General features: G+C 32.0%; 7 protein-coding genes across 13 annotated transcripts; 4 read left to right on the forward strand and 3 right to left on the reverse strand.

Annotated features, from left to right (window-relative positions):
• The first annotated feature begins 20,626 nt into the window (after positions 1-20,626).
• LOC143048247 (high-affinity choline transporter 1-like) lies at positions 20,627-36,152 on the forward strand. 2 transcript variants are annotated; one of them, XM_076221805.1, is made up of 8 exons: positions 20,627-20,720; positions 22,783-22,890; positions 27,876-28,031; positions 28,469-28,617; positions 31,065-31,217; positions 32,112-32,241; positions 33,986-34,209; positions 34,707-36,151. In XM_076221805.1, the coding sequence occupies exons 1-8, from the start codon at positions 20,693-20,695 to the stop codon at positions 35,253-35,255; spliced, it is 1,497 nt and encodes a 498-aa protein (XP_076077920.1). In that variant the 5' UTR covers positions 20,627-20,692; the 3' UTR covers positions 35,256-36,151. The 2 variants fall into 2 exon arrangements, with proteins under 2 accessions (XP_076077920.1, XP_076077921.1); XM_076221806.1 differs by lacking the exon at positions 20,627-20,720 and adding an exon at positions 22,391-22,492 and having other exon boundaries at positions 34,707-36,152.
• Positions 36,153-36,996: 844 nt separating this feature from the next.
• Positions 36,997-56,375, reverse strand: LOC143048248 (apolipoprotein D-like). Its single transcript, XM_076221807.1, has 5 exons — positions 56,153-56,375; positions 43,539-43,669; positions 39,890-39,975; positions 39,034-39,129; positions 36,997-37,318 (listed from the first exon to the last, which is right to left on the reverse strand). Exons 1-5 carry the CDS (start codon positions 56,267-56,269, stop codon positions 37,122-37,124), a joined length of 627 nt encoding a protein of 208 aa, XP_076077922.1. The 5' UTR covers positions 56,270-56,375; the 3' UTR covers positions 36,997-37,121.
• A 23,735-nt stretch (positions 56,376-80,110) lies between these two features.
• LOC143048253 (glycoprotein endo-alpha-1,2-mannosidase-like) lies at positions 80,111-96,070 on the reverse strand. Its single transcript, XM_076221818.1, has 5 exons — positions 95,959-96,070; positions 92,380-92,491; positions 88,197-88,799; positions 87,776-87,885; positions 80,111-84,678 (listed from the first exon to the last, which is right to left on the reverse strand). Exons 3-5 carry the CDS (start codon positions 88,741-88,743, stop codon positions 83,971-83,973), a joined length of 1,365 nt encoding a protein of 454 aa, XP_076077933.1. The 5' UTR covers positions 88,744-88,799; positions 92,380-92,491; positions 95,959-96,070; the 3' UTR covers positions 80,111-83,970.
• Positions 96,071-96,138: 68 nt separating this feature from the next.
• On the forward strand, positions 96,139-136,146 carry LOC143048252 (uncharacterized). Of its 5 annotated transcripts, none has more exons than XM_076221813.1 (17): positions 96,139-96,295; positions 98,119-98,409; positions 98,960-99,077; positions 100,198-100,400; positions 102,312-102,509; positions 102,975-103,024; positions 104,949-105,099; positions 117,273-117,326; positions 120,677-120,897; positions 122,232-122,318; positions 126,333-126,424; positions 126,836-126,936; positions 127,493-127,600; positions 128,534-128,699; positions 129,611-129,757; positions 130,475-130,707; positions 131,215-136,146. In XM_076221813.1, the coding sequence occupies exons 1-17, from the start codon at positions 96,260-96,262 to the stop codon at positions 133,270-133,272; spliced, it is 4,314 nt and encodes a 1,437-aa protein (XP_076077928.1). In that variant the 5' UTR covers positions 96,139-96,259; the 3' UTR covers positions 133,273-136,146. The 5 variants fall into 5 exon arrangements, with proteins under 5 accessions (XP_076077928.1, XP_076077929.1, XP_076077930.1 ...); XM_076221814.1 differs by having other exon boundaries at positions 120,677-120,891; XM_076221815.1 differs by lacking the exon at positions 117,273-117,326.
• Positions 136,147-151,371: 15,225 nt separating this feature from the next.
• LOC143048254 (superoxide dismutase [Cu-Zn]-like) lies at positions 151,372-162,947 on the reverse strand. The gene is made up of 4 exons (XM_076221819.1): positions 162,771-162,947; positions 155,557-155,653; positions 154,486-154,673; positions 151,372-152,220 (listed from the first exon to the last, which is right to left on the reverse strand). The coding sequence occupies exons 1-4, from the start codon at positions 162,846-162,848 to the stop codon at positions 152,110-152,112; spliced, it is 474 nt and encodes a 157-aa protein (XP_076077934.1). The 5' UTR covers positions 162,849-162,947; the 3' UTR covers positions 151,372-152,109.
• Positions 162,948-168,457: 5,510 nt separating this feature from the next.
• Positions 168,458-171,119, forward strand: LOC143048255 (uncharacterized). Its single transcript, XM_076221820.1, has 2 exons — positions 168,458-169,695; positions 170,990-171,119. The coding sequence occupies exons 1-2, from the start codon at positions 168,505-168,507 to the stop codon at positions 171,083-171,085; spliced, it is 1,287 nt and encodes a 428-aa protein (XP_076077935.1). The 5' UTR covers positions 168,458-168,504; the 3' UTR covers positions 171,086-171,119.
• Positions 171,120-193,480: 22,361 nt separating this feature from the next.
• Positions 193,481-214,171, forward strand: LOC143048250 (uncharacterized). 2 transcript variants are annotated; one of them, XM_076221809.1, is made up of 6 exons: positions 193,481-193,603; positions 206,686-207,641; positions 207,942-208,081; positions 209,561-209,795; positions 210,855-211,102; positions 211,770-214,171. In XM_076221809.1, the coding sequence occupies exons 2-6, from the start codon at positions 206,767-206,769 to the stop codon at positions 213,455-213,457; spliced, it is 3,186 nt and encodes a 1,061-aa protein (XP_076077924.1). In that variant the 5' UTR covers positions 193,481-193,603; positions 206,686-206,766; the 3' UTR covers positions 213,458-214,171. The 2 variants fall into 2 exon arrangements, with proteins under 2 accessions (XP_076077924.1, XP_076077923.1); XM_076221808.1 differs by lacking the exon at positions 193,481-193,603 and adding an exon at positions 197,632-197,926.
• Positions 214,172-267,778: the final 53,607 nt, after the last annotated feature.

Raw genomic sequence — 267,778 nt, forward strand, 5'->3', positions numbered from 1 at the left:
TGTCGTCATTCTCTTATATTTAATGCGTTTCCCTCGGTTTTGGTTTGCAAACCCGATTTGGTTTTTTTCTATCGATTTCTGAGTTTTGAACATCGGTATACTACTGTTGCCTTTATATGCCACTGTCCAAGGTTGGGGAAAGGGTTGGGATCTCGTTAATATGTTTAACCCCGCCACATTATGTATGTATGTGCCTGTCTAAAGTCAGAAGCCTTATTTCAGTGAGTGTCGTTTGTTTATGTGTTACATATCTGTCTTTCGTTCACTTTGTTTATATAAATAAGGCCGTTCGTTTTCTCATTTGAATTGTTTTACATTGTCATTTAGGGGCCTTTTGTAGCTTACTATGCGGTATGGGCTTTGCTCATTGTTGAAGGTCATACAGTGACCTACAGTTGTTAATTTCTGTCATTTTAGTCTCTTGTGGAGAGTTATCTCATTGGCTATCATACCACATCTTCTTTTTTATATTATCCACATCATCATACCATTCCATCGTACTGTTTTGTAAACTTATGTATGAACCACAATATTATGTCATTTTAAAAATGATGTTAATCTTTAGTTACATCACTTAAAATTATCTATATACCAACTGCCTTAAAAGAAAGTCAATCAAACATCAGTTATGAACGTTGCACTTAACAATGCAAATAATTCTTTATTTAGACAACTCAAAAGATCGTTTCATCTTTGAACAATTAACACTATTCTATGTTTCTAGGACAATAAGTACCCTTTTCTACGTGATAATTATGAAGTAAGGGATTTGTAATGTTACATATTTTTGTATTTTTTGTAATTCCGAAAATTTTGTCTTTTCCGTAATCGGACCCATACTTACTGTATCATAAAAAAAGGCAACAGTAGTTTACCTCTGTTCAAAACTCATAAATCCATGGACAAAAAACAAAATCGGAGTAACAAACTAAAACTGAGGGAAATATAAGAGAAGAACAACGACACAACATTAAAATGTAACACACACAGAAACGGACTAAGCATTAGACAAAATCCTATTGAGAATAACAAATATAACATCAAAACCAAATACATGAATTTTGGGATAAATAAGTACCGTGACACGTCTTATAGTTATGTGAAATAACACTCAACAATAAGAGAAAACAAACGACACAACGGAAACACAACGTTAAAATGTAACACACACAGAAACGAACTATAATATAACAATGGCCATATTCCTGACTTGGTACAGGACATTTTTAAAGGAAAAAATGGTTGGTTGAACCTGGTTTTGTGGCATGCCAAACCTCCCTCTTTTATGGCCATGTGAAATTTAACATTAAAATGACAACACAACATTACAGGACTACAGTATAAATAAATAGGTGAACACAATTGACAAAGAAACACATGTTTACGTTTGGCAAGGAGCTCAGTATTTTTTATTTTTGTATTTGGAGACTTTGGAACACAATGAAGTAAGTTAATTTTATTATTCTATGTTAGTTTGTAATGGAATAGGCTTTTGCATTGTTTTCTTTATGATTATTATGTGTATTTATGTACAAATCACATTCTTTTCGTCCGATGACGGAACCATGTATTTTTTGTGTCGGCGAACTTATATTTGACTATTTCATGTATGAATGTTTACTAAATAATTATTGCCTTATTGCACAAAGTCCCAGGGTCGCGATAAACCCTATTTTTGGTATTTTGGTAGATGACACACGCTTTTTCATTTTGTACCTACAGTCCCGCGTCAATACAACATGTCAAAATTAGTGCTCATCGTTGGTGTATAAACTACAGTACTACACACGTGTAACCTCTTGTCTGAACTTTGTTCGTATAACTTTTAGAGACTTTTATTACAGTGTTATAAGTCTATATATTATAGTTGTTTTTCATACGACAGTGCTGAACATGAAACATGTACTTACACACACTATGACTTAATGTATTAAGCATTGTTTTTTGGTATTGTAAACACATTATTTAACATACTTTTAAGGTTGTGATTTTAATAAGGACAATGTTGCTGTACTTAATTGTGTATTGTTAGTCTTGTATTATTTTAATTTTAGTTTCTTGTGTACAATTTGGAAATTAGTAAGGCGTTCATTGTCACTGAACTAGTATATATTTGTTTAGGGGCCAGCTGAAGGACGCCTCCGGGTGCGGGAATTTCTCGCTACATTGAAGACCTGTTGGTGACCTTCTGCTGTTGTTTTTTATTTGGTCGGGTTGTTGTCTCTTTGACACATTCCCCATTCCCATTCTCAATTTTAGTCTTCATTCATGTACTCTTTTTGATAATGAACATGTAAGATAATCTTAAAATAATGAATTGATTGCATGTATTGTAAAACTTATGTTTGTCATTTGTACTTTCAGATCTGGTGGACCAACAGTCATATGATAAAAGACTGCAAACAAAATGTAAGGTGTCAACATTGCCAAAGTTTGAAACACTCAACTGCTATGCACATAGAGAGAAGAGAAAAAAGTGAATGGTACAACAAAAGGACAACGAATAGTAGTATTGAACCACAAAGTAATCATGGCTGAGAGAGTACAAAGGACGAAAATAAAGATGCTGTAACCAAATGCACATCTTTATGTGATTTTACTGGTCGTTCGTGTTCTAAAACTGTGCTTGTCAAGGTTTTCCCAAACAACAAACCTTAGAAAGCTGTCACTACATATACTATTTTGGATGAACTCATAGACCTATTACGTGTAGACATTAAGTCTACTTGATATCGACTCTTATCTTGTGCTGGCATTGTAAACATGCAAGGAAGACGGGCTAGAGGTTATGTTGTAGAATCATGGGTTATATTTGCGAAGGGAAGGGTATTGGTATTTCATCTGAGCGTCACTGGTTAGTCTTGTTTGGACGAAACGCGCGTCTGGCGTATTAAATTTTAAACCTGGAACCTGTTCTTAGCTATTATTCGTGTGTTTCATTTTTCTATATGTTCTCCCATTTATTTGTATTGTAGTCATGTAATGTTGTCATTTTAATGTTGTATTTAACATTGACATAGAAGCGGGAGGTTTGGCGTGCCAAAAAAACTAGGCTCAACTCACCATTTTTTTCTTAAAATGTCTTGTAACAAGTCAGGAAAATGGCCATTGTTATATTATAGTTGTTTCTGTGTTTGTTACATTTAAATGGTGTGTTCCTGTTGTTTCGTAGTTCTCCTCTTATATTTGATCCTTTCCCTTAGTTTTATTTTTTAACCCGGTTTTGTTTTTTTCTCAATCGATTTATGAATTTATAACAACGGTATACTACTGTTGCCTTTATGTAGCTACGACATGAGGAACATATCCGATATCATCTGTGAAACGGTAATTCTATAACGATCAACCAACTCGTGATGGCGTCCGTAAAATTGACGAAGGAATGCTTTCAACTTACCCAATTTGGAACTCTTGGTTCAATAGCTTCCTTGTGAGCAGCAATCTTTACAAGGAAATCAAGGATATACAAGCCCGGAAATAACGTTTCAATTGGGAGATATTTACTCCGTATGCAAGCACTGGAGGAATGCTGCTAGGGAAGTATAAACTACAGTACTACACACGTGTAACCTCTGTTTGAACTTTGTTCGTGTAACTTTTAGAGACTTTTATTACACTGTTATAAGTCTATATAATATAGTTGTTTTTTATATTACAGTGCTGAAAGTGAAACATGTACTTACACACACTATGACTTTATGTATTAAGTATTGGTTTGTTTGGTATTGTAAACACATTATTCGACATACTTTTAAGGTTATAATTTTATTAAGGACATTATGGTTGTTTTTAATTTTGTAGTATTCATTCATTTTTCTCTTTTTGATACTGAACATGTAAAATAATCTTAAAATAAGGAATTGATAGCATTTATTGTAAAACTTATGTTTGTCATTTGTACTTTCAGATCTAACAATCACACATTCACCATATTATACTTCATGATTTGATTGAATACACGGTTAAACTACTGTATCGCTTTTTCCTTATAAGGCCAGGGCAGTACAGGATTATCATTCTCATACATATATGTGTATTAAGGTTTTACAGGAATACATATAAAAGAACTAATTGACATGCCTTTTTGTCAGAACCTTTGAAATCAGTTCTATCAACAAACAAAAAATTTCAACCCTGAATACCACCATTCCCCATTTGAAATGAAAATCGTCTTACCACAATGATTTTCAATACAATAATGGTATCATACGCTATAAATTTATAAATGACGTGGCTCTGTTCTTAAACATCACGTCATTGTGTTATTGTTCTAAGATAATTTTTGAATTCTTATCTTTCATTTAATTTAATTCATGCTCCTGTGCTTTGTATGTATGCCCTTTTGTGTTTGCTTGATTTATTTTACGTAGCTCTGTACTTATGCGTCCCGTTTTTTGTGTTATTGTGCTATGTATATTTTTGTATTCTTGCATTTCAGTTATTTTAATTTCTTTGAATAATTATATGTCTTTTTATGCTTCCTTGTTACATATTTATTTGTTTTATAATGATTAAGATTATGACACAATCTTGACTTCTGTCCCCCTATTTTTAACTATTATGTCTGTTTGCTTTTTGTTCACACATTGTTGTCAATATAATGAAATTTGATGCGACTGTTATGCAAGTGAGGGTTTTAGCTAGCTAAAAAAAGGTTTAAGTCAGGAATATGGCAAGTGTTACCCATAAGGTTGATGTGTTTTAATTTTGCCATTTGCGTAGGGAACTTCCGTGTAGTATTTTCATCGGATTTGGGTTTTTGTACTTTCTGGTTGGTCGGTAGGTGAACTGATTGGCTGGTTGGTTCAAACAATGGAGATAGGACAGGGACCTCTTCCTTGATTAAATACACGGAGACGGGTTTCTAGATTTAAGAGAAAAAAAAATACCAGGGATTTTTAGATTCAGAAAGGTAAGTAAAAAAAAACACACACAAAAAATATGACCCAAGTAAGATTTAATATACAATGAAAACAACCTGCGTTTAAAACAAATAAATTAAATATCAGTTCTTTGAATCCCGTGAAAAAAAAATCATAAAGGAAAAAGTAAATGTATTTTTTTTTCGAAACGGGAGAAGTGGAGATGAAACTAATAGTACTCCATGCTAAACATGTTTATTACACTTCTCTTTATATATATATTATTTCAAAATGTATACCTTTTCATTTATTGCGTCAATGAAAAATTATACTATTACAATATTGTTTTGACTTCGTGAGATGTCAAGAAAAATTGAATTACAAAGTGTCCAAAAGAGGGTTACTTTGTGGAAAACACAGCCGGGAACACCAAAAAAATGCTTCAGCTGAAAAAGGAGTAACAAATGATATACAAATAAATACAAATACAACTATCTTTATTGGCACAAAATATTGCATTTATATAATATAATTAATTGACATGATAGAATGAAAATTTACATGATAACATTTCATAATAGAATGAAAAGTTACAAGATTACATTCCATAATAGAATGAAAAGTAACATATTGATGTATCATATTAGTTCACTGTATTATATTTAGACACTCTTAGGTGAAAGAGGAAGACAGTCTAAGTAATAATATAAGAAATAGGAACTTTATTGACCTTATTATATATTTCTGATAGTTTTCCACGTTTATTCACAAACTTCAAAATTGAAAAAAAAAACGATTTAAGCTGCAGTGCCTAATTAATTAACATTAAAACACAATTTGAATGTTTCAGCTGAATTGCGATTATTATGTATCATTCCTGGGATTAGGCTTACACTTTTGACAAAACGTATCTTAGCGATTCCATCATAATATCTGTACCGTCAGAGCAAATATGTTTAGCCTACAGGACTCTTAGTTTCGATATAGAGAAACCTACTCTGTCGATAATCAATCTAAAAGATAATAGTTTAAAATAAGAACCAATTGGTTGGACCATGTAATGACCCTCAGAGAATGATTATACGAATCATTTTACAGTTCTGATAATAGCTGGTTTGTTAATCTTTAAACGTGCTTTCTTAACGATGATCAAATAAACTCATCATAGATACCAGGAACGAATTTTGCATTTACGCCAGAAGCGCGTTTCGTCTACAAAAGACTAATCAGTGACGCTCGAATAAATACACGTTTAAAATGCCAAATAAAGTACGAAGTTGAAGAGCATTGAGGACCAAAATTCTTAAAAGTTTTGCCAAATACAGCTAACGTATTCTATTCCTGAGGTAGAAAAGCCTTAGTTTTTCAAAAATTCAAAAGTTTAATAAACAGTACATTATAAATATGACCATATCAATGATAAATCATGTCAGCACAGAGATGCTGACTACTTGGCTGGTGATACCCTCGGGGAATGAAACCACCAGCAGTGGCATCGACCCAGTGGTTGTAAATAAACTCATCATAAAATGATGTTGTTTATCTGGTATGTCTTTTTATTACTTATTTAGAAGTTTTTAATTAAATTATTGATAGGATTATTGTTTAGTTAATTGAAACATGATATGGTATAAAATAGTATAAAATTCTATAAAAGGTCAAAGTTGCAAAGAACACATTCGTTTACATTAACTGACTTTCAATGACAGACAAAGTTCACGGAAATCAACATGCACATGCTACATTGATATGACAAAAATATTCGACAGTCAATCGAATTTTGTTATGGTATAAGTTACGAAAAATTGGAATACGTGGAAAGTTTATGAGTGCAACGCAGTTCGTATGAATAACGATTTCGGACATGTTCTTTACGTCGTAACTACAATCCCCTTCCCTTTTCATGAATGTGATTTACCGAATTAGACTATTTACCGGGTTTTTAATAACATGAACAACATTACGGGTGCAATATAAGGAGCAGGATCTGCTTACCCTTTCGGAGCGACTGAGATCACCCCAGTTTTTGATCGGGTTCGTGTTGCTAAGTCTTTAGTTTTCTATGTTGTGTCATATGTACTATTATTTAGATATAGGAAGATGTTGTATGAGTGCCAATGAAACAACTCTCCATCCAAATAACAATTTATAAAATTAAAGCATTATAGGTCAATGTACGGCCTTCAACTTAAGGAGCCTTGGCTCGCAACGAACAACAAGCTATAAAGGGCCCCGAAATTAATAGTGTAAAACCATTCAAACGGGAAAAAACAGCGGTCTAATCTATATAAAAAAACGAGAAACACGTATAAATTACATAACCAAACGACAACTACTGTACATCATATTCCTGACTAAGGATAGGTGCAAACATTTGCAGCGGGATTAAACATTCTAATGGTACAAAACCTTCTCCCTTTTTCTGAAACAATAGTATAACATAACAACATAGAAAAACACACGATAAAATATCAATTGGCAGACTTAACTCAATCAAAAAACGTGAATTAACACACTATGAACGAATAAAGTTGATCTGCGATACCTGAATGCAGATACATATTTAAAATATTTATTAGGGACAAACATTCCAGGCCAAAGGCATACAAAGCCATGGCAAAAAAAATCATCACTTTTGAAAAAAAACACCAAAAAAACGCTTTCATAATATATACAGGTAAATGAAAGATAACTTTGTCTTTTTTGTCTGTTTGTCTTTTTTAATTTTTAGCCATTGCGTTGTCAGTTTATTTTCGATCTATGAGTTTGACTGTCCCTCTGATATCTTTCGCCTCTCCTTTCGCACCATGGTTTGACGTGACGATTGGCGTCAAACAGTGATGTATTTTGTCACCTCTTACGACCAAGTGGAGCGCATGAACGCCTTAAGATGTGGAGTACCAAAAATATTGCCAGATATTAAAGTAGATTAGTGTACGCAGATCAATTACTTGCGCCTGATGAACCCCGTTAATAAAACATGCTTGATATTGTAAAATGTAAAATCACAAAATACTCCGAGGAAAATTCAAAACGGAAAGTCCCCAAAGTAACGGAATTTTGTGAGGTCAGAAAATTGTCACTTCCAACCACCTTCGATAGACTTTTAGCAAAGCACATTTGAATGGGGCGGACATAACTAACTTTAACTGACTCATATACCTGGTGTATTGTTGGATGAACACTTAACTTGACAAAGTACTCTAAAAAGCCACCAGCCGTGCTATTGGTACAATAAATGGAAAAGTAACATCAGCTGGAAGGATGGCTCATTCTTTCATAAGCTATATACCACGATGGTAGAACCAGTTCTTCTATGCGGAAGTGATTTATTGGGATATAAAGACTATAGTTGCGTCTCATCCGTCCAAAATCGTGATGTAAATTATTTTTGGAATGTCATTGCCACTGGCTTTGGAGACGAGTCACTACTCCTGGCCGCAAGTTCCAATTGAAATTAAGTATATATTGCGATCTAGAACGTGAAGAGACAGAAAAATATTTTCTGGTGGAATGCCCTATATATGCAAACCTACGATATGTTTTTTTTTGTGAATGTAGACACTTATTTAGAGAATTTTGATACAATGCATATGAAAGATAAGTTTATACTTGTTATGAGATCCGAGCAAATATCGAAATGTCTATGTAAAATGTTTTAGGAGAAGGAAATTATTGACATGCGATTAAAGATATCAAATATTCCATTTTGATAGCCTAGTCTTTATATAAGTTTTAAACGTCAACTCTTCAAAACAGTGTATTTTTATTCAATTGATGTACAGTTTTAAAGGACCCCTTAAGGGAGATCAAAAATGTGATCCATTAAGACAGGTGGTCTTTTAATACAGGTTCAAATTATATGAAATTTACTACAGAGGTATCTCAAATTTGTGGTTTTTGCTTAATACAGGTGGCCTTCTAAATAAAGGCAACAGTAGTATACCGCTGTTCAAACTCATAAATCCATGGACAAAAAACAAAATCGGGGTAACAAACTAAAACTGAAGGAAACGCATTAAATATAAGAGAACAACGACACAACACTACAATGTAACACACACAGAAACGGAACAAGCATTAGACAAAATCCCACGAGAATAACAAATATAACATCAAAACCAAAAACATGAATTTGGGATAGACAAGTACCGTGACACGTCTTATCGCAATGTGAATTTACACTCAAAATAAAACTTCTAAGCAAGTTTGACTGTATATATTCAATTCTGTTTCAGAACTCAGCTGATAACTTTTTATAATTTCTAATAGAGTATTTTATATGATTTTAATAACATTTTATATTTGATAATATGTTTGAATTAAATTGATTTGATTTTAAACTGTTTGGCTGTGAATTGGTTTCATTTTAATATATTAGATATGAAAAGATGTGGTATGAATGCCAATAAGACAACTCTCCATCCAAGTCACAATTTTTAAAATTTAACCATTACAGTTCAATGTACGGTCCTCGACACGGAGCAAGCTATAAAGGGACCCAAAAAGTATAAAAACATTCAAACGGGAAAATCAACGATATAGTATATGTAAAAAACGAGAAACATGAACCACATCAACAACCGACACTACTGAACATCATATTCCTGACTTAAGAAAGATTCAAACAAATACTGCGGGTTTAAACGTTTTAATATGTACCAACCTTCATCTTCACATATTACTTAATATTTGTATATATATACTATATCAATCAATGTGTGACACTTAAATTTCGTATCAACTTCACAAATACTAGATGATGGTCTTGATGTATAGATTCTGCGTGCTGACGTTGTTTATCATCTTAACAACGTGTTATAATGTTCTTTTATTTGTCTTTGTTTTATTATTAATATTAATTTAACTGTTTTGGTCTGTTTTCTGTGATATCCAACAACAAATGGAAGTTTTTAACGATTTTGACTGGCTATACAGCCCTTGCACGGTCGGTTGTGATATCCATTTGACGTGGCTCGGTACTTATACATCCCGTCAATATGTGTTTTTTTATTATCTTTCATTTTTGCTGGTGTGTTTTGTATGTGCGACTTTTTGTGTTTCTTTGCTTCATATGACGTGAATCTGTACTTTTAAAGATCCCGCCAGTATGTTATTGTTCTATGATATGTCATTATGTTGTTGTTCTATTATAAATTTGAAAATATTTTGAACGACAAAATTATTTTACTCGCGTAGTGGTATTATCGATATGTGGATTCTTCAAAATTCTAAAGAACTATGAATAATTTTAAATATCGGTCTGTCTCTGAAATTAGTTCTAACATATTGTTTTGATTTTTTTACCCTGTATACCACTATTCCCCTATGTGAATTTAAAAAAAAAAAATACTTTGAACGACAAAATTATTTTATATTACTTCCTATGTGACGTTTACATTTTCTGACGTCAATCACGCTAAGCAATGAAAGTGGTTTTTAAATTTGATAGATGCTTTTTGTTCTCTTTTGTTAAATATTTGTTTTGAGGTTGTAACACAGTGATGACTGATGTACCCATATTTCCACTATTTTACCTATTATGTCTGTTTTGTTCACGAATCGTTGTAAATATCATGGAATTTGATACGACTGTCATACAAGTGAGAGGCTTTGCGCTATAAAACAATGTTCAATCCACCATTTTCTACATTTTAAAATGTCTGTACCTAGTCGGGAATAGGACAGTTGTCCATTCGTTTCATGTTTTTTATCATTTGATTTTGTCATTTGATTAGGGGCTTACCGTTTAAAAATTTTCTTTTTTCAAATACGGTAGATTTATTATTATTATCATTATATCCTATTTTCATTTAATTAGTGTTTTATGTCTATTAAAAAACTACTCATTATACTTAAAAACGTGTTTTTTGCGTTCCATTTTTTAGATATTATTCTGAGCAAGTCCTTGAGTATCGCTCGTAAAACCCATTGAGTACTCGATTGGTGATTCTTCACCGATCTGAAATCCCTACAAGTTTGAATCAAACATTTTTCATCCAGATAGCCAAATAAAAGAAAGCGCATTGGGTTATACTAAATTGCTACGTCCTGCAATATAGGGGTTGTTTTTACTTTTTTAACCATCTATAATATTTTCTTCTGAGTTCTGAGTGCAAATGGTAATAAATTTACGCATGTAAAGAATTGATCTCATAAGGTCTTATCTATTTTAACTTTTATCATTCATTCTTTACCTTCTTAATTTTAAGCTCACCTGGCCCAAAGGGTATCTAGTTTAAAAAGTGTGTCCGATGACACCGCCCGCGAACCAAGATGGCCGACATGGCTAAAAATAGAACATAGGGGTAAGATACTGTTTATGGCTCATAACAAACTAAGACCTACAAATAAGTCAACATGATCAAAATGGTCAATTGACCCTTCAATGAGTTATTGCCCTTTATTTTCAATTTTGAACAATGTTAAAAAGAATTAACAAAATATTTTCCACTGCAACCACTGGGCCAACTTCATTATTGATAGAAGTAATTGTAAGCAGCAATAATGTTCAGTAAAGTACGATCTACAAACACATCACCATCACCAAAACACAACTTTGTCATGAATCCATCTGTGTCCTTTGTTTCATATGCACATACATAAAGGTGAGCGAAACAGGCTTTTTAGAGCCTCTAGTTTTATGTTGATTTCTGCACTATTCATTGTTAATCTACAAGACTCAATCATCCTGGTTTCGTTTATATTTATATCCACATATTACAACTTTTGAAATAACAATAACTCTTCCTCATTTCAAAAATAGAAATGAAATGGAGTCCTCTTATTTGACTGATTTCTATGCTGTTAACGAATTTTAACTAAGACTTGGATAGTCTGGAAGAAAAACTATTGTTAAAGAAATAATCAAAAATTCTCAAAAGAAGTGTATTTTCTGCACCTACAAATGTAGAAACCTATCAATAAATTTACGCATCAACTTGATTGAATTTGATACACACGAACTTCGGCATGAATGTACCAACTCCTTCTCACTACTGAAGGTTTTATAATACATATGGACAGAATAGTCAGCAAAAAAGCCATAAGCAACCATTGTAATCGGATAGCATCATATAACTCCACCCACACCTATGATGTCACCAGACTATCCGTTTCAATGTGTCTGTTCTGACTACTTTAAATACGAAGGAATTATCAAAGTTGATCGATACCCAAACTGGTTAATTGTTGAAAGACATTTAAATGGATAAGTGGAACTCATATAAACCTTCCTTCGTGTACATTTGTTGCTTTTGGAGTTCCCGATGAATAAGCATCTGACGGCGGCCCTGGATTTATCTCAACTGCTACCAGACAGTTTTGTCATGAACTTTAGTGTACACCATCATCTAGCTTCAGTGCTTTTCCCTAATAGCAATTACAGGGAGGAAGTTGGAGTAAAACCGTTAATTGCATGAAAGCTGATAACACTGGTCCTTTAGGTGATCTCGACACGGATGTATTTCAACGGGTCATGCTTCAGTACAAAAATACATCCGACAGAGACACAAAACTTTCACCTGATATGTGCGTCGTCAAAAACCACAACTTCAAAAAAAAAGCGAATCTTATCAGAATACACAAAAAGATTGCCTCAAATTGCAACTAGTAATTGTATGCGTATCTAGAACCAGATAGAGTATTATCCACTTAAATGGGACAAATCATGCGTCATCGTCAAGTGGATGAAAATGCTTTAAAAGTTGACCGTTCTGCTAGAGTTATTTTACTTAACAGTAAGTTTCTCGATAAGAAAGTATGTTCCTGTCAAGGGCATCAAAACTTATAAGACCATACTTTTTTATGTACCTGCCCCTTCAACATTCGACACCAATACAAGTACCAAAAACCGACTTCTTATAGATTAATGGACCCCCCTCCCCCCCCCCCCCCAAAAAAAAAGTCTTTTCAAGAAAGCTATCTATTAAAAAATATTAATTAGAAGCATTATCTACCAATCAAAAGAGCACATGACTTCAGTTTTATAAAGAAAGCTCTCCCGGAAATGGGCGGTTCCTGATGATGTATATTTATTTACTGAATTTACCCCCTATAACATAGGAATCAACTGTGCTTATTAATGTTAACAATGTTTCTTGTTTCATTGCAGATGACCGTCATTCAACATAAAAGACTTGTGTTAATAAATAGACATAAAGCTGGAACCTTTGATAACTATTTTTATTTACGCGTCACATGAAATATTGTCATCATTTAGAACATTTGTTATAAAATGGCATATTATAAAGTCTTAAACTGTTCATGTATCTGGTTTATTTCATACCGTTTGAACAATAATGTACATAAATACTAAGCTTAAAAATTATATTTATATAATTTAAAACCGATTTTCGAGAATTTGTATGAAACTATACGCCAAAAAAGGTAAATAATCATCATCAGTTCAAAATTCTAATACAACAACGTTTGTAACGTTCATTTTGATTGGATAACGTCACTTTCTTACATGGCATCAATTGACAATTGATGCTATGGGACGTACTCGCAAGCGTAGACGTCATATGACAGATTTTAAATACATGTTTTAACGTTGTTTTCTGTCAGTTTCATTAGAATTGAGATAACAATATTGTATTTTAAGCTCCGACGGCATCAATTTGGGATTTGATGGTCGCAAATACCAGTGTACTGTCTCCGCTAACGCGTCGCCAGTAAACTTAATTTGCGACCATCAAATCCCCAATTGATGCCGTCGGAGCTTAAAATACAATACAGTTATCTCCTAAATGTACTTTATATATCTGGGAACATTTTATATATCAATATGTTCGTAAATAAACTCATCATAGATACCAGGGTTAAGTTTTGTATATACGTCAGACGCGCGTTTCGTCTACAAATGACTTAACAGAGACGTTCGAGTTCAAAATAGTTAAAAAGGCCAAATAAAGGACGAAGTTGAATAGCATTGAGGACAGATGAACGATCAATAACTGTAGATTGTAAAAAAATATTTGGTTTATATATCAACCATAACCTAAATTGGAATGAGCAAAAAGATAAAATGCCATGTACAATATGAAAAAGAATCAACTTATTACAAAATATATGAACGTACCATAAGTTACATATTGTGCTAATGACCTAATACGGTATATATGGGGTCAGTAAATCCCAATATGGAATTTACTTACTCCATATATGTACAGATTATAACATGCCCTTTTCCATATTGGCCCTTGTATCATCCCGAGACTCCCATATCGGCCTCGAGGCTTTAGCCGAGGGCCGATATTGGTCAAGGGATGATACCAGGGCCAATATGGAAAAGACATGTTATAATCTATTTATCACATATTAAAGTTTTGCAGATAGGAGAAAAAAGTTCAATTACAACACCGTTATTGTTTGCCGTTGTTGTTAAGGACGCAATGACGTCACGTCATTTGGAATCAGGGCACAATATCAATATACTCTTTTTTGCCCCAGGGCAATTTTGAAGTTATTGCATATGCAAATCCTAAGTTATTCATAACAAATATGTGATGAACCGTATTACGTCACTGGCACACTCACTGGTATTAAATTGATAATCGTAACTGGAATTACGATTATCCCAATATGGCGACGGCAGATATAGGTAAAATCTTCACAGTCATTTTTCTCAAATGTAGCATGTTTTTGTCAATAGTTACTCAGCTGCAAGGTTGTTCTATACCATCACATCATATTTGAATCGTAACGGTGCACTGGAATTGTCTAGGAGCTTTGAAAATTGCCGTTGAAAAATTCGGGATGATAATCGTAACTCTATGACATTTTTCTTGCTTGATAATCGTTATTTCTTTAATCGGATAACAGGAACTGAAAAAGGATAAATGCGTCTTCCAGCATTTCAATGGTATTTTGTGTGTTAAAATACAAAATGTCCAATTAAACGATGACAGTAACGCAAAATAGAAATAAATGAAGAAACTAACAGGTTAATATCTAGGACAAATTTACTTGTACTAGTATATCTCTTACAACAATATGCATAACCTTATAATATATATATAGTCCAGACCGTATGAGTATTTGGACCGTACGCGTACGGTCTGGGCCGTATGCGTACTTTTTCAAAATACTCATACGGTCGGACCGTATACGAGTACGGTCTGGCCAAAATTAAGAAGTTGATCAAGTTTAGTAGGTAAAAATCCATATAATCAACATAACTTAACTGCAATATTAATATAAAAAAAATCAATTGTAATTGTAATCTATACTATTAAACGAGACCTCATTTAGGGTGTCGCTTCTCTTCTTTCCACAATAAATTAATCATCATGCCTCTGTGTCCTATGGGTACAGTGCATAATCGTATTTGTCATCCATTCATATGATTATTCAGATTGAGTTATTTTGGGTGAAAAACGAGAAAAAAAGACATCCGGATATGTTTGCGTCATTGGGCACAATTTTAAGTCAGATTAGACTTCCGGTTTGCGTTTTTCTGTATACTTTGAACATACATTAATACTATGAATACAGTGTATTTTCTGTCTTATATCCGTCATTGGACGAAATTTAAGTCAGACGTCATTGGACGAAATTTAAGTCAGATTAGACCTCCGGTTTGCGTTTTTCTTTTTACTTTGAAACAAATACATATACTACGAATAAAGTGTATTTTCTGTCTGATATCATTTTCAAGTTTACTATCCACGGCAGTCACAGGGTTTATTTAATAGAGAGGGTCTGAATAATATATCAATGACCGCTGTGGATCAATTATTAAACTGAGAATTGACTGTAAAGAGAAAATACACTTTCGGGACGTCTGGATAGGGTGTTTTTAAGATCGAAATTTCAGGATTGACCATTTTGGGATCCGGGATTTCTTTTTTCGAATTTCGGGATGTCGAGATATTTAATTTGTATAATAAATTCATAACCTCGGGATTTCATGTTTTCAAGCCCGGGATATTGGGATCAGGGCCCCTACGCAGTGGCGGAAATTTTCATACGCAGGGGCCCGTTGACTGCCTAAGAGGGGCCCGCTCTGGTCATGCTTCAGTGATTCCCTATATAAGCAACCAATTATTTTCCAGAAAAGGAGGGGGGCGCCCCTAAATCCGCCTCTGCCCCGACCCCCCCTTTAATGAATGTTCATAATATACAGATAAACGCTAAAATTATTCATGTGTCATTAAAATTAATAGAGAACAAACAAAAAAAGGAGAAGCCGGGCTAGAAAAACAATTATCCTGACCCAAATTACCTATGACTTTTGATACCTTTTCTGAAATACTCAAGTCACTAAATGTTTTACAAAAAAAAGAAGATGTGGTATGAATGCCAATGAGACAGCTCTCCACAAGAGACCAAAATGATACCGAAATTAACATTTAAAGGTCACCTAACGGCCTTCAACAATAAGCAAAAGCCGATACTGCATAGTCTGATATAAAAGGCCCCGAAATGACAATGTAAAACAATTCAAATGAGAAAACTAACAGCCTTATTTATGTACAAAAAATGTACGAAAAACAAATATCACTGAACCACTGAATTACAGGCTCCTGACTGGAATGTTCATAATACATGTACACTAAATGTATGTTCATAATGAAATTAATAGAAAACAAAAAATGTGAATTTTGGAAATAAAGGAGGAGGGTTAAAACAAACATTTTCCTGTCCCTAAGTACCTATGACTTTTGATACTTTTCCTGAAATTCTCAAGTTATTAAATCTTTTACAAAATTCTTCCTACAACACTTTACATCCTTTCAAATACGCTCTAAATGCCCGCGATTTCGCGGGTGTGTTCTAGTATAAACTTTACATTTTAACTATTTAAAAAATCTGTTAATCTCTTGTATTTAGCATGTCGATCAGTAATACATTAATTGAATTATGATCACTGCAATTGAAGATATCGGAAGTAAACATAATGTGGAAGGACAATTGTTTTAGAATATTAAGCAACTTTACAAAAAACATGAAAATACAAAGGAATTCACTTTTTTTCTGTTTTACACTGATATGATATATGATTTTAAAAATTAAATTCAAATGTTTTGATCAAATGCCCATGTATTTTATGACATTTCTTTAAACAGTGTGGATGGTAAAGGATCTAAATTAGGTAACAGTTTACTGTTACTATTGTTTATTGTTACTTTTGTTTACTGTTTTTATTAGCTTTACTCCCCATTTCCATTCTCAATTTTATTAATAATAATACATGCACAAGAAGAAATGTCATAAGATGTTGGAACGTTTTCGAGAAGAATTCATCACCATAATGTCATCACATGCTTGCTATCTGATATACATTTTCAATATCAATAAAACACTTATTCAGTTACGATTATCTTCTCATTTTTTAATACAATAATTACGATTATCTTTTTTCCTAGTTACGATTATCATCCCGAATTTTTCAACGGCAATTTTCAAAGCTCCTAGACAATTCCAGTGCACCGTTACGATTCAAATATGATGTGATGGTATAGAACAACCTTGCAGCTGAGTAACTATTGACAAAAACATGCTACATTTGAGAAAAATGACTGTGAAGATTTTACCTATATCTGCCGTCGCCATATTGGGATAGTCGTAATTCCAGTGACGATTATCTCTTTAATACCAGTGACACTATGTAACGAATTTATCTTATCGACTATCTTAACATGTGAAATTTAGACTAGTGACCTATCAAAATTAGCAAGTCTTCAATACTGGTAGCATTAAGAAACTACTACCATTGATCCTACAAAAACAGATACCAACAATAACAAACTGTTAGGTTTAAAATGTTTTATGAATTTCTTTCAATCTTAATCATCACTTTCTTCGTCTGTTGAAACTTTTACGATTTTTTCTCAGTACCGTTTTGTTTATATAAAGGGACGTAACACCACTAATAACCGTGTATGAAATAAGCCCCGCCTCCCTACTACCTTATAAGGAATATAAAGGGACGTAACACCACTACTAACCGTGTATGAGATACGCCCCGCCTCCCTACTAACCTAGTATGAAATATACACGGTCTCCACGAGGGCGCTTTTAACCAATCATATTCCTAGAAATGTATAGGAGGTAAGATAATTACCTATCCATATACGTATCATTTATGTTAATCCTTATATTCTGCCATTGGTTGATTAATGTTGCAATATATGGAGTAGTTGAAATGAAAGTTGAATTCAATAAATAAATTACATAAGTTATTAGAGAAATATGCTAGGGTTAAAGTAAGCTGACATAATGACATCCTCCACGTTATTGTTTCATAGTTAAAATCGGTTGATTACGGGAAAAAATCAGAATCAAAAGGCAATTCTTGTTTTTAAATCACTAAATCATTGGCAATTAGGAACAATTCTGCATACAAAGAGCATCTCATTCGAAAAACAAAAGACATTATTTGATTAGAAAAATGTAATCGTAAATAAAAACGAAAACAGACAAACAAAGTCTTTCAAGCATTATTAAAAACCAAATACAACACTCTCTCCGTTTTAATCATCTACAAAATAAACGATCCGACAATAGCTTATAAAACACTTGGCATAAATCATACTATGTAGGTCATAAAGTGATACAAGAGTAATAATTGTAATTTATTCCTATTCAAAATGAAATTTAATTTATTTGATCAAACCTTCAAGCAATTCTTTTTTTTATAATACAGCTATTAGTATTTTATCATCTTTACTGAAAATTGACAAATTGCAACATTCTGCACGTGCCTGTCCCAATTCAGGAGTCTGTAATTCAGTGTTGCTACTATCTAGAGAATTCGATACAGTGTACTGAGCCAGTGGAGCAAGGGAGATGCTATTTTTAGCACAGGGACTCGGTTATAATCCTGGTACTTTTGATAACTATATTAGCAGAATAAAATTTTGTAAATCAATGTTTTTAATTTATTTTTTATTATTTCCTGTCTATTTGCATTACTTTATTAACGTATTTAACGTTGCAATCACTATTTCTTTGTTTTCTGGCAATGTGCAGTTTACTATCGATATCCGTATACTGAAAAAACCTAAAGGGATCTAAGTCGCCATCTTGAATTGCCTTCCCTACTTTAGATAAAAAATAATTTAAAATATTAATAAATTACTATATATAGTATATAGAAGAAAATGAGGACTGTTGTAAGGTATATAGTAATTTATTAATATTTTTAATTATTTTTTATCTAAAGTAGGGAAGGCAATTCAAGATGGCGACTTAGGTTTTTTCAGTATACGGATATGGATAGTAAAAGAGGGACGAAAGATACCAAAGGGACAGTCAAACTCATAAATCTAAAACAAACTGACAACGCCATGGCTAAAAATGAAAAAGACAAACAGAAAAACAATAGTACACATGACACAACATAGAATACTAAAGAATAAACAACACGAACCCCACCAAAAACTAGTGGTGATCTCAGGTGCTCCGGAAGGGTAAGCAGACCCTGCTCCACATGTGGCACCCGTCGTGTTGCTTATGTGATTACAAATCCGGTAAATAGTCTAATTCGGTAGGTCACATTCATGAAAGGGAAGGGGATTGTAGTTACGACGTAAGGAACATATCCGATATCATTTGTGAAACGGTTATTATATAACGGTCAACCAACTCGTGATGGCGTCCGTAAAATTTACGAAGGGATGATTTCAACTTCACCATTTTGGAACTCTTGGTTTAATAGCTTCCTTGTGAGCAGTAACCCTCTATCAAGAAAATCATGATAGGAAATGCAAGCACGGGAATATCGTATCAATTGGGAGATATATACCCCGTATGCAGGTGCTGCTGGAATGTTGCTTCTTAGAAATGGAAAGTTCACAATTGGAAAGCTGAAATCATCTCTTTTGTCGTAATGTTTTGTTTTCAATCGACCCTCATTGTCAATTTCTAGATGTAAGTCAAGATATGAAGCCGACTTAACTGTATCTGTAGTATCCTTTATCTCCAATTCGATGGGATAGATGCGTTCCACATAGTCACCAAATTTTGAATTGTTTAGTAAACTGCACATTGCCAGAATACAAAGAAATAGTTATTGCAACGTTAAATACGTTAATTAAGTAATGCAAATAGACAGGAAATAATAAAAAAATAAATTAAAAACATTGATTTACAAAATTTTAATCTGCTAACCGAGTCCCTGTGATTTTTAGTCCAACGAAGTGAGGTGCATGTAAAGTTATTAGATAACGTTAAGCTGTAAGATCGATAACTGTTCTTTATTTCGTTTCAAAATGAAATAAAGTTTTTACAACGATTCACCATCTTCAAGGAGTTAATTTGAAAAAGACCGCTTATTGATATTCTATGCTGCAAATTGACATAATTTGTAGAGCAGTGTTCATTGAGATGTAAAATAACGTCTTCTCATCACTGAACACGCTGACGTTTAATAATGCTGATATCTGAACGATGCACTCCACTAGACCAGTAGAGCAAAGGTGATGCTCTTTTTAATTCAACGTAATGTAATGCACAGGTAAAAATACAAATAAAGTAATGCTGTAAGAGCAATAACGGTCCTTTATTGAGATTCAAAATGTAATTAAATTTACTTTATAAATGTCTTCAAGCAGTTAATTTGAAAAAGACAGCTTAGTGATATTCTATGCTGCAAATTGACATAATTTTCAGATCAGAGTTCATTGAGATGTAAAATAAAGTCTTCCATTCACCGAACACACTGTACGTGTACATGTACTAGTATGGCGGTGTATGTTCCAGGTTTGGTGTCTGTCATCGTGTTCTATGTTATCTTTCTATTGCTAGGGCTGTGGGCAGCATGGAAATCTCGAAAAGTAACCAAGAACAGTGAAGATGTTTTACTCGCAGGGAGAAGTATTGGGATGCTACTAGGGATATTTACCATGACTGGTAAGAAAGTTTTATTATCAAGGATAAATGAAATATTTTAACATGTTTTACCTGTTTATTCATAAAAGGTTAAGTATTTGAGTTCAATGAACGTATTATTTTATGCAAAATGACAACATTTAATAGTAGTGTGTACAAAGTAAAATAACAAAAATACTAAATTCAATTGAAAATTTGAATCCGAAATTCAACTATATTAAATGGAAAAATCAAAAATTTAAAGGATCAAGCGAATGTATAAACAATTGACATTTTCATGGCTTAGTATACATTATTAAGAATAAGATTGAAAACCCTCAGCTAAACGTGACGTTGGTTTGGTTTCCCTCTCGGGTGCCCTTCAACCTGTATGTTGGACTTTTGCAGGCTTCACAGCTTTTAGCCTTTAACATTCACTTTGAAGGATTAGTCTGAGCAAAAACCTAATGCAACATGACTGATCCCAAACCTTCCAGATAATTTGTTTTATGCATTATAACAAACATCGGTAGACATGCTTTATGATGGGATTATGAAATTTGAAATGATTAAAAATATGGACTTAATTAAAAGAAAATGTGTTGTTAGGTATTTTTCGTTGCGTTTAATACCTGTTCTTAGTTTAGGAGTGTTTTCTGCACTTTTGTTGGGTTGTGGTCTCTTTGACACATTCCCCGTTAACATTCACAATTCTACCATTTACTATAATTTAGTCCTGGTATCTATGATGAGTTTATTTTCTAGCATTTACTATAGTTTTATGTTTTATACATATTAATTAACTTCAAATTCACCTTTATTTTCTTCTAAGCACAAAAGCCTAATATAATTATTTCAAATCCTTGACTTTCCATGACTTATTTATGAGAAAAGTAACCTTAGACAGATAAAGATGAAAAGGTATTGACTACAGAAATCAATTTTAATCTGTGTTCAGAAATGTAGATCTTAAAAAGATTTAAGGTCCTTTGTTGCAAGTTTGTGTTACTAAGAATTGGAAATAAGGAATAATTTGGAAACAAATGAAAACATCACTTTATAATTTTCATTTGTCCGAAGCGCTTTTCTTAGATTACCTTCGTCTGAAACGCTCAATGCCAAAGATGTTTATGAAACAACACATGACAGCTAATTGCATGACCAATAAGGACCTTACTATAAAAGAGGGAACAAGGAAGGTCCATTAACAAGTTAACAACGTTTGCCCAAAACTGAAATCAGCTAATTTAAAATACTGATAACAGAAGACAGCAATTCACTCCCCCAGGCAAAATTAGCTTAAGATAAATAATCGCATCTTCAATTATGAAAGTAAGGTTTCATCTTCCTCAGGTTAAATAAGCCTAAGATAAATATAACTACTATGATCTAACCTTTCTTTCTTAATTGAAAATTCATGTAATAAATACAAATAGAAAACAACATAAAATATTTTAAAATGATCCGATCATGACAGGGTTGACCAAACATCTTAGTTAAAAAAAAATGAAGACATGTGGATACAAGTACGCCACGAAGGGAAGGTTCCCAACAACCCAAATAAGAAAGCATTTTCAATTCTCCTTTTAAAAATAGTCTTCATTTTCTAAGAAAAAAAAATCAATTAACCAGATAGAAAAGTACAAAGAAATATATAAGCCAAATTAAATATATAAGAAATCCGTTTATAACAGACAGCATACTTCCTCACAACAGGTCAAACCGAAAATGATTGAGGAATTGGACATATAAGTCACATATAAACGTGTTAAACAAAGATAACTACTAGAAATGTTTTAACTTAAACAGTACCAGTAAGTTGTTTTGATTTCATATATAAGTTTATAATGTAGTTTATGTGTAATGTCTACGAAAGATTGGAATGGACATTTTTATACCATTTCTTATTTTCATTTTGGCTTACATTACTTACAAATTACTTTTCTCACTTCGAAGTTATCATTTATCAGTTCCGATCTTTGTTTCTGTGTTTCAACTTAGAATTAAGAAATATAAACTTGGAATAGACAAAATGAGAAATGTCAGCTTTGAAATCAATACTTCTGACATAATGTCCCTACACGTCTTTCCTCTACTATTTCAGCAACCTGGGTAGAAGGAGGATTTATAAATGGTACAGCAGAGGGTGTTTACTCGGGAGGATTAGTGGGAAGTCAGGCTCCGTTTGCCTATTCGGTGTGTTTGGCGTTCAGTAAGTTATAGATTTATGTGATATAAAGCTGGTTGTTTAAACTACTAATAGTGCGGTGACAGAAGTGTAAAAAGTCGTCTAGATCGCGAGTTTAATCTCCCCAAATAACACACGGCTAAAAATGGTCTTAACTTAAAGACAAATATGTCTTCTTTAGTTTTTGCCCTGTCGTCAAAATTTTGTACGGTCACATTTTTCTAAAAAGTCGTTTTTATGACTGGTAGTATATTGGAGAGTTTCAACCCCCCTTTTTCAAAATGAAAAAATGTGTATGTTTGCTTACATTTAATTGAAATAGTTTTTCCTGAAGCTATTCTTATATGTCAAAATATTCTATTCGGTATTTTATTTCCTTCTAATCAATAAAATTTGCGAAGTTTAGACTATTTAAAATTGAGGTCATTTTAATTGCAAATTCAGACTCAAACTTTAGTTTCTTCTTCATAGTATTAATAAAAAGTATCCCATAATATTTTAAGCATACAGTATTTAATAAAACTAATAAGTGATAAAAATTTCGGAACCAAAATATGAAAAAACCTTAAGAAATCAATGGAAAAAGAATGGAGTAAAAATCTTCAATTTCAACACGGAACTCAATCACTCGCCTTCCGTCACATTTTGTGTATTAGTCAATGATTTGCTCTCAAATGATATATGAAATAACTACCTTTTTCGCTATTATATACACATATTTTCAATTAAAGTGCAATGATATATGCCACATAATTTGTTTGTATATGTTTATATTCTATGTTTTTTCGTTATAAAACATCAAATATACTTTGTCAGAAAAGTCTTATTGTAAAATCAAAATAATTGACGGATAGTTTCAGTGAATATTCCGTGATATGCCAAGTCCTTTGCAACTTGCTCCATTAAGTCCAAAGAAAAGACAAAAGTCTTTAAATTTTATGCAGTGCATAATATGCCCCCCCAAAAAAAATCGATTGAAATTTTGAGTCAATTTACCAGTTTAGGGAAATCGATTTGTGTATCTGCATTGCATAAAAGATTGGATGAGGTGAACATCAAGATGTTTCATGCCATATCTGTTAATTTGAAGAACTCCGTGCAGGCACTTTATCATCGTTCATACTACAAAACTTAAACAAGTAAACATATGTGTTCCCCCTTTTAGAAGCTTCTACTCTATTATTTAATGACGACATACAATTATCTGACTGTTAATTGTCCCTCAGTTTCGGGTATTTGTACACGTTCTAGAATGCAGTCGTTCAACCGGAGCGCATGTATATTTTGTTGCAGCAAAACATTTTAGAAAGATGAAAAAATTATTCAAGTTTGAATCAGATGAGCGTATTAAAAATGTTTCATCCGTGTCAGATAAAGTTAAAGTTGAAATAGTTTCCCGTCCATCTTTTAAACTTCAAGCAGTCTGTCACTTTGGTTGCATTACAAATTATTTGCTAAAAACGAAATAAAAAAAATCCAAACCCGTGGAAGCAGATATCTCAGAACACGATACTACTGTTACTAATTTTATTTTGGCTATTGACAACGATTTATTGGTCATTCCTCATGACACCGTTACTTGATAAATATAGATCATTTCTTACCGCTGATTATAATTTAAAATATTCTACATGTAAAATGCAGTCTAAACTCATTCATTTCTATAGAAATTCAGTTGTCAAACAACTTAAACAAGTTCAAGGCAAATATAACGTAATATTTAGTAGCAACATAACTATTTATGATGCCATATAAGCTTCTAGTCAATTGAAAACTGACCTCAAAATCTCAATGTCAACTGTAATAGATACAAATAACGGACAGATATCAATTTCATTTCGCTGCAAGTTTACTTAGAAAAGACATCGAAACTCTAAAGAGACTACCCAACTTCGGATGAATTGTCTCTTCCTTCTTAATTCAGTCAATGCCTTCGTAGTTATTGCAATTCATTCTATGGTTACTCAATGAAACTGCAAACAGCCAAGATTTTTCTCAGGAAATGGCACCAGAGAAATTGTGGAAATGCAATTGTTGAGGCAATCGTTTTTGTTTTACTCCTTTTAATTTAGGATTGGCTTTACAAATGTACCATGAGTTTGGTTCAAAACACCTTGTTGAAACATTGAGTGCCCAAGGATTTTATGCTTCTTAAAGTAAAGTGCGACGTTATCTAATGTGTTGCCAACCATGAAATTGAGCGAATTCAAGATAGTGTGTACGTCTCGTATAATGTTTCCCCAGCATCTTTGCAGACAAGCATATGGATGTCATCACACCTTCCTAACCCCCCTTTTAGATCTCTGTTAAATCTTGGATGAATTGATAGCCTAGGGATGGGTTGAAGCTGGTATTTTTTTAGGAACAAATGTCTTTGGACTTCCTACAATATCTTGTCTGTACTTGTAAAGAAAAACTCAAAATAACGTGTTCGCTTTCGGCAGAACCTTTCATTTGCAGACCTGTTGCCATGAGTGAAATGTGTAGAAATATTAAAACACGTCTTGTGACGGTTGATGAAAATGAAGATGATGGAGATAACGGTTGATTTGGTATGAAGCTTGTTGCACTTGTACACATGGTTCAAGCCCCGAGGTTAGGGGAGTGTTGACGTGCCCTTAAAAAAGTTAAACCCCGCCACTTTCTGTATGTGTCTGTTTCAAGTCACGAGACGGTACTGCAGTGTTTGCCGTTTGTTTCTCTATACTATATTTGTTTCTTTCTTATTTATTTTGTACATTAATCATGTTAATTAGGCCGTTAGATTTTTGTTTGTTTTACATTATTCATTTCGGGAATTAAAGACTATGCAGTATGAATTTTACACATTGTTGAAGCCCGTAAGGGACCTATAATTGTTTTATGTCTCATTTGGTCTCATTTGGAGAGTTGTCTCATTTGCAATCATATGACATCTTCTTTTTTTTATATGGAATACTTTTGAAGTTTGTAGTACGTTGCAAGGGAAAAAAAGGGGGGATATAGTTACAAAACCTATAATGTAATTAGATATTAACCAGAGTTAAATACACAATTACAAAAGATAATACTGTGGTAGCAGTAATAATTGTGAAAAAAACCCAAAAGCAACGAGTAGTCTATAAAAAAACCTGAAGTATTCGCAAATTCAATATGAGGTCATATTTGACTGAAGTGTTCAATGGCTTTGGTTTGATACCTCATCCACTATGACAGTTTAAAAAATAATTTTAAAGTATTGTCCTGCATGACACTTGATTTTTACCTGAAATTGATATTTTTCATAAGGTTAAGGTGCTCTTAACATTTTATAGGTTGAAAACTTGATTTTTGAAGTTTTATTTATAAAACGTCGTTTTAGGAGTTTTTTTTGATAAAAAAATCTCAATGATTAAGGTTTATGTATAAGACAAAACAGTATTATTTGTATTTAGGTAGAGTTTAGAAATAGAAAAAAATGCCAAAATTGAAACCCTCCCAAATTTTCACAGATTTTTTACATATGACCTTTGACATCAATTTAAAAAAAATGTGACCATATCAAGTCCTGACGACAGGCATATTATTATAGTACACGATTTCCTTTTTCCAATGATATATTATGTAGGTGTGTGTTCGGTGGGGAGATCAAATTCAAAAAAATCTGCCTTCAGTCACCGCACTATAATAGATAAGATAGTAAAGAAGAAAGCAATTATATGCATATATATATTATGATAGATATCTAGATAATTCCATTATGTGAGCTTTTGAAGCATAAATATTTCAATCTTTCAAATACATTATATATGTATGCATTAGTTGACCTATTATGGTTTTTCTTTGACAAAAAGTGATTTGGATAAAGTGTTGTCTCATTGACATATCTATAATTTTAAAGCGGTTTTGTAAATTCAAATACAGTGAATTTCACTACTTTATTTATTTCAATCATATATTAGTACGGTTATATCCTGGTCTGTTCGCTGAATTATAACATTTTTGATGTGGTAAGCAGATAATAATTGACAAAATTGTAAAATTTCACACATGGGGGGTTTTAAAAGTATTTGTGAACCTTTAGGTATAAATATCTCGAGGCACTTTTGACAGTTTTGGTAAAAAAAAATCAAATTTGAAGATAAATCAAAATATGTAATGTAATAAATATATTATTAACATTAATATCAGACAAACTTATATCGTGTGCTCATCTGAAAGTTGTTATTTGAGAGAATTGTTTTTTATACCAGAAATGAAATCGCCATTATCATAAATTCTCATTTTTTTTTTAAATATATCCCCAGATTGTTCAAACTAAAGACTTTACAATTGATATTGGCTGCTTCTCTGCTAAGCACGTTTCATTCAGAAATAAGTCAAATACTGGTAGGCTCGGAGCTAAATTAATATATCTGGGTAATGTGACATGTGTCCATGCAGGCTCCACCTCCTCCTCATCATCATTATCACAATATAACAAATTATTTACCTCTGTTATGAGATTTCATACTGAGTTACAAAGTGCAAAAACTACCAGGAAATATAAACCAGCTTGTTAACGTATAGCGCTTTCATTTCTGGTATATAATGACATTCGATAATAGATTTACTTCAGTAAAAACAGTTACCAAATATCAAAAGATCAAAAGGTCACCATACGGTTTTGATCAATTGATAAGCGTAGGCCCCGGTGGCCGGGAGGTATGAATAGTCAATATAAAATTTTAACTCCGCACGTAGTAGGTGCGTTCAAATCCGATCTTAGTTGATTAGGATTGCCAGTTTTTCCTGCCAAAGAACAGACAATCCGGCTGACACCCTCAATAACAACTGTCCGTTACGATTCAGCCAATAGTACTGAAAGTGGCGTTTAACACCGACAATCAATCAATCGACAAGTTTTTATTACTGCTCGACAGACTATAGATTGTACTGCCGTGATAATTGTTTTATAAAACCAACCAAACTTATAAAAAGACGAAAATTACTTACATTTTATAAACATATTGTAAATGAAAATTATTTTTCTTTATACTAATTCATAACAGGTGGATTTTTCTTTGCCAGACGGATGCGTCAGAATGGATATGCAACCATTATCGACCCTTTCCAGCAGAAGTATGGAGATATGATGGGTGCATTGCTATACATCATATCTCTATCGGGAGATGTATTTGTTGTTGCAGCAATATTAGGAGCTTTAGGTTTCTTATTTACATTTACAATTACAGTTTTTAATACATGTTCATAACTGTTATATTTTTTATCAGTGTCAGTTGTAAATGCAATGTTTTATATGTTGTTGTTTTTTTCGTAATGTTTTATTTTGTCGTACTCCTTTCGACTTATAAGTTTTGATTGTCCATTTGTATCTTCCATTTTATATTTAATTGAAAAGACTTATTTGCAAAACTATTTAATCTTTTAAATATTTATATTTAAAACTAAAGGATAAAAATATTTTTTCACGAGAATCTATGACAAAACCAGTGATTTTTTTTTACATGAAACAAATTTCTTTATGATTCGACTCAGCATACATAATTGTTCAGTAATTGCTTTGTTATTTTAGGAAAAACGTGTATAGGAAGAATTTGATATGCAACAAAAGATACGCAAAGGTTTTTTTCTCCATTTTCAGGATCAACTTTGTCTGTAGTACTGAACATAGACTACAATATTTCTGTTATAGTGGCAGCCTGTGTGGCTGTACTTTACACTTTCTTTGGTGGACTTTTTTCTGTGGCGTATACGGATGTTTTACAACTTATCTTTATGTTTTTCGGTGTTGTAAGTAGTACACATTTTCGAATGATTTATCAATGACATGTCATACTAATTTTTTCCTGAAAGCAAACACAAAGTAAACTTAAAATATTTCAGTTATTTTGCATTTGTACTTAAATTAGTATCACAAGTACTGCTATTTAACAGTAAATCCGCAATTATTTTATAAATGTTTGTAATTTAGTGATTGTTATTGCATGGTTGCTGTCTTATATAATTGTTTCTCGTTTGTTTTATTATCATAATATGATTTTGTTTCTCATTAAATGTTATTTTACGTTAGATCATTTTATAGTTGTCTAAAAGGATCAATTGATAAGGTGTAGCCTTATTTTTAAATTTATAAGGATTTGCTTTAGTTGTAAGTTTATAATGAATTGCTCAAGTTTAAGCTTAATAAAGATTTGCTAAAGTTTTAGCTTTATAAGAGTTTGTTTAAGTTTCATGATATTTGCAAAAGTTACAGCTTTACAAGGAGTTATTTTGACTTTATTTTGTAAGGATTTGCTATAAATGTAGGTTGTTTTAAGGTATTTACTTTATTGCAGTTGTATAAATATTTGCTATCGTTTAGGTTTAGAGGGAAAACTACACTGTAAATTTGATATTGAATGTAATACATATAATCTCTAACAGGAAAGGTCAATAGAAATACAGCAAATATGTTCATTTTAAAACTGATGAATATGTTAACTTATGTTATAAACAAAAACGCTTGATGTCTTGTTGACATTGTACATACAAGGCGCCGAACTGAACTCTTGTCGTTTTGTACTCGAAATTTAATTTTGTACGGACAAAAGTGAGTTTTGTTCTTCAAAAATGAGTTCAGTTTCTCATACTACAGATTTAAATTTTGTCAAATAGAATTATCTTTCATTTCATTTTTGTATCCCAAACTTTACTTTTGTTACCTAATTGGAAAATTGGGCGACAAAAGTCAATTTTATATACAAATTAGTTTTCTTTGGACTCTGTGAACTATTTGGCAAACAAAACTGATATTTTGTTACAAAATTAAATTTTGTGTTTATTTTTGTGTAGACAAAATTGAGTTTTGCTAAATGGAAGTAAAAATTTTAACAAAAGACAATTTTGTGTCACAAAAGTCAATCATCGGTATAAGGACATCATTCGTAAATATTATTCAACATGCAGACATCTTATACGTTCAGGTATTTCACATCTAATTATCTATGGTTATATTCTGTACACAGCACAAAAATGTCGGCATTCACCTCAAATGCTAACAAACCCTTTAAACATACTTATTAAGAAAGGATATAGTTACGATACTGTTGTCAGGCCATTGAAGTTTTTATATTTTAGTTTTAATATTGATTCACTTATAGAGTCTTTGCATCGGAAATAAACACATTTATTCTAAAACCAGTTGTTGGTATGATACGGGTTATGTTCTTCTATATATTTTATAATTTTTTTAATACTAAACCCCTAACGGGAGGGATTGTTCTATATATTCATATGATGAAGACATAACCTTTCAATCAATTTAATTGAGGTTTGGAGCTGGCATGTCAGTAACTGCTAGTAGTCCTTTGTTAATTTATGTATCATTGTCATTTTGTTTACTTTCTTTTGCTATGCTGACATCGGACTCAAAATTATTTAAACGAAGTTTTATTGTGCGTATTGCTGTGTATTCCTTTATTCTACATTGGCTAGAGGTATAGGGAGAGGGTTGAGATTTTACAAAACATGTTTAACCCCGCCACATTTTGGCACCTGTCCCAAGTCAGGAGCCTCTGGCCTTTGTCAGTCTTATATAATTTTTAATTTTAGTTTCTTGTGTATATTTCGGTGTTGAATATGACGTACATTGTCAATGAATTAGTATTCATTTTTGTTTAGAGACCAACTGAAGCACGCCTCCGGATGCAGTAGTTTCTCGCTGCATTGAAGACCCATTGATGGCCTTCGCCTGTTGTCTGCTTTTTTATTAGTTGTTGTCTCTTTGACACATTCCCCATTCCATTTTCTATTTTACTTTGTGAGACAAGTCAATGTTGTGTTCAACTTTCACTAAACTAAATTGGGTCTACACAAAAAATAATTTTAATTACAAAATCACTGGATGCTAATTTAATCAACCTGTTAATTGCCTACAAATTCAATTTTGTCTCACAAAATTGACTTTTGTGTTTTAATTTTCATATCAGTTAACAAAAGTAAATTGTGTATGCAAATAAGTTTATATTTGCATACCTATTTGACAATAATGATTTTTTTGTCTACAAAATGAATTTTGTCTACAAAAATGAATTTTGTCTTAAAAAATTTAAGTTCTCATAAAACAAGTCTGTATCACATAGTTTTGTAAGACAAAAGTGAGTTCGTTATTGCTGGTTTCTGTTCGAACAAACCGTTTAATATATCTCTTTGATACCTGTCGTCTCTTTATATATATATATTTTTTTTTTGTTCTATAGTGGCTGATAATCCCGTTTGCTATATCAAATGATGCAGTGAGGGACCTGTCAACTAACTACACAGACGTTTGGGTGAAAGAACTAGATCCCTCTACAGCAGGTGTATACATTGACGGCTGGTTACAGATGATACTTGGTGCAATACCATGGCAGGTAATACATTTATACTGTATTTTTAGTTTATTATAATACATCTATACTGTACCTGTAAAAACGAAATATCACGATTTGAAAATAAATAGCTCATAGTTATCTATTAATTACCGATTCATCACCAAAAGCAAGTAACGGCTACTTAAAACATTAGAGTATTATTCTCTTATTTGGTCAGACATTTCCTCTTGACAGATTTACTTCGACTTTTTTAACAACAAATAAATAAGAAGTCGAGGTTTTCGTCCGGTAAATATATTCTTTAAATACCTTTTCAGGCGTCAATCTCATATAATTCGATCCGTTTGAAATATAATGTCCACTCCGTTCCCTTAATTCGTTTATTTATACAGTACTATAAAATCGCACACATAACTCAATAATTGAGATTCAGCTGCAAAAACTGTATAAAAATACATCACAGACACTAATCAAAACCAACTAAAAAAATCACAAAATAAATATAAAAAAGACGCAAAAAAAACAAAAAAACAGGATTTTAAAAACCTCTAGCGTCAGAATCAAATTGCACCTCAGGATGCACATGAACCATAAACGCCATCAGTCAAAAATCCGATAGGTGACTACACAAAAACTGGGTTACAGCAAGTTTCATACACATAAAGCACATAACAACACGGAAGCACTTGAAAGGGAATCAGTTAAGAAAATAAAAAGATACAAACCGTCAGCAAACAATATATAACCCAATGACATCTTGTATTATTTGTGTGAAGTTTACACATTATTCCTTTTTCATGATGTTCCATTAATATTTATCTATAAGGGTATTTTACTGTAATTTTATTATAACAGTTTCTGCATATTTAATTTTACAATAAAACCACTTGTTACATTTGATTGTATTTCCTATATATAATATTTATACAACAGGTATATTTCCAAAGAGTTCTTGCAGCCAAGTCAGCATATATTGCAGAGCTGTTGTCATACTTAGGAGTGATTGGTTGCTTCATTGTTGTGATTCCCTCATTATTAGTTGGTATCATAGCTACACAAACAGGTACATAAAGTGTATTGATATTCTTCAGAAAGATAAAAATATTTTTGGATGACATACAACAAAATCTTTTTTTATGTCCCCAAAGTTGGAGCATAATATATTACCCCCATCCTATTGGAATGGATTACACGATTTGCCCAGCTAATTCATCCATCAAGGAGACCACCTCGTGTGTTTACATGGCTTAGTCTATAGCTTTCTATTTATTCATTTTTTTTACTTTCTTGCCATAAATTTGTGAGTATCTCTTCGAATTAGTGAGCAACAATTAAAAATTTTGGGGAAGGTGGGGGTGTTATTAAAACATAAAAGCCAATTTCATTTTTTTAACCCTGAAATGAAATCAATCTTTTTGTTTAGTTTTGGTTCGCCTTTCATGTTTCGAAAGCAAGCTTTTTTTGTCAGATATCTAAAACATTCCTTGTTAAATTCTTGATGTAAAACATTTGTTTGTCATTTTATCATTCAATTTTTTCATTTTATCATTTCTTTGTTTCATTTTTTTCATTTCTTTTTTTTTTTTTTTTTTATCAAAAGCAATTATTTCAATTAGGGACCCACTTCTCCAGATTCAAACAATTGCTCCTTTAGAAGTTTCACCCGCTTCTATTTGTATCCAGAATTTTTTATTAATTCATTATGACTGGATATTGCACTTACCATGTACATGATTTATCTCCTGTCAACTTTGCAAAACTAGAGTTATGTCGCTTCATAGGAACAAAATTGTATTGATCATAATAATGACACAGGCATAAAACGTATCTTACAGACACATCTATTACAAGTAATACTGCATCATCACTTTTTTTCATATTAGTTTTTGATTTCGGCAACCATATAGATACCAATATGTTAACATTTACGCCATCTGAAAGTTGTAAGTTTTCCTGTATGTCATAATAACAATTGGTTATACTCATTTATATAAAAATTAACTTCCAACTAAAACTTGTCTTTCACTTGTTTCAGTTTAACTTATAAAACAGAATATCTTCCCTTTTATAGTTATCAAAGGTACCAGGATTATAATTTCCTGGGATAAGAAAAACCTTATTTTTTCGAAAATTTCAAAGATTTGTAATGGGAAATTTATAACAAAAAAATGACTATCTAATTGATATTGTGGTCAACACCGAAGTGCTGACTGCTGGTCTTGTGATATCCTCGGGGACGAAACGTCCACCAGCAGTGACATCGACCCAGTGGTGTAAATAGTTATCAAAGGTACCAGGATTATAATTTAATACGCCAGACGCGCGTTTTGTCTACATAAGATTAATCAGTGACGCTCAGATCAAAATAGTTATAAAGCCAAGCAAGTACAAAGTTGAAGAGCATTGAGGACCCAAAATTCCCAAAAGTTGTGCCAAATACGGCTACGGTCATCTGTTGCTGGGATAAGAAAGTCCTTAGTTTTTCGAAAAGTTCAAAGTTTTGTAACAGGAAATTTATAAAAATGACTATATTATTGATATTCTTAATTGTCAACACCTAATTGCTGATTTCTTGGCTGATGATACCCTCGAAACGTCCACCAGCAGTGGCATCGACCAAGTGGTGTAAATAGTTACCAAAGGTATCAGGATTATAATTTGATACGCAAGACGCAGGTTTAGTCTACATTAGACTCATCAGTAACGCTCAGTTAGATAGTTAGAAAGTCAAACAAGTACAAAGTTTTAAAAACACATTCATATCTACTACTATTTCAAGTAATCTGGTTTGTACAATTTCCATATAGATTGGAGTATGACCACTTATATGTCTGGAAATTCTTCGATGTTGGCTGATGAAGATATACCGTTGGTATTGCCACTAGTCATGGAACATCTTTGTCCTAAAGCTGTTGCATTGTTTGGTCTGGGTGCTGTAGCAGCTGCAGTTATGTCATCTGTTGATTCAGCAGTACTTTCATCCAGTGGACAATTTTCTAGAAACGTCTACAAAAGGATCATAAGAAAAACAGTAGGTATTTTGTTATTTCTTCATTTTGTTATTTCTTCATTTTGTTTTTTCTTGACCTAAGTAGGTATTTTGAATGAATTGAAAATTATCATTTGCCCTTATTTCAACCGTGTAAAGAGCTTACACAATGACAAGAATAAAGCATTAGTTATGTGGAAGAAAATATAGCAGAATATCCATATATCAACGATATAATAGATCGACGATAGTTTTAAAAATAATAGAGTTTGTTTGAAGACATGTGTTCAGTAGATCAAACTGCCCATATGCATAAAGATTTCTTCTAAATAATTTATCTATTAATGAAAGCCTATCAGAATTCTGTCAACATAGATGGCATATCTTATTACGTTAAAGTTACGGGTATCATACTTTCAAGTATATGCACTTCATGAATGGATTATCAAGTTAACTATACTTTTCCATCCCTAAATCCTTATTTTTTATCATGCTGTCTATACAAAGTAATTATTTGAAGTATTTTCTCTGAATTTCAGGCTTCTGAAAGAGAACAAATATGGGTGCTGAGAGCTTCAACTATAGTGTTTGGTGTTATTGCAACTTCTGTATCAATATACGTTAGATCAATTTATGCGTTATGGGTACTTTGTAGTGACATAATTTATGTCATATTGTTTCCGCAGCTGACATGTGCAATTTATTTTTCTAGTGCAAATACATACGGATCTCTCGTTGCTTTTATCGTCGGATTATTTTTTCGTGTAGCTGGAGGAGAAATAACACTGGGATTAGATCCTATAATTAAGTACCCATGGCATAAAGTGGATGATGATGGAACGGTTGTACAGTTATTTCCACATAAAACATTGTCCATGCTTCTTTCATTGTTTTCATTATTATTTGTGTCGTGGTTCACAAATTGGCTGTTTGACAATGGAATACTATCTCCTAAATTTGATATCCTTCGAAAACATTCAAGGACTAAATATAAGAACAAGTATGTAATATCTACCTCTGATGGAAGCGATGTCAAAGAGAAGGGAAACTATAAAATTAATGCTGCTTTTACAACAGACGCTTTTTAAAATATATGTTCAGTCAGGAAATTTGAACCAGAGTTCATCTTGTCAGTATGCTCATATATTCATGTAGGTTCACATTTAATTGAAGTAGACGTTTCATGTCTCTTGATTAGTACCATGCTTATAGTAAAACTTCTGAAATTCTAGTTATTTTCAAATTACACAAAAAGGTATTGGTATACATATATATTATTTATGACATTTGTTTTATTTTTTCTTATTATTCTAAGTTAATAGTTAAAGATGCTCGCAAGGATACAGTTTTGTGTAGTATTTGAATATTAGAGTTTGTTTGATATTTTGGCTTAATTAACATCTCGGTTAATAGCATTTACGAGAATTCTACACAAAGTTAACTCCAAAAATCTTACTTTTCTTGGTTTGTTCTGTCGTTTCAATCATGCTTCATATCATTGTAAAAAATTGAAAACAACATGTTATAATTAGTATGTGTTTAAAGCGCTTGTCTTGATTTATTTTGAATATTACAGTTTATCTTTTGAACAGTGTGCTCGTAAACTGTGGCTTATCCTTTGATCCCTTGACAACGTGTTGTAGATTTGTCTTTATCATGATCGATGATAAGATATTAACCCATACTTGTCTTATCTAAACAGGTACTTTCTTTTGATCAATAGCATACAAACATGTAAAATCTACAATACATATATAAACAACACATACATGTTTTGTCAAAAATCATGTGATCAATGATCATCAGGGTCATGACAAGGTCAATAAATATAAACAAAGTCTAAATAGATTAATGTCATTTTTTCGGGAAAAAGTGTCTGTAGTTATCTGTAGTAAACATAGAAAGTGATTCATTTGTGTTCTGTTTTCCTGCTTGTTTGCAAAAACTATCACACAGGGATATCCTGTCAATTACTATAGATATGGTATTTTTATAACTGCATGTAATAGACATGTTTTTAGAGCAAAGCGTAAATTCAAAGTTTGGTAACTATTTTGAGCGCATCTAGCCATCTAACTTGAAATAAACGCTTCCAGCTACAAAGTTAAGTCTGCCTCATATCTTGATTTTGAGAATTCCAATTGTGAAATTTCAATTTCTATGTAGCAACATCCCTGGATCGTCTGGATACGATACTCCATAGCTTCATGTTATATTATGATTTTCCTAATAGAGGATTACTGCTTACAATGAATTTTCTACTTTGTTTTGTGTTGTATTATTTGTGTTTTCGTCGTTTTTCGGTTCTTGCCATGGCATAAACAGTATATTTTCGATTTATAGTTTCTAATATCCCTTTTGTGTCTTACGCTTCACTTCTGAAAGCAATTATTGGTAGAAAATATTGTAAAGAACTACCAACTTTCTACTATTTAATTAGACAACAAATTATAATACCACTCTTCAAAGGAGCTAATGCCCATAAAAGATGAATTTTAAACACATTTACCAGTTTTACCTTTTATTTTAAAGACTGCTATATATCTTCAAATTTGTTAAAAAGTCATAAGAAACGAATGACGGTGAAAAATAATGTTATTTCAATTCTTGAACCAATGCATACAAACATCATAAACTTAGTCTTCTGTGCACGAATTTATCATTTTTTTCGTGTAAATTTTGTGTAATCGTCAATTTTTTTTTCAATCGGTCAGTGTTGATGTGAAAATTGGCAGGTAATTAAAGTTCGTGTTTTGAAGCCGAAGTTTAACGATTGTCACCTGTTTGTCAGTTTACATTAACTTTCGGGGGGAAAAGATAAAACACCTAACGATCAGAAGTATTTTATAAAATAAATAAGCAAAAATAAAAAGTCCATGTTGACCACATCCTAAAAAACTCCAATTACTTTTTGCAAGGATGTTATGTTTAATTGTACTCGTGAACAAGAGTATTTAACGCTGAAAAGGTCGTCCTCTTTGAAATGTTGCTCCACTTCCGGTTGTATTTTGTGCTGCTGTAAAGCAAGTTGTTTGGTCATTTGACTGCAGGTTGCTCGTATCTACACCAAAAGCCTGGAGGTACCTGTGTATCAGGTATCGTATATACTGTGAAAGTCCTCGTCTAGATCGACTCAGTACAAACACATATTCTGAAAAGATATTAAAAACATACCTTTATTATGATGATGATGATGAATACTAGTATAATTTAAACGTTTGTGTTCTACAAACTAGTTAAAGCATCAATAATCTTTTAATTGACGTTACAGTAGAATAATATAATAAAAAAAGAAAGGTTTGCGTGATGAACGTTCCTAAGAATGGTAATTTCTGTAAAAAGAATTATAATTCTTTACATATACTCAATGATCATTTGTAAATTATTGACACCTCAAGCAAGTTGTAAAATCATCATTTATTTATAATTACATAACAAACAAATATGAGTAAAAAAAGGGTAATAAAATACAATAATATGTGATTGAGATATTAATATATATATTATTATTTTGGTGGGTTAAAATAGTATGTAAAAATGTTATCAGTATAGAATATATTAGATGTCTTCAACAACGCTTAACGATATATGGTGTTTGCCGTTTAACCATTCATTTTTTTTTTTTAATTAAGATAAGAATGGTTTAAAGTCCGTTTTACCATATTCATTAAGGAGATTTAATCAAAGGAAATTTTTAAAAAGAAGAAAATATATGATATTATAATGGATCCGAAAACTGAATTGGACTATTATAGTTACAGAAACAAGAAATTCATTCTTAATACCAATCAGTATGAGAAACATTGAGTTTTTTAAAGTGGATCTTATCTTCACTTCATATTTTGTGGAGTTGATTGGCTTCAATGCGTTACGTTTATTCGTAGTTTCGTTAAACTTTTAGTAAGCGCTATGCCTTGTCTCAAATAAGGTAGATCCAATTTCCTAAGAAAGTTAATATCAGTTGCTTATTTTAATGAGAACTATATTTGTGGACTGCAAGCAGAGTTAATTATGCGTTCCTTCTTTAGTAAAATGTTAAACTAGAATTGTGGTATGTTTGCACAGCAGTTATCTCTCCTCAAGTGACCTCCTTACGTCTATTTTCCATGCATCTCTATAAAGTCGACATTTAACGGATTAAACACTATTTCAATAGTTTCATTAGATAGAATTTCCGTTTCGATTCTTGCATAGCTATTATTTGTTTTGCCTATGTTAGTGTCAAATTTATTGCTTCCATATTTCCTGGTTCACCTTGTTTACAAAATGTCATCTTGTAAATAAACATCAGTTACATGGATAATAAATAAATCAATTCATTTGTTGTACGACTTTATTGTTGGAGGTCATAAATAACATATTTATAATAACAAGGTGTCAATGCGTTCAGTAGGACAATAAATAAGATTTCTTAAATTCATAATAATCTTTTATTTTATGCGTTACATTCAAAAATATTAAGATGAAGTGTGAACATGTCGTTTTAACTTTATGTATGACTTATACACAAACAAGATTCAAAGTCACGAACCTAGTTGTCATCTACAGTTAAATCTGAATGTTTTAGCACTAAAGAAATTAGGTTTTCCAGATGGCAGATCTTAATAGTCTCTGGTAAATTTATTCACTTTTTTAGGGACTCGGAACGATTCAGAGCTTGATATATTGCACAGACTCCTATCTATTTTTGAAAACCTCTGCATCTCTTTTTCATTTATTGCTGTCTCTTTTAAGTATACCTAACGGTTCCTTTTATACTTATCCATTACTTCTTTATTGACAAAATAACAAGTGACCAAAGAACATCTGTTTACACTTAATAACCAATTACCAAACTTTTTTTTAACATTTCAAATTTGAACTTACGTAGATGACTGCCGTTGAATAAGTCAATACATGTCCACGTTACAGCAAACCGTCTGTAGTCTGTATCTATAACCCAGTAAGGGTAAGGATATTGTTCTGAAAATAATAAATATATATATATATATATATACTTCCTTGGCTTTCAATTGTTCGACTTTGATCGTTCCTGATGAAGGTAAATCAATAAAAAAAGTACTTTTGACGTATGTTAATAATTATTTTTTTTAAATTTTTAACGCACTGGCTCGATACACGTGCCGGTGGACTAGTAGTAGCCAAAGTTATCACCATACCAGTAGCTAATATTTCGGTCCTGGCATGACTTCTAACTCAATTTTCTTTAATTGTCTGTTTATAGATTAAGAAAATTATCAAGAAACTAGATTTTCAATTTCCTCAGCAAGGTTGACCGTAGATTGTTGTGGCTATTAACTTAGGCTCTATTTGGTCATATATATCTCTGCAACTGATTCGGTTCTTATACATCCTTGGCTTTCAATATTCGGCTTTGAGCATTTCTAATGAAGAAACATAAAACATTTGTACGGAAATGACCACAATTTTAGCTTGATGTGTCTAGAAGTGATTGTCAAAGACCATCTTAATGCTGAAAATTACTGTTTTGAATCTCTTAATTTCATTTTATTGTAACACATTTTCCACAGAAATCTGTATGCCAAATTGCAAATAAATCTAGTCAAAGTTGGTCAAAGTTTGAATTTTATGTTTAAATTCAATGCAGATGCCCACATACGTTTCGTGCTTTTGGTTGGAACTAAACAATTAATACTTTTAACAGCAAGTCGTGAACGAACTGAAATCACACCTTTTATCTGTTGATGTATCTTATACTCACGTTGAGAATCTCGTACCTGCCATTTCCCCGGGTCTAGTGGATTCAGCACGGTTGCCGTACCATCCTGTTGTTGATATTGCTCATCTCTGTATAAAAACAAATGTGAAATCTTTATTACTAGTATTCAACCCTAACGTTTAGAGAACAAATTTTGTCCTTTTTTTCTATTATTTTACTATTTTCTTCCATCCGATTCAAACAACCGTTGATATTTCCAGCCTTTTTTCCAATTTCCAAGAGACATTTAAAGTTTAAATAATAATTATGATAATGTAACAAATGAATAAATACATGCACTTCCACGCAGCAAAAGGATACAAATTGTAGAGAAATGACGGCAAAATCAGTAAATACGTTTGCTTTATATATATAACGTCTATGAATATTGGAACACGAATTTTTATGCAGCTATATAATTTAAACTCAGTCAACTGTCCAGTCTGATTGAAATCAAACCTCTCAGTGCTCCCGTTTTCTGATATAACTATAGACAATAGCAAGTGAGAGATTTGATTTTAATCAAACTGTAAACTGCCTTTCCCGAGGCCTTTCCTATTGCTGACCAAAATAAAATGTAGCATGGTGCTTTCTTTAGAAATTCTCTTCACAGCCTCGCCGTATTTCTTGGGTTTTTTTGCACGTTTTGAACATCAATAAATACACTCAATCACGTGTTAATGTCTGATTATCCATGATGTCTTTAATTAGGTGAAATTTGATACCTTGCGTTTATCATGAATTTCATTCATGGTCAAATCACTGAAAGACCCGCCTATTAAATTATTGAAAATTCTTATTCTGCATTGAAAATACAATCTTGGTGTATTTAAGAACAATCATTCGCTCTTACGGGGAGGGAAATTACTCAGAATCAAATGGACTCCGAGCAAGCCGACACGTATCCTGTTGTGTCATTTGAAACCTCTGCTTCCTACATATAACCCGTACTTCGTATCCTTTTTTAAATGCAAGGACAAGCGGTTAAAATTCACATCAATTTTAACTGGATTATGCAAAAATGAGCAAAATTCGGTACATTGATATTCGTAGTCGATATCAACACGTGAACTTTTGGACGATTGAAGGAAGAAACAAATGTGTTCTTAAATAAAATAAAGTGTGCAACACTTATTGCGAACTGACGTGTCGCTTGTTCACGTAAGCTTCTTGTTTAAAATGTTTTTGAAAGACATATCACTATATGTTTTTTCTCTGAGTTTATCCTTAATTAACTTAAAACATAACGAACGCCTTGAACTATCATAGGAGAAGACTATAAACAAATTAACATTCACGTTGTTTTTACATGAAAAATTAGGATTCTAAGTTAAAGGTTTACTGTTAGTGATCGATAATGATTTGACAAATGAGTGTGGTAAAAAAAGACACTTTCGGTATGTACCTTTGATTAACACAGCATTTAGACTACTTGTATGGTTCAATGCATAAAAATGACCTTCACCTCAGTAAAGCTTGGTAATAAAACGTTGATTAAAACTATCAATTGCGCAATTCTATGATCATGTAAAATTTATTACAGGGGCATGTTTCCACTCTTTTGTATTTGTAAATCGTGTAAATATATCATTGATACAAGGCTCCCAGGAAATGTTATAAAATCATCAAATATGAAGGGTCACCCTGATATGATCAATCTTTCGATGTTTGCCTTTGACTTGTTTAAAATACAGCAATTCATATGAAGTATCTTATTTTTTTATGATTTTTTTATTATATTGATTAAGTCTTTTTTTTTTTTTGTGGTCTTCATCACATTAATTAAATTTTTTAAATTTCTGGCAAACGAGTTTAAAAAAAATGTTTTCATTTTTATTTCCCCCTTTTAATTCAGAATAGTTTCTTAAATCGACAATATTTGTTTCTATTAACTGCCACTAAACTTTTGTTACTTTCCTAGAAGTAAACTTCGACTCGAAATATAGAATAATGCAAAGCGGCTTTAAATTAACTTTTATTTTAATATGTCAGATTAATTAATATCGATTGGTGGCTCAGTCAGGAATCTACTTCGTCAAAATTATCTCCCCATTACGCCAGTTAATTTTCACAATCGTAGAAATGGAAGCCATTGTAGGGATGACGCGTTGCCAATTTTGCTCTTGGAAACCGATATATTTATCCGCATAGCACCATTATGATCCTTATATGTCAGTTGTATTATAAAAGACAAATATATCTACTTGCTAATGAGCACCAGTTTATGATCTTGTCTGCATTGATTCAACTTAAAACTATTGTCTAATCGGTTGTCAGGTGGAATTTTTAAAAATTCATAAACATTTAAAAAAAATCTAATTGAATATTTCGTGGAAGGGCAGACTAGATTTTTTTTAGTGGTTGAAGACTATAAACCTTAGTTATCACACACAAAAAATTGATTTTTTTTCGAAGATATGCATTTTCATCATCCAACTTGAAAGACTGTCGTCAAGTACTTTTAGTAAAAAAATAGCTATTCGAACACACCTACTCTGTTTTTATGATTCATTAGATAGGTATTTCACTTGACCCATATATTTCATCTTTTAGTACTGTGATTTTTTATGTTATAAAGTCAACCTGTAGCTTTAATATATAAAACTATTAGAATCTGAAGCGAGATGATGTATCAAATATTCTTGCTTTGTACGTTTTCAAGACAAAATATTCAACTCAAACACACCCTAACATAAAAAGGTGCACTCGATTTTCTCTTTTCGATACAATTGTTACCCATTTTTTTGGATTTTTTCTTGAAAAAGAAGATCTATATCTAAATAAGGTTGAATGCAAAAAAAAAATAATGGTATACATTAAGTAAGAGAGACCCAATTTTGAAGGAGGCTGGTACTATATAACTCCAAATTACACTTAGTATATGAAAGCTACTGTGACCTCCGATATACATCTTAAGACACATCTTCGCTAGCCAAAGGTTACGACCCCTTGGCTAGCGAAGATGCTTAAGACAGGGAAAAAAAGAATTAAATTCAAGTCAAAGTGACGTGTGTATTGTAGACTGTTGCATGAAAATAGCATTTTATAAAGTTCATGCATCCATATCATTTTTTCTGGATTAACCTTCAACGAGAAATCTTAAATTAAAAAACATAAACACCATGTAAGTAGAGACGCTCATAGAAGAATTACAAGGTAATCTAACTATGTTTTCGTTTATTCAAAGAAATGTATCATTTAGAGTACTTTGTGTTAGAGATTTAGAAATTTTGAATTTCATCACTGAAGAGATGATTCCGTCAGGAGCTGACATCAAATTATAAGATGTTAGTCATTATACATGTCATAGAACTTATCATTGATGTTTTTCTGATAGAGTGGACCGTTAAAAATGGTCATGCAACTTTCAATTTTGGGCATAAATATAGTTAGCATAGAGAATGTTGGGTGCAATTCGACTGGTCAATTTGTTCTTGAATCATCTGCACCGTGCAATTTTTATATGAATCGAAGACTTTTTGTTAATTCAATTTCTAAGAAAGCACACAGCATTCATTCTGCCATTTCGACATAATGGCCAAAACTTCAATGGAACAATTTGGGATGTGATTCAAATTTTGTAGATTTGAAAAAGTTAGCTTTATGCTGATCATACGTGTGCTTATTGTTATACATGTTCAGAAATACCTACAGTGTATTGTAATCTCTCTGTTCTATTCTGATTGTATAATTAATGTTTAAATTGAAGACTGTTACTGGACACACTAAATCTATTTGTTTGAACTCAGGAAACTGCTCCACGCCAAACCATGGACCTAAAAACTAATATAAAACAAAATATGTACATAAAGTTAATAAACCGTTTTAAACATGGTATTACAGCTTTGCAGATGCAAATCTGTCAGAAATTACTTACATATGATTTTAAGTCAAAGATGAGGGTTTTCTTCGAAATATTTTTATTTTTATTTATCAACTCCAAAGTACAGTAAGAGGTACGGTCCCACAGAAAACATTCAATATGACACAGGGGGCACTTTAAACCAAACGTATAATCTAAAATGTACTATACTAAAAACTGGACTTATAGGTATTAGAATGATATTGTTTCTACAAATTGCACTGAGTATTTTCAATGTTAGCAATTCATTCTTATTAAGGTCGCTAGTTGACTATTTTCATTGTATAAATATGAGTGGTGTTTATCTACTAAAAACCTCGAAATATTTTATTTTAAATATAAAGAATATGAACAGAATTGTCAGTAAGGGAATTAATGTGGTGATTAGTTTGTCCTCACTTCTTAGCCTTTGATAAAAAATACAAAGATCTCACTGCTATGGTTTATAGAAATGTACGAAAGCCCTGGAGAACCAAGCAATAATAGTTAAATTTTCATTAGATGTATGTTTCATTATAATACTTTATTATGATAGGCTAACTGCAATCCTGCGTAATTCCTTTATCAACCTCATTACACATTAAAATTAGATAAAAACTTGTTTAAAATCGTGTTTTCATGATCCTAGCTAAAAATTGTAATTATAAGTATTGAATGCTTCTTTTTGTAATCTCATAGGGTTGTAAAACCGTTGCCCGTGCGCACATTTTTAGAATGAAGCGCTTCCGTCAAAAAGAAGCATTTAAATAAAATTAAAACGTGTTCACGAGTTACACAACTTGTGCGTACGAGTTATACATTTTATAGTAAGTTTAAATAAATGATGGAATAACGGATATACAGTATAGTAACTATGAATAATGGATTAGGAGTTCTGCTTTTTTGTTTTTCGACAATGTGCTGTTATTCATAGACATGTGATTGAATGTGTTATTCCAGAGTGGACGTGGCATTGTACTTACAATATAATATATCATATCACCACAACAAAAAGACACATGTACGGATCTAAGAGTACTTAGCTACTGACAGCTAGTTTAAAGCAAAACAATTGCACTGACAATAATTGTTTATAAAGTATTATGTTAACAATAATGTTGAAGGATGTTGGCGGAAGACTTTCCTAGAATTAAAGAACTTATTATAATGCTTCGTTTACCTTGGCACTAACCTGCTATTTTTCTAGTTTATATTCTATTTACGTCGCTTTGGTTTTGATGCTCTAACGTTTCATAGATTTGACTTCAAAAATCTTGGTCTCTAGGTTTAATTGTTGGAGGGTTTTGTTAACTTGTATCCTCGGCAGTGAGAACCGTAGTGTGCCTGATCTTACCTTTGGATGATATAAGACGAAGAACGGGCTTATTTTCCTCTTCTTCTGGATATTCAATTTAGATACATTGTATATTGCTCATGCCATAGTTTTTGTACGCCCGTCAAAATTTTGACCGGACGTATTATGGTTTACAAATGACCAGCGTCCGTCCGTCTGTCTGTCTGTCTTTTTGTCTGTCCGGCGTAAACGTGTCGCACAGTAACTTGATTAGACTGTTGGTTTTTCCGTTTGAATGGTTTTACACTAGTCATTTTGGGGCCCTTTATAGCTTGTTGTTCGGTGTGAGCCAAGGCTCCGTGTTGAAGGCCTTACATTGACCTATAATGGTTTACTTTTATTAATTGTTATTTGGATGGAGAATTGTCTCATTGGAACTCACACCACATATTCCTATATCTATTGAGAACGACTTATCCAAATGTCATGAAACTTTACATAGTTGTTTCTTATGATGGTCAAACGATCTGTATACGAAAAGTATCAACAAGATGGCGGCAATAGGAGAAGATAGTCAAGTCAGAGGCGACCTTTTTCGAAAATATTATGGTGTGTGTTATATCGTTCAAAGATCTTTTGTATATAAATGCCGCATAAAAGTGTTCCAATGCAGAAATAAGTGAAATTTGAACATTTGGTGGTCAAATAATACATTTAAACACAATGACTATCGTAACTATTAAATGTACTCACAACAAGTAAACATTTATAATGGCGGACCAAACTAATATCTCTACATTAGATTCTGAGAAAGTCACACCAGAACCAAAACGATTCTGCAAATATACATTTGACTCTGAATCCGATCATTTACAAAATAACATTGTCATGGAAGAAGTTTTGTCTCATCATGATGACCCACAGTCTGACACTGACTCAGTAGTACAAAGTAACACATCACCGAGTACTTCACCTAGTTTGCCATCTCAACCTCCTATAATTTTCACAACTGAAGGCCAGTCAGTCAATTTATCAGAAGTTATTAAACATACCATTGCTAGTCCAGATTTTGTTGATTGTATCGGTCCATTAATTGCTAATGTTGTTAAAGCTAGTGTAGACAGTGCTTTGTCAAATTATGTTTCCAATCTCGAAGTCAAAATAGAGAAACAAGAGCAAATAATTTCCGATTTGATGGTTAAAAATGCAGAACTTAAAGAAAGCAATAAGCAAATGAATGGTAGAGTCGACTCAATTGAAATTGATCTAGAGGAACTACAGCAATATGGGATGCGAAATTCTCTGCGTTTTCATAATGTTCCCTTGAAGAAAACCGAGCTTGGTTCAACAGATGTAAATCTCTTCTTAATGTTAATATAACAGTTGATGATATTGACAGGTCACACATAATAGGATCAATAAACAAATATGGCAATGCCCAGTTAATCTGTCGATTTAGGAATTGGAAAATTAAGAACTCTATATTTCAACAGAAGAGAAAGCTTAAGAATAATCCGGATAAAACAGTTATTACTGAAGATCTCACACAATATCGCCAGTACTTAATGAAAAAGTTAAATGATGCCAGGAAAAGACACGAAATCGACTCGTTCTGGACGATGGATGGACGAATATTTGCTAAAAAGACACCCGAAGCTACCAAAAAGTTTATTGGAGGAATGGAGGACTTAAGTGAACTATTTTTTTCTAACTAATAAAGTATACATTATCAAAAACTTATATTTGTACTGACTATGTTATAAAATGAATCCAGAATATTAATTATATGCATATGTTAACATATATCAGATTATAACATTATTAAATACTTGTAACGAACATATTAGAATGCCATCAAGTAAAAATATAGACTTACCTTAAATAAGATATTAATATAATACTTAATCCAGTTTAAATAGTATCCAATACACAATTTGTTTGTTTACCTATAACTAGGTCATTGGGTTTTTGTGCTAGGGTCTACTCGATTGGTGTGATCATTTAACTGTTTTGGTTTCTGAAGTACCACCAATGTTTTCGATCATATTTTTTTTTTTTATGTTTTTCTTGTTTTTGTTTTTTAAACGACACTACTGTTATGTGATAAGATCAATTTATAATTTTTTTTTTAATTTTTTTTTTTCGAAATAGGTACGCCTAATACCAATTTACTCATACATTTCCGCAATGTCTTTATGTAAATACAGTTTTTGCTTATGTTTGTTTGTTTTGTTCATTTTTCTTTCATTGTCGAGTACAAATTTGATTAATTATAGAATCGTGTATTTATGGTGTATTATTACACATACTTGTTCATCTACATGTCATCATTTGTGGCTATTACCTATTAGAGATCCTACATATAAATCAATAGATGTGTGTATCATAGACAATGGGTAATGATTTAATTCAATACAGGATCTCAATAGGCACATTTTATTATAAGTGTTATTCAGTTCTGAAAAAGAAAATGTTGTATTATGTGAAAACATTTTCGCTGTTTTCACAGTTTGTTCAATATAGTGTTAAAATAAGCTTAGATTATATCTACAAGTTTGCTTTTTGTAACTTTTGCGTAGATATTAGTTTTACCTTTATCATGTTACTTTTGATATTGCTTTGTAATGATGTAGCTGAAAACCCTGGCCCCTATGAAAACGAAATTTCGATATTTCATTTGAATGCCAGAAGTGTCCGAACAAAACTTGAATACATTGAAACTCTAGCCTTAGGCTCTTCCATAGTTTGTATCACAGAAAGTCATCTTGATGAAAATATTTCTAGTGAAGATATTCATATGGATGGGTACCATCAGGAATTATATAGAAATGATCGAAACTGTTTTGGCGGGGGTGTTTTGGTTTATGTATCGGAAATACTAAAAACTAAGAGACAATTCGATTTAGAATTTGAAAACGGTGAACTTATATGGCTAGAAATTGATTTTCCACAACACAAAATATTACTTTGTGCTGTTTATCGATCACCAGGTTCAAGTCACCCCTTCTGGCAAAATTTTAAACATTCAATTGAACAAGCATATAATTATACAACTAAAATTATAATTACAGGTGATTTAAATGTTGACTTATTTACTGAACACAATCATGTTTTAAATGATCTAATGAATATTTTTTGTTTACAAAATGTTGTAAAAGAAGCGACCAGATTTGATCACAGATCTGGGAGAGCTACTTTATTAGATCCAATTTTAATTTCTGAAGATTGTTGTGCTACCTTTACTGAAGTTATTGATATAAATAGACAAATGAGTGACCATAATGCTACAAAAGTATATTTAAGAATTCCGAATTTTAGCGAAAAAAAATTTACACGAACTATTTGGTTATATAAACATGCAGATTTTACTAGATTTAATAATGATATTCAGAATTTTGATTGGCAAACTACTTTGACTGCTTTTGGGGACGACATAGACGGTATGGCAATTTTTTTCACAGATAAATATATAGAAATTGCTAGAAATTCTATACCTACCAAAACTGTCACTATTCGATCATCAGATAAACCGTGGTTTAACTCGGAAATTCGAAAAGAGATTAGACTACGTGATAGACTTCATAAAAAATTACGAAAATTGAGAACTGTACAAAGTACTTAAAAATTTAAAGTTCAACGTAACAAAGTAAATAACATGATTATTCATGCAAAGGAACAGTTCTACTTAAACGTTAATGGTCTTTTAGATGAAAAGTCAAACAAACCCGAAAGCATTCTGGTCTCTCGTTAAAAAAGTTATGGGTAATTGTCGTTCCACGTCGATTCCTCCGTTATTAAATCCAAATACTAATGAAATTTCTGTTGGTGAAAAAGAAAAAGCAGATTTGCTTAACTCATATTTTTGTAATATTTCTACATCTTCGGATGATGGAGTTATACCTCCAGATTTACCACTTCGTACCCAACATAGCTTAGATATTGATGAAATAACGGAGGATGAGATTAAAGACATACTCAAATCTTTGGAAATTGGTAAAGCATCCGGTGAAGATTGTATTAGTTATCAAATGCTGAAATATACTGCTAATAGTGTGTGTGTACCTTTATCATTTATATTTAATTGTTCAATGAGAACTTCCAAATTTCAAAGTTGCTGGAAAGATGCTAATGTTTTAGCTTTTTTCAAAAAAGGCGATAAATCGATGGTTTCAAACTATCGTCCTATTGCATTGTTAAGTTGTGTGGGTAAAGTTTTTGAAAGAATAGTTTATAAACATATTTTTAATTTCATTTTTGAACACAAGCTATTGTATAAATTCCAGTCAGGTTTCGTTCCTGGTCATTCAACATTTCATCAAATGATTGAGATTTATCACAGAATTTGTTTAGCTATGGAAGATAGAGAAATTATGTGTATGATTTTTTGTGATATATCGAAGGCTTTTGACCGACTTTGGCATAAAGGTCTATTAGAAAAAATCAAAACTTATGGCATAAAAGGCAACTTATTGGGTTGGATTGAAAATCATTTATGTAACAGGAGACAGAAAGTACTTCTAAAAAATTCAGAATCTGCATTTGGAACATTAAAAGCAGGTGTGCCCCCAAGGCTCAGTACTTGGGCCTTTATTATTTCTGATGTTTATAAATGACATAGCAGATGAAATTCAATGTTTAGTTAGACTTTTTGCCGATGATAGTTCACTCATGTATTCTTCGAATAATGCTTTAGATATAGAAAGGAGATTAAATAAGGATCTAGAAACATTAAATGATTGGTCAAAACAATGGCTTGTAGATTTTAATCCTCAGAAAACAGAATATATGGTTTTTAATTTTCGTAAGGATTCACAGCCTATTTATTTGAAATTTAATAGACAATTTATTAAAAAGGTTGATGACCACAAACATTTGGGTGTTACTTTTTCTAATAATTGCAGGTGGTCAGTACATATAGATAACATTTGCTGTAGTGTCACTAAACAAATTTTTGTTCTGAGAAAATTGAAATATATTCTTAACAGAAACAATCTTAATAAGATATATCTTGCATATATACTTCCACTTTTAGAATATGCATGCGAGCTATGGGATGGATGTTGTGTTAGAGATTCTGAAAAACTTGAGCGCTTGCAGTTTGAGGCAGCCAGAATTATTACTGGGCTTCCGCAATTTGCAAGTATAGAATCCCTACTTTTTGAAACTGGATGGGAAACTTTGAGTTCTAGAAGAAATAGACGTAAATTATGTTTATTTCATAAAATACACAGCAATAATGTTCCAGAATATCTTATGGATTGTATCTCGAATTATACAGATGATAATTATTATAATACTAGAAACCGTTCTCACTATAGAGTACCGAGATGTAGATTGGACATATTTTCTAAATCTTTTGTCCCTTCTTCAATTCGAGCATGGAATTTATTACCATTAGATATTAGATCCATACAATCATCTCCAAATTTCAAAAACACCATCCGGAGAAATGATATTTCATTTTTGGTACCTAAATATTTTTCATTGGAAACAGGATGGAAAATATACTACATACAAAATTACGACACAGATGTAGTCCTTTAAAAGCTGATTTATATAGAGTTAATTCAGTAAATGACCCAAGTTGTGAATGTGGGTGTCCATTAGAAGATTCGATTCATTTTTTCTTAGAATGTCCACTCTACATAAACTTTAGAAACCAGCTCTTTAAAAACATTCAACATTTAGCTGATATCTCCATAGAACATATTTTATTTGGAACAGACGAAATTACTGTTGAACAAAACACAATCCTTTTCAGAAATGTACATTGTTATATACGCCATACAAAAAGATTCTTTGATTAATATTGCTGTATCTTAAAATGTACTCGTATCCAACTGTTATACTGTTTAAACATACTATATCTATTGTATATATTTTTCATATTGTACTGAAATATATAATTGCTGTCATCTTGAAATTTTGTATATTGCACTTATATGGAGAGGATTATCTTAAGTTGTTATAACTTGTATCCAATCCTATTGTATATTTAGACAATAAAATATGTTTAAACTAAAGATCTGTATACTTTTTCGTGAAATAAGATTAAAACTTTTTCAGTTACGGGACTTTGTAACTAAAACAGGGGTGGTGGTCTTTTTTCGTATGTCGGCCGTATCTCAAAAAATTTACACACTTCTTAGAAATATTAATCTAAAGATCTGTATACTTGTTGGTGATGAATCAAAATTTCATTTTAGAGTTATTGAGATTTTTTGTTAAAAAAAAAAGGGAGGGTCACATGTCGCAACGTATCTCAGAGACTAGTCATGATTATTGCATAAAACTCCACACACTTGTTAGTTATATCAATTTGAAGATCTGTATACTTTTTAGTGATGATTCTTTATTTTATTTTACTCGGAGTAATTGATTTTTTTTGTAAAAAGGAGAGGGAGTTCACATGTCGCGCCGTATCTCAGAAACTATTTATGATTATTGCATAAATCTTCTCACACCGGCTTATTAGTTGTATTAATCTGAAGATCTGTATACTTTTTAGTGATGATTCTTTATTTTATTTTTGAGTCATTGAATTATTATTGAGCTTTTTGGTAAAAAAAAAAACCATACAAATTATGTTGTGAGCAAATTTGTTTTAAACTTCCTATTTAGCAGGAATAAGGAATGAGTCAGGATATACTTAGCATGACTTCCTGTACAACCCTTTGTTATTCCATCAACATTTATTATCATGCGCTCATATCGCAGCTGTGTATTATTTTGTGTTCTTGTGTATTTCTGTTTGACATTAAATGTCAAAAAAAATCGGAAGAATAAAAGTGTTATTTAAAGTATGGTTATACGAAAGCAGCGGATGCTACGTGGATGGCATCCTAGTCTCTCAGTAGTGATACCGACTCGGTATAATACGTGTTTCTGCAATAAACATCATCAGCTATAACGACACAAGTTTTGGATGATAGAAAATAGAACACTTTTGGAAACATTAAAACATAACGACCCAAATAGTTTAGTTTATTAGTACTACTATATTATTCCATCTAATATGTGTACGACCATATAACGTACGTACCATTTAGATTAGCGGTTTGTCCTTGTTTTTATGTGACGACGGGGTCGATTATTTGTGTTTGATTTTGTCTGTCATAATGTCTGAGGGGGGCAAGGGGTTTAACTGTTATGCTGTTATGGGGCAATTTAATTCTTTGTTATCTGTTATTTTGAAAATATATTTGCTGTTAGCTGTTATTGTCTTATTCTTTGTTAGCTGTTATTGGGCTTTTAGTTTTTTTGTTATCTGTTATTGTGATAATTTATTTGCTGTTAACTGTTATTGAAAATTGGAATGTTAGCATTTTTTTTTGACAGTTAATATTCGGTATAAATTGAAGATCATTGGACATTGGGGTCTACCGCTACTAATATGTTTGTCTCGTATTCAGAGAAAGATTCCATTAACATATACCCATCTCAGAAGTGAGGTCCAGGACAATTCAAGTATATCTTATGATTATCCTTTGTAATAAATTAAACTATCTTAATTTTTTGTATGGGAATAATGTTCCTTGTTTCCCGTACGAACATATTAAATTAAAACAATTCTTAATATGACAAATAGGAAAACATATGGCCAGGAATATCTGACCAGGATCTCAATTAAGGACTAGGTCCTAACAACCACTTAACCTTTTATATAACATGGTACATAGACTCAGCTCTGTGATTCTTTTCAAAGCAGAACCAAATGCATTGTACAATGAAAGTTCCAACCATGTACTTGGGTCCGAAGCTGCACATAACTCATTACAAACAAAGATGTATTTCGTTTCAAGCCATTGTTTCCCTACTAAACTATGTATTCTACTCACTAGTACACTTGGTACAATCAAAAACCTCAGCTGATAAAAAATTGTTCAAATAAGGCCTTTGAAAATAGTGGAATAAATTGCTTTTGGAGTGTCAAAATTCGTTCGAAGTACATTTTGTACTTTATAAATGGCATGCTTATAATTGGTGTTTTTGATTTTTCTACCCTATATACCACTTTGCCTCATAGTCTTATTAAGAAAAATTCACACACCTCATTAAATGGTTATTTAGAAAAAGTCAGAATATTCAAACTCTTTTAGGTCATTTTTTTTTATTAGCAACAAAGGGCGCTTCAGTCAATATATATAAACAATACACCAACGTTTCATGAGAACTGCTGAAAGCATTTTTGAGTTATTTTTGAAAACTAGAAAAATACCACCTTTTTCTAATGAATAAAGTCCCTTAACTCAATAACGTAAAATCTAAAATTAATAAAAATCGAAAGGGAGTTTACAACAATAGATATAAACATTTCAGAAAAGTCATAGAAAATTGAATGCATTACAAAGGATTATATCCGTAATAAGAAATACTGATTTGTCAAAGACCGAATTATTTTAATATTTCATTTACTGTTATCTGTTTTTGTCCATTTTAATTCCTTGTTATCTGTTATGAGCCAAATCAATTTGCTGTTTTGTTGTTATTGGGACCCCCCTTGCCCCCCCCCCTCATGTCTGTATGTCGTGTTGACTTGTTCAGACTGTCATCAATGCTGATAATGTATGTAGGTACCATTACAACGTCTGTTAGGTATGTGACATACTGGAGTCATATTTACTGTTATCTTAAAGTGTTTACATTTATGTACTCATGTTAAAAGTGCAAGCAATTCATCTTGATCTTTTAGTAATATTATGTTTACAAAATGAAGGATGTTATACAACACTATATATACTCATTTTTGTTACAAGTCACACTAAACAAACATTTTTCGTTAAATATCAAAGCCGAATAAACCACACAATAAATAATTCCCCATTTGTGATGTTTTACTTGCTGGTTTTATCATGTATTTTTTTCTCTTTTGTTTTTATTTCGGTATCGTAGCTATTTGATACAAAATGATACATATTGTACTATATTGCCCAGGACAATGTCAAATTCAAAATGAAAAATCCGGGTAACTTAACATTTTTGGAACATTGGCACAATATTTACAATTAACACAACTGAACAGATTGCAAAAAGTATGCTGTATATAAAAAAAATAATTGTATTATATAATTTAAACTGTTCATTATGTTTGCGCGCATTACCATTACATTTGCTTTCAAAAATCGTTATGTTTGCGCGCAGCTTTTAATTACATTTGCGCGCATTTTTTGACAGGTAAAATCAGGTAAATACAGGTAATAATACTTATTTATTTATTAATTTGTTCAATTATTCACAAGTATAAGTACCCCTTCCGTTAGTCTAAGTCTCCTACTCACCACCATGGAGGTGGAAGTGGTAAGTCCGTTTTATTATGCTCAAGCACTCAATCTTAAAAATATATACAGATAAAAATGTTTAAATGTTAAAACCTAGCTAATCTAAAAGGTAAAAGAACTGATAATACATGATTTTACATGTCGGTACGTGCCGAAAACGTGAAGCTTTTATTTACTTTTTTGTGCCTTGGTGCAACTTTACAAACTAACTTAAACTATTTACTTATTTTACAAGCGATCACTATTCGAAATGAATTACATGTATGCTATAACGGGGCTTATTATAATCACTTTATTCAATATGAACCAAATATAATATGAATTAACAAATATTTTCAAAATTAATAATTAATAGTCATATCTATTAGGAAATCCAAAAAAAAATATACTGAATTATGATTTAATTAAATTGCTATTCATATTGTTATCTGAGTTTACCTGTAAAATGAATGCGCTCGCACAAATGTAATCAAAAGCTGCGTGCAAACGTAAACCAGTTCAATCCCAAAATGCGCGCAAACGTAGTGAACCCAACTTAAATGGTTTCCACTCAAGAGTCTTTGACTAATAGGTATATACCATGTTCTTTTAAACATGAAAGATTCTTCTTTACAGGGTATTATAATCAAAAAGCATATCATAATTTTCAATTTTACATCAGAAGTCCTACTTCCAATGAAACTGGAAATTTACTTCATTTTAAAATTGATATAGGTCATACTTTTTTAGGACATGTTTTACGCTAAACCACTCAGAGATGCATTAATTGATATCACTCTCTAGAATATGCTTTTTGTCGCGATTCAACTCTGATTCGAACATGCAGGACCAAGACGATTCCACGCTTTTGTTAATATGAAGATTTGGTGTGATTGTCAATTAGATAACTCTCAACCAAAGACAAAATGATGTAGAAGTCACCGTACTATGAGTAATTTTAAGTGTAGATGACATATCATACCGTTGTCGGAATACTCAATCTTAATTGCGCAGATGAGATATTATAGTCGGAGTAAATAATTTCAAATCAGTTGATAATATTGTAATCGTGCAGAGTAAATAATTTCGGAGTAAAATATTTTAATTAACAAATGACATATGGTAGTCGGAGTAAATAATTTTAAATCAGTAGATGAGATGACATATTAAAGTCAGAGTAAACGATTTTAAATCTGTATAATGATTAAAACTATGCACGACGGGCATCATTATCATAACAAAAAAGAAACATTAATATGTATTGATATATTTTGGGAAAGCTTGATATTCAAAGTTTGAGATAGATTAGATGTTGACGGCGTATACTATTTGGTAATTTCTAAAAAAAAAAATCATATGGCACATATACTCTTGAACTAAACATGATAATAAGTGCTTCAATAATAAAAATCATGGTCTATTGATATGTTATTGATTCAAAATGCAATTTGCTTGTAATCACAAGCATGCTCCGTTCATATCTACTTATATGTTGCGGATATTACATATCTGAGCCACATCGTTAGATTTTAATTTTGCCATTTTATAACGGCCTTTCCCCTCTTTGAATTTCACTTTGAGTTCGTTATTTTTTGTTATTTGACACTCTAAATGTTTCTTAATATCCAAAATTAATTGTAGTCAACGCGGCCACGTTTAAATTGGAACACAGCTGTTATATGCCTTACTTGTTTCACAATTTAATAAGATATCATGTTATGGATGGCATTATTTTTTAAGAAAACTACATAGTTGCTATCAACATATTAATATTATTACATTGCAAATAAAAATTATCCTTAATTATACGGTGCCAAAAAGGAATTTATATCTGATAAACCTCTATATAAGACTATATTTGCTGTTTTGCTTACCTGATATAAATTAAAATTCTGTATGGTTGGAATATTTGGACAACGGCCAGGCTGAGTAACTTGTCCAATCGTAATTCCTATCAAGGTAAAAATAAGTAAAATATAGTGGCTTTCCATTTTCTCCTAACTATTTGTAGAACTTCAAATAACGTTTGCATTAATTAACATCGCATATATGAACTGATAACTGGACTATACTCAGACAAATGATAAGCTTGAACGATTTTGCTATGTTTTGATCATTCGATGACTAACCTAATACACTATGTTCTTGTAATCCTACATGTTATGGTTTTTGTCTTTTTATGTCCCTAGTTGTAAAACATTGATATTCTCACATCCTTGTAATTCGGTCTTCATATACAACAATGTCAAATATCATTTTACAATATACTGCGACCTTAAAACACGTCGCGTAGCATATGTAAAATAATTTCTAACTAGACGTTTTTCGATGTTAATCAGCAAATACTTTATCACATCTTTATCCCATCTATAAAAAAAAACGTATAAAATATGTTGTATATTGGTCTTTCAGAATTCAAATTAAGATAAAAAAAAAACCACAAACATTCTGTGAGTATTGCATGGAAATAAAGAGTCCCTACCGGTAAAAAAAAATCAAATTTTTTACTTGATTTATAATTTGCCACGGTTTAAACTACATGTATATAACATATATCAAGTCAATATCTTCAAGCATGACGTAAAAAAATGTCAAAACTGATTATTTGAGTGAATTTTCTAAGTCCAAGGACCATAACTCTGCATGCACACAATCATCAGACTGAAACAAAATTCAAAATTGAACTTTATCTTGTCATGATTAAACTGATATACCTATTAACAAATCAATGTCTTCAAGAATAAAAAGAAGTGCGGGAAACTGATTATTTTAGTGAGTCAAAGAACCATGACTCTGCACAAAAACATCCGACCGGAACAAAATTTTAACTTGATCTGTAACTTGTCATGGTAAAACAATACACCAAATATCAAATCAATATCTTGAAACATGAAGAAATAAGTGTGGGAAACTGATTTGCCGGACTGACGGATGGACAGACGGACGGAGTGCAAACCTAAAGCCCCTTCGACTTCGTCGGTAAGGACTTATAATGAAACACAGAGGCTACAGAACAAAGATTTTAGTAAATGAATTGGCATAAATTTTCCAAAAATAGGTTTTCACTCCTAAAATATATTGATTGTTTGATGGCTTATGACGCAGAGAAAGCATGGCGCTTTCACAACAGGGGGCATTAAAGAGGGTCTTAATGTTTTCATTAATTTTGTTTGTGCCTTTTTTCTCTATTATCTATATTGTTTGCCTGTTATTTTTCTACTCTGCAAACCCCATCCATACCCTCATTAAAATCAGCAACGTAATTTAAAACTTGATGGATCAACTAGTGTTTGATAAAATCATCTGCGGAACATCTCCTTAAAAACGATAAATAGAAAGTACATCTATGAGAGCGAGAAAAAGATAACGTATTTATTACCTAAAATTGAACTGTATCACCACATCACACAGGTATATTACATAATAGAAATGCACCAGTCAAGCACAGTTCTTAATTACTATCAGTTGGTTTTTTTTTACAAAATCCAAATTGATGATTATTACGTATTACCTTCCCTTGCACTGTAAACAATTATCAGTGGTTAATGTAGACAAACACTTTTTACTTCTGTGCAACCAGGTGACAGGATATGCCGAAATGCAAGATGAACGAGCTTCAATGATCTACATGCATGTCTGCAAAATAATTTGATGTATTCGGTCTCGTATACATGTCTACCTTGCTTTGTAAAAAAAAGTCAATATGTAAGTCTTATTGTAAGTTTCCTAGTGTCAATAACCGTTGTTGGATTCGTCACATGTAAATATAAAACATGATAACAAGGATCACACCTGTACAAAGTATACCTCTTCATTCATGTAAGATGAGCCGAATAAGGGTCCATCATTTCAGTATTCTTTCATTTCTAAGGTAACTTTTCTCTATTCTTTATATTTGTTTTTCCCATCATTCTCTATGCTTTATATTTTAGGATCTTATTATTATCTATTCTTTCTGTATTAGCTACCAGCTGTTCTTTATTCTGATTTTTTTTTTTTTTTTTTTTTGTCTATTTTTATGTATTATTTTTTGCCATTCATTCTATATTTTGAGCCCTTTTTTTCTTTTTTTTTTTTTGGTCCTGTTTTTTTTTCTGCAATATTGACCATTATGATAATTCATTCTGTAAACCCCATCCAGTCCCTCTTGTGATTTTTACGTTTTTAATGCATGTACTCCTACACTGGACAATATATTGGTTTTGCTATAAACATTTCTAGCCATTTCTACAGAGTTAATGGGTCATTTTTATCTATATTTATCTGTTGTGAATAACTGAGGTCTCAAAACTAGATAGATCTATTTGTCATCAATATCAAAATCATGACTGATTACAAAGAACAACGCAAAATGAAAATCGTTAATTTTTTTTTAAATCAAAACACTTAAATATTTAACGAAGGGCTAGTCTTATGTTTCATTAAGAATATTTGCTTCACATCTTAACCCCAAAAATATACTTAAAAACTAAACTACCGATAAAGAGAATAATGACATTTAGCTTTTGACACTGGCCGTACGGTACTTATTTCACTATTATTATTTTTAATCATTTGTAAATGATTTTTTTTTTAAATTCCATAGGTTTCTATAGTAAACCCTTCCTTTATTGTCCATTAAAGTATCCCTTTATAAACTACATTGCCCGAACAAAACCCTGATTGTACCACTACACATGTTAGTCTAAGATATTGTGGAATCCTTACTGCATCGGACTAGAACGGATTAGGACAAGTTCAAATTTAAAAGGCGGAAGAAGAAGAATTCTTCCAAAACATATTTCAACACACCGTGAAGTTGAACAAAAAGGAAAATCATGTTTCAAGTCTTAAATCGTACATATATAGCAATACAACACCAAAAGGTTTAATCAAATTGACACCTCAAACACAAGGTGTAAAGTCCAACAGGTTTATGAAATGGTGGGACGATATCTTATTCAATTATTCTTTCGGATTTTTTCAACTTTTACCCTCCTTTATAATCTACAGTTACAGACAAATCAATTTAGAAATGAGTGAAACGTTTCTAAAACATTGAGGTAAATATAAAAGACCGTGACGACATTGTTACCAAACAAGACGAAAGGAAGTGGTCCGAGACCACAATTATTTCGTAGTGCATTTCTTTTAAAACATAAATGAAAATTAAAAAAAATCCGACCTGCGGTTTCTCAAAGAAACTTTTACAGTGTGTTGTACTACTTTTGGGACAAATTATATCAAAATTATAGAAAACTTCTTCGACTCTAACTCAAAATATGGACAATTTTATGTTTAGGGCGTCTTGAAATCTTTTGACAGTACTAATTTTAAACCTTTTTCAGCTGGACCAAATCACTACTTTCCTTTAAAATTCTGGACCCAAATTTCTTTACGGTGTAAATTTACACCCCCTCCCCCTTACTTGCAGTTTGGGGCAATAAACATGGAGAAATAAATTTGGAAGGGGTATAAAAATTAATGGCAAGTAACCCACTGTCAACACTAGGGACTATATTTGTTGAACAACGAAAATCAAGGGACGACAATTGTGGTCTCGGAACAAGTGCCGTTGTGGTGATGAATAATAATAATAATAATAATAATAATAATATCTTATTCAATAAAATATCAAGCTTATTTATAATTACAATACACAATATATACGATACATAGAATCATATTCAAAACAGTGTGGCTGTCGCCATTGATTGACGACCTAGATTATCCCATTGACTGGGACATATTATGTGAACGTTTGTCTGTAACGACCATTGCTCACTATGTACTTGTTAAAGACACTTAAACTGTGGGGTCACCAAAGGTTCTCAACACCTAAATGAAGTTATTCGAAAAATTAATCAGGAATAACACGATGTTATGATTTATATCAATAATATAAATCAAAACATAAAGGTTATTCCTGATTAATTTTTCGAATTATTTTATTATTGAAGGCGTTAAGAACCTTTGGTTACCCCACAGTTTAAATTCTATAATAAGTAAGTAGTGAGCAGTGGTCGTTACAGACAAACGTTCACCTAATCTGTCCCAGTCAATGGGATAATTAAGGTCGTCAATCAATGGCCACAGCCACACTGTGAATATGATTCTAAAGACAATACTAACACATATATTTTTAAAAAATTGGCATTATTATGAGTGCACTATCCTTAAGTTTATGAAAAAAATTAGCTGATATATTATCAGGGATAACCCAATGAAAGCTCTAAAGCTTGTTTCCAATGGGGTTCCTTCATGTAAACGGCTTATATAGTTTGGACATGCAAAAAAAGATAACACAAAAATTAATATGACATAAAAATTCATATAAAATTATACAAATATAGCCTTTGTATGAGGTCGATACAAGGATATATTGACCTGAAAGAAGTATATTGACTGAGGACGAAGTCCGAGGTTGATATACTTCTTTGGGTCGAAATATCCTGTATTGACCTCATTCAAAAGCTATATTTGTTACATTATTAATTTCCGACCATATTTGTATCAAAATCGTCATTTGATTTTGTTTGTAGATATCATATTGTCTCTTTGACAATAACAAAATATTAGTTGTTATTTAATTTACTTTTTTTGGTTTGATTGGCAAATCTTATGATATAATACTGTATTTGAAGATTTTTTTCGTCAAATTATCGATCACAGATACCCTTTGTTGCAAGACGTTTAACAAATATCCTGAAATTCATTACATGACGTCACAAAGTATATCGGTTTTTAGATATTCTAAAAATAACCGTGCGATATGCGTTTTGCTGTGCAATATGCTTTTTGCTATCCGCCGTTTTCTCTCTACCTTCGAAAATATAGTTTAACATGTGACTATATCTAAACGAATCAAATTTGTTAAAATATACGAATTAATAATATTATACAAATATAGCCTTTGTATGAGGTCGATACAAGGATATATTGACCTGAAAGAACTATATTGACTGAGGGCGAAGTTATATTATTAATTTCCGACCATATTTGTATCAAAATTGTTATTTAAAATAGTAGGAATTTTAAAGATTTCATATTGTCTCCTTGACAATAACAAGATATATACTTTTGGTCAAGAGCTCTTTGACGCTAATTTTGATTTCCTTTATTTTCTTTATATCGAAGAAGGAAAGCGTCAGCTCTCTACTACCAATTTTATAAAGAGTAAATATCCAACAAAATAAATCAGCAAAAACAAAAATTTCGTTCTTACAGAACTGATTAATGATAAACAAATTAATGACGACACGTACGATTATCTATGCCAGATGAAACTTGTACAGCCGTGCGATTTTATTACTTCCATAACTCCATAAAGAAGATTCCAGGGGAACCTATAGTATCAGCTTTTTGCAATACTACAAAAAGCAGAATCGTTGATTACCACCTTATATAGATGTGGTATGAGTGCAATGAGACAACTCTCCATCGCAGATGTCTTAGATCACATGTAAGACGACATCTGCCATCTCACATTCATGTTACAACTGTGTATTTGAACAAAAGTGAATTGCCTAAGGCCCAACAACACAATTTAGATTTCGATTGATGCGTGTTCTTTATACGCTAGAATTCAGAACAGATGAAGGAATAACCACATGTGAAAAAGTATTCAACACCCAAAAGAATAACCATCCTCCAACTGTCTATTAAGTTACATATGCTTGTTTTTGAAAATAGTAACTTTTTACAGATTGACGGTACTAGTATATGAACACATTGAACAAATGGATAATACTGAACTGTCATGTTTCCAACATGGCATAGGCATTTTCTTATGTAGAATATGGTGGATTAAACCTGGTATCATAACTAGCTAAACCTCTCGCATAAAATTCCAATATATTGACAACGATTTATAAACAAAACAAACAGACACACTTACTGTTATGAATCTATGCAGTTTATGACCAAACTCAGTAAAGAACTGTAAACATTCCATTTAATTGATAGGTTCAACAACACTTCTTGTTATCTTGATAATTTTTATTTTTGGACATGGACAAGTACTTATATATGTTACAGTAAATAGGTGAAATTAGGAATTACACGTAATTACTAAACATTTCAGTAAATACCTGTAATTACTAGTCAATTTAGTAATTACATGTATTTACTAGTTGTTTCAGAGATAACTGGTATTCACTGATTTTTTTTTGCATTTTTACAGCTATTTACTAACTTCATATTTTTGTTTAAAAATGAAAGACATAATTCAAGATATCAAATAAGAAAGTAAAGGGGAAGGGATTTTTAGGGCTTACTTCAGGATTTAGGATTATAAGGCACATTAAAAATGCATTCACTTTAGTGTTTGTGTATTGAAACTTGAAAATGGTTGTTTTATAAGTTTTGAAACTCCATAAAAATCATTTTCAGCATGCAAGACAATGATATCAATCCAAAATTGAGAAATACATTTTTAAGAAGTTTATAGGCAACTTAGCCAGCTCTTTTTTAAGATATACATTAGATTATGTCAAATTGGGTTAAATGATTTTGATAATTCTTAAAATCTCATAATTTTGTTAAATTCAAATCTCCATCAGGCATACTTTGCATTTCAACTTGGCCAGACATGAGTTAAATTTCGTTTACAAAATAGGTTTAACTATGACTTCTTTTGTCAGACATTTGCGATGAAGATTTTTAAATTTTAATAACCTTCTCAAAATATCCTGGATTTCTACCTTACTTAGACAGAAGCTTGTTTATGATCATAAGATAATATCCAGAAGTAAAGATTGTTAAAAAAAAATCTTTTTTTCGTATATTTACATATAAAAAACGGACTAGTTATTTTTTACCAAATTTGGACAGAAGCTTCTTACAGAACTAGCCAAAAGATAGTATCTAAAGGAAAATTTATTATTTTTTGTCCTGTTTTTGTTGAGCCTGCGACTCACAACAAAAGAAGGCGAGACACTGCGTTCTGTGAAACCCTTACAATTTTGATAGCTGAATACATCAATAACCCATCTCCAGCTAGGGGTTGAATTGAAGGTCAAATGAATATGTATTCAATGAGGTCCAATAATTAACTTCCAAGTGCACAACTCATCAACCATTTTTCTCGGCTTATTGAACAAAAAAGAAACAGATAGGCTGCTGAAAATGAAATATAAATTCACTATATCATTTTCATTTATGATTTAACAACAAAATCTCGTAGCTTATGAACCTATAGCAAAAAGGTACATTTTAGGCTGATCACTTTTTAAAAGTACTGATTTTCTAGTATTACCAAAACTTTTGATCAGTTCACCATATTACAACATTGTTTTAACAGTTAGTAAATAGGTGCAAAAATTCATTTTAAAATTAGTAATTACTGGTAATTACTGGACCATTTTAGGAATTACTTGTATTTACTAAGTGCATCGGGAATTACATGTAATTCCTAAATTTTAGTAATTACATGTAATTCCTAATTTCACCTATTTACTGTAACATATATATACATCATTAGCAACAAAAAAGACACTAAGTATAGAACTTAAGAGTTATAGCAGTAACCGATATCTAGTTCATAACCAATGACAACTTATAGAAAAATCGAGTATCTAAGACTAAAACTAGTTTTGACCTATTACTTTTTTTAAATACCTTCAAAAAGTATAAGCTCACCGTTTATTTGAAACAGGTGCTTGGATTATTTTTACTGCATTAAATCAACAAAAGCTGATTGTATCACTTTATTGTTACAATTGTTGATTTTAAAAAATATTGTGGCGATGAAACGACAAACAAATGTGTGGTTTTCTGTAGAACGTTTGTTGTGACTTCATAAACAAGCAGACATGTTAGAAATCAAAACAGTTTTCATTTTACACTTCCTGGTGGTACTATGGATTGATGGTACATACATGTTAGTAAGTCAATCATTATTGATGGAAATGAACGAATAATTAATCGTTTGAATGTAGAAAACTACACTTGTAAAAAGTAGATACTGTATTTGTTCGTCAAATTTCAAGGTCAATGTGATTTAAATTTTCTAGACCATTGGAATGATGGTATTTGATTAATAGAGACAATGAAAATGTCCCTGAAAATAGCGATAAACAATTTTTTTCTTCATTTCTTCTACACGTACATGATGTTTATCACCAAAAGTACATTTTCACCACATAATTATGCGTTCTCACAACAAATATGTCATCATGCATTTATATATTATGTACTTCTTTAGCTTTAACTGTAATACAAGTGAGCGGTTACACTAGCTATAAAACCAGGTTTAATCCACTATTTCCTAAATAAGAAAATGCCAGTACCAAGTCAGAAAAAAATGACAGTTGTTATCCATTCGTTTGATGTGTTTGAGCTTTTGGTTTTGCCATTTGACTAAGGACTTTCCGTTTTGCATATTCCTCGGAGTTCGGTAATTTACTTTCTATATCAAATTCATCAAACCTGAACTCAAATATCTTACAGTCACACGTGTTTTGGGGTATTTATATACCATTGGCGTTCACATTTTTTAAAAGTTTTCAAAAGTTTGCGTTTTCCTGATGGAAGTAAATCAAGCACATAAAAGTATCAAAATTATAGTGTTAGTTTCCTTTTTCAAAATAAAGATTAACCATAACCCCTGTACTATAACGGTCACTTCACACCTTCATCGTTTTTACATTTCGTTGTATTTTTCACATCTTGTTTATTTTGTGAACGAATTTTATAATTTTACAATGCAAAACAAAGTCACCAACTACAACTTCTCATACATCATCGATACAATTTACTCTAATTTTCGATGGTATCTTCCCCGGCAGTCAGTAGCACCGTAAATAATTCATTGCATACATTTCAACTGATATATAGTTTACAGTAACGGTTTAAAACTTTAAACTAGGTTTAAAATTCATCAAACATGGTTATGAGTGTTTGGCTGTTATAATTTGGTTTCCCCTCTAATATTAAAAGCTTTTCTTTGTCTTCTACAGTATAACTGTAACAATAAGAGTCATTCTCCTCATGACCAATCTACTGTCAAGTCAAATAAGATTTGGATATAGCGATAACTACTTAAGATACTTCAGATATCTACCATTTGCTATGTTATGATGCTTTATTGGTGTTTATGACTTATATCTGGATTTTCAAAAATAACAAATCTTATATCTTGTCGTTACTGTACCTGCAGTGTTCATCAAAACATTTTTTTTCTATTTTTAAGTCTTTAACAAGATGTCTGTTTTCTTCGACTTGGTTTAAAGATGATTGTCAACAGAGATTGAAATGGGGACGTGCATCAAGGATTACAGACAGCTAGCCTATGTTACTCCTCTTCCGAGTTCTCGTTATAAAACAATGTTAACTAGCAAAACACATGATAACTTATGTCATACCTTATACATATATAAATTAGACCTCTATTTACCAGTAAATTTCCGTCCTGGCAACAGGAACAAAAAACAAATGTGCTAATCTGAAATAAAATTGTATCATTGAATCTAGGACATAATAAATTGACTCCCTCTGCATATGGTACGAAGATAACAGTAAGCTAAGTTCATTTTTTCAAACTATACCAATTGGATATAAAAAGATTTGGTATGAGTGCAAATGAGACAAATGTTCATCCAAGTCATAATTAATAGGTAAACCATTATGGGTCAAAGTACGGTCTTCAATACGAAGCTTGGCTCACACCGAACAACAAGCTCTAAAGGGTCCCAAAAATGTAAAACCATTCAAACGATCTAATCTAAATAGAAAACAAGAAACGAGAAACACTTCTGAACCCCATCAACAAACGACAACTACTGAACATAAGGTTCCTGACTAATGACGGGTGTAAAAAAAATGTACCAACCTTCACCCTTACATACAATCATAGTTTTCTATCGCCTGTCCACATACAAGATCCTTTAAGGTCTCGTACTGACCTTCATTTGGATTACAGTTCATTGCCACCCTATACAGTGGGGCCACACAATTGTCCGATTATTAACAACACTTTTCTTGTTTGAGATTTGATAGGTATCATACAGAATCCATTTATATAAAACTGCTTATACTTTTTGGTTTTTAATGAAAATAATGGCTGATATTGTACTATGCTCTTTGTGGACCCAGGTAATTGGAAAATAGTCCTTATACAATAAACTGTTAACACAGAGATATGTCTCGCCTTTTTGATATTTTGATAATTCAAATGTTGAAATTAAAATAGCAATACTATTACATGTAAGTTATGGAAATATTTAAAGTCAATGAAACATGACTGAAGGTAATCTCATGAAAAAGAAATATGACAATGATATTTCAACCTCATACCAAGTACTATGGACTTATCATACGTTGTTCTCTTTAAACAAACCTCAATACAAACATTAACTTGTAATTTATGTAAAAAGTCAAATAACAAAAATATCGAACTCCGAGTAAAATCCATGAGGGCCCTCATGGGGTTTTTGATTATGTGATTACTTGGCCGTTTTTTTTAATGATTATTTGATTATTAAGCCAAATATTTCATGATTATTTGATTACCTAGGACTGTATTTTTAGTTTATGATTATTTGATTACTAAAAGATAAGCAAATATTTAATGATTATGTGATTATATTGGCAAAAAAATGGTGATTATGTGATTACTAGGACCCCCCCCCCATGAGGGGCCTCATCCATGAACGAAGTTCCCTAATCAAATTGCAAAATCATAGGCTCAAACTCTTTAAAAGAATGGATAACATCTGCCATATTTATGACTTGATACAGGCATTATCGTATGTAGAAACTGGTGGTTAAGGGCATACGATACAGTTACAGGGAAGGAAATGACGTTGCTAACGTAAAATGTTATTTTCGCGACGTCAAACTATGACATATCGGGAAAAGATGCATTTTTCGACTGATTTTTATCATTCAAACTGATTTAATTTGAAAACGAGTGCATGGACCCCTATTTTTTAAAACAGCAATTTGTTTCATTTTGCAAGGAGATTATGTGACCCAAATTTTATAAAACTGTAAATAGCGCAATTTTTTTAATTTTGATAAACATGCAGCAAAAAATGACGTTTTTTCCTCTATTCATGAACATTTGATAAATATAGAGTTATTTCGGAATAAAAATTGCATAATTTTTTATTATACTTATAAAATACAGAAATTAACGATTATTAAACAAAAAACAATTTGTGTTTATCTTTTAAAACAAAAAAGTTATGTCTTTCTTTCGGAAAAGAAAATAGGGACACAAATCTGAATTTTGAGCAAATATACAAAATTTCGACCTCATTTTACTCAAAAAGTAGTACATGAAGGTATATTTTTTATTACATTTTTGATTTAATCAGATAAAAAATAGCCTATATGCAAATTTTCATCAACTTGTAAATACAGGTTCAAAACTGTATCGTATGCCCTTAAAACCTGCTTTTATATCTAGCTATCTCTCACTCGTATGATAGTTGCATAACATCCCATTATATAGACAACAATGTATGAACAAACCAAACATACATAATAAGTAAAATTGTCAAAAACAAATCAGTGATTCTGTTGATTGGTTGTTTTCATCTTACAGTTAATGTGTTCCCTCTGTTTTAGTTTGTTACCCGGATTTTCTGTCAATCAATTTATGACTACTTTCGAACAGCGGTCTACTACTGTTGCCTTTTATGAACAACAGTCAACATTGCGTAATAATAGGAGTCACTATAAAGACAAACGAATATGCCAACAAAGAAAACAAAAAGAGCATATAGACAAAGCACATTAGCGAAAACAAAAAACAAGAAAACAAAAAGCACAATAACACATTGACGAGATGTACTGAGCCATGTGAAATGGATATTACCAAAACTAGACAGTTAAGGTGGCTCGTGGGTACAAAAATTTCAGTAAAAAATGAACCTTTATTTTTTTCATTACACATTTTATTTATTACACTATTAGTTTTACTTTATGAAATGGTAAAAAAATCAACCCAAAAAATCGATTCGGTTTGGCCCCAGATGACTTTTTAAATGTTTATACAATTGAAAAAGCTCCAAATTATCTCCCTTTGGTGCAAAAATGCCATTTTTTGGCATTAAATTTGAAATATATTTTTTAACTCATCGGTGACCTATATTTTTTTATTATTGTTTACAAATAAGCTGTACATAAACTAAATAATTGTTAAATTTAAGCGATTTCTGTAATTAGGTTATTTTTTTATTTCGATATTACCTCTATTTCTCCTATTAGTTCAACAGATAAAAAGGACATGAACAAAAATGTATGCTTCTTCCGGAGGCAGATTGTGAGCTTAAATGAACGGTGACCCCATTTTTTTATATCATTTTTCTTTTAAGTATATGATAAAGTTCGCTTATAAAAAATATAGCGAAATCTTATATTAGAAAACAAAATTGATTTATACCCAGGATCCCCCTTAAAGTGAATTTTCAAAGACAAATAAAAGATCAAAATATAGATAAAAGAAGATGTGGTATGAGTGCAAATGAGACAAATCTCCATCCAAGTTAGATTTTTTAAAAGTTAACCATTATAGGTCAAAGTACGACCTTTAACACGAAGCCTTTGCTCACACTGAGCTATATCATGCAAAGGGCACAAAAAATGACTAGTATAAAACCAATCAAACAGAAAAATCAACGGTTTTAATCTATATAAAAACGAGAAACGAGAAACACATATTAATAACCGAAAACCCATCAATCAAGTTCCTGACTTAGGACAGGAGAAACAAATGCTCCGGGTTTAAAAGTTTTTAGGCGCAAACCTTCACCCAACCTGAAACAATTCTAGTGTAATGTCACAACATAGAAAGACACACTTTAGAAGGGTCTTTAGAATATCAATTGAAATGACGCTAATCAATCAAACGACATATAAACAAACATAGGTGAATATATACACTATAAAAGGTAATTTGATAAACAATGTCCAAACCTAACTATATACTTCAGGACCATCTGATATTATTTGTGAAGTTGATACGTAATATCTATTTACAGGATCTTGGATCTGCCGATTAACCTTTTTTAGAGAAAGGATGAGACGTTCTTTGACATAACACTATTTTCTCCAAACTTTCTGCTCAGACACGAGTGACATTTTACAAAGTCTGAGGAGCAGCTGTAAGTTCTTAAATACCGAATGAGTTTGGAAATGTATATCCAATATGCAGGTGAAGTTGGTATATTGTTACTAATGTGATGGAAATCAATACTAGTAATTCTAAAGTTGAAATAGTATTATTTAAGCAGCGGTACACTACTGTTTCCTTTATTTGTCACCGATTCTGGTACTGAAATGACCGCTCATGTCAAATTTAAGGTTTAAGTCTTAAAATGAGGCAGAGCAAGCCGTGTTAATTTCTAGTTCTGGGTGATATATTAATGGTACCCAATCCGGAAAGTTTGGATTGTTAATTAAGAGAACATCATCCATACATCTGAATTTGAAATTAAATTATCTGGCTTCTGTCATCATTATTGTTTTTGGCAGAAAATGTCCGAATGAACTCTGATTCAAGGTCAAAGAACCGTGATAAGGGGTTGTAGTCATATCATCTTAATTGAAATGAGACTTTCAAAGGCCAATACATTTGCTTACCAAATATCATTGACTTTTCATAAGTGGTTCGTCTTAAATTGAGCTTAGTACAACTTTAAGATGTTAATTATGCAAAACATTCAAAGTCAATAGATCGTGACTGAAGGGCGGAACCAAATAATCTCCATACATCTGCATACATGAATATGTTTGACATTCTGTTGAGGGTTTCCCTAAAACTGACCTAATCACAAACTTAAACTCAAACATAAAAACTAAGAAGAAGTTTCAAAGTCAATAGACCTTGACTCAGAGATAAGGACTAATGTTCTCCATGAAAAAGAAAAGTGTTTAGTTTATGCTTATACAACTCATTGGCCTACCAAAAATGGTTTCACCAAAACTTACTAATAATATTCTAATAGATTGTTGACTTCGCCGCTGACGCCGAAATATCATGTCTATGGGTCGCTTTTGATTCCGTCAAGGTGATACAAAAACCGTACTTTGAAATAAAAAATAGGAAGTAATCATTAATAAGTTATGTAATACTACTTTTATTGATGTACCACTTAATTAACATAAGAAAACAACCCAAGATCCGTCAATCAAATACGTGAACTGTCGTTTACCATATCAGTGGATTTCTCAAAATGAAAAACAACTTATGTAATTTCGTTATTACGCAGTACGATTTTCTCATGTTTTTTTTTTTTTTTTTTTTTTTTTTTTGTTAAAACTTATGCCTAACTATCTCATCTGGGGCTTATATTTTATTGACTGCTATATGTTCAAAACAAAATATACAATAAATTGTATTGTAATTGCAAATATTATACAAATATCCCCATTGATAAAACACAATTACTGATGAGTCTTTTGTAGACGAAACGCGCGTCTGGCGTAAATACAAAATTTAGTCTTGGTATCTATGATGAGTTTATTTACCAGAAAACTACAATACAAGGAAACATATCGGGTTGAAGAGATAGACTATCAGAGATACATATTAATTGAAATAAACGCCAACACGAGCAGGTAAATAAATCTGAATTGGAAATACCAAATGAAACCTTCGTACATACCCCGACCTCATGTCTACAAAACCGATAATGTGAACACGCATATTTAGGAATAGTCCTCATATAGCATACTATTTTAGAAAAATCTATAAAAGGAAAAATTGAACCAGCTCTATAATCAAAGTAAAGAAAATCAAATCCGACGGTATAGCCATGTCGACTGCAAACATGAAGTATAAGCACTATGAGATATAAGGAAAAACTGTGCAATAAATCCGATTTAGTTAGATTGTGAACTCAATCGGCAAATTAATTTGTCATTTGAAAGAAATGAGATTATTTAAGATGGAAAGTTTGTTCAAATAACACGGACACTATGTTATGGACTCCTTGTAAGGAGAGCACCTCAACTAAAAAAGTTAATTAGGAACTTCGAGAAATGAACACACTTGTAAATAAACTCATCATAGATACCAGGATTCAAATTTTATATTTGAGCCAGACGTGCGTTTCGTCTTCAAAAGACTCATCAGTGACGCTTGAATAAAAAAAAATGTTAAAAAGGCCAAATAAAGTACGAAGTTGAAGAGAATATGGACCAAAACATTCCTAAAAGTTTTGCCAAATACAGCTAAGGTAATTTATTCCCGAGGTAGAAAAACCTTAGTTTTTCAAAAATTCAAAGTTTTGTTAACAGTTAATTTATAGTTGAGAATATATCAAAGATAAATCAAGTCATCACAGAAGTGCTGACTACTGGGCTGGCGATTACCTCGGGGAATTAAAACTCCACAGCGAGCCATAACATGACAAAGGAGCCATAACATGACAAAGGGATAATAAAACTGACAAGGAAATGGCAAAAACAATTAAAAAAAACACCAACAATCTCAGGACGAACACTAGTAAACCAAACAAAAAATTGAGCTACACGAATCGCAAAAACAAATGTGGGTGATCGGATAGGTACACAAATTATACTACATATGCAAATAGGCCTTACTTCATATAATAAACCGCCACAAGACCGATGAATAGAACTCCCGAAAGGGGTTATTTTTGTGTTATTTTCACTTCTCAGCAGAGGTCTGTTACCACTGCTAGCGGACTCTTTGTCTTACCCGAGGATGCCTTCAGCTCAGAATTCGATGCTTCGGTACTGACATGATTCATAACATACTTTTGAACGATTCCCTGTTAATATATCATGATATTATTGAGAAACTAAAGTTCCAACTTCCTCATGGCAAATATTACTTTAAATTAATTTGGCTATTCTTATTATGTCACTATTAATTATCATATAGCTCCCAACATTCCTATGTATAAGTACATCCATTGCTTTCAAATGTTTGCAAAAACTGACAGCAAAACTAAAAAAAAAGACAATCTTATGGGTATCATCCTTGCTGACTAATTCAAAGCCGCTGGACCGTAACATGAGGACAGAGCCTCGAAAAAGTCTTCAAACTAATATGTTAAGATAGTATTGCAACTTTATACAAAATACATCGATTGTTCACAAGTACTATCAAAATGACTAAAGTAGACAACTTAACACTGAAATTTCATATTAATTCAATATAAGAAGTAAAATAACAAAACTACTGAACTCCGCAGGAAATTCAAAACTGAAACTCCGAAGTGGACCATGACATAGAAAACAATGCCTCGAAATTGTGATCAAACTAATATAGTCATATCTTATCAGCCAAGTGGTGGTATCAATTTGAAATTTTGTGGTATAGACATTTTGTGTTTTTAAAGGATAATAACTAATGGTTATAGTATCAACGTGTTAATAAACGAGATTTGTTTTTCTTTCTGTGTGTTTTTATTTGCTAGATTCATAAGAACTATAAAACACATCCTGCAGTGGTCGCCATTTACGAGTAAACAGAATCTATTCATCAGCAGAATAATTGAAAACAGTTCATATCTTCTACATGCTATTAGTGAAATTGTTAGTTGGAATCGTTTTAGGGATGATCATAAGCACTCTGAAGCAACTGTCAGAAAGTAAGACAGCGTCACCTACTAATGTTTAGGGATAACTGTTAAATTATTGTGTTTGCTGAACTGTGATCTTGTTTTATCATTCTCAGCTGGAGCAAACAATTAGAATGAACTGAACTAATGGTCACAAACACCCCAGGTCTGTATATAACTCAACGGTGAATGACAGAACCAAAATTTAAGGGGAATGTTTTGTAGGATTCAAGTCATTCCAAAAAATATTTTGTAAAAACAGTACTTTCGGTATCACTTGTAAACGAAGGAAATCCAAGTTTGAACGTCACTATTTAAGGCAACAGAGGTATACCGCTGTTCAAAAGTGCAAACTAAAACAGAGGTACACATATCAACTATTTATCTTATCTCCTATACATTTTAGGAATATGACTGGTTAAAAGCGTCCGCGTGGAGACCGTGTATATTTCATATTAGGTAAGTAGGGATCCAGGCGGGGTTTATTTCATACACGGTAAGGAGTGGTGTTACGTCCCTTTATATTCCATATTAGGTTAGAAGGGATGCGTGTCTTATTTCAATCACGGTTAGTTGCGGTGTTACGTCCCTTAATAAAAACAAAACGGTACTGGGAAAAAAATCTTATTTGTTTCAATAGACGAAGAAATTGATGATTAAGATTGAAATAAATTCATAAAACACATTTAAGTCTAACAAGTTGTTATTGTCGACATCAATTTTATAGGATCAATGGACGTAGTTTCTTAATGCTAACAGTATTGAAGACTTGGTAATTTTGATAGGTCACTAGTCTAAATTTCACACGTTAAGATAGTCGGTAAGATAAATTCGTTACATAGTGTGCTAGTGACGTAATACGGTATATATGGGTCAGTAAATTCCATATGGGGATTCGAGCTCAATTTGCTCTCACCCCATATGGTATTTACTGACCCCATGTATACCGTATTAGGTCACTCGCACACTATGTAACTAATAATATTAAGCTATAAATATATTCTGAATACAACAGAACAACAGAAACACTGAACTACAATTAAAACAAATGTAAACAAAAATAGAAATGGACTATTTAGTATAAACTTCCATATTCCTGACTTGTTATGTGACATTTGAAGAAACAATGTTGGGTGAACCTGGTTTTGTGACCAGCCAAACCTCCAGCTTATATGGCAATGTTTACAAAAGCGTTAAAATTACAACACTACGTGATTTGAATACAGTAAACAAAACACAAGAACACTCAGGACAAAGCAGTACATAAATTAATAATGTTAAAGTACATAACAACATGTTAATCGCAAAAACGAACCCCTCATATGAATTAACCACAGTATACACCCAAACGAAGTATAAACTGCCCGTCACATGAATGAATCATCGTGACAAAAAGTGGTATATTGTTTGTGAAGGTTATATAATCACAGGTAAATTTCTAAAAAATATAATAGATTTGTTGTTTAATTTATAGACACGTACAACAATATATAGTTTGGATATGGTGTTTTTATTTAAGAAATAATTCATGGAAGCCATAGATTGTTGGAAATTTTCACACGACCCAGGCCATGTGTTAATTTCCAACAAGCTATGGCTTCCATGAATTATTTCGATTCTTATAGGACAAATATGGTCATTAAAAAACTGAAGCGAGGGTTGGTATGCTGTGTGTGTGGCTGTTCTTTTTTTTTTACTCCCTGTTAGATAAAGCTCAAATATCTTTATAAATATGTAGCTTTCGTAGGTTATTTAGTGAATAACTGCTAGAAAAAAAAACCTTTTTAATTCTTTAAATTCTAAATTCTCAAACCCAACATTTGCCATTTTTAATTTACATGCTTTTCTCATAAGCTTCGGTCAAATCCAAAGTTGACATTTTGTAACTAAGGAGCCGCCATGTTGACTTGCTGAAATGAGTAAATATGCAAATAATGCAATAGAATAAAAAACAAAAACAAAAAAACTACCTCAAAAATCAGTTTTGATACAATATCATACGAATTCTGATGGTTCACGTAACAGAAAACTTTCAACTTTAGCGGTTTCATTTGTATGACATCATGTTTTGAAATGACTTAAATTCGCCAAAAAGATTAATAGACTTTCGCGGAATTTTATTTAATTTTTATTTGTTGATTTCTCCGAGCTCTTGTGCATAACTTCTTTTTATTATGCATACGAATAAGAATAAAAGCTTTTGTCTTTTTTTATTTGCACTTTAAAACAAGAAAATCGGCAAAGGGTCTGCAAATAGGTTCCAATAAATGTAGATTTACATGGGAAGTATATTGTAACAGCCATTATTATGTATATCTCTGAGTCTGCGCTAAGTATATTTTATCGAGATTTTTATCAGTGTTGTTTACAAAGCTAAAGAAGCACGTCATATTAGAATTGTATATTTTAACCGTTGGTTTTTTTTCTAAATCAAAACTATGTATAAACAAGACAATCCTGTGCGTATAGTTGCTTAAAACATAAAATTATATAAAATGAAATAGCTGATTTTATATCTTAACTTTTTAATACATATAGAAGATAAAAATAAAAGTAACTGTAATATAAGGCAAGATAATTCAAAACAAACAGTAATCCCACTTAAATTGAAAACAAACAACATTTAACAAAAGCCGACCATGCAAGGGCTGTATAGCCAGTCAAGGTTGTTAAAAGCTTCCGTTTGTTGTATTAAACAAAAACATTTTTCATCTCTCCTCCTCAAAACTCTGTTTTAGTAGTTTCAGCGTAAGGACCACACTCTTATATTTGAATTACGTATATTGCGAACATGCACAAGACTAACGTATCATTTGAAATATTAACAACCATGCGATGAGGCAGAGGGTATATTTCTGCTTAGAAATGGGATATTGGTGATTGAGATGTTGAATCGTCCCGTTTGTCATAAATTTTAATTGTGACTTCGTACATCTGTGTACAAATAGAGTACGAGACCAAGGTATGAAGCAGTCCTCCTAGTATCATAATTATCTTTACTTTCAAGTTTACTGGGATATATGCGATGCAAGTGATAACCAATATACTAGTAATTTAGTGATAGGACACCAACAATATCTATGAAAGAAAAATTAAAGAATTTTTCAAGGTGTTTTTTTCTTCTTGTCTTTTAGATGGTTGTGCATGAATTCTGCTTCATACGAGTACACAAACAAATCGGCCTGTAGTAGTGCATAACTAGTCCTCATTGGAATACCATCTGTCTGTTGGAATAATAATCCTCCAAACCCAACAAACATATAATTGCCGATCAAAAAGTCTAACAGGTTCAATGTATTTTCTGGAAGAATCAGTGTTGTTCTCACAAAATAAGAGTTATTATAAACTAAATCACGAAATTTGTATCTTTGATTTTAATTTTTATAGAAAAGGCTCAGTTAAATGACAAAATTATTTTATTTATTAATATTACTTTTACTGTTATGTCTGTTTTTTGTGATATACATTTGACGTGACTCTGTACGTATGTATCTCGTCATACTTTGAACCACACTTTTATTTTATTTATTATTATTACTTTTACTGTTAAGTCTGTTTTTGTTATATCTATTTTACGTGACTGTATTTATGTATCCCGTCATACTTTGAACGACAAAATTATTTCATGTCTACTTGTGCGAATTTCAAACGCGCAATTTTACACCAGTACTTAAAACCCTCGATCCTTTATGGGTGCATTTTACATAGATAAATTAAATCGTATAATATAAACAAAATGAGGATGTTAAATTTGATGTATGCCTTTTTGTGCTTCTTCGTTACATTTGTTGTTTTTATAGTGATTAAGATGATAACACAATGTTGACTGCTGTACCCCTATTTTTGACATTTTTACCTATTGTGTTTTGTTCACGCATCGGTGACAATATAATGGAATTTGATGCGACTGTCATACAAGTGAGAGGTTTAGCTAGCTACAAAACCAGGTTTAATTCACCATTTTCTACATTTGAAAATGCCTGTACCAAGTCAGGAATATGACAGTTCTTGTCCATTCGTTTTTGATGCGTTTTGTTATTTGATTTTGCCATGTGATTATGGACTTTCCGAATTGATTTTCCTCTGAGTTCAGTATTTTTGTGATTTTACTTTTTAAATGAGATGTTGAAGTCGATCTTTCAATTGAGCATGGTGAATAGTAGTGTAAAGCACAGAAAAAAGCGTTGCAACATTGCAGAAATTGTGATCTAAGATTGACCAGTAAATCTTTAGAATGTTTAAGAATCCACATCTAATTAAGACCGAGTATCTCATTATAATATTTGTGAAGGCAAGCTTTAACTGTAGAAATAATAGTGGTCAGTACTTTAGAAAGATGTTTAGTGGAACATCTTGATTATCCAGCTATGTATTGTTCCTGTTATGGAGTTTGGTGAAGTGTTGGTATCCCGTATAATTACGGTATATTTGCTTTGTTTTCTTTGGTATTAATACCAAAAGAAAAAAGGACTGATTTATGATTTTCTAAAATGTCATCCGTTGTAAATTATCTTAAAAGAATATCTTGAACTACTAGTTTTGCTGTTCATTCCAAGTGCTTTTGAGGAGCATTCCAAATAATCGTTTTTACATATTTACACATGAAAACAATGTTATTGGAGGCTTTATCTGCTGGCATAACGACATAATTGTCACGAAAAGAGAATAACGCATCCACAACCTCCGGGTTCTTGAATGGGTATAAACCCTTTTGCTCGTAGCGAATCGCATTTTTAATGCGCTTCTGAATCCATGATCGAATAGCTTTGAAGAGTGTCCAGTTCTGGTACATCTGGCTCGCGCTTTACCTATTTTCTGGCATAGTCCTCGATTATATTGGTCCCTTGGTTAACAAATCTCTTCGTTGTTTATTGGCTACGATGCCAAGGATGCCAATAACAACATGACCAGGTGGACTATAATTATAGTTTAACGATGCACATGAGCAATCTGCCGGTTTGGGTTTCACATCGTTGAGCTTAAAGTGAATTAGAAAATGTCAAAATCATAACAAACGGTCTAGGTCAGTATTTTATAGTCAATGCTATTGTCCATTTTTTGATGTGTTTTATCATTTGATTTTGCCTTTGCCATTTGATTATGGACTTTCCGTTTTGAATTTTCCTCGGAGTTTAGTATTTTTGTGATTTCACTTCTTTTTTTTTGTACTGCAATTCAAACAAACTTGATAAAACTGTTATCAATCAATGATCCAGTTGCTAAAAACTTGCTTAGTTAACTAAAGAAATAATCCGAGAACAGTAAATTTAAGAGTGTTCAGTTAAACGTGATATGTGATTTATGGTCTACTACAATGTGGTCAAGTTTGAAATCATTTGATCCCATAGAATTATCATTATCATCCATAAACCGAAGAACACTTCTGGGATAAATATGGATAATGGCTCTTGATCAGTGTTCAGTTCCATGCCAAAACCATCAAAATAGAACATGGCTCGTCCGTGACAATTTCTCATAATTATATAATTGTGCAAAGCTGACAGGAGAACGGAATGACATTTTTGAGGTGAGTTATAATGAAGTATGTATTGCACGCCTCCGGGTGAGGGAGTTTCTCACTACATTGAAGACCCGTTGGTGGCCTTCGGCTGCTGTCTGCTCTTTGGTCGGGTAGCACATTCACCTTTTTTAATATCAATTTTGTTACTGATACCTTTTATTATGGTAGTATTAATTGTTTTAAGAAATGATGTTTTTACTTTTGGACCTAAGACTTACATCATTCATTGCTGTACCATTTTAAATAACTGGTGAATGAATTGAATGCAGGAAATTACATCCATGATCCATGTATATGAAATATGAATAAGAACTTATAATGATTCTGTCTGGCTCTTTTAAAACATCACTTCTTCATGTTTAACAAAAACATTTATATCAGTCGTTAAAGACAGAAAATCTCTACAGTAAAATAAAGATATAGTGTTCTTCTTTCATTTAATGTAAAACTAGTTACTAGTTTCCCATATTCACCAAGAAACATGGAGACTTGTACCAGACAAACATTATTCAAGTGCATTAGCCATGATTAACTATGTACAGTGATTCTTTTAGTGTACATGCAGACAGGGTAAAAACATAACTTAAATCTGCATTCATACTAGATGTAAATATGAATGCACATGATATAAGTATGATGTAATTTTAAATCATGTAGCCTATTTCCCTTTATACCTAACTGTCAGCATTTGATATGTACCTTAATATAACATTTATAAAAAGTAAAATCACAAAAATACTGAACTTAGAGGAAAATCAATTCGGAAAGTCCATAATCACATGGCAAAATCAAAGAACAAAACGCATCAAAAAGGAATAGACAAGAACTGTCATATTCCTGACTTGGTACAGGCATTTTCAAATGTAGAAAATGGTGTATTAAACCTGGTTTTATAGCGCTAACCCTCTCATTTTATCATTCTGCATGTGCCTGTCCCAAGTCAGGGGCCTGTAATTCAGTGATGTCGTCTGTATATCAAATTTGTATTCCGTTCATCGTGTTTTTACATTAATCAGGATTTAGTTTTCTACATTTAATTGATTCACATTTGTCATTTTCTTGTCTTTTATAGCTGTATTGATTTGTATTGATTTTGTTTATTTTTGTTGAAGGCCGTACCGTGACTATAGCTTTTAACTTCAATGTTATTTGTCTCTGGAGGAAATGTTTCTCCTTGGCAATTTTACCACTTCTTCTTATTTTTTAAGTTGAGTGTACAGGGTATTCTACATATTTCATAATTGGATACAGTTGAATCATTTTACCTCTACTAGTTTATGAAATTTGATATGATTGCCAATGACACCAACTATCCATCAAAGCTCATATGAATTTGATATCAGCAATTATGGGCCACCGTAGGAAAACAACAATAATAAATACCCATACTGTATTCTGCAACAAAAAGGCCCTGACATGGTAAAGATAATACAATTCAATTCAGAAAACTTTAGGCCTATTTTATACAAAAACAATTTACGAAAAACAAATATGACAGACATGAACCAAACAACAATATGGCTTGGTTAAACATGTTTGGAGCAGTCAACCCTCTGTTCACCTGGGACAGTGTTGAAACATCATGAAAGAAAAACACCTTATGCATGAGAAACAGCAATTAAGGACAAACACTCAATTACAGGTTTCTGGCTTAAGACAGGCACACATTAATTCAACATGCAATTTGATGAAGTTACAATAATTATATGCCTAGAAGAAAAGGTATCATTATCTTAAGTTCTGCCTATACAGAATGCTCACTAGTAAAAACATAGTGTTAAGTATTAGACAAATTAAATTGCTTGAAATATATTATCTTCTTTCATGCCAATTAAATGACTTATCATACAACAAAACACAGAGACAACAATGAACATATATTATATCTGTACTAATTTTAAAAAATAATTCTGAGACAGATGCACCATACACACAACTTCATTACAAATATAAAATCTATTTGATTGTCTATTAATGCAATGTTCAACTGTTCTATATATACATGTATGTAATTATAAATTAATATAGATTATGTGTAAGAATAATTTACACAAAAAACAAAGAAATAAATCAAAAACAAGGTACTTGTATATGTTAAATATTTTTATACACTAAATATGTAAATCCTAAAACAAAGGATGAAAAATATGTCAGTTGAAAAACATTGTATATTCTGCATGGACAAAGAGATCCACAAATGCTAATTACAATCATGTTTTCTGATTTTTTAAGTCTAGATATGTTAGGTAAAAGTTTGAGTTCAAATGTTACATATAAAAATTGATACCATGTACCATAATAATTATTTGATTGATGTATTTCATATTTTGATTACGATGCATTTATAACAAAGCATTCTGCATCAATTTTGATAAATAAAATAAACAAATAACATACCAGCTAAATAAAAATATTACAGCATAAGTGTCAGTTTAATAACTAATGCCAGAGAGATAACAGATCTTAATTCATAGTGATATTATTTGGTAGGTATTTCAATATGATTTTGATTTTTGAATAAAACAGAATATTCACCTAAAGAAATGTGATGTTCAGCATCATATGCTTTTACATGTATTATTATCATGGTCATAGCTCTCATGTACAATTTGTTTTGGTAAGTAGTAGTCACTTTGATGATGTAATATTTGTTTTTAAAGCTGAGCATTCAGTATGGGTTTTTCTCATTGTTGAAGGCCTAACGGTTGCCTAAAGTTGCTTACATCTACTTGATTTGAACTTTGGTGACTAGTTCTCTCATTGAAAATCATTCCACATCTCCTGATTTTTATATTGGATAATTTCTCCCTCTCTCTCTCTCTCTTCTCTCTGAATATTAAATAAATACAATTAGTCTTTTGTTACGGTAAATTTGAGGTGTTGTTTTTATATAACTATAAAAATTCTCAATTCTCATAGCGAAAAAAGTAGGGAATCATCTTTGATAAAATGTGAAATTCACACAGCATCCATGGCTTGCTTAAAATCACACTAGTGCATAAAATGAAGGATTATAAAGTGTGCTTTCAAGTGAGATACTATTCTGTCAAAAATGCACATAATAAGTGTCTGTTTAAATGAACCTTATTTGATTTTAATAAACAAACTGAAAATAAAAGAGTCAAATTTTCCTTTATGTCAAAAGATGTGTTGAAATGACAGAATAATAAATGTATGTTTTTTAATTTGTAAAAATAGATATTGTAAAAATAACAGATTACATAATTGTATGATTTATAATAAACATACAAAAAACTAAATCATTACTCATATGCAATAGATATGCTAAAAAAAATCTTAATGGTTTCATACATTTGTTTATAATTAATCAATATTTAATTTCTGAGACATGCAATTGACAAGCACACATAGGTTTTCCAATATATATACTACATTGTGCTATAATTCTGTCAAGGTCAATCTTCAAACAGAGATTTAAAAATGAAAACTATGGCAGCTGCATAGCAGAAAACATTTTATACATTAGAGGGACAGATACAAATGTTAAATGCTTCATTCCAATTTTATTTTTTTTATTTCTAAGTCTAGTTATGAAACACATACAGATCTCAAAATATTATAATACTTTCTTTTTTTGTAAAATGGTTTTCTGAACAAAACAAACTAGTCAAATTTTCCTCACTTCTCTCTCAACTATAAGAGGCAATAAAATGACATCACACAAGAAAAAACTTTTGTCAAGAGTAGCTAATTTGTTTGTCATTAACCTAAAAAAATGTGTTGAAATGATGAAAGGATAAATATTCATGTTTAAATTACATGTAAATAACAAAAATTACAGGTACAATTTTAAAATAAATAAACAAAAACAAACTAAATCATAAATCAAATACAAGGAACTTTTAAATGTTAACATTGTTGGTATCAATTTTGTACATTTGTATAAATCAGTAATAAAATTAATGAGATCAGTCCAAAGTGTACATACATTTTTTTAAAGTAAGGCAATTTATAAAGATTTAAGTGTTTTGGTGATGATTTTGAATTAAAGTACATATTTAACCAAAACAAAGTTATTTATGAATATATATGAAGACAATAATGAGCATTATTTGCAACAGAATTTTGCTTTAGATTAAGAATATATACTTTTTTTACTAGAAAATACTTCAATCTTTTTTTTAAATACCCCAAATAAGTCAAAATACGTCCAAATTGAGTTGCAGTTTTTAGCCATCTTTGATTTTCCTATTTAGGTAAATGTTAAAAGTACTCACAAGATATTGAGAATGTTATTTATACCTGAAATTGACAGGTTTTTCATAATGGCTGTGGTTTAAAACAAATAAATGTGGAAATAGTTATCTCTTATATTAAGGGAGACAATTATTTTCAAAATATGTAAAATTTGTTTGATCTAGCAAATCTATAGGAAGAAAATGTACGAGGATCATTTTATGCTTCTCCGTATAGGAAACAAAAATTTAAAAAACAAAGAATGTGTCCAAAGTACACGGATGTCCCACTCGCACTATCATTTTCCATGTTCAATGGACGGTGAAATTGGGTAAAATATCATATCATAGGGAACATGTGTACTAAGTGTCAAGTTGATTGGACTTCAACTTCATCAAAAACTACCTTGAACGAAAACTTTAACCTGAAACTCCCACTTTCATTTTCTATGTTCAGTGGATGGTGAAATTGGGGTCAAACGTCTACTCTGGCTGTAAAATTAGAAAGATCATATCATAAGCAACAAGTGTACTAAGTTTCAAGTTGATTGGACGCATCAACGGACGAATAGACAAATGAACAGATGGACACACAGACCAGAAAACATAATGCCCCTCTAATATTGTAAGTGGGGCATAAATGCCATAATATTCAAGTTAATCTAATTTTAAAATGATTGTCCTCTCTACATTATAATACAATTTATTTTGATTTAAATTTTTGTCAAAAGCTTATTCAAGTTCAATGACAGCTAGTATAACTATTAAAGAAAAGGTAACATTTAGCCTATATTGCATACCTAGCTTTTATTTCATGCTCCATTCAACGGTTGGTGGTGGAATCTGTTTCTTTAATGATTTTAGTTAATATGAAAAACTGAGGAACCACAGGACTGAGGTTGATTAGATAAATTAATCAACTGGTGTATAACATGTACATGTATAATACAATGAAGTAATCAAAATAAACCACAGTCATAGGTCAAAAGTGTTTCACTTACATGTATCCTAAACTCCCCTATTATGTCAAATAGGTGAAACTCTTCTGACAAAAGTCTGAACTCTAAAATCCTTTAGTTTAGGGAAACAAAAAATACAAAACAAAATTAACTTTTTTCTAATTTCAAAAAACTGTAAAACTGGCAAAAAAAGATTCAAATTCAGATTTTATTGGTCAAAAACTTATACAATAGTTAAAATATTATCACAACAGTTTATAAATCTATTAATATCTATATAAAATTTGTCATACACAATTTACATCTTTATTTATATCAATAATACTATAATCAAAGGAACAATAAATTAAGAGCAATATTTACATCGATGAAAGATTTTGATTAGTCACTAATAATTGTTTAAGTTATGAACCTGGAATTTTGATTAATTATATAAATGTAACAAGTCTGAACAAAAGTTATTTATAAAGATTTATGTGTTTTGGTGATGATTTTGAATTATTTTCTTCTCAAACCTAAAAAGATATCAACAATTTTTCTAGTCAATTCAAGATAATATGAAGGCCCTTGTGAGCCATAATCTAAGTAGTAAAGATCTTCAACTTTTTTCTTTGTGGCTGGTTCAATCTGAGTTCCTTCGTGCCATTCATTGAAGGATGTTATGGATAAAAACTCTGGATATAAGTCACATGCAAATTTTGTTGCTGACATATAATATGAACCATTATCTCTATTTCGAATATTTTTGGCATTCCATGGTCTTATCCTTGTGTCAATATACCCTGGCCCAATGCTTGGAATAAAAATTTTATTTCTTTCTTTGGCATATTTCATGATTTCTCTCCAATGACCCCATGTACTACCATAAGAGAATCTGTCTGTTGCAAAATATGAATAAAATCCATCAAAGCCTGCTTTAATCAGATCTGATTTGTGTTGTCGTTCAACAAAAAGTCCTATAAATATACCATCTAAATCCGTATTTCTCACAGTAATAGCACCATTAGATTGGAATATTTGTGCCCAGTTGCCAGGTGGAATGTTATAAGAATCGTAGATATAATATACAGGTAAATGTTTCTTTTTCATTTTGTCATAATGTCTATAGAATGACTCATGATCTCCATATTTGTCTAGAATATACTTAATATTGTCTCTCCATGTCTCTGGTGACCTGCCTTTGTATGGCTCTATATGGAATGCAATCTGTAAAGAAAGGATGATGAGATATTTCACAAATATAACTTTTTACCATAAAAATGCTGTGCAATGACCACACAATTAACCTATTCATCATGAAGAACATTTTTTCTTAACCCTTTCCTCCATGGAAATATTTTTTTTACATACTTGATTTGCATAGGATTTTTTCAATAAAAAAATCATCAGGTTTAAAGTATTAATGCATTGCTAAAACAAATATTTCATGAGTGAAATTCCAATCAGTTATTCTTATGAATATCCTTTTATATTAGATACAACTTTTTTAAAGTCTGATAAAGTTTTTTCATTGGCAATACCTTTCAACTGAGGCACTACACAGGCGTCGAAAGGCGTCATTATGGAGTTAAGGGGGTGGTGTCAAAAGGCGTCATTATGGAGGAAAGATTGTTATCAATTTTAACATCATATTTCAGGTGAACAAGTAAAACCATAATGATTTGTATACAAAAGGTGCCCCTTTGTTCCATAATAATGGGGGGAAACAATTGACATACAATATAATTTGATGGTTGAGGCAACAACGAAATCAACATCAATTATAATTTTTCAGCATGAATAAACTTCAGTTCAATATTTTTGTTAATCTTTTTTTCACTATAACAATTTGGCCAGCAAACTAACCAAACTTAATCAGTTAATACTAGCATATTTGAATGCTAGTGTACGACTAGTTGTACGAGCATAGTTTAAGTATATTTCCACCTGTAACAAAGTTAGAACAAATGGATAAGGGGAGATAAATCCTGTGAATAGCATCACTAATTCTTTAATTTACAAAGCTACAAATTCATGAATGAATTTCCTACATTTTGATTCTGAAACACCTGAATCATACTAAACAACCAGTTGCTTCGCAGGGCGCAGCATTATACGACCGCAGAGGTTGAACCCTGAACGGTTGGGGCAAGTATGGACACAACATTCAAGCTGGATTCAGCTCTAAATTTGGATTGTGATTAAATAGTTGACACAGCATAGGTTTCTGACACAGAATGAATGTGGTCTAATGAACTGTTTGAAGAAATTTTCTTTTTTATTTATGAAATTTCAAATGAGAAAAATTGAACCCAATTTTTTTAATCACATCCCCCTTTCCCTTATTCCAAAACTAATCTCAATTAAAATTTCTAATGGAGTTTGCAACAATAACTACTCATTTAAATACATCATAAAATATTAAGATGTAAAAAAACTGCTTGTTATCACTGAATGGTAAAGATTATTTTAATTTATCAGTTGGTAGTAAAAAGTGAATATACATCGTATATTGTATATAACAAAGATTTAAGTTGATTCTGGACAAAGAAAGATAACTCCATTTAAAAAAAAATCTTGCTATTGCACAATATTTTGCAATTAGATATTTCTTGCTTACTATTCTGGACAAAGAAAGATAACTCTAATAAAAAAAAATTTGCTATTTCACAATATTGTGCAATTAGATATTTCTTGCCATTGCGCAATACTGTGCAATTGAAAAGACTTGCTATTGCACAATACTTAATATAATAATTTTAACTTGAAAACTGGGCCCATAATAAAAAATCTAAGTACATTTTTGGATTCAGCATATCAAAGAACCCCAAGATTTCAATTTTTGTTAAAATCAGACTAAGTTTAATTTTGGACCCTTTGGACTTTAGTGTAGACCAATTTGAAAACAGGACCAAAAATGAAGAATCTACATACACAGTTAGATTTGGTATATCAAAGAACCCCATTTATTCAATTTTTGATGAAATCAAACAAAGTTTAATTTTGGACCCCGATTTGGACCAACTTGAAAACTGGGCCAATAATCAAGAATCTAAGTACATTTTTAGATTCAGCATATCAAAGAACCTAACTGATTCATTTTTTGTCAAAATCAAACTAAGTTTAATTTTGGACCCTTTGGACCTTAATGTAGACCAATTTGAAAACGGGACCAAAAGTTAAGAATCTACATACACAGTCATGACAGTTAGATTCGGCATATCAAAGAACCCCAATTATTCAATTTTGATGAAATCAAACAAAGTTTAATTTTGGACCCTTTGGGCCCCTTATTATGTTGGGACCAAAACTCCCCAAATCAATACCAACCTTCCTTTTATGGTCATAAACCTTGTGTTTAAATTTCATAGATTTCTATTTACTTATACTAACGTTATGGTGCGAAAACCAAAAAAAATGCTTATTTGGGTCCCTTTTTGGCCCCTAATTCCTAAACTGTTGGGACCTAAACTCCCAAAATCAATACCAACCTTCCTTTTGTAGTCATTAACATTGTGTTTAAATTTCATTGATTTCTATTTACTTAAACTAAAGTTATTGTGCGAAAACCAAGAATAATGCTTCTTTGGGCCCTTTTTTGGCCCCTAATTCCTAAACTGTTGAAACCAAAACTCCCAAAATCAATCCCAACCGTTCTTTTGAGGTCATAAACCTTGTGTCAAAATTTCATAGATTTCTATTAACTTAAACTAAAGTTATAGTGCGAAAACCAAGAAAATGCTTATTTGGGCCCTTTTTGGCCTCTAATTCCTAAAATGTTGGGACCAAAACTCCCAAAATCAATACCAACCTTCCTTTTGTGGTCATAAACCTTGTGTTAAAATTTCAAAGATTTCCATTCACTTTTACTAAAGTTAGAGTGCGAAAACTAAAAGTATTCGGACGACGGACGACGACGCAGACGCCAACGTGATAGCAATATACGACGAAAATTTTTTCAAATTTTGCGGTCGTATAAAAATATGTCCGTAGTACATGAATGCCCCATCCGCACTATCATTTTCTATGGTCAATGCACCGTGAAAATGGGTGAAATCTCTAATTTGACATTAAAATTAGAAAGATCATATCATAAGGACAATGTGAACTAAGTTTCAAGTCGATTGTACTTCAACTTCATAAAAAACTACCCCGACCAAACATTTTAATCTGAAGCGGGACAGACAGATCAACAGACAGACGAGCGAATGCACGAACAGATGCACATACCAGAAAACATAATGCCCATAAATGGTGCATAAAAAAAATATCTTGCTAAGTAAAGAGATAGAAAGAGAAACATAGAGAGTTCCTCATACCATACCTTTATTCTATAAAGAGCTGAAATATCCAATAATTCTGGTATTAATGAATCTGGTTCCTTGCCCTCATTGTCTGCTTGTCCACTTGGATACCATGATACAACACATACACCTGTTATCATAAGAAGACAATATCACCAGAATGTCAAAACTGCTTATGGTTTGGATTAAGGCAACTTTGCAGTAAATCATAAATTAACAATTATACTGTCATGTATGGACTTCCCCTTTATTTTAATATATCTTAATAGTTATTTTTTTTGTTAATAATTTCATTTATTGTTATCATGATCAAAATCCTGCATGCAATCAAATCAAATCAACAGGTAACTTCTGAGGTATATAACACATAAAGTTTCAGTGAAATAACTTGTAACATTGAAAATACATCCATCACAGTATATCTGTATAAGAAAGACCTACCAACTCCTGCCTTCTGCATCTGAGCCATATGTTTATGAATGACATTAGGATCACTGGAGCTGTATGGTCCTAGTTGAGGGTAGAAATTAGCTCCTATATCATCAGGAGGCACATGTGTTCCTGTCTGATATTTTTTGGCCTCATCTTTATTCCAGTGTGGTAGATATGGGTGATTCCAGTGATAATATTTCCCATCATGATCTGGATTTCCATACCATGGATAGTAGAATATATGCACATTATAACTCAGTTTGGATTCTACACGAATTATTAAGTTATTATCATTGATATGATTTTCTGTAAAATCTTCTTCCACATTTTGAAAGTTAGAGAGTTTTGAATTGTCTTGTGGTGTTTCATTTATGAGCTGTTTTGACTTGGCATTAATACCAAGAGAATCTGCATATCTGAAACTTAATGAATTTTGAGTTGACTCCTCCCTTGGAAATTTAGAAACTATAAATAGACCAATCAGAATGTACAATAGACATGCCAATAGTAAGAAAAAAAGAAACTGTTTCCTCCATCTACATGTTAATATTTTCATTGCTTTTGTTGATTTTCAACTAATTCTATCCTCTCTAGGTTGTGTCTTCCAAACATCTGAAAAATAATACAGAATATGAAGTCAAGGTCATAGAATGGTTTAAATAAAGAGGTACATCATAAAGACATGTTACTATACAGATCTGAAGACTTAAAGTACAAATTATGAAGATCATGTTACAACCAGATGCTCCGCAGGGCGTAGCTTTATACGACCGCAGAGGTTGAACCCTGAACGGTAAGGGCAAGTATGGACACAACATTCAAGCTGGATTCAGCTCTAAATTTGGATTGTGATTAAATAGTTGACACAGCATAGGTTTCTGACACAGAATGAATGTGTTCTAATGAACTTAAAATTTTTGTTTCTCTTAGAGCAATTCACTATGCTGTTGAATATTAATCCTCTCAAAAAAATGTTTGAAGAAATTTTCTTTTTTATTTATGAAATTTCAAATGAGAAAAATTGAACCCAATTTTTTTAATCACATCCCCCTTTCCCTTATTCCAAAACTAATCTCAATTAAAATTTCTAATGGAGTTTGCAACAATAACTACTCATTTAAATACATCATAAAATATTAAGATGTAAAAAAACTGCTTGTTATCACTGAATGGTAAAGATTATTTTAATTTATCAGTTGGTAGTAAAAAGTGAATATACATTGTATATTGTATATAACAAAGATTTAAGTTGATTCTGGACAAAGAAAGATAACTCCAATTAAAAAAAAATCTTGCTATTGCACAATATTTTGCAATTAGATATTTCTTGCTTACTATTCTGGACAAAGAAAGATAACTCTAATTATTTTTTTTTTTGATATTTCACAATATTGTGCAATTAGATATTTCTTGCCATTGCGCAATACTGCAGTGATTTAGCTAGCGCTCGTCACTTTCGTATTTTACGAAAAGGTTTTCGAAATGACGAAAATATTTCATATCAATTTCGTCACTAAAATTTGGAAAGTGTAAACATATTTACACATCAAATTTCTTGAATTCTACCTGTCTTTATGTTTCTGACAAGTTTATGACCCTCAGGTAATTAACGTTTACCACAGGTGTTGAAAGTTGTGATGACAAGTAATCCGCCTATCGCCAATCAGATGGGTCACTAATCCCTTAATTATTATTATAAAACCTCATAAATGACCATCATAATAATCTATTTAAGTTAAATCAGTCAGTCAGCAATTCATTTTAATAATTTCTCACAATTCTGTCGTATTTTCGTCATTTGAACAAAATTGATAATCTTCCCGGACATTTCAACTTTATTTTACTTTCAATATTTCCTTTACGATCATAATTTGCAGTTTGCTTGTCGTAGCTCCGTCATTTTAACGTATTTTTGTCATACTTTACATAAATATTCATCAAAAACTTTCGACAACTTCGATTAAAAAGAATGAAATTTATTCAAAACGTAAATATTTTCACTTGCAAACAGGTGCTTCCTGTTCTATGTATTGCGCATGCGTGAAAGTTCGTAGATGAATCCGGTTTTATTCTGAAATTATTATTTAATTGTCACTTACCGTTTTCATTTCATTTCGTTTAAAAATCGAAAGTAAACGTCTACAGTCATTAGAATCGTCACATAAAGTATAGATGCAGATCCTTCTATCCAATATTAAAGAAATTGATTCCAAATAGATATTTAAACGTATTTTCAAGAAAATAAATGATTGTGAAGTGAAAAAGTCGTTACAAGTTCATTTGACTTGTGCAGTAGTTTAAAAAATAGAGGCACACAACTTTTGTTGATCAGGGATGTGCCCTGAAAATAACTGAAGTGAAGTTGTGAACCATATTACCAGATCCCTGATCTTATCTTCATAACTTAGCATCACATCAGTCAATTCATGCAATATTGACAATAACTGCCTACATTAGCAATCCTAAAGTCTTCAAAGATCCTAGACTAGTTCTTGAAGAACTTAAACATATATGTATAGCTAGTTATATAAACATCCTAGACGGTAAGACCCCTTGCTATTATAAAAAATAAGCCTGAATTTTGTCACGCGCAAAAGTGACTAAAGCCCTCAAAATCCTAGCTAAAACCCTGATACTGTGCAATTGAAAAGACTTGCTATTGCACAATACTTAATATAATAATTTTAGATCCTGATTTGGACCAACTTGAAAACTGGGCCCATGATAAAAAATCTAAGTACATTTTTGAATTCAGCATATCAAAGAACTTCAAGATTTCAATTTTTGTTAAAATCAGACTAAGTTTAATTTTGGACCCTTTGGACTTTAGTGTAGACCAATTTGAAAACAGGACCAAAAATGAAGAATCTACATACACAGTTAGATTTGGTATATCAAAGAACCCCATTTATTCAATTTTTGATGAAATCAAACAAAGTTTAATTTTGGACCCCGATTTGGACCAACTTGAAAACTGGGCCAATAATCAAGAATCTAAGTACATTTTTAGATTCAGCATATCAAAGAACCTAACTGATTCATTTTTTGTCAAAATCAAACTAAGTTTAATTTTGGACCCTTTGGACCTTAATGTAGACCAATTTGAAAACGGGACCAAAAGTTAAGAATCTACATACACAGTCATGACAGTTAGATTCAGCATATCAAAGAACCCCAATTATTCAATTTTGATGAAATCAAACAAAAGTTTAATTTTGGACCCTTTGGGCCCCTTATTATGTTGGGACCAAAACTCCCAAAATCAAACCCAACCTTTCTTTTATGGTCATAAACCTTGTGTTTAAATTTCATAGATTTCTATTTACTTATACTAACGTTATGGTGCGAAAACCAAGAAAAATGCTTATTTGGGTCCCTTTTTGGCCCCTAATTCCTAAACTGTTGGGACCTAAACTCCCAAAATCAATACCAACCTTCCTTTTGTAGTCATTAACATTGTGTTTAAATTTCATTGATTTCTATTTACTTAAACTAATGTTATTGTGCGAAAACCAAGAATAATGCTTATTTGGGCCCTTTTTTGGCCCCTAATTCCTAAACTGTTGAGACCAAAACTCCCAAAATCAATCCCAACCGTTCTTTTGTGGTCATAAACCTTGTGTCAAAATTTCATAGATTTCTATTAACTTAAACTAAAGTTATAGTGCGAAAACCAAGAAAATGCTTATTTGGGCCCTTTTTGGCCCCTAATTCCTAAAATGTTGGGACCAAAACTCCCAAAATCAATACCAACCTTCCTTTTGTGGTCATAAACCTTGTGTTAAAATTTCATAGATTTCCATTCACTTTTACTAAAGTTAGAGTGCGAAAACTAAAAGTATTCGGACGCCGGACGACGACGACGACGACGACGACGACGACGACGACGACGACGCCGACGCCAACGTGATAGCAATATACGACGAAAATTTTTTCAAAATTTGCGGTCGTATAAAAAATGTATGTTGTCTCTTCACAAAATTATATATCAGGCAACCTCATCAGATGATTATCATTGATAATGTAAATATTTCAGAGTTATTATTGTATCATTTTTCCACCATTTTCCTTCAATATTCTTCCTTTTTAGTATCATTGCTCATATTGTGCTAAACATGCTAAACTTGCATGTTCTTTTAACACAGCTAAAAAAATCATACAATTAATCTATATTTATCCTAAATCTTCTTACTATATAGCAAATGATGGTGAAAAGCAGCAAATGTCACATTCTTTCCTTACAAGTTCTGCTATATTTACCAGTCTGTTCTTCATGACATATGGGATAAATACTCCAACATCATCTGTAAAAGAAATTCAATTGTAATTATCTTTTCATTTATTTATTTATTTATTTTTTTTTTTTATTTATTCTTTTCCCGTCCAAACAATTATATAACTAATTAATGTGTTGTTCAGCGCTACAATAATTAAACTTTAGATACGTCTTCCGGATTCTCAACACCTTCTGAGACTGCTATTGGATGTCAAGAAAAAAGGGACCAGTTACCATGATAGTCTTACAGGAAAAAGAAATACATTTTAGTAATGAGGGAAACAATGAGGGAAACAATGAGGAAAACAATGCTATTTTTAAACAGCTCCTATTTGTTACAATCAATGGAGTGGTAGAATCTGTTAAGTAAAAAAAAACAGAACAAACAAAAAATATAAGCATTTCTGAAGAACTTATAGTTTCACATAATTCCATATAATGGTTCGCTGAGCACAGCTTGATATGACCGCAGAGGGCGACACCTTCTGATACTGCTATTGAATGTCAAGAAAAAAGGGACAAGTTACCATGATAGTCTTACAGGGGAAAAAAATACATTTTAGTAAAAAGGAAAACAATGCTATTTTTAAACAGCTCCTATTTGTTACAATCAATGAAGCAGTAGAATCTGTAAAGTAAAAAAAAAAAGAACAAAATATAAGCATTTCTGAAGAAATTATTACTATCATAGGTGGGGCATAAAAATTATGAATCATTTCAAAAAATTGTGGACAAAAAATCCCCCCCCCCCCCCCAACTTATTGAAACCCCTCTAGGAGCAATAACCCCATAACTCAATCCCGGCCTTTACTTTGATGTATGGAACCTTGTACAAATGTAGTACGATTTCAGAGAGATCCATAAACTTTAATACAAGTTATGGTCTGGAAACTAGATAAATTATTCTTTTTGACCCTTTTTTGGCCCCTAATTCCTACACTTTTGGGGCAATTAATCCCAAACCTCAATCCAAGCCTTCCCTTTGTTATATGGAACAGTGTGGTACAATGACAGAGAGATCCATACACTTAAACACAAGTAATTGTCTGGAAACTAGAAAAATGCTTGTTTTTATCTTTTTTAGGCCCTTAATTAATTCCTAAACTGATGGACCCATAACCTCTAAAATGAATCAAAACCTTCTACTTGTGGTATTAAACATTGTGATTCAGTTTCAGAGTAATCAAAATACTTGTACACAAGTTTATATCCTGAAACTAGAAAAATGCTTGTTTTGGGCCCCTTTAGGGCCCTTTAATTCCTGAACCGTTTGGACCATCATCACCGAAATCACTCCCAACCTTTCTTTTGTGGTATTAATCTTCTTTAAAAATTCCATAGAGATCCATCTACTTAAACTTAAGTTATTGTCCGGACACCAATGTATCTTCGGACGACACTGGCGCAGACGACGACAATAACATCATACCATTATACCATCCCAAAATTGCGACCGTATAAAAACATATGGAGAGGTTATGGGCATACTTCAACCAATACTAATCCTCTGAAGTTTTAGAAAGTGTTGTCTAATACGTTACCTTAATCCATTTTTTAGTTATATGTATGCAAAACTTCTAAACATGTTTCCTATTTTATAAAAATCTTTAAGGTTGCATAACATCAAATCAATATCAAATAAGTCATTGTATAGTAGATCAACTTTTAAACTGAAAATTTAGTAATTACTGTTTATTCAGAGAAGGTTTTTGCAATGTTTTTATCTTTATTGTGAAAAGGCAAAAGAATAAGTTTTGCAAAAATAAAACTTGCCTTTTGAATATTGATTACATTAATATATATATAACTGTATGCAACATTTCCTGAAACTTCAATAATTAATCTGGAATTTCTGGACATTTAACAATCACAATATAAAACGAGCCAAACAAATTCTAAATTTATAATTTTTGTTGATTTATCATCCTCTACATACTCTAGCAAAGTTAAGTTATTTTATTTCAAAAATCTGTACATATTGTTAAGCATGTTAAATCAGATACCAGTTGATCATAAATTTACATTGTTTTTATTCAATGTCCAGTGGCACATATTTCAACAACATTTTTTAATATTAAACATGATAAAAACAACTTATAAATATATATGTCTTCATGATCACCTGATCACACAAGGAGTGAATGATCATGATGATATTTCATTTATAATTGTGGTTTCTTTTTCATATTTTTTTTATTAAAATAGACCCAAAATATTCTGTTACTTGTAGAATATTTGTGCATGCATACACTGATACGTTTAAATGACCCATGTTGGTAACTTCAAAGAAGTAATCTTTGTTAAAATCAGTTCCCTTGTTCCATATATATATATATCTATTATTACAGGTATTAGATTCCTATCAGAAGTTCAAGTGCCATTCTATATGATTATGTTTTTCTTTCAAAATAAACATGCTTCCAACACCATCTTTTTTGGACACATCATGATTACATTTGCATCATACATGTAGGTGTTTTAGAGTCAAAACTGTGTTCCAATCGACTAGTATGCTTTCAAGATTGTGTATGTAAGTTCTATATACACAATTTAAGTATGCATACCAGTCCATTGGTGCATATTTTCTGATAAAAAAATCATCTATGATATGAGTCACTGTGTCCAAAATGGAGTATCATTTATTTAAAGACTTCTTTTCATGTAATTACTATGGTCACTCTAAATCAAATCAAATCAAAGTTTTATTTATTGTCGATACACAGTAAACAAAGTAACACAAGCTCTAATGAGCTTTTAAAATCGACATTATAATAAATTACACACAAGCAAGTAACATGTAAACAAAACAAACATATTAAGACAAACATAAATACAATACAACATGATATTAAAAGCACATACATGACATAAGCAAATAAAATAATACTGTTCCTGCAGATAAAATATAAAATCATAACTAGCTAATTTTAGTATTTATGAAAAAAGGGGATAAAAGCAAAGCTAAGCTCAAATCCCAAAGCACTAATGGCATGAATTACAATGGCATGAGCTGCCATTTCAGGTCTGTATTAGTTGGAAAATTGAGTAAGAGAATTTTTCTGTCTCATGTGGTTTAGCAGCTCATTCCATAACTGTGCAGCACTGAAAAGAAATGATTTTAACCCATATTTTGTAGTTTTAACTCTGCTTATTTTATAGTTATTACTCTAGTTTAATTGTTGTCAGTTCATTGTTTCAATTGTTCTATAGACTATACTGAATGTCATAATCTAATGTAAATGTAATATAATATCTATGGCTGTGCATAGCATATTATTCATGATTCACCAATAGTATTTGGACCATGTCATATAGGTTTTTCATAATGTAAACATATTCTATATTATTTATTTAGTTTATACTTGGGCTTTGAAATTTAATTGCAGTATAGACTCTATAATAGACTCAAGTGGTGTGGGCCTTGGTTTCTTTGATTTAAACATCTGCTAAATCAATATAGCAAAAAAATGTATAGAATATAATATATATGTCTACTTTTCATCTTATCTCGTCTCCGTTTTATTCATAAATTGAAGGCAACATTTTTAGGCAATAATTTAGCCATGGTATGAAAAATATCTCATCACATGCCACTTCCTGTGACTGAAAAATAGAAGGCTTATTTTGATTGGCTTCGATATGAAAATAGCCCAATCAAATTAGAGCTTTTAAACTGTAATTGGGAATAAGCTCCTGCGTGTCCGCCATGTTGGAACAAACACGCTAACGTCCTTCTCTGTTTTTGGGCCTATTTCAGCAAAAGAAGAATACCTAGGACAAGAATAAGAAATTTCTAATGACTATGGAGGCTGTCCGTGCTTTTAACAATGAGGTATTATACATAACCTGCAGGATTTTGTTTGACTCATTGTCATTGAATCACCACGTTTTTTCCGTGGTATTTCTGTAAATATATTAGCAAAATTAGCAAAATAATTGTGAATTATTGCTGAATGTTTTGTGGCATTTCGTTGGTGTCGAAAAATCATTGCAATCTTTATTTGTTGAAATTGTTGATTGTCAGGGTTTTGTAGCAAGGTAACAAGACATTTCGGCACACAAGTCCGAAGACACTTCGGCATCCGTTTTGGACAATTCGGGACCAGACATTTCCGACCTCATTTATTTTGTTAAAGAAAATTAAAAGAAATGTTACAGTAATTCTATGATCTGTAGTCAAAATATGCACTGCAAGACCTGCATACAAAGGAACAGAAAATTTGACATCAACTGTTGTTGTGTCTTTATGTCCAGTCCCCAAAAAGATATAGAGGGGTAGCATAACAGTGACAGTGTCAACACCAGAGTCTGCACCCGGGGAACTTGTACCTTTTAATCTTTTGGTTACAGAACTGTAAAAGGAATCCTCCAACATTCCGTTACATAGTTAAGATGGTTTCTGAAATTCAAGCTTCAAAGGTACCAAGTTGACAGACCCAGGGCCGTCTTTTTGAAGTACAAACCACGTATTGTAACAACGGCATACAGGGATCAGGAAGGACGTGCGCCTATAGCGCATATTGACAAGAAATGGTGCATACAGGGACAAATGTAAGCACCCACGTCATGTGGCGCACGATATTTTTCACTTCGTTTAGATATATCGTCAAACGAATTTCCGATCGTGTTCCGTGCCGCCATGTGTGTATACACAACTGTGTAATGTTCCTCCAATAATAGGAGCACCTATATATTTTTGGGACGTCTCAGGTGTTCTCGGTGTTTTCCTATTGTAATAATAGAACCATGCGGTCTAACTGATAACTCCGAATATTTCCATACACCAAATATAGTTAACCTATTATCTATAGCATTTAGTTTTAGAAAAAAAAGACCAAAACTCAAAAAACTTAAATTTGACCACTGAACCATTAAAATGAGGTCACGGTCAGATGACACATGACAGCTAGACATGTACACCTTTCGGTCATTCCATACACCAAATATAGTAGTACTATTGCATACAGTATAAGAAAAACAGACAAAACACAAAAAAATAACTATAACCACTGAACCATGAAAATGAGGTCAAGGTCAGATGACACCTTCCAGTTGGACATGTACACCTTATTTACAGTCCTTCCATACACCGAATATGCTAGACCTATTGCTTAAAGTATCTGAGATATGGATTTGACCACCAAAACTTAACCTTGTTCACTGATCCATGAAATGAAGTCGAGGTCAAGTGAAAAATGTCTGAAGGACTATATAGTATAGAATATAGTTATTCTATTATTAACAATCTTAACTTTTTTTCAAGTAGTCACTTAACCATGAAAATGAGGTCAAGGACATTGGACATGTGACTGACGGAAACTTCGTAACATGAGAGATCCATATACAAAGTATGAAGCATGCAGGCCTTCTACCTTCTTAAATATAAAGCTTTTAAGAAGTAAACTAACATGACTAACACTGCCGCTGCCAGCTTAGGATCACTCTCCCTATGTCAAGCTTTCTGCAACAAAAGTTTCAGGCTTGACAAAAACAAAACTTTGTAGTGTCAAAAGCAAACAAACACTTCTCATGTCAAATCTCATTCACTTCATCCATTCAGTTTCAAAAAGGTAAGTCACTTCTCCGCATGGAAAAAGAAATATGCATAGAAGTAGACTAAAAGATGTAAAACATAATTATTTTCTTCTTTTTCAGTTGTCATCTTTGTACGAGACCAGGCCCCCTATATCTAGGGCCAAGATGGCTGCCGTGACAAAGGGTGCAATCAAGGCCATAAAATTTTACAAGCATGTGGTACAGAGTGTGGAGAAATTTGTACAGAAATGTAAACCAGAGTACAAAGTACCTGGACTTTATGTCATTGATTCTATAGTCCGTCAATCAAGGCACCAGTTTGGGTCAGAAAAAGATGTCTTTGCACCAAGATTTACCAAGAATATTTTGCTGACATTCCAAAACTTGCTAAAATGTCCCACAGAAGAAAAGGTATATATGTTTTAATCTTATGAAGACATTGTTAATGGCTTTTGTCAAACAGAATAAAGCAAAATATCAAAAGTAAATAACAAAATAATCAGAACTGTGTGCTTTAGATGTAATAATTCAACGTAGAACTTTAAATGTAAATGTGGTAAAAGTTCCTGGGTTTTACCATTATGCAAAACAATGATTGAGTCAGCTATACCGTGTGATAATTTTTTAGGTTCATCATTAGACAACTTTCTGTTATCCAAACACTTAACATTTGACACTTAAAATTATCCACTTGCTGTGGGGTATTATCAGTGAGCATTAACACACACTTTCACTTGTTGTGCACTCTTTTACAAGAACCTTGTACCTGTAAATGGTCATGCAAAAAGAAGTATTTTAATTTTTCCTGCACTTGTTGTTGAAGAAGGAATTGCACGATTCCTTTTAATTGTTCATAAATTTTCAAAAATGAGTATGAATTGTTTGTTCACATTACAATTACCGGGTACCCATGTAAAAATCTGCATGCTACATGTTGATATTGTATGATTCTCAATTTCAGAGTAAAATTGTACGTGTATTAAATCTTTGGCAAAAGAATAATGTGTTTATGAGTGAAGTTATACAACCATTGTTAGATTTAACAGCTGATCCAAACAATCCTGAAATGGCCGCCCAGGGTAAGGTTATATAAAAATATGTATGACATTTATTGACACTGTAGGTGCCTAGTTGGTCAAGTGGTCTAAGTGGTTCTTCCATTGTAATAATTAGCCAGTCAACACTGAGGTTGTGAGTAAGAACCCCACTAGAGCAGGTGCACTCGACTCCTCCAATAAAAACTGGCCGCTATGAAATAGCCCAAAAATGGGTCTTGATACATAGAATAATACATTTGGTTTATTACTACATTTTGAATAACCATTGTCTATACAGTCAACCTTTGTTTGATTTGAGGAAACATTGATACTGGATATCATAAAATGTAAAATAAAAAAATCCAGCAAAACTCATATCAGAAAGTTTCTTGTTGAATGGTTCACATGATGATTGGAATAATACGGGCCTTTAACTATTAATAGAATTGTGGAAACAGCTCACAAGCAGATGCCAAAACAATCTCAGCATAAGAGAGTTTCATATTATGTTACAGCTGATTGCATTGAGTGTGTAGGTAAAAGTCATATCTTTGGTTAGCTTTCTTGCTAGCTGAGGCCAAATAAAAAAGTATGTGTGGTTCCAGTTACATCTGAAAAAAAGTTAGGGTAGGTAGGTAGGGATTTTTTTTATTTTATGTTTTTTTTTACATTGAGTCTATGGGAGCAACATTCTGACTTTAACAGTGCTTAATGAAAAATGACAATAAAATCTTTAGGGTAGGCTATTTTTAAGCCGAAAAAGTAGGGACGGTAGGGTTACTGAAACCACATATATTTTTATATGGCCTGAACAGTGAATTCATTATTATGTACATGTAAGGTATACTACCCCCCTTTGAAATAGCCTAGTCCTAGACCTACAGACAGATCTTTTACCATGTTTACCTACACACTCAATGCAATCTGCTGTAATATACAACTGTTCTTTACAGTGGATTCCTTTACCTAAGAATAAAGTCCAAATATCAATTTTAATACAGTCCTCATTAAACTGGACATTTAATGTTATATGAGAGAAAATTCTGTAATATAAACGGTATACTTAATGATGTTATTTGCCTGTATTCTTTTTATCCAGGACTTCTTAAGATAATAGTAAATCATGTAAAAAAATTATTTTTGGTATATTTTATCTTTTTAGTACAAAGAGCAGCCGAGTATATCGTTAATAAAACTGGAGCAACAACTAAAGCTGCTGGTGCTTCTAACTTAGATACATCAACATCGTCAGAACCTCCATCAGAACAGGAGACAGCTCAAAATATAATGGACACAGCCAATGCACAGTCAACACAGATAGATATGCTGGCCACAGTTAATCAATTACTGCAGCAAACACAGACGGTAATATATAAGTTTGAAAAACATAAGTGTCTGTTCTCGAAAAAAACATAGATGGTATCTATTCTGGTCATCCAAAACTCCTACAGATAACTTTCAACATATTCTCATTACAAGTATATTCAGGTATCTAGCAAAAAAAGAATAACCCTTCACAACATTGAAAACCTGATTTATGGTAGTTTGGGGGTTCAAACACAGTTCAGTGGGACATAACTTGTTTTCAAGTTACATGCTTTGAAATATTAACACATTAAATAGATGATACACGAGAAAAGTATCATGTGAATAGAATGAAAACTAAATGACAGATAATTTAGAATATAATGAGTTGATTGTTCTTTTAATATATATTGATATTGTTACTACATGTACTATAATACAAAGTATTAAAATTTACTCAAATCTTAGAGTTATCCCCCCTTTGAATAAAATGTTTAAAAGAGGGACGAAAGATACCAAAGTGACAGTCAAACTCATAAATCTAAAAAAAACTGACAACGTCATGGCTAAAAATGAAAAAGACAAACAACAACACACATGACACAACATAGAAAACTAAAGAATAAACAACACAAACCCCACCAAAAACTAGGGGTGATCTCAGGTACTCCGGAAGTGTAAGCAGATCCTGCTCCACATGTGGCACCCGTCGTGTTGCTTATGTGATAACAAATCCGGTAAATAGTCTAATTTGGTAGGTCACATTCATGAAAGGGAAGGGGATAGTAGTTACGACGTAAGGAACATATCCGATATCATTTGTGAAACAGTTATTCCATAATGGTCAACCAACTCGTGATGGTGACGTAAATTTTACATACGCCGCGTATGTAAAATTCACGAAGGGATGATTTCAACTTCACCATTTGGAACTCTTGGTTTAATAGCTTCCTTGTGAGCAGCAACCCTCTATCTAGAAAATCATGATAGGAAATGCAAGCACTGGAATATTGTTTCAATTGGGAGATATATACCCTGTATGCAGGTGCTGCTGGAATGTTGCTACTTAGAAATGGAAAGTTCACAATTGGAAAGCTGAAATCATCTCTTTTGTCGTAAAGTTTTGTTTTCAACCGACCTTAATTTTCAATTTCTAGATGTAAGTCAAGATATGAGGCCGACTTAACTGTATCTGTAGTATCCTTTATCTCTAGCTTGATGGGATAGATGCTTTCCACAGTCACCAAATTTTGAATAATTTAGTGAAAGAACATCTATAGAGCAGAAAGTAGAGTTAAAGGATATTGTTAACTTCTTATCTTTCTTCCTAAGAAGTTCCTGCATGAAGTCAGACTCATAATAATAAAGAAACAAGTCTGCAAGTAGAGGGGCACAGTTTGTTCCCATTGGAATGCCGACAGTAATAGTATTTGTTAAAAACAGACAATGATTATATTAAATGACTATTTTTTATGTAAATGAAATAAGATTAAAAATTGCAATTGAATTGCGTTCCTGTCTCAAAAATTTCCTAGTTCATTAAAATTTTAAAACGATTGTTTTCTGCAATTAACAATCCAAGATGGCAAAATATCATGCACATTTTCAGAATAAATCATCTGCCTGTAAAGATAAAACCTTTATTTAGTATGAGATTTTTTTAACTGTGCTGTTCCATTTGAATATACATGGTACCCAAGAAGGCACTTTGAAAATTGGTAACTAGCATTAAAACAATTTAAGAATTCTCTTACATTTTCCCTGAACAAAATGGTCTTTTAATCCCAACTCGTGACAAAGATTTCAAAGTGCCTTCCCAGGGTCCCATGTGTGTTTTCTTGGAACAGCCCTTTAATACATAAAAACTACCATATTCACACATGTTAATTGGTTGGAGGAAATCTTATACAAGGGAATTTTCCAACTTTTATGCTTTGATGTTCTTGAGACATGGTCTTGGTCTTGTTTTAGGGTAGTACAAGTTTAAGTGCACAACAACAGCAGTTGCAACAGTTACAGTTACTTCAACAACAGTTGATACAACAAACTCAGTTGATGCAGCAGTCAACAGGACAACAACCAGTTATAGATAGCAACCTGTTATCCCACATACAGACCCTTACTAGTCAACTTCTCAACAAGAAACCTCCAGAACCGGGATTTAATAAGGTTGACAAACAGTGTTTACCCCTAAAAGATTTTATTGTATATACCAATAGGCATGATAGGAGACATACTTTTTATAAGGGCTGTTCTGTTAATACACATGTGGTACCCAGGGTTGGCACTTTGAAAATAGAATAACCATCTGTAGAAGTAGTTCTAAGAAATTTTCTTTACAAAGTGGTCATTTACATGATTTACACCACCCTTCAGTTAGGATATGGAACTGCCTTGTATGTTTTTATGGAACCATCATGGGGAGGGGATTGAAAACAGATGTTCTTTTTGTACTTATGGTGTTTTTTTAAGTTTTTTAAATGTTTATCAGAACTGAAATCTTAAAAATGAAAAACTACATCATCTTATTTGTTTAATGGATCAAAATTAATTATTATTATTGGACTTTTTGTAATTAAAAAAAAAAAGATTAAAAAAAAGATATATGATAACATTGTAGATATTATATTGTAGAAGTTACTAGATTTTGACTATGGTGAAAGTGATGAAGAAGATGGACAAGGGTACGTAAACATTTTTTTTTATATCAATACATTTGGTGGTAAAGGAATCAAATCTTAAACATGTACTAAATTGATCTTCCTCAACTCTATACAAATACATGTACCTTAGAATCTGAAGAAAAAGGATTAAAGAATTGATTGAACAAAGTCAGAGTTTCAAGATATTTTTGAGATGTGTTTGTCAGTTTGATTGTAAAGTTGCAGTCATATTTATTTAAAGGTGGACTACTGACATACATCTTATTTTCTCCAAATATAACAAGAATATCGACAAACCTTTCCCACCTTCTGTATAACCATTTGAATCTAAACTATGAACAAACTCCAAAAGTAAGAAATTGCTAATATTATCAGGTCTGATCTCTAGTTAGATTGTTTACAGCAATATTCATGCAACTTCAACACAGACAATGACCAAAAGAAAAACAGAATGAGAAAGCAGTTTCCCTCTTCTATTGATGTTATTTGAGTTATTGATCTTACATCATGTACATTTGAGTTATTCTCTTAATAAATGAGTACCAAAGACAAAGAAAATGAAACATGAGTTGATTGCTTTGAAGTGGTTAGATTTAATTTGACATCCCAGTGACAAGTTGTTGTTGATAGTTTCCTACAAATGGTATCCCTGACTTGTATCCACTTGACCAATAATTGAAGCAAGCTTAGAAGCAGTTTTCAAATTTCAGCTATTATTCATTACCAACTACTGTGGATTCATATATTTTAAATGGGTTCCAATTTTCATGGAATTAGGAAACTTGGGATTTCATGGATATTTATTTCGGGTATTGCCAAAGTAGGAATTTACGTCTAGAACAATATGTAACAAGTTGAACATTTATATTTGTGGTTACCTGGAAATTGTATGAAAATTGGTTACCCATAAATAATTATGAATCCAAATTAATACTTTTAACAAAATCCATTATCAAATATCTATGCCCAAGTAATAGAAACTTAACCCAGTTTTAAATCCTGACAAGTGGAAAAAGCAGAGCGCTGAGAAAATAGCTTGGGTATGCACATAGTGGTGAAAAGAATGTCAACGCTTTTAAAATATTGTTAATTGTTAAAAGTCATAATTGTGACTAAGAAGATCAACATTTTGATTCCTGTGAAAAGACAAGAGTTGCAGCTTATAAACAGTAATAAAAAGATGGGTTTGTTTTTGATTTTTTTTGGCTTTCTGTGTATCATCTGTCTTTGTGTAGTATCCATTTTGTGGTGACCCTGGTTATGGACTGCCTTTAATGTCTTCCAAATGTCTTGCATCCAATTTATTATGCCAAATTCCTAAGTATTGGTTTTCGAATGTTTGAGAGAGTAAAAATGCAAATCACTTCATGTACTTAATGATTTATTTCATATATCAGTTTGTTGATTGTCATTTGTTTGGAAAAAAACTTTGGCTTCGGAATGAATTAAAAACCTGTTTGTATACAAGGTAGAATGCAACATAATAAATATATACATTCCAATGTTACCAATTACTATAGGTGATACTGCCTTAATATTAACTACTTGAAAAAAAGACTATTATAAAATGGATACTCACAAAGTACATTTGACCACAGAACAATTGTTTATATTGACCAGAAATGACTGTTCCACAGTGAAGTAAACAATGCATCATAAAGCAATTAGCAAATTTAAAAGTGATTTTAACAAACAATTCTTTCCATTCCTTGATAGCATCATTTAGTTGTGCAAACAGTCATTTCTGGTGAAACTGATGATTTTAAAATATGCTATGCAAGTGTTAGTTCAGTCAAGACATATAAAGTGCTGACAATGTAAGGGAAAGTGTCAAACATAGAAAGTGCTGACAATGTGAGGGGTAGTGTCACAACATATAAAGTGCTGACAATATGAGGGAAAAATATGTGGTGACAAGGTTTCTACTCTGATTTAATTTTTATAGCCCACAGAATGTGTTGGACCAAAACCTAATGCATCAGATCCAACAGATGTCCCAAACCATACAGAAAAATGAACTGCTAAATAAGGAAATGAACATGCAGAAACTACTGCAACAACAGGCAGAGTTTGATCAGCAGATTGCTGCATCACAGGTAATACATTTGTTATGTAGATCATGTAATAAGGCAAATATTTGAAAAGAAGGATAGGTTATTGGGTAATTTATGAAAGAAATGCAGTGGATTCATTTTATTTGTAATACTTTCATATTATCAAATCAATTATTCTTATAAGAGTAACTAAAAAACATCTTTTGACATCTATCAAGTCTGTTTTTGACATGTCACTGTTACCTGGAATGTCAAACTTTAAAGCTGTAATTTAGAAAAATAAATTATTTTTAAAATTTTGAAATATCAAACAATAAATGCCTCTTTTTCAAAACTATTTTTAATAATTTGGAACAAGTCGAAAACTCTTCAAATAATATTAATAAATTTGCATTACTATTATTTCAAAAATAAGCTGTAATTAAATTTTAAGTTGGTAGTCATTATAAGTGTTCAATACATTTTTGTATGTAGAATTTTTAATTAAAATCACTTCTCATCTTTTTAAGAGTAGAATGTCCTTACTTAAATGCATTACGATTAAAACTATCCCAATTCGGACAATTTGTAGAGTTATACCAAAAATATTTTTTGTTTGTTATTTAAATTAACAAATAATGATGAATCCAATGCAGACAAATCTGAAAAAAACTACTGTTAATTCAGAAATTACTGCCATGTTTTTATTAATTTGAAAAAATGCATTAAACGCGATTTTTCTGATTATCTAAAATAAAATTCCATTTTAGTTCAAATTGACAAAAAGGCAATAATGCAAATGCACTCAACAATTTCCAAATTTACAGTAATTTTTTTTCTCAGTTATTACACTATATTTAAATAGTCATGATAGTTGCTACACTATATTTAAATAGTCATGATAGTTGCTATCTATTAGATTTTCAATACCTTATCAAACAGCTTTTTATGGTTTCTTGATATTTATAATCAGTTCTTACACTGTTAGATGAGATTTTTATTCTATTGTCACAGCAGTAATAAGACTGAATGGATTGCGTGCAAGATTTCTTTACTTCACCTGATAAAAGAATTTCCAAATATCAGTAAATATTAGATGATATCATTAATGATACTGTTAAAGGCTGTTTGATAACATTGAATTGGTATTGAGTACTGTGGATTCCTTATAATTCTTTGAATACCAATTTTCATGGATGTTCCTTTGATGAACCTCAAATTTGAGTTTTAAAAAAGTATGAAGAGTTGTCTCATTGGCACTCACACCACATCTTACTATATCTATGAAATAAATATAAAGCTGAAAAGCAAACTTTTACGATATAAAGTTAGTTTTAACAAAATGGCAATTTATCTTCAAGTCTTGAAAATTGGTACCCACAATAATAAATCCACAGTAAATGTATACTTTTTATAACTGAGTCTTTTTGACATTCACTGATATATTTTTAAATTAAATGTGTGAAATTTAACTTTCAATAGACATGATAGAAATCTAATTATTACATCTGCAAGATGTACATTACTCATACAGCTATTCATTATTTTCAACACATCTTAATTTTGAGATAAAAAAAATTAAATATGATAATGAACATTATAAAACTTTTGTAGTTCAAGCACACTTTAAAATGAAACAACAGTTCTATTTGAAGAAAAAAACTAAAAAATGAAAAGACTCAGTTATAAAGCAAATTGTTATTGATATGATCATGACTTTGAAGTTTCTTTTACAGCTTTGAAAACAAGAAAATTTCTAAATTTCAACTTCTTTATCTTTTTAAAATCAGAAGTCTTAGGACTGGTTCATATTTTGAGTAGGTTTTGATGAAGTTGAAGTCCAATCACCTTGAAACTTGGAACACATATTCCCTCAGCCAAATTAGAGTTTAAACTCAATTTTATGGTCCACTGAGTTGGTCAGCCTGTCCCGCTTCAGGTTAAAGTTTTGGTCAAGGTAGTTTTTGATGAAGTTTGAAGTCCAATTAAATTGAAACTTAGTACAAATGTTCACTATGATATGATCTGTCTAATTTTAAAACCAAAATTAGAGTTTTGACCCCAATTTTACAGTCCACTAAACAGAAAATGATTGTGTGGGTGGGGCATCCATGTACTATGGGCACATTCTTGTTTGATTATTGTTACATTCCAATGTAACCATAGCCAGTGCCTATTGGAAATGGAGTTACATGTATGTGGTTTCGTGGTCTAGTGGTTAAGACCGATGGCTACAGTGTTGAGGCTCCCAATAAGTTCGATTCCAACACAGGGCTCTGGGAATTTCAGTACATCAGACAGGTGAATTTCACCCTCCCCATCACATCTCTGGAAACCAGAGTGGAGTTAAACTAGAATGGGTTCCTTAATTGCCGCGGTAGGTCAAAGTTGCTCCCTTCTTTAACCTAGATAAATCTACTGATATCTCTTTGAGTGTGTCTGTTCTCCTCGAGTACTTCGGCTTCCTCCACCATAATAACAACTGCCCAGAGCCCTAGCACTCTTTTTTGTGTTGGGTTGGGGATTGTCATTGTAAATACTGTATTATTGTTAATACTTAGTGGCACATCTCCACTAATCTGGATTGGGCTTGAGTGTACGCAGATTCAACTGGACCTTGCATTGTATGATAGGATCTTTCTATCTAATTTTAATGCCAAATTTGAGTTTTTACTCCAATTTTACGATCCACTGAACATAGAACTTGATAGTGCAAGTTAGGCATCCGTGCTCTATGGACATAATATATATAAAAAGAAGATGTGGTATGATTGCCAATGAGACATCTCTCCACAAGAGACCAAAATGACACAAATTAACAACTATAGGTCACCGTACAGCCTTCAACAATGAGAAAAGCCCATACCGCATAGTCAGCTATAAAAGGACCCGAAATGACAATGTAAAATAATTCAAAAGAGAAAACTAGGGGCTTTATTGAGGTACAAAAATGAACGAAAAACAGATATGTAACACATAAGCAACCAACAACCACTAAATTACAGGCTCCCGACTTGGGACAGGCACATAAATACATAATGTGGTGGGGTCAAACATGTTAGCAGGATCCCAAGCCTCCCCTAACCTGGGACAGTGGTATATCAGTACAACATAAGAACTAACTATAAAAATCAGTTGAAAAAGGCTTAACTCATCATATGGACAAAAATACAATACAATATTCTTGTTTTCAAACTATTTCTCTAGCTTCTATCTGCATTACCTTTTATCTTTTCCATCTTGCAAAAGATATGAATATGTTAGGTCAGCCTAGAGTTTTTTGGGTGGGTTTGGTGTTGAGGAATTTTCAGTTTGAAATTTTAATTGGCATGCATGATTCTGTAAAAAAAAGTTTCATTTTTAAAAACAATGTATAAAATTTAATGTTTCTTAGCACCAGAACAAAATGTTTTATTGTTGATAAAATACCATCTTCAAAAAAAATATTGATATTTTTTGTCTATAACAGAAATCATGTCTAAGAAGAAGAAAAAATTGATGCTATTATTAATTTAGGATAGATATAAGGAACAACTGTTTTATAATGGATTACTTGCTGAAGTCAATAAGTAATTTTACTGTCACAAATTGACTGTCTGTGAATTATTACCATGGGGAGAAAGTCAGATTTGTGCTACTGTTAAATCACTTAATGTCATGGACAAGTATTCAAATAGACTACATTTATCCAATCTAATGGAACATTTTTTTTTAATTTTCACTTTTAATTTTACACAAAATTCTAGGTCGTAGGGGATGGGAATGCTTAAAGTATGCTACAGAGGATGTATTGATAGTTATAAAAAAAAAAATCTGATCTAAATAATGCACTTTGGCTTGAAATTGAAAAAATGTATTGCATTGAAATACCAACTTGCCTTCACTTTTTTTAGTATCAAGTAGCAATTTCTATTCTGCTTATGGCAGATTTAAATGCATGGGGGGATAGGGGTGGTTGGAGGCACTTACATTAATATAAATGGTGGTTGGTTGTTCATAATTTAGTGCTGTTCCAAAATTTATCTGGTAGGAGGTGTGAGGCACTGAAATTACTTAAATGTTGGTTGAATTTTAAATAACTTAAAAGAATATGTTATGGGTGGTTGGATGTCTATAAAGTGACTCTCATGCCCACCATATATTTAATTCTGGATTAGCCCTTAGAATATTGTAAGGATAAAAAGTAAATTAAAAATGATCTGTTCTGAGAAGATCAGGTCTGAAAAAGGAGTGTCTACCATAAAGCAATAAAAAAAATTAAACAACTCTGTTCTTTTAATCAATTATTTTAAGAAAGCAGTGTTTAATTTTATATACTGTAGATTCATTATTATATGTGGGATACCAATTTTCATGAGTTTAATTTTAACACTGAATTTATATGTTCAGCTAAGAACACATTTTCTAAAGTCTTGTGCATGAACTGTGGCTAGTTAAATTAAAAAAAAAATGTTCCCACCAAAAAAAATGAATCTCCAGTATACGTCAGATGCTAACTTTTTATTTTAAGAATGCCTCTTCATCATATATATAAACTTTGTGTTATTTTATTGTTGTTTGCTTTTCAGGTTTACTAAAATTCTGTGGGCTATATAAAAAATTAAATCAGATAGTACAAATTTGAACATACAACATACATGTACATCTGACTTATTGAGGTTAATAACCTTATACCATGGTTTTTTTTTGTTAAAAGCATGAGGCTAAAATAGATTTTATTTTCTGTTCAACAATAATTTTAATATGAAGTATTAAAATGAGATCATAAAAACCATTGTTCCTTTAATTTTGAAAAAATTGAAAGACAGGTAGAAAATATTGAAAAAAAATGTCAGCACTGAGTAGAAAAATAATCTTCATTTTACTCCTTATCTTATTTGTTTATATGTTATGATACATTTATATTGTCAGCACTATTCATGTTTTGACTGAACTTATTTACTAATGTACTAAATATTACTCGATAAGAGCTAAAGGTACCTGTATGATTCACAGATTGTTTGTATAGATCTAGAGTAACAGTAGCAGTCAGAATTAGTTACTGCCGTTTCCCCTATCATTTATCATTTGAAATGATTGGAAATTGCCTTTTGAGTATATTCCCAAGCTAGCAAAGAGTTCACTAAAATAAAGACCTACACATATTTATACAATTCCTCAGTTGGTGTTGATTTGATGATATTAGTCTTTTTATACTTTTTAGTTGTCATTATACTTATGGTGTCAAAATTCTATTCAATTATAAAATTACTTGGTCAGACTTAATAAAATTGTCTGTAAGAAACAACACATACTTTGCTAGTTAGAACAACACTTTCAAAGAATAAATTGTAAATCCATAACTCATTTTGCTCTATGGACAAATGAAGGACCAGTATGAGTTATTATTGTCATTTTTGGTCCCTCTTTGGTCGGTGTTCATCATTTTTTATACGACCGCAAAAAATAAAAAATTTGCGGTTGTATATTAGTATGACGTCGGCATCGACGTCGGCATCGTCGTCGTCGGAAGACTCATAGGTTTTCGCACTATAACTTTAGTATAAATTAATAGAAATCTATGAAATTAGAATACAAGGTTTATGAACACAAAAGGAAGATTGGAATTGATTTTGGGAGTTTTGGTCCCACCAGTTTAGAAATTAGGGTCCCAAATAAGCATTTTTCTTGGTTTTCTCACCATAACTTTAGTAAAAAAATGTATAAGTAAATAGAAATCTATGAAATTTAAACACAAGGTTTATGACCATAAAAGGAAGGTTGGGATTGATTTGGGGAGTTTTGGTCCAAACAGTTTAGGAATTAGGGGCCCAAAGGGTCCAAAATTAAACTTTGTTTGATTTCATCAAAAATTGAATGATTAGGGTTCTTTGATATGCCGAATTTAACTGTATGTAGATTCTTAATTTTTGGTCCTGTTTTCAAATTGGTCTACATTAAGGTCCAAAGGGTCCAAAATTAAACTTAGGCCACACCAAATTAATTTCTTGTTCTACAGATTTTTGGACTCCAAAATTTGGGGCGAGCGAGCGATTTGAAAATTTTAATAAAAAAATATTTAATTTGAAATTTTTTGAGGCGAAGCTTGAAAAGTAAAGGCGAGCGATTATAATTTTTTTTGTAAACATAAAATAGTAGGTTTTGACAATATTAAAACTTGATTTATAACTTGTACTTTGACATTTTTGAATTTCTGAAGTATTTTTTCCCTGTTCACCAAGAAATAATTAAATCTGGTCTATGTATGTGTGACTGACAATGATACAATTCTCCATCCAAGTCATAATCAGTTTGGGGTTGCCCCTTAATTTTATAAATATCCCTTTTACATGTTTTATGATGGATCATATAAGTTATAATATATTTGTTTGTACAAAAGGGCTCATATTTTCTCAAAGAACTATATATCTATCTATAGCTAGTATTAAATGGTCAAAACATGTCCAAAAATTTTGTAATATTCCTGGACTTTAACCATGTTAAATTAACACATTTACTTTAACAGTTTAATATTCATGATTCAAAATAAGTGGACCCCTCTTTTAGAAAAAGTTGTTTAAAATATGATGTAACTCTCCCCTTTTTGAGTACAAAATTCTAAGTTTTCAAAGTTTTTGTATAGAAGAACTATACAAATCCTTGGTATTTCTATTTTCTTTTCTACATCAGTAAAATGACCCCTTGTCTGAGGGAGGGTTGTTCTCAACCTGACAATAACAAACACAGGTCAAAGTACGGCCTTTTACACAGGGCTTTGATACAGACCAAACAGCAAGCTATAAAGGATCCCAAAATTATTAGCATACACAATTCGAACAGGAAAACCAACGAACTATTTATATATCCAAACAGGAAAATACCAATGAACAACATCAACAAACGATAACTGCTGAACGACAGGCCCCTGAATCAATCAGGACAGGTGCATAAACATGCAGCGGCTATATATAGTTTTGTTTTGTCACCATACAATATAATTGCAGTTGAAGGCAAATCCTTCAGAAGTTCTTTGTACTTTATTCTAACAACGGAACATTTTGGATAGGGAATATAAGTAAGGGGGAAAGAAACCAATGTTGATATCTTTTTATAATATTTTCAAAAAAACAGTGCGGGAAATAGACATGTTTACATTTCCGGATGTGGGAAGCGGGAATATAAAAAAAATAAAAACATTCTGTTTTGAAAAAAATAGGTGCGGGCGGGTCCGTCGAACAAGGAATCAAATTGGTGTGGCCTTAGTTTGATTTTAACAAAAATTGAATTTAGGGGTTCTTTGATATGCTGAATCTAATTTGGTACTTAGATTTTTATACGACCGCAAAATTTGAAAAATTTTTCGTCGTATATTGCTATCACGTTGGCGTCTGCGTCGTCGGGGTCGTCCTGCGTCCGAATACTTTTAGTTTTCGCACTCTAACTTTAGTAAAAGTGAATGGAAATCTATGAAATTTTAACACAAGGTTTATGACCACAAAAGGAAGATTGGTATTGATTTTGGGAGTTTTGGTCCCAACATTTTAGGAATTAGGGGCCAAAAAGGGCCCAAATAAGCATTTTCTTGGTTTTCGCACTATAACTTTAGTTTAAGTTAATAGAAATCTATGAAATTTTGACACAAGGTTTATGACCACAAAAGAACGGTTGGGATTGATTTTGGGAGTTTTGGTTTCAACAGTTTAGGAATTAGGGGCCAAAAAAGGGCCCAAATTAGCATTATTCTTGGTTTTCGCACAATAACTTTAGTTTAAGTAAATAGAAATCAATGAAATTTAAACACAATGTTAATGACTACAAAAGGAAGGTTGGTATTGATTTTGGGAGTTTAGGTCCCAACAGTTTAGGAATTAGGGGCCAAAAAGGGACCCAAATAAGCATTTTTCTTGGTTTTCGCACCATAACGTTAGTATAAGTAAATAGAAATCTATGAAATTTAAACACAAGGTTTATGACCATAAAAGGAAGGTTAGGTTTGATTTTGGGAGTTTTGGTCCTAACAGTTTAGGAATAAGGGGCCCAAAGGGTCCAAAATTGAACTTTGTGTGATTTCATCAAAAATTGAATAATTGGGGTTCTTTGATATGCCGAATCTAACTATGTATGTAGATTCTTAATTTTTGGTCCCGTTTTCAAATTGGTCTACATTAAGGTCCAAAGGGTCCAAAATTAAACTTAGTTTGATTTTAACAAAAATTGAATCCTTGGGGCTCTTTGTTATGCTGAATTTAAAAATGTACTTAGATTTTTAATTATTGGCGTAGTTTTCAAGTTGGTCCAAATGGGGGTCCAAAATTAAACTTTGTTTGATTTCATCAAAAATTGAATAAATGGGTTCTTTGATATGCCAAATCTAACTGTGTATGTAGATTCTTAATTTTTGGTCCAGTTTTCAAATTGGTCTACATTAAGGTCCAAAGGGTCCAAAATTAAACTAAGTTTGATTTTAACAAAAATTAAATTCTTGGGCTTATTTGATATGCTTTATCTAAATATGTACTTTGATTTTTGATTATGGGCCCAGTTTTCAAGTTGGTCCAAATCAGGATTCCATATCAAGTATTGTGCAATAGCAAGAAATTTTCAATTGCACAGTATTGCACAATAGCAAGAAATATCTAATTGCACAATATTGTGCAATAGCAATTAATTTTCAATTGGAGTTATCTTTCTTTGTATAGAATAGTAGTTGATAATATATGTTGGAAATTTGCCAGACATGACTATGATGTCATTTTCTATTTTTATTTGCCAATAACTTTATGTAAATAACTTCATTGGAAATTTGCCAATATAAAATGTTGCTGATGAAGTTTTTTTTATTGTTTTATACAATAAACAATGTATATTCACTTTTACTACCAACCAATCTTTACCATTCAGTGATAACAAGCACTTTATTTTACATTTTAATATTTTATGATGTATTTAAAAGAGTAGTTATTGTTGCAAACTCCATTAGAAATTTGAATTGATATCAGTTTTGGAAAAAGGGAAACGGGGATGTGAAAAAAGGAGGGGGGGTTTAATTTTTGTCATTTCAGATTTCATAAATAAAAAGAAAATTTCTTCAAACATTTTTTTGAGAGGATTAATATTCAACAGCATAGTGAATTGCTTAAAGGCAAAAAAAACTTTTAAGTTCATTAAACCACATTCATTCTGTGTCAGAAACCTATGCTGTGTCAACTATTTAATTTTAGATTTAAAAAGTTTGAAGAAGAAATTTTTAATTGATTTGTAAAATCTTGACATTTGTTTTGTGTAAAAAAAAACCATGTAATGTCAAAAATTTGATCACAATCCAAATTCAGAGCTGTATCACGCTTGAATGTTTTGTCCATACTTGCCCCAACTGTTCAGGGTTCGACCTCTGCGGTCGTATAAAGCTGCGCCCTGCGGAGCACCTGGTTTATTATGAGCCCAGTTTTCAAGTTGGTCCAAATCAGGGTCCAAAATTAAACTTTGTTTCATTTCAACAAAAATTGAATCCTTGGGGTTCTTTGATATTGTTGAATCTAAACATGTATTAAGATTTTTGCTCATGGGGCCAGTTTTCAAGTTGGTCCAAATCGTGGTTCAAAATTAAACTTTGTTTGATATCAACAAAAATTGAATCCTTGGGATTCTTTGATATGCTGAATCTAAACATGTATTTAGATTTTTGATTATAAGCCCAGTTTTCAAGTTGGTCCAAAATTAAACTTTGTTTGATTTCAATAAAAAATTGAATATATGGGTTTTTTGATATATGCCAAATCTAACCATGTATTTAGATTTTTGATATTTGGGCCCCAATTGGTCCACATTGAGGTCTAAAGGGTCCAAAATTGAATTTATTAAGTTTAAATTCTTAGACCACATTCATTCTGTGTCAGAAACCTATGTTGTGTCAACTATTTAATCACAATCCAAATTCAGAGCTGTATCAAGCTTGAATGTTGTGTCCATACTTGCCCCAACTGTTCAGGGTTCGAACTCTGCAGTTGTATAAAGCTGTGCCCTGCGGAGCATCTGGTCTTATCTCATCTATTCGACTCAGTCATAAGGTGTTCTTAACTTCATGACATGTTTGCTTTTGTCATATTCTTATTAGTATTTGAAACTACTTAAGGAAATCTTGCTGTAAAAGGCTGTATCAGAAGGCAAAAGATAGGGTTTTTAGTCATGGTTTGGCAGTACTTGATTCCAATAGCTCAATTTTGAAAATCCTCCTTTAAAACTTTAAATCAAATCAAATTCTAGTAAAAACAAACATTACAAAGTAATCTCATTTCATCCTGATCAAAAACATGGCCAGCATCAACAGGCAGTTGATTTTGATCAATTCTGTCAGTCAAACTTTTAAAGTCATAAGAAACGAGTGACCGGTGAAAAATAATGTTCTTCCAATTCTTGAACCAATGCATACAGACATCATAATCTTAGTCTTCTGTGCTCGAATTTATCAATTTTTTCGTGCAAATTTCGTATAATTGTCAATTTTATTTTCAATCGGTCAGTGTTGTTGTGAAAATATGGCAGGTAATTAAAGTTCGTGCATTGAAGCCGAAGTTTAACGATTGTCACCTGTTTGTCAACAATTGACGAAAAATAAACAAAAAAGCATGGAAATTGAGCACGTGTTTAACATGTAAATTCAGATAACAGTTTATTTTAAGGACATCCATGCGTATTGTGGTCACCGGATTTTTACGAGATGGGTCACACTGAGGTCACCTTGCATACGGAAAATATGTCGGGGGAATTGCTTGCTGGAAGGAAGCTATTCAAATAAAGTAAACTTCTTCTAAATATGAATAAATTAAAGAATTTTCTTCAGAAAAAAGTATATGTACATAAGTTTTATAATGAAAACTATCCATTGAGTTATAAAAATCATATGCATTATTTTTTTTTTATTTGAGGTTTCTTATGACTTTAAGTTTGAATCTTAGTAACAAGTCTACTGAATACTAGGTGTTTAAACTATTCTTTAAACAATGTTATCCATATTGTGAAAAAGGGCATGTAATAATCTTGGAATCTAGGTCAAAGTTCATTGATTAAACTACCGTATTTATTCTATTTAAAGCCCCCCTTCTAATTAACGCCCCCCTACCGAAAATAGTGTGTTCAGAACTTTTGACTTCTAATAAACGCCCCCATTTTGAAGTTAAAAAAATTAATTTAAAACTTACCCATTACAATATTTCAAAGACATCGACCCGGTCACTCAGAAACATGAAACGAAAAATCAATAACGTCCATGGTGGGTCTCATTGGGGTCTAAGCGTGACGCGGGATTGCGGATTTTTTGTAAGTGTAATACATGAAAATCAAATTATTGTGCTGTGAAAACGGTAAATGGAGTCTAGCGGGACACGGGAAATTGCAAAAAAATTGAGAATTGCTTACGTACATAGTGTAAGCGGGAAACAGGAATCTGACAAAACAGTAAGCGGGATCCAGGATCAGAACCCCCCAATGAGACCCCCTCCATGTTTTAATCCACTCCGATAATACAACACAGTGTGTACAAGTTCCAAAAATAGATCTGTCAGTTACACAGTACGTTATAAATTTTAACAAATTATTAGATGAGGTCACATTACCGATAAATGCTATTTATAGATTATGGAGACAATAAGAAACACGTGTATGTTACTATAGTCTGTTTCAACAAAATTCAGGTAAAGGTCAATGAAGTAAGGTATGAAATTCGTTTCTCTATTTGACGCCCCCCTTTCGGAAATTGTCTTCACCCCCGGGGCGTTTAATAGAATAAATATGGTATGTAAGATTCATGTGTCTTGTCTGCTTCTAACTAGATTGCACCTAATGTTGATATTTCTTACCCATTGCCTGTTTTTAATGCATCTATCAAATTGATAACTATTCATATAGATATGTCATGACTTTTACTCGGATTGATATCTCCATTGTAACACCAGAATACAGAAGTTCATAACTCTTTAAGAAATTATTTACCATTTACATGTATCTCATTAATAATTGGTAATAAACAGACCCATAATTACTGATAAAATCATCAAATCCTCAGTCAGAAAACCGATTTTTGTGACATTACCAAACACACACTTAAAAAGCTTTAACCCTTTCCTAAGTTATAAAGAAGAAAAAAATAAGTGTAAAATAAAATTAAGATTCACTAATATTTATGAATATAACTTTGGATTAATAGTAAGCATGGTAAGATTTAAATGTGAAGATAATAAGAGGAGTTTCTCCTTGTATAGGTTGATATGGACTATAGGAGCTCGGTCCCAGAGCCAAGTCATTTTGGTCATTTGGTGAGTACGCTGATATCTTTTGCTTTTTCAGCAAAAATTTGTTCTTTTTTTTTATTCCTCTGATTGTTTTCTATCCACTTTCTAACACTTTGTTTTAGTATGTTATATCATGCTATTAGCTTTTCTATTCAATTGCTTTGCATGTAAATAATTGCAAGAGGGATTTTGCATCATTTAAAAAAATCAAAGGTCATGACAGCTTCAACATTTATTAAAGTCTGCAGCTACAGCATAACTGCTTATGGAAAACATAATATGTATACTGTGAATATACTTTTTTAATGATGTTTATCCAACTTTCATGATTTTAGGAAAGATTTTGTTTTCCTGGATATTTGATTAGATAGTGTTGCCAAGGTCTGTACGACAGACTACATATTGAAAATTTAGTTTCATTGTTTACCTTGACCAATCAAATCCACTAAAAATTGGTCACAAGAATAATAATAAAGAATCTACAGTTTATAACAAAGTGACATGGGTTCTTATTAAAATCAGGAAAGTTTGTTCTATTTACGATAATAAATACTTAAATTTCATTTGAAGCACAAATTTCAGGACTTAGATTTTTACCATTATCTAAGTACTTGGTAGCTTGTGCAAAATTAATAATTTCTTTGAAAAATTGTAAATAACATAGTTAATTTACAACTTTCTAAGAATTAACAATTAAACCGTTAATTCAAGCATTATAGAAGTTTTCTATGCTTATTGTGAATTTATATGTTGGTATGCTAAATGAAGGGACATAGAATATTGTGAAACCAACGCCTTATAAATATTGAGAACCCAACGCCTTATAAATATTGAGAAACCAACGCCTTCTAAATTTCATGCATCCTAAGGGCTTTTCTGCATTGACCATGATCAGGAATGCTTAAAGCCAAATATTTGAAAACCAAAAATGTATACTAACTCAACAGTTCAAGAGCTATAAAAGCCTAAAATTAAAGGTAAAGGCAATAAAAACCTTGGTTATATAGTTCTTGGATAATAGATATAAGAAGATGTGGTATGAGTGCCAATGAGACAACTATCCATCAAAATAACAATTTGTAAAAGAAAACTATTATAGGTCAATGTACGGCCTTCAACACTGAGCCTTGGCTCACTCTGAAAACAACAAACTATAAAGGGCCTCAAAATTACTAGATGTGTAAAATCATTCAAAGGGGAAAACCAACGGTCTTGGATAAGTATGTTTTCAGTCAAGGCTTTCTATTAAAAAAAAATAGTTTAAAATTGGTCAAAAAAGGGACAAATACTATTTTCAAATACTTTTCACAGAAATTAGTGGTTTTGTTCAAATCTCCCTCAAACCAACTTTTCAGAAAACTAAAATTATAAAAATGCTCATGTTTCCTATCTAAATCTCATTGTTTTGATTTAGTTTGATGATAGCTCTGTATACTCTGGCATCTGCTATGAACACATGATTGCCATTTTGAATTAATATTTGATGGTAGCAGTCTGTTCAGTTTAATTGTATCAGAATGAACCTTTAAAAAACTTCAGTAACACATCATTGTTTAACAAAAAATGAATTTCCCTTCATATGGATAAACATTGAATTCAAATTAACTTTTATGAATGTTATTAATTTTAATTTGACTTATTTGAAGCACAAATTTCAGGACTAAGATTGTTACCATTATCTAAGTACTTGGTAGCTTGTGCTAAATTAATACTTATTTAGGAAGAATAGTACATATATAACATAGTTATTTACAACTTCTTAAAAAGTAACAATTGTGAGACAGATAATTATAATCAGCTCTTTGTGCTAATAGTTGATTGTCAATGTATATATGTAAGTTTGCTCAAATGAAGTTAAAATAGTTTGATATATCACATTGTCATTTCACTACTGTATATTTAAAACCTCAAAGTGCATCTCTTTCAACATTCATCATTATTTGATGGAATCAATGATTCAGGAGTGGCATACCATATTTGCACTGTATCACTAGCCTGTCAACACTTAGGGTTGGAGGTCGATTTACACAATTGGCAGGTGTGCTAGACATGAATCTTAGTGGACTAGGAGTGTTAGGGTCCCAACTGAAGGTCAATTGTTCTAATAGGCATACTGGCTTCCTTCTTAAATAAAAACTGACCATCACAAAATAAAACAATAGTGTTGAAAGTTGTGTTAATTAATCAATTCATCCATCCATATATGCAATTTTAAGATATGCATGGAGCATTGTTCAGAAGTAACTTCTGCTCTGACAATCAATATAGAGCAAATGGTCAATTTATGAAAGTAAATGGACAAAAGATGTAGAGGGCAATTAAAAACTTGTTGGGACCTAATTTTTTTTTAGGGGGGGGGGGGGGGAAAGAAGGTTGTAATGCATGCCTTAATTAAATGGCTTGAAAGTTGAAATAACTGTTTCAAACTATCATGATAGAGTTAAGGGGAGTTTGGTTGCTAATTTCCAGTTTTCAATCTTTTGGTTTTTGAACAGTATTCGTACATACAGAGGCTACAGTATTGTGTATTAAATTAGTTTGTTTAAGCCTATGACAATGTATGAAGGAACATTTGCTGGGATTTTAGTGGTAATAGGTCAATTTTATAAGGTGTGTTTTGAAATAAACTCAAAACCTTTGCCAATACATTATTTGTCTTGCAAGACATTAATGCAACCTCATTTGTATCTTAGTACTTGGTAGCTTGTGCTAAATTAATAATTTCTTATGAAGAATAGTATACATTATAGTTATTTTACAACTTCTTAAGAAATAACAATTAAAGTATTGAAACAATCAATAAGCCTTGTGTGCTTATTATAGGTATACAAATATGTTAGTATGCTTAATTGAAGATATATAAGATAAAATTCATGAAATAAATTTCTCTGTTCATTATTCAATGAAGTGTAACTTTCATTTGAACCACAAATTTCAGGACTTTTTGCCATTATCTAAGTACTTGTTAGCTTGTGCAACATTGATACTTTCTTAGGAAGAAAAGTATATAACATAGTTATTTTACAATTTCTTGAAATAAAAATAACACGAAAAATGAAAATATAACAGAAGTATAGTAAGAAATTTTAAAAAGGGATGCTTAACAATATAATTCTTTAATGCAATAAGTCAAGTGGTTGTCAGGTAGATTAAAAACATGTGGATTCTGCTATTAACAGTTGTCTTAAAATAAATAATAAATGTTGACTATGAAGAAAACAACTCTCATATAGCTCTTTCTGTGAAATATTTCAGTACAGTATAAAAGGATTATAATCTGAGGAGTGAGTATGAGATTTCAAATTGATCTCTAAATTTATACCATAGCCACTCAAATAATTTAGAAATAATATCAAAATGTTTTTATTTCACAGCCCCCTCAACCACCACCTCAGATGATGGGAATGCCACCAGAGCCAGGGCAGCCATTTCATTTGATGCACGAACATCAACCCCCGCCTGCTGTACAGGGATACCAGGAAATGGACGAGGTGTCTCAGGATACTGATGACAGGTCACGTGATACTAGTCGGGACAGAGAAAGAAAACACAGTAGTCGCAGATCTAAACAATCCAGAGATAGATCAAGGTCAAGGTAGACTTATTCATATGTCTCGTAGAAAATGTTTGGCAATGACCATAAAACCAGTCAATCTTTAACCATAAAAAACATGTTCTTTCAACTTCTAATATATATTCAGGATGAAATATAGATGGGTCAGATGAAATCAGAGCATTTAACTGATTGCAAACATTCATTTGTATCTTAGGAAGATAACCAATCTTATTCTTCATACAAGTATAAAAATAGCTTTGAAGAAAAGTCAACAAATTGTATTGTTCTCAAACTGGGCAAGAAATTCTACTTCCATTATAAAAAAATAATTTATTTGACAGATTTGTTGTCAGAATATTATGTTCATGAATTTATTGTAAGTTAACTTATATTTGAAGCACAAATTTCAGGACTTAGATTTTTACCATTATCTAGGTACTTGGTAGCTTGTGCTAAATTAATACTTTTTCAGGAAGAACAGTATATAACATTTATATTTTGTAACTTCCTGAGAAATAACAACAAGATTTAATATTAACATTATACAAGTCTAGTAAGGGCTTTTATACAATTGATTGTATTGGGGGTAGGAAAAATGTAGGAAGACACTTTAATTAAAATTTGATGGGTGGTGGTCATTTTCCTAAAAAAAATTCAAGGAAATATTTAATTGAAAATTTATGCATGGTAGGATCAAATAAATAATGCCTTCCAATCCCAAACCCCATATGTTTGTTTTTGGAACAGCCCTAAGAAATTTTTTAATAGCTGTACCTGAGGGGTATCATTCTTGATGTAAAAATTAAAGGATAATGGCATTGTATATCATGTATATCTGAGGAGTGTGGAAAAACTTGATTTCATTGGCAATGCTTTATATCACCTAATAGGTCAAAAAGTTATAGGGGGACAATGGATTGAAAGAATTCTTGATAGAGTATCTAAATAATTAGATGGAATGCTAAGTTTTTAGTTCCTTTATAATAGTTGACAATCTTGAATATGAAAAGTTGGGAATAGAAATTCGTTCCCATTTTTAAGCTTAACAAAAAGAGCAGCATGTATGCACGCACAAAAGAAGGGTTATGAATTGGTACACCAAAAGTTGATTTTACTTCAGAGAACTTCATTTCCTGACAAGGTGCTTTCTGTCAGTATATGAAAAGAATTTACAATATTTTAACTGATAGGTTTACTTCTAGCTGAGATCATCAGCAGATTTATGTTTTTTACATTAAATATATCCAGGTATAAAAATATAATTTGGTTATGTCTTATGTATGTGAAGAAGATAACTTTATATTATATACTTGTAGATGTGACTACATTTGTCAAGAAAGATAAATTTTACTTATTAAATTTTTGTTTTACAGAACACCCAAAAGGAGGCGTCGCTCAAGGTCAAGATCTAGAGATCGTCGCAGGAGATCAAGATCCAGAGATAGACATAGGAGATCTAGGTAGTTATATAAAATTGCTTTACAACCGTATTTGGATAAAGGCTGTTAAATATTTCTTTGTAAGTTATTCAATGTAGGGTAACCTTCATTTGAAGCACAAATTTCAGGACTTAGATTTTTACCATAATCCTAGTACTTGGTAGCTTGTGCTAAATTAATACTTTCTTAGGAAGAATAGTATATAACATATTTATATTACAACTTCATAAAAAATATAAAAAATTTACAAAATTTCTGTTATGTTCTGTTTTATGGTGTATACCCCTGTGATGGGTATATTTTCATGAAAACACGTACATGTTGGCCTGACATAACTGCAATTGAAACATGAAACCATTTAAAGGGAAACTTCGCAAAAAAATCAAAAATTGATATTATGTCCATTCTGTATAAAAATGCTCAAATTTATAGATATTAAAGTTTTATTCCGCTAAATAAGAGATCACCATCGATTTTAAATTTTGAGTATCAGTTCTCTACTCTCCGCCATCTTGTCATCTTCTCCGATGAAAAATCCCGATATGTCAATAAACCACAAAGGAACAAAACTTCAGTAAACGATGTAGTCGTAATTGCGTGTCGATATCTTGTCAATCGTACGGTTGGTTTATCTGACTGACTAACTTGATACGGAAAATGGTCTTATATTTTTAAATAACCATATAGTCTGTTATTTTTAAACTGATAATATTGTAATTAGTTAAAAAGTCAAAGTTCAAATCATAAAATGATAAATAAGTGTTCCGTGGAAATTGTTTTCGAAAATCTAATTCGTTCATAATTCTTTCAAGTAATAAACTTTATTTAAATAAATTCGGATCTTCCCCTATCTGATCACCAGCATGGCTAAAGGTATTACTCCCAAAGGTATTGGAAGGGGTGTAAGTTGACACGTCCAGGTATTCAATCGATTTCCTGTCCGGCGGGCTTGCAAGTTCATGCATCGTTTCACTTCTGTAGGTATTGATCAGTGTACACGACCGTTACTTATAACTTTCCATTTTGAACTATCAGGTGCATGTATAATATACATTTTTGTCTTGCGTGTCCGAAAGTGATATAATATACTAGTCATTACTGAACTCATACGCTTGTTTATAAATAACATTTCTGGTGTGAAGAATATTATTTATAAAAAAAAAATAATACAAAAAAAAAATAATTGAAGAAATACAAATCTATTTACATATTTTTCCAAGGGTTAATTTGGGAAAATGTAATATATACTCGTTGTCAATAGTTTAGGACAGATTGGAACATACCAGAATTATTGATCTAAAAAAATGTGCGCACTTGTCAACGACGATTCGTGTATAATTACGCCTGGTAGAAAGTTACGGAACTATAGTCAGTAGCGCAATTTAAAATATGTATACATGTATACATTGAACATAAGAAAGAAACATACATTTTGTGTAAATTGTGGTAAAAGTTTTGTAAAAAGACTAGTCCATGTATGCCAACAGTATGTAATCAACGAATTCGATAGACTATTGTATACCAAAAGAAGAAGAAGAAAAAAAAGAAACAATTTGATTTAAATACAGGTCAATTTATAACTTGCTTTGGTTCATCGAAGTTAAGAACATAGTAAACTCACAGATTTATATATCAATTAAATTGTTCTCGAATAAAGGACGAAATTCGTCATCATCACAATTGTTCCAACATTCATGTAAAATATATGCAACTGGACGTACACTAATAATCTCCAAGGAATGTGAATATTTTCTAGGAAAACTATTGAGTATCAATTTCGGGATTTATTTTCTTTCTTGATATTCAATGACAGCAATTTAAAGAATAAACTGCTTGTCGGATATTTGTCCGCTTTAGGGGTATTCTTGCAAGTTGAACAGACTTATTATAACATTCAAAAATAGGGAAAGATAACATTAAATTCGTTGTCTTTTAATTTTAAACATCGTTGATCAAATAGTTATTTAAGTATATATATATAGTTGTCTCAGATTTTAATAAGGACGTTCCCCATTATGAATAAATTTGGTTGACGTTTATCACACTTGAAAAGAATATCTATTCGTAATTTTTCGATTCCATTACAAAAATATTTTTTTCTTTATTCGTACATATTATATTCCGCTTCGGTAGAGTTATCTTCAGATAGTTTCATATATTAATTAATACATGGCTTTCAAAAGTCTAAATGTAAGTGTTCTCGTACATTTTTTCGCCTAATAAAGACAAATAAAAATGATTTAGTAAAGCTATTTCTAATTTCTAAGTCCCCCTTTTTTATGAGACATAAATCAAGGACAAGACTTGTATATCATTTCATTCTGACATATGAATTAAGTTTCCCGTCTTTAACCGAAAATTGTGTATTTCTTAGTAAATTAACTTATTTGAATTCAAATAAATAATAGCACCAAATATAATTAAATAATTCCACGGCGACCAATTTTTATTTGTCACCAACTTGAATATGTATTTTTAATGTGTGTATTAAATGCTACCACTGATCCGAATAGACAGTCACACCTGGCAAGGTGTGCCCTAGAGGCGTGGTTAAATACCGAAGTGCAAATAACAATTTACCTTTCAACAAGCCATCTACGAGTATTGCCACAGAACCGTGAATACACACATCGTATAAACCTAGCCATAGCAGAGATAGTAAAAGGTCAATAATAGTACACCAACATATTGTCTTTACAGATTATTGTACTTTAATTTGTTCACCTTATCAGTCCGAAAATGCATTTATTAAAAATAAATTTATAACTTTTTGTGTTGTCTACAAAAATAATTCGAATATATACGTTTAACATAGATAATTTATCTCACGAATGAGTACAATTGAACGTCTGTGCGTTTTATCTTCTTATTATCGGATGGTTATTAGATAAAGCATAAGTCATCGGCGCGCTTACGATTACGTTAAAATATGATTAAAAACCAAGACTTTTAATGATTGTATTTTAAATCCCGGCATGCAAAAATCAGGAGAAAACGTCACGACCTACAGGAAGTAGTTGATATTTTTTCATTAATTATTGAATTTCTCCTTTATTACTGCACATATAGCGATAAAACTTTGTGAATATATATATTATGTCATAATGAACGTATTTAAACCATAAGTAAAAAATCGTGAATTTTCCCTTTAAACAACACAAGTGAATAAAGGTAAAAAAAAAAAATGAAAAGGCTGAATCCAGGCAAATATGACACCTTTGATGTTTTTATGCCCCACCTACGATAGTAGAGGGGCATTATGTTTTCTGGTCTGTGCCTCCGTTCGTCCGTCCGGTTAAATTTTTTGGTCAAGGTAGTTTTTGATGAAGCTGAAGTCCAATCAACTTGAAACTTAATACACATGTTCCCCATGATATGATCTTTCTAATTTTAATGCCAAATTATAGTTTTGACCCCAATTTCATGGTCCACTGAACATAGAAAATGATAGTGCAAAGTTCAGGTTACAAGTTTTTGGTCAAGGTAGTTTTTGATGAAGTTAAAGTTACATCAACTTGAAACTTAGTACACATGTTCCCTATGATATGATCTTTCTAATTTCAATTCCAAATTTAAGTTTTGACCCTAATTTCACTGTCCACTGAACATAGAAAATGGGAGTGGGGCATCCGTGTACTATGGACACATTCTTGTTATCTACTGACTGACTTCATCAGGACATATATCAGCTAGCAAAACAGAACTAGCAATTTAAAATTGGTGATTGAAAAAAAAAGATTCTGTTATTTCCCATTTATATATTCTTTTATGCATAAAACCAGAGGATGAATGTGTCTGTTGGTACACCTCCAAGAAATAACACTCAAATTACCAAATTAATTTTATGATTCTTTTGTGCCTCCAACCATAATATTTTGCACCCTTAAAATTCAAGACTGTTATACGTACACTTTCTTTTGCTTTTGCAGACTTGAAAAAAATAAAATATGTAGTGTGATTTTACAAGATACCAATAAATTTGTGTTCTGTTTAAAGATATTTGTACTTTATTTATAAGAGATATTGTGTTTCCAGGTCTAGAGACAAAGATCGTGAAAAGCAAAGAGAAAAAGACAGAGAAAGGAGGAAGAAAGGACTGCCTCCAATTAAGGAACAACATATAAGTGGTTAGCTTTGTTACAACTTACAATACTGTATATAAAATCCCAGTATTGATACTACTTAGCAAAGTCAAATATACAGTAATGTAATGACTGCTCGAATATAGTTCAATATACAGTAACGTAATGCTTGCTCTTAACTTTTCTGCATGTTTACTAGTTGAAAGGAAATGTCATTTTGAACACTGGATTTTTCAAAGATCTCACAATTTTTATAAAAAATATTTATTTGACAATTCACTAAAACTGGATCAATAATGGAATTCACATTTCTTAACATTAATTCATATTCTATTCAGAAGTTACTTAAGAAAATTATATGTTAACTATTTACACTGTAACACAGCAATATTGAGTCTAACAAATTTATAGATAAAGACGAGAATATTTAAAAAGCAATACTTCTTTACATTTTAGTGTGTTCAACTACGTTGTTCATTGGTAAGGTACCAAAAACAACAGCAGAGGAAGAATTGAGGGAAGAAATAGAGAGATATGGAAAAGTAGAATCTATCAATGTAAGATAATACAAAAGTTTTAGGTTAACAAAAATTAGATAATATGGTGTTGATGAAATTAAAATGAAAAGTCAATGATTCAGAGGATGAGTACAAATGCTGATGTTGCTGTCCTTGATCTTGATTGAAAGCACAAATTTCAGGACTTAGATTTTTACCATTATCTAGGTACTTGGTAGCTTGTGCTAAATTAAAATTTTCTTAGGAAGAACTGTATATAACAAATTTATTTTACAAGTTCCTAAGAAATAACAACATGACAATTAATTTTAAACATTACAGACAGCTACTTTAAAGAATTCCTAACTAAATGATAAAAGTTTGTAATTACAGACTATGCAGACCATTGCATTATTTGAAATTTTCTAAATAGGCAAAATACCTTTTATTAAAATAAATATACATTGGATCAACTTTAGTTAGTTAGATAGGAATCATGAGATTTTTTCATAAGTTTGATATTAGCAGAAATTTAATCTGCATCCTAGGGTTTCTCTATAATGACAATTCTATAGCGGAAGCCAACAAATAAAATTGTACAAATTTTGTTTTATAGATGATTCCTCCAAGAGGCTGTGCATTCGTATGCATGACAAGAAGAAAGGATGCTTCTAAAGCATGTGACAGATTGAAAGGTTATAAGTTTATGGGCAGTGAGTTGAGGGTAAGATTTTGATAACGGCAACATTGTATTACATTCTTGTAATATTCTTTTTTTATATTAAAATATAACAGCTAAGCACAATGAATTTTATAAATTTTCCAAAAAATAAGCTTTGTGTTGGAGAAAAGATGGCACGCTTAAAAACATTTTCCTGAAATAATGAAAAGTGATATAAATTATACATGTTATATATCATGTATATACTGTACTTGTACCTTATACCACTTATTGAAAAGTAAACATTCCTTTTTTTTTTGAAAAATATACTGTCTTTGGATGTGTTAAATTGCAAAGAGAATATTACATATAGAAAGATGTAGGGTGGAGTGAGATACACATGATACAGCCTGTCAGAATACAGCATTTTATTTAATCTTTGTGTAATCAGGTTAAAGCTATGCTAAATTAAACACTACTTAGTACTAAAGGAACAACACCTTGTTTTAATGTTTCTAACATTTGTTGAAAGGTTTTCCAAATATTGAATGTAAAAAGTGATAAACCATTATTCCTGTAAATTAAAAAAATTTTGGCATCCAATATTGTGAGTTAAATTACAGAGATTTCATGTACTGCTGCCTATATATACATATATTAAATTTGGGTTGGATTTTTTTCCTAACTGTGTTTTGCAATAAGAAAAACACAATGCAAAATTTCTGAAAGAAGGATATGTTAGTGTTGTATTTCAGATCAAAAGAACAGTTTAGACAATACTTTAAGAAAGAGAAAAGTTGTGGGTTAACATCAATTGGGCAGCAGATTAACAACTTTTAAAAACAAACTAATCAAATTGTTAATAAATAAAATCTATTGAAACGTCAGACAATGGTTTCTAATGGTCTATTGATCAAAATAAGCTTTATTATATTGTGTTTAAACATTCTACCTGTTTTTATCTAAGAAAACTTATAATACAGGACTTATTTTCAGGTTGCATGGGCCCCTGGTATTGGAGTAAAGGAATCAGAATTTAAAGACAGGTGGGATGTAGAACAGGGTGTGACCTATATACCTTGGACACAGATGCCAGAAGAACTATCCAAATTCAAAGATGGTGGTATCATTGATGAGGACTCATTAACAGAAAACTTGAAAGGTAAACGATTGACAATTTATGAATTTGTATAGGAAATATAGTTTTCTATTATGTGGTGCAATAATTATTCCATAAATGGGCATGACCTTAGCATGCCAAACGGTTATGATTTGTTTATGTCCCTGTGATAGGTTTCGTCAGACCTAGATCTCATTTTCATTGTTTTCTTATCAATGTTTATTTTTACTCGCTTCAAATCAGGCAAAAGCAGGTCTAGTAACTTCTCTAATTTTTGTGCTATTTTTACATTTCCTGACCGGTGTGAGAAAAATATTTCTCCTCACTAGTGAAAAATCTGTTCTCGGCACATGATTGGTTGAAATTTAATTGTGACAAATTTTCTTGTTTTCCTCTGAATTTTCTTATTGTGACGTCATGAAAAAAGGCAACCATGCCTGATGACGTCACATCAAAAGTACACAACTTTCCTCAAATCTTTGAAAAGGAAAGATAAAAATCATTAGAGAAACAGATTCCACCACTGTAATTCGTATATTACGATATTTCTCTACTCTCAACAGTTAAATTTTAATTATTTAAAAAGGTCAGCGAGCCTTGTGCTTTAGATATTAAGATTTAACTGTCTGGAGTAGGGAAATATCATAATACACTTGTTGCAGTTGTGGATTCTATATATCTCAACTCGCAGTATGTCCATCCAAAAGAAAACCTTTATCAAGTTCCTGGCTCCTATTGAAGCGAATGATTTTAAATTTGTTCTCACAATGATAATATGATAATATACATGTTACATCAATCAATTGTTTGTGGTGACACAGGTCTAGACCAGGTTTTGTCTGTTTGTGATAACTGTCTATAGTATAATTACATTGATTTTTTTTCACTTTCTTAAACAAATATTGAGATATTATCTAACATAAATGATATATTACTTTCATTTCTATAAATAGGTAAACAGATAGGTGGTGAAAAACCTGAGGTTACTGAAGAACCTAAGCCAGTCCCAGGACAGATACCTAATTTACAAGGAGGTCCTCCCCCAATGCCAGGACAACCCATTACAGCACCAGGACATTTCCCTCCAGGGATGCCACCTGGTAAGTAATAATAAGGCCAATATCAGAAAATTACAACATACTTTGAATGAAGATTTGATACTGTGGAACGGTGAGGTTTTCTAATCTATTTCACAGTTTTGTACCAACTACCAAAAAAAAGGGATATTCTTTGATATGTATAATTTTAACAGTATTGATTACATTGATTTTATCCAGCTATAAAATGCTTCAACAAAAATCTTAAGCACTGTCCTTAAATGAGCTCATGATTGTGGAGGAAGAGTATTGAATTGAATCTGGTTTTGTAAGATGCTTAAACGTTTTTGAATGAATCAATATGACTTAAACTGATTCAAGATGATGACACCAAATTGAACTTTAAAATAAACAGTAATTTTAACGTAACTAATGGCTCTCAACAGAAGCAGAATATCAAGAGGCTGAATAAACACACTATACTACACATATTTATTGCTTTGTGTTATACGTACAAGTGAATAATTTTTAAGAATTACAAACTAAAATAATAAGTGGGCTAGGATCTGCAATTAATTACAACCAAATTTCATTAAATTGACAGAGGCGTCATCCCACTTTTGATGACATAAAAAGAAACTTGATTACTTATGTCTCTATATGGAAGATTTACATACAAACAAATTTCAAATGAAATGGTCATCCTCTTTCTTAATCTTAAGTTATGTAATTCTGATAAAAAGGATTTTCTTCAATAAAAATGACTGTTTATATTTACAGGTATGATGCCTCAAGGTGGTATGATACCACCAATGGGAATGCCACATATGGTTGTACCAGGAAGTATGCCACCTGGTCATATGCCAGGACAACTTCCACCCCATTTGGCAGGACAACTACCACCGGGTATGCAACAACAAATGGGCGTTCCTCCAGGCATGCCACCACCAATGACTGGTCAACCACCTCCTGGAATGATTGCACTTCCTGGTGGAGGTGTGGGGCTAAGACAGGTATATAAAAACTGCAAAATTAACAAGGCTATTTAAAAATACCTGATATGGAAATTGGGGTCCACATAAACCTTTTTTATGAATATTTCAAATGTTAATAAAGCTAAATCAAACTTTGTACTGTACCATGAGACAACTCTTCATCCAAGTCACAATTTATACAAGTTAACCATTATTGGTCAAGGTACAGTTTTCAACACAGAGCCTTGGCTCACACCAAACAGCAAGCTATAAATGGCCACAATAAATTACTAGTGTAAAACTATGCAAACGTGAAAACTCAACAGCCTAATCTATATAAAAAAAAATGAGAAACACTTATGAACCACATCAACAAACAACAACTAGCAAACCTCACTCAGATTCCTGACTTAGGACAGGTGCAAACAATTGCAGCGGGTTTAAACCTTTTAATGATACCAAACCTTCACGCTTATCTGAAACAATAGTTAAGCACTTTTATTTTAAAACTCTGTAGCAGTATTTGAATAAGTGAATCTTTTTCAGGTTGGTCCACCAGCTTCCAATGCTGCAGGTTTACAACTTGGACAGAATATTCACAATGTAATGGCTAGTTCAGCTCCTGCTACTATGGTATCTCAACAGCCAATCACAGTGTTCAGACCTGGATTTCAACCACAACCAGGTTTTCCTCAGTTCCAGCAATTTCAGCAGTTTAGAATGCAGCCTCCAAACCTCAGCCAGAGACCTCCAATGCATATGCATCCTCCAGGAACACAGCCACCTCAGTTCATTAATACAATGCAACCAGGTCCAAGGGCACTATTAGGTCAAGGACCAGGTCCAAGGCCAATATTCAATCAGAAACCAGACACTGAAAATGAAAACTTTCCAGGCAACAAATGGCCACAAAATAGGGGACCTCCTATTCAAATGGAACAACCAGTATCGAGAGAAGATTCTCCTGTAATGGATGAGAAATCAGAGAAACCAAAGGATGATGAAAACACAGAAATGGAAATGGACCCAGAAGACAAAGAACAATTAATGCAATTTGATCTGCCAATGAGCTTTGGAAGTAATAAAATAAAAAGACAGGAACAAGGAGATTGGGTTCCCCCAGAAGAGAATGATTGGGGTGGTGGCGGAAGAGGTCGTGGTAGAGGTGGGTTTGATAGAGGTCATGGAAACAGAGGTGGTCCAATGGGAGGACCAAGAGGTCCACGACCTCTGATGGATTTTGATAATATAATGGGTGGCAGAGGTGGAAGAGGAGGAGGTTTTGGAGGCCCAAGAAACTTTGGACCGAGAGGACCAAGATTTGACAATCGTTTTCAATATGATCGCAATTTTAGAGGCAGAGGTGGACCCCCTGGATTTAGAGGTCGAGGTGGAAATAACTGGAGACAACCATTTGATGGCCCACCAGGAATGGGAGAAGAAGATCAAGGAAGGAACTCTGATTATGAGGAACAGCTTAATGAACCTGGAGAAAAAGATGAGAATGCTCTTCCAACTGAATTTGGTAGTAGTAGACGACGAAGCCGTAGTAGTGATAGACATGAAGGAAGGGGAAGAGATAACTATGACAGGAGAAATCGTGATGAAGGACAAGGTGATAGGAAAGAAGATGAGGAAGAGAAGGAAGGTGAAAAAGATGAAAATGCTCTGCCTTTAGCTTTTGGAAGTACCAAACAAAGAGACAGAGGAAGTAGCAGTGGACGAGAAAGAGGGAGAGGTGGCTATGAAGGAAGGGGAAGGGATAGCCATGAAAGAAGAAGTCGTGACAAAGATCAAGGTGATTGGGGAGGAGAAGGTGAAGAAGAAGAGGAGGGAGAAAGAGATGAAAATGCACTTCCTTTAGCCTTTGGGAGTACCAAACAAAGAGGTAGAGGTGGCGGCCGTGGACGTGGTAGAGGAAGGGACAATTTTGGAGGACGTAACAGAGATGACAATTGGGGAGGTAATCAACAAGGTGATGATAATCAAGATGGAGATGAAAATGCACTGCCCACTGAATTTGGAGGTCGTAAGAAATGGGATAGAGGAGGAGGAAGAGATAGTTATGGAGGTAGGGATCGTAGAGGTAGTGATAACGATCGTCGTGATAGAAGAGATGATCGCCATGGTGATGACCGTAGAGGAAGGGATCGTAGTGATAGAGGTGATAGAAGAGACAGAGATAAGGATCGGGATCGTGGGGACCGTGATCGTGATAGAGGTAGGGATAGAGATCACGACAGACGTGATAGGGATAGGGACAGAGATCAGAATGGAAGAAAGTCGCGATGGAGTGATGCTCCAGAAGCACCAAAAATATCTGATAGTGACAATGTTCCTGAAGCAAATGCTCCAGAAACCAATGCTCCTGAAGCAAATGCCTCTGAGCCAGTGGCTGAAGAGTCAAATGTACCAGTTGTAGAACCTCCTCCTATTGTTGATTCTACAAGTGATGAACAAACTAATGGACAAATAGAAACAAGTGAATCTAGTAGTATACCTAACGGGAAGGAGGAGGAAGAAAGTACTGAACCTGTAGAAAAAAATAGTGAACCAAAAACATCGGATCCAGAAAAAGTGCTAGAAGAAGGAGAAATCGAATGATGTTTATTTATTTTATAGTCATGAGATGTGTTTCATTTCAAACATTATGACATTTCATTCATTTTTCTACTGTTTTTCACCTGAAGTTATGTTTAGAATTAGATAGATGATTTAAAAAATCACATAGAAAAATGCATTTCATATAAATTGAAAAGATTTTAAAAGATTTTTGAATAGTTTAAAATATGTTTCCTGTCTTGATAGTTTTTTCTAATCATTCAGTTGCATTAAAGAAATAGTTTAAATTCCTTGACAGAATAGCTTCACTCCTGGCATTTCATTTATTTTCACTCAAACATCACATTTTGTTATTACTGTCAGATATTGTTATTGATGAATAGTGTAATCATTTTTGTGTTTAATTGTAAATTTGGATTTTTTACTCTTGTTTATATCATAAATGGATGCTGAATTTTTATCAAACAAGTGTTCATAATTTTGAGATCATGTTTGTAAACTTTGTGTGAAAGACGTGTATTCTGAATTGCAGCATTCATATAGAGCTTTGTAATGATGTATGTTAGTTATACTGTAAGGACTGAAAATTGGCTTTATACAAGAACTTGGGTTTCTTGCTATTCAGTGTATTATTTAACAGCAAGTTTACCAAAAGTTACCATTTCATGATAAATATCTTCCCATGTCATATTGATACAAGTAAGAATGTAAAATTTGTTTTACTAGAAGATTTTATGTTAAAAGGGCTTTAGCATCTGAGACCTACGTGTATTATCAGTACACCGGATATAGGTACTAAGCAAGCGGGCATGATAGATTTTGACCTTACACGGTAACGAAAATCTTTGTTTTGCTTGATCAATATTCAATGTACATTTCTCAACATTTGAAATTCCTGCTCCCAAATAATTTTTGCATCGATTTTTTCCTAATCATAGAACAAATTTGATATTCTAATAAGAACAATTAACTTGTACAAGCGCAAATAGTTGTGAAAGTCAACACCAACTTTCAATTTCGATACAGTTGTTGAGACATTTACATGTTTTATCTGAAAGAAACCTAATACAGGGCAAAAGTAATAGTCACCAATCATAAACCTACCTGTGATTACTCATTCCTTGAAACATTTTGGGTAATAAACGAGTATAAAAATAATGTTTTTGTGTACGGTGTACAACAACATAACTATGCACCGTACATAAGGATTTATGTGGTCAGCTAAACACCGTACACAACACTTTTTTAGGGATAAAATATCGAACAATAACATATGTATGAAAGATTTCAATGCCAATTATTGAAACAGCTATACTTATTACACACACACATTGACCTTCTATCAGAAAAAGAGTTGCAATGAATATAGAATTATATCGGATGAGACGAGGGCCAACTTTGACAAGTATTTGCACATGCTTTTACAATGTTTTAGTAATTCCTCTTGTTTTAGGAAAATAATGAGACATCTCTAACCATCAACCTACGACCAAATCATTTCTTAAAATAGCAATTATGTTTAGATTGAAGTACACATTGATATTATGTGAGCAAAACAAAGATTTTCGTTACCGTGTAAGATCAAAATCAATCACGTCGGCTTGGTTAGTACATATATCCGCTGTACGATGATACACGGAGGAGACCAATAACGTTTTAAATTTAGATTTGAAAAAAGGATTTGTTGAATTAATTGAATGTGTTCTATAAAAAAAAAATTCACATCCTGATTAATATAAGGAGAATAAATAAGATACATTTTGAAAACTTTTACTTATTCAAAACAAATTTCAAATATAGATTTATTATAAATTCAAAGTATTAAAATGAAAATATAGTCTTTTCAAAGGGTAACGACAGATTCAGAAAATATCAATGAAAGTATTTTTTCAATAGTTTTCTTAGGAATTGATACCTGACGGTCATTATGACAGTCAGCATGTTAATAACTTCCAAAAAAATCTAAATCTATTTTAGGTATTAAATGATTCTTGATGAAAGATATTTAAGATATAAGAGTTGGTGGTAAATATACCAGATTTTCAATTAAATTCTGTAGTTTTTCAAGTGTGTAATTATTCATAAGATTGTGGAAATTATTTTTACCTATATATTTGTTATAATGTACCTAATTCTGGAAAGATCAATTTATGGGTGTTTATTTCATTGTTAGGAGTGTAGAAAATGAGTAAGGCATAGGATTTCACTTGGTTTTCAATATATTTGAGTATTTTTTGTACCAAATAATGAAAAAAGGTTTGTGTAATTATATTATAAATCTAAATTCCTGCTTTTGAAAATAAGTTAAGACATGGCTTAACAATGGCAATCATACAAACAAGATAATAGATAAGGAAAAGGGGTGATGTTTTTCTTTTGTCATTACTGAATACATGATGTATATTATTACAAAATATTTATACAAATATGCTTATATGGCAAAAATAACCATTGTTTTTAACAGAGAGAGAGAGTGAAATTTTTGTCTATGAGAGTAAATGGTTGTGTGTTTGTGTGTGTGTGTGTGTTTGAAGGATGTCTGTGTGCATATTTAGACATTTTGAAGAAAATAGTAGTGTTCCATATAAATACTTTTGTTAGTATCAGAAGCTGAACATTTTACTCAAATTGAAAAGGTTGATTAGAACAGATATTTTTTTAATAATTTAATTTCATTGATCTTAAAAATGATCTATCGTAGGATATATGAACATTATAATCAGACTTTTCAAAACAAAAAAAGTTAATTTCTATTTAAGTTTTATGCTTTTAATTCTGAGACATGAAAAGTATTTGTATGAAACACTGTATTAACATGATGGGGGGAGGGGCTAAATGTTTTACTTTGACCTTTTTAGTCAAGGATATGTAGCTTGTTTTAACAAGCTACTGAAAATAAATGATAAAAGACTAAAATCTAACTCTAATTTTTACACCCAAATAACTGATTGAAAACATTGGAACGTAACTAAAATTAGAGTTATATAGTTTGACCAGTTTGAGGGAATACGAACATTGTCTTTTTACTAAGGTATATGTATAGTCTTCAGATTGGTAGGGTTGTCATGGGAGAGGCTGTGGTATAGGTGATTTTTAGAAGTTACGAAAGCAGAGGTGAATCCATTTTATTCTTTTTTTGGATTTAAGCAGTTATTTTCATGTAGAACATCATTTCAAGGTTGGTTTTAAACATTGTTGGAGATGGAAGTAGTTAATCTCAGTTCCCAGTTAAATTCAATTTAGACACCCTGACCTCCTATCCTGTTAAAGAGTTTTGGTGTAGATTTGTCTTGGACCATAATGGGTTTGATGGGATTGTGACAATTGAAACAAATATGACAACTATTAGCATATGTGTGATAACTTCTGAATGGTACAAACAAATATATTTTATTAGCAACCATGAGCAGAATTGAAAAGAATTCATTTTCCATTTCAACAAAAATATGGATGAAAAGGAATGGTTAAAGTAAAATGGCCTAAAAAAATATGACTGAAAGTTTCTTAGACCAAACTGGCATGATGAAAGACCTGATTATATGTGTGGGCCTAAAAAAACTTATTTTCATATCTGTTTTAAAAAACCCATTTATTTTTCATGCTGCAGCTTTTTTAAATATTCCTTGTAATACTCAGCTGTAAACATTCTGCTTCCTTGTCCTCTGTATTTGAAAAGTGTATGTGGTTTGGTTGAAACAACTGAATTATAGTCAATGACCACTATTCATGCGAAATAAGCTTTGTCTATGCAATACATCATTCTGAACATGCATGAAATATTTCCCACTGGATGTTAAGCAACCTACAGTCAATCAATTTATATAACACAAACAACGTTTTATCACCTTATTCGGTTAGATTTGACAGGAACAAGATAAACATTTTAGATACATTTTTAATACAGAGCAGGTTGTGATTGAAGACTCCCAACGTCAGTAAATTAATTTAATTTGCTGACCAGCCGAAATATGTCCTCTGAAATACATGAAAGGCCTGAGTAAGGGATAATTACATTTCTACTTGCAGTACCTGTAAATCCGAAATCTTTACTATTGGCTCTGTACAGTTTGAAATTGTACTTTACTTCTAACAGAAGCAAAGACTCCGATGAAACTGAACAAATAACCCATGATAATGCTGTAGTACTTGAAATGCCATCCCAGTTATTTATATATGGTTCAAAAGATCCTACCTAAAAACGTGAAGAAAATGTAAGATTTCATAAATCCACGAAAAATTTAGAATTGAGGGAATATTTTGCCAGACCTAGTTCGTCCTGTTGCTCTTCTCCACAGCTATCTGTTTGTCAATACCTGATATAGAGAGAATTGACGCAGTAGGAATATAGGTCAATTGTAATCACAACTGCTTACTGTCGGTTGTAACTTGGGTAAATCACCACAATTCATAAAACGAGAAGGGACGATGCTGTTAAAAGGAAAAGTACTATTGAAATAAAAATGGTCACGATGATGAGGAAAAGGCAACGTATGAAAGACTTTGAATTGTCCTGTCTTGAAAAATATTCTTCATCCTATCAGAATTCCACTGGGTTGAACCGTCTTTTCATGAAACTTGAAAAAAAAATAATCAAGAAAAGGCTATTGTATATAAATAAGCATTTACGATAGCTCTTCAAACTGTTTAATCGATAGCTCTTCAAACTGGTTAATCGTTGCATCATAAAACATGATGTACCCTGCTTCGTATACAGAACGTCAAAGAATGACTAGATGATTGCCTGCACAATTTTGAAGAAAGTCGATCAGTCGTTTAACGAATTTAAGGATATAATAGTTCAATTCAGGAAGCCCAATTGAAAAAGGAATTGCTGGTCATTTTCTACTTTGAAACTTTGAAAAAAATAAACTTAGAAGATAAAGATCCAGAAATATTAATCTCTCATATTTGAATAAATGGCGACTGAACTCTACCCTCAAATAATCGGGAGTGTTTCCTCCTATCCGTTTAAATCATTACCGTTTGGTTTCCTTCCTCGAGATATACCGGTAGATGTATAAAGGCTAAAACACTATTAGCAAAGTAATCTGTAAATTTTGAATTGCTATGACCTGATAAAATCAATTGTATACGTTAATTTTAGAATGCAACACCATTATATGAATTCGTCAATTAAAACGTTTGTTAAGCCACCAAACCCTGTATGAATGGTACTGACTTTGGGAGAGCAACAAAATCTTTGACGGGAGGCGAAAGGTGACTATTACAAGTAAATTACTTGCCAAGAAATGCGTTTTATTCCAGTTCCGAAGGTAACAAATGGTAACCTTGACATGTTGATGTGGTTTAGGAAAATGACTGCTTCGATAGTTCTGCCTTCTGAGGCCGGTGGTCCTTCTAGAGCCAGACCAGACTTGAAACTTGGTCTCTGCTGCGTCTCCACCAATCATGCTCACTTATGAGAGTAGGTCAGACACATTTCAGCACGTGCACTCTTGATTTTATATCATTTTGGACCATATTTTATTGATTATATCGGGTTTTAAAAGGTTTTGTGTCTTATCTGTAACAGTTTGAGGTTATCTAATCCATTTGAATGTTTTGTTTTCTTAAGTGTTAGCTTTTCTGTCATTGGTAACCAGTATAGTATCATCTTGGTTGTCTTCTGCTTTTTGGTCGAGTTGTCTCTTCCTTTAATTGTGAGCTCCCTGTTTTCCATTCTTTTATTCTTTCTACTTACTGTGTGGTAAAATAATCTTGTTATCGAATAGATGTTTCGAATGTTATAAATTGGTCAAGCGGATTTCGGGTTTTATTTCCATTTAATAAAATAAAAACACGAAGATATTAATGATAATCGGTCACCAATTCAATCCATAAAGAGACCAACAATATAACTGAATAATAAGTAAATGACTTCACCAACATATTTTTGATTTCAAGTCAATTGGAAGAGTCCAGGTTTAATAGCATACCAATCAGCCTGAATTAGAGTACACATATATCGCCCCTGACGAAAATGCCTTCAATTTGATACAGCCATTTTCTAGCACAGTATATATACTAAATATAAACCTGGTAACCAAAGGTAAAATCAGGATACTAATTTGGTAGTGTTCGGCCGCCAGCAGTTGCCATGCAACAGATTATGATCTGTTCCAACACGTGCTTTCCTCTTTTTGATATATTGAGAGTGATGAAAAACTGGACGTCAAGTTCAATATTGACGAAATTTCACTTTTACCGCCAACGAGTTGATGTCCTTGCTATATTGAAAAATAGAAACTTATGTCGTTTCCATGCAATAACTTAATGAGCCGTTTAACCAATACTCTTCAAATTTTGATATGACGATGACCAAATTGCAGAACTGTTTGATATTGACGATTTTCACTTTTCCCGTACATGTGTTATGGTCCTTGTTATATTTGAAAAATGGCAAGGTCCGAACAATTACTTATGAGCCGTGCAACCAATGTAATTCAAATTTGATATGCTGATAACAAAACGGAGGTCAAATTCGATATTTACGATTTTCACTTTTTCATGAGTTCTGGCCCTTGCTATATTCGAAAATGACTATGTCGTTTTCTATCATTATATACCAACCTTTGTTCCAATGATTTTCAAATTATATTAATATGATGTTCCTGATGACAAAATAGAGTTCAAATGCACCTCTCTTTAGATATTGATGATTTCTTATTTTACGGTTAAGGAGTTATGGCCCTTAAGGATGTACTTAGGTGAGGTAAGGTAAAAATTAAGAAATTAAGAAATTAAAATTGATACTATTAGCTGGTAGAGCATGAATTAAGGATAAAAATAAGCTAACAATTTTGATAGGTCATGGACCTCCTTTTCGAGATATTTTAGATTTAAACTATGGCGGGAAAAGGCTGACTCGGAGTTATACCTTATATTTGCATGGTATCATTTGGGTCTCAAAACAAAAGAAAGAAAATCAAGAATCTTCTAAAACTTTAGTAAATGACCTTTCATAAGCTATTAAGTCTTATATGAAAAAATAAATGAGTGTTATGGGGCAAAATATTTTACATTGTATTGTATGGAAAAACACCAAGGAGTCCGAACATTTGACACAAATTCCAAAACCTCGCCTAAGTACATCCTTAATATACCGAACAAATGCATTTTATGTCTTTTCCGTTCTATTAACTATAAACAACTCGACTAATGCTATGTTACCGATGAAAAAATAATAGGTCAAGTTCAATATCGATGATTCTTACTTTTGTAGTGTATAAAGCCAGTATGGTTTTTTTTTTATGCTCGATGATTCTTACTTTTGCAGTGTATAAAGCCAGTATGGGTTTTTTTGATACATTGGAAAATGGCACTTTATATCGTTATGTACAGTGCAATTACTGGCGAGCTAGCGATTTGAACATTTGAAAATGCAGTCACAAATGATAAAGTGGTAATCGAGTTTGATATTGAACATATTCTTGTTAGGTCGATCATAGAATGGAAAATAAACACAGAATGTGACGTGTCAAAAAAGCAGTGTTTGCTGTTAATTTGCCATTAGTTGGTATTTTTTTTTTTTGTAGAATATGTTAAAGTTCTTTGTATTGTTGATCCTATGATATTTATGTCGAATATTTCAGGCAGTCCATCGGCGTCAACATTTAGGGACAGTCTGTTAGCGTTATATTCGACGTTTTTTTTTTTTTAACTTGGTCTATCCTAAATAGAATTCAATAACATTTAGACAGAAACTCATTATGACTAAAAGACAATAGCCAGAGCAAACTGTGTTTATGGTATCGTTTAGATAAAGTCACCAATAACTTTTTCAAACCTTCATAAAACTTTTGGTAATTTGGGCAGAAGCTTTTTTATGACCAAAAGACATTATCCAGAGTAAAATAATAAAATTTTCTTTTTTTATTCTTCCGTATTTCAGAGACATCTCTGCTATTTCATTGATTAAGAATTACAAAACATTAATACAAACCGGTTGTGTGAGTCTCTTTATAGCCTGAGATCTTAGTTTACTGTTCGATAGTATTGTCGCGAAGAGGGGGTTTTGCCAAGGACCCATACTAGTCGGTTAAGTACACATTTAGCAGGTCGTTTCAACCTTTTATCATGTTGCATCAATAAACTTACGGTTATCGCTAGATTTATAGACCTGTATGTTATTGTTTTTGTTCTAGGAGTATTTGTGTATTGGTAAAAAAACATTTCTTTTTACCAAATTTACTTTGATCAGATTATTTTTGACGAACTTAGCGGTATTGGTGTCTCTCGCCATCTCGGATTAAATAGCAGAACGCAAAGGGCTAGATTTTCAACCAAATCGGCAAATGTTTATGTAGAAATGTAATTAAGAAATTTGAATTTTTATTTAAAATGGACACTTGTAAGTGATAGTTACTATTATATCTGATACTTTCACAAAAGTGGATTATATTTGCTTATTTTCTTTTTTTTTTAATTAAGGAATTAAGGGGATGTTACTCAGAATAGTTTCGGAATCTATAGATGACTTTTTTTAATATTCTTTCTACAGTAAACATCCAATGTATTAGGTTTTACTATTGATTTTACAGATGAATTTGAACGGAATCATTCAGCCATATTTGTATTTGTAAAATAAAATAATATAACATGCATTGCATTTCTCATGTCTTTGAATGTAAAATAAAGATTGCAATACTATTGTGTTGTCGATAAATTGTCTTAGCTTTCCATTTTAAAATCCGTATAACTATTGTTAATTATTTACCATTCATACAACTTAAACAAGATTTAACTGCAAACATGAATACATGGTATCCGGGCAGTTTAAAATGCGGATTTCCATTGTAAATTGTTTACCACACCGTACAATTGATACAAAACATATAGCTGCAAGCATGAATATATGGTATCCAGTTTAAAATACGTATAACCATTGTAAATTGTTTACCAATCCGTACAATTGAGACAATACTTATAGCTGTAAGCATGAATATATGGTATCCAGTTTTAAAATACGTATAACCATTGTAAATAGTTTACCACACCGTACAATTGATACAAGACCTAGCTGCATGCATGAATGTATGGTATCCAGTTTAAAAATACGTATAACAATTGTAAATAGTTTACCTCGCCGTACAATTGATATAATACTTATAGCTGCATGCATGAATGTATGGTATCCAGTTTAAAAATACGTATAACTATTGTAAATAGTTTACCACACCGTACAACTGATACAATACTTATAGCTGCATGCATGAATATACGGTATCCAGTTTTAAAATACGTATAACCATTGTAAATAGTTTACCACACCGTACAATTGATACAATACTTATAGCTGCATGCATGAATATATGGTATCCAGTTTAAAAATACGTATAACCATTGTAAATAGTTTACCACACCGTGCAATTGATACAATACTTATAGCTGCATGCATAAATATATGGTATCCAGTTTAAAAATACGTATAACCATTGTAAATAGTTTACCACACCGTACAATTGATACAATACTTATAGCTGCATGCATGAATATATGGTATCCAGTTTAAAAATACGTATAACCATTGTAAATAATTTACCACACCGTGCAATTGATACAATACTTATAGCTGCATGCATAAATATATGGTATCCAGTTTAAAAATACGTATAACCATTGTAAATAGTTTACCATACCGTACAATTGATACAATATTTATAGATTCATGCATGAATATACGGTATCCAGTTTTAAAATACGTATAACCATTGTAAATAGTTTACCACACCGTACGATTGATACAATAGTGTTACTTGAAGCTGCAAGCATGACTATATGGTATCCAGTTTAAAAATACCTATAACCATTGTAAATCGTTTACCTCACGGTAAAATTGATACCATACATATAGCTGCAAGCATGAATATATGGTATACAGTTTAAAAATACGTATAACTATTATTTTACCATTCTTACAATTGAAACAGGATTGAACCGCAAGCATGAATATATGGTATCCAGTTTTATAATACGTATAACCATTGTAAATTGTTTACCGTTCATACAATTGAAAGAAGATGCACATTTAGTATCCAATTTTAAATTACCATTAAATAAAGCTTTATAATTCTTATATCAATTTCATATCTATAAATACTTGAATCGGATTGGTCAATTCGAATTTTTCTCTTGGTTTACACTTCGATAAACCATGTTTCCGAAACTACTTTCGTAATCTATTCATGCGCGATACACATTCTTGCGGGGATACTGGGATTTTCAGCAAATTGCGATTATAAAACAATTGCATAACAGTTGTTTCTATTCTAATGCATATATAACAACAACAAAAAAAGAAATAAAACAAATGCACTAAAGCTTCGAAAATGTATAAAAATAAAATTTAAATAAAATTCCGCGAAATTTCATGAAAGATTTGCCGAATTTACGTCTTGGCATAACACGACGTCATACGGGTGGAAATTTTCAAGGGAAAGATTATTTCGTTACGTGTACGCTTCAATTTCGGATAATATTTAATTAAAATGAAGTTTTTGAGGTAGGTGCTGTATTTCATTTTAGATTCTGATGCATTTATCGGACATTTATGGTTTTTAGAAAGTTAAGATGGCGGCGTACTCCTTAGTTACGACATGCCATTTAGGAGATAACTGTATTGTATTTTAAGCTCCGACGGCATCAATTGGGGATTTGATGGTCGCAAATTAAGTTTACTGGCGACGCGTTAGCGGAGACAGTAAACGGGTATTTGCGACCATCAAATCCAAAATTGATGCCGTCGGAGCTTAAAATACAATATTGTTATCTCCATTCTAATGAAACTGACAGAAAACAACGTTAAAACATGTATTTAAAATCTGTCATATGCCGTCTGCGCTTGCGCGTACGTCACATAGCATCAATTAGGAGATAACTGTATTGTACTTTAAGCTCCGACGGCATCAATTGGGGATTTGATGGTCGCAAATTAAGTTTACTGGCGACGCGTTAGCGGAGACAGTAAACGGGTATTTGCGACCATCAAATCCCCAATTGATGCCGTCGGAGCTTAAAATACAATATTGTTATCTCCATTCTAATGAAACTGACAGAAAACAACGTTTAAACATGTATTTAAAATCTGTCATATGCCGTCTGCGCTTGCGCGTACGTCCCATAGCATCAATTGTCAATTGATGCCATGTAAGAAAGTGACGTTATCCAATCAAAATGAACGTTACAAACGTTGTTGCATTAGAATTGTCAATTGATGCCATGTAAGAAAGTGACGTTATCCAATCAAAATGAACGTTACAAAAGTTGTTGCATTAGAATGTGCGTTTGATGGCTATTATGATCTATTATAGCAGCCATCAAACAAATAATGTAAATTAATTAAGGAATGACTGTAATATTTTTTCTGTCAATGAAGAAATAACATAAAAAAATTGGTGCACACTGAATAACGCGCGTAGCGGGTTATTTAACAGTGTGCACCACATTTTTTATGTTATTTCGAATAGACAGCAAAAATATTAAAGTCATTTCTTATAATTTAATTCTAAATTTCAAACCGTAGAAAACCATGAAAAAACGTTGATGACGTCACGGTCACATGACTAAATTATGTCTATGGGCTGATAACAAAATAACTTCAGCCAATCAGAAGACGCGTTACACCCAAATTAAATTATTAATTAATGATTAATTAATTGGGCTGAAGAATTATAAGGATTAAACACATTTTTTCTAGAGGTTATTGATGTGTAAACCGGGTCTCTTACTCACAAACTTAACATAAAAGTCCTTGACTTTTATTCAGTTTGCGAGTTAATCGCCCCGGTTTACACATCAATAACCTCTAGAAAAAATGTGTTTAATCCTATAATATTTTAGAACGTAGTCGAATTGCATACGTACACCGGCACTTTCCCCTGAAAAAAAAGTGCCTGTTGAATCATACCTTATTTGCAGATGCCTTATGTTACGAACTCTCCGCCAGTAGTCAGCACTTTCGTGTTGACTTACAGTGACTTGACTGTTAGTGTTGCTCTCCACCAATTGCAACTCATTCAAAATTTTGACCAAATTGAAAGCTTAGTTTTGCACAAATTTATAGCAATTCAAAATAAACAGTTCCTCTTCTGCATGGAAATGACTATAATATAACTATACAAACTGATAAACTAATTTTGTCTCAACATCTTTAAAGTGGAGTTAAAGTCTTATAGGATTGTAAGTATATTTTATTTTATCACCTTGCACTTTCACATTTTGACTGAACAATTTGTTCAATATTCTGACCAGTTGAACAATTTGGTTTAATAAAACAAATTGCAATTTGGTCAAAATTTTGAAAGAGTTGCAATTGGTGGAGAGCAACACTAACAGTCAAGTCACTGTAATTGAGTTATCATTGATATGTTCACAATTATAAATTAACTCGGCGTTGCCTAGGGCCATTACAGACATCCTCGACCATTATTACAGACCTTGGACATATAACAGGGCCATTATAAAAATACCCATTCATTAATACTATAATCCTAGCAATTTCTACTGGTCTTTTAGCCGAATTTCACCCGACTTCAAACTTAATTAATGGATCAGCAATCAATGATAAGTTTTTGTATTAAATCAAGTCCATATCTCAGATACCTAGCAATAGATTAACTGTATGAAGAGTATGGAATTATTGTAATGGTACATATCTGTCTAGCATGTTTCATCTGACCTTGACTGTTCTTCAGTGGTCCATTAGGCAATGGTATTTTTTGTTGATTTGTCTATTTCCCAGGTACTTTTAGAAATATAATTAGAACCACTGGCAGGTTACATCTCACCTTGGCTAAAGATTCAGTGGCCAATGTTAAATTTTCATGGTTTAACTTTTGTCAATTTCCCAGATACTACAAACTTTAGGTTAACTATTAGGTGTATGGAATGACTGTAATCTGTACATGTCTATCTGACATGTGTCATCTGACCTTGTTCTGCTTTTCATGATAATGTTGTCAATGTTAACTTTTACGTGGTTTTTTTTTTTTTTTTTGTCAGTTATCAAAAGCTATAAGCAATTGAATTTCATTTCTTCATATGTTGTAGGTTTAGAGCATACTCATCCCTTCTCGTCCAATGAAAAGTCAGTTTTTCCCCTCTAATTTTCATAGTGCATGGTTTTCCGTGCACTATTTATAGGTTAGACAATACTTGGGCATGTTTTATGAAGATTTAAGCCCAAGGCGAAGCTCCATGACCATAATTTTCGTGATGTTTTGAATCATAATCGAAGTTTTAACGTATTTGAAAACTGTGGTATTTTAAACTAAGTTCATATATGATCATATATCTAAACTACTCATTGGTTAATGTTCATTGTATAATCAGGTTTTTTTTCTTCAAAAACTAGAGGCTCTCAAGAGCCTGTGTCGCTCACCTGTTAATGTATTTACTAATGTCGGCCATCTTGGTTGGTAGGCGGGGTCATTAGTCACTTTTCTAAAATAGATACCCTAGTAATGATTGTGGCCAAGTTTGGTTAAATTTGGCCCATAGTTTTAGAAAAGAAGATTTTTGTACAAGTTACAAAAATGACAAAAAGTTGTTCAATATTGACTATAAAGGACACTAACTCCTTAAGGGGTTCTCTGACAATTTTGGTCATGTTGACTTATTTGTAAATCTTACTATGTTGAACATTATTGCTGTTTACAGTTTATCTCTATCTATAATAGTATTCAAGATAATAACCAAAAACTGCAAAATTTCCTTAAAATAACCAATTTTAGGGCAGCAACCCAACAACAGGTTGTAGGATTCATCTGAAAATTTGTGAGGGGATAGATCTTATTCTGATGGACATTTAAATCTTGAAAGATTTGCCCTAAATGTCTTAGTTTCAAAGATATAAAGCAACCAGATGCTCCGCAGGGCGCAGCTTTATACGACCGCAGAGGTTGAACCCTGAACGGTTGGGGCAAGTATGGACACAACATTCAAGCTGGATTCAGATCTAAATTTGGATTGTGATTAAATAGTTGACACAGCATAGGTTTCTGACACAGAATGAATGTGGTCTAATGAACTTAAAATATTTTTTTTGCCTTTCAGCAATTCACTACGCTGTTGAAAAAATGTTTGAAGAAATTTTCTTTTTATTTATGAAATCTGAAATAAGAAAAATTTAACCCCCCCCCCCATTTTTTTTTTCACATCCCCCTTTCCCTTTTTCTAAAACTGATTTCAATTCAAATTTCTAATGGAGTTTGCAACAATAACTACTCATTTAAATACATCATAAAATATTAAAATGTAAAATAAAGTACTTGTTATCATTGAATGGTAAAGATTGTTTTAATTTATCAGTTGGTAGTAAAAGTGAATATACATTGTATATTGTATATTGTATAAAACAATGATTTAAGTTGATTCAACTACTATTCTGGACAAAGAAAGACAACTCCAATTGAAAATTTCTTGCTATTGCTCAATATTGTGCAATTAGATATTTCATGCTATTGCGCAATACTGTGCAATTGAAAATATTAATGCCCATATTAATGCCCATAATAAAAAATCTAAGTACATGTTTAGATTCAGCATATAAAAAAAGCCCAAGAATTCGATTTTTGTTAAAATCAAACTTAGTTTTTTAATATTGGACCCTTTGGACTTTAATGTAGACCAATTTGAAAACGGGACCAAAAATTAAGAATCTACATTCACAGTTAGATTTGGCATATCGAAGAACCCCAATTATTCAATTTTTGATGAAATCAAACAAAGTCTAATTTTGGACCCCGATTTGGACCAACTTGAAAACTGGGCCAATAATCAAAAATCTAAGTACATTTTTAGATTCAGCATATCAAAGAACCCCAAGGATTCAATTTTTGTTAAAATCAAACTAAGTTTAATTTTGGACCCTTTGGAACTTAATGTAGACCAATTTGAAAACGGGACCAAAAATTAAGAATCTACATTCACAGTTAGATTTGGCATATCGAAGAACCCCAATTATTCAATTTTTGATGAAATCAAACAAAGTCTAATTTTGGACCCCGATTTGGACCAACTTGAAAACTGGGCCAATAATCAAAAATCTAAGTACATTTTTAGATTCAGCATATCAAAGAACCCCAAGGATTCAATTTTTGTTAAAATCAAACTAAGTTTAATTTTGGACCCTTTGGAACTTAATGTAGACCAATTTGAAAACGGGACCAAAAATTAAGAATCTACATACACAGTTAGATTCGGCATATCAAAGAACCCCAATTATTCAATTTTTGATGAAATCAAACAAAGTTCAATTTTGGACCCTTTGGACCCCTTATTCCTAAACTGTTGGGACCAAAACTCCCAAAATCAAAGCCAACCTTCTTTTTATGGTTATAAACCTTGTGTTTAAATTTCATAGATTTCTATTTACTTATACTAAAGTTATGGTGCGAAAACCAAGAATAATGCTTATTTGGGCCCCTTTTTGGCCCCTAATTCCTAAACTGTTGGAACCAAAACTCCCAAAATCAATCCCAACCTTCCTTTTGTGGTCATAAACCTTGTGTCAAAATTTCAGAGATTTCTATTTACTTAAACTAAAGTAATAGTGCAAAAACCAAGAAAATGCTTATTTGGGCCCTTTTTGGCCCCTAATTCCTAAAATGTTGGGACCAAAATTCCCAAAATCAATCCCAATCTTCCTTTTGTGGTCATAAACCTTGTGTTAAAATTTCATAGATTTCTATTCACTTTTACTAAAGTTTGAGTGCGAAAACTAAAAGTATTCGGACGACGACGACGCCAACATGATACCAATATACGACCAAAAAATTTTCAATTTTTGCGGTTGTATAAAAACTGCATTTTACCACTATGTTCTAATTTTAGCCATGTCGGCCATTTTGTTTGATAGGTGGGGTCATCGGACACATTTTTTAAACTATATACCACAATTATGATTGTGGCCAAGTAGTTTCAGAAAAGAAGATTTTTGTACAAGTTATACAAAAAATGACGAAAAAGTGGTTAAAATTGACTATAAAGGGCAATAACTCCTTAAGGGGTTGACTGACAATTTTGGTCATGTTAACTTATTTGTAGGTCTTATTTTGCTGAACATTATTGCTGCTTACAGTGTATCTCTATCTATAATAGTATTCAAGATAATAACCAAAAACTGCAAAATTTCCTTAAAATTACCAATTCAGGGGCAGCAACCCAACAACAGATTGTCTGATTTGTCTGAAAATTTCAGGGCAGATAGATCTTGACCTGATCAACAATTAACCACGTGTCAGATTTGCTCTAAATGCTTTGGTTTTAAAGATATAAGCCAAAATATACATTTTACCCCGTGTTCTATTTTTAGCCATGGCGGCCATCTTGGTTTGATGGCCAGGTCATTGGACACATTTTTTAAACTAGATACCCCAAGGATGATTGTGGCCATGTTCGGTTAAATTTGGCACAGTAGTTTCAGAGGAGATTTTTGTAAAAGTTTACGGACGACGGACGCCAAGTGATGAGAAAAGCTCACTCGACCTTTCAGTTCAGGTGAGCTAAAAATAAGTATGCTAATAATAAGTGATGTATGGAATGATTGTTAGATGTTTATGTACGTCTGCATGGCATGGTTCATATGACCAGGACATATTTTAAAGTATCATTGATAGGTCTATAAGGTACCTGTGAATTTTTGGATCTTGTTTCAAATAATTGTATGAACTTCAAGATTATATATATATGTCACTGTTTGTGGTGTCCTGAATGGAAGATGTCAGTTGTTATTCTGCAGTTTACATGTTGTAATGCATAACATATTACCTATTTATGCGTTTCTCTGTGCCGAGTGTTTCTGGCATGTTTGTATAGTATTCCTTTCACGTATTGTTGTCATTTAAGCAATATTTTTTAACACATCCATTTACTAGTAATTAGGAGGTTTGACTAGCCATAAAACTGGTTCAACAAACTTTTTTTTCTTAATGTCATGTACCAAGTCAGGAATATGGCAATTGTTATCAAATAGTCCTTTCGATGTATGTTGGCGTTTGTTTTTCGGTTGTTTCCCTTGGTTTTTAGTTTTCTCAATCGATAAATGACTTTTAAATAGGGGTTGTTTTTTTCAATATTTCAGTTCAAATAAGATAAGTAAAGCAGGAGTATAGTTTCTCATATACTATAAAAGACCAGAGGGACATTCAAACTCATATTAAAAATTAACTAACAACGCCATGGCTAAAAACGAAAAAGACAAACACAAATAAAAGTACACAAGACACGACATAGAAAACTATAAAAGACTAAGCAACACAAACCCCACAAAAAACTGGGGGTGATCTCAGGTAATCTGGAAGGGCACCTGTCATGTTATTACAAATCCACTTTATAGTCTAATTTGGTAGGTCACATTTGTGAAAAGGGAACAGGATTGTAGTTACGACACATAAGAAACATATCTGATATCATCTGTGAAACTGATATTCCATATAGGTCGACCAACTTGTGATAACTTCCGTAAATTTTAAGGAGGGATGATTTCAACTTCACCATTTGGAACTCTTGGTTTAATAGTTTTATAAGCTGAATGTTAATACTATGTGATGTATTGAATGATTGTAAGATTCTAAGACAGAATTATGTACGTTTGGCAGGGTTTCAATGACCTTGACCTATTTGAAAATATTTTTGATAAGTTTATGTGGTGCTTGTAAAACTTTCTAATCACAGACTTACAACAAACACAAGTGTAATCAATATAGGTAAAGTAGGAGAAGCATTTCATCATGTGCACTCTTGGATAGGAACAGCTAGACACTAATCTACCACAAAGTCGTCATGGCTTGGATGAAATCATACATTAATATTAAATACTGACAAGTTGTATTCTGTAAGATAATGGTTATGCCCTTTAAAATGAAACTAGAAACATTTTCTGTTATTATGTAGGTTTGAAATAATTTACACTGATCTAAAAAATCTTCCCATAGTTTCAAGTTGTGGTTACTGAATATGGTATGTTTCAGTTGGACACCACATATCCTCACAAACTTTGTTACTTCACATAAAATAATTTGTATCTGAAGGTCAAAAAGTAGCTTTACTTGGCTCATACAAACTTGACATCATTCAAATTTTATACTTAGGACTCAGCATTTGAATGCAAATCAATATAACTACTGGGCCAATCATGAGTCATTTCAGTTTGATTACAAAATGTATTAGTAAGAACTTAACATAAACAAGAAATACATCATAATGCACAAGATGGAATCTTTCCTTAATCATTTCAGTATTATTGTTCACAAATTCAAAACACCAAGAGTACATACATTATTCAGACCAATAAAACTATAAATGTAAATAATCTGGATAAAAGTGAGGTACTACATGTAGTATCAATCAACATTGAATTTATATTCTTTTTCATCCACAATTTTGTTCATTGTTTTTAAACATTTTCTTTTTTATTGAGAATCAATATTTACAGTGCTTCTATCTGTATATTATAAGCTCCTGAAAAATGTGTAGCAGAAAAACAAATATTAAAGCTAACAAAACAACAAAAAAAAAATAGCGAAATATCTAAAAGGAAGTATCCATTTACCATAGCAATGAGGCTGATAAAAAAATAAATAGAATTTTTTTTGTTTGTTGAGAAAACAAATTTTCTTTTTATAAATCAATTGACATATTGTACAATGTTGTATGAAGGATTTCAATTTTGAAGAAAGTATACTTTCCATAAAGTTTAATATTAAAAAATATATCATACCACACTCAATATTCTATGGCCATGAACATTCTAAATAGAAATTATTACAGTAATACAGACACATGGCTTCATGTTCTTATGTGCACTTTGTTACATGAATTTAAATAATAAAAAAAATATCTTTTTGCATTGCTACTACATATAGTATTCATTCGAATGCATTACACCTTTGAAATTCCAATGACACCACAAGCCAGACGACCCCCAGCATTGCCTGTTGTCTTGCTTAGCTCATGGCCACCTTTACCCAAGTCATCTATATCAGCATGGACCTGAAAAGAAATAGAAAATGTGTGTAAGTGTTTAAGGTTTTACATGTATCAGAAGTGACACCTTCAAATAAGAAAGCATGGATCAATAAGATGGACATTATTTGTTCCTGTACATTCACTTAGGCCGTTTTTATCTAATAAGTTGGTTTACGGACATCAGCCCAAAAAACTTCGGGTAGGAGGAGGGGAAAAAAATAAATTTAAACTAGATCTTTCCGGTTTTTGTTTTTTTACTTGGTTTACCGATATCAGCCACAAAAAAATAGGGTAGGAGGGAAAAAAAATAATTTAAACTTGATTGAAAAGACTTATTTATAGTTCTGTAAAACTTGAAAAGCCTTTTGATAATACCTTTTATTCAGCATCTTTTGTAGGTTTTGTGGAATTAATAAATGCGACAACAAAAACACATCACATAGAACAAGTCAATATTAAAAGACAAAGGCAAATCTAAGAGCATATTGCATGTCAACACCTATAAAGACAGAGCATATAAGACAGTATTTAAAAGTATAAACAGAAATTTACTGTCAGGAGCCTGTAATTCAGTGGTTTAATATTGTTTGTTGGTGTGTTACATATTTGTTAATTTTTTTTAGTACATTTTTTTACATTTAATTAGGCTGTTTGTTTTCTCACGTAAATTGTTTTACATTTGTCATTTTGGGGTCTTTTATAGCTTATGCGGTATGGGCTTTGCTCATTGAAGAAGGCTGTACAGTGATCTATAGTTATTAATTTCTGTGTCATTTGGTCTCTTTATGAAAAATCATCTCATTGGCAAACACACCACATCTTTTTTATATGTATCAACCCTATAAACATACATCTGACAGACAAAGATTTGTATTAAGTGAAATATGCAATTGATGAAAGCAGTATACATGTTTTTAATTATTAAAAACAAATGTAAATTGTTACTTTTTTCTTTTTTGCCCGACTTTGAGGGCATTTCTGGTATTTGGAATGTTTCCTTGGTCCAAACATGATTGGCATATGGGACGAACAATTGCCGTGGTCACTACTGCCGGCCCTTATTTCTTCAATCACAACATTAAAGTTTTCTAATTGTTCATTAATGACTTGACCTATGGTTTCATGACGAAGGCATTTCACAAATTTTTTGTCTGATAATATTGAAATGTTTAGGACGTCCACATCCAGATGGATGTACACTGGTTAATTCATAGTAAACAAACCATGCCCTGATATCGTCTGGTTCCTAAACGGAAGTCAGGGTTTAAGGATGCGCAAACACGTGAACAGCTAACCAGTCACGTTTCCGGTGCACTGGTTCACGATTTTTTAATGCAGTAATAGGAACCAGAATTACGAAATGTAAACACAAAAATACCGTTTAAAATTTTCTTAGTAAATCGATAAATATGAGGTCGGCGGAAATAATTTTTAAGGGCAAATGTGTGTTTATTTTTATTTGAATTAGCGAAAATTCGGGTCGGCGGATCCGTAAACCAACTTATTTAATAAAAACGGCCTTATGGTTCATTGCATGAATATTTTGCCTATTTAACATGTTATAATATCATGAGCATTGCTACTTTAATTTCAACATTATTTTGTATTATACTATCGAATTAATTAAACCTGGAGAGCATAAAAATGAAGTTATGGTATTGTGATAAGATTCAGATTGACATGATTTTATGATGTACTGTTACACCACGGTCACAGGTAAGGGGAGGGTTGGTGCCTTCAAACGTCTAGAACCCCATTATTTATGTGCCTGTCCAAAATAACCTGTAATTCAGAGGTTGTTGTTTGTTGCTTTGTTACATATTTGTTTTTCTTTCTTTATTTTATACATAATTTAGGCCGTTGGTTTTCTTGTTTGAATTGTTTTACATTCGTCATTTCTGGAGCTTTAAGCAAAATGGGCTTTGTTGTTAATTTCTGTGTCATTTAGTCTCTTTTAAAGAGTTCTTTCACATCTATCACATCTCCTTACACATAACATATTCAGACAGACCTAGACTTCTAACAATCAATCTATATAGTCCACATGTATGAAAAATTGAGGTCATGCATTCGCAAATTATATACACATTTTAAACAACTTTAAAAATAGAATAAGAAAAGGCAACCTAGGTTGTGTATATGTTATGTTTGTAGAATTAAGGAACCTTATTGATATTGATAAAAAGTACAAGTTTTTAGTATCGTTTCATTGTGGAATAGCCATTAAACATTTTTGACTTATTCCCATATTTTTTTCCTAGGCCGTGTCTGGTTTCTGATATTACTTACTACTACTGTTCTTCCTATGATAGACTGGGGACCAGTTAGGGATAGCTTTGCATCTGTTATTTTAATTTCTGCTTTTCCATCTGCATTCGCTAATACATTTCCCAGATCACCAACATGTCTTTCTTCATCTCCTGGTGCACCATGGGTCTTTCCAAATGGGTTGAAATGAGATCCTGCACTAGTACAACCTAACAGAAACAAAAAAGTTTGTATATTCATAAATGTATAACTTCATGTTCAATGCAATTCTATTTATCTCAAAGTTTCAGGAATTGTTTAAAATGTTTTAATGTGTCTATCAGTCAAGGGTCTAACTTAAATAAGTTATTAGAAAAAAATAACATACATGTTGTTATTGTGGGCTAAAATATCAAAAAACTGTGATAACATATGTATGTTATATGTTTCAAAGGGACAATATACAACCTTTATTTTGTTAAATTTTTCTCAAATTTGATTGATATTATAATTTTCTTTATGTAAACTAATCTTTGCAAAGATATAACAGCTCATAGTTTACCAATCATGCATACTACACCTATGTTATTACAGAAAATATATTCCTGTAATAACAAAAGGGTGTTATTACAGCTTCTCTATATCTTTTTAAAGGCTTTGCTCTGACATGCATAACAATGTATTTCAGTTCATTGTAAGAAAAGATGATCAGAGCTTGTTATGAGGCACTACGCAAGATTCCAAGTGTCTCATTTACTCTCATATAGTAAGTTACATGCTTGTAATAACTAAGCCTTGTTATTACAGCTTAGTTTGCCCTTAAAGGCCTTGTCTCATTGATTTACCATGGTTGATCAAATTTGTATTAATGGAATTAGGAAATTAGTTATCAAGGTACATGTAATATATTAAGCTACTGCGCAAAGTTTCAAGAATTCCCAAGTGCCCATTAACGATAAAATATTTATGATATATTTAATTGATAACAAACGTGTTATAACAGATTAAGGAAAAAAGAGTAGACATCTCATGAAAGTGTGTGTAATAACACATGCATGTTATTTTTCTCTGATAACTTATTTAAGTTAGACCCTTGACTGTCTATAATCTTACCATTTGTGTTGTCTCCAAACTCGTGAACGTGGAAACCATGTTCTCCTGGAGCTAGCCCAGTTAACTCTCCTGTCACTGTCACTGCTGAATCACCATTCTGAAAGGTAATCAATTATCAAATATTAAAACCAGAAGTTAAATACATCATGTACATATGTAAATTAGACAAAAAGTCTTCTCTTTTCAATATGTTTCCAATTGTATACAAACTTCCTAAAATAGTTGAAGCTCATTTCCTACATCATTTTCATAAAATCTTTATCTGACATTCAACTCAGAAATATTTGTTATTTATGTGATAATTTAAATGGATTGGAATAAATCTTAGTTTTCAAACAAATTTATGAGTTAAACATAAATTTTTGTTTTGTTTTGTGACCTCTAGGTTACAATTTGTCAAAAAAAATCAGAGATAATTTGAAAGAGAAAAAAATGGTCAAAAATTCAAATTGCAATCTTGAAAATTCATGGTTTACAAATGTACACAAAATTTATAAATTAAAAAATAAAAAATAATTAAAAACCTATTCTTCAGAGAACAATTGAAGGTCTTTCCACCTCGTTAATAAGAATGCAATTTAAAAAACAGTGTTGGAAAATGTCACTCATGGTTCATGTAATTTGTTACTTCAAACTGATATAATAAAAACAATTATAGGTACTTTTAAATAGTCTGAAATAGGCTACTTCTGGTTAAAAAACGGTCATTTCCGGTTGACATGGTACATGATGAAATGTCTACTACCAAATGCAGAAGACTTAATTGTTTTACAAATGTATAATGAACCAGTAAGAATTCTTAGCAAAGGTCAAAGTCTAGAACGTCAAATTGACCTTTGAATTTGACCTCAAATCAAAAGAGCCCAGGTCAATCACTTGTATGGTTGTGGAGTAATAACGATTTCAAATACATAAGGGAGAAAACTCCAATAAGGGTTGACCTAAACACATCAACTAAAACGGGTTGAAGTTGCGCCCTATTGTAAAAATTTATTTGGTAAACAAATCATATTATTAACTGTTATGTTTTCTTTTGAATAAAGATAACAAGCGAAATTCAAAATTTAGAACATGACCTTTGACCTTGACCTAAATTTTCTCCAAATGGACCAAGGACTCCATATCAAAAAGACTTTAGGCCTCTATGACTTATAATGTATGAATTTATCCAACATATCACCTATCTAAAATTTTTAAAGGGAGATAACTCCCATAAGATGTCATCCGATCACTCCGGTTAAATTAACCAAACCATTCTTAAGACCAGACGAACAATTTGGTGAAAACAGTTTGTTGAAATCTTTAACGGTTCCAGAGATATAAAGATAACAAGAAAAAGGGGACGCGGGGAGATAACTCCTATAAGAATAAGTGTTCGGTCACACAGGGTGAGTTTTGAAGCCTCCATTACTGTACAACATCATTGGCCAAAAATCAGTTCGATATGTTGTAAAACAAAAAGTCATCACGAAAAGTGGAAAGACCTAAATATGGAATAACTTTTGTACACATACATGACATACTATTCTACATTCAATGTAAATCACTCTTCTTCGACCATACGGCATAGAATTTTTAAGGTGATCGAAGATATAGAGACAATTAACAACTTTTAAGAATAACCATGATAACAGATATATATGGATATAAGACAATTTTTTTTTCTTCACGTCACTAATTTCTTTCTTTTTGTGGCTTCTTGATGCTTCTTGTAGCTGTAAGAACTTAGATTATTTAAAGAAAATATAATATGGAAAAATACTTGTTAATTTTAAAGGAGGATGAAAGGTGACTGCTCACTAAGTTCAGAGTCAGTGCACATAAATTAGAAATCGAAATAGGCAGAAATATGGGGCTTCGAGTGGAGGATAGAATATGTAAAACTGAAGTTGAGGATGAAATTCATTTTCTTCTTCAGTGTCCTGTTTTAGAAAATAAACTAGAGGGTCCAAGGACCCTGTGTCGCTCACCTGATATTTTTATTTACAATTGTTGCATGATAAATGCAACTGTTGTACTGTTGTTTAGTTTCAGAGATATAATACTAAAGAGTGCATTTGAAACCTATGTTTTATTTCAGCCATGTGGGCAGGCAGGGTCACCATACACAGTGGTCCCTGGATATCCTAGTGGTGATTTAAACCAAGTTTGTTTAAATCCGACAGTTGTTCAAGGGAGAATTTTTGTAAAATTTATCTAACAAGAAATGCAAAGTAATGAGAAAGTTGTGAAGTAGTTTTGTTGTTGCGCAACCCCCCCCCCCCCCCCCCCCCCCCCCGCCTTTGCCAAAAAAAAAAAAGGTAATAAAAAATTATCATATATGGGCAATCTATCCTATAAATGATTTCTGCAAAATTCAGTTGATTGTGCAACGGTTGTATAGCCAGCTGAGGTCGTTAAAAACTCTCTTTCTTTTGTTGTTGCAGATAGACCTTGACCTGATAAACAATTTTACCACATGTCAGATTTGCTCTAAATGCTTTGGTTTTTGAGTGATAAGCCAAAACTGCATTTTACCCCTATGTTCTATTTTTAGCCATGGCGGCCATCTTGGTTGGTTGGCCGGGTCACCGGACACAATTTTTAAACTAGATACCCTAATAATGATTTTGGCCATGTTTGGTTAAATCTTGTCCAGTAGTTTCAGAGGAGAAGATTTTTGTAAAAGATAACTAAGATCTACGAAAAATGGTTAAAAATTGACTATAAAGGGCAATAACTCCTAAAGGGGTCAACAGACCATTTTGGTCATGTTGACTTATTTGTAGATCATACTTAACTGAACATTTTTGCTGTTTACAGTTTATCTCTATCTATAATAATATTCAAGATAATAACCAAAAACAGCAAAATTTCCTTAAAATTACCAATTCAGGGGCAGCAACCTATCAACGAGTTGTCCGATACATCTCAAAATTTCAGGGCAGATAGATCTTGACCTGATACACAATTTTACTACATGTCAGATTTGCTCTATATGCTTCGGTTTTTGAGTGATAAGCCAAAAACTGCATTTTACCCCTATGTTCTATTTTTAGCCATGGCGGCCATCTTGGTTGGTTGGCCGGATCACCGGACACAATTTTTAAACAAGATACCCGAATGCTGATTGTGGCCAAGTTTGGTTTAATTTGCCCCAGTAGTTTCAGAGAAGAAGATTTTTGTAAAAGATAATTAAGATTTACGAAAAATGGTTAAAAATTGACTATAAAGGGCAATAACTTCTAAAGGGGTCAACAGACCATTTTGGTCATGTTGACTTATTTGTAGATCTTACTTTGCTGAACATTTTTGCTGTTTACAGTTTATCTATATCTATAATAATATTCAAGATAATAACCAAAAACAGCAAAATTTTCTCAAAATTACCAATTCAGGGGCAGCAACCTATAAACGGGTTGTTCGATTCATCTGAAAATTTCAGGGCAGATAGATCTTGACCTGATAAACAATTTTACCCCATGTCAGATTTGCTCTAAATGCTTTGGTTTTTGAGTTATAAGCCAAAAACTGCATTTTACCCCCATGTTCTATTTTTAGCCATGGCGGCCATCTTGGTTGGTTGGCCGTGTCACCGGACACAATTTTTAAACTAGATACCCTAATAATGATTTTGGCCATGTTTGTTTAAATTTGGCCCTGCAGTTTCAGAGGAGAAGATTTTTGTAAAAGTTAACGACGACGGACGCAGGACGACGGACGACGCCGGACGCCGGACGCCAAGTGATGAGAAAAGCTCACTTGGCCCTTCGGGCCAGGTGAGCTAAAAATCTGAATATATAAATTACTTAAATAAGGTTAACAAAAACTTTAAAAGCCTCCAAAATAAATCAAAATTAATATGGTTAATGTCATCTGAGGACAATGTTATAATTAAAAAAATAAGTTTATTATTGTGTACTTTATTCAAAGAGAGAAAATCAATTCTGGATACAGTTTAGTCACCGGTAGTTTGTCCATCTACATAGATGCCAACCCCTTTTGAGACAATCAGTAACAAACTATCAAATTTTCCGTATTTTTGAAAAGTTTTCAGTAATCATTCAAAAACTTGCATTTACCAATAAAAATTACTGTCGAGTGGTTGCAAAATGATGTGCACTAAAATTTGTTTTTCAACATGTTGTCTGTAGTATGAATTCCATTCATTAATTGTTCAGATGTTCTCGACTGGTACATTTTCGTTTTGTCAAGGAGAAGTAGAGAAAGGGGGAAAGCTACTTCATAAAATGCAAGTTTTCCTCTTCGGAAGTCAGTTAGTTCCCATCAATAGGTTGATAACTCCAGAGAAACCGGAAACATTACATTGTCGTTTTCTAAATACCGGACCAGGACGGAAAAGTAATGATAAAAATCCGCGATTTACAAAATTGAACGGCGATGATTGGGAATCCGTAACTATTCGACTTTGACCGTAATAGCGTAGTTTGTATCGCAAAATCGGAAAAACTACGGAAAAATCGTAATGGTTGGCATCTATGCATCTATATTATATTGCAAGACTATATATATCATTTCTGCAGAAATTATTTTGTCGAAAAAGACTTTACCTTGTTTAATTGTTAAATAATCAATGTAGTCAATATGTAATCACTTGTATGAAATTGAACTTAATTGTACTGCTCAAATTATTAGGCGTGATAATTGACAATAAAAAACTTTGTATTGTATTGTAGCTAATTATGTAACAATGTATTAGATTTTAGCGAGAGAAATTTATGTATTACTGAAAAATTATTACACCAGGGTTTTCGATATCACAAACTGGTCAAAACATTTACTAAATTTTATCACCGGTATAAGGAAATAATTCGTAAATATAACTCAACATGCAGACATCTTATACGTTCAGGTATTTCACATCCAAAATTTTATGGAAATATTCTTTATAAAGCACAAAAATGTCAGTATTCTCCTCAGAAACTAACAAAACCTTTAAATAGACTTATTAAAAGGGGATATAGTTACGATACTGTTGTCAGGTCATTAAAGATTGCATATTTTGGCTTTAACATTGATTCACTGATAGGGTCTTTGCATCGGAACTAAACACATTTATTTCTAAAAAAAACAGTTGTTGGCATGACACGGGTTATGTTCTTCTCATATATTTTATGATAGTATGATACTAAACCCCTAACGGGAGGGATTGTACCTGATATTCATATGATGAAGACATAATCTTTCAATCAGTTTAATTGAGGTCTGGAGCTGGCATGTCAGTTAACTGCTAGTAGTCTGTTGTTATTTATGTATTATTGTCATTTTATTTATTTTCTTTTGTTACATCTTTTGACATCAGACTCGGACTTCTCTTGAACTGAATTTTAATGTGCGTATTGTTATTCTTTTACTTTTCTACATTGGCTAGAGGTATAGGGGGAGGGTTGAGATCTCATAAACATGTTTAACCCCGCCGCAATTTTGCGCCTGTCCCAAGTCAGGAGCCTCTGGCCTTTGTTAGTCTTGTATGATTTTAATTTTTAGTTTCTTGTGTATAATTCGGAGTTTAGTATGACGTCCATTATCACTGTACTATTATGCATATTTTAGGGGCCAGCTGAAGGACACCTACGGGTGCGGGAATTCTCGCTACATTGAAGACCCATTGGTTGCCTTCGGCTGTTGTTTGCTCTATGGTCGGGTGGTTGTCGCTTTGACATATTCACCATTTCCTTTCTCAATTTTAATTAGTTAGACCTTTAGGAAGATTTGAGCAGAGTGATACTGTTTTGACAGTTGGATTGTAAGAACAATGATAATCATGATAATAGGTGTCTTGAGGGCAAAACATATGCCAGTCCACTGGTACCCATTCTGTTCTGTTAAGCAAAAGTCCACTAAAAACACAAAGTAGTACTGCTACAATGTATATACTCCATCCAAAAAAAATCTATGATACAACAGCCCCTCAAATGAGGCATAACCCCTAAATGTAACGACTTTCCTTTTTAAGTGGGGTTAACATGGTTAAAAACAAGTGGTGAAAAATATATATTTGTTTAAAAAAACGTACATGTTTTTTATCCTTACTTGCAGAAACTTGGCCCTAATTTCCCCCCTCTTTACTTGAAATTGCTAAGTTGTTCTTTATTTCTACAACAAAATAGCCCCCTTGTCTGAGGGACAGTCCCTTGTTTAAGGGATACATGTATACTTTGGGAAAGGGTGTCATCTTCTTCTTTTCCAATTAGTAGTTGACAGTGACCTCATACTTAACTGATTTACTTACTCCACTTGGGAAAACAGGAGGTTTCTTCATTGAATAAAAGCATAAAAAGTGAATATAAACAAATAATCAAAACTATATACACTGCACATATTGGCAAGCTGTTGTCCTTAAGTTGGGCTGCATCTGGGTCCAGGACACACTGGTTAATCTGGCCCTGAACTCTTTTAAGTGTTACTGCAGCTGCTACTGTGCCTGGCAGTAGGTACCAGTCTCTTTACTCTCTTATAGAGTGCAGGAGAAAAGGAGTTGTTGTAAACTTTCTTTGTTGCTCTTAGACTGGTGTTGATTCTATGCCAGACTATGGGCTACCCTTGTTCTGTTGTCCCCCCCAGTGTGTAGTTAAAAGCTGGTTGTATATCAACTAGTCCGTTCTCGATCTTGTAGCAAAGGATGAGTCACTGGTTCATTTATCTATGCAGAAGAGTATCCCACTCGCGTTGGTCTTTTTGTTCAGTGACACAGCCTGAGGAAGTGTTGGTGTACTGGTTGTATACCAATCGTGCTTCTTTGCACTGTAACCGTTCAAGGTCTTTGATCTAGGTGGTTTGATGGGGCAGCTTACTCCATGGATGGTCTTATCAATGCACCAAAGGCTGCTGTGTTTTTGACTGATGGCTTACACTGGCCAAGGTTCCTGCAGAGAAAACTGAGGGTCCTGGTTGCCTTTTCGGTTAAAACTAGTATCTTCCAAGGTACTGGATGAAAACACATTCCCAACCTGATACTAGCCCTGTGCTTCAAGTCTGACAACATACATGTTCTATGTTTTGACCTTTGACAAAGAGTAACTTTTAATAGTCCATTTGAAATTTCCTTTCTAGGATAAAGTTTTTTTTATACGAAACTCATAGAAAAGGTTGCCGTAACTAAATGGGGCTATATAACAAAAGGTCAAACTGTAGTATATGACATGGAAATTATGTTGACCAGCAACATGCTGACATGAGCAACAAATTTTGTAAATTATTTTAAAAAAAAATACCTGTTGACTGAAAGCGACTGTTCCTGTAACAGCACCATCTCCTTTCAAGACACAAACTGCTTTTATATTAGCTGCCATACCTACAGAGATAAGATTTTCTTGTAAATAAGTGACCGGTAAGTGACCGTAAACTGCGAGAAAATGTGGACAAGTGTCGTGTGCAACGGGTGTTGCTAAAACGCAGAAACAGATTACGAAACGGAAAAAGAAAACATGTAACTGAAATGAAAAACATATTTTTGCTTTTTCGTATAGTTTAGTGGTATTTTAGGTTCTGTGGTAAAAAAAAACACGCTCCGATTTTTAACAGTCAGTGCGAAGGACAAACGAAACGAAAAAACAAAAAGAAAAGAAACGAAACGAAAAAGAAAACTGAAAAAGAAAAGAAACGAAACGAAATAGAAATCACAGACTTTGAGATAAAACAAAATTGTTAAAATTGGGATATTACCTGTATTACAAAATGGTACTTTTTTACGAAATAAATTATTATTTTTTTTATTATATATAGAATAATACATGGCAAAATCCGTATCGCATGCTGCATTACCACGAGAAACAAGTATCAGTCTTGGTCGAGTGGTGATACAGCATGCGATACGGATTTTGCCATGTATTATTCTGTTTATCATATAGTTTAATAGAATCTGATTTATGGAATATTAATTTTTAATCGTCCGAAATTATAAGCAAGAAAAAACATTATGATTTTGCTGTATTTTTCCAGCTGACTTTTTTTATGGACTTCCTTGACATCGTAATGTCCCCTATATCCTTGTTACATTCTTAATAGTACAAGTTTAAGACCATTTTTTTAAAAAAGCATCCACTACAGATACAGTCCTCAGTTTTATGTCAACTAAAACTATTATTTATCAAATAGATATCATGACGGTCACTGAGAAATATTTAAAATTTTATTGTCTATTTGGCGATGATATTATTCATGATCATTCTAATGTTCTGACGAGGTGAACACCAAGAAAATTATTTCTTGAAAATCTGTTATAACCAAATTATTAAAATATTAAAATTCTAAATATCGTTTTTAAATTTGATAATTTAGGAATTTGATCAAACTTTTAAAATACTAAACCTTACGTGCAATTTTGATTATTTCACTTTTTGAAAGTTTGATTTTTTAAATTTTTGATTAAAATATCAAAAATAGAAAAGGGGCAAAAAGAGGGGTACCTGTAAAAAGCGAAACGAAATAAAAGCGGAACGAAACGAAACAATATGAATTGAAGACATACTGATACTTAAAAGTTTATGTATGAAATAAAACCACAGACAGACAGTTGTAAGCAGTGAAAAATTGGATGACAAAATAAATATTTCTCAAAAGAAGAGAATTCATTTCAAAACCAAACGTACGGCTCTGATATTGGCCATTTTACTTGCTGGTTTTTCTAGCACCCATATTTTAGAGAAACAGGAGTAACAGTAAAAACTGAAAAACTCGCAGTAGGTCAAATAGTATGGTTAGGTTGAGCATGTTACGTACATCCAGCAAAACTATGATGGGGTGTGTAAAGAGAAGCCAAACTGTCAGCTGCATGATGGATTTTTTCCATTTTTGGCCGTACACCAATGTTGCTCTCGAAAAAACAATACAGTGTAAAAAACGCTGAATTTTAAGTAAAGAATTCACCTAAGGAACGCTGAAGCCGAAATTTGAAAGTCAAGAAAAATAAGAACCGAAACAATTGAAGAGGTGTTCGGCCAAAGTGAAGTTAAAACATATCAAAATCCATCTATAAGGGCTACTTTGTCCTAGGGAGTTAAATCCTACGTTTCTTTGTAATTTGTATGTAAACATCCTATTTTAAATTATCGATTTTTTGTTGCAAGTGACAAGTATTTCATGAATGTTCCGGAAAAAAATTAGCAATAAATGCAACAGGGAGAGAGTGTGCATAATGAAGACATATAAAACCTTTCAATTAGTTTAATTGAGTTCTGGAGCTGGCGTATGACAGTAACTGCTAGCCTGATATATAGTAGTCCTTTGTTAATTTATTATCATTGCCATTTTGATTAGTTTCTTTTGTTTCCTATTCTGACATAGGACTTGTATTGCATTTTCAAGTGCGTTTTACTGTTTGTATTACTGTTTGTTTTTCATTCTTTATTGGCTAGAGGTATAAGGGAGGGTTGTGATCTCACGAAACATGTTTAACCCCGCCGCATTTGTGCGCCTGTCCCGATTCAGGAGCCTCTGTCCTTTTAAGTCTTGTATGATTTAAATTTTAGTTCATTGTTATATTTCGGAGTTTAGTATGACGTCTATAATCACTGAACCAGTATACTTTTTTGTCTAGGGGCCAGCTGAAGCACACCTAGCACAACGTTCATTGATTGCGACGCTATAAATTAAGTATTCCTTCTGTATAATTTCTTGGAACTGAAATAAATCATAAAAGGCAATATATTATCGTCATGCAATCGATAAAAAAGAAAAAGAAAACGTTTAAAGTTGTATGCGACCGAAGCGCTTTTTCTGGATCTATATATCATGATACCTTCATCAAGAACGTCAAAAAGGCGAATAATACTATTTGGTTTACTGCGAGTTGGTCATTTTTCACTGATACTTCTAAATGTTGGGCACTGGGAACACCAAATAGCTCTGAAGTATTTATCTCAAACGCTAACTTTGATAAGAGATTTAAATCAACTTATTTGATTCCGGTTTAAATAGGTTTAATTTTTTTTGATAGATGCACAACCTTAAAATTTCAGGATACTGTTATCCCATGTGATGCCTAATATGTTTCATAAAACAAACCGATTTCTTCTTTTCATTATTTATTTTGTAATTAAAAATGATTTAATATGTTTCGTGCTATTTATTTATAACTAAGAATGATTGTTATCAGAGCCGTGTTTACATCAGTATTTACAGGTACCCCTCTTTTCGCCCCTTTTCTATTTTTGATATTTTAATCAAACATTTAAAAAATCAAAGTTTCAAAAAGTGAAATAATCAAAATTGCACGTTAGGTTTAGTATTTTAAAAGTTTGATCAAATTCCTAAACTATCAAATTTATAAACGATATTTAGAATTTTAATATTTTAATAATTTGGTTAAAATTTCAAAATTTCAAAACTTTAACACAATTTGAAATTTTGATATTTTAAAACTTTGATCAAAATTTCAAAAATCTAAAATTTCAAAACTTTTTAAAACTTTGAATTGATAAGTGTTACACGGACCGTGGACATGTCGTAACTGAGGTGACCACTCGAAATATTTTTTTTTTACATTTTGAACGACAGTGCCACAACAACTATTTTATCTATAGATTTCCCACGACAAAAAAAATCGCACGATCTGTTGCGACCGGGGCTAAGCCGGAAGAGCACTGCTAGTCAGTGAATCATAATAAGCCAAAAATAATGAAGTCCGAATTTTTGCTAAGAAACATGGCGAATTTTTCTTCACAAAAAGATAGCATACATTTCAGTGCATCAAGGGGTAACATTAGTTGTTTCTAAAAATAACACCAATTTACTTGTTTACAATAAATCCCTACACCACTGTATTGCAAGGTCGTAGAGTTCCTTTTCGAGATATTTGCTTTTTTTGAAAATATGGCGGGAAAAGGCTAACTCGGACTTTTACCTTATATTTGCACTAAAGAAAATCAAGAATTCCATTTTTCTTGTAAATTACCTTAAATGAGCTATTAAGTCTTAAATTATGAAAAAATAAATGGGTGTTATGGGGAAAAATATTTTAACTTGTATCGTAGGAGATAACTCATGGAGTCCGAACAACTGGCACAAATCCTTAAACCTCTCTTAGAAGTACATCCTTAATTAACCGATTCAGTGGCAAATACTACACGCATTTCAGGAAGAGATCACGATAAGGTGTTAGTTCTTTTAATAGACAGACACTTCGAGTTCATTTTTTGTCATGCTCGACACCTCACCCTAACAGGCCACATTATTCGGACTCCGAGCATGCAGACCTTTCAATTACTTAGTACTCTTACTCCTGAAAAACGCTTAAAATAGATAAACTCCCACAAACATGTTTTACCCCGCAGCATTCTACCTGTCTCAAATCAGGAGCCTGTAGTACAGTGGTTGTCATTGGTTCAGTCCTAAATATGTAATAATTTGTTTTTCGTAATTTGTTTTGTTATAAATTAGACCGTTAGTTACATGTATATATAGGTTGTTGGTTGCTTTACGCCGCATTAGCACAAAAAGGCTATATCGCGGCGATGTATATATAGGTAATTTGAATTGAACATTTCTTTAGGTGGGAATGGTGAATTCTAAAGGCGGCTGGAGGATCATGAAAGTGAATAACATCGCCTGATAAGAAATTTAAACAAATAACTTTGCACAAGACAGAATGAAAATTAATATTTTGCAGCATAAAATGTCGGAAAAAAAAAAAAAATGTAACTGGAAACAATTGCTGCCTGTTGTTTTGTAGATTTGAAATAATTAAATTCCAGCTTCCTATTGTTGCAAGTTTTCTTCTCATTTATTTTATGCTGTTATAATACTAAACCCCTAACGGTTGGGATTGTGCTTGATTTTCATATGATGAATAGATCCTCTTTCAATCATTTTAATTGAGGTTCTAAGTTGGCGTGTCAGTAACTGCTAGTAGTCCTTTGTTAATTTATGTATCATTGTCATTTTGCTTTAATTGTTTATAATGCCCCATGTATGGCAATTATGTTTTCTGGTCTTTGCGTCTGTTCGTCTATCCGTCCGTCCGTCCGTCCATACGTTCGTTCGTTCGTCTGTCTGTTCCGCTTCAGGTTAAAGTTTTTGATCTAGGTAGTTCTTGATGAAGTTGAAATCCAATCAACTTGACACTTATATACATGTTCCTTATGATATGACCTTCCTAAATTTATTTTTGTGTAATTTGGTCTCTTGTGGACATTTGCAACAGTACCAAATCTGCTTATTTTCATAATCAATATAAAAATAAGCCGATGTGGTAAGATTACCAATGAGTCAACTCTCCACCAGTTTGTTTTTCTACCGTGAAATTGCATAAAACATTATTTTGCTTTGCATCACACTGGGTCGTGTCTTCTACAGTAAATGTTTATCGATATGATATGAAATCTTTACAGTGAGTCCAGCCATAAATATTAGAATGTTGGGTAGTTTGATCTTTTTGGTGAGGTACTGTTCCTGAAAGTTCTATGCGCTTGTGTTTATGTTTGATAATGAATCGTAATAACAGACTTATTAAATTATGCTTTAAATGTATTATTTATTTTATCCAATGTTCTTTTTTGATATCCAACTAATCAAGATTTGAAAAGGGGGAGGGTTGGGATGCCAAGGAACATATAGGACCCCTACATCTACATCGTTGGATTGCAACAGATCTAACTACCATTAATTAATTTAGGCTTGAATTCTTTTCTTCAGGTAGGAAATATAGTTTCAACATTTAGGGGGCCTATACATGCTTAGACTTTTAAAGTATCATATTTCCTTGTTCTTCATTGAAATTAATTGTTACAACTCACATTTTGAACCTGTTCCATCAACTGAACTACTTTTTGTTTTTCTAGTTAACCATGTTTACGTCATTTGTCTACAATGCTTCATTTTTCATTATTTTCAACCCGCAGAATTATTCCTAATCTACATTTTTAACAGCAAACTGCATTTAGCGCGAAAATGTATGCTTTGTTGACGTCACGATGCATGGAACTAAACATGGCTGCATCCAGGTAAGCAATGAGTATTGTTCTGCCGTCAAATGAATCCAACCTTAAAAGAGTTTCTTCGAAACGTTTCGCACCTTCGAAATCTTTTCAAGACGCTAAAGAAAAACTCGGGCCTATATATTTTAGTTCGAAACTGGTAGAATGCCCTCAAAATGCCATTGAATTGTCAAAACTATTACAAAAGTATGAACAGATCGACAAAAAAGCCTTTCGTTCAAAAGAAGAAAACAGGCGTCAACAACGAACATTAGTACACAATTTGGAATCCAGATATTCGTTTACTGGGAGGAATTCTGTACAGGTTCAAAAAGTGACTGATGTAAAATTACCACCAGCAGGATTTCGTTATCATGCAGACGGAACAGCAAAATTACATCGGGTTCCAATAGCTACTAGTTTTGAAGCTGGACAAACAGTTTCATCTGATGATTCTTCAAGTAATCTTTCCGATGATTTCATTGGTCGTAAATCATTATTGTGGTCTCTATATACAGACGGAAGTGATGACAATACATCAGACGGAGATGGGACCAAACAAGATAGAATAAACGAAGGTAAAAATTTGTTAAAAGTTAGTGACAAATTGATATCACAAATTGAAGAAGAACTGAAACTGAATAATGCAGACATACGACGACGTACAGGGCAAAAAAATATGAAAGTGGAGAGTAAGCAACACAATGTATCATTTCAAGTTACGTCTCCAGCAAACTTGTCTTTTGGCAACATTAACAATAAAACATCTGGATTCGGTTTAGAAAGAAAATATTCTGCATCAAAAGCAAGTTGTACATCCTGTCAATCAAAACTGAAACACAATAGCGAAGATTTTAAAACTTTGCAGGATAACCTGTCAAGAAAAACTAGTGCGCCAACTATTCCATGGAAGATTGCAACCCAAGCCAAATCATTAGAAAACAGATATTATTCCCTAACATCTTTTAAATCGCCGCAACCTCTAAGAGCGTCTTCGGATAATTTATTTAGAAAAACTTCGAACTCTTTCAAACATTTAAAGCACGCAAGTGAAAAATCAGTGTTAAGAAAAGAGAGTGACGAACTTTCGTCTTCAAAACGTCGCCCCTCCTCACCCAAGCCAAAGCCCAGTAGAAAGACTTATTCTGCGGTACCATTGAAGTCTGTAAAGAGCATACCTATTGTTGGACGATGTAGTAGTGCTGACATTATCAAACAAAGACAGGTAAGTTTTATATAAGTATTGTAAGCGTATTTCTCTGAAAATAGAACATTGTTGGATTATTTCCCTTACATATTTGATTTCATTAAAAGATATTTTTTTACAATATTAACAACCCAGGTTACCTAAACTTTTTATCTTTACCCACTAGGCCCGTTGAAGAGGGGAGTAAAGGGTGGGTATCTGCACGGAAGAACGCGAAATAAAATTGCCATTTCACGTCGAAGGAACAATTAAAAAATTCTTGCTCGTTGATCTTTTTACTGATTTCACGAAACACGGTGAATAACGAACCTTTTTCACGGCTGCACATGAAATAAAAATGACAAAACCCTTTACCAACCTCGTTGAAGACTTTCTGTTTTCCGAATAAGCCTGATGAAGTCATTTCTGTTTTATTTCACTATAGGCTTAAAGACTTATTTTATTCACTATGCCTTATGAAGACTTGCATTTTCTTTTTATTTCGGATGAATATTATTGTTCAGTCTTACTCGTTAGGGCTTATTCAGAGTTTTCGTTTTCACTTACTAGATCGAATGGTGAGTTTTGTTTTTTCCAACTTTGCCTGATCAAGTCTTTTTGGTTTTTCCCAGTAGGCTTAATGAATATTTTTCGGTTTTACCCACTTTTGCCCGATGAAGACATTTCGGTTTAACCCACTGTCCCCGATGATTTCTGTTTAACTCGCTTGTCACTAATATTATATAAATGTTTTATTCACTAATCCAGACGAAGACTTTTCCGGTCAACTCCCTAGACCTGATGAAAACCATAATATTTAACCCACGTGACTTAGCCTGGTGAAGACATTTCGGTTTTTCGAACTACGCATGATGGAGGCCTTCAATCTAGTTATTTTCTAACTCGACCCAACGAAGAACTTTCGGTTTTATCCACTTGGCCTAAAAAGGGCATTTTGGTTTTATCCACTTGGCCAGTCAAAGACATTTTGGTTTTATCCACTTTGCCTAAAATGTCATTTTGTTTGGAAAACAAATCCGAATTAGACGTTTATTTATGCGTTTGAAACGGACAAAAATACTGGAATATGCACGAATAAACTCATAGGAAACAATGAAGGAAAATTGCTTTAAAAAATGAACAATACAACGATGTATGCAAATTTATAAGGAGAAACACTCTGTAGACCCTTTTGGTCAGGCAAGTTAAAAACATCAATACAAAGAAAACAACTTTCTTTCTCAATGAATGCTATAGAAAAATCACATGATCTATATCCAAATTGAAATAAAGAAGTATGAATTAATTCAAAATATTAAATAATGTTTTGTAGAAAGAAGAAAATGCTGATTTGGAGGCAAAGGTTGGAGACTTTCTTAAAAGACTAAAAAGTAGGACAGAAAGTTCAGTACCGGAAGTATTCTTCTGATGCAACTTATGTAATAAAATGATAAGTAACAAGAGGCGTGTAGTTTTGAATTCCCAACACTATTATAATTCACTTGAAATGTAGATAGAAAGTCAAAACTATCATAGTTTTTTTTTTCAAGTCTTATTGATATACAACATTTATATCATGATATCCCATATCGAAAAGAACAATTTAAATTTGATTTGTTTATGATGGTCAGTATTATAAAGATAATTATTTCCGGAATATCGGTTAAGAATAAGCTTCTCCTATTGGATAAAAAGAGGCCACTTGACATTCATTATTCTTCAGTAATACATTCAGTCGGTCATTAACAGAACAAAACGGACCAGAAAACCGGTCGTTAACGAACTTTTGACATTATAATGACCGGTGGGGCGTGGTTTCCGTCTGATAATGACCGTCGGGGCGTGATTTCTCTGTTAATGACAGGTGGGGCGTGGCGTCTCTGTTATAAAACATTTTCCTGCTTTCAATATTATATTTAAGTTGTTGAATTGTTTACTATATGTTTTCGTTAATTATAAAATTATAGAGAACTTGATTAAGTATTTACATACTGAAAAATAGCACTAAAAGAATGGTAGTATTACTACGAATGGTATTCACTCATAGAAATCGTATAACTACTCGAGTTTGCTTTAGGCATTTTGAATTTATGAGAATTTACCAAAACATGGTTTCTCAATGAAATAAACATAATAGTTCTTGAAAAACTGGTCATTATCGTGATACAGGGACCAGGGTCGTAACTAGGGTTCGAATTCAGGGGAGGCAGGGTTTTGGGGCCGCCGATTTTTTCCCCTGAGTAAAATGGTTTAATAATATTAACGGTACCAATTTTCCTGCAATACATGTCTCTTCAGTGATGCTCGTGGCCAAAATATTTGAAATCCAAAGCTTATATAAACGATGACCAGTTTTCCTTCGATTACGATTAAAATGACCAGATTTCCTTCGATTTCCTAACTTTAAGACTCCGAAGATTTCCTTAATTTAAGACTCATCAGTAATGCTTGAACCGGGAAGCAATTTGTTTTGCAAACAATTATTATCTGTATATAAAGATATTTTTGTTAGAAATCAAACTGGTAAGTTAGAAAAAAAAACATATAAAGCAAGATAGTAGAACGCAAGATATTTTTTTTTATCGAGGACCTTGAATTTCAATATTGTTGAAAGCTGAACAGACATGTATAGTACTACAATGGATAGGAGTGTTCAACTACTAAGGCATTGACCATAACGATCTCATATCATCGTGAGACGTAGTTGTCTGACTAGACACTATAACAAATTATCCAACAGCTGATTCAGCCGATTACGAATTTCCGATATCATTAAAGATTCACAATACAAAGGGAACTAAAGCTCCTCTGCTTGAGCCCCTAAATAAATGTGATTATTGAAGTTTTATTTAAAATTGTTGAAAGCAAAGTTTCATATGCGTTCTCGTACGACATAGGAAATACTGGATAACAGATAGATGGCCACACGAAAAAAAATCTAAAACAAATACTGAAATGGTTAAAAACAACCTGAAAATGACGGATATATCATGTATCATGATAACTGTTAAAACTGTAAACTTGTGTTGTTTATAATACAAATTCGAGTTCTTCGTGTGCATCTTGTCAATATTTCATTTTATTACTTCTAAAAAAAATTTGGTGTAGAAAATTCAGGGGAGGCAGTTGCCTCCCCTGCCTCATAGGTAGTTACGGCCCTGGGGACTGCCCGTAGGACAGGGGTATTAACTGCGACAGCGATAATGACCTCGCCTCCGGCTCAGTCATTATCACTATCTTAGTCAATACCACTGTCCTGTGGGCAGTCCATACATCACGATAATGACCAGTTTTTCAAGAACTATTATATAGTTACACCTTATGTAAGAATCCCATACCTGCCAACTGTCACTATTTGCGGAGGATTTCACCCATGGAGGCTTCCAAATTGAAATTTTGAAAGAGCAATTTTGTCCACAATTTTAAACTAAACAATTAATTTTATAATGACGTGAGGCTTATAAAAGTATAAAAAAAAGCCAAAAAACTACATTAAAATGTATTTGAAGGCCCACGTGACGGTTTTTTTAGGACTATGACAGCCATCTTGCACACAAAACCCCCATGGGCATTTTGAAGAGTTGGCAGGTATGGAATCCTCGGTTTTGATTGGTTGATATGCAGTGTTTGTTTCACCAATTTACTGTTATCAAATGAATATCGTTCATTTTTTAACGCCGCGCGGGTATATGCAAAAAGGGTATGCCATTTTTACCCTCCATTCCGTGGTAATTGTCAAAAAAATACTCTATCCGACTGGACGCTTGTAACGTCATGATTATCAATGCGTTTTTTGAACGTTTTCATTCGGTGTAATTAAAAACAGATATAGCATGTTCTTGAGGGGTATTTGCGAAAAATACCAGTCTTGAGAATGAATTTCCCTCGTAACAATAGTCTGGTTTCCCAGATGGTTTCCGTAATCTGCAACCTGTTGCTTTTTTGTAACTGACTTTGTATGAGAATCTACAACAGATATATAAACTGTTTACTTTTTGTACTTGGCTTAAAAACAATGGGAGAGCGAGAATACTCACAAAAAATTATCTAGCCGGACTGCTGGGTAAATTGTTGTGTTCTTGTCTTTATAAAAATATATACGATGCACTGTAAGTTTACACTACTAAGGCCACAGGAACAAGGCTCTAGCAAATATTTTTACCGTTATATAAAACGTGCTATGTACAATGAGGTAAATAGAATTAAAAAAAAAAACAAAAAGCAAGTACATCTGGATAAGACGATTTAAATGTATCTCCCGTAGAATTTTAAAGAGCTCAAATGTCTATTCAATCGGGCCATTATTTAACAAAATCACTGCAAACACAATTTTGCATACACGTAGCGTTTCTATGTATACTCGACATCAGAAACCGACTTTCATCATCTTTCTTATACGCGCCATTTTAAGAAAGAATACAAACGTCAGAGGTCTGCAAACAGAACACAACTTACAAGTGAACAAAAAGACATATAGAATTTCTCGTTGCATTGAAGACCTGTTGGTGGCCTTCTGCTGTTGTCTGCTCTATGGTCGGGTTGTCGTCTCTTTGGCACATTCCCAATTTCCATTCTCAATTTTATGTAGAAATCTACAAACAGTACACAACTTAAAAGTAACCAAAAGATATTTAGAGATCTACAAACAGTACTTAGTTAACTTACACGTAGCCAAAAGACAACCGGAGATCTACACACAGTACGTAACTTACAAGTAACCAAAAAACATCTAGGTCTACAAACAGTACACAACTTACAAGTAACCAAACGACATCTAGAGGTCTACAAACAGTACATAACTTACAAGTAACCAAAAGACATATAGAGATCTACAAACAGTACACAACTTACAAGTAACCAAAAGACATCCGGAGATCTACAAACAGTACGTAACTTACAAGTAACCATAAGACGTATAGAAATCTACAAACAGTACATAACTTACAAGTAACCAAAAGACATCCGGAGATCTACAAAATGTACATAACTTACAAGTAACCAAAAAACATATAGAGATCTACAAACAGTATACAACTTACAAGTAACCAAAAGACAACCGAAGATCTACAAACAGTACGTAACTTACAAGTAACCAACAACATCTAGAGATCTACAAACAGTACACAACTTACAAGTAACCAAAAAAAGTCTAGAGGTCTACAAACAGTACACAACTTACAAGTAACCAAGAGACATCTAGAGATCTACAAACAGTACACAACTTACAAGTAACCAAAACACATCTGGAGATCTGCAAACAGTACACAACTTACCAGTTAACAAAAAGGATCTTGTTATCTATAAACAGTTCACAACTGACAAGTAACCAAAAGATGTCTAGAGATATACAAACAGTACACAACTTACAAGTAACCAAAACAAATCTATACGTCTACAAACAGTTCACAACTTACAAGTAAGCTAAAGACATCTAGAGATCTACAAACAGTACACAACTTACAAGTAACTAAAACAAATATACACGTCTACAAACAGTTCACAACTTACAAGTAACCTAAAGACAACCGAAGATCTACAAACAGTACGTAACTTACAAGTAACCAAAAACATCTAGAGATCTACAAACAGTACACAACTTACAAGTAACCAAAAATCATATAGAGATCTACAAACAGTATACAACTTACAAGTAACCAAAAGACAACCGAAGATCTACAAACAGTACTTAACTTACAAGTAACCAAAAACATCTAGAGATCTTCAAACAGTACACCACTTACAAGTAACCAAAAGACATATAGAGGTCTACAAACAGTACACAACTTACAAGTAACCAAGAGACATCTAGAGATCTACAAACAGTACTTAACTTACAGGTAACCAAAACACATCCGGAGATCTATAAACAGTACACAACTTACAAGTAACCAAAACACATCTGGAGATCTGCAAACAGTACACAACTTACCAGTTAACAAAAAGGATCTTTTTATCTATAAACAGTTCACAACTGACAAGTAACCAATAGATGTCTAGAGATATACAAACAGTACACAACTTACAAGTAACCAAAACAAATCTATACGTCTACAAACAGTTCACAACTTACAAGTAAGCTAAAGACATCTAGAGATCTACAAACAGTACACAACTTACAAGTAACTAAAACAAATCTACACGTCTACAAACAGTTCACAACTTACAAGTAACCTAAAGACATCTAGAAAATGCAAACAGTACACAACTTACAAGTAACTAAAAAAAACGTCTAAAGGTCTACAAACAGTACACAACTTACCAGTAACCAAAAACATCTAGACGTCTACAAACAGTACACAACTTACCAGTAACCAAAAGACGTCTACAGATCTACAAACAGTACACAACTTACAAGTAACCAAAAAAAGTCTAGAGGTCTACAAACAGTACACAACTTATAAGTAATCAAAAGATATATAGAGGTCTACAAACACTACACAACTTACAAGTAACCAAAACAAATCTATACGTCTACAAACAGTTCACAACTTACAAGTAACCTAAAGACATCTAGAGATCTATACACAGTACACAACTTACAAGTAACTAGAACAAATCTACACGTCTACAAACAGTTCACAACTTACAAGTAACCTAAAGACATCTAGAAAATGCAAACAGTACACAACTTACAAGTAACTAAAAAAACGTCTAAAGGTCTACAAACAGTACACAACTTACCAGTAACCAAAAAACATCTAGACGTCTACAAACAGTACACAACTTACCAGTAACCAAAAGACGTCTACAGATCTACAAACAGTACACAACTTACAAGTAACCAAAAAAAGTCTAGAGGTCTACAAACAGTACACAACTTATAAGTGATCAAAAGATATATAGAGGTCTACAAACACTACACAACTTACAAGTAACCAAAACAAATCTATACGTCTACAAACAGTTCACAACTTACAAGTAACCTAAAGACATCTAGAGATCTACACACAGTACACAACTTACAAGTAACTAGAACAAATCTACACGTCTACAAACAGTTCACAACTTACAAGTAACCTAAAGACATCTAGAAAATGCAAACAGTACACAACTTACAAGTAACTTAAAAAAACGTCTAAAGGTCTACAAACAGCACACAACTTACCAGTAACCCCCCAAAAAAACCATCTAGACGTCTACAAACAGTACACAACTTACAAGTAACCAAAAGACGTCTACAGATCTACAAACAGTACACAACTTACAAGTAACCAAAAGACATCTACATATCTGAAAATAATACGCAACTTACTAGTAACCAAAAGACCTGTGGAGGTCTACAAACAGAACACAACGTACAAGTAACCAAAAGACATATAGTGGTCTACAAACAGTACACAACTTACAAGTAACCAAAAAAAGTCTAGAGGTCTACAAACAGTACACAACTTATAAGTAATCAAAACAAATCTATACGTCCACAAACAGTTCACAACTTACAAGTAACCTAAAGACATCTAGAGATCTACAAACAGTACACAACTTACAAGTAACTAGAACAAATCTACACGTCTACAAACAGTTCACAACTTACAAGTAACCTAAAGACATCTAGAGATCTACAAACAGTACACAACTTACAAGTAACCAAAACAAATCTATACGTCTACAAACAGTTCACAACTTACAAGTAACCTAAAGACATCTAGAGATCTACAAACAGTACACAACTTACAAGTAACTAGAACAAATCTACAAGTCTACAAACAGTTCACAACTTACAAGTAACCTAAAGACATCTAGAAAATACAAACAGTACACAACTTACAAGTAACTTAAAAAACGTCTAAAGGTCTACAAACAGTACACAACTTACCAGTAACCAAAACATCTTGAAATCTACAAACAGTACACAACTTACAAGTAACCAAAAAAAAACATCTAGACGTCTACAAACAGTACACAACTTACCAGTAACCAAAAGACGTCTACAGATCTACAAACAGTACACAACTTACCAGTAACCAAAACACATCTGGAGATCTGCAAACAGTACACAACTTACAAGTAACCAAAAGACATCTACAGATCTACAAACAGTACACAACTTACAAGTAACCAAAAGACATCTACAGATCTACAAACAGTACACAACTTACTAGTAACCAAAAGACTTGTGGAGGTCTACAAACAGAACACAACTTACAAGTAACCAAAAGACATATAGAGGTCTACAAACAGTACACAACTTACAAGTAACCAAAAGACATATAGTGGTCTACAAACAGTACACAACTTACAAGTAATCAAAAAACATATAGAGGTCTACAAACAGAACAAAACTTACCATATTCATTATGATGTAAAAAATAAGGGTTTGACTTGCCTTACTGAACATGCTGAAACAAATTCTAGATATATCTTTTGATGTGAACTGAATAATATTGTTTTTGAAATTCAAAAGAACCAATAAAATAAAACCAACTTTCATTTCCAAGAAAGAAATCATATCTTGCTCCTGTATGTGTTTTTTTTAAAATCTAAAAAAAAATGTTTTTTCTCGATAGAGAAAAACGCCGATCGGTCTCGCACATGAGACCATATTCGTGCGTTTTGTATTGTAATAACATGAAAAGGAACAGAGTTGATCATTTCAAGGAATTATTTCCCTTTAGCAAAAACATCTAAATGAAAATAGGCAAAAGTCGGTTATTCCGAAATAGCCTGTTCAAAGCATTTGTGTTGATAAATAATCACATGCCGCCAATAACAATAACACCAGGCAAACTGGCATAAATTAGTAGCTCCTGAAAAGAAAATGGATTATGAATTAACGAATTTTATGTATATAATTAAACTTGTTATACACTTGATAAATGTATAGCTGAAATGTATTTGGTTGATTTCTTTCCAATGCTGATGATAAATAATTCTGACATTTATTATTTAACTCATATCTATACAAGCTTCCTATATATGTGCAAAATATTACAAAAATTAAAAAAATATTGGTAATTAAAAAGATGTTTTATGAGTATACAAATAACAAGCTACTAGAAAAGCTGTGTAAAAGATTTTATGAATAAATCAGATCGGTTGTCAAAATTATAAACCGGAGAAGAGAAGAAAACACCTCATCCCCGAAAAAGCAAAGTATTTATGTTCTATGTTCTTATCTAAGACATATATGCCGTTAAATCATCAGTACATTAAAATGATTTAATCCTAGTCTAAATTAGAATGTGCAAGTTTATTATGTAAGTTATACAGTACTGGTACGATATTCCATAGACTTAGTTTTGTTATATCATTGGTTCGATGAACGGTTGAAGTCAACATGAAACATGGGAACGTGGGGACTTTTTTAATAGCAAACATAATCTCTTTGAAAATTTTAGTGTCACTCTTTGGGTCATGATTCCTATGGGGACACATACCTAGTGTATAGAATAAAACATAAAATTTACACGAGTTGTAGATATAAATTTCATGATCAATGTTGATAACCACATGAAAACCATATGTAAAAAAGATGATCAGCAAATTAAAATCTTGAAGAGAACTCGGTTTGAAATCTAATATATATAAACTTTAGAAAATGTTTGTTTGTTTGTTATTTCTTATTTTATTCTGCTTCTAGACTTTTCCTTGTTTTATATGTTAACAGTTTTAGTTTCTACAGTATGAGCTTTCCTCACTTAATTCCATATGCTTGTAAACTAGACTAATCCTTGTATGAGGCAATAGTGTATGTATTAACTATTGTACGTCATATTGCCTTTAACAAACAATAATCAAAAGTATAAATAGATATAAAAATATGTGCTTTGAGGGCCAATGAGACAACTCTCCCTCCAAGTTATAAAAGTAACGCATTATAGTACAAATTACAGTCTTCAACAAGGCTCCCTTGTCTCACACCGAGCAGCAAGCTATAAAGAGCCCAAAACATTACTAGTGTAAAACCATTTGTAACGGGAAAACCAACGGTCTAAATGAAAGATACCAGAGGAACGGTCAAACTCATAATTCGATAATTAACGCCATGGCCAAAAATTAAAAAGACAAACAGACAAATAACAGTACACAAGAAACAATATAGAAAACTAAAGACTGACCAACACGAATCCCATTCAAAACTGGGGATGATCTCAGGTGCTCTGGAAAGCTAAGCAGATCATGCTCCACATGTGGCACCCGTCGTGTTGCTCATTTTATTACAAACCCGGTAAATAGTATAATTTGGTAGGTCACATTCATGAAAGGGAAAGGGATTGTAGTTACGATATATACGACATAAAGAACATATCCGATATCATCTGTGAAACAGTTATATTCCATAAAAGTCAACCAACTCGTGATGGTGTCCGTAAAATTTACGAAGGGATGATTTCAAGTTCAACATTTGAGCTCTTGGTTTAATAGCCTCTTTGTGAACAGTAACTCTCTATCAAGGAAATCATGATAGGAAATACAAGCGCGGGAATATCGTAACAATTGGGAGATATATACTCCGTATGCAGGTGCTGCTGGAATGTTGCTTCATAGACATGGAAAATTTACAATTGGGAAACTGAAATCATCTCGTTTGTCGTAAAATTTTGTCAATTTCTAGATGTAAGTCAAGATATCATTAATAGGCAAACTTAACTGTGTCTGTTGTATCGCTTATCTCTAGTTCGATGGGATAGATGCGTTCAACATAGTCACCAAATTTTGAATTATTTAGTGAGAGAACACCATCTATATAGCGGAAAATAAAGTTAAAGGATATTGTGAACTTCTTATTTTTCGTCCTAACAAGTTCCTGTATGAAGTTAGCCTCATAATAATAAGAATAAGAAACAAGTCGGCAAGAAGAGGGTCACAATTGGTTCTCATTGGAATGCAGACAGTCTGTTGAAAAAACGTCCTCTAAACGTAATAAATATGTTGTCAATCAAGAAATCAAGCATCTTGATAATGTCTGTTTCAGAGATTTTTTTGTTTGAATCAGTGTGATCCTTTACAAAGTAGGAGTTATCCCTCCCTAACACAAGATACTTGTATCTATGTTGGCCATTCTTTTTTATGAAACAAAGCAATACCAACTCTTTCAATTTGTCTTTTAGTTAAATATAGGGAATACTTGTGTAAAGTGTAGAAAAGTCAGATATTTTAATGCCATTGCAAGATGAAAGAGTCTTAGATTGTATATACTTTAAAAGATCATATTTTTTTAGTATCCACATCTGATTCACGCCACCTCTAGAATAGGCAGTTTCACAATAAGTAGGTTACATTGATTGTTTCCAATCTGTTTCAGGTAAAAGCTTAAAACACGTTGTTGATTTAACTTGACTTTTACAAACGCATATTAAGGGAATTTAAGAGTTATCTTCCTGAACCAAGGTTCATCCCCTTAAAAGTAGAAATGATTTTTTTTACCAAAATAATTTTGATGCGCGTAGTACGAAGAAGTGAAAATTTAAGTAATACCAAACACTTATCAAAGCTGGTATATACACCAGATATAACCCTGAAAAGTAAACATTAAATAACAAAAAGCATTTCAAATAGATAAACAGGCCAAATTAACAAGAAAGTACGACTTAAGGTGGACCTTTGGTTCTCTGTTTTTTACAATCCAAGATGGAGGAAGACACCCATATCACCTTAAGAGTACTCACAGTTACTAACAGCTACTTAAAAACAATTAATAAAGAAAATTAAATCATTCATCAGAGACTAAATTCAACTAAAACACATCCCAAGGATTTAGTATTTTAACGCCATAAACAGTCAAAGATGACTATTTTACAAACGATGATTGTATTCATATAGATCTGATACTATACAGCTGCTCTTTTCACAAAAATACCTGCAAGTCGTGAACATTTTAGTTAACTTAGGGACCGGTCAAAATTTATCGTCACATAGGACTGGTGCAAAAAATAAAATCATTTAATAAAAGTTACAACCCTATGGCTTTCTGACTGAAAAAAAATTATGTCCTATGCCAACTTAGTAATAAAAAAGTTGGTGTCCTATCCTACTTTTCCAATGTATTGTAAATAAAAGTATACTTAATAGAGGCATTAATGATTTAACATATTTAAAAGTTGGTGTTATTTCAAGTTTTGTTATAATGTTAATAAAAATTATTTCAAAGTAATCGTTTTAAAAAACTTGTGTCCTATGGATATTATCTGTGAAAAAAGTGATGTCCCGACAAAAGCGATTCCGGAAAAAGTGTCTGTCGGATGTCCTACTGCACTTTGCACCGGTCCTATGTGTTGATAAATTTTGACCGGTCCCTTACAATCAATTTTCATCGATTTTTTTTGTGAAAAGAGTCGCTGTAGACATAAAAATCTGAACGTGTCTTATTTATAAGAACACTGACAGATAAAGCTAGGGTACATTTCAATTTGACAGCGACACAACAACGAAAAGCATCAGAAATCATATACATATATGATGCTTTGCTTATTGACCATAATCCAATTGAATTCATTAACAGTCATATAGGAAATCACAAAAACAAAAACTTTGACTTATATCCCCTTTTCTTTCATCATCACTTGTAGCTTCAGAAGAGATAAATCCTGTTCATGTGATAAGATTAAGAAAAGAAGCAGATCAGATTATCTGCCTTGTGAGTCTCATAGGATTAACACTTGATGTCTACATGTGACTAGTCCGTTTTCTAAAAACCTCAGTATAGATTATGTATATATACACATGGAAAAAAGTATTGCAACACCAAATTGAAATTGAAATTAAAAAAACACTCTTTATTTTTTTGTGATATAATTTGGTAAAATAGAACTAGTTAAACATAATTAAAGTATCACCTGAGTTTAATCAATAAATATCGACTCGATAAGTTTTTATCTGCACATGCAGCTACTGTACCCGTAAACAGCAAAACAGATGTTTTTACCCTCATTGTTTTCAACACTTTAAATAACCAAGTTTTTAAAGTTATGTGATTGACACCTTGTAATGGGTCCCTGACAACTCTTAACTGCAGCAAGATGGCAGATTATCAGCATAAGAGAAGCAGGGATGTCGCTGTAACAACTGCACGTATTGTTGGTCATCACCATTCCACTATAAGTCGTTTTGAGAATAAAAATCAGGCAATAAACGCTGTTAAAGACCTTCCGAGATAATGAAGACCCCCTATACCATTTGCTAGAGAAAATCAAGCATAATGAAGGTTGGTCAGAAGGAAACCTATTGCATACAAGACAATCCTAAAAAGAGAGTGGTGGACATACAGGAGCCTTTTAACAAGAACTGTTCGAGATCAACTCATCGCTACTGGTTATCGTGCGATAAGACCATTTCGGAGACCTCTGCTAACGAACAGACACACAGTTTTCCGTATCTAATGTAGTGCAGAGCCCGCCAAAGTTGGAAATTAGCATCGTGGAGGAAGATCCAATGTTCAAATGGAATTTGGTTCATCTTCCTTGGCCCGATCGTAGGCCGACTTTGAACCATATCGAGCATATATGGGACACTATTGGGCGGAAAGTGCGCGAAAGGATACCCCAGTTCAAACACATCATGAAATAAACAATGCCCTTCATCAGAAATGGTTGCTGCTACCTTAGCAACAATTTAGTCGATTTATGGCAGGAATCAGAAGACGTTAAGATGCGGTTATCCGTTTGAATGGATGCTTCGCCCAAAGTACTAATTTTTTGGCATATAACGATCAACCATGATGTGAACAGTCATCTGAAGATTAATTTTGAAATGTCTGACATTGTAAAGTTCGACTACAGTAAAAGTTGTAAATGCATTTTTTTGTACAAAAAACACTTCATTTTGTTATTAAAATTGTGGTTATATAAATCATTTTTTTTCAAACATTTTTGTTCGTTTCAATGCCAATGTTATCATAAACTATGTTTCAATAATATTATACACATATTTTATGATATTTCATCCAAAAAAAGAGGCTGATTTTTCAAGTTTTAACAAATCAAGGTGTTGCAATACTTTTTTCCATGTGTATATATAGATAGCCTTTTATAATATGTAGGTTAAAAAAGCTTTTCTTTACATCATGTTTTCAGAAAATTGACTATAATTATTTTTATTGACTCGGATTACACACGATTAAACAGTAAATATTCGTTTCATCCTTACTTATGCAAGGTTAATTATTTCAGCTCTAACTATGCTAGGATATTAATTTACAAACTCCCCAGCCTTCGAAATTCTAGTAGTCGTCTCTTAGTGTCATTTATTTTAATTGATACATCCTTCGTCGGCTGTAATCTATTATCATTATCTTAAGGAAACGACCATTTAACTTTCTGATGGGTTGGTTTTTGTTTTTGTTTTTTTTTTTTTGTTTTTAAATATTCCGATCCCCAATTTGATTAAAAAAATATTCTGGTCAAGTAAATGACAAAAAAAAATATTCGAATGTAAACTCCCCCATACCTTAAAGTGTTAAATTTTGAAAAATAAATCTAATTGATCTGGTAAAAAAACTAATTATATTTGTTTTCGCTTTGCGCGAAAAAAACATTCTGATAAAGAAAAAAAAAATATACCCCCCCCCTTTTTTTTTTAAATTAAATGGTTGATCCCTAAACGAGCACATGTATCATGAATATCGACCAATGATAACAGTATTACACTAAAAAAATTAAAAATCCACAAAAGGATAACATTACTAGTTGGCAGTTCATGTCAATGTTTGCCTGCAATCCAGTTAATTCTGCTGTTCATTATTTTTAGTTTAATGCTTTGTTTTCAGAATGGCAAAATTGTTTTGTTTTCAAACATTATTGAACGATAAAAATAAAGGACACAAAAACAAGGCTGAAAACTAGACTAGACAACTCTGATTAAAACCGTAAATATCACTAGGTAGATTGATAAATAAATGGGTTGATTGATTGATTGATTGATTTGTGATTGCTTAACACTGCGTCAGCCCAAACGGAAAATATCGCAGCGTGCATATAATGTTCTGCATTACTGCTGCAGGTATATTGTTTTTTTTTTCCATATTTTGAAAAAAGCGGCAAGTAATCAAAACAAATTATAGGTCGAATGTTTTTACAGTTTTATAGGGACTGTCACATTATCGCCTGTTCATCTATTAGAACATTTTGTATTACACTATACGGTGTGTATTGTACAAATTGTCAATTTAGGTTTCTCTACCCTGGGCATAGATTGTCTCAGCTTTAATATTTGACAGAACATAGGAAACCGTTAGATTCAGTCTCAGAAAACGGGAGCGCTGAAAGGTTTGATTTAAATCACAGAGTGGGAGCGACATATCAGAAAACGGGAGCGCTGAAAGGTTTGATTTTAATTCTAGAGCGGGAGCGACATTTATCAAAAACGTGAGTGCTGAGAGGTTTTATTTAAATGAGAGAGTGGGAGCGACATATAAGAAAACGGGAGCGCTTAGAGGTTTGATTTTAATCAGAGAGTGGGAGTGACATTTATCAAAAAACGGAAGCGCTTAGAGGTTTGATTTTAATCAGAGAGTGGAAGTGACATTTATAACAAAACGGGAGCGCTTAGAGGTTTGATTTTAATTAAGAGAGTGAGAGCGTCATATCAGAAAACAGGAGCGCTGAGAGGTTTGATTTTAATCAGAGAATTGGAGCGACATATCAAAAAACGGGATCGCTGAGAAATTTGATTTTAATCAGACTGCGTAAGATTATGCTGACAAATAAAAAATAAGTGAAACTGAAAGTTGTGAATGAATTTCTTTTCACCGTGATCAGGCTGTAGATTTTGGGGAATAAGTTTATTGGCATATATCCATACATACAAACTTTAATTTTGTTTACTGAAATAATATAGTTGAGAATGTCAATTATATAAAATTTGGCAGAGGAGAGATCATATCTTTGAAAAAAAGAATATTGTACGGTAAAATAAAAAAGTCTGTCCTCATTTTGGCAATTTTTCTTACATTTAGCATTAACAATGAAGTAATTTGATCAGCATTTGTAATTAAATAACTACTTAAATTTTGAAAATCTAAAAAAAAAATATATTAAAAATTAAAATCTCATTTAATTTTTTTTTATGCATAGATAAGAAAACACATTCATCCGTGTTGGTATAAATCTTTCATATATCATTAGAACATATATATATGATTTATCAGAGATCAACAACTCTTATGTAAATTTATTGTCAGTGAACTTGACCAACCTTTCATTAAACCTATTTGTTTAAACTACTGTGCTAGCTGATCCCAGGTTCTTCCTTTTGATTGGTCAGTCCAAAGTTTACCAAGATTCACAACAGGATTACATGTATTATCCAATCAACGTGCCCATGAACGACACATTTTTCGCAGTTTGCTTAGTTTTTGAAAATTCTGGACGAATGTTCAAAGTTTGCTGAGATTTATAACCGAACTGTTATCCAATCGACGTGTTTGCGATTGCAACAAATGTAACTTAAAGACACATTTTTCGGAGATTGATTTAGTTTATGTGATTCTGCCAGAGGAATTTTCAAAGTTTACCAAGATTAAAAACAGAACTGTTATCCAATCGACGTGTATGCGAATCCAAAACATGTATGTCACATTTTTTGCTGATTTATTGATTTAGTTTATGTGAAAATTCTGGATTAATTTTCATAACTATTTTAAAATGTGGAATCAGGGTAGATTTTTTTATCTTTTGAACTAACAAGTCATATCATTAAGGTAAGAAAGTTTAAGGCAATGGTTAGACGTTGAATCTCAGTCACCTCGCACAATATAAATAAAAAAATGTATAGTCAAGTTTTCTACTTATAGTTATATTCATATCTGGTAGATTTTTTCAGAAGAATCATGACATCCTTTATAATCTATATGAATAAAAGCAGTGTGTATGGTATACACGTCAATGGGACAATATTGTTATCATTTTGTTAATTAACACCCCTTTGCATTCATCTGAATTCACAAGGGAAACAAAAGAAATTAATTTTTTCCTTATCCATGGCCGACAATAAACACACCTGTCTACTTTACGACCCTTGTCTTACACTATTTTTTGTATATCTACATGTGACTAGTCCAGTTTTCTGAAAATCTTAAATTCTTTTGATATGATTGACTTTGTGGAAACACTACTTTCACTTATATCGAACGGTGACAGATTGTGCCACTATTCAGCTCCGTATGTCGACCTCATAGTGTATAGTTTACATTTACTATGGTACAGCCAGGTTGTGTTATTAGCTGCACAGGTATTCTTAAATCCGACTGCGACTGTATATCTTATGTATTAGGATCTCTGCCGATAAACCCATTGTGTCGAAATAATCATGTTGTCTCCGATATGTACAAATGAAATTTCTCTACAAATGATACTGAATTAACTGATTGTTGTTTTTTAAAAAGACTAATACATATTAATTTCTCGCTTTTACACTAAAGTTTAAGACAACAATCCATTAAGAACTAGATTTATCAAATTTTGCCGATTTTTTATTTGTTTATTTTTGTGCACCCGACAAAATAAAACATTGCACAAAGATTGCACAGTTTTATTTTTACCATTTCTGTACCAGATATTCATTAAAGCATTTATTAAGTCTGTGCGTTGTTTTTATCACTTCGATTGCAGTTCTGGTTTCATGTGATAAAACCTTTGAAAACCAAAATCTCTCTCTCTCTCTCTCTCTCTCTCTCTCTCTCTCTCTCTCAAATCTCGCCCTTTTTCTGTGAATGAAGTGAAAATTTACTGTAGGACTTGTAGAAGATCGTTCTTTCCTGTCCTGTTAATTTCTTTATGTTTGAAATAAACAGTAGTACCGCCGCCGATATTAGAGTGATTTCTTCATAAGCTGATTAAGTAGGATTTTTTTTTATACGATATGATTTAATCAATCTTTTTACCAGATGTATTTAAAAAGAACATTTCAGTCAAACCTAATGGAAAGAAAAAATACTAAGGAGTGAAACTGAAAATTGTAAATGAACTTGTTTGGACAAATCCGATTGGAGAATTTTCGGAATTAGTAATTTGGCGTATGTCCATGAATACTTCAAGCAAAAGTTAAATAAAACATTATAGCTGTGAATATTCATTTTAAATTTGGGAGACCAAATCTTTTTAACTGAATCAACGCGTCTAGCGTATTAAATTATAAGCCCTGGTACCTTTGATAACTATCTAGTGCATAGTTTGTTCTATTTTATTGGAATCGTCTTTATTCGGCATTGATTTAAAAACAATGATTGATGTCATAAGTCTTTGAAATTAGAATAATTCCCAAATTATAATAAAAATTTTGAAAAAGACAGAAATATAGTTGATAGAAATGAAACAATACGGAGAAAAAAACTGTGTATATATGTAATCAAATTTAAATATATGTTTGTCTATATATATAGAGCAAATACATAATTTAGTAGGGATCAATGCTCTGTAAGGATTAATAATCAACATTGTCAATGAACTTGACCTAAATTTTATGAAAATGATTTGATATTTCCTTGTCTAATATTGGTCAGTTCTAAGTTTATCAAATAACAGCGATTGCAACACTTGAAATATGAAAATATTTCGCAGAATTATTCTAAAGTGAATGAAAATTTATCCAGCCGATTTCAGAATTTTCATAATTGTTTAAAAACATGGAATAAATTGAATGCGTATCATTTTTTTTTATATATAAATAAATATGTATATTCCACTTATATTTCAGGTAAGATATTGTTTTTACTTTATAAATCTTCACAACAAACAATAAACCGGCCCCCTTTTTGGTGGGGGAAATTTGTTTGATTATATAGGGAATCACTGAAGCATGACGGAACAGAACACCTTAGGTCAGTCAGCGCCCCCCTTTTTTATGAAAAGTTCTGGATCCGCCACTGGTAGACATGATGAGGGAAGTTTTAATGATGGAAGTTTTTAACGATCTTGACTGGCTATACTGCCCTCGCATCGGTCGGTATAGTAGAGTAAATGTTGTTATTAGTTTTATTGTAAGACGTCCTTGTAATTTATCATCACAGTTAATCCATCAATAGAGGATTCCGTTTTTAAAAAAAAATCAGTTTTATCCTTACTTATGTGCTTGTGTAAAGGGATAAACATCGTCAGCAATACTCTTAAGTTAAGCCTTTCAATTGATATTTTATAGTGTGTCTTTCTATGTTGTAATGTTATACTATTGTTTCAGAAAAGGGAGAAGATTTGGTACCATTATAAACGTTTAATCCCGCTGCAATTGTTTGCACCTGTTCATAGTCAGGAATCTGATGTTCAGTAGTTGTCGTCTGTTTATGTGGTTCATAAGTGTTTCTCGTTTCACGTTTTTATATAGATTAGACCGTTGGTTTTCCCGTTTAAATGGTTTTACACTAGTATTTTTTGGGGTCCTTTATAGCTTGCTGTTCGGTGTGAGCCAAGGCTTCGTGTTGAAGGCCATACCATGACCTATAATGGTTTACTCTTATAAATTATTACATGGACGGAGAGTTGTCTCATTGGCACTCATACCACATCTTCCTATATCTATTAAATTCTATTTTTGTTTCCTTTAGAGGATTTGCTGTTAAGGTCAGATCTTTAATACTCTACTCGTCTCTTTTAATATGGTTTACAACAGTTCTAGACTCGATTTAAAACAACAATTGTGTACTTAAATTTGTGTTGACTTCTACATGTCTGTTAGTTTTTGTGTTTATGTGTCACTGTCTCGTTGGCCTTTACCAAATATATTTTACTAATAGTACAAGTGTGGACACAGATGAGTGTGGATAGTATGTTTGGATGTTTGACAGTGTCTTATGACAAAAGGAGTTCTATGTTTTTTAATGGTGTAATTAACTGTGTTGCACGGTGACAACCGATCTGAGCATTAGGAGTGTTATTTATTTAATATTTTTTCAAGACAGGCATGGAGGAGACAGTAATTACATTAGTTACCAAATGGTTATGGTAGAATATGTTCTACATCTTTGACTTTGGATACATGTTGTAGCTAGGAGAGCAACACATAAAAGGTTCATTTTTTCACGTGTTTTTTTTCTAAATGGGAGATGATATCTAGATTTGAGAACATGATATAAGGAGCCTGTAACTCGGTGGTTGTCGTTTATTTAAGTGTTACATATTAGTTTTCTGTTTATTTTTTTAACATAAATAAGGCCATTAGTTTTCGCGTTTGAATTGTTTTATATTGTCATTTTGGGGGCTTTTATAGCTGATTATGCGGTATTGGCTTTGCTCATTGTTTATGGCCGTACAGTGGCCTGTAGTTGTTAATTTCTGTGTCGATTTGGTGTCTTGTGGAGAATTGTCTCATTGGCAATCATACCACATCTTTTTTATATGTATTTGCTTACTATTGGTATGGTTCTATTTATATTACTTTGTGGTGGATCGTCAGTATCATTAGTAATTTTACTAATAGTAATATAATCAAACATATTTGTGAATGCCTAAACTATTAAAGGGCATTATGGTTTTCTGTCGATGCATCTGTTCGTTCGTTTGATTGTTCTGTCCCGTTTCAGGTTAAAGTTTTGGTTAAAAATGTTGGTCAAGGTAGCTTATAATGAAGTTGAAGTGCAATCTAATGTGATATTTCTAATTTTAATGCCAAATTAGAGTTTTGACACCAATTTGACGGTCCACTGAACATAGAAAATAAACGTGCGAGTTGGGCATCCGTGTTCATACTATGGACGCATTCTTGTTTTGTAAGGTATTGGTTTTATAATAATAATTTTGTATTGTCATAAAAGTAAAAATGATGCCTGTGAATTATTACAAATAATAACAACAACAAAAGTTAACTGATTTGAATACATATAATTACGAGTCCCTGTCCTCAGTTCTAAAGACTTCTCACTTGGTTTATATTTGAAGATTCTGTAGGACCACTAGTTTATCAGTATTAGACAGATTTGGAAATGTAGGATTTTGCGATGACATGAAAAGAAAATTTCGTAAGATATGTTATTGACTTGACAGTAGAGGGTAAAATGGTTTTCATCTCCAAAAGTTTACGTGTTAAACATATTCCGAAAATTAGTCTCGAGATATTTTCAGATATTTGCCCTTTTCGGTCACCGATTCTAATTTTTATGTAAAAGGACGAAATGAAATAAATATAAACTGCTTAGCTGTTATAACTTGAGAAACGTTGTTGTTGGAATTTGAAACCTTGGTGTAAAATTATAGTACAACGGCTCAGTTATTTTTATTCTTATTTTAAAAGAATTATAACAATGTCACCAATGTCAATACGTGCATGTACCTGAACAGTAATTATATGAAATGCGTACTGTAGGGTTATAACTATTAGGTGTTAACTAATGAAATGTTTTAAATTGAAAAAAAGTGGACACTAGCATAGTATAATTGAAGCCAGTTTTCTAATAAATAGTTGTGCCCAACCCATTATCATTGATGAATCAAAGCAGACGAGCAGAGGTATTGTGACACTATATTTAGCAGAGGGTGTGATATAAATATATACATAAAAAAGGAACTCACTCACAAAAAAACGAACAAGAACTGATGAATAAAACAAACTGAGAAATAATCAAACATACAAAACGACAATACAAAAAAAAAACATAGTCATTAATATCTCCGCTAGCACAATTTGGTTAAACCAATGTCACAAATTGGTAGAGATATGACATCAAACAAAACATAAGAAAACATTCAATCCGGGAACAGAACATTTATAAAATGACTGTAGTTTTTTTAAGTGACACGATAAAAAAGTGGCAATTAAAACCAGAGTAACCACACAATCGTGGCTAAAGTATAAATCAGACGAAAAGACCAAAAACGGTCCACAAAACACTACACGGGAAAGTATATGACTGTGACCCCCCACCTTTTTATCTCTTAAAAAAGGGATAACTCGTGAAAATCATTAAAAAGAGAAAAATGTTGGTGACCTAAAGCTCTCCGGAAGGGGTATTATACAGTTTGCTAATAACAAGAGAAAATCTGACTAAAATTTGCATTCGGTGTAATTATAAACGAGTAAAGAACGAAATATCAGTGGGTATATATAAGTCTAATGGATTGATTCCAGAAAGACTTTTTCTGCCCCCGTCGTAGCGGAGGGGGCATTAAGGTTTCCCATGTCCGTATGTATGTATACGTCCCGAATTTGGTTTCCGTTCTTAAACTTTAATTTGACTCAACCAAATGTTATGAAACTTATTCAATGTTTATAACCACAAAACTCAGATCAAGTACAAATTTGGGTAGCGTCACTTTTACTGTTCTTCAATTATGTCCCTTTATAACTTGATATGATATGCAAGCGGGGGCATCATATGTGTCCGATGGACACGTCTCCATTTATTTCATACATAATGTAGTTGAAGAAGACAACAAATCTTTCTATTCTACAATACATAATGAATACTAATTAAAACTGATCGTGTCGTTTTGTTTTTGTCTTCTGCAATTTGTCACAGTTTTATTCGATAGCTAGATATGTTATATTCGATAGCTAGATATGTTTTATTCAATAGCTAGATATGTTATATTCGATAGCTAGATATGTTATATTCGATAGCTAGATATGTTATATTAGCTAGATATGTTATATTCGATAGCTAGATATGTTATATTCGATAGCTAGATATGTTTTATTCGATAGCGAGATTTGTTATATTCGATAGCTAAATATGTTTTATTCGATAGCTAGATATGTTATATTCGATAGCTAGATATGTTATATTCGATAGCTAGATATGTTTTATTCGATAGCTAGATATGTTATATTCGATAGCTAGATATGTTATATTCGATAGCTAGATATTTTTATATTCGATAAAACATGTAAGACAAACTTGGTATGATTCAGAGAAATACAAGTCGCTGAAATTCCACGGGATATTCGTCAAGCAAAATGAAGACAGAAAGTAGGATAAAATATGATGACTTTTAAAACTTCTGCATTTTATTTTAACTTATATGCACTCCTGAGACATAATAGAAGTACATTTCGTGTCCCATCGATAATTCCAATAGGACAAATTAAATAAAATTTTATATATATATATTTAGGGGTGAACCCCCCTTTTTCGATTTCATTTTTTTATTTTTTATCAGTGTTTATTTTCATATTGTTTCGGGTTTGGATTGAAACTCCCCTTTTCAAAATGGCACGATCCGCGCGCGGCTGCATGACACTGATACACTGCATTTTCAATCCCCTGCACCAGTGTGTCGTATTCTTTTATTATCAGTATAGTTTAATCCATTTGTTATTTTCTGGTGTGTTTTCTCTCTCAAAGAAACAAGATTAAAAAGAGCAGTACATTGAAAATAAAACAGTGGCTTTTTCGACAACAAATATTATATGGATACGTGCATGTCACTGATACACTGTTTAATCCTCTGCACGTGTCGCATTCTTTTAATATATAGTTCAATTCATTTGTTGTAATTACGTATTTTTCTTCAAATACACAAGATTAAGAAATGAACAGCAAATAAAGACTGAACAAAGGCATATCGCCAAGAATTTTTCTTTTCACAATTTAAACGATGGTCCGTGTAATATGATTTATTATTCAATAAAGTGCTTCACCTTTATACTATATATTTCTTTTAGAACAGATAAATGGTTTGACTACTAAAATCGGTCGATTAGGAAATTTAATTAGCGAAATAATACGGATATTGACGTAACAGAAAGCTTTATACATAATAAGTCAGTCATGATAACTGTATATCATGTAAGTAATATTAAACGGTTCATCAATATAACTGGTTAAAATACCACCGTTGTTCTAAAAATAGCACGAAGTGTGACTTGCGTTGAATGAATGACGGCCTAGGAGTCACGAACGAACAACTACCTCCAGGGTCAGTGTACGGTTACTTCCCTTTCAATTTCTGTGAATATTGCTTTTAAATTATTATAACTTGTGTTTTGGATACAAAAATGTGATTGAAACGGAAACATGTACAGTTTAATTGTTTGTAACTTGGAAATTGAAAACTGAATGGATCAATTAAATCTGTTATTATAGGTAAGACAACAAATATTTTTTACGTTACTTTATATGTGCAGTATGTGCAGGATTTATAGAAGAAAATTATGTTTATTTACAATGAAAAGGGCTCACAAGGAGCAAAGTATCATAACTTACACTATTTAAGACAAAGACAATAATGTGCATGCAAAGTACAGAAGGTTTTGACATGTAATTACTCTTATTTAAAAGCTCAGTTTAAAAGTACCAACACAAATATTAAAATTTTAATTTAGGTTTTAAAATTTTGAATAGAATAAAGTTGCTTTCATATGTTATTATTATCGCATTTCATCTTTCACACAGCAGAAAATTCATTATTCTATTAATCTACATATTGACGAAAACAGTTTTTAAAAAATATGGGGGGGGGGGGGGGGGGCTGACATCCCAACACCTAAATCTGTTGCTGTGGACGCATTTGGACTGTAAGTACAAGCACTGTGTTTTAGTTTAATGAATTTAAAAAAAAAAAGAGTGATCGTGGTTAATAAATGGGAATTGAGTTGGTTGTTGTTTTAAGCCGTAACAGCATCAGAAAAAAACATAAACTATTCAAAGCATAAATCAAATGAAATCCATATTTATAGTAAAACTGACATTTCAAAGCATGAACTATTGACTATTGTCGAACAGCTTAAAGCTATGCTAAACTTTAGGTCTAGGTATCATACGGTTTTGGTATCGTTTGTTTGCTGTCCTATTGGAATTTACCACTCATTCTTCTTTTTCTTCTTTTTTTTTTTTTTCATTAAGCGGTGACTAATTACTTGCTTCAATCTATGCACGTACTTCAGTCTCCGGTGGGTAGTAATCTTATTGGCAATCACGTTTTGTTTCTATATTATTTAAAGGGGCACCCTTCATTGCGAGACGTGTTCGTGTTACATGAAATATAGGCCTGAATAATTCCTGAAAGTTTTTCTACATATTTTTACAGGAACAAAAATGCGAGATCTACTAGAAAACGTATTTTGTCAACTAGGGTTTGAAAAGGTGATCTTTCCATTAAAGAATCTTCGGGAACTAAAGAAAACCTCTAATTAGTGTTTTACAGACTATCTTAAAATGAAAGGGTATATACTTTTTATTGTTTTAGTTGCTTTGCTTTGATTTTGGTTTACGTTAGTCGACTACAAAGTAATGTAAATGACAAGGATGTAAAATATATAAGATAAATGTAGGTTTGACAAATAAATCATATGAGTTTCAGTATAACCGAGGAATGTCCCGTTAAAAAGGACATGTTTGGTATTTTAATTCATTGTCACGTCTACTTCGCCTAAATGTTGAACTCCTGATTCATTTATATGCCTCCGACAGAATAACTATCATGCCGGACACGTCCTGTTGTCAGAGGTTAAATAAGTTTACCGACCCTTAATTCTTTCAATTATTTGCCAAAATACAGCAATGAAAGGTGCTACGTAATCCGATTTGATCTTACAGTGACTAAATGGCTATTTCATACTTTCTTTTGCCAAAATATTGATATCAAAACATAGTTTTATTCCACAGCATGACCCTGGAACCATGAACGTCTGACAGTGATGATCTTTTTTGCGATACTGCGCAGATGAGGAAACAGTTATATAACATAATTTTCGTATATATATATAATCATCTTATATAAGTATGTTACTTTCAAATATTGAGATTTTCGCCACGTTGTTCAAAAACAGAATTAAAATTTCTTTTGGCAGCAATGATTTATATCGGATCGAATACAAATGATTCAATATCATTGCACCATGTTTGCTTAAAATTAACCAAGTAAAACATTAAGTTATTAAAAAATATACTCCTAACCCCAATGTGAGGGGTCGAAGGTAACATAATTTTGGTTGACCAAGTCGGAACTACATTAATAAAATATCATGTGAACCGTAAAACAACTAACACAGTTTCTTGATTTTGATTCATTTTCCCGTGATCCATCAACTTTAAGAAAAAAATCCATTCTTGATTTCTTTTTTTTGTTGTCGACATTGAATAATACTGAAATCAGTCAAAGTAACGAATACAACATGTTTTAAGCAAAACTAATGTATCGATAAGCAGCACAGGCACTTGTCTCAGATTTTTTTTTCTTATATACCTTATATAACACTGTGTTATATTAACATGATTAAGGTATATAAGATTTTTTTTTCTGAGACAAGTGCCTGTGATAAGCAGTATTGTTAGGAATATAGATTTATTGAGTAAATTCATTGTTCGTTATTTGAAATATTATATAGTTCTTCGTTTTACTTCCTGATTCATTAACAAGTGCGAGTAAACTGGGAAGGTTGCGGGAGGATCAAATAGGTGAATAGCGCTAAAAATAAATCGTTTCCAATAATATCTCATATCTGAATTCTGAACGAGGATGTGAAGAAGTCTGAGCGGCCGTCATATTTTTTTTTCCAGCAATAGAAATACTATTATATTACCATAAACAGACTAACTTTATCAATTTTAATCAAATGCATCTTATCGGATTGAGAAGGATAAATTAAAATTCATCATTTCTCCTGAATTATCTCACTTTTCGGTATATATCAGCTTCAGTTCTTGACCATTGATATATCTTTGTATAATTTTCACAAATACAAATACTGTTACCACAAAAATTTACAACAAATAACCTCCTTGCATGGGTACATTAAATGATGACAATTTTTATTATACTTCATCGCCGAAGTCAATATGATAACATCATTTACAAGAGGATACAACTTTTTTCCTGAACGAATCAAGATAATGTATCGTGTTTAAGATATATGCCGGTGGTTATGAATGGCTTCCATACAGTTTCTCATATTAAGTTTTCAGTGCCGATGATAAAAGGGGAAAACCCTACTCCATGTAAATGTTAAATTAACCATGTCATATATAAATATTCAGTTAATTAACAATCGTTGTTATTGATGCGTGATCATCAATAGATGTTGTTCATCATAATTTGACATATATCATGAAGAACATGGTACATAATATAACACCTATCACAAATTAATATACATTCCTTATGCATTAGTTGTCCGATTGTGTGCAAAGAGTATGATAAAGCAAAAAATAGACGTTTCACTGAAAGTTTTGATTATAGTACGCGTGATATTTCTTATTAATATCCGTCAGATTCTTGAAAATGGCAGACTCCCCTTTTTTCTATTATTCCTCCCGGCTATTTAAGGATCTTTAAGCTATCATGGCATTTTGTAGTTAAGTTTCAAACCGGGACATAATATATTATTAGTATCAGTGGCGGATCCAGAACTTTTCCTAAGGGGGGGCGCTCCAGTCATGCTTTAATCAACCAAATTTTTCCCACGAATGGGGGGGCCCGGGCCCCCAGCCCCCCCCCTGGATCCGCCTATGAGTATACTGATTTTTACACACATTGTTTCACACCGTGACGCATTAAATTGCCGTCTCCGCACACACGCAGTGTCTCGGTGAACTTGAAAAATGTAGGGACTTTCTATAAGTATACTTACATTGACCTATAATGGTTTACTTCTATAAATTGTTATTTGGATGGATAGTTGTCTCATTGGCACTCACACCACATCTTCTTATATATATTTCTTAGTATAGAAAGTCCCTGAAAATGTTAGTATGTATACAGGATATAAAAAAAAATCACACCACGCGGTCAAGAGTCCTAGGTTTAAACTACTTTTATTGTAAGAGAAAAAACTATGATAAATAAGGTAGATTAAGTTGAAATTAATATTAAAGAAGATTTATCATAAATCCATGATGCGAGTAAAAATCCTTGGCTAGACTTCCTCACAGGCAAAAATAAACTGAGAAGGGAAAACAAATTTATTATTACTTTCCCGGCTTGATATAATGTCAAAGTTCTCACAAAGTCATAGCTTTCTATTTATTCTTGGTAGAGTTGTTGGGTTTTTACAGCAATATGTTAATGGAGTACTGAATTCTCAGACTGAATTATAAATAATGTTACAAAACAATAAATTAATTCGCATGGCCTAATTTAAAACCGGATATTAGATGAACAGCGCCATCTAGTAGCAGAAACAGATCATAACAAATAATGGGAACAGATCAATAGTTTCTTCGAAATGATGTTGAAACAACGTAAACTATGGTCCTCATACGATGTTATCAAAAGATGTAGATGTAGATAAATCTAAGGCGAAATTAGTTCAGCAATATAAAAACCATATTGAACGTGTGTTTGGAATAACACTGTCTGCATGGTCACGTTTGTATGACCAAGCAGAAAATGGGAGGTCGGATGAAGATGGAATGTCGACATTTCGAATGTCGTCAGAATATTCACAGGAAAGTCTTGAAAAAGCGAAAGTAAGTAACGTTTAATGTTTTCAAAATTCTTCTGATGTTACACATTATACTGTTAAGACGATCCTGAAATAAACCGAAGAACAAGAAAAGAAACAACGTCCTGAATATGCATGACATATTTGCCACTGGACGTTAATCAAATAACAGTTTGTTGCCGATAAAAATGACTGTATTCAACAAATATTGTGGTCAGCATTATTTTAAGGTTCCACTAAAGTCAAAATATAGGACACTTCATAAACATATAAACTTTGCCTGTATTTTTAAACCTATAACAAATAAAGTCCTAAACTATGGGAACATATTTTCATTTAAACATACTCTACATATGCACACTGTAAAAATTGTAAATAAACTTGAAATTTTTATGTTGTGGCCAAACCGGTTTTGGGGTTTTTGCAAAATTATTAAGATTGACATACTTTGGTAGGATTGCTACGGATGATTCCGACAACAAATGTAGGCATGTTATACAACATTGTAAAGATAAATCAATTTAGATTTACGATATAACAAGTTTTAGTGGGGTTGACAGCCTATAAAGCGGCATATAACGGAACTTCGTCACCACCTGACATTTTTCTAAAATGCAAGTTAAGTACCTTGTGTTATAATAAGGGATATAGGAAATTTTTTTCTGAGACCAGTGCCTGTGAGTGTAACAACATCATGTAAGAGCATACAATGTACATTGTACATTATATGTAACATACATGATACTGTACATGTACCATACATAGAATAATTTCCAAGAAGTTTTACACTCCTACCTACATGTAGGTGTCTAGTCCCATATATCCAGAAGATGAAGATGCACATTTTCTACAAATGAAGAACATGTACATGTATATGAGTTCTTGTAATATGTATAAATGAAAGTAAACCAAATTATATTTATTCAAAATGAATATATATTGTTCTGATTTTAGCTGAACACATGTGCTTTTCCATTATTTTAAACCCATATTAAAATTTCTGGGGATGGATACAGATTATAGAATTTTTAGCAAAAACAAAGAGAAAAACTTGAAACTTGTAGCATTTGTAAACAGAATTTCATAATATAAAGTAATTGGCAAGTACTGGGCTTTCATGCTACTCAGTAAAATGTATATGTCCTTGGGATAAAACTTGAATCATTAATTCTTGTGTATAATTTCATTTATTTATCAAAATATAAGTGATTGTGTTTGATCAAGGAAATACAAGCTATACATTGTATTTGCATTAAGTTAAAATGCCTTGGGATAACAATAGAATCATTAATTCTTGTGTATAATTTCAGGCATTTATCAAAATATTAACATTGATTCTCTATGTCAAGGAAATACATGCTATAGTATACATTGTATTTGCATGAACATGATGAACTTATTATGGTTTCACTCATATAAATATAGGCTTTAACTTCCTGCTTTGAAAGTCATTCAATCATGTCAATTGTCATTTATAATCATTAACTTGAGCAAAGTAAACATGTAGAAGTAAAATGTATTTATAGAGTTTCTATTTCGATGTCATTGCAATTGCCTGTTTACACTTTAATACAGATATTAAGGACATTTTTTTATGGGTTGCTATTGTTATTCCAGTCATGTTCCAAATGTAAGGGTTGATGTAAAACACATAAATCATTTAATCTACGTTCATAAATACAAATGTACATGTACTGTACATAATTTAAAAGTAAGAGCATGTTTATCTCACTTCACGCAATAAATCATGATAAAATATGAAAAGGCATTGAAACGAGTAAATGATTTTCGTGGAAATGATTAAAGAATACATATAGTTTTTTAAAACCAAATACATGTAAATGTACATGTATAATTATGATTTGATATACAAATATTTAGAATGACTTATCTAAAATATTATGATGACACTGAATCTATACATTTTTCCAGACTGCTCAAAGCCTGTAATAAAAGGTATTAAACATCCATTTTTAAGCTTGATATACATGATATATAAAAAATGTACATGTATATATGTTGTGTACAAATTGTACAAATTGTAATTTGTACAGTATTTTTGTACTACATGTAAGTATCAATATTTTGTTAAGCTCCTTACATGAAATCTCACTTAATGAGATAAAATAAGCACAGTGTCTTTGGTAAAGCTTGTCACCCTTTTATTCCCACATCTACATAATAATCTTGTACATACATGTAGTACTGACAAAAAGTTTACATAAACTGTAAAACACTTTTTATACCCCCGCTTTAAAAAAGGGGGGGTATACTGTTTTACCTCTGTCTGTCAGTCCGTCCATCAGTCCGTCCGTCAGTCCGTCCGTCAGTCAGTCAGTCAGTCCGTCCCATGAAACTTTCGTCACATTTTTCTCAGGAACTACACATCCACCCTTTCTGTAATTTGGTATCAACATTTATATATGTCAGCCACACCGTGTGATGCGTTTTCAGATTCATCACTTGACAACTTCCTGTTTACCGAACACTTGTCTGATTTTACACATGATAGCCAAGTTGAAAATTTTCGTCACATTTTTCTCAGGAACTACAATACAAGGATTTCTGAAATTTGGTTTCAGGATTTATATTAGTCAGCTATACCGTGTGATGCGTTTTAAGATTCATCACTCGACAACTTCCTGTTTACCGAACACTTGTATGATTTTACACATGATAGCCAAGTTGAAAATTTTCGTCACATTTTTCTCAGGAACTACAATACAAGGATTTCTGAAATTTGGTTTCAGGATTTATATAAGTCAGCTATACCGTGTGATGCGTTTTCAGATTCATCACTCGACAACTTCCTGTTTACCGAACACTTGCATATTTTTACACTATTAATATTATCCACTTGCGGCGGGGGTATCATCAGTGAGCAGTAGCTCGCAGTTTCACTTGTGTGGACATAGAATTTAGTAATTAGTAAATAAATATATATATAATCTAAACCAATCAGGTGTCCTTATTAAAAGGTATTTGTAGTTTTATGACATACATGTACATGTAGAGGACTGTGCTAGATATAAAGTTGAAGTATCTAAATTTGTTAGTAAAACTCCGAACTGAGTTAAACTTGTATCATCTGGTGATAGAGGTTGTGTGTCAAGATACTCATAACTTGTGTACAAAAACCATGTACAAATTATAATTTGTACAAAATTACATCTTGTACACAACATATATATATTGTATAGACACCTCTCTATTGTACATCCCACCACTTTTACCTTTTTATAGTTAGGCCTTTTACAAATAGAAAAAAATGCAGAATTGTTATTTGTTTCTGTTATTTTACTTTAAGTTTGCCTCAACCAAACCTTATGAATCTTATACATTTGTATACAATGCTTATTACTTCAAAACACATAGTAAGTTTGGATTGACTACCTTAATTTTTTCCAGTTATACCCCTGTTTAAATGGAAAAAATGGTGATTTATTTTTATTTCCTGTCTCTAACTTAAACTTGCATCAAATAAATATTATGACTCTTTTACACAATGCCAAATACCTGAGAACAGGAGGTCAAGTTTGAATTTTGGTGGCATCCCTTTTGTTGTTCCAGAGTTATGCCCCTTTTCAAATGGAAAAAAATGTTGAATTTTTTGTTTCTGTTCTATTACTTAAGTTTGCCTGAACCAAATGTTATAAAGCTTATACACTATGCTTATTAACATAAAATCAAGTATGAATTTCGGGAAGTGTCACTTTTATAATATATTTATAAATGTACATACATGTACATTGTAAGTGGGGGCACCATCTGTGTCCCATGGACAAATACCTGATTTATTTTTCATTTGTGACATTGGATAGCTGTTTTATTAATGTTTTGATCTTTTATTTATAATATTTGTAAACTGATTGGTCCAGAACTACCAGAAGTACTTCTAGTGGTGACTAAGACTCTGGTAACCTTGAAAAAAGGAAATGAAAAATGGCTTAAACTTGAAATTAAAAGAAGTCGCACTATCATGCATGACTATACATGACTGAGGAATATGACCTAGTATTATAATGTACTCATACATTATGTTATTGAAATCGAGGCAACTGTACATGGTATATGTGTGTTTGTCAACAAAACGATTTTTATTGGTAAACAAAACAATATTTGAACAATATTTGTTTTAAGTTTAATTTTCATTTACATATTCTTGACTTTCGAGAGTAAAAAATATTATGGATGTTCTCTTAAATGAAAACATCAGTAAAGCTGGAAAATTATAAAGTTGCAAAGCTGAAAACTCTTAAAACAAAACAAAAAAAGTTCGTGTAAACATTTTGTTATTCTGTTTTTGAACAGTTACTTAAGAATTTAAGTTGTTGTTGTTATTGGTTTTGGTAGGTGGCTTTAATTGGAGTAACAAGTTTCAAAATGGAAAAACCTTTGAGTTTCCTCTCGAGCCCTTTGCTTTTTATTGATGGAAGAGCATACCCATATATTATACAAAATGTAAAGGGGTGTTCAAAAGGAAATTTGATTCTAAATGCATATATCCCAACTTATTACTTAATGATTAAGCTTGGTATACATTGTACCAAGAGTTTGACTCGTCACTATACTGTTTGTATCTGTTTGGACCTTAAGTAGTTAATGACATGTCCTTTAATTAAGGTTACATCTTTCAACTAAATAAAAGTAAGGAGATGAGGTACATGTATGATTGAATTGCCAATGAGACAATTATCCATCAAAATTCAAATGAAGAGCCTCAGGATGTAAACAATTATCGGCAACCGTACAACCTTCAATGATGAGAAAAACCCATACGGTATGAAAAATGTGAAACAATTCAAACAAGAAAAACACATATGACATTCAAGGATGAACGACAACCACAGAATTACAGGTTCTTGATTTGGGAGAGGCCCACAAAGGTCATTAAACGAAATGAAAAGTGTACTTGTTCACGAGAGAATTTTTTTCTGAATAATAGTTTGAAGTTTACACAAGGATAACAGGAAAAATGAACTTCTCTTACAAGCTCCTTTACATTAAATACAAATATCTTTGGCCATTATGTCTGTGTATCACTGTGGTTTAATGTTAAGGAAGTGATAAAGGCTTGTCATACATTTGTATGTGTAGTAGTCTTATAAAAAATTGTCATTTAGGCTGAATTACTTCTTTTTTGTTAATTATAGAAGTATATTAACAATATTCAGTACTTGTTGAACTGTACCAGAGACATGTATACACATATTTGCTCTGACTGTACATTTTATTAATTTGAAATCGTAGGTTGAATCTAGATTATCAGATATAACTTATAAGGGACAAAATTTTCATTAAGCTAAAGGTAGGACAGGCATCCTTGGAAATTCTCTGTATCTAAGTTTTGTTAGAATTAGATTTATCTATAGCTTGGGATGACATTTTTGTACATATAAAAGGGCAACACCCACTCATTTACAAATAAACAATTACAAATATAAACGCCTTTATTTACCTTTATAAATACATGTACTAGGAGAGAAAAATTATATTGTGAAATAAAATATTATTGATACAAATTGATTTTTACTGATATGATATTCCACATACATGTGATCCTTCATATTTTATACCACATGAGGTCATTAAAACTGTAGTGATCAATAGGGAGCACAAGTTATCGTAAACATGGAAAGTCTACACAGGTAATGTTTATTTTGTTGTTCAATAGGTTTGTACTACGACTGGTCATAGTCATGTGTGTGTCACATGGTGTGTGTGTGTGTGTGTGTGTCAGTGTGTGTGAAGGGTCATTAACCACTCCAGGAAGTTTCACATGTTGAAATTCTGGAACTGCTTCGTTCCGTTACTTGAAGTGGTTAGTTTTGATAAATGGTGTTTATTCTAATTCTATTTTTAGAAATCCTTTTTTAAATCTTATTGACTAACACTTTTACAAATACCCTAACATGAACTGAATATAAAAAACAAATGTCACATGTGATGTTTACTATATGGATAGTTTAGAGGTATGTTAATTGTAGTAATTATTTTAATAACACTTTTCTCATGCCTACTCATGACTACAACATGTATGTATATTAACATATATATAAATGTTTTCCACAAAGGTTATTGGAATAAACTCAAACCATATAAATAGTCAAATTAGGGATCACAACATCTAAGTTTAGTAAGGGTGGAGCTTAATTAGACATGTTTACAATAATCAATTTAAACTTGTAAAAGATTTTTTTATTATTATTATTTATGACAAAATACTTTTAATTATATATACGTATTCATATGTGTGTGTGTGTGTGTGGTTGTGTTTAAACATATATATCTTTATTTTATGGCAAATTTTTTGTTTTTTTAAATTACAGTCAATCAATGCTATATACACATATATATATACTTATTATCTTTTTTAATAAGGAAATAAAAGCCTTTTATGAAAATCAGTTGGTTTCAAAGGTCAGACTTTATTTGGAAGATAAAATGGAACTGTCCAATGAATATACAACAGTTATTGTCTCTAGAATTCATTCAAATAATGTTCAATGCCAATTTTATCCTGGCAAATCCAATCATTCTTTAAGGAATATGATAGTACCAAACATTTTTTTTTGCCAAACCAATCATAACCCCAACTAATGAAATATACGTTATACATACTTACAATGGAGTATATTGTCAATACATAAATCTGTACATTTAAGTACATTTGATTTTTTGAAATATATTTATCTCAATCAGAGATATTTTTATTTTTATTTGGTCAGTAAATTAACTGCCAATTAATATCTAAATAGATATAGGCATATACATTTTTGTGACTATTCTTTATTAACACTACAATGTACATGTGTATCTTTATATCAATTACTGCGTGGATATTGTTCTTTTGTAAATGATAAAATCTTTCGTCAATTTTCGAATATTAGGAAGTGTTTCAATACATAGATTACAGGAGGTACATAAGATAGAAAACAAAAAGTTTTAAGATCTCATGATAGCAAATTTTTATTAGGGTTTGGATAGTATTTCAATTCTTTATAAACTTGATTATATAAATGTACTTCTCTATTTGTTATACATTTGGTCCTTTCTTAGCACCCTTTTTGTTTTTGATTTTGATTTTTTTCCCTTTTTTTAAAAATTTTATTTCCATTTTCTTCAGCATGTTTAGTATTGTCCAATTTTTCTTTTTTCTATAAACTCCGTCGATCTAGACTCTTTTTTATGTTGGATATAAACATGTATGAGGATATTGTTTTCTGACTAGGGTTTGATTATCAGATTATAGAACAATTGAAAAATAAAACTTAAGTAAGAATTGAAGAGAAGAAGCTGTAGACTATTGTATTTTATTGTATATATAAGTGATGTAAATTGAGATGAATAATCAGTTTATTTTAGTTTTAAGTTATTATGATCAGTGATGAAAATTTAAGGTTGTATAACAGTGCAGTTAACATTTCCCTCATACATGTCATACAATCTAATTTACCTACTAACTTCACTAAACCACAGAATATTATTACACTATAGATGAATTGGTTAATAGCATAACATGCATTATTGCATATAATTAGATTTATCAAGTACATGTATTGGTGCATGTATTTCATCAGTAGGAGTTAGATTTTTTTTCGTAGTAAAAATCAATGAATGAATGATTTTTTCTGGAGTTATTTAAATTAAAGTTCCCATTGAAGGAACTCCACAGAGGACAATAACTATTGTACACATGTATTTTTTCAATGGGGACTGTCCCCATCTTGAAAGAAAAAATATAGATAGCCTTACCAACACCCACTAAATAACACCCACTAATTCTCATGGAAGGTTTTATTTCCTTGAAAAATTCAAACTCCTCTTTAATCACTAAAATCTAAAAATTAATGAATGTTCCTGGAAATTCAAAGATAATGATAAAAAACTTTTCATAGAGGAACACTTCCCTTAAATACATGTAGCCCCTGGTGATCCATGAGTGTTGATTTACCTTAGAACTTAAACTGATCATACACTTATATTGTATCACCAGAAACATCAGGTACAATAAATGTCATTGAATATCACTTGTGGTTATAAATTTTTAATTTAAAATTTTAATTATTTAAGAAGTCAGCTGACTTATGAATAAAATAGTATTTTCAAGTTACATGTGTCAAGTTATTCAACTGAATACATGTACATGTATGGGTGTCTGGATTGGGTTGACACAATAGAGAAAAGGCAAAGAAAGTAAAGTAAAATAGAACAATAGACCAAAAAATAAAAAATAACAGAAAAGTGGGCAAAACACAATGAAGAATGAGAAAAATGGCCTAACAAACTGAGAATATATAAATGTAGGACCCCCATTTAGACCCTCATGTTTTTCTCAGAACTTACTGAAGAGTTTTTTACACAAGCACACAAGGCTTTTGATTCTTGTGGTAATGAACGATAGTGTTTTTAAGAAGGAACAGTTTTATAGCTATTTCATAATATCGTAAGAGCTTCTTATGGAAGAGTAAAAAGGAAAGAAAACAATTAGCATTAATACTTGCAATAGTATTAAACTTAGAATAACTTTCAAGACAAGTTATTCATGTTTTTTTTTGGGTCGTAATGTGTCATAGTAATATAAGTGGTATATTCTGGTAATATGTACTAATTTTCACACATTAAATTCATTTCTTGGTAGTGCATCATCAATAATTTCCAAGAATTATAGCCCAGGAGTACATTTTTGTTGCTTTCAAAGACACTGAAGTGTTTAAAAAAAAAAAGAACTGCAAGCAGACTTTTTTTCAAAGATTTAATACAATTTGACTTCTTTATTTGCAGAACTATATTGGGTCATTAACAGCTGAAGGAGAAGAAGACTTTGAGAGGATTGTGGAAGAATTATCACACGAAGAATTGAACATGGTATTGGAAAATCAAAATATTATAGAAAATGAATCTCAAGCCGTTTTGGAATTCATTAAAAACTCCAATGACATTTCTATATTTGGAAACTGCAAAAATGTTAGAATTGCACATGCTATTTTGAATAAAATGAGAGAAAAAATAAAAGCAGATGAATCTTGCTTTCACATGCAGGATTTAATTAACCAATCACATTTCAGTATGTGCAGTGTGGACACAATTTATAGTCATGACAAATCCAACATAGAGACAAGCCAAACAGGAAGAAATAATATATTAACTGAACGTCAGGAAAGCTTGCAAACTGATGGTTGTCCTGCTGAAAGTTTCATTTCTTCTTCTGATAATTTTAAGGATATAGGAAATAATTATATGATTGACCAATTATGTAGGGAAAATGTTTTTAGTTCACCTGACGAGGGAGATGTTACTCCAGATAATGAATGTTCTAGTGATAGATTAAGCTACAATTATTGTGAATCTTTTCCGTCATTGTCTAGTCGGACACCGTCCTCTGAACCCACTCCTCCATTGCCAAATTCTGATGATGAGAACGATGTAGAAGTAGATAGAATTATTCAAGACACAAAAAATCGGGCTCAAATTGAATTTGCACTGAAGTTAGGATATTCAGAATTTGAAATTGCAACAGTTTTAAAAAGACTTCAGCCTGATGTTAGTCAAAATGAAATGTTGTCAGAACTTATTAAAGTTGGCATGTCAGGTTCATTTGTGGCTGACAATGGAGAAAGTGAAACAGAAGAGATTTATTGTAGTTCAGAAAGTTCAGTGCCATTTTCAAGTTACCATGATGATAATGACTTCAATAACCTTCGACCTATTGTTATAGATGGAAGTAATGTTGCAATGAGGTAATTACACAAGATATATACTTGTATCATAAAACTTTATTCTGATTTAAAAAAAAAAATGAATAAAGGCAGCAGTATTATACTGCTGTTATAATACTGCTGTTCAATAGTCATAAATTGATTAAATGTAAACAAATCTGGGTCAAAAACCAGAACTTTAAAAAGGGGTATTTTAATTCCATATAATCAGACAAAATTAAAATTTCTGACAATGATATTTGAATTTTGGTTTAGAGAATAAGAAGGGTTGCATCTTGTCTTTTCACACAATGATAACTTAACTTTTGTTTTCTCTTTAAGTCATGGGAATAAAGAAGTTTTTTCATGTCATGGAATACAGCTTGCAGTTGATTGGTTTAGACAAAGAGGCCATACACAGATTACTGTATTCGTACCTCAGTGGAGGAAAGAATCTTCCAGACCTGATGCAAGAATTACAGGTACATATATACTGGTACATGTTTTTACCAGGTGTCAGTTTAACAAAATAACTTATGACTAAGATTTACCGAAAGTATAATGAATTGTTCATGGCGTACCACCAACTCCTAGCTTTTGTGTAAGCCTTCATGATACATGTACATAGAATAATTGTGGTTCTAAAAATGCTTTGAACACATGTTGAAGGTGTAACTATGCACTATTCATATTTTCAATGCTTATTACTTTTTATGAAGAAGGATATAGCCTGTACTGTGGTACATATTTCTGGCATTTTGAGGATGCCCTTGTGTCACTGATAGTGCAAGGATAATATTACATGGCTTTATACCAGAATTTGAATTGGAACAGAAAATTCTAAGGTATTTTAAACCATTAGAATACTCATTAGCCATATGAATGTTAGCTAAATAAGATGTCAATATGGAAATTAAGACTATGTGGTATGATTTCTAATTAGACAAATCTGCACCAGAGACCAAATGATATAGAAGTTAAGAGCTAAAGGTCACCTTACAGCCTTCAACAATGAGCAAACATGTAGTTAGTTTAGTTTCTTTCACATCAGCAGTAATAAAAAAAGTTATCATTGTTGAAAACATGTGTGTCCTTTTAAGTCTATTATAAGACTTTACAGGAAATGATGTGCATAAAATACTAGTAGTCCTTATGGAATAAGATCAGATAAATTACTTTAAATTTGATTTGACATTTATTTCCAAGCAGTTGTCATCTGTAGGAAGATCAAATTTCAATTATTATATGTAGGGGAGATTGAACTGTTATTCTAACTCCAGGGATTTTTTTCTTTGAACCCAACCTTACCAAGTGAAAAATAATCTTTTCTGACAGTTAATTTCTGTAAAGGGATAGTGAGGAATAAGAATTCTTTAAAGCAAAACATGATTCTTCTAAGATATTATGTATACCAATTAACATGGTTCATGTTTAGTTTCCTTCTGTAGCAAATTATTAGATTCATTTTACTTTGTACACTTAAGTATATGCTATTAGGAGAACAATATTAACTTCAAAAGTAGGAGAAAAGTGTAGCTAGGTTAGAATTAAACTTTGTGAGTCATGCTTCTGTTTTACACACATGATAAAGGAATCATGGTAGTACATTGTACTATTCAAGGAATACAATCTGATATTCCAGTTAGGATTTGAAAAAGGGCAAGGTTCTTAAAGCAAAAGATCACTTAAGAATGTAAACAATTGAAAAAAAATGACAATTTAGAAATTTTATCTAATTAATAAATAAAAGCTCACTTTTATCTTAATTAAGTTGCTATTGAAATCAGAATTTACATGTAGTATGTGAATCCAATTTATAAGGTGAGCTCTTCAGCATCTATATATATATACATCGTACATTTTCATTCAATTTATGGAACATATTAGATAAGTAATATTTAGACATTAAAAAAACATTAACAAACATGATAAAGTAATTTTTATATATTTTATTATTGTAGATCAAGATATTTTGAATCAATTGGAGAAAGAAAAAACTCTTGTGTTCACACCAGCTCGCAGAATTGGAGGGAAAAGAGTTGTGTGTTATGATGACAGATATGTTTTAAAACTTGCTGCAGAAAATGATGGAGTAGTTGTGTCCAATGATAATTATAGAGACTTGATTAACGAAAAACCAGAGTATAAAAAAGTGGTGGAAGAAAGACTTCTTATGTTTAGTTTTGTCAATGATAGGTATGTTGAAAGGTCACATTTAAGACTATATATATGTTGGATGTTCATAAGGGATGACATCAGAAAATCAATGAAGGATAAAAACTTAATTCAAATAGTTTGGGGTGTGGCGGTCAAAATTGCTGCAAGTTTTGTTAAATTGACATTGATTTTATATATACAAATGTATCCTTATTGGTCAATCAATTTTTCCCAAATTAAGTTGAGAGGGGGTAGGCATGGTAGGGGGTCAGTGAAAAAACTATGAATTAAGTAGTTTATCCTACATTGAACTTTTGATATTGTCCCTAAGGTTGAAATTTGATTTATTATTGAGACAAGATTCAAAAGATATAATCATCTGTCTGTTTTTAAAATAATAATTATCTCAAATGTGTCAACATATTAAAAAAAAGTTCATAAAAAAATGAAAGAAAAGGACTGGAAATGCTGGGAAAAACAAAGGAAAAAGAAAAAAAGACCATCAAAAGTTCAATACATGTACAACTACTATTTATAGAAACTAAGAATAAACAAAACATTCAAAACAAACCATCAACAAATCAGGGAAGAAGTCATCTGGGTTGAGTTTAATATCATAGTAGCTACCTAGCAGCTACGTAACTGCTATCAATATCTATGTAGCAGCTAGTCTATAGCTACACTTCAATAGTCAAAATCTAAGTAGCAGCTACAATATTGGACGCGGCCCTGCTCTTAAAAGATACTCTGTCATTAGCATATTTACATGAATTGGACAAAATCTCATCATTAATAAAGATCTTATACATATATCTTTGGTTAAGGCCACCATTAACAAATTCTTTGTTTGATGTTGCCTACCCATGTTTTATAGGATTGAGTAGGTAAATGTAGGTAGGGATCTTCTTTATTTAGCCAACAGCATGTGTAAAATGTTTAAGACAAGAACACAACATTAATATTAATATGGAACTTATGAAGCCCTATAACACTGAAGAAGGTCAAACAATATAAAATGTACATCAAGAAAAGATCAAGATCAAGTATAGAAACTTCGTTCTTCCCACATAATTAAAAAATTTAATATCTTTTTTGCAGATTTATGCCCCCTGATGATCCATTAGGGAGACGCGGACCAAGCCTAGATAACTTTCTTAGTCGCCAGCCAGCAAGGTCACAGGAAAATTTACCACCCCCATGTCCTTATGGTTCCAAGAAATGTACATATGGCAACAAGTGTAAATACTATCATCCAGAAAGAGGAAATATTCCACAGAAGTCTGTTACAGACAAGTTAGCTGAGCATGCTAAACAGAAAATACAAGAAGTTAGAGCTAAAGCTGAAGGTAAAATATTAAACCTGTTGGGTACAATACAACTTCAGTACATGTTTATTGTAAATAAGAATAATATAAACACAGTCTGCATGTAACAGATTGTACTACATGTACTAGGTGTAGAATTAAGGTTGAGTAGGTACTCATTATCAAGAGTTTGATGTTTGTTTTGTATCTTATTATGTAAGAAAAACAGAACTGCTTTGTTAAAAAGGTGTATTCAGTAAGTGCTGAGTTGAAAAAGAGTAATGAAAAATAAAATATTTCAATGGCAAAGTTTTTAACAATTATTCCATTCCTGAGACAGTATGAGTAATGTTATGAAGTACTGCAGTCTTTAATGTGTGCTAAATTTGGAAATTAAATATAAGTTTACAGAAATTATATTTGTGTCAAAACATGTTACAACATTTTTAAAACAGAGAGAAGGATGACTATTTGATTTTATTAATTATGTTATTGAACAATGTTTTATCTGTATGCTTTTATAATAGTTTTGCATACAATGGGTATTCTAATGAAGTACCTTAAGGTAGTGTAGAACACAACATATAACATTCTACAGTCAGTCAAAGTTAACGGTGGCACAACAACACATCTTCTGTTATGTACAGCAATGCTGGTATCTCCTAAAATAAAATTAATCCAAAATTAAGTTCTTTCATTGCTATTTCAGCTGGTGTTGAGAAAAAGAAACTACTTGCAAGAAAACCCAAGTTAGCATTGCAAAGGACAAAATCCCTGGCAACAGAGCTACCAAACGACCTTATATCTGGTAAAATTGACACGGACTTTCAAAAACTTTCGATGGAAGACGTTTTAAAGACAACATCAGAAAAAGATGATAAATGGAAGCAATACGATGAAAAACTGACTATACATCGTAGAAAATTAGAACAACTAGAACAAGAAGAACAAGTTAGACAAGATGAAGAATTAAGGCGACAAAAGGATCAGGAATACTTAAACACATTTTCTGGAGGAAACACAAGGTCAAATACACCTTCACCTAATCGTTTGAGTCCTTCACCAATCAGACCACAGGAGCAGTTCTTGAGTGGCCATCTCTTACTAGCTAAGAAATTGTCTGATGAAGCAAATGATTCAAAATTAAGAAGGACAGATGAACATTCTTACACAAAAAGCCCCCTTGCTGCTACCCAATCACAACCAGTGTTATCACAAGAACCAGCCAATCCTCAACAACCACAGCATAAAAAACTTAGTAGACAGTATTCATTACAAGGTGCACAAGATCCTAGATTAAAGCCTAATGTTCGTCCACAAATGTCCTATGATCCTAGTATGATGTATAAACAAAGTGCTTATCCAAGTGGTCAGTATGAACAGTCGTCTAGTCAGTATTCTGTTAGGCACAGACCCTTTGACCAGTCACAGCCCTATAACACTGAAGAAGATCATTACATACATAGTGCGAGTTACAACACAGAGAGATACAAGCCAAGACCAAAAGAAAGTGAAGGCACATACTTATCCCCAGAATCACAACACATGTCATTAGCTAGGATGCAGAGTGCTCCGGAGGTTATTCATCATATAAGGGAACAATCTATTGGCAGACCCATCGGGAAAATGATGAGGCAAAATAGTTCATCTGACACCCAACTTCATATCATGGGTGGAGAAACAGACCCCTTTAATTATAATTTGTTTCCTCAAAGTAATGTTGAAAGATCATCAATTACGAAAAGACAAGACAGTGTGACATATAATATTGGTGGACAAATGCAACAAGAGCAATATCGTAGGTCTTCCTCAACAGTTGGACAATATCATTACCAGGGGGATCAATCATATTCACAACAGCCTAATCTGTCACATGAACCATCACATGACCCACGATGGACATTCCCTGAACAAGGATTTCAACAACCAAGCTACAGCATAGGACCAACATCTGACATGCGTGAAAACCAACCCTTTTTTGGCCGGGAAATGTCACATGATTTTACATCGTTGCGAAGCAGGGGTAGTCAAATGTGGCAGAATCAGCACAATATACGACATTCTTCTTCATATGCTGGACCAAGTAATGATCCTTTTCAACAAGCAAGACATTCAATTCCATCAAGCATGTCAAGTTCAGACTTTCATCACATGCAATCACAAATAAGCACTGAAGAATTTGGTGCACAATCAAGACCCATGGGTGTTCCTATTCTTGGTGCTCAAAGTGTTGTACCACAAACTTACCAGTCTATCCCACCGACAGATAAACGTTATGCTCTGTATTATCATTTATGTGCTCTGTTTCCTGAACCTAAGGTTCGTGCTGTGATGAACCAGTTTCCAGATATAGACAATCCACAAGAGCTTTGTGCTTACTTAATAGGTGCAAAATAAATCAAAAGCATATCATTCATATTATCTAGTCAAACACCATGATTATTTTATTTGTGTTAATTTTATGTTTTTTTCATGAATTTACATAAGTAATGATCTGTTTCAAGCTCTAAATATTTATCATGTCTATTATCTATAAACCATAAAAAATTGAAATGTATTTTTTTCTATGAAAATTCAAAAATATTAGTTTTTCACAACATGCACAATGTGTAATAAATAATGTTATGTTCACAATTTGAATAAGATAATGTTATTTTTTCACAATGGGTACTAGATAAAGTAATTTTTTTCACAATTTGTATTTACTAATCACATGATGATGTTATTTTTTCACAATGTGTATAAGATAATGTGGTTTTTTTTCACAATGTGTATAATATAATGTTAATTTTTCACAATGTTATTAAATACTAATTCAGCATTCAATTACAGCAAGAAACTATATGGTTTTCAAATTTTCTTTATAAAACCGTTTTTTAAAACTTAAAAACATTCTCAGATGCAAAACACATTACCAAAAAAAGCTTTTTACTAATGTAACTGTCTCTATTAGATTTAATGTCTACCATTCTGAATTCCAAATTTTAATTATAAAAGTAAACAAATCAAATTGTTTAAACCTGTCTTAGTTTAATTGGATATTTAATTTTACACTTTGCAAAACACTTTGAAGGATAAAAAAAAGGACACAGCTCATTCAGATATATTAAAAAAAAAGTGCAATCTATATATAATTTCCAACTACCTTCATGACCTTATACCTTGTCAATTCTGGTTGCATTCAATGTAGTTAAATATACACTTAAGTGAGTGTAAGAATTCTACAAAGCAAATCTCTGCAAACTGTAGAGGGATACATTTTTCTCAATTATAGCATGTCAAATAAATATAGTTTTGAATTGTGAACAATTTCTTTTTGGAGATCAAGTGATATATTATTTCTCACTTGTTTGAAAAATAACCAGTTTTTCATATGGAAACAGTTATTTTGATCATTTTTTTTTCTTAAATTCTCCATGGATTTTCTTTTGTGACAGATATTTCTTATGTACTTAAGTAAGAGTGTTTATAATAATTTTCAGTAATTAGAGAATAATATGGCGGTGTATTTTTTAATTTTCCTCTCTAAATATTTAAAAATGATTATATATGTATTTATGCTGTAGTATAGTGCTGCTTTTGGGTTTAAGCATATACAGATTTAGTTAAATGAAGTTATAAAATTGTAGTAAACTAGAAAACTAGAACAGATTATGTTAAAATATCTTATATTAAGGTGGTACCCAACACTTTAACTAAAATTAATTTGGCTCGTTTAATTTTCTTAAAATTTTGACAAAGTATTTACTTTGACCTTTTTACAAAAATATAAAAATTTCAAAAAATTTGAACCAACCGTTTTATCAGAAAAATTACACTGGTTATATAGCAGTTTGACAAACACTTATTTTGATCATTGAAAAGCTTGATATTCCCTTAACAACACATCATAATTAAAACGTTTAGCTGATTTTACAGAGTTATCTCCCTGTAGTGTTAGGTACCACCTTATCTACTGTAAATTCTGAAATTATTGTGATAATCCCAATAATGCAACTACTTAAGTTTCACAAAAATAACAACTCGTATTCTGATATCAAATACATGATTCTTTATAAAACTTTTTGGAAAATCACAATAATTAAACTCACAATTTGGTTTATTTTTAAAAATACTACAATAATGAATGCAAACAATAATTTCTGAATTCACAGTGATTAAGACTACTTTTTTGTTACATTTTCATTTGTTCATGTACTTTAATAAGCAGCTCATATCATGGCCCTGTAAACATTTCCCCCCTGATACTCACTTAGTTATCTGAACTATTTTGCTGTTGATTATACTTGAGGTTACAGAGTGATTAAGAGACAAGAATATCAGAGTCCAAAGCCTCTACTAGATAGCTAGGTGAAAAATAAAATCAGGATGATTTTGTACATGCATTCAGACTTGCTTTCCAGATAGCAAACTCTCTCATGATTTATGTTTTTGTTAATACATTGAAAATGTAAATAAAAAATATATAAATTATCAAACAGCTCTTACATGCATATATTTGTCTTATTGAAAAATGAAGACAAAATTTAAAAAAATTGTGACATGGATGAAGAGTCTCATTGGCACTCATACCACATCTTCTTATATCTATTAGAGTCATTCTTTTTTAAAAGTGAGTTTGAAATAAGTTGACAAAAAGACTTTATTTAGAAAGTATATTACTTCAGAAATATACTGAATGCATCTGCTTTAAAAAAATGTATTACCAAGTCATGGACCCCTTGTGAAGAGTGAAGATATAATGAGATAAAACTATACAATACATTTCTCTTTCATTTTTATCTATAAATATTGGTAAATAACCCAAAGATGTTCATTTATGTAAGGTTTCGTTATTTGAGACTTTTGTGAAATATTAACAAAATGTTGTTTTATATGGCAACTGTATAAAGACTTATGGATGTGACGCACATCATTTTGTAATCACTAGTAAAGTGATGTTTTGAAGTACCTCAATATGAGGCATTAATATCGTTTTTATCGCGATTTTTACTAACACCTTTTATTGAACTTTTAACCTGGCTCATTTATACAATGTGCTTCTTTGTGTTACTTATAAAACAAATTATATATATTAGATTTGCATATAAACTTGTAAATTAAAATTGATTATTATGTTTTATGTAATTAGTTATTATACATATAGCTTTTAGAACATTAAATTGTTAATATACATGTATTATTTTTCTCATTGATTAAGAGACTGAAAACACTTTTCTCTTTTTTTTTTTTTCAAAACTTGTTTTTGGGCAGGAATCAAAAGTGGTTTCCATATGGAAGGGAAAAAAATGGCTAAAATTCAATCACAACACAAACAAATTACATTATTTAAACAAGTTTGCCATTTCAAGATCTAAAGCACTATGGGTAATATTGTTTGTACATGTACTGCAAAATGTAAATAAGAAGATGTCAGATGATTTATTCCATTGATTAGAGGGATTATAACCAATCAATGAGTTTTGGTGTTTGCTTTGAAAATACATATCTCTTATTCTTACGAAATTTATACTTTTCCTGACCCGTTGATTATATTTGTTTAATCAACGTGTGGTTTGTCCGATCTCAGTTTGCCATTAGTCAAAATTTGATTATGACATATAATTTTCTTGCTTTCCTCTGAAATCCCATCGTGACATCATATAAACATGATAAAAAGGCGACCATATCTGATGAAGTCACATAGAAAGAACACATCATTTTGCAGATCATCCGAAAAGAAGGATTATGATTGTATGCATACCTTCTTAAATTTTTAAGAGACATAGATTTTACCTCCAAATCTCAACAATACAATATTTATCCGCTCTCATCTGTTAAATTTTAGATATTTAGAATGCTCTGCGAGCCTTACACACTTAATTTGAAAATTTAACTGTTTAGAGTGGATAAATATTGTATCACACTTGATGCAGTGGTAGAATCTATATGTACTATCCAATTTGCATTAGATTCTGAAAAAGTGAATTATGCATCTATCTTTACTCCAGCTTTGGGTCCCACATCAGAAATTACGACTTGTTTTTACATTCTAACATGTTGGACTGAGTATTTTTTTTAAATTCTATATTTGCCCTAATTTATTTGAACTGTTAACCAAAAACATAACTTCATTTGTTCAAACCTGTTCATGTATAGAGTATAAATGAGCTATGTATATAAGTTCCTTGCACATTTCAGTTCTAATGTATATAGACGTCTTTATGTATATTATGTAAAAAGAGAATAAATAGTGTGGACTATTATGTTTTAATTTAAGGCTACAAATTTACAGATGTTAAAATGTGTACATTGTATAAACACAAACATGATGAATGGCTAGAACTGTTCCATTAAATCTTGAAGGTACCATTCTACATTGTAGCATTGGTTACTGGTGGTGGTTACATCATAGTTTCCTTCTCAAACAACATTTGCAGCAACTTACAGTTGTCTTTTGTTTGTGCTCTCTATATATTTTTAAAGAGAACAGTCCATGTGTAATAAGTTTGCTGTAAGGGGATAAAAGAATTTCTCTTGAGTGGAAAATGGCAAAAGTACTAACTCATACTTAAAAAATATTAAAAAAAATGAGGAATAATAGAACCATTTACCAAACAATCCACTGAAAACATAGTAATTCATAATTCATTCTTACAAATTGATACAAAGATACTGTTTTCTGTATGTCTTTTTGTTACTTTCTTCATTGGGTTACTGTCTCTTTGGTGCATAACCTAATTTTCCATTCACATTCCTTTCAAACAGTATTTTTATTTATATTTTTTATTCAATGGGATTATATACTTTATCTTTAACAAAACAAATTGAGGAATGCACTCAGATGTATTCTTTGTATGAAAATATAGGTATTTATATTGAAAAACAATGATAATTTGCTGTTGTCAATTTGAAGTGCAATGGTTTAATTCAGATAGCTCTTGCAATATTTAAAACATTAAAAATTGTACAGAGAAAATATATTAATCCCGATTCATAATCCAATTCTTATTAGGCCTGTTTTGGGGCCTAAGACCATTTCTTTTAGTCCTTATAAAAAAGTATAATTTTCTTCCAACCTAGATTTTTTTTTCATGCAGAGTGAGTCATTTGAAAAGACATTTTTATCATCATGTCACATCTGACTTCTAATTTTTCAAATTATTGTTCTATTTCATTTCTTTATTTCTACAGATATTTTATAAAACCTGGTTACTCAAGAGTTCGAAATTTTTGTAATTTTACTTTATATTTGGTCATTTCCGAGATGCCAAACAGAATAGTCCACATTTTATGTATTTTGTGATTTTATGTGTAAAAAATAAAAATATTGTATCAAGACAAAAATTGGGGAAAAATGGTGATTTTTATCAAGGATTTGATTGAAAGGGATGTTTAAGGGCATACGATACAGTTACAGGGGAGGTAATGACGTTGCTAACGTAAAATATTATTTTCGCGACGTCAAACTGTGACATATCGGGAAAAGATGCATTTTTCGACTGATTTTTATCATTCAAACTGATTTAATTTGAAAATGAGTTCATGGACCCCTATTTTTCAAAACAGCAATTTGTTTCATTTTGCAGGGAGATTATGTGACCCAAATTTTATAAAACTGTAAATAGAGGATTTTTTTTAATATGATAAACATGCAGCAAAAAATGACGTATTTTCCTCAATTCATGAACATTTGATAAATATGAGTTATTTCTGAATAAAAAATCCATAATTTTATAGAATACTTATAAAATACAGAAATTACCGATTATTTAACAAAAAACAATTTGTGTTTATCTTTTATAACAAAAAAGTTATGTCTTTCTTTCGAAAAAGAAATTACGGCCACAAATTTGAATTTCGAGCAAATATACAAAATTTCGACCTCATTTTACTCAAAAAGTAGCACATGAAGGTATATTTTTTATTACATATTTAATTTAATCAGGTAAAAAATAGCCTATGTGCAAATTTTCACGAACTTGTAAATACAGGATCAAAACTGTATCGTATGCCCTTAAGGGGGTAACAGAACACCTGAAGGAATTAACTCTTTCAAAAATCAATAACAAACTATAATTAAAGGGAAATGAAGCTTCTCAATTATCATAAAAAAAAAAATGTTTCAAATTGCTTTAGATCCAATGAAATATTTCCTTTTGAATTTTATTGAAAATTTCTTTTCTGAATAAAATGTCAATCTAAATATTTTATAAATATCTTGTTGAAATAAAACCTGCCGAATTTGTATAAGGAAACATAGAAATGTTTGTCATTACATGTATACCCTAGACAGAATATATATTTAAAGGTATAAGCAGAAATCATTCAGTTACATAAGAGACACTTTGTTCACTTGTATGGCATCCAAACAAGCATGAATACCTCTGAAGCTTTTGGTTAAGGTGAAAAGCCTCGCCCATCTTATGTATATTAGTAATACAGCGATACTCTTCTTAAATTAACCTAGTTAAACAGAAACCCATGTATTAAGGCTCATAAGGGTTTAAGAACTTCAGGTTTAGTTGGGGGATGGGTTGTAGGTCAGTTAGTTTAAAAGAAAATTCTTTGAACGCTTCAATGTTTTTAAAAAAGTTTCTCTGGGAAGTATTCAACTTAGTTAGAATTGATTATACATAGCATTTCATTTCATATCCTTTGATATATTTTCTATATGTTTACCTAAATACAAAAAAAATGACTTCAAATTTTTTTCAATGAAATAACCAACTAAAAACCGCTATTCTTATAACTTTATTTTCTTTGATAAAAAAGTAAGAGGTTATTGTTTGATAGGATTTGTTAAGACAATTTCTGCAGTTATTAATTGGGTGTAACTATTGAGAGAAGAAATACTATGACAATTTGTAAACCAACAGATTTGCAGAGTTCTGTCCTTTTTTCAAATGTCGCTTTAAAAAAGTGAAAATGAAGTTGAGCTTAGCCTGGTAATTATTTGGAAAAAAATCTGAAATTTTGAGTTGCAAATAAATTGAAATTAAACTTCCATTGGAGCCATCAAATAGTTGGAAACAAGTTTTATTGTACATATGATTAAAATAAACACTAATGCTATTAGCATAGGTTTCAAATAAAAGATAGTAAGTTCTACTTATTGCTTGTAAAGTTCTTTAATGAAGAAAAAAGGAAAGAAAAAGAGAGAGTACCAATAAGTGTTGAATATGTCATTTGAAAACATATTATGGTGAGCATAGAGAATTCAAGGAATGAAGTCATGCATTGTGTCTCATATGCCAATGTTTATAACTGGTGAAATCTTTTGTTGAGCACAAGTGAATGTGAATCTAGTATTCTAATAACATGGTCATCACTGTAGTTTATAGTGGCAGTACATTTGCTTAATAAATCTTGCCACAAAAATTAAAGTTGTATTATTTATTTCAAAATGAATTCAACTTTATGTGAGTCAACTTCATTCTGCAATCAATTAAGATTGGAGCTGATTTCAGTTTTGCTTCTTTCAGAGAATGTTTTTATATATATGCTTTGGCACTCATACCACATCTTCTTATATCTATAGTTATATGCAAAAGCTATAAAGGAAGGAAGTCTTACCATTTTGTCCACCTTTCTGATATCATTTACCTTCAAATTGTATTCAGCTACAATAAGACGCGATGCATTAAACAATATATTAATTCTAGTCTTGATGGCAAAATTTAGAAAAAACACCATTACAAGGAAAGAACAATTAATAAACAATATATTCATTCTAGTCTTAATTGCAAAATTAAAAAAAAAAAACATTATTACAGGGAAATAACAATTGAATAGAAACTGCTCATGCACCTGATATGCATAGAAAAGTTCGGGAGAAATTGAGTTTTTAAGCAATAAATCTTTAATTCATAACAAAGATGAAAGGATAAACTTAAGCAATAATTGATGCAAGCTATACTTTATTGTAGTCTAAACATTGGTAGGCATTATATTCGTGATTATTTTTGCCCGAGCGATAGTGAGAGGTGGTCGTATTTATGTCAAATATGTCAATTTCCAATTGCAACACATTACAGTAATATAAAAATAAATTGGTAACAACATATGCATCATTTTAGAGTTTGGAATTGTTTTAAGTTAATGAAATATATTAAATGCAGGCCAATTTGATGAAATTCATTATTCTGCAGTAGTCAATACAGTTGTGAAGAATACAACAATCAAACAAAACACCAGAACACAAGAAATACAGAACATTAAGAAATCATCTTATGGTTTTCAAATACCTTAAAGTTTCTAACATCTGTTATTTTGTCAAAGGTAGATAGATGCCTAATTGGCAACCGTATAATAATTCCTTATTTCCATGTTTTGTATACATTATTGTCGAGCCTCGACATGGGGATAGAGATCAGGCAGAGTCAGCGTTTACTAACTTCTTAATAGCTTTATATTTTAGAAGCTGGATGAACGGGATGCTTAAAGGAGGGGCGAAAGATACCAGAGGGAAGGACAAACTCATAGATTGAAAAAAAAAAACTGACAACGCCATGGCTAAAAATAAGATTTTGAAAAAGATAAACACAAATAATAGTACAGAAGACACAACATAGAAAACTAAAGACTTAGCAACACGAACCCTACCATAAACTGGGGGTGATTTTCTGTCTGTCTCGTATCCTTAATTCTTGACCTCATTTTCAGGGTTCAGTGACTATTTAAATAAAAGTTTTTTTGTAATGTTAATTTCTCTCTTATTATGAGTAATAGGATAACTATATTTGGTATGAGCGTACCTTTTAAGGTCCTTATGCCAGTCAGAAAGTTTTCACTTGACTTCGATCTCATTTCGAGGTTAGGTTTTGTTGATCTATAAGCAATAAGTCTAGTATACTTGATGTATGAAAGGATTGTAAGATGTACATGTCCAACTGGCAGGTGTCATCTGAACTTACTTCATTTTCATGGTTAAGTGGTAATAGTAGGTTTTTTTTTTGTTTTGGTCTTTTTTCTAATACAACATGCAATTGGTCAACTATATTTGGTGTATTGAAATATTTTATGATGTTCATAACAGTATAGTTATGTTTTTGTGTTTTGGTCTGTTTTTTGTAAAGGTTGCATTAAATGCATTCAAAACCCTATGGTACTGACACAATATCAAGATCTTTCAAGGTTTATCACTACTTTTGAGGATCAGAACTTAGGAGTGCATTGATCATAACATTCTGGACATCCTACCAATGAACATTTCCAGAAATTTGTCAATGAAACATATACTCGGATATTTAAGTTACAGAATGATGTTTTACTTGTCAAGAAAATTACATTACACTTGCAAGGTGCAGGAATCTAATATCTGTTCTAAAATATCAATGATGTAATTGCTAAAGTCACCTTTAAAAAATAGAGTTATATTCCTTTGTCCAGAATTGCAGTTGAATCAATTTAAATCAATGCTTCATAAATTGCAATATTTAATTTGAATTCCACTGATAAATTAAAGCAATTTCGATTCCAATCACTACAAGCACTTCGATTTTAGTTTTTGCTTTATTCGTTGTTTGGAACAGCTGAACCTTCGCCATTAATATTTAACAAATGCTGTTGAAAATAAAATCATCATAGCTACCAGGCTTAAGATTTTGTATTTGCATCAGATGCGCGTTTCGTCTACAAAAGAAATTCTTTGTGCCGATTAAAACTTTAAGATGATACTTACACAATGAACAGCACATGATCGTCTTGACCCACTAATGAAAAACAATTTGACAAATTATACCGATTGTGTTTCATTCCCGGTTGTGACATTTTGATTGACAGGGCTCGCAAAGCGGTTAAAGTATGCGTGACGAGAGCATTCGCCTTGTCAATACACCCGATGCCGCTCCTATTATGAGTATAGACCATTTCATCTGCTTTTGTTTCTTAATGATACCCTGATTTGTCTTTTAACAAATTAATAAGATTTGAACATCGGTAAATAGTTATCAAAGGTACCAGCCTTATACTTTAATACGCCAGACGTGCGTTTCGTGTACATAAGACTCACCAGTGACAAACAAGTACAAAGTTGAGGAGCTAGGACCCACACACCCAAAAGGTTGTGCAATTAGACAAAATACGTTTAGTGTCTTGAAATATGAAATTTATTTTCCCGTTTCGTGCCGAATACAAATAAATTTCATATTTCAAGACACTATACGTATATTGTTTTTATACTGAAATCGATAAAAAAAATAAAAAAATAATAAAAATATGAAACAAATATTATTAAAAAAAAGTGTATTGAATCCCCCCCTTGGGGGTACCATTTTAGGGTATTTCCCTATGAGCGTAGTCTAGGCGGTAAGCATTGACAATTTAAGGAATTAGAAAGGGAAAATGAATTTAATTAATAAGATTTGATAAACATGGTATATAAATTACCAATTTGAAGACATAACAGGTTTAAATTCATAAAAGTTTGACCATTGTTACTACACGTTGTCATGGTTGTGACGTGACGTTGTAAGTAGGCGGGGCTTATAGGTGAGTTGAGGTCATTGACGTATAAAGCTAACGTTTATACGTATAGCTTTATCTGTATAGTAAAATAGCTGATTGCAGTATAAAATACGGTTTAGGTAATCTATGACTGTGATAAAAAAAAACTCCTTAGTATTTTGAATGTGTCATACTACTATTGGCTAAATAAATCGCCATTGGTATTATGCATTTTATATATATAATGATTTCACAATTTCTCGCTGGAGACTGCGATAATTGATAATCTGAATACACGATGGTAGTTGAACCGAAACAGATAAATTGCGGACCTCAATTATAGTACAACTATCCACTTTTTCATTGAAACTGCATCACCGAATAGGGTTGCATCATTATTGGGTTGAAATATAAATGTATATATATTTATTTTCCTTTGAATGTATAAGGATATAGTTTTTACGTATAAAAGGATTTTATTTCAATTCTCATCATACAAAGCATCTTAAATTAACTGAAATATAGACATATAGTTTATAGCATTATTCGTCTTTGAATTATTTGGAAAAGTTATTTATGACACTTTCTGTTTGCATTTGAAATGCATTTCTTTATCGATATCATTTGTAGGGGATATATATATTCATTATAATATCAGCCATAACATCTTCACGAAACACAAATCAAACTGTTTTTTAGTTAACACTGGAGAATTTAAGTAAACACATTTTCATATAAATCTTGTATGCATATTTTTTGAATAATTACCTATATTTTAATAATTTCATTTTATTTTAAATTTATCATGGAGTAGTTGCAAATGAGATCAACATAGCTTTCTTAGGTTACAATTTTTACAACTACAAAAATATTTGATCTTTTGGTTATGTATGAATATTTGTTCAAAGACCACCTGTATTAAGATAATACTTTACCTACTCCTTTGAGTGATCTCGTATTGGCAATCATACCACAATTGTTTTTAATCATTATTCTTCATAATGCTCTTCAACTTCGTACTTGTTTGGCTCGATAAATATTTTCATATGAGCGTCACTGATGAGTCTTATGTAACGAAACGCGCGTCTGGCGTACTTAATTATAATCCTGGTACCTTTGATAACTATGAAAGTTTTGACTGTACAAAGTAAATCATTGTTGGTAATATGGAATCGGGATTGTGGTCATGTTTCCTTGGTTATCATTAATTTATTCGGATTTCATTGAAATATCCTGTTTGGTAACTATATATAATCATTCTTTATCATCTTTCAAATTGAGCTTTAAACGCACTCAATCGTATTTGGTATTTTATATATACCGTATGCAAGACTGGAAATCAGCAAAAATTTAGAACAAATTTTATTACAAAAGAGGTAAGGTTAATTTCACCATTGCGAACATTTCTTTTTAGACATAATCATTCAAACTGTACAATATATTGAACCTTCTATATTTTTAAAGAGGATGAAAGATACTTGAGAGACATTCACACTTATTGATCGAAAACAAATATCAACGTCATGGCTAAAAAAGAAGAAGACAAACAGACAAATAATAGTACGCAAGACACAGCATGCACCATCATAACATTGTTGGTTGCTACAAAAATAATGAGGGACAAAACGCATATCACTGTTCTCTCTTTCATAGTTTTGATTAACTCCTTTATAAAAGAATATCAGCATCATGACAGACAGAACTTGTGAAGGTACAACCGGTTGGCTCTTGGGACGCATTAGAGTTTTTCCAAAGTCCTCAGTTTGATTCATGTAGCTCAGTCTTTAATTATATAGGTACTGGTTCATAGACCATAACTTATAAGAGTAAAATGACAAGGATAACGAACCACTAAGAAATTTCAACACGGAAAGTCTCTTATCAAATGGCATACGCAAAAGCTGAAACATACCAAACAAATGAAAAACAATTTGTAATATTTCTGAATATTTCCTTATGTAGAAAATGGTGGATCTTTTTCTTATCACAATGATGTTTTACCTTATTTTTACCATTTTACCCTTGAATTGTGATAATTCCCTTAGTATCTCTTTTTTGTACTATTGAAATCTGTAATCTGTGTGTTTTTAAGGCAACCATTTACTTATAACCATTTCCTGAACAAACGTATATAATTATATGTATACTTAAAGACGATTTTAAAGAATATACCATATGTATGCCACTAAACTTCATCACTATCTTATAAGCTTAGATTCAGTCAACAAGGAGAGCTACCACCGACTAATGAAAGCTACATTTCATTTGATCTTATTGACCGATCGGTTTCAGTTAAGAACAACAGTAGTATTTTATAAATCGAGTTAGAAGATACAAATTAAGCAACTGAAAGTTGGTTAAATTCGAGAAACATGATAAAAAATCTATAATTCTTTGTATAACCATTGATTCAGTTATCAGATGGAGAAATATGTCGTAGAGTATTACAGGACCTCATTAAAGATACCATGCAGGCATATACTTTGGTAATTTGGAGTGAATTTTGTCGATATACATATATATATAGATAGATCAGCACATTTATTCCCATGATTCAAAGCAAGCGTAAGATAAGACTAGTAATGTTATCAATAGACACAAATATAAATTTGAACTGTCACATTAACGTTCTTGTTAAAATAAGATGTACAGACCGGCGGTGCAATTTCATTTTGTTTCCATTGATTTGTCGCATTATACGACAAAACATTTCATATTCTGTTTTTACATCAGTTTCATTACATCTGTCATTGTATATTTAACATCCAAGACAAGTCTCTCGTCATGTATAAACAAAAATTACATGCACATTCTGTAATATCAAGTATAAAAGAAGGAGTTAATTAAGTAGTTATATTTCATATATGGATTAAAATGAAACGCATGGCTAGTCATACTGACACTGCAACTGTTGCATATTACATCTGTTGAAACTTAAAAATAAATAATCGAATATTTTGAACTTATGTTTCTTAAATAATTGTTGAACTGAAACTTGGATAATTAAGATAATGGGAAAATTAACATGTTTTCATATTTTAACACTTTTTGTAGGATTCATATATAATACAGGTAATATATTATATAGAAAGTTTATAGACATGACTACTGTTCCAATCAAGCAATGCAATGTTTGGGATTTAGGATATGGTGTTCAATTGTTTATTCATTCATTTCGTGTGCGGAATAGTTTTTTTTCTGTATTTGCTGAACTGATATTTTGCAAAATGTGTGTTTTTTTCTCGATTCAAAATTTATTTGGTTTTGATATCTTCTAATTTTCTTTGAAGAAGATACTCTTTGAAATGTATCTTGCATCTCAAATTAAATGCCTTTTATAAAATTTTCATATTACTATCATAAACCAATAGGAGGTGAAACACTTTATTGTACCGGAAGGTTGACATTTTTTGTTAATCCTCTATCCATCACAATGATGTTGATAAACCATCGACAATATTATGAATGCGTCCCTAAAATGTCCGAAGTGACAACTTAATATAAGAATGAGGAGATATGGTATGGTTTTCAAAGCGACAACTACTGTGAAAGTACTTTTATTCGTGGGGTAACAATTTTCGTGGTTATCGTGGATGACTTTATCCACGAATTTAAGTGTCCAACGAAATAAAACAACCATTGTCAAAATCAAGACATGGAAAGATCCCCATCGGCAGCTTTGACTACCTATATGATCTAGGGAACATATTGAATAACGCCAAATCTGAGAATACTTTAATAGCAGTCACAGAACTACAACTGCATGCAGGATTATACCCATTTAATCTTAAACAACCTAAACTGTACAACATTTGATCTTTTAATTCTCATAAAAAATATTTTTGATCGATGAAAATTAGATTTCCGGAATTGATATGCTAGTATGATAGACTATTTGTAATCCTCGTTTCTAAAGGCTTTAATTTTTCAATTATTATTTTTTAGAAAACTAATATCCACGAATTTTAAAACCCATGAACATGTAAATATTGCTCAAACCACGAAAATTAATACTCACGAATTAAAGTACTTTCACAGTATCCATCAGAGCTAAAATAAAGTGGTAGTTATCAAATATTTGAAGATGAGGTTAATACACACAAATGCCTTCAAAATTTAAAAAAATTCAAGTTGAAATATTGCCTTCTAGACTGAAGAAAAAAGTTCTTCTTACCTTGATTCGTTTGGTTAAGTCTCGTAAGGATTTTGGTTATTATCATACAAGTGGAGATTGAGCAAACTATAAACACAGGCTTATCCCACCACCGGTAAATGCCTGTTCTAAGTCGAAAATATGACAATTTTTGTTAGTGTAGGGACTTACCCTTTTTGAATTTACCTGGGTTAAACGTATTTGGCACAACAATGCTCTTTAACTTTGTTCTTGTTTGGCTTTATAACTATTTTGTTATGAGCGTCACTGATGAGTCTTAACAGACGAAACGTGCGACTGGTACCTTTAATAACTATTTACACCACTTGGTCGATGCCACTGCTGGTGGACGTTTCGTCCCCGATGGTATCACAAGCCATGTAGTCAGCACGGTGAATATCAATTAAATGGTTATTTAAAAAAAAAAATCCTGTCTACAAAAGTATGAAGTTTCCGAAATACTAAGGATGTTTTTTTTTACCCCAGACATAGAAAACCTCAGCCATATTCGGCACAACTTTTTGGAATTTTGAGTCCGCAATGCTCTTTAATTTTGTACTTGTTTGGGCTTATAACTTTTTCGATCTGAGCGTCACTAATGAGTCTTATGGAGACGAAACGCGCGTCTGGCGTATTAAATTATAAGCAAGGTACCTTTGATAACTATCCACACATGTTTGATAACAACCAACCATTCCCTGACCTGTGTCTGTCGAGTAAGAACACACAATTAGAAAAAAAAACTATTTAGATCAGTCAAAAAAAAATTGAATCATTAGATCGAAACAATACCACACAAAAAATACAAAAGGACGAAAGTCAATAACTAAAGATCTAGGAACACTCACAGTTACTATAAATCTAGTTCAAAAAGTAAAATTTCAAAAATCTCAAACTAAAGTATATTGCAGGAATGGATTTATATTTCAGATCTCAAAGTTTGTATATAAGCCGGATTGCATTTTTACAGTGAATATGACGGAACAGAAGACGATTTGTATTTCAATATACTTGTGAATTATGTTCCCTAAAAATAAAAATTAAGTGGACACTTCATTCATTTAGTTCTGATCATAATATTGCAGACATTTATCACAAATCATACTTTGTCTGACTAATCTTATTTTCTGGTATCCTAGATTTGGTTATACCTCATATGGAACTACCAACACCAAACATGTTGTTACCCACGGATAAAAGTAGCAAAGTCATGTGATCTATTAAAGATGATTTATTCTTAAATTGTGTGTCTAACTTTATTTTCTTTTTTCGTCTTATCAAGTTACGAAAAAACGTATTGTTGGTATTCCAACATTTACTTGTTGTGCAACTATACTTGTCGATTTATAAAGCAGAATTCATTAAAACAATAACAAGTAGAGAAAAAAAAAACGTCTTGCAAGGTTCATTAATGTCACGTTCACACATGTTAATTTAATCATTTATTACATTTAGGAATTTCAAATTGTTTGACCACTGAAGAGACACTTATGATTGTCTAAATGCACATTTGTTGCAGCAAAATTGGTGACGTTATTGTTATTACGAAGATCTCTGCTATTGAACTGTTAGTCAATTAGCCAATACTCTAGGTCTGGCATGACATAACATGCCATATGATTATATTCCCGTACTAGCTTTATTTTTTAGCCTGAATCATATGAAAAGTTATAACAGATGTTGTACGTATTTTGCAATAATTTTTATCCAATTTTTCTCAATATTTATATTAACAAATGGCAATCTTCGGAAAAATTAAGTTGAATGGCCACTACCTGGCAGAATCAGTTTCTAATTCCGAAGCAACTGACCTCAACTCCAGTTGTTGATGGTTTCCCTTCGCTTAATGTTAAGTTTTTTTTATGTGTATTTTTAATTAAGAAGGTACCTATACATATTGTTTTCAATTGTCTTGTTTCAGATACGGTTAATGGATCTTCCGTCAATTACGAAGGGTTTTGTGTCATGCCTTGTAGATATCAATCAAAAACTTATCAATCCGCATTGGACAGCACATCTCCGGCTAGATGGACTGTAAGTAGTGACGACCCAACAATATTGGCATTTAGTAATAATGGTACACACATTTCGAATCAGTGCATGTGGAGATCTGGACCATTTTTTGTTTATCGGTAAATATTTCGATTTTTAGATAAACTGTTCACCTTTGGTTCCATAAAAGAATTGTTTCAAATTTGTCTATAGAAAATTTAAATCAGTTGGGCGTGTCTAGAAAAAAAGAAATTGCTTTTTGCTGGCAAGTTGGTTATTTTGCTATTTATAAAATGATGTGATAAATTTAAAAAAAGAAGTAATCATTTTACATTTTTGTACTACAATGAATTAAAAGGGAAACACTGCGGACAATAAAATTGGCAAGCAATAAGACAAAATAAGCAAACCCGACTCTCACCAGTAAATTGACATCCTGGTTAAGGTAAAATAAGAAAATCAGACTCTCACAGGTAAATAACCGTTTTTGGTAAGGTAAATAAAGCAAACCCAGACTGACATTTTGGTCAAGTTTAACAAATTAAGAATATAACCATAATGATGGTGGTAAATTTAAGAAGCAAGTAGACTGACTAAATTTTGTTAAGATCTTAATAGTAGTTCCGGCAACTTATAGCCTGATATCAAGGTAAAGTACGCTCAATATTATTTGAATGAATTTACTATTTCGCCTTTTTTTGTTTTGTATCAGAACTAGGCTTTTCGATATCTGGCCTTTTCACACCGGATAACAGAAATTGGTAGATGCTGTTTTGAAATACGGATAAAAGTCAAAACTATAGTCACCTTGGAGTCGATATTATGTGACTATTATGTCACTTGCAATATTGTTTGTGAATCTATTACCCCGTAAATTAGCGCATAGAACATTATCTTCAGCCATTATCTAATATTAAGCATCATGCTATATCCGCATGTTAACATACGTACATCTGAAAAGTATAGTAAGGTTACCGAACGATGAAATAAATTCATTAATATTATAAAAGTATCATTAACGTCCGATAATACCATAAAGCTATTATGATTACTATTTTAGATTGATACAATATTCCCGGGCTTGTATTTCCTATCATGATTTCCAAGGTAAAGGATTGTTGCTCACTTTTAAACCAAGAGTTCCAAATAGTGAAGTTAAAATCATCCCTTCGTAAATTTTAAGGACAACATCACGAGTTGGTTGACCGTTATGGAATATCCGTTTCACAGACTATATCGGACATGTTCCTTATATCCAAACAGCAATCCAATTTCCTTTTCACGAGTATGACCTACCGAATAAGACTATTTACCGTGTTTGTAATAACATGACCAACATAACGATTGTCACATGTAGAGCAGGATTTGCTTACAATTCGGAGCATCTGCGATCACCTAAGTGTTGATAGGGTTCGTGTTGCTTAGTTTTTAGTTTTCTGTGTTGTGTCTTGTGTACTCTATAATTTGTCTGTTTGTCTTTTTCTTTTTTAGCCTTGGTGTTGTCAGTTTATTTTCGATCTATTGTTTTGAATATTCTTCTGGTATCTTTCGCTCCTCATAAAAACCACCAAACAGCATTATGTTCTCTCATAATTATAAAAGGTCATGCACAAGCAAAGACATATGATGAACAGGTTTTAATATATTTTGCATTCAAATGATTTTACAAAATTGAAAGAGACGGAAATATAACTCATGCATGGTACTATTGTAGTAAACACATTCCAAACGACGACAACGGGGATGTTATTACAGTTTACGGTAATCAAATGAGTAAGTCAACATACTTTTAGATTTCTAATTTCTTGAACAATATTTTATATTAAATAAGTGCGATATTCGTCATTTGTTTCTACCTTAATGCGCTACCGTTGTTAATGGTTATCAAAGGTACCAGGATTATAATTTAATACGCCAGACACGCGTTTTGTCTACAGAAGACTCATCAGTGACGCTCATATCAGAAATGCAATTGTATGTTGTGAATGTTATACTATTATGTTTGGACATTCATAAAATGGATAATTTCACAATTCAAAAAGTAAACTACTTGCACATTTTCTCGCCGTTAAGATACTTTTCAAATGAGAATAAACTTTGTGTATTCAAAATCCATTCTTTGTAATTGTTCTATCAGATCAAATATATTAACTAATTTTATTTCATCTTATTATCTATTTATGTTTGTATTTTACATACACCATGCTGTATGCAGTATGTCTGATTTTGATCCTATATGATGTTCAGGAAAAGATTATTTTATATTTCTGTATTTTTGTGGGGTAAATTTTGCTTTATTCTTTAAATTATGCATCCCATTATTCTTTATATTTAGCCCCTTTATTCTGCCTATTATTCTTTATTATGTAAACTCCTTCAAAATATGGTGTATATGGCATATCTTTTTCACGTTAGGTTGACATTCGTTTAATCTGATCAGGTTTGTTCTGATTGTCTGACCCCCCTTTTTTCCTTCCCCATAACTATCGAGTTTCATAGTAATATTGAAAAGGTTTCCATAGTTCTTCAAAACATTTTTTTTCCAAATCATATATAAGACTTTTATCTTTGTTGAGATTTCACAACCACTGGGTTGATGCCGATGCAAGTTGACTATTTGAAAAATTCAAAAGTCAGCATTGTTATTGTGTTGACCAGACATGTCATTATCTTGTAAATTTACTGTTTATAAATAATTGATTTTTTTCGGAACACGAACTTACTTTTTCCCTCCAGGCATAGATAGCTTTGGTTTGTTACGCATTTGATTTCAAATTTGGTTTTGCATCCCAACTGTTTTGATTTGAGTGTCAATGAAGAGTCTTAAGTAGGCGAACCGCGAATCTGATGTACAAAAATTATCAGTCTGATATCTTTTCCACTGTACCAAACGCAAAAAAAAATGAATGTACAAAGGAATTAAGTTTTTCAACACATAGGTTAAATTCAAAGTCAGAAATTTCAATTACTTGTACGTAACAGCTATAACTGAATAAACTTTAATCAAGAAATCCTTATATACATTTGTACTATTGTTTAAAAAATTAAATTTTGTGTGAACTATAGTACTATTATTTTTTTTTCTTTGCAATTTATTACCTAAAGAACTTTTTCTATAGTATAAAAAGTGTGTAAAACGGAAGTTTTGCTATGAGTTGTTCTAAGATTCAGTGTAAACCTTTAGTTATATATCACTTTATTCTGGTATCACCTAAGTTGGACAAAGGTATACAGAAAAACACATTAGTTTACATTACATTGCATATATGTACATTTGTTGAGGAAGCATTAAATATGAGTTTTTTTTACAACGATATGATCAGTATAGCCGACAGGTTAACATCAGAGAGAATCCAGTTTGTCATTAATAATTCTAATAAATTGGCACAATTTTCGAAGTTTAGATTTCTGTTTTTGGTTCATAATAGCATTAAATTTTAAAACATTACAGTTCGTTAGGTATTTCTTGTCAATAAGTAGTGTTCTATCTGTCAAGAGACTGCTGCATTCCATTACATAGTGGTATTCGTCACCTATAGTAACTCTGCACAACGGACACTTTCTCTGTTCTCGGGGAATGTTTTGCCATCTACCATTTTCAATCGGCAGTTTATTGTCCTAAACCGCGACATTGTTATTACATCTTTATCATCAAGTACGTGAAGGTAGTGTTCGAAATTGTGTGATGTCTTGTATAGGCGATAATTCAGAGCTTTAGGCGAATCGTTTACCTTTCCTGACCATGACTGTGTAAACTGATCTTCTAGTCTTTGTTTAATTATCGATTTAATATTAGGTTATGTGTTTTGGAATGACCATAAGTAAGAGAATCCACTATTGTCTAGAATACTTTTCATCTTGTCTAACGACCGCGATCGAAATGTTGTTTCTTGTGCTAACTTGAAAAGGTATCTAAACATTACAGCAGCGAGCTTACTTTCTTTACCGGTAATTAACTTTGTCCAATAAGATACATTCTAGTGTTTATATCTATTTCTAGGGGATACCGACCCAGTTCTCCAGAAATGAAGTCGTTTTGAGTAGATGGTTTAAGATGTAAAAGTAGCTTAAAAATTTTAGTTTGAACTCTTTCTAGTATATCTATCCCATATTTCGCATCCATATAGTAGAATAGGTTTTACCAGTAAGTCAAATAAATCTACATGGCATTTAATTGATAAATTGTGAATTCTTCCCTTCCTTAAAACTTCGTACATTGCACTTGTTGCTTTGTCCTTTAGATGTTGTTTGTATTGTTTAAAGCTGCCTGTTTTGCTGAAAATAATTCCTAAGTAGTTAAAGTGTTTTACAGTTTCAATATGATGATTGTTTAATCGGAAAAGTGGAGGGTTTGTAGTTCTTCCTTTTGAAAAAATTAGGATCTTAGTTTTATCAACATTTACTCGCATCTTCCAGGTTTCGCAATACTTTTTAAATTTGTTAAGTGCATGTTGCAGTTGGTCTGGTGATTCTGCCATGATTACAGTGTCATCTGCGTAGAGAATTATGAATTATTTCATTAAAGTTCCAAGTTTTTCTTCTATATCTTTACTTATTGTGTTCATACCTAAAACATTTTCCGAGATGAGATAGTCTTCTAGGTCATTCAAGTATAAAGAAAATGAAAACGGTGACAGATTTTCTCCTTGTCTGACACCGATTTCACAAGCGAAAGGTTCACAAATTTGACCATTATAGCTCAAGCTGGATTTAATATTCTGGTACATGCTAAAAATAGTATTAAACATTTTCCCCGTTATATTGTTGTTCAACATTTTAAACCATAAGAAATTACGATTAACCGTATCGAAGGCCTTTTCAAAGTCTACAAATGCGCAAAATAGTTTCTTTTTTGAGTGTTGTAAAACTTCAATTAGAGAGTTCAGAAGAAACGCGCAATCAATTGTTGAGTATTTTTCTCGGAAACCATTTTGATTTTCTTTAAGAAGAGATGTTTGTTCTGAGAATTTTTTAAGGCGTTCATTTAATACCGCTGTAAAGACTTTTCCGAAACAGCTCACAATAGTTATTGGTCTGTTATTTTTGGGGTTGCGTTTGTCACCTTTGTTCTTGTAGACAGGTTTTATCATTCCTTGGACCCATTGTTTTGGGATTTTTCCGGAGTCGAAAACTAGGTTGAAAATTTTCACATGTATGTCTATAAGAACATGAGCGGATGTTTTTAAATATTCATTAATCAGTTTGTCTTCGGCGCATGCTTTGTTATTTTTCAGATTTTTCAGCGCTTTAAGAATTTCATGTTTTGTTATTCTGCTATTTAACTCATCGTTTATTTCTTCGTGGGAAATATTACTTTCAATTTGTTGCTCTTCTGTATCATCTCTCAGATCACTGTTTAACTCTTTGAAATATGAGACCAATTTGTCGAAATCAATCTTAGGCTGAGCTGTACTTTTGTTTTCATTAAGAAGTCGCCAAAATTCCTTAGCATCCATTTGCTTCAGATCATCCATTTTCTTTCGGAAATCGTTTCTGTATTTCTTATGAGCTTTGTTCATTGTATTTTTATATCTCTTCTCGGCATCTGACACAAGGGCTCTGTGGAACGGTGACTTATTTTTATTTCGTTTCATCTTACAGAATTCTGACCTAGCGGCTTTGCAGTCATGGTCAAACCATGGTTTATTTTTTCTTTGTTCTGACCTCTTTCCTGCACTGACTTTAAACCCAAAAGTGTTTCCCGCTGAATTTATTAACACATTGCCTATTTTACTGATTATCATATCTACTGTTTCTTGCGTCACTACTGTTGTGCCATCAATTTCAGAATTAATATTTTCTATTTCTGTAAGGTTCAAGCATTCTAAGAATTTGTGTGATTTTTCATTAGTCCAATTGTTAATTGTTCATTTGTTCTAGTATCATCGCTACATTTGGTGCTAACTTCTTGATCTATTTGTTTTAGCGATATCTCGATTGGGGAATGAACATCTGAATAGAGACTTGAAAAATCAAGTACTTTAAAATCGGTAAAATTTTGAATAAGTTCTGCGCTGCATAGGCAATAATCAACAACGCTTGAATTACGGCATGTGAACTTTCCATCTATGTCGCCTAGAGTTCTCCCATTCATGATGAAGAAGTTATTTCCCTTGCAAAATTCTAGTAGTTGATTTCCAAACCTATTCTTGTTTTTATCTCTACTGTTCCTTTTGCGAGAGAAGTCATACTGGTCTAAATTGCAAACAGCATTTATTTGTATATTTTCAATATCTACGACATGAGATTCACTATCGGGAACAAATATAAAATCATCCTCGGACCCGGTTCTTGCGTTAAAATCACCATCAAGTAAACATTTGAAAACCTATGTGATAGTTCAAGTAATTCCATCTCAATTTCGTTTATTGCATCAATGGATGAATATGATCTAAATTGCAAACAGCATTTATTTGTATATTTTCGATATCTACGACATGAGATTCACTATCGGGAACAAATATAAAATCATCCTCGGACCCGGTTCTTGCGTTAAAATCACCAACAAGTAAACATTTGAAAACCTATGTGATAGTTTAAGTAATTCCATCTCAATTTCGTTTATTGCATCAATGGATGAATATGAAGTATATTCAGGGGGATATGAATAATTCCCAAAAGAATGTCATCTGATCTATTTATTACTTTCGATATTTTACACCACAAAACAAATTTACTTTCAGTTTTGATATATTCAATATTATCTTTGAGATGGTTTTTGTACGCTACAGCTAAAACCCCGACCTTCTTTTGCCAATTTTATTTCTGTTTTTATAAATCAATTCATATCCCTGTAATTGTATATCATCGATATCGTCTAGTTTTGTTTCTACAATGCGAGCAATATCCGTTTTATACAGCAGTTCCGTAAATTCAGGATATTTGAGTTTGATTTAATTCCCCAACAATTAATACAAGTAAGATTTAAATAATTTAACTGATCATTCTGATTTTTCGAGGACTCTCTCGACCCGTCCTACATCGGCGTGGTTACGATTTCCTCATTAATGACGTCATTGTTTCCAGATTCCTGTCGGGACCTTTCAAAAGGGCGTTCATTTACAGTTTTGTTTCTATACGAATTTTGTTGGGCTTCACGTAGTACAACATCCCTATATTCAGTGCCGTTTGGTTTTGTGTCGAGTGATACATGCGGTTTCCCATTGATATATAATTTATCTCTTACCAGTTTAACTTTTTTACCCTCATTGTTAGCGTTCTTCATTACAGGGTATAGTTCTTTCCGTTTACTTTCAATTTCAATTGGGAATTGTTCGCTTATCCCAAATTTTTTCCTTTTCAGCTTGAATGTATTTTTAAGTACATCTTCAAGCTCATCTCTGAGGATAAATTTGGCTACAATAGGACGGGCTCCGTTCAGTCTGGGTTTTCCAAATCGATGAACGCTACCGAGATTTACTTTATACGGTATGTCCAGTTCGTTTAATAAAAAGTTCTGAATTTTCAATTGGCACGATTCTTCCCGCTGAGACGCTAACCCGGAGAATACAAGGTTTTCGCTCATGCTTCTGCATTTTAGATCTAACACATCGGCTTTTAATTCCTTAATGGCTATGTTTGAGAATGTTCCATTATCCTCCCCTATCGTCTCCATCCTGTCTTTTATCTGAGATATCTCTTCAGCATTTGCTGAATATTTGTCAACTATAGTATGAACGATCTGACCCATTTTTTCAACACTTTCTTCAACTTTCCTATTTCGGTCTTGGATTTCGACAATTGTTTCCTCATTTGTTTGTACTCTTGTAGAAAAATTTGACAGGCCTTCCTTTATACCATCGATTTTCTGTACTTCTTTCTCTATTTTCTCGATCCTATCCGTTAGAACTCGTAGCGACTTCAGGATTTCCATAAGGATAACTCTAGCATCTTTGTCATATAAGAGGTTTCCCGATAATTCATCGTCGGTTTGTTGGGTATTTGCGGCCATTTTGACGTTGCTAGTCTAGCACAACTTAGAATTGTTGATTTTCAGAAATGTTAGTGTACATACGTTGTGTTCATCTTGTAGACATCATTGCAATAATATTTTCAGTTCTTGCTTCTTTGACTTGTTTCACTTTTGGCATTTTTGGGCCTGACTATGCGTAAATAGTTTTGATCATTGTTGAACTCTCGTAATATTTAAACTTTTTTATTTTTGCAGTTCATAACTCAATAGCTATATAATTTTCATATATTAATTATCAGTGTAATCTAAGTAGTAATACATCTAAGATAAATGAATTACATTTTCCCGATTGTATTGTTTCAAGTATCAAAGTCGGAACATAATTCTTGTTGGACTACGCTGATAATTTATTTTCAAGAGAGTCATCAGGGTTGAAAAAAATTATGACTGGGGTTTCTACAAAACAAGATGATTTATTTTTCCATAACATAACAACGTTTTTCTGAAAATACTTTCACATTAATATACATCAATCCTTATACAACAACAACAACAAACAAGTTTATGGAAGGTAGATCTATCTGTTACTTTGTATACATAAATATTTTTACAGAACAGTTTACTAATTATCCAACGATTTGTGATGTTTGTTGAGGAAATATGAAATTACTGTCAGTCTTTAAAGGTAAGAAATATAAGTCTTAAACTATTGTGGACAGGTGTCTCATTGGAAATCATACCACATCTTCTTTTTTTTTTTATATTAGAACATGTCTCAAAATACCATTTGCAAAGTTTTATCAGTAACATTTCAAGTTTTGTTTAAAGTGTTTCTGAACCAAAGATCTACTTCTAAATGTCCAGTTGTTATGACAGACACATTTTACGCTGATAAACATTATATTGATAAAATAAATCAAAGAGTATGAGAAGAAACAGAATTATTGGACAGGGTAAACGAGGAAAATGAAAGTAACTTCTGGTTTATAGGGTTAAACATTGCACAACGTGCAGTCGAATCCATTATTTAACTTACATTGTCTAGAAAATTTTCTTGAAATGACCAGTTGCACAATGTAATGCATTGTGCATGAACAGTTTAATCACAAATAGTTAATTGAATCAGTTAAAGTAAAATTACAATAAAAAGCAACATTTGATTTGTGCTTGTGAGTTGTATCTTTAGGGAGAGTATTTTATTTGAAATTGAGGTGATCTATTTTTGGTTTTGACAAGAATTAAAAAATCTGTTTACAACAGAAGACACCCATTTATTAAACCAAATGGTATTAATGCATCAGCAAAAAGTAAAATAACAAAAATACCGAACTCTGAAGAAAATTCTTAACATAAAGTCTCTAAACAAATGGAAAGTTCTAATGTACCAAACGAAAGGTATACAGTTGTTGTTTTGCTGACCTGGTACAAAATGATGGAGTAAACCTGGTTTTAAAAGATAGCTTAACCTCTCACTCGTATGACAGTTGCATAAAACTCTATAATATTAACAACAATGTGTGATCAAAACAAACTGACATATTAGGTTAAAATGCCAAAAAATCGGAAAACAGCAGACACCATTGTGTTATAATCTTAATCACTGCAACAACAAAGCAAAAACGTGCAGTAAGACAAACAGAAATGTTTATTGACAAAGCTCATTGTCGAAAACGATAGCGTTTTATATTGCAAATTCAATGCATCATTTGAACACTTTGTTCGATGACATGCAGCTAAGTATTTCAGAAAATTGACAGAAGCAAAGCTAATACTGTATTTATAATTAACATACCATATTTAACTAGTGTTTAACTGATGCTTGATACAAATGAGACGAGAACAGTATAGTTTTAGACAATATATATAAACAATTATTGAACTGCAGTAGATTTTAGAAGAAATATTATTTTTTTGTATTGTTAAAATGCATTTCTGAATTTCTTAAAACATTTTACTTTACAGATGAAAAGGCAGGTATGTGTATCATGTATTAATATAACGTGACATTCCGCTTTATAAAAACCTTACACAGAACTTGATTTTTGAAGCGAAAATGCATTGCCATTCTATAAAAAGGCAAATTATTCACGTTTCCGTCTCAAAGATGTTGAAGACATCTTGTGCAAACATGTTTCGAAATTAGCTTTGCATATCTGCATGTGTGCAGTAAGTTGACAGATAATACGATGGATGTTATAATGCTGGTAGCAATATCCAAAAAATGAGAAAAAAAAATATAGTGTTCATCGAAGCATTTAAACGGCTTTAGGTAATAGGGGAAATATTCTGGAGCCAAATATACTCAATGGTATGGCTCTTACACAAAGAGGGAGATGTTTCAGTAGGATATTATCCTGCTAAATAAACAATAACCGGACTTGAGCTGCATATAATTTGTTTGTGACGAAATTGATAGACGCGCCTGCGAACAGCAACCCCGATCCTTAATATTTTTGCCAACCCAGACAATCATTACAACATAAATGGCAAAGAAAACAACAAGTCTGATAAAAAGAATTGATTATATTCAATCCAAAAAGTTGTAGAACAGTGATAACTATAAATAAGGGGGTCACAACAAATACTGATTTGAACGTCACATGAAATTCACCAAATTCATTTTATGTATCTGTTTTTTTTTCTCAAATATTTGTTAAGCTTGCTCATCCTCATAACATTTTGTTGTTGACTTATTTTGATAATTCGTATCCATTGGCTTGTATGTTGTTATTGTTGTTGTTTCTTTTTATGTACTATGCCGTTAGATGTACGACATTTTTAGATTAAGTGGTGATTGTTCTCAATTTTACTGTATTTGATGTTATAATAATTAAGAGCCGCTATACATGTAAGTGGTAGGCTAAACAGACTATACAATACCAGTATATGCCGTATTTATGCTATTCAAAATTGTGCTATTAGTTTTTCATAAGGTTTAATGGTAGTCCACAAATTATCAACTATGAGTTGTTGATATTTTGGAGCGTAAATCTACATTCGTTGTGTGCATCCTGCCGACATTATTTCATTATTTTTTTCATTTATATATAGTATTTTTACTAAAATAAGTTCGATACGCTGTAAGAAATTCCGTAATCATTAGAAGCATAAGTCATTATAAAAATATATAAATTCGTTAAAAATATAAAGTTTTCAGACAATATTTTTTTCATAATTTCAGGATGCGAAGTGGGTAAGTTTTCTTTTTATCAAATTTTTAAATCAAAGCCTTTTTAATATGTCATGATTTTTATCAATTTTAAAGTTTTTGTTTATAAATGAACAGAAAACATTTGAGTTGCCGTCAATGCCTGTCACATTAGAGCCAAGAGTGTTTAAATTGTGTTAAAGATGAACAATCGATTAATATAAATAATGATGTTGGGTTGAAGATTAGAGAATAAATTTATGAGTCGATTCCTTATAAATCCGAAAAGAGAAAGTATAATAAAAGTTATACTAGTAGTGTACACACAACACTAAATCTGAAATGTAATCTCATTTATGATTATTTAGTTTCTTAAAAAAGAAGTGTTCTGTAATCATTTCAATTTTTAAAGAAGTATGATATTTTCGATTTCGAAAGCTGAAACTGTGCCTTCAATATGTCTTCGTATTAAATAGGAGCAAGATTAATGAGAAAATGATAAAATATATGTTTTATAATTCTTGTTTGCTATTAATTTAAAACAGTTGTTGAATAATTTTAGTTAATCTTCCCGGTGAGTATCAGCTATATTACTTTTACTAGTAAAAATCAAGGATATGCAGTGGACCGCTGTAATATCTTCAGACATTATGTTTTTTTTAAATGTCTTTATGTACTTACCTAGCTTTTTCTTACTTCTAAAAACCTGATTAAATATACTATGACAACGAACAAACAGGAAGTGTTTATACCTGGTATACTTGTACTTTTAGCTATATTTGAAATTTTGCGCTATAAAAAAAAAATCAAATTAATTCAAAGTGCAAAACATAATGGAGTTTCTTCAGAGTGAATACAAAATGAATTGGTGTAACTTGCATGATACGACAACCTTTTTTGTTTTTAATACTATTGAATTTTCTTTTTACCATTCAACATTATATAAATAACACATAGCTGAGAGGGTGAAAGAGCAGATTGTTACCCCAAGAAATGTTGTCAACCGCGGCGAAGCAAAGGTTGACAATTCTTTATCAAGGGGTACCAATCTGCTCTATCACACTCTCAGCATGTGTTATTTTATTTACTATAATGTATGTCCTATCCTTATTGTCTTTTCCAGATTAATTCTATTTCAAAAGTATGTTCTATGACGTCATGAACAAACGTTACCGGCTTTAGTAAAAAAAAAAACTAAATTGAGGCAAGATGTTTTTTTATTTTTATTTTGACAGTCAACTAATAAAATCTGAGCCAAAACGTAGAAATTAAGCATTGTATTTAATAACTTGACGTAAATGCAATTCATTGTCCTTTAAATTATCGATATTTGATTTGTCCGGACGAGAGAGTGACATTCAAAACAATTATTACCCGCTCAGCCATGTAAAAAAGTACATTAACACCCTCGTATTAGCCAATCAAAATATGGCATTTTAACGTGAAGTTTGATTAAACACATTGATTTATTTTATTTTAGACAAAGATTGCAACATACCCTCTGTCTGTCCCGTTACACAGGATGGACAGAATCGTTGTCATTGCGAGGGTAAAAAGTTAGGTGACGGACTATGTTGCAAATAATATGTCAATCGAAGAAAAATGAGTGAATAAAACTATTATAAGGAAATATTTTGTTCCGTTGATTAGTTAAAAGTATTTGACTGTATGAATACCACTGACATTATATAATTCAGAGGTAGAATATAAGGGACAATTCTGTTATAATACTATACTGACAACATCATGATCATGAATAGAAAAATAGTTAACGGGAACACTTTTCCTCTGAAATTTTACATAAACCTAACTGTTGGCAAGTCCTTAAAATTCAAAATATCTAAAATTTCATGTGTCACATTTCATTATCTGATAGTAGAGGTTTAAAATAAAGGTTACAGTAGTTTAAAAGTTAAAAGAGACAAATCATGATAACAAAAAAAAAAAACTATTGGAATCTCGCGTGAGTTGCAAAAGGACAGAGACCGGATGCGTTTTCGACAAATATACTGGTATCTACAAAAATAAGAGAAACCGACATCTCTTATAGATTAACCAATCTTGATGTTCAACGAAAACCTATAAATATCTAATTCTTTCATTGGTCGGAACTCTGCATAACTACAATTTGTACATGTCATACGATAAAATAATGGCATGTTATGGATGCGAAATTGGAATTGCTAAGGGTTTTCTATCTCAGGAATAGATAACTTTAGCTGAAATTGGCAAAACCTTTCGGAATTGTTTTATTCTCAATGCTGTTTGACTGCGTTTTTTATTCGGCATTTTTTTTTCTAAGTGTCATTGATGGATAAATAAAGGCAACAGCAGTATACCGCTGTTCAAAAGTCGCAAATCGATTGAGAGAAAACAAATCGGGGTTACAAATTAAAACCGACTGAAACGCATCAACTATAGAAGGATGACAACAGAACAATAGAAATAGAGTATTTTAAAGACTAAATGCGCGTCTGGTGTACAGAATATTAATCATCTTATATATGATGAGTTTGCCTAGCAATCACCTGCATTAATCAGTACCCTAATTTTTTTCTTAATAGGCTGGGTAATTCAAAATCTGGTAAATTGTTTCTCTAGCTGAAAAGTTCATTATACCCATAATGGACAGACACATAATTTCTGTGAAGGTTAATATTTTGACAACATGTGTTGCAGAATATATAGCAATCGACAAAAACATCTGTCGATAAATTTAAATATATGACGAACCTTAAATTTTGACTTCTCCAAGAAAAGAAAACCTCAGATTGGATTTCGAAGTTTCGAATTTGAACTTCCTAATAATGGTAAATTCAGAGAGAGCTTAAAATGCAGAAAATATTGACATTCCTGTGGATGTCACCTTTTGTATTTTAGATGACCGACATATGGACTTTAACTACCGTGAAGATTCAGAGCCTGACTATTTTATGTAAAAAGGTGTTCTGTCCATAAATAAACGTTTGAACCCAATAAAAGAAATTCCATTGATAACACAATTGGCACGATAACTATAACACAAAACAGATTAGCGATTTATCATCAATACCAGATTAAAAAAATTGTACACCAGACGCGCGTTTCGTCAACAAAAGACTCAGCAGTGTCGCTCAAAAGTACGAAGCTGAAAGTATTGAGAAACCGTCTGTTGTTTGATCCATATATATGTGTTTGCATAAACAAATTCCTTACAAATATTTCGGTTATGCAAATACTCAATGACATGTAGGTTATGCTAATACATTATACAGTTAGTAAATGAGGATAGTAGTACTTTTCTCAATATGAATTATAAAGCTAATATTTATATTGATTATCATTTGTTTTGATCCGTTGGTGTTATAACACAACATATATTATGTAAGACAACATATAAAAGGTTTGTCAACAAATGTAAATTTACAACCATGTGTTGAACAGTACAATTAAAAACTGTTTATGTTCAAATCAATTAAACAGGAAAATGTTCTTTGCAAATAATTAAGTGACAATTACTGTGAGTTTTAATTCACTTTTAGTAATTGATTTAGATGCAATATTTTTTTCATATTACGTATTTGTTATCTTTATTTGACTAGAAATATAGAACAATATTGCATCTAAATCAATGACAAAAGTTTCTAAATAATTTGTGAAAAAGAGAAAGTGTCACATAATTTATCACCTTTAACATTTCATTATTGAGAGTTATAATGTCTAATGAAAATCGTAAAAAAGGTACAGCAAAACACAAAGCACTCAAGGGTAAATTTAAAAAGGGGAAGTCAATAAAAAATGACAGAGCCAGATGTATCAAAGAACAGAAAGAGTGGAAAACAACTGTCAAATTCCTGACAGGGGACAAATATTTGTCGAACAAAATGGTGAATCCTTCAGACACTAGTAAAACACAATAAGAGCAAAGAATCAAGATCATTTAATTGATAAAGGTCTTTCCGTTTACGATCCAAACTGATTTTGTTCTATTAATATATTTTTATGAAAAAGAGATTTAAAAAATCAACAGATACGGCCTCAACCGCCTCATTTCTGAACATATACATCGAATTTGACGAAAACAGTCATCTCTGTACCAGAATCTATGACACTTCTTAGTGAGTTGGATGTTTAAGTCAGTTGTGTTTGTATGTCTGCCATGAATGTTAAAACTGATTCTAATGACGCGAACTAATATCGAATAACTGATAATCACCCGAATGACAAGTATGCGGACCCATAATATTAGATCTTTGAGGGGTTATCTAAAAGATAAATACATCAAACCTTTGACTCTTCATGCTCTTTATGGTTTCCCTCTAAACAAGTGTCTACGTCTTTGTTTTAATTTTAACCAATGGCCTAGTGAATGTCCCCTATTGATGAATACAAGCTCACTGTATAACTATTTGGCGGATGTTTGCGTCGAGAATTATGCTAGTAGTCAACCATCAACGGTACATTTAGAAGAATTACTAATACTAAGTGAATTGTATTTTGAATAATTTTCATCACATATTCGAGCTTCAAAAAAGGAAAACCAGATAGAAAATAGTTATCAAAGGTACCAGGATTATAATTTAATACGCCAGACGCGCGTTTCGTCTACATAAGACTCATCAGTTACGCTCATATCAAAATAGTTGTAGAGCCAAACAAATACAAAGTTGAAGAGCATTGATGACCCCAAATTCCAAAACATTGTGCCAAATACGGCTAAGGTAATCTATTCCTGGGATAAGAAAATCCTTAGTTTTTCAAAATATGCATAGTTTTGTAACAGGAAATTTATAGAACATCCTAACTAATTTAAAGTTGATACCTCAAGTAAAAAGGAAATGATGCATATGTTTTTATGACTAAATGAATAGTTTTCATTCTAAAACTTATGTACCAATACTTTTTCTGAGGCACTTTCTTCACATTTAGAAGAAATTTACTTTTTGTTAATTGCTTGATTCAAGCAAACAATTCGCCGACATATTTTCCGTATGCAAGTGACATTAGCGTGACCCTTCTCGTAAAAATCCGGTGATCTCAATACCCAAGGATCTGTTATTAAAATAAACTATCATCTGATTGTACATATTATACACCTACTCAATATCCATGTTTCTTTGTTGATTATTAACTATAAGGTGACAATCGGTAAACTACGGCTTCAAAACACGACAATTAATCAGTTGCCATTTTTTCACTTTATAACAGACTGAGTGGAAAACAATTGACGATACTACGATATGTATGCGTAAAAAAAGGTAAAATCGTGCACAGAAGACTAACTTTATGATATACATGCATTGGTTCAACAATTGTATAAACATTATTTTTCACCATTCACTCGTTTCATATGACTTTAAAGTAACATTTTTAAGCCGCTGCTTTCTGTATGTTCCTTCCATAACAGGAAGCTAGTAATACTGTAATTGTCGTTGATTGCTGAATACAATGTTTGTTTTTCGTTTGCTGGTTTTACATAAAAGCTGGCTATAATTCGTTCCGCAGGACTTAAAGTTTCGTCTACATCAGACCCCTTAGTGGTGCTAGATTTCTAATGCGTGTCTGGCGTACTAAATAATAATCCTGTTACCTTTGATAACTAATAGTTAAAAAAAAGATTAATATAATTGATGTGGAAAAAAATATAATGTTTTATTATATTTTATTATATTCTGTGTATTTTCCTGGATACTCAGAAAGTATTTCACAGGGATACTTTATTGAAGCTTGGACAATGAAGTAAAGATGTAACAAGCAATTTGAAGAAAAAAGCATATTTATTTGTTAAAAAAAAAAAAGATAACTAATTGAACAGATAGGGATTATTGATTGGAAGTCTGACACCTATTGTGTTTTCTAGTCGAAAGAGAGGTAGTCCATAAAACCTGACAAAACCATTTGCTCGACTAAATCAATCAATCGAACCAACAGAAAACAATTCTCATATTTCTGACTTAGCACATACATACAACATTAAAAACCGCAGACCGAGTAAAACGAACTGTTCCAAAAACCGATGACGATCTCATAGTTTATTCATATGAACTACCTTGAGTGAGCAACCCCAACAGACTTAATTTTTTAGCTCAATTATATTTTTCTTTCATCAAAAGTTTCATTTTAGCAAATATGTTGGTTAGCTTAAGTAAACAATGAGATCAACAGTACTATTTAGTGTCAGAGTAGGGCTACCTTTACATTCGTTCTAAATTAGAGAAAGTAATTGTTTGACTGACACCAATACGGACTCGGGATTGGTAATGTTTCTTTGATCATCATTAATTGTATTCTAATTGAACTTTTAACTTTGTTAATATCATTCATTATCTTTCAAATTGATCTTGAAATAAATTCAAAATAAATTATCATTCGCATTAAATATTTCATACTTTATTTAAGACTGGAAATCAGCAAATGTTCAGTCGAACATAATGTTATTACAATTTCACCATTGCTAACATTTCTTTTGAGACATGAACATTCAAGCAGTACAGTCGAACCTTCTAGATTCTAACATGCAGCATCATGACTTTGTTAGTTGTTACACAATATACGAATGACAAAAAAATGTACCGTCCTCTCTTTCATATTTTTGATTAACTACCTTATACACGTATATCAGCAACACAACAGACATAACTAGTGAAGCGGTAAACTGCTGGCTCTTCGAAATCGTTTGAGTTCTTATCCAGTCTTCATGTTGATTAATGTAGCTCAGTCTTAACTTTTTGTATGTACTGGTTCATGGATTATAACATATAATGTTGTCTTTTTCTTTTCACAATGATGTTTTCATTCTTTTTACTCTTGAGATGAGATAATCTGTAATCTGTTTGGTTTTATTGTTACAATTAGCACAAAACCATTCTATGAACAAACGTTTATATGTACATTTATTAAGACGATATAAGGGAATATACAATCTACATGTCGCCATAAAATTTCATCACTTTATCTAAGGAGAGCTTCCACCGATAAATGAAATCTATAATTTTTATGGTCTAGTTGGCTGATCGTTTGAAGTAAAAGACAACAGTAGTTTCAAGACATTTACATTATATGAATCTAATAAGAAGATAAAAATCAAGGTACCAAGATCGTCTGAAAACATCCTAAAAAGTAAGTTCTGTATATACCCAATGATTCCCAGTTATCAAATAGAGAAAATATGACAAAGAATCGCAGAACCTCATTAAAAATTCAATTGACAATTGATGCTATGAAAATGTTCGCGCTAACGCAGACGATTGATGACAAATTTTAAAAGTGTGATTCGACGTTGTTTCTGTCAGTTTCATTAGCATTGAGATAATTGTATTGTATTGTAAGCTCCGACGACATCAATTGCTGATTTGATAGTCGAAAATATCCGTTTATTGTCCCCACTAACGCGTCGCCAGTAAACTCAATTTGCGACCATCAAGTTACCAATTGATGCCGTCGGAGCTTTAAATACAACGCAAATATCTCCTAATTCTTCTTTACACCTTTCATTGTATATTAAACATCCAAGACAAATCACTCGTCATGTATAATAGAAAAGTACAAGAACTTTCTGTAATATGTTTTAAAGTTTTAAAGAAAAAGATTATTAAAGAAATAGTATTTTATGTATGGATTAAAATGAAACGCTTGGCTAGTCATACTTTCACTACAACTGTTGCATATTACATCAGTTGAAATTAAAAAATATTAAATAATCGAATGTTTTGAACTTATGTTTCTGAAATCATTGTTTATTTGTAACTTGGATAATAAAGACAATGGGAAAATTAACATGTTTTTATATTTTAACTCTTTTTGTAGGATTCATATATAATACAGGTAATATATTATTTAGAAAATTTATAAACATGTATACTGTAGCAAATACAAACGCGATGGTTTGGAATTGGTGTTCAACTTTGTTCATTCACCTCTTTTACGTTCGAGTTTGTGTTTTTCTGGGTTTTGATGTAACGTGGTATTTGAACTGTTATGTTGCATAATATGTTTGTTTTTCGATTCATGATTTAATATCTTCGTAGTTTGTTTTAAAGAAGACTGACCCACTTTAATTACATCTTAATCTAAGATTCAATGTTTTTACAATAATTTCAAGATGTTATCATACACCAGGCGGTACACTATAATTTGCCGGAAGGTAAATCAGTTTTACTCATTCTTACATCGACGTATGCATGCTAGCTGAGGTAGACAGGTTTGCTAGCGGCCAACCGTTCCCTGACCTGTCACTGTTGTGTAACAACACAAAATCAGAACAAAAACTATAAAATCAGTCGATGAAAGATTCAGATCGTAAAAAACACAAAAAAACAGGACACAAAAGGACGGAAGTCAAGTAAAGATCTAGGAATAAACCAATAGATCCAAATGGTAAAGCAGACATCATCACTTCGTAAATTTTTCGGACGCCATCACGAGTAGTAGATCGTTATGGAATATCCGTTTCACAGATGATATCGGAAATATTCCTTATGTTGTAACTGCAATCCTGTTCCTTTTCTACGAACTTGATCTACCGAATTAGACTATTTACCGGCTTTGTGATAACATGACAACACGAGGTGACACATGAGGAGCAGGATCTGCTTACCTATCGGGAGAACCTGAGATCACCCTAGTTTTAGGTAGAGGTTGTGTTGCTGTTGTTCCACTATTTGTGACATTTTAACCTATTGTGTCTGTTTGTTTTGTTCACACATCGTTGTCAATATAATTGAATTTGATGCGACTGTCATACTGGTGAGATGTTTAGCTAGCTGTATAATCGTTGTTATCTCTTCGTGTGATGTGTTTGAGCTTTTGATTATTTCATTTGATTAAGGACTTTCCGTTTTGAATTTTTCTTTGGAGTTCAGTATTTTTGTGATTTTACTTTTTACTGAATTCAGTTCAAAGTATAAAATTATCTAGAAGGGAAGACTAAAGTATTTTACAGGACTTGATTTCTATTTCAGAAGTGGAAGTGAGTTTATAAGTCGGATCGCTATAACAGTAAAATTTTCGCAGTTTTCGTTTTAATTGACTTGTGAAAAAAGCGAAAACAACACGTTTAATCATTTCATGCGTCCGAAGCGATTTTCGGAATTTACCTTCACCGGGAACGCCCAAAGCGCAATTTTTGACAGCCGAAGATATATGAATACAGGAATAATTAAAGAGTTATATGACAAAAAATTACCTTCAAATAGCCAAATCCATCTAAGATCACCTTTGCCTGATGGAGTTGAAACCTGAGTTTATTTTAATAATTTATTAAACGGACAATTTCAGAAAGGTTTGTTATAAATTATGCCAGTACCGAAGTACTGACTACTGAACTGATGATACCATCGGGACTGATTATCTACCAGCAAAGGTATCGATCCATTGCGGTAAAAAATGAAAACATAATAATTTTGTGCGTCCGAAGTGCTTTCCGTGATCTACCTTTATTAGGAACGGTCAAAAATATTTGAAAGCCGCGGAATTGTGAACCCTCAAAATAAAATTCAAGATGGCACTCAAATCATTTGATAATGATCACATTTTGTAGACATTATTTAAGATAGATCATACCATGAATGTCTGACAATTGAGATTTTTTATATCAAAGCTTTGGATTTACCTTCATCTCAAACGATCAAAGCCACATACTTATTAGAGCCAAGGATGAAAGCAAAGAAAGAAACAAGTCATGTGATCTTTTGAAGAATTTATTCTTAAATTGTGTGTCTAACTTACGGTACTTTTTCCGTCTTAGTAGCTAACTAAATTACAAACATTTACTAAATTTTTCATCGGTAAAAGGGCATAATTAGCAAATATGAATCAACATGCAGACATATTGTACGTTCAGGTATTTCACATCCAATCTTTTATGGTAATATTGTTTACAAAGCATAAAAGTGTCGACATTCTCCTCAAAACTATCAAAACCTCTTAACAAACTTATTCAGAAGGGATAAAGCCACAGTAGTGTTGTCAAGTCATTAAGAATTGCATATTTTTGTACTAGTATTAATATTGATTCACCCATCGGAAATTAAATATTTATTCGAAAACAAGGTGTTGGCATGATACGGGTTATGTTTTTCTCATATATTTTATGATGGTTTTATACTAAACCCCTCACGGGAGGGATTGTGCTTGATTTTCATATGATGGAGACATAATTTTTCAACTAGTTTAATTAAGGTCTTGAGTTGGAAAGTCAGTAACTGCCAGCAGTCCTTTGTTAATTAACATGTATGTATCATTGTCATTTTGCTTAGTTTCTTTTGTTGCCCAACCTGACATCGGACTTCGACTTCTTTTAAACAGAGTTTTATTGTGCGTATTGTTATGTTTTTCTTTATTCGTTATTGGCTAGGGTTATAGGAGAGGTTTGAGATCTTACAAAACATGTTTCAAACTGCGGCATTTTTACGCAATTCCCAAATCAGGAGCCTCTGGCCTTTGTTAGTCTTATATGCTTTAAAAAGTAAGTTCATTTATATGTTTTGAAGTTTAGCATGACGTCCATTTTCACTAAACTGGTACACATTTTTATTTAGGGGTCAGCTGAGGCCTGTCTCCGGGTGCGAGATTTTCTTACTCCGTTGAAGACCAGTGTGTTGCCTTCAGCTGTTGTCTGTTGTTCTGGTTGGCGTCTCTTTGAATATTCGTCATTTTCATTTTCAATTTTACTAAACAGTATATATCTATGGTATTGCAATATATAAGTGTTGTTCAACCATACTCAGGAGTTTTTTTTTCACAAAAGGAACAGAAACTATCCCAGCGACAAATAAAAAGAAATCTTGCAAAGTTCTGTGATGTTATGTCAATATATATTAATGATAACATGTATTACATTTAGGACTTTCAAATACTTTTGCCACTGAAAAGGCAATAATAATTGTCGAAATGCGCATCTGAGGCAGTAGAATAAGCGAAGTTGGCATTGCATAAGTCATGACTTCTTTGACTGTTGATGACGTTAAAATACTACCGGGGTAAATCCCTGGGATGTATTTAAGTTGATTTTAGTCTCTGATGCATGATTTTCTTTTGGCTTTTAACCAGCTTTTAGTAACTGGGGGTACTCTCAAATCGCACTTTCGTGTTAATTCGACCTGTTGATATAATTTGTAATGCGTTTTTGTTAAAATGTTTACTTATTTAGGGTTATATCTAGTCTCTCTTTTCGTAATATATACTATCTTTGCAAAGTGTTTAGTATGACTCTAAATGTTCATTTCTGTCCTCGTACTATGTAATTTGTAAAAAAAATATTTCCGTTCTCCATTAATACTGTTTACCTGACAACAAAATTATTTTCATTTACCTGTGTATATTATTCTATTTGGCGGCGTTTTGATCAAGTTATGATTGAATTTCTGAAATCATGTCATATCTCACAACGGTAAACAACTGTTGCCTTTATCTATTCACCCCCTTTTTTTTTATTGATTTTGTATTCACATTGTGTCATAGATCAAAATGATTCGTTCAGTGGATGTTCACTTGTGTTAATATGTCTTTTGATTGAGTTAAGCCATTTAAATTGATATCTTATAGTGTGTCTTTCAATGTTGTAATATAACACTATTGTTTTTGGTAAAGATGAAGGTTGGTACCTTTTAAAACGTTTAAACTTGCTGTATTTGTTTGCACCTGTCCTTAGTCAGGAACCTGATGTTCAGAAGTTATCCTTGTTAATGTAGTTCACAAGTGTTTCTGGTTTCTGTTTTTTTTTTTGTATAGATTAGAACATTGGTTTTCCCGTTTGAATGGTTTTACACTAGTCATGGGGCCCTTTATAGCTTGCTGTTTGTATAAGCCAAGGCTCTGTGTTGAAGACCGTACTTTGACATTGATGGTTTTTCTTTTACAAAGTGTTACTCGAATGGAGAGTTGTCTCATTGGCACTCATAGTACATCTTTTTTTTTATATCTATTGTTTTCTGGGTCTTGCATGATAATACAGATACAATTATAATATTCCTTATAAAAAAGAAGATGTGGTATGATTGCCAATGAGACAACTGTCCACAAGAGACCAAAATGACACAGACATTAACAACTATAGGTCACTGTACGGCCTTCAACAATGAGCAAAGCCCATACCGCATAGTCAGCTATAAAAGGCCCCGACAAGACAATGTAAAACAATTCAAAAGAGAAAACTAACGGCCTTATTTATATAAAAAAAATGAACGAAAAACAAATATGTAACATAAACAAACGACAACCACTGAATTACAGGCTCCTGATTTGGGACAGGCACATACATAAATAATGTGGCGGGGTTAAACATTGTTTTTATCTTGATTCCTACATCAAAAATGGATTTAAGAGATCAGAAAATCGATAAAAAAAAAAGATACCAGACATATATATTCACTACCTTTACCCAATTATCATTTTTATCTGGTAAAATGCTTACAGATTTTTTACATTTCTTGTCAGAACACTTTTAATTAAATAAAGTTCGTTTCTCGAAAACAAATGATCATAAGTCCTTTTAAAACAAACAAAACGATGGATTGTGTTACGGCTGAAAATAGCCATTTTCAAACTAAATTGAATTAGGGCAGTTCGTTCGGGTAGCCCCATTTACTTTATAACCAGGCGTATACTAGTGATTTGTTTTATGTCTTTTTTTTTTAAGTAAAATTGTTCTTGCATGCTATATATTTAATGGTTTGATTCAGATAAAGTTATTGGATCTACTGCCAATTACAAAGGGTTTTGTGTCCTTCCTTGTCGATATCAAACAAAAACTTATCAATCCGCATTGGACAGCGCATCTATTGGTAGATGGACTATTAATAGTGAAGACCCAACAACATTGACATTAAGGATTAATGGTACAGAAATAACGAGTCAGTGCATGTGGAGATCTGGACCTTTTTTTGTTTATCGGTAAATATTTTTGACTTTTAGAAACACCGTTCACTTAAAGGTTTTCCTGTTAGTACAAGGTATTTAGGATTAAGAACAAACACTAGGTTTCTCGGAGTTATATGTGTGTGCCCTAGTACGATGCCATGAAAACTTGCCACCTTGTAAACATTCGGCTCAGGGATTTGGGCTTGTTTAAAGCAGGTTGCACAGTCATATCATGTTAACATATTAAGGTCGTTCGCAAAGCATTGAATGGTTGCTATTAGACGTGAGACAAAAATTTCGCATTATGATGAAAGTAATTTTTCCGTTATATTTTGAATTGAGGAATTTTTTTTCTCCGGTAAACCAGAAAATGTAATTTGTAATGTTTCAAATTTAACATCCGATAACATCGTAACGTATAAATTTCTTGTTTCAAAACTTTAAATTTTTCGAAAAACTAAGGATTTTCTTATCCCAGGAATAGATTACCTTAGCCGTATTTGGCACAACTTTTTGGAATTTCGGGTTCTCAATGCTCTTCAACTTTGTACTTGTTTGGCTTTATAACTATTTTGATATGAGCGTCACTGAAAAGTCTTATGTAGACTAATCGCGCGTCTGTCGTATTAAATTATAATCCTGCTACCTTTGATAACTATATACTAAATATTATTGATTGAATGTCTAGCACCAAGTAGCATTATTTTCTCTTTGGTATTTATAAAAGGTTAGACACAGTCATATACATACTTACGTAATGATACAGTTTTAATAGAAATTACATTGAAATGATTTTACAGAAATGTAATGGACGGAAATACAACACATGCATGGTACTTTTGCAGTAGACACATTCCGAACGACGACAACGGAGATGTTATTACAATATACGGTAACCAAATGAGTAAGTCATTAACATTTGAATTGTTTCTTTATTTTTTTAAACATTTTTGTCTCGCCTGCGACGATGGTAGCAGTATGTGAAATATATGTGTTACTTTTCTTAGGTGTCGGCATTAACTATTTGTTAAAAGCGCTATATTTCAAAATGTAGAAGACCTGGATGCTTCATATCTTGTATGCATATACCTTATTGTACGAAGTTTCCGTGTAACACATGTCGAATGTCCTTGACCTAATTTTCATAGGTTAGCGACCTTATTTTAATGGTTAATTGGTTAAGGTTAAGTTTTGTGTTTTGGTCTGTTTCAAGTACTAAAAACAACACTCACTCACTCATCCTCTTCGTGCCTGTCAGCACATAAGGCCTCAACCAGTACTCGCCACATTTGCCTGTCTTTTGCCTTCTTCTCGATCTCCTTCCAGGTTTTCCCAAGGTCTTTCATCTCTGATTCTATCATTCTGCGCCAGGTCTCTTTTGGCCTCCCTCTTTTTCGTCTACCATCAGGTGTCCATCTTAAAGCAATCTTGGTGATATCCTCATTTCCTTTCCTCAATACGTGGCCAATCCAACGCCATCTCTTCCTTTTAATATCTGTCTCAATACAACACTGATTGGTTTTTTGGTACAGGTCTTTGTTGGAAATAGTATTGGGCCGGAATATCTTACAGCTCTTCCTCAAGCAGGTGTTATGGAATGAGGTAAGCTTTTTCATGTCTGATTGGATAATTCTCCAGCATTCTGCCCCATATAGAAGGACTGACTTCACATTGCTGGTGTATATTCTGATCTTTGTTTTCAGACTGATTGACCTTCTCTTCCATATAGACTGTAGTTGGCAGAATGCATATCTGGCTTTGCTTATTCTGGCTCTTATATCTTTTGCTGTTCCATTGGTGTTACTTAGCATGCTTCCAAGATATGTAAAGTCCTCAACCTCTTCTATGATGTTATGTCCCAAGTACACTGGTTGAATTGTGTTACTGCTGATGTTCATGAGCTTGGTCTTCTTCTCATTAATAGTCAGGCCTATACTTTGTGCTGTTTCATTCAGTCTGGTGGTTTTGTTCTGCAGGTTGTTTCTGTTGCTGAAAAGTAGACAGATATCATCTGCAAAATCTAAATCCTCAAGAAAAGAATTCATGGTCCATCTGATGCCTGTGATTTCATTACCCAATGTTGTTCTCATACACCAATCTATTGCTGTAATGAATAAGATAGGAGAAATAACACACCCTTGTCGTACTCCAGATGTTACTTGGAACCATTCTGACTGTTGACCGTTATGTAATACACAGCATTCATAGTTGTTGTAGAAAGCTTGTATTAAGGTGATTATTTTAAAAGGTACACCATATGCCCAAAGGATGGCCCATAAGCAACTTCTTTAAGCAACAATTAAAAACAACAGGTCATCTATATATAAAGAATACAAAACTTGTTCAAAGGTCTAGGTCAAATTCTAAATTTTGACTTTTACTTGTTCCTTTATCTCCTCTGTCACTTTTAAAGATATATAAAAAAAGAATTAGTGCAAAATGTTTGCCTAATTGTGATTAAGATACAAAACATTTGGTCAGAATCCAACAACATCTTATTGGACCTGAAATGGTTCAATTTAAGTTTAATTGATTATTGCTCCAACTTGGTACTAAAGCCATAGTGTCTTTAACAAACTGTCAGTTGACATACGACCTTGAAAAATATCAACCGGAAGTGACCTTGAGTAAACCGGAAGTAGATACTTTTGCACTTATTTCATAAACAAGTACTTAGAAACTAAATATTTTTTAAATAAATATACATCCATAAACCTAACACTTAAGTTGGAAGTGAATTTTACTAAACCAGACATATCTTACATCTCCCATATTACAGGCAAAAGTATATAGAAGCCGTATATTTTTGGGAACAGTGTAATTAAAAATATCATTTTAAAAATTTTTATTCGTATTCTTACTATTATACTTTTTCTCATTCTTGTAACTTGAAAATCACAGCTGCAATTGAACAAACGTCAGCTATTAAGGAATGACTTTATAATATTGCATAAAAAAATATAACTTTATGCACATGTGAACTATCGTAATATCAAAACTTTTTATTCTCTCCAATTGATTACGCTTTAGCTATAGGCATATACTTTTTCCTGTAAATATACAGTTTTATCCCTAGAATGTCCAATTGTAAATACGCAATAAAAAACAAAAACTTAATGTAGTTGAATTACTCTAATAGTTTGTTTCCAAGTCGACATTCCAAAATGTTACAATGATTATAAACAACATAAAAAAATCTACGGAGTTTAGTTTTGACTTTAACATTCATATATATATAATATTTTAATAGAACAGTTTCCTAATTATCCAACGATTTGTGATGTTTGTAACGGAAATATGACAGGCCTTTCAGTTTTTAAAGGTAAGAATAATAATTCTTAAAATATGTCTTAACGTTGGAGATATGTTTCAGAGTCCTTTCTATCTATTTTTCTGTCGATCGATTCTTTCTATGCATATATCAAGTAATGTATTAAGTATATAGTTTACCAAGTGATTAGTATGTGTATAAGTATAACCATATTGTCCAGAAAATGACACCAGATGCACCATGCATTGTGCATGAATGATTTTATACAAGACTAAAAAAAGGCATAGGCTCTTGACTTGGGACAAACGTAAAAAATGCGTCGTTGTTAAACACGTTTTGTGAGATTTCACAAAAGTTGATTCAGTAAAAATACCAATCATATCTATTTACAACAAAAGTCGCGCATTAATTAAACCAAGTGCTATGTATACACCAGCAACTAATATTGTGCACTTTTTAACATTCAGCTTACTGTATGTTGTGCATATGGCGAGATCATATTGAATTTATAGCTTTCCATACTTATCATGTTTTTACACTGATGCTTGATACAAATGAGACGAGAACAATACTATATAAGATTATATAAAATTGAAAATGAAAATGAGGAATGTGTCAAAGAGACAACAATCGACCATAGAGCAGAGAAACAACCAAAGGCCTGCAATGGGAGTTCGACATAGCGAAAAATACTGCACCGAAGGCGGGCTTCAACTGGCTCCTATAGAAAAATGTGTATTAGTTCAGTGTAAATATCCGTCACACTTAACTCCGAAAAATATAAATGAACTAAAATGTAATAACACTTACAATACTAAAAAGGGCAGAGGCTGTTGACTTGGGACAGGCGCAAAAAAATGCAGCATGGTTAAACACGTTTTGTGAGATCTCAACCCCCTATGCCTCTAGCCAATGTATAATAAACAAGTCCGAAGACAGAATAAACTAAGCAAAATGACAATGATAATGATACAAAGGAATTCTAGCAAATACTGACATGCAAGTTCATGACTTCCATTAAACTGATTTAAAGCTAATGTCTTTATCATATGAAAATCAAGCACAATCCGTCCCATTAAGGGTTTAGTATCACACCATCATAAAATAGCAGAAAACTATGTATTACAGTTATATAGCTGTTTATCGTATCATATGTACAGCCAATTATCAAACGGCTGTGGATTGTAGAAGAATTATTATATGATTTCTTTATTGTCATTTTTTTTTAATTAGATACTTTAAACTGTTTTTCAGATGAAAAAACAGGTATGTGTATGCTTCATATATGAAATGACATTCCGCTATGTTAAAACCTTGTTCAGAACATGATGTTCTATATGTAAATGGGTTTTTTCATTCTCAAATATGCATTTTTATTTAAATTCAACAAAATTTAAAAGAGTAATTGTGTATGTATACGATATCAAATTCTTCTTACTTTTAAACATATATGCAGAAGGTGTGTGAGCATTTTTCTTTTTTTTACTTACTTTTTAAGATATAGATCAAATGTTTCAACCTTTTCAATGATTAATCAAGAAATATTTTAGTGACCTAAGAAATCTCATTTTAAAGAAAGAAATTACCATTTATTATATTTGTCAACAAGAGGTTCCCTCATAATATTCAAGAGATTTCATTTATCAAAGTAATCCAAAGAGAGGCAAACAACACAAAAGTCGAAAATCAAACTGACAATGCCATGGCAAATATTGTAAAACGACCAAAAGACAAATAGTACTTATAACTAATGTTACCAAACAAAACCTAGAAATTAAGTACGAAGCAACACGGACCTCGCCAAAGACATTGATAATATCCCACATTTTCTTAACAAGGATAACCAACCATATTATTGACGATGAGATGATTCTAATATGACTAAATTGTCATTGATATACAAGTGTATCCGACAAAATCTTTACAATCAATGTATTAAACATACTGTCTTAAATGTTTTTATTTAGCCATGACGTTGTTTATTTTCGACTTATGAGTTTGAATGTCCCTCTGATATCTTTCGTCTCTCTTGTTAACATTTTTTCCATTTTTAGCAAGCTACAAGGGCCTCATGGATATAGACAATAACTGTTTAGTGTCTTTAAATATCAGCTGTATTTGTACGAGGCTAGGAAACAAGGTGTATGCGAGCTTTTAGCGAGCTACTACACCTGTTTCGAGCCGAGTACAAATACAGCTGATATTTAAAGACACTAAACAGTTATTGTCTTTATCCTGCAATTAATTCTGTATTTTGTTTGTTTTTTGAAAGACACAAAAACTAACATATTTAGCATTTATTTTCGATTTGTAATCCCTTGAGGCCCGCGTAGTAATATCAAAATCACACATTACGCTGAAGACGGGTTCGCAAAAAAGAATCTCGAATGGTCAACAATAATACATCACTCAAGGTGAATAATTATCTACTTTAACATAACAACTAATTTCAACAGTAAAAACAAATAACAAAACATTGTCAAATTCGAAACAGAAGTGTACGAGTTGTCCTACGCTTCAGATTTGACATTCACTAAACATGCATGCTGAAATTGACATGGTTGATTTTGTAACACAATCATACACATTCAAGTTTTTGAAATCGACAATTGTCATCGTCATTGGAATGCAACTGGAATACACATTCTGCGGTCACAGAGGTTCAAACAATACTCAGTCCGGCAGTGGGCGGAGCTTTAAAGCGATATCTGTATAGTATACAGATACAGCATAGCGATATCTGTAGGGCTGTATCTGTATAGTAGGACACCCAATTGCAGGATAAATGGTCATAATTATAAATTAACTTTGAATATTCGAAATGCTGTTTATTTTGCCCCAGGAATAGATGAACTTAGATGTATTTGGCAAGAGTTTTGGCAGGATTTTTCACTTTTCTTCAACTTCGTTATTTAATCAGTATTTTAGAGTACACAGAGTAAACATTTTTCTAGAGTATACGATCATTCGACAGTACACGAATATCTTTAACTTTAATAGAAATTATGTTAATACTTCAGTTCTTTATAACTTTATAAAAAGGTTCCAGACAATTTGTAATTTAATATAAATGCAGCACTTTTTATGAAACAAGATATAAAAAGATGTTTCCAATGAGACACTCTCTATCCAAGTCACAATTTGTAAAAGAAAAATCAAGTACGGTCTTCGACACGGAACCTTAGCTCACACCGAACAAAAAGCTATCAGGGATCCCAAAAAGACTAGTGTAAAACCATTGAAACAGAAAAAAAAATCCAATGGTATTATCTATATAAAAAACGAGAAACGAGAAACACTTATGAACCACATCAACAAAAGTTACCAACGAATATCAGGTTCCTGACTTAGGACAGGTGCAAACAAATGCAGCAGCTTTAAACGTTTTAATATGTACCAAAATTCACCCTTACCCGAAACAGTAGTTCAACATCACAACATAGACAGGCACACTATTAAATATCATTTGATATGGCTTAACTCAATCAAAATACATATGAACATAAGTGAACACACTCTGAACGCATAATTTTAATCTATGACACAATGTAAATACAAATTCAATAAAATGAAGTAAGGGTCGAATAAATAAAGGCAACAGTAGTATACCGCTGTGAGATTTTAAATCGTGTTAACGTTAAATGTTGCATTACACTCGACTATACTATTCTTAGAGTTGTTGTTTTATGATTTCAGAGTGTGCAGTGGGTAAGTAGTCATTTAATCCAAATCTTAAAAAAAACTCCTTAATATCTTCATGATAATAATCTTAATTTACAAAATTTTTTTTACAAAAGAATAGAATACATTTGGTACAATTGGGAAATTCAAAAGACATTATTTGGAGGTTCAGCATTCTTAATGACGAAGTATTATACACCACTTGCACTACCTCTTGATCACTTGCACTACCTCTGAGATAGCTCTCTCTCTCTCTCTTTCTCTTTCTGTCTCTCTCTCTACCAAATGATCTTGTTCCATATATGAGTTCGAATCTGATCATAATTGATTAGAATTGGTTGAGTTCCTGCCGAAGATCGATAGTTGTCTACAGACACTCTTACCTTCACACCGAAACACTTGCCACCTCAGGTCGTCGCGATATAGCCACGCGAGTTTTAAATGGTGTTAAAGTCCAAGTACCAATCAAAATATCTAATGATCTTACATTGAAGACTAAGAATAAGGTTCATCAGTTGATTTCTCATTAAAACGTAAAGACAAGGGAATAGTTAAAGTAATAAAGTACAACACACAAAACTTAATCATCTATATTATAATTATCTAGTTTCGTACTAAGTAGGTGTTCTGATGTCATTTTAATTTTTATGAAGTATATGATATTCGAAATCGAAAAGGCAAAATATGTTTTTATCATGTCTATGTAGCATTCATTTTTAAACAAAATTTTAAGACTAACTGGAACGCATACCACTTTTTCTTATTGATAATAAGAAAGTATTACATGTTTGCTATACATTTAAAACAGTTGATTTATTTCAGTTATTCTTCCTGGTGAGTAAAAGCTTTATTACTGATTTAATGGGCAAATATTAAGTGTTTCGCTGTAACATCACCGGTATCACAGTTGTCTATTTCTATCATCTATACGACTTCCATCTATACAATATCAACGAACATATAATTTGGAAATTAATGTTTGCTATATTTATTTTAAACTTATATGCATTTCTTTGCATAGAATAAGCTACTCTAAAAGTGATTTTTAGAAAAATATTTTAAACAATATATGTCCAGCGGAAACCACATTTTAAATAATTGAACCTCAATAACGTATTGCATTTGTTCTACAAAAGAAAATAAACTAATAATATAATTGAAACCAAATGAGGCTTCCTGAAATATAATATAAAACATTTAGTTTCTCAACAGTACAACAAAAATGTTAAAGCGTGTTGCCTGACCTGACTACGAGTTTAAGAACAATATATAATTATTACGCACATCATTAGGATTATCCAACTACCGTAGCTACAATAAAGTACTCGGTAAGAACGATACTGACTATGCTGGTTATAAGACTGTATGGTACCGATTTCAGTGTACATTACTTATTCATTGGGACGTTCAAGACCAACGTACCAGAAAAATTTCATATACAAATATATAAAACAAAAATATATTTGTTTTTTCTTCGAAAGGATTAAATGTCGTTAGCGTATACGTCCACAAAGAAAGCCGAAAGATACCAAAAGGACACTCAAACTTCTAATTAAGACGTAAATAATTGATAACAGTACCTTATACATAAAACTCTTTATTTTTTCTATATACTACTATTTGTTTCTACTATTCAATTAAAAACATGGTTCTAATTTATTTCAGACAAAGTATGCAATATACCCTCTGTCTGTCCCGTTACTAAGGTTGGACAGACTCGTTGTACTAGCGAGGGTAAAGAGTTAGGTGACGGACTATGTTGCAAATAATATGTCAATCGATGATAACATAAGTGAATAAAGCCGTCATAACCAAAGACTTTGTTTTGTTATTCAGTTACAAGTTTAGTACTGTATGAAAACGACAGATAAAAGGAATTATTCTTTAATTCAGAGGTAGAATCTAAGGGAGAAAAAGCCTTTTATCATACTATTCAGTCAAGTCATAAAAATGTGAAATGATAACATACAAATATGTTTGGAATACAAGAAAATTGTAATTACATTACAGTCACGAATAAAAAATTGGTTGGCAGGTACGCTTTCCTGGATTTAAGGCTTACTGATAACAATTCTTTAAAATTTCTTAAATTCCGTGCGTTACTCCTTCAAATCTGACACAATAGAAGTTTTAAATTAAGTTGACAGTAGTTGATCAATATTCAAATATTGTAGATCGATTAAAAAAAGACAAACCAAGATTACAAAGCAATAATAATAAAATCTCGCGTGAACAGCACAAGGAGCGAGACCGGATGCGTCGACAAATATAGTGGTATCTAGAAGTATAAGAAATACCGACAACAAGTGTTTATTTCAGTCATTCTTCGGAACTCCGCGTCACATAAATAAAATATTAGGTGTCGTACGATAAAATAAAGGCCATGTTACGGCTTCGAATTGTGAATTTGAAAATCAGTGTCATTATTGAAGACAAAATCACGATATGAAGCATATATATTTTTTCGAGTGTATCATTTATCTAAAGTTCACTCGGATATTTGAATTGCAAGCACACATTGAAATATGGGTTATTGAGGGACAGATCATGATCATTAAATCTGAAAGTGAAATTAAAGATATTTTCAAGATGCCCTTTTCTTCTCGACTGAATAACAAATAATCTAATAGGAGTGCATAATAAGTACCAAATGGAATGTTGACTGTCTGCTGAAATTTCATTCAACCGAACACAACACATATGTTGTTTGTAAAAATAACATTATTTTAATAATATAATCTTCGAAATAGTCGTTGAAGGAAACTATGTGCTTATTAAAAAAGATTTGTGCATGACACAAAGCAATTTAAATTTGTATTTACGTTCCCTTTTTGTTGTAGACAAAGTTTTGTTTAATTTAACGATGTAGTGTATAATTCAGTTGAGGGCAAACAGTAGAACATCAAAGGTTTTGACAATACTTCAAATTGTAAATAAAGGCAACAGTAATACACCGGTGTTTAAATGTCATAAATAGATTGAGAGAAAACAAATCCGGTTCAAAAAATCAAAATCGAGGGTAATCACATCAACTATTAAAGGGAATCAAAAGAACAACAGGAACAATGACGTGCAACAAAAACAAACGCCAACATACATAGAAACGAACTATTGGATTACAACTACCATGTTCCTGACTCGGTACAGTACATTTTAAGAAAAAATGATGGGTTGAACCTGGTTAAATGGCTATTCAAACCTCCCGCTTTATAACAATGTTACAAAATATATCGCTTATAGTTAAAGGTACCAGGCTTATAATTTGATACGCCAGACGAGCGTGTCGTCTACTTAAGACTCATCTGTGGGGCTCAGATTAAAAGTTGAAAAGTCAAACAAGTATAAAGTTGATGAGCATTGAGATCCCAAAATCCTAAAGTGGTGCCAAAAACGGCTAAGGTAATCTATACCTGGGGTAAAAAATAATCCTTAGTATTTGGAATATTTCATACTTTTGCAAACAGTTAATCTGTAGAAATGATTTCTAAAATGACAACACTACATGACAGAAACACTGAACAAACACACACAAGAACATCATCACAGAGATTGTGTTTGAAGACTTTTGAGTAAATATTTAAACACTTTTTAAAAGAATCAACATCACACCGCTGGTTGAATAAACCTCATCACAATATTTCTGAACAACACCATCTACTGTAAGAACAACGGTGAAAGGAACAGACGAAATATGTTAAATCAAAGTTCTTGACGATCCAGCTATTTGTCCTTCTTTATAAGAATTTTTGCAACGGAGATGCATTCAGCACAAATTAAAGATTATCATGTCCTGTTTTTATATTGGTTCCATTTTTCACGGATTTTGGATTTTCTCAAATCTCCTCTTTCTTGAATGATGTAGCAGTAAATGTGGGAATCCCAGTTTTGCTGTGAATTCGACGTTTTTTATTGAAACATTCTAAAATAATGGTTTTTGCATAAATCAATCTGGTTTGGTGCTTTTTTCTGCAAGAACGACAAAACGTTTGTCGCGAAGGGAGCATACAACAGCCACACTATCTGACTGATATAAAGGAGGAAACCCGTGTGATCATTGTACATCGCAAATTTAGATATCTTCTGAATCTTATGACGGAACAGTTTTGATAAAAGGAGAGACGAAAGATACCAGAGGGATAGTCAAACTCATAGATTGGAAATAAACTGATAACGCTATGGCTAAAAGTAAAAATACAAACAGACAAATAACAGCACAGAAGACACAACACAGAAAACTGAAGACTAAGAAACACGAACCACACCAAAAACTGGGGGTGATCTTAGGTGCTCCGGAAGGGTTAGCAGACCCTGTTCCACCCGTCGTGTTGCTTATGCTATAACAAATACGGTAAACAGTATAATTCGGTAGGTCACGTTCCTGAAAAGAGAAGGGTATTGTAGGTACGACATAATGGACATATCCAATATCATCTGTGAAACGGTTATTCCATAACGGTCAACCAACTTGTGATGGCGTCCGTAACATTTACAAAGGGATGGTTTCAACTTCACCATTTGGAACTCTTGGTTAAATAGCTTCCAGTGTTCAGTTTTTATAACGTCTACCCAGAGCTTACTGTATATCAAACTTTGGATTTTCGAACAGCTGAGGATTTCTACTTCAGGAAAAGATATCCTCAGCTGAAATTATCAAACTCTTTCGGATTTTTTTATTCTCAAGGCTTTTCAACTCCGCTCTTTATTTTGCATTTTAATTATTTTTATTGAGCCCGGTGATTAAAAATAAACGTCATTATTGAAAATAATCTGTCAATCGACGAAAACACCCGTCGATAAATTTAAATATATTAAAAACCTTAAATTCTAACTTCTCCAAGAAAAGAAAACCTCAAATCGGTTTTCGAGGTTTCGAATTCGAACTTCCTGATGAAGGTAAATCTAGATAGAGTTTTAAACGCAGGCAATGTTGACATTCCTTTGGATGAAATAAAGTAGCCGTACATAAATGTCATGTTTAGACGATCGTGAATGGGCTTTGAGCACTGTGAAGAGGAAGAGCATAAATATTTTATGTCAAAAGTGCAAGTTTAACCTAAAAACAAAAACTTTTTTCTTGATGCCTCGATCGTTCATACGAACATTTGATTCAAATTGAATTCGAATCGAATGCGAATCGAATTCGCTAATCGCGTTCACACACTCTTCTTTTTTTTTAATTCGAATTGATTCGAATTAGCTAATTCAAATTATCTAATTCGCATTAGAAATACGCTTTTGTGAATACGAATTAAAAGCGAAATTGACGCGCATTCGAATTTGAATTGATGTTAGGGCGTAAAACGTTTCGAATGCGAATTAAACTAATTCGAATTACGTATTAACTCAGCATGATTACATAATTGGCACAATAACTATAACACAAAGAAGACTAGCGATTCAGCGAAAAGAAAAGAAAAAACAATTTTAAATAAATAAACTCATCATAAATACCAGATTTAAACATTTGTACACTAGACGTGCGTTTCATTAACAAAAGACTCAACAGTGTCGCTAAAAGTACGAAGTTGAAAGCATTGAGAACCCGTCAGTGGTTCGATCCATATATATATTTTACGTAAACAAATTCCTTACACATATTTCGGTTATGCAAATATTCCATGACATATAGGTTATGTTAATACATTTTGTAAATGAGGATAGTAACAATTTTCTTATGAAATTATAAAGCTAATATTTAATATTGATTATCCTTTGTTTTGATCCGTTGATGTTATAATACAATGAGTATTATGTAAGACAACATATAAAAGGTCAGCAAATGTAAATTTACAACCATGTGTTGAACAGTAAAATTAACCACTGTTTATGTTCAAATCGATTATTAAACAAGAAAAATGTTCTTTGTATAAAATTAAGTGACAGTTGCTGTGAGTTATAATTCAGCTTTTGTAATGATTGAGATTCAAATTTGTTTTCGGCTAACGTATTTGTTTTCTTTATTGGACTAGAAATATAGAAATATATTGCATCTAAATCATCTACAAAAGGTTTTAAAATAAACTGTAAAGAAGAGACAGTGCCAAATGTGTTATCACCTTTTATATTTTATCATTAACCGTTCTTACCTTTTAAGAAAGTCTTGCATATACATCTCACTGCCACTGTTTTCAGATTGCTACCCAATTAAGTATAACAAAAAAGTACCGAACTCAAAAGTAAATTAAAAAAGGGGAAATCCACAAAACATGACAAAATCAAACATTATCAATAAAGAGAATGAGTGGGAAAACAACTGCTATTTTCCTGACTTGTAACAGATATTTTCCGACGAAAACAGCGGCATAAACTGGTTTTAAAGCTAGCTAATTTTTTCTCTTGTATAACAGTTTTAATTATAAGCCTTGTATTCGATAATTTGTTTTAATTTTTATATAAAATGAAGTTCTTTCAGACAAAAGCAAAAAACCGATAAGAGCAACGAACAAAGATAATTTAATTGATGAAGTTCTTTCAACTACAACCAATCTTTTTTGATTGGGTTCTTTTAATATATTGATATGAAGAAGACATATGTGAGAAACCACTGCGGCATATACAGCTTCATCCGCCTCATTTCTAGACATATACCTCAAATTTTACTACAACGGTCACCTCAGTACCAGAATCTATGACAGTCTCTTATTCAGTTGATTGTTAAAATCCGACTCTAACTGAGTCCCATTTATTGTCAAATCAACCAATTATGTCTGTTTTATTTACCCACCAAATGCTGTCAATATAACGGAACTAAAAACAACTGACATACAAGTTGGAGGTTTAGCTAGCTATAAAACAAGATTCAACCTACCATTTGCATAAAAAAAAATGCCTGTTCACAATTCAGGAATATGACAATTATTTTCCATTAGTTCCGATGGTTTGTAATATCTAATGTTTGATTTGGAAAATACCTCAGAGTTCTGCTCTTTTTTATATTTTCTTGTTACCACCGGGAACCTGGCATTTCCAATATTCAAATACCCTTTTTAAAGTTTTGAAAACATAGTTTTTACCGTACCTAAAATATAGTAATTTAAACAAACATAATACCAACCAATGTTTTTTTTTTATGCCATGAGTTTTCAATGTTACATAACGAAGAATTGGATGATGGTTCAACAAAATTTTGGTCAAAAATATCAGTATTAAGCATATTGATATTATCGAGTCCAGTTTCATACCCACATATGTTTACACCAATACTGTCATTAACTGTAATATAATTCCCAATCATACTATAGTTTTATAATTCATTGTTTGTATGATAAATTATTATGTTTATTTATCATTTCGTATTA

Source organism: Mytilus galloprovincialis, chromosome 10 (genome assembly GCF_965363235.1).
Source record: "Mytilus galloprovincialis chromosome 10, xbMytGall1.hap1.1, whole genome shotgun sequence".
In the NCBI taxonomy this organism is placed as follows: Eukaryota; Metazoa; Mollusca; class Bivalvia; order Mytilida; family Mytilidae; genus Mytilus; species Mytilus galloprovincialis.

Coding starts and splice junctions, on each gene's coding strand:
- LOC143048247 (XM_076221805.1), top strand. CDS start 20,693: ATGCTACTAGGGATATTTACCATGACTG. Junction 20,721..22,782: donor AGGGATATTTACCATGACTG/GTAAGAAAGTTT, acceptor CTACTATTTCAG/CAACCTGGGTAGAAGGAGGA. Junction 28,618..31,064: donor TCTTTATGTTTTTCGGTGTT/GTAAGTAGTACA, acceptor TTTGTTCTATAG/TGGCTGATAATCCCGTTTGC.
- LOC143048248 (XM_076221807.1), bottom strand. CDS start 56,269: ATGGAAAGCCACTATATTTTACTTATTTTTACCTTGATAGGAATTACG. Junction 39,976..43,538: donor CAGAGAGATTACAATACACT/GTAGGTATTTCT, acceptor GTTTTTATACAG/AGATGAGCAATATCAACAAC. Junction 37,319..39,033: donor ATTCAACGGCAGTCATCTAC/GTAAGTTCAAAT, acceptor ATATCTTTTCAG/AATATGTGTTTGTACTGAGT.
- LOC143048253 (XM_076221818.1), bottom strand. CDS start 88,743: ATGAAAATATTAACATGTAGATGGAGGAAACAGTTTCTTTTTTTCTTA. Junction 87,886..88,196: donor GATGCAGAAGGCAGGAGTTG/GTAGGTCTTTCT, acceptor TTATGATAACAG/GTGTATGTGTTGTATCATGG. Junction 84,679..87,775: donor CAGCTCTTTATAGAATAAAG/GTATGGTATGAG, acceptor CTTTCTTTACAG/ATTGCATTCCATATAGAGCC.
- LOC143048252 (XM_076221813.1), top strand. CDS start 96,260: ATGACTATGGAGGCTGTCCGTGCTTTTAACAATGAG. Junction 96,296..98,118: donor TCCGTGCTTTTAACAATGAG/GTATTATACATA, acceptor CTTCTTTTTCAG/TTGTCATCTTTGTACGAGAC. Junction 99,078..100,197: donor TCCTGAAATGGCCGCCCAGG/GTAAGGTTATAT, acceptor TTATCTTTTTAG/TACAAAGAGCAGCCGAGTAT.
- LOC143048254 (XM_076221819.1), bottom strand. CDS start 162,848: ATGGCAGCTAATATAAAAGCAGTTTGTGTCTTGAAAGGAGATGGTGCT. Junction 155,654..162,770: donor CAGTCGCTTTCAGTCAACAG/GTATTTTTTTTT, acceptor ATTACCTTTCAG/AATGGTGATTCAGCAGTGAC. Junction 152,221..154,485: donor TCATAGGAAGAACAGTAGTA/GTAAGTAATATC, acceptor ATTTCTTTTCAG/GTCCATGCTGATATAGATGA.
- LOC143048255 (XM_076221820.1), top strand. CDS start 168,505: ATGAGTATTGTTCTGCCGTCAAATGAATCCAACCTTAAAAGAGTTTCT. Junction 169,696..170,989: donor ACATTATCAAACAAAGACAG/GTAAGTTTTATA, acceptor AATGTTTTGTAG/AAAGAAGAAAATGCTGATTT.
- LOC143048250 (XM_076221808.1), top strand. CDS start 197,720: ATGTTATCAAAAGATGTAGATGTAGATAAATCTAAGGCGAAATTAGTT. Junction 197,927..206,685: donor AAAGTCTTGAAAAAGCGAAA/GTAAGTAACGTT, acceptor CTTTATTTGCAG/AACTATATTGGGTCATTAAC. Junction 211,103..211,769: donor AGTTAGAGCTAAAGCTGAAG/GTAAAATATTAA, acceptor TTGCTATTTCAG/CTGGTGTTGAGAAAAAGAAA.